At 40.4% G+C, this 288358-nt stretch overlaps 1 protein-coding gene, 1 long non-coding RNA gene and 2 pseudogenes across 8 annotated transcripts; 2 read left to right on the top strand and 2 right to left on the bottom strand.

The window, feature by feature from the left end:
• Positions 1-31413: 31413 nt before the first annotated feature.
• On the bottom strand, positions 31414-47402 carry LOC122726561. Its single transcript, XR_006352799.1, has 4 exons — positions 47272-47402; positions 34457-34546; positions 32064-32249; positions 31414-31750 (listed from the first exon to the last, which is right to left on the bottom strand). It is a non-coding gene; the product is annotated as an uncharacterized LOC122726561 (long non-coding RNA).
• Positions 47403-77341: 29939 nt separating this feature from the next.
• ILRUN (inflammation and lipid regulator with UBA-like and NBR1-like domains) lies at positions 77342-189256 on the top strand. Of its 7 annotated transcripts, none has more exons than XM_043962617.1 (6): positions 77342-77724; positions 126054-126208; positions 136839-137036; positions 166724-167052; positions 177526-177627; positions 178114-180382. In XM_043962617.1, exons 1-6 carry the CDS (start codon positions 77567-77569, stop codon positions 178375-178377), a joined length of 1206 nt encoding a protein of 401 aa, XP_043818552.1. In that variant the 5' UTR covers positions 77342-77566; the 3' UTR covers positions 178378-180382. The 7 variants fall into 7 exon arrangements, 6 of the variants coding, with proteins under 6 accessions (XP_043818552.1, XP_043818547.1, XP_043818550.1 ...); XR_006352739.1 differs by lacking the exon at positions 177526-177627 and having other exon boundaries at positions 77351-77724; positions 178116-178718; positions 179288-180374; XM_043962615.1 differs by lacking the exon at positions 177526-177627 and having other exon boundaries at positions 77352-77724; positions 166724-166827; positions 178116-178194; positions 179288-180371.
• Positions 86320-86728, bottom strand: LOC122753458 (annotated as a pseudogene).
• A 63699-nt stretch (positions 189257-252955) lies between the features above and the next one.
• LOC122725664 lies at positions 252956-253597 on the top strand (annotated as a pseudogene).
• Positions 253598-288358: the final 34761 nt, after the last annotated feature.

Raw genomic sequence — 288358 nt, 5'->3', positions numbered from 1 at the left:
CTTCCTTCTTCTAAGAAATGGTAAACTGCAAGGATGGAAGAGTGTGATATACTCTGTTAGTCATAATCACCAAATGGTCTTCCTTAATTGTTTGTTGTTGTCATTGTTTTTAAGAGAAGGTACAGGGGGCAGATAGGTGACGCAGTGGATAAAGCACCGGCCCTGGATTCAGGACTCCCTGAGTTCAAATCCGGCCTTAGACACTTGACACTTAACTAGCTGTGTGACCTTGGGCAAGTCACTTAACCCCCATTGCCCCGCAAAAAAAAAAAAAAAAAGAGAATGTACAATGGAGGTAGAGGAGGGGGTATTAATGGGAAGTGATTGTTGTATGAAAATAAAACTTTTTAAAACAACTATTGAACTTATTATTCTTACTTCTGAAGACACCAACTACCAAGTTTGGAAACTGTTCACAACCACATGAATGAATGCTCCAAATCCCTAATAATAAGAAAAATTCAAAGGAAAGCTCCTCTAATATTTCACCTCACAACATGCAAATTAACAAAGAGGACAAAAGATGGGAATAATTGATGTTGGAGGAATTGTGGGAAGATAGAGGCACTAGTACATTGCTGGTGGGTCTCTAAGTCAGCACAAACATTTTGGAAAGTAATTTGGAATTATGGAATTCCAAAGGATTTTCCATTCCAATTTGTTTTGTTTTTGTTTTTTGTGAGGTAATGAAGGTTAAATGACTTGTCCAAGGTCACACAGCTAGTAAGTTTCAAGTGTCTGAGGTCACATTTGAACTCAGGTCCTCCTGAATCCAGGGTCAGTGCTTTATCCACTGCACCACCTAGCTGCCCCTTCCATTCCAATTTGAAAAGTGGAAAGTGATGAAAATGTACCTGCCCTTTGACCCAGAGATTCCATGACTAGGTTTATGCCCCAAGGAGACCATTGATAAGAAGAAAGTTCCCATACAGAACAAAAGATTTATAGCAGCATTTTTTAATGGTAATAAAGAATTGGAAAAAAGTAGATAGTCATTGATGGCTAAACAAATTGTGGTACATGAATGTACTGGAATAGCACTACACTGTAAGAAACTTTAAATGTGCTGAATACAGAGTAGTATGGAATGATCTACATGAACTGATGCAGAGCATAGTAAACAGAGCCAAAGAAACAACATACGTAATGACTACAACAATGTAAAAGGAACAAACCAACAACAACAATAAAAGAATGTTGTGAAATTTCAAAAAACAGGTATGGCTCCAAAGAAGAGAGATGAGAAGACACTCTGACACCTTTCCCCTGTCCCCAGTACCCATGTAGAGCTGTGCTAAATTGCATATATTTTAAGACTTCTTAAATGAGTAGTTATGCTGATTTCTCTCTCTTTTTTGAAGAAGTCAGTCATGAGTTGTTCATGGAGTCACATGTACTTCCTTCCCCTTCACATTCTTCAGCTGTAAAATGCTGGAAAAGCATACTTAGAGGAAATTCTGCAAAATCATCCTATCTATAAATCACTGATGACCCACTGAGAGTCAGGGCAAACTGTTCATAGACTGCTTTGAAAAAAAAAATAGACTGTTTTTCAGAAGACGCCAATAAGGCTATTCCTTATTGTTCATCCCACAGGAGGAAATGCAGAACCAAGTCACATGTTATTAAGTCAGCCTTTTAAGTCTGTTAGACCGCTCACGACCAGAGGCTATTTTATTGTCATAAATATGCAAAAGACCCAGAAGGCAATTCTATCACTTAGCTTGTAGTTGGGTGGAAATGGTGAGTAGGAGTCATGCTAAGAACCTATTAATAACTATGCACACAGTTCATCACCACACAAGAAACAGTGACATAATGAATGAAAATCAGCAGAAAAGAAATTAGTCTTCTAAGGTCCTTTGGCAAATATAACCAATAATTTTCACAATCCTGCCTGAGATGCTAATTCTGTGTCTCTGGGCAATCCACTTAACCTCTCTCAGTCTTAGTTTCCTCATTTATAAAATGGGGATGATAATAGTATCTGCTTCACAGAGTTGTAAGGATAAGAGGAAATAACATGTATAAATCACTTTGCAATCTTGGAGCACCATATAAATGTTGGCTATTATTATTTCTGAAAATTCATGAGAATCCCTGGTATTGTTCCCATCAAAATCCTCTTTCCCAGGGCAGCTAGGTGGCGCACTGGATAGAGCACCAGCCCTGGATTCAGGAGGACCTGAGATCAAACCTGGCCTCAGACACTTGACACTTACTAGCTGTGTGACCCTGGGCAAGTCACTTAACCCTCATTGCCCTGCCCCTCCCCAAAATCCTCTTTCACTATTGGCCAATCCTGAATAAAGGCTAAAAGCATAGCATAGAAAGTGTTGGTTTCTTCAGGATTGTACTGGGGAAGCCTCAGAAAACCCTTTGACTGGTTTTACACACAAACACACACACACACACACACACACACACACACACACACACACACACACCCTGTCTTTCTCTTTCTACTGACACAGAAACTTAAAAAGTTTCTTCTTGGCTCTCCCTAGTGCTTACTCCAAAGTCATCAGTTGCTCAGGTCTCTCACTATAATGGAATGGATTGTGCCACTTTTACCTATGCTTTGCTCCCTCTGTGTGGTTCTCTGGGGAGAACACGAAGCCTGTATTCTTAGGAACAGAATCTGTCAGGGATGGGAAAGTGGAAGTGACTCTAGGGTCAGGGCCAGTGAGCTAGGGCTGAACATCTGTTCAACTTGCATGGGTTGGTTCTTCTGGGAATTCCACATACTTCCTTTTTTTCCCCCCATGAGAGGTTTTGCATCTTTTGTCTCTGTGGACTATGAGGAAATCACACTGCTTTCTTTCCTCAAGCAGAACCTGAGGAGAGGGCATGGAGAGACCACAATGATGTGAATTTGCCACACTCCTCTCTACCCTCTCCTTCAATATGATCTCTGTTGCCTGAATTCCTCCACTGTTCACTCTGTGGGTGACACTTGTTCCCTTTTCTCACACTTCCCAAAGGGCTTCTACTGCTCCCAGGGTAGGAAAGGAAGGAAATATATTCTTCTAAAAGCTCATAGGCTTAAAAAAAATTTTTTTTGGTGGGGCAATGAGGGTTAAGTGACTTGCCCAGGGTCACACAGCTAGTAAGTGTCAAGTGGCTGAGGTCAAATTTGAACTCAGGTCCTCCTGAATTCAGGGCCATTGCTTTATCCACTGTGCCACCTAGCTGCCCCTCCATTTTCCAACCCTTCGTGACCCCATTTAGGATTTTGTTGGCAAAGATACTGGAGTGGTATGCCATTTCCTTTTCCAGTTCATTTTACAGATGAGGAAACTGAGGCAAATAGGGTCAAGTGACTTGCCCAGGGTCATAAGCTAACAAATGGAAAAGTCCAAAGTGTATAACCCCAAAGGGCTATAAAATCTTGCATACCCTTTGACCCAGCAATACCACTACTAGGGTCTGTATCCCAAAGAGATAAAGAACAAAAAGGAAAAAGGAACTATATGTACACAATATTTATAGCAGCTGTTTTTGTGATGGTAAAATATTAGAAATTGAGGAGATGCCCATCAATGGCTGAATAAGTTGTAGTATATGAATGTAATGGAATACTATTTTGCTATTAGAAATAATGAAAAATCTGGAAAGACTTATATGATTTGATACAAAGTGAAGTGAGCAGAACCAGGAGAACATCGTACACAGTAATAACCATGTTGTGTTGTTGTTATTATTATTATTATTATTGGCTATGAATAACTTATGTCTTCTCAGCAATACAATGATCTAAGACAATTCCAAAGGACTCATGATGAAAATTGTTATCCACATCCATAGAAAGAATTGATAGAATCTGAATGCTATTTTCATTTTCTTTATCTTTTTCTGAGTTTTTTCCCCTTTTGATCTCATTCTTCTTTCACTACATGACTAATACGGAAATATGTTTTACATGATGCACATATATAACCTTTAAAATTCATACCTTTTAGGGAGGGAAGGAAAAGAAGGAGGAAGAAAATTTGGAATTCAAAAAACATTTTAAAATGAATGTTAAAAATTGTCTTTACATGTAATTGGAAATAATAAAGTAGTATTAAATTATTTATAATAGCTCTTTTAATGGTGGCAAAAAAAACCCCACAGGAAATTGAGGGGGTGCCTAACAATTGGGGAGTGGCTGAAGAAGTTGTCTATGATGGTTTCAGAAAAACCTGGAAAGACTTACATGAACTGATGCTGAGTGAAGTGAGCAGAACCATGAAAATATTGTACACAGTAATAGCAATATTATGAGATCATTAACTATGAGTGACTTGGATATTCCCAGCAATACAATGATCCAAGGTAATTCTGAAGGATTTATGATGAAAAATACTATCCACCTCCTGAAAAGGATGGGGTTTGGATGCAGATCAAAGTATATTATTTTTTAAACTTTTTTTCATGAGGTGTTGGCCTGTGTTTTTTTTAAAATAATAAACATTTTAATTTAAAGTTTTGAGTTCCAAATTCTGTCCCTCCTTACCTCCCTTCCCTTCCTTTTCTCTGACTCAGTAAGCAATCAGATATAGGTTATAAATGCGCAATTATGTAAAACACTACCATATGAGTCATTTTGCATAAGAAAACTTGAGTAAAAGAAAAAAATGAAAGAAAGTGAAAAATAGGATGCTTCAGTCTGTCTTCAATCAATATCAGTTTTTTCTTTGGAGGTGGATTATATGCCTCATCATTAGTTCTTTGGGATAGTCTTGTATCACTGTATTGTTGAGAATAATTAAGTCATTCACAGTTCTACATCAAATAATGTTGCTGTCACTATGCACAACATTCTCCTAGTTCTGCTCACTTCACTATACATCAGTTCATACCAGTTTTTCCAGGCCTTTCTGAAATCATCTTGCTTGTTATTTCTTATAGCACAATAATATTCCATCACTATCATATACCTCAGCTTGTTAAGCCATTTCCCAATTGGTGGGCATGCCTTTGATTTCCAATTCTTAGCCACCACAAAAAGCTGCTAGAAATATTTTTGTACAAATAGGTCTTTTTCTCTTTTTGGGGATGTCTTTGGGATATAAATCTATCCTTTGGATATAATTCCAAATTGTTCTCCAGAATGATTGGATCTGGGGCAGCTAGGCAGCACGGTGGATATAGCGCCAGCCCTGGATTCAGGAGGACCTGGGTTCAAATCCAGCCTCAGACACTTGACACTTACTAGCTGTGTGACCCTGGGCAACTCACTCAACCCTCATTGCCCTGCAAAAAAAAAAAGATTGGATCTGTTCCTGACTCTGATTAGCATCCAGGTTTTCCCACATCCCTTCCAACATCCAATATTTTCCTTTTTTTGTTATATTTGCCACTCTGATAGGTGTGAGGTGATACCTCAGAGTTGTTTTAATTTTCATTTCTCTGATCAATAGTGATCTAGAGCATTTTTTCATATGAAGATCTAAAGCTTTGATTTCTTTATCTGAAAACTTTGGCCTGTGTTTTGTATATGTTTTGCCTGATTGCACATATATAGTCTATATCAAACTGGTAGCCTTCTCAATGAAGGGATCAGGGAGGGAGGGAAAGAATTTGTAACTTAAAATTTTTTTAATTAAAAAAAGAATGCTAAAAATTGTTTCTACATGTAATTAGAAAAAATAAAATATTTTTACATGTAATTGGGGAAAATAAAATTCTAAATAAAAAAATTTAAATAAATAAAAAAATTTAAAACAATAATAATAATTTACAAGTATATCTATCTTCCCAAAGTCCTTAGGGCTTGCTACTGTAGCTTTTCACCAGGGGAAAGTTTACTTCTTTTAAGAGTGGCATCTTTTGATCCACTCTATTCACAGCAAACTATACTATAGGATATTGGTAATAGAGGAGGTAGAGGTATAGATTTTATCAGTGAAGTAATACAGTATAAACTGTTGAAAGCATTTGCCATTCTTTGTGTTTAAATCAACGTAAAGACCTTGAATCCCTGGTGAGATATTCCTTTAATATAGTAACCATAGGTCCAAGTCTCTAGCTCCCTCCAGTGAAAAGGAGCTGTTGACATTCATAGAAATTTTTACCCCTCTGAAGCTATTTTAGATTATCATCCATTCATTCAATGAGCATTTACTAAACACTGCGTTAAAATTAGAGGTCATTTCCATGCTACTTATCTCCTGACAGAAAAGGAAGGGATTTAAGGTGAGTATTGGGACATATAGTTTTGAGTCACAGCCAAGCAGAAATTCATACCTTTTCCTCCCCTTCCCCTCCCCTCCCCTTCCCCTCCCCTTCCCTTCCTTCTCTTTCCTTTTTCTCTCTCCTCCTCCCATTTTTGTTCATTTAAATAAAAATTAAATTAAATTAAACAACTAGGGGGCATTTTAAGTAAAATCAAAGTAAATATTAAAGTTCCAAACCATAAGATAATTAAAGTAAACCTTTTAAATTTAACGGGAAGTGGGAAAAGGTGTGATCTTAGCACCTCCTGGTGGAGGAGTGGCGAATAGCGTAAGAAGATTTTTCATACTAAAAATAAATTTTTTTTTTCAAGATTAGGAAGAATTTTAGATAATCACAATTTTTCTGATCTGTTATTAAAAATAATTACTTCTGGGGTGGCTAGGTGGCGCAGTGGATAAAGCACCGGCCCTGGATTCAGGAGGACCTGAGTTCGAATCCGGCCTCAGACACTTGACACTTACTAGCTGTGTGACCCTGGGCAAGTCACTTAACCCCCATTGCCCTGCAAAAAACCAAAACAAAACAAAAATAATTACTTCTTTTATACCAGGCGTCACAAAGGTTAGTCAGTGCAGTTTAAACTTTAATTTCTTAAAACTGCACTATGACTTTGGGGATCCCTGTATTTCAGTAACTGTTAAGTTTCAGGCATTCTCCAGCTCACACCTGACAGTTTGTAGACTACTCAGTTGACAAACTTTTTAGTTTGTAGATCGACTTTACAGTAGTTATCAGTTAAAGATAGAGTAGGCTTACTCACACGCTTTCTCTATTTGCTTATTATGCTCATCCATATTTGAATTATGTTTGAAATAACTGGGAATTTGGAGGCAAATTCAAAGAAAAAGTATTGCCCTCAACAGAAAAGTTTATATGACTACCCAGTATATAGCAGATTTAGATTTTTAAATACTTTTTTTTTAGACACAGTTAAGTGACAAAGTAACAGGGCATGGAGTCAGGAAGTCCTGAGATCAAGTTTGACCTCAAACACTTCCTAGCTATATGACCCTGGGCAAGTCACCTAACCTGTGTATGCCTCAGTTTCCTCATCTGTAAAATGGGGATAATAATAGAACCTGCATCCCAGGGTTGTTGTGAGATTCATATGAGATAATAATTATAAAGTACGTACCACATAGTGCCACATAAATGCTGGTTGTTACTGCCTTTTTTTTTTTTTTTGCGGGGCAATTGGGGTTAAGTGACTTGCCCAGGGTCACACAGCTAGTATGTGTCTGAGGCCAGATTTGAACTCAGGTCCTCCTGAATCCAGGGCTGGTGCTCTATCCACTGCACCATCTAGCTGCCCTGTTACTGCCTTTTAATGGTCTTTTTTGGGAGGGGTGGAAAGGGAGTCCACATCTGTGACTTCATTGGTAGGAGAAACTCCTGGAAAGGAAACTCTCTCTACCAATGCAGATCAGCAACTTTTTTTTTCCTTTCAGTTTACAATCTTTATTATTTGCCTTGAGCAGGGATCAGCTAAATCACTTGATCATAGTCACCCAGCCAGTCTGTATCAGAGTCAGGAACTGAACCAAGGTCATCCTGATTCTTCTTCTTCTTCTTCTTCTTCTTCTTCTTCTTCTTCTTCTTCTTCTTCTTCTTCTTCTTCTTCTTCTTCTTCTTCTTCTTCTTCTCCTTCTCCTTCTTCTCCTTCTCCTTCTCCTTCTCCTTCTCCTTCTCCTTCTCCTTCTCCTTCTCCTTCTTCTTCTTCTTCTTCTTCTTCTTCTTCTTCTTCTTCTTCTTCTTCTTCTCCTCCTCCTCCTCCTCCTCCTCCTCCTCCTCCTCCTCCTCTTCCTCCTCCTCCTCCTCCTCCTCCTCCTCCTCTTCCTCCTCCTCCTCCTTCTTCTTCTGGTTGTTTTTTTGTTTTGTTTAGTTTTGTGGGGCAATGAAGGTTAAGTGACTTGCCCAAGGTCACACAGCTAGTAAGTGTCAAGTGTCTGAGACTGGATTTGAACTCAGGTCCTCCTGAATCCAGGGCCAGTGCTTTATCCACTGCGCCACCTAGCTGCCCCCCATCCTGATTCTTTTGTCAATTTCCTGGAACCATCTGGTCAGTGCAAAGGATTGTCCCAACATTATTCCTATTCAGTCAAAACAAACTTCTACCCAGTCAGGTAAAAAGATGAAAATTATAGTCTCTGCTCTCCAAAAACCTATAATCTAATTTGGAGGTGGGATGTCATATGCACACACAAAAAAAGTGTGACATAAGGAAGGATGTACCAAGGTAAAAGTCAGCTTCAAAGTCCTACAAGGAAATCTGAGGGGAGGGAGGGAGGGAGAGAGAGAGAGAGAGAGAGAGAGAGAGAGAGAGAGAGAGAGAGAGAGAGAGAGAGAGAGAGAGAGAGAGAGGAGAAGAGAGAAGAGAGAAGAGAGAAGAGAGAAGAGAGAAGAGAGAAGAGAGAATGGACTTTCATTTGGGGACAACAGAGAAGGCTCCCAGAAGGAGGTAGTGCCTAAGCTGGGTTCTGAAGAAAACTATTTCAGTAGGCAGAGATGTGGTGTGTTCCAAGCATTGAGGAAGGTGGGACCAGGATGAGGTCAGGGAATGGTTTAGTAATCCAGTCTGACTGGAATATAGAGTGCTTGGAGTAGGTGGAGTGAAATGAGGCTAGAGAGGTAGATTTAAGTCATTTTGTGGAAGGCCTCAAATTTGAGGCTAAGGAGTTTGTATTTTATCCCATAGGTAGTGAAAGTTCTTAGACAGTAGAATAGCATGGTCAGATCTGTGCATATATTAGGGAACAATTTATAGGTCAGAGGAGTGACTGTAAAGTCAGCCATGTTAGCGGATTTTAAGACAAATAAAGATTGTATTACCCAGCACACATGGGTGTCAGACTTTGCTTGCTTCTTAAATGTTTAATAACACACACGTTTGCATCTCTATGAGCCTCTCTGTTGCAGAACTGAATTTTGTGAGACCTCTCTGACATAATAGCTATTTACAAGGTCCTATAGGGGCATGTGGGCATCAGGTGTGATAAGCTTTTGAGGACAGTCACAGGCTAAATCTGTAGCTAGCATTGATATGGTGTTTAAGGTTTGCAAAGAGGTTTGGATGTGTTCTCATTAAATCATAACAACTCTAAAAGGTGGGTGCTATTCTTACTTCCATTTTACAGATAAGGAAACTAAGGCTGATGGAGATTAAGTGAATCGCCCAGGTTCACTTGGCTAGTAGGTTTCTTGGGGGGGGGGCGGAGAATTTGAACTCAGGTCTTTCTGACTCCAAGTCTTGCACTCTATCAATTAAAATAATCAAGCGCATTTTATCAAGTCTCCTCACTCTGTAAACCAACTGTAGTTCTGGGAAACTCCAAAGCACAGGTTTTAAAAGCAATCAGTTAAAAAACATTTCTTAAACACCTACTTGCGTTCCTGCCACTGTGCTAAGTGCTAGGGATAGAAAGAAAGGCAAAAGAAGAGTCCTTATCCTGGAGGAGCTTACAATGTAATGGGGGACTCAACATGTGAATAAGTATAAACAAGCTCTCTCTCTCTGTATATATATATATATATATACAGATACATATATGTGTATATGTATATATCTTGTTTATATTATATATTTATATTATCAATTATATTATAAATATATATTATATCTATAATATATTTATGATAAACGGGAGATAATCAACAGAGGGAAGGTACTAGAATTAGGTATAATCAGGAAAGCTTTTGATAGAAGTTGGGGTTTTATCTGGGACATGAAGAAGCCCAGGAATCCAGGAGGCAGAGAGGAGGAGGGAGAGTACTCAAGGCATAGGGGAAAGCCAGTGAAAATGAGAGATTATTTTATAAATTGAGAGATGCAATTTTAAAAACAAATGTTGGGGGCAGCTAGGTGGTGCAGTGGATAGAGCACCAGCCCTGAATTCAGAAGGACCTGAGTTCAGATCTGACCTCAGACACTTAACAATTGCTAGCTGTCCCCTGAAAATTGTTTTTACATATAATCGGAGGAAAATAAAATACTAAATTAAAAAAAAAAAGTTGAGAGATGAAATGTCTTATTCCAGGAACAGCAAGGCCAGTGTCGCTAGATTTAAGAGTACATTGGGGATTATTAGAAAAATAAATACAATTTTTATTCTTTTGATCTTATATGGCCTGAAAATAATGGAATATATGATTTCCAAAGATCCAAAAGCATAATAAACTAAAAAGGCAAAGGTTAGACATGCTTAAAGTTCAGGATCTATAGCATAAATCCATGATGGTTTGAAAGGGTGTAAAATATATTATCCCAGAAGTGAATAATCACAAAAGGAGACAAGGGAGAGTAAGGGATAACAGACAGACAACTTGGGATGCTTGCTTTGATATTCAAAAAATGTTCTAGGACCTAAAGGATGGTCTCCAGTCTATACAGTGGATCCTCCTTGGTTATGGGAGGACAAAGGCATGACTGGCACAGGCCAACAAGGAATGGATGGGCTGTGTGCCACATTATTGAATTGTGTACCTGGATAAGACTACTGATTCTATGAAGAACAGGAGTCAAGAGAAAGGGCTTAGTACCTTTGTAGGACTTCTGTACTTTAAATGCAACTGAGTACCTCTTCTCCAGATTAAATGTCTCTATTCTTTGTTGCCCCAGTGTATCTTCAGGCCCAGACACTGAAATGTGAATTTCTATTCTTTGTTTCTTATAGTTATTTCTATGACAACTTGTTTAGCATCAATAAAATAGTCCTTGATACAATGACACACACACACACACACACACACACACACAAAAAGAGTACATTGGGGGGCAGCTAGGTGGTGCAGTGGATAAAGCACCAGCCCTGGATTCAGGAGGACCTGAGTTCAAATCTGGCCTCAGACACTTGACACTTACTAGCTGTGTGACCCTGGGCAAGTCACTTAACCCTCATTGCCCTGTAAAAAAAAAAAAGAGTACATGCAGGGGAGTAAGATGTAAGAAGACTGGAAAAGTGGGAGTGGGTGAGTCAGTTTATGAAGGGCTTTGGATGCCAAATGGAGGATTTTATATTTTATCCTGGATGACAGAGAACCACTGGAGTTTATTAAGTAGTTGTTTGGGGTGTGGGGGAAGGCTGACGTGGTCAGTCCTGTGAAGAAAGATTTGTGGGCGGGAGATGAACCAGCAGGCTATTGCATGGTCCAGGCATAAGGTGATAAGGATGTGTACCAGGGCAGTGACAGAGCTTTTATGAAGGTAAAATTGACAGGCCATTTGGCAACAGATTAGATATGGGGGCGGGGCAAAGAGAATGAGAAGTTAAGGATGACAATAGGTTGTAAACCTGGGTTGGATAAATAGATTTGGGGCAGTTAAGTGGTGCTAGGCCTGGAGTCAGAAAGACCTAAGTTTAAATCTAGCTTCTACACTTACTATGTATTTGATCCTGGGCAAGTCACTTAACCTCAGTTTCTTCAACTGTAAAATGAGGATAATAATAGCACCTATCTCCCAGTGTGTTGTTGTGAAGATCCAATGAGATAATATTTGTAAAAGGGCAGCTAGGTGATGCAGTGGATAAAGCACCAGCCCTGGATTCAGGAGGACCTGAGTTCAAATCTGGCCTCAGACACTTGATACTTACTAGCTGTGTGATCTTGGGCAAGTCACTTAACCCTCATTGTGGGGGGGGCGATATATGGTGGGGGAGAGATGCTTTGAGAGAGTTGAAAGTCTGGGTGACTGGGAGGATGGGGATGCCTTTAACAGAAAAAAGTTAGGAAGAAGAGAAGATTTTGAGGGAAAGATAATGAGTTCAGTTTGGGACATATTGAGTTTAGGATGTCTACATAGCTTGAGAGGTCTGAAAGGCAGCTGGAGATGTGAGACTGGAAGTCAGCCAAAAAGTTAGGGCTGGATAAATAGATTTTTGAATCATCAGGATAGAGATGTAATTGAATCCATGGGAGCTGAGATCACCAAGTGAAATAATATAGAGAGAGAAAAGAAAAGAGCCAAGGACAGAACCCTGTGGGATACCCATAATTAGTGGACATGACCTGGAGCAAAGGAGACTAAGGAGTGATAGGTTACATGGGAGAAGAGACTGGATAGAGCAGTGTCATGAAAATCTAGAGAGAAGAGAGTCTCAAGGACAAGAGTGTGATTGACAGGGTCAGAGGTTGCAGAGAGCTCCAGAAGGATTGAGAAAAGACCATTAGATTTAGCCATTAAAGGATCGTTAGTAGTTTGGGTTGAAGATGAGATTGGAAACCAGACTGTGGAGTTAAGTATTTGTTATGTGCTTACTATATGCTAAATTTTGGGGGATACAAAAAAAGACAGATAGTCCCTGCCCTCAAAGAAGGGAGGAGATAGCATGCAAACAATTATGTATGAGCAAGATATATAGGGAAGGTACTCTCATATGGAAGGGACTATGGAAGGAGGGAGAGCAGATTTTTCTGGCCAGACTCAGAGCAAACCAGGAGGCAGAGGTCGGGAGGAAGAGTGCTCCAGGCATGGGAGGCAAAATGAAAAAGTCACAGTCATGAGATGGAATGTCATATTTGAGAATTAGCAAGTAGGTCAGTGTAGCTGAATCACAGAAATGTGAAAAGGAATAAGGCGTGAGAAGAATAGCAAGGTATTAAAGGGATAGGTTATGAAAGGCATTAAGTGCAGAACAGGAGTTAGTAGGAAGTCAATGGGGTTTATTAATTAAGGGGTAATATGATCAGATCTATATTTTAGGAAAGTCACTTTGGCAGCTGATTAGAGAATGGAATGGAGTGGGAAGAGATTCAAGGCACAGAGACCAGCCAGCAGGTTGTTTAAATAGTCTGGCGGGGGCAACTAGGTGGCGCAGTGGGTAAAGCACTGGCCCTGGAGTTCAAATCCAGACTCAGACATTTGACATTAGTTGTGTGACCCTGGGCAAGTCACTTCACCCTCATTGCCCTGCAATAGATAGATAGATAGATAAGTAAGTAAGTAAATAAATAATCTGGCCATCATCATTTGGGGAATGGCTGAACAAGTTGTGGTAAATTATTATGCTGGGGGGAGCTGCTGGTGGCACAGTGGATAAAACCCTGGGTTCAGGAGGACCTGGGTTCAAATCTGGCCTCAGACACTTGATACTTACTAGCTGTGGGACCCTGGGCAGGTCACTTAACCCCAATTGCCTCATAAAAAAAGAAAGAAATATAAAAATAAATTGTTATGATGAAACGCTATTGTGCTCTAAGAAATGGAGAGCAGGATGGATTCAGAGAAACCTGGGCAGACTTGTATGAACTGATGCAAAGTAAAGTGAGCAGAACCAAAAGAATCTTGTACACTGTAACAGCTAAATTGTAAGGATGATCAACTGTGAAAGACTTAGCTACTCTGATCAAGACAATGATCCAAGACAATTCCAAAGGATCCATGATGAAGAATACTATCCACCTCCAAAGAGAGTGAATCAACAAACTCTGAATGCAGATTGAAACATACTTTTTTTCACTTTATTTTTCTTGGGGTTTTGTGTTGTATGTGTTTTCTTTTACAAAATGGTTAATATGAAAATATATTTTATATAATTTCACATGTATCATTTTGCTTATTGTTTATTGCATATCAATATCATTGCTTGCCTTTTCAAGGGGTGGGGAAGGGGAAGGCAGGAGGGAGAGAATTTATAACTCGAATTAAAAAAAAACTTAAAAGTTAATTGAGAATATTTAATGAAATAAATAAAAATGTTTTTAAAAATAGTCTGAGCATGAGGAAATGAACTAGGGTGGTAGCAGAATGAGTAGAGAGAAGGGATATATATCATATATATATATACATATATGAAAAATGTTGTGAAGGTAGAAATGAGGAGATTTGACAATGGATCAGATATATGTGGTCAATGCAAGTGAGGAATCAAATATAATACTGAGATTGTGAACTCGAGTGACTGAGAGAATGGTGATGCCCTCAACAGTGACAGAAAAATTTGGAAGATAGGAGAGGCTGGAGGAAAAAGTGAATTTGGTTCAAGACATGCTGAATTGGAGATGCCTTTATGACCTCTTGTTTGAAATGTCCAAAATGCCGTGATATGGAATTGAAGTTCAGGAGAGGGATATGTAGATCTGGGAATCACTTGCATAGAGATTATAATTGGATCCCTGGGAGTTGACAAGATCACCAAATAAGAGAGCATAGAGAGAGAGGAGAAAAGGATCCAGCACAAACCCTTGGGAGCTTCTGTGGTTATCAAATACGAACTGGATGAAGACCCAGCACAGGAGATTGAGAAGGAGGTCAGACATGTAGGGAAATTATCAGGAGAAAGGAGAGAGGAGAGAAAACATACGGAGGTGAAGGTATTTGGCAGTCTCAAACCAGCTCAAGTGAAGGAGCAAGGCTGAGAATAGGCCATTGGATTTAGCAATTAAGAGATCCCCGGTAACTTTGAATAGAGTGATTCCAGTTGAATGATGAAGTTAGAAGTCAGATTGCAAAGAGTTGAGAAAAGAGTAAGAGAAGAGGAATGTACCTACTATAGAGAGCTGTCTCAAGGAATTTAGCCAAAAAGGAGAGAAGATAATAACTAGAGGAATGGTGGAGTCAAGTGAGTGTTCTTAAAAGATATGAACAGGGAGGCGGCTAGGTGGCATAGTGGATAAAGCACCGGCCCTGGAGTCAGGAGTACCTGAGTTCAAATCCGGCCTCAGACACTTAACACTTACTAGCTGTGTGACCCTGGGCAAATCACTTAACCCCAATTGCCTCACTAAAAAAAAAAAAAAAAGATATGAACATATTTGTAGGTGGCAGAGAAGGAGCCATTATATAGAGACTGAAGATTAGAGAGAAAATGGGAATGATACTGGGAAGAATCTCATGAAGATGATGGGATAGAATAAGAATAAAGATGGGTATAGAAGGGTTTGCCATGGCAAGAAGAAGCCGTCTCTTTATGTGAGATAGGCAGGAAGGGGAGATAGTAAAGGCAGATATCACAGCCATGAGAGATGAAGAGGAGGTGAGAAGAGAGGCTCTTGGCAAATAACCTCAGTTTTTGATGAAGTATTAGGGAAGGCCCTCACCTGAGAGAGTGGGGAGAGGTGTTTGTCGTGGGGGGCTTGAGGAGAGATGAGAATGTTTGGAAGAGACACTATGGTGAGTAGGATAATGAATTGGATAAAGGGATGTGGAAGGATTGTTAGGCCCTATAGGCTGCCTTGCTGGACCTTTTATCTGTGTTGCTCCCAGAGCTTCAGGGCTGGATGTCTAATGTGCCCATTTCACAGATGTAAATGTGGGAAATAAGGGTATCTCCATTGTAAGAGCTTTCATTTTATTAAGAGACTTGGAAGCTGGATTTTGTTCTACTGAATCAAATGATTTTTAAAAATCAACAAATAATATGTACTATGGGGTCTTATATTCTTGATTGACATCTTTCAGTCAACTGTGTGATGCTAAAGATGTGATTTCCAACTGTGATGGACTTGGCTCTTCTCGTCAATGCAATGATCCAAGATGATGCCTAAAGACTTATGGTGGGGGCAGCTAGATGGCACAGTGGGTAAAGCACCGGCTCTGGATTCAGGAGTAACTCAGTTCAAATCCGGCCTCAGACACTTGACACTTAGAAGCTGTGTGACCCTGGGCAAGTCACTTAACCCCCATTGCCCCGCCCTCCCCCCCAAAAAAAAGACTTATGGTGGAAAATGTTCTCCACATCCAGAAAAAAGGACTGTGGAGTCTGAATGCAGATTGAAGCATACCATTTTCACTTTTGTTGTTGCTTTTTTGTTATTCTTCTTGTTTTTTCTTGTGTTTTTTTTCCTCTTGTTCTGATTAATGTAGAAATATGTTTAACATGATTGTAATATATAACCTATATCAAATTTCTAACTAGTTTTGGGAGTGGGGAAGGAAGGGAGGGTGGGAGAAAAATTTGGAGCTCAAAAAATATCTTTACATGCAATTGAGAAAAATTAAAAGAAAGAAATTAAAAAAAAACAAAGATGTGATTTCTTATGGAATTTCACTTGTGAAAGCTTGCTTTTCCCCTCTTAATACCCTCCTAGAAGTTTCCCTTGATGTTTATATGGATTATTCTCACACACAAAAATTATTTAGATACAAGAGTACCCATAGAGGGCAGTAGTTGTCAATACTCTTTCATTTGGCCTTTTTTCAATATTAATGTTTCCTCACATGCTCTGGCATCTTTTCCCTCCTTCAGAAACCTTGTGAATTGATTTCCCAATACTCTCACCATTGTGTTGTCATCAGCATGGCTCTGCCCTTTGTACACTTGGTCTAATCCATCTGGTTTTCCTGCCTTTGTTCTCCATAGGGTCATTTGTGCCTCCTCTATAAACACATCCGGTATTGTGTCACTAAAGTCCAAGTGTTGAGGCTGTACTTTCCTTAATGGTGAAAAAAGGATTTTATAAAAATCTTTGTGTATCTTTTCCATCCTTCTTAGCACTGTGAGGACCCTCCAATGATAAACATTAGGGTATAAAAGGGGGAAATGTGTTTGCCTGAGGTGTTCACCAATATCATGGAGGAGATCCAACATCGAGTTCAAATTGAATAAGGTGCCCTATGGATGATGAGGTCTTCTAGATGCTCTTGTGTGTAAATAAACATTGTCCTAATTTTATCTAGTCCTGTTACACCAAAGAACGTTCTGGAAAAGTTCTGTAACCACTGAAAGGAGTTTGACCTGACTATTCTCACAGGAAAAAACAAGTGGATGAAGAACCTCTATTAACCAGATTATAATATGCAGTTAAATGGACCACCTATAGGGTTTGTTCATATATGAATGTTGTTGCTGTTGTTCAGATGTTTCAGTCATGCCTGACTCTCCATGACCCCAGTTGGGGTTTTCTTGGCAGATACTGGTTTGCCATTTCCTTCTCTAGCTCATTTTACAGATGAGGAAATGGAGGTAAACAAGGTTAAGAGAATTGCCCGGAGTCACACAGCTAGTAAGTATCTGAGGTGGGGTTTGAACTTAGGAAGATGAATCCTCCTGACTCCAGGTGAAAAGCATGACTAGATCCTACATGTACACACAACACACACACACACGTACCCCCACACACATCTGGAATGAATCAATCAATAAATATTAATTGAACACCTATATGTGCCAGGAATTGTGCTAAGTACTAGATACAGAAAGAGGAAAAGGACAGCCAAGGAATTTAAAATCTAATGGGGAGAGGGCAGCTAGGTGGTGCAGTGGATAAAGTACAAGCCCTGGATTCAGGAGGACCTGAGTTCAAATCTGGCCTCAGACACTTGACACTTACTAGCTGTGTGACCCTGGGCAAGTCACTTAACCCTCATTGCCCTGTCCCCCCCCCCCCCCGCCAAAATCTAACGGGGAGACAACATGCAAATAAATATATTCAAAGCAAGCTACATATGGGATAAATAAGCAATTAACAGAGGGAAGGCATTAGAATTAAGAGGAGTTGGGAAAGGTTCCTGTAAAAGATGGGATTTAAGTTGAGGCTTCCCCCCCCCAGGGCAATGAGGGTTAAGTGACTTGCCCAGCATCACACAGCTAGTAAGGGTCAAGTGTCTGAGACTGGATTTGAACTCAACTCCTGCTGAATCCAGGACTGGTACTTTATCCACTGCACTACCTCGCTGCTCCTAAGTTGAGACTTAAAAGAAATCAGGGAAGTCAGTAGGTGGAGTTCAGGAGAGAAAATGTGTTCCAAACATTAGGGGCAGCCATAGAAAATACCTGGAGTTGAAAGATGGAGTGTCTTGTTGGTGGAACAGGTAGGAAGTTAGTGTCACTGGATTGAAGAGTACATGGCCGGAAAAAAATAGTATAAATGGATGATGAGTTTTGACCAATAATAATAGTTAACATTTATATAGTACCTATCATATGCCACATACTCTTTTAACTCAGCCAGGCTGCCTCCATAGACACTTAATGTTTGTTGAATGAATGAATGAACAAAAGAATGAATGTTCACTGCCCAGTTTAGATGGGAAATGGAATCCTACATCCCAGCTCCATATACAGGCTTACCTTGGAGATATTGCAGGTTTGGTTCCAGACCACTGCAATGAAGTGAATATCGCAATAAAGCAAGTCACACGAATTTTTTGGTTTCCCAGTACATGTAAAAATTATGTTTACACTATACTGTAGTCTATTAAGTATGCAATAGTAGTATGTCTAAAAAAACCCCAATGTATATACCTTAACTAAAAAAGTGGTTGTTTCAGTCATGTCTGAATCTTCATGACCCCATTTGTAGTTTTCTTGGCAAATATACTGGAGTGGTTTGCCATTTCCTTCTTCAGCTCATTTTTACAGATGAGAAACTGAGGGCTAAGTCACTTCCCAGGGTCACACAACAAGGTAGCATCTGAGGTTAGATTTGAACTCATGAAGATGAGTCCTCCTGATTCCAGGCCCAGCACTCTATGCACTATGTTGCCACCTAGCTGGCCAAAATTAAAAAATACTTTAATTCTCAAAAATGCTAACCATCATCTAAGCCTTCAGCAAGTGGTATTCTTCTTGCTGATGAAGGGTCTTGCCTCAATATTGATGGGGGCTGATCCATCAAGGTGGCAGTTGCTGAAGATTGGGGTGTGTGGCAATTTCTCAAAATAAGACAACAATGAAGTTCACCCTCATGGACTTACTCTTAGAGGCCATTGTAGGGTTGTTAATTGGCTGAATTTTGATACTATTGTGTCTCAGGGAATAAGGAGGCTAAGTGGAGGGAGGGAGGTGGGGGATGGCCAGTAGGTAGTGGAGCAATCAGAACACACATAACATTTATCAATTAAGTTTGACATCTTCTATGGGCATGATAACAATTACAATAGTAGCATCAAAAATCACTGATCACAGATCACCATAACCAATGTAGCAATAATGAAAAAGTTTGAAATGTGAAAATTACAAAAATGTGACACAGACATGATGTGTGGGGATAATAGAAAGTATGGTGAACTGAGAATGAGGAGAGGCCTGGGTTTGAATCCTACCTCTAGAGTCAGGAAGACCTGAATTCAAATCCAGCATCAGACACTTACTATCTGTGTGACCCTGAGCAAATCATTTAACCTCTATTTACTTCAGTTTCCTCATCTATAAAATGGGGATAACAAATAGTAGCACCTGTCTTCCAGGGTTGTTGTGAGGATCAAACGAGATAATAATTGTAAAGTATTTAGCACAGTGCCTGACTAGTAAGAGCTATACAAATTTTAGTAATAATATTCACCTCTAAAGTAGGGGTTTTTAACCTTTTTTGAGTCATGTGCCCCTTTGACCATCAGATAAAGCCCAAGGACCCCAGTATAAGGTTTTTAGATGCATAAAATTAAATACAAGAGATTATGAAGGAAGTCAATTATATTGAAATATAAAATTCAAAAATACTGAAATTCAAAGTTATTAAAATACATATAAAAATAAGTCATGGATTTCAGGTTAAGAACATCTATGGGGGGGGGGGAGCTAGGTGGCACAGTGGATAAAGCACTGGCCCTGGATTCAGGAGGACCTGAGTTCAAATCCAGCCTCTGACACTTCCTAGCTGTGTGACCCTGGGCAAGTCACTTAACCCTCATTCCCTTGCCAAAAAAAAAAAAAAAAAGAAGCCTAAGAACATCTATAGGTCTAAGTTACTTGCTGTGTAATAATGGCCAACTCACTTAACTTGTCTACATTATTCATAAAATGGGGATATAATACCAACTGTGAGAATTGCTCCCAGGATTGTTGTGGGGATCAAACACAATAGTATAGATAAAAGTGTTTTGCAAACTCTCAGGTGCCTTATCTTTGCAAGCTGCTACTATTAGCAAAGCTGCCTGTGGCAAGCAGAGAGGGTGGGAAGCCCTTGGGAGTACTTGAGAATTATGCTTTTTTTTTTGTCCTGTAGATGCTAATGACAGGTTTCAACTCAATCTCTGGCTTTCATTGGCCTCAGATTTTACATACATGGTTTTGTCTATTCAGTTACCCATTAAATCTGTGACTAAGTTTTATTCTATAGCCCAAAGTCACCGCACTAGGCTTCCTAGAAAGAAGCCAGGGAAATACTAGTGGATGATAACTGCTCTCTGCACTCCCAGCTGGACCTTCAAGTCATCTGGAAGGGTCCTAACCTGACGCTATTAGTTTGAGTTGAGAATTTTCTGTCCCAAAAATATTTGGCAGGACAGCTAGGTGGTACAATGGACAGAGCACGGGCCCCCAGAGTCAGGAGGACCTGAGTTCCAATTCAACCTCAGCCACTTGACACTAGCTGTGTGATCCTGGGGAAATCATTTAATCCCAGTTGCCTTGAGGGAGGGAGGAAAGAAGGAAAGAAGGAAGGAAGGAAGAAAGAGAGAGAGAGAGAGAGAGAGAGAGAGAGAGAGAGAGAGAGAGAGAGAGAGACAGACCTGTTCAAAAGGCTAAAAATAAGCACCAGTCTTTTGGAGCACCATGGGACCATGGATTGTGCAAACTCACAGTAGCCTCTTCAGGAGGGTGGAGCCATAATTGATCGAGAGAGGGAGGACTCTTTCTGGCTGACATCATCCATCCCTCCCCCCCCCATGCCCCCCCCCCCCAATGGAATCAGCTTGAAGCAATAGATCTCTGAGATTCCAGGACAAAGTGGACAGGACCTCTTCAGCCAGATAAGGAGGGAACTGGTAGGTGCAACCTTCTTAGGCAGAAAGGATGGCGTAGTCTGTCTTCAGACTTAGAAGAAAATGGTTACAGAAACTCTATGGTTCTTTGCCTTACTGCTCATTACCATTTGTTAGTCCCCGGAAGTGATTCAACGCCTCCCTTAGAATAAACAGAGTGCTCACCAATGAGAATAGAAAAGACTTTCCAAGTCCCAGAGACCTGGGAGCTCACCTCTTTTCTTCTGTTTCCATAAAGAAAGGTGGATTCTCACCACTAGCCTGTCAGATGGATCCAGGCGTGAGTCCAGACACTAACCAACCCAGGCAGAAAAACTGGTTTGGAGAATGAGTGGGGGGTTGGGGTGATGAAAACGACTCCTAGTGACATGGGTGTGAGCTGTGTGGGCACTTGGTATCTATCCCATGTGACACTCTAGTAGTGCAAGCAGCCCATGGCAGTTTATGGCTTACAGGAAGACAGAGTCTCACTTTATTAACAAGTAAGTAAATGTAATCTATCATTTGCCCATCAGGTGGCTTTATGCTCAAGCCACTTACCCCAGTGTTCTCATTGAGGTCTCTCTGGTATATGGGGCCATGGAGTCCCCTCTCTTCCCTCCTTCCTTTTCCCCCCACCCCAAGCTGGGTGGGTTTCATGGCTGACAGGTTTAAGGAGGAAAACTCCACGATGTCTGGATTCAAAACTGATAGAGTGTCTGATATGGCACAAGGCCATGAAATTAAAATCTCTGGCTCACTCCTTCCCCACCCTCCACATGGGAAATTCCTGGCTGTCATTTTGACCAACCACCACATTCAGTAGACAAAACACTAAATTTACAGTCGTTTAGTCTATTTAATATACCCTGCTCTGCCTCTTCATGTTTACTCCAGGAAAATGGCTAGGCACTCCTCCATGCTCTTCCAACTTTCATTCTGGAGTGCGGTAGTGTCAGCCCTTAGCCTGTCTTCTTCCACCCTTCACCCCCTCAAGTAGCAGATAGTGAGGAAGTTCTAGGGAAGTTGGTTGGCCGTGGGTTTGGCTCTATGGGTAAGGGAGGAGCTTGAGTTCTCTCCCTCTCCCTCCCTCTCCCTCCCTCCCTCCCTCTCCCTCTCCCCCCCCTCCCTCTCTCTCCCCCTCCCTCCCCCTCCCTCTCCCTCCCCTTCCCTCCCCCTCCCTCTCCCTCCCTCTCCCTCCCTCTCCCTCCCTCTCTCTTCCTCCCTCCCTCCCTCTCTCTCCCTCCCTCTCTCTCCCTCCCTCCCTCCCTCCGTCTCTCTCTCCCCCCCCTCTCCCTCTGACCCCACTCCCTCGGCTAGCCTACCTTGGTCCGGCCTTGGTCCCAGCCTGGCCACAAGTCTGATCTTGTCTCTGTGATCCCCATCATCTGCTTTCTGGGAGTAGCTTTCTCTGATACTGTCCCTTACCTTCTGGTCCAGGGCACCACAGATTGGGGGAATACTTACTGGTTAGCTCATAGGATAATAGATTTAGAGGTGGAGTGGACCATCTAGTCCAATCTCACCATTTTTTCTTTTAAGTGAGGCAATTGGGGTTAAGTGACTTTCCCAGGGTCACACAGCTACTAAGTGTTAAGTGTCTGAGGCTAGATTTGAACTCAGATACTCCTGACTCCAGGGCTGGTGCTCTATCTACTGCGCTACCTAGCTGCCCCCAATCTCACCATTTTATAGATGAGAAAACTGAGGCTGAGAGAGGTAAAATGATTGCCTAAATTCTCACTGGTAATATGTGTTAGAGACAGGATTTGAACCTGGTCTTGACCACCAAAGTCTCAGGTTGCCATAGTCAGGCAATGAACGGCTACTTATCCCTGTGCTGGGTAGGAAGTCCCAGTAGACCTGTAGTGATTTTCTGTTCTCTGTGTGCTGGTAAATATTCAAGTACCACCTATCTGTCTACAGGCCACACTTTCAAGTGTGACTTTGTGCAAGTCTGCCTCACTTAAATCCAATTCACTTGGTGAGTCAAGCCATCATCTGTTATGTCAATGGCCTTCTTTGAAAACAAAGGATGAATGAAGAGCATTAACATTTCTTCCATCATTAAAAAAAAAAATCCAATCAACAAAATCACGCCCTGATTTTACAGCTTGCCAATTTCCAAGATGTAAATGCACACCCGGAAAATTTAACTATCGGCTCTTATGACTTAGTTCCAGTGGGCTCTCGCACTGCCCTCCCCAATAGAGGAATGACGGCATCTCTCCTAGGCAGGGGAAGTGGAGATCCCCTCCTCCAATCTCAAGGCTGTCTATTCCAGAGTGCATATGTATGTATGTGTTCTGTGGCTACGCTGTCTCTGTGAGCTTGTACTTCCTTAAATTCAGGGTATGGGGTGGGGGTAGGGGGCAGATGGACTCCCTACTCCCTGAATGACTATTGATCATCCTGGGCCCTGGGGTAAATAAAAACATGAAGAAAAGAGGCAGAGTCTGGGCATAGGCTACATTCCGATTAGGGAGGACACCTTTACTTCCCGTAAAGTCTAGTCTCAGATGCATACATTATTTGGGCAGGGCTGGTTTCATGGGTTTGACGATGCCTCTGGCATCAGGAGGTGAAAGATAAGATCATGCCAAGAGCATCAGATTCACAGTCAGATGATCCTAGTATCCCGGCTTTGCCACTTTTTGACAGGATCACCTGGTGCAAAATTATTTATCTCTCAGGACCTCAGTTTCTCATTTATAAAATAAAGGTGTTGGATTAAATTATCTCTAAGGTCTCTCTTCTAACTCCAAGTCTGTGATCCTAAAAATTAGTCATATTTAGCTAAACCCATGGGGACCCCAGAAATGTGTTTCTTAGATGCATTTACTGCTGCTACTCATCATCTTGTCTTTATGTTATTTTCATTCATTTAAAATATATTTATTTGGGAGCAACTAGGTGGCTCAGTGGATAAAGCACTGGCTCTGGATTCAGGAGGACCTGAGTTCAAATTCAGCCTTAGACACCTGACACTAGCTGTGTGACCCTGGGCAAGTCACTTAACCCCCATTGCAAGTGAAAACCTCATTCCAAAATCTGTCATTCAATTAGACGTCCTAAATGCTTTCTTCATCCTGAGTATATTTACCATTTTGCATATAAATTTACTGAATCAACCACCCTTTGGACTGCATCTGTGGCATTCCCCATAGGTAATGGCAATGACCACAACCAATTCTTAAATAACTTCTGGATGCAGAACAATTTGCTAAGAACTGTGGAATGGTTCACTTCTAAATTCAAGGGAAAGTCACACGGATCACACGCACAGAGGTAAATTACCTAGTTTTCTGCAGCTTAGCAAAGGGAATAGAGAGTCAGTCTGAATTCATCTCATTTCTGACACATACCAACTGTGTGACCATAAGCAAGTCACCCCTGGTAAGGGGTAACACTATAAGTTGCAAAAAGAGTTGCCTGTGTTCATTGGTAGAGGGATTTTTCTGCCTAGGAACTCCTTATGTCAATGAAATCAGATCCAGTGGAAAAAATGTTTTTATTGATATAGGGAATAGTAGAATATATATGCTAGCCTGTGATTTGGCCGCCCTGGGTCCCTTTTGTACTGATTCTAGATCATGTGACAGTACAGGTGATGTCCAGCTCTGCCCACACTGCAGGTTGGTTTGGAAGGTCCTTCCTTCCAAAGGAAGGTTCTTTTTCATGGAAAGGAACAATGATAATGGTCATGGTTTTGTTCTGCTCCATGGATATTGACTGCCCATCAACCATCTGACACTCGAATGCTATCACTGACAAGGAGAATCAGGTAAAAGATAAAGGAAAACTACTACTTAAAAAGTAATTCAGTGTGTAATACAGTTCTTCCCTACTCCAGTTCATCCTCGGGGTCAGTGGAAGATTAAGCTAATTAAAAAGCATAAAAGCACACATCTACTTATCTCTGCTCAAAAACCTTCAATGACTCCCCAATACTTGCCACATCAAAGTCATTTGCTGAACAAAATCTAGCTTCAACCACTTCTCCAAAACTTCTCACACCGTTCCCTCTTATGCTGTGTAGCCTCTAGAAAACTGTACTCCTCCCCATGCCCAAACTACATTCCTCAATTGCCCAATACATCCCTATCTTTGCACACCCTGTTTCCTACGTCTGGAATGGCCCGCTCCATTTCTTCTTGTTGAAATTCTACTGATCTTTCAAGTTCTGTTTCCAAAGCCTTTGCTTCCATGGCAAAACCTAAAGACCCCCTGCTCCAAATGATGTTTTTAAATGTGCATAATACATAGGATTACAAAGGAATCCAAATACACTGAAATAGTTATAAAATTATTTATTGAAATTAAGTCCACATGGGGGCAGCTAGGTGGCGCGGTGGATAAAGCACAGGCCCTGGATTCAGGAGGACCTGAATTCAAATTCAGCCTCAGACACTTGACATGTACTAGCTGTGTGACTTTGGGCAAGTCACTTAACCCTCATTGCCCCAACAACAACAAAAAAAAAACCAACCCAAAAATGAAATCAAGTTCATAGACTCTAGGTTAAGAATGCCTGCCTTGGCCAGAAATGCTATCTCCCTCCTTAGGAAAAAGTCTCCACTTACTAGCTGTGTGACCGTGGGCAAGTCACTTACCCTCATTGCCCCTGGCAAAAAAAAAAAAAAAAGGAAAAAGTCTCCTCAGGGACACTTTCCAATTCTTTTAGGTCCTGCTCCATTTCTATTTTGTACACAGGATTTTTATTTTTTAAACAACGTTAGATCTTGAAATATGCTTGTTTCCCTAATGACCTAACAAAATGGGAATATCACTACCTCATCTTGACACAAGAGAAAAACTGAGGCACAGGAAAGTTTGGTAAGGACTTGTCTAAGGTCACATATTCAGTTAATGACCAGAAGGCAGGTGTCCTGACACTCAGACCTGGGCCAGGTAACTTCTCAAGTTCCCCTAGAAGTCCCATGGATCTCATTTCCTTGGCTGGTGTCCATAGGAACTTTTGCCAGCTCCTCCCACATTGGGCACCCTTGTCATCTTGCTCTTCTGCCCACAAAATTCCATAGACTTGCATCAGGATCCAGGAAGATCAAGACCTTGGAATTCAGTCTCCCAAAGCAGAATATATGACAGGTATTTAGAGACCAGATCATGTGATGGGTGGGATATGCCTCAGTGGAAATGCTTGAGGCGAGAGATAGCCATGCATCTTCCTCCTGGCAAACCATGATGACTTATTCACTCTCTTGACAGAAGGGGAGAGAGAAGAGAGGTGGCAGTTCCCTTCCTTGGTGGTGGTGGGGAGATAGTGTCTGCTCATAGGTCATAGCAGTCTGTCTCCCCCATTCTCACACCAGGAGTCACTATGCTGAGCAGCAGCCTGGGTGGCCTAATAGGTAACCACACAGGTGAGGGACCCCTGAGGGCAATACTATTATGGGGCATGGGGCTGGTGGCATGACTGGTTTTCCCCCCAAAGTTAGCTATGGCATGCTCTTCTGTTCTCTTCTACCTTCTCTCTATGACTGCTAGAAATTTCCTGGAAATTAGGAGCTTTAATGAGGATCTGGTATTGCCAGCCCACAAGTTCTCACTGACATAATTTCCTGCCACACATCCAAATCAAGACTGGAGCCACCAAGTTGTCTGACAGAATGGAGCCGTCCAGCTCTCTGACTTCTGGATAAAGTCGAGAAGGTTAGCAGATTTGGAAATCAAAATTTGATTCATTAATGTGGCCACATTTATCTCTCGTTTAGATCAGTAAAGGAGTGGACATCTTAAACTGTACAAACTAGCAAGGTTTGAAATGGAAGATAATAGGGGCAGCTAGGTGGCACAGTGAATAGAGCACTGGCCCTGGAGTCAGGAGGACCTGAGTTCAAATCCAGCCTCAGACACTTAACACCTACCAGCTGTGTGACCCTGGGCAAGTCACTTAACCCCAATTGCCTCACCAAAGAAAGAAAGAAAGAAAGAAAGAAAGAAAGAAAGAAAGAAAGAAAGAAAGAAAGAAAGAAAGAAAGAAAGAAAGAAAGAAAGAAAGAAAGAAAGAAAGAAAGAAAGAAAGAAAGAAATGGAAGATAATACAAAACAAAAACAAAAAAACCTACCCAAGAACCTGACTACTGACACCTTCAAAAATAAATATAAGGGGGCTGCTAGGTAGCACAATGTATAAAGCACCAGCCCTGGATTCAGGAGGATCTGAGTACCTGAATTCAAATCTGGCCTCAGACATTTGACAATAGCTATGTGTGAACCTAGGCAAGTCACTTAACCCTTATTGCCCCGCAAATATATATATATACACACATATATATATATACACACATATATATATATATACATATATATACATATATATATATATATATATATATATATATGAGTCTTACTGCAATTCTATGTGAATGTGTAATAGAGCTGGATGTAACAAAGATCCACATGGCCAGTGTATAACAGGAATTTTTTTAGATGAATTAGAAATACACCCACCCTACACTTTAGGGAGATTGGAGATCCATCTTTTTTTGGGGTGGGGAGGACAGGGCAATGAGGGTTAAGTGACTTGCCCAGGGTCACACAGCTAGTAAGTGTCAAGTGCCTGAGACCAGATTTGAACTCAGGTCTTCCTGAATCCAGGGCCTGTGCTTTATCCACTGCTCTACTAGCTGCCCCCTGGAGATCCATCTTTGAGGGGAGTAGGGGACTGAGTGATCACTCCACTTTCCTATTTTCAAAAGAAGTACTGGGCTAGAATTCTATTTCTCTATTATGTATCTGATATTTGCAGTCTAAATACATTAATATTTTGGGGGACTCAGGATAAAAGCCACTTTCCCTGATTGGTATAAAGGAATAAGTTCCATGCAAACCTGGAAGTTAATGGTGAAATTAAGCTTAGCTTTCCTCCCGCCAAATGCTAAGTACACAAAAGAAGAGTCTCAGATATCTCGCAAACATTTATGCATCAAAGAAAGCAGCAAAAACAGTTATCAGGGAAGTCATACAAATTAGTGTGGCAATAGAATACACAGGAGTTAGGGGGGTTCTGTGAAGCAGGTACAAGGTGAAATCTCAGCTCAGCCAGGAAGAGTCCAATCTCACTGGAATAATCCTCTTTAAAAGTAGCTGGCAGGGCAGCTAGATGGCGCAGTGGATAGAGCACTGGCCCTGGAGTCAGGAGGACCTGAGTTCAAATCCCACCTCAGACACTTAACACTTACTGGCTGTGTGACCCTGGGCAAGTCGCTTAACCCCCATTGCCTCACCAAAAAAAAAAAAAGTAGCTGACATTTCAGGTGATGTTAATCAAGGGACATTTTGGGGTGCCAGCTTCTTCCCACAGGTCTATAGCTCTGGGGGTCTTCCCTCTCTTCTTACCCTGTCTCTTTTTTCTTAGTAGTTTCTCAGCTGATCAGGAGTCACTCTCCGTATTTATGTATGTATTTATGTATGTATGTGTAGATATGTGTATATATGTATATACACATATACATATATACATATGTGTGTATGTGTATATGTATATGTGTATGTATATATATATATATACACACACACACACACACACACACACATACATATATGGCTGTCTTTAGGAGATATCCCTACCTGGGAGTGGGGAATATGGGCTGAAACATTTGGCATTCTTTTGCAAAAACTGGCTGGGGTAAGTTTGCAATCTGTAATTCCACAGCATTCACACACCAGCACTTTAAATAGTACAGGGTATTTTCCCTCCATCCTTCATTGAAAAAAGAAAAGAAATGGACATTAACTTTATACGCTATACATAGCGCTAAACAAAGATGACTGCATAGGGTACTCCAGCGATAATATGTCTAAGTTACATGCAGATCATAGTACAGGAAACGGCTGCTTATGCAGGCATAGCTCCAGGATATACATATTCATAGTACCAACAGTAATCATAAACAACAAAGCAAAGCCAGCTAGCTGTATCAATATATAAAAATGGCATGACTATAAACATTGGCATGCAAGCAAATCAACAATAAAACAAAAGCATGGGGCAGCTGGGTGGCGCAGTCAGGAGGACCTGAGTTCAGGTCCGGCCTCAGATACTTGACACTTGCTGGCTGTGTGACCCTGGGCAGGTCACTTAACCCCAATTGCCTCACTAAAAAAAAAAAAAAAGCATGACCGTAATAGACAACAGTCAGATGAAAATGCGAAATTATAAAGATATAATCAAATGTGAAACAATAAAACTCATATAGTTACATTCGAGACATACTTCACACGGGTAGTCTCTAATACTGTCACCTGGATACACACCTATAACTATTTCTTCAGGTCTACCTATAACATCACAAGGGAGTCTAGTGACTGGTCTCTTGTCTCTCACTGGCTGATTTCTCTCTTATGCTTGAGCCAGTAGATGGTAGGGGCTGACCATGGGGGAGCCTTGGATCATTGTAGACTCTTGTCTATACCTGTTGGGTTGACATTAGGGACAGGTTGGCTGTTAGGATGTTTGTGCTGTATGGGGTGTATCTCTAACCTAGGAGTCTCTATAGTAGCAATTCTAGGCAAGAAAAAAATTGCCTCTGGGTTTGGTCCCCCTGTCTTGTGGTAGTAATGTAGTTTCCACTGAAAATAACCACTTTAAGTACCTATATGATAATAATAGCTAGCATTTATATAGGGCTTTAAGGTTTCCAAAGTGCTCACTAATATGATCTTATTTGATCCTTACTGACATGGCAAGTTTTTTACAGTTGAGGAAACTGAGGCACGCAGGGTCACATAGCTTAGAAGTATCTGAGGGGAGATCTGAACTCATATCTTCCTGACTCCAAGACCGATGCGCTATGCACTGTACCACCTAGCTACATATCTGGGTAATATAATACAATCTTTGTTCAACTGGTGGACAGTCTCTGCTCATCATTCAACAAGGAGAGTTACCACCATTTCTCTCTGCATATTTGCCAGAAATTCAAACTAATTTGTCTCCAGGTGACAGGCAGTTGTGGCAAATAGTCATGATAGAGCCCCTCTACTTTCTGAGGGCAATCCTCAGAAACAGAAACAGGCAAGCTCTCCAGTCAATCAATAATTTAGAGGCAGCTAGTTGGTACAACAGGTGCAGTGCCAGCCCTGGAGTCAGGAAGATCTAAGTTCAAATACCACCTCAGACACAGGCTGTGTGACCCTAGGCAAGTCATTTAACCTCTGTCTTCCTCAGCTTCTATTAGATGGGGGTGATAATAATACCTACCTCACAAGGTTGTTATGAGGATTAAATAAAATAATATGTATAGTATAATTTTATATTTTTATTTAATATTTTCCATTAAATGAGATGTTATGCATATAACATCTCATTTAATCACACACACGCATATATATGTATGTATCATATTGCAAACCTTAAAGTACTATGTAAATGGTAGCTATCAGTAGTTATTAGTTTTCTATTGCTCAGCTAAATTGTGAATCCTTTGAATGCCAAGGTTTCTCATTAGGATTCTGCCATCTTGTTGAAGGTCTTGACAATATACTCTATTATTCTATCATTTTTTATTTCTGTTACATAAGCTTTGTTTTGCTAGCTCTTCTTTGCTTATGATTATTGCTGTTCATGGGAACGTGAACATGCTTTTACTGAAGTTATGCATGTCCCCAAAGTCTTAGTGTACTCTTTAGACTACTAAAACTTAAAACCGCACTAAGACTCTTGGGACATGCTTTTCTGAATTGAAACAATGGTTAATTGGTAGCTTCTCTCAACTAAGCTATGTATGGAGTGGGGGGGCACTGACACCTCCTCTTGTATCTGGATCTCCAAAAATAACAGGTAGATGTGACTCTCGCTTCAACATGAACAAGTATGGTATAAAGTCTCTGGCGTCATTCCTGATGGAATTGTATGTGGGTACTAGAAAGAACATGTTGACGCCACTGAGTTTTTTGTTCTGGCCTCAGAATTTCCAACGTATTCACAGTTTGTGGTGGAAATGCTCAAGCTGTGGTTCTCCTTGTGGATGACAAGGCATATTTTTAGACATTTTGTTACCCACCAAAGCCAAGATTTTGTTGAGCAGCTTTTTCCCAAAGAGTCTACCTTGGGCAGAACAGATCCTGGCAGAGAATCCATACACTGAGAAATACTTTCCTTATCCCACTTTAACAATCATGGATGCTTTCTGGTTCTTGGCTGGATATTCTTGTACATACCTGGTGAAACAATCATCACTAAGATGATTATATTTTTATAAAATTATTATATTATTATAGTTTTACTATCTTTTTCCAGAGACAAAAAGTCCTTGTAAATAAGTTCCAGAGGTCACTAATACTTATATTTTCCAAATATGTAGCATGATTTGGCAATGCTTTATTTTTTACACATCAGGCACAAATTTCTCACTTCTTGGTGATATCTGCAGCCATCTTGGGCCACTAAAAGTCTGTTTCTTAAAAGCTATAGGGGCAACTAGATGGTGCAGTGGTTAAAGCGCTGGCCCTGGATTCAGGAGTACCTGAGTTCAAATCCAGCCTCAGACACTTGACACTTACTAGCTGTGTGACCCTGGGCAAGTCACTTAACCCTAATTGCCCCACAAAAAAAAAAAAAAGAAAAGAAAAAGTAAAAAAAAAAAAGGCTATAGAGTAATTTTTTTTAAAACTTATGTATCCAAAGTCACTAAGGAGGGCTTTTATGGCCATGCAAATAGGCTCTGGTCAGCACTAACTGCTTCTTGGTTCCACGTAAGTGATCACAGTCAAAATCCAGAACAGTGATGTATTGGACAGCCTCAACTTCTTCCATTGTCTCAACAGCAGAGTTCCTTCTCAGCACTGGAACTTGGGGATCTGAACATGACTTCCTTGCTTTTTGGCTTGTATCACTTCTCTTGGTATATCAGTCATTTCTTCTTGTTTCCTGTCATCCACAGATACCTGCGGCAAGTAACATTGGTTCAGTGAGACAAGGTTCATATACGTGTTTTGGCATATTGTCTCGTGGAAGTCCCAAGCACTCAGCTATACTTCTACTTGGTTACAATCCAACTCCTTGGGCATCACAAATAACTCTCACACTTCCTTCTGGTATCACTAGAGCTCCACTGTCATGTGGCATTCTAGATAAAGCATCTATATCCATATTAATCTTCCCAGGCTTGGAGTGTAAGCTGAAATCATAGTTGACCACTGCCGTTGCCCAAAACTGGCAAGCAGCACCCAGCTCGGCAGTTAAAATGCCAGTCCATACCTGGAATTTTGTTCTGTAAACATAGTCTGACCTCAGCAATGACACACTTCACAGCCAAGAACTCAAGCCTGTGGACAGTGTACTGAGTTAAACTGTATGTTCAGCCTCTTCTGGTGAATACAAATGGTTTTTGATGGCCACCACACTCTTGGCACAGGACATCTCCCAAACCTTCTTGGCTGGCACCTGTGTGGAGAACAAAAGGTTTGGCTAGGTTGGCATAAACCAACGCTAATTAAGTCTAGGAAAGCTTTTTTTTTTTTACATTTGTTTATCCTTCTGTCTCCAAAAAGCTCTGTAGATTTTAATACAATCTTGCCTTTCATGCCTTTCTGTTTGACTCTCTTTCATCAAATGCTCACAAGCTCCTTCATTGCAAGGAGGTGCCCAAGCCAGCCATACGCTTTCCTTTACTCCTCTTCTGGATCCACTCCTGACTCTCTGCATTTTACCATGCCTGTAGGTAGACCTTTTCTCCCTCCCCACCACCCACCTTTTCAGCACTTAGTGGTTTACAAAGTTATGTTAACTCATTCAATCCTCACAATATCTCTGTGAAATAGGTGTTATTATTATTCTCACTTTATAGATGAGGAAACCAAGGCACAGAAAGGTTGAATTGACTTTCCTGGGTCAAACCCCTGGTAATCATCTTAGGCTGGATTCGAACACAGGTCTTCTGACCACATGTCCTGTACTCTATCCAATAAGAGTGAACTATTACAAATTATTCGGTGGAAGAGGGATTCGATTTACTATGATTGGCCTCAGAGGGTAGAACTAAGACCAATTAGTGAAAGTTACAGGGAGACAGATTTTAGCTTGGAGTTAAGGAAACACTTTCTGACAATTAAGAGTCGTGCAAAAGTGGAATGGGATGCCCTTGGGAGAGAGTGAGTCCCCACTACTTGAAGTCTTAAGCAGAGACTAGATGATCATGTGATAGGAATACTGCAAAGAGGGTGAATGATTTCAGAAGGAAAAGAAACAACCATTTGTTAAGCTCCTACTATGTGTCGGGCATTGTGCTAGGTACTTTACAAATATCTTCAATCTTCACAACAACCCTGCTATTCTTTTCCTCCATTTTACAGTTGAGAAAACTGAGACAGATGGAGGTTAAGGGACTTCTCCAGGGTCATTCAAGGAGTAAATGAACTCAGGTATTCCTGACTTCAAGCCCATTGCTCTCTTGTGCCAGATTCCGAGGCCCCTTTCTAACTTTCAGTGTATTATTCGACTACCTCTTTCATCCCAGTTGGTTCTAGAACTCATCCTGTTCCATCCTCATCACTTCTCGCCTGGATTAGGGCAACAGCCTCCTAATTGGATTCTCAGTTTCCAGTCTTCATCCCTCTCCAATCCTTCGGCACAGCTGCCAAAATAATCTTCCTAAAGCCTATGTCTGAACCCCCTCTTCCCCTGCTCAAGATGCCCAAGTGACTCCCTAGGAGAGTAGCCATAGGAGAAAATAGAAATTCCTCTGTTTTGCCTTTAAAGCCCTTTACAACCTGCCTGCAGTCTGTTTACCTTTCGGGACTTCTTGTGCTCTCCTTCCTCAGCCATTTTGTTCTTTGAACTCAATGTTCCTTCTCTGGTCCTTGGCACAGGCTGTCCCTGTATGTAGGCTTCCCACTTCTGCCTCATATTCCCAAGCTACCTTCCAGATTCAGACCAGGTGATTCCTCTAGGTAGCCTCTTTGGATCCTGCTTCTTATGACTTTTTACTTGATATATATATGTACAAACACATATGTACAAATGGGCCAGAAGTCATGAAGGTGTTTCAATAACTCCTTTATTTTTGTTTTTAATTTACAATACCATAGCATCAAATACAATATATAAAGGAAATAACTATAGATAGTAAATAAAGAAAAAAAATTTTCAAAAAGTTATTAAAACACTGGCCCTGGATTCAGAAGGACCTGAGTTCAAATCCGGCCTCAGACACTTGACACTTACTAGCTGTGACCCTGGGCAAGTCACTTAACCTTCATTGCCCCGCAAAAAAAAAAAAAAAAACAAGTTATTAAAACATCAGACCTCTTTGTGCCTTTTGGCCCACCCTGTCTATATTTTTTAAACTGTCAAAAATTTTCCCAGTATGCCTTTCCTTTTTCCCTTGCAGAGAGCTGCTCCATGTAACTAATAATATTGTTTAAAGAAAAAAAAAAGGCAAGTCACTGCTAGATATTGTCTCTCTATCAAATTATCCTGTACATTCTTACTGTCTGCATATTGTAAATGCCAAGAGAAAGTAAACTCCTGGAGGGTAGGGTCTGTTTGTAACCTTCACACCCAGCCTTGTGCCTCACACATTGTAGACACAATAAATGCTTGTTGATTTGGATAACTGATTTTCATGTAATTGATCCCTTATCTGAATTTACCTGTGACATCTGTCAGACCTCAACTGCTTAGCTGGACACTACGGGATTGGTGTCTTCTGGGCTTAGCTCTAGACCCTTGCCATCCACACCCTGTTGAAAAAATATGTGTAGGGAAAACTAGTTACATAGGACTGAGCAGCGGTGGCTGATTTCATGAACTTTAATTAAGAGCATAGAAAAGAATGGCCAAGGAAAGAATGGTAGTGTGTTTTTTCAACATTTAATATTTTATTCTTTAATATTAAATTTTTATTCTTTCCCTCCAGAAGTCCTGCAATTAAAGTTCTTAATTTTTTTTCAAACAAAAATCCAACTTTCTTTTTCTCCCACTTCCCCCCCTCCCCTATTAAGAAAACAAGAACAGGGGCAGCTAGGTGGCCCAGTGGTTAAAGCATTAAGTGACTTGCCCAGGGTCATACAACTAGTATCGGAGGCTATCCTTAGCTGGAAAAGACTTTCAAAATCATTTAGGGGGCAGCTAGGTGGCACAGTGGATAAAGCACCAGCCCTGGATTCAGGAGGACCTGAATTCAAATCTTGTCTCAGACACTTGACACTTACTAGCTGTGTGACCCTGGGCAAGTCACTTAACCCTCATTGCCCCACAAAAATAAACAAATAAACAAAGAAGTCATTTAGTTCAACTGTTCGATTTTTACAGATGAGGAAACTGAGGCCCAGGGAGATAAAATACTAAGTGGCAAAGGTGGTATTCAAATCTAGGTCCTCTGCTTCTGAATCCAGTATTCTTTCTATTGTACTTTACCATTTTCACCTCCTAAGACCTCTCTGCCTCAAGGGACCTTTGGCAGGAGTGGTTGCCAATTTCTTATCCTTTTTTGCAATCTTAATAGTATTTTATTTTTTTCCAGTTACATGTAAAGATAGATTTCAACATTCATTTTTTATAATTTTTTGAGTTCTAAATTTTTCTCCCTCCCTCTCTTCCCTCCCCCTTTTATAAGATTTTGAATTCCAAATTTTTTTCTCCTTATCTTGATAATCGACAACAGCTGTTTATTTTTCCCATGATGTACCTTGGTTAGCAAATACTGATGACTGTTAGTTTATTTCATGTTTAAAGTCTTAAAGCCCAGGGTTAGAGTTTGAGCTTTATATGGACGCTATTTTTTTGTCTATATTAGCAAAGGTTAAAAAAATGTTTACCTTACTCTTTTTTTAAAAAAAGGGCTAGACTAATGCCATTTGTTTCCACATTTCTGGAAATAATTCTATGTCCACATCCAAAGTGAACCTTCCTGGTAACAAAGAAAAATAGTTCATCAAAAAATGCCTCGGGGCAGCTAGGTGGGCAGTGGATAGAGCACCGGCCCTGGATTCAGGAGGACCTGAGTTCAAACTCGGCCTCAGACACTTAACACTTACTAGCTGTGTGACCCTGGGCAAGTAACTTAACCCCCATTGCCCCCCCCCAAAAAAAGCCTCAAAATGACCCCATCTGATAAGACATTCTGCCCTAGTAATCCTGTTTCTCTGTCAATAAAACAGGCATGTTTCTTTCTTTCTTTTTTTTTAGTGAGGTAATTGGGGTTAAGTGACTTGCCCAGGGTCACACAGCTAGTAAGTGTTAAGTGTCTGAGGCCGGATTTGAACTCAGGTCCTCCTGACTCCAGGGCCGGTGCTCTGAGCCACCTAGCTGCCCTGGCATATTTCATTTTATGTTCAGACGTTGACAAAGAAAAAGAAGGATCTCTCCTTTAAGGCTTCCTTCTCCTTTAGGGCTTCCTATATATAAATATCATCCCCTCAGACCACTGGTCCTGGGTTCTATCCCAGTCCTCACAACCATTGTCCAAGGAGGCAATTCCTGTAGAGAATGAGGGAGTCATTTGTATCAACTGCCAACCAACTGCCACACATAACTCAGGCAAGTAACCCAGCCTAGCTGAAGCAGCAAACACCACCCCCACCCATACAGAGACAGGGGGTAGTATATACCAGATGAGTCACGACACCAGCACCACTTTGTCCACTGAGATGGACTCGGACCCTGACAGACAATGTCTAGGACCCTGAGACAATGAGCTTTAGGAATAGCCGTGTCTCCCCCGGCCTGTGCCACCCCAAAATCCTCACCAGGCCTGCTTCCAACCCAATCCCCAGAACCATCAATGATGGCTTGCTCACCATCAGCAGCCCCAGTGCTGACCAACTGCCGCCAACAGGCCTGCAGATGGATCTCTGGGAGTGATGGCACCCCATCCATCCACCCCCTGGTTCGCTTCTAGCCCACCTCTCATAATCATCATCTGGGGAGGCAACTCCTGTTGAAAAGGAGCCAGTCAAGATTCCCACCAATTAACTGTCAACCAACTGCCAAACACAGGGCAGGCAAGCCGGCCTACCAGAAGCAGCAAGGCACATTGAGGGGGTGACAAGGAAGCAGTGTATGCCAGGAAAGAATGGAGCAGGGAGCTGTGTTGTCTCTGCTGCCATCACAATGTTGAGTCACCATTTTGACCACTATTTCCCCTCAGACCTGGATGGAGACAGCCCAGGACGCTAAAGCCAAGAGCCTTGGCAAACATCAATGCTTCTGGCCCAGTGCTCCCAGTCATTAGACTGTAAGCTTATGAGAGCAGGAGCTGTTCTACATCTTTCTTCATTCCCAGAATTTTTCGGTCTGGCACATTAATTAGTTTAATATTAATTAGTTAATTGGCTGATTTAGCCGTCATCCTTGTGGAGATGTAGCATGGCACTTACTCCTACAGGTGCTCCAGCCACATCTACTGAAGACTCAGAAAAGAAAGTTGTTGCCATCAGTCAAATGATTCACTATTTAAAAAAAAAAAAAAGATGGGGCAGCTAGGTGGCGCAGTGGATAAAGCACGAACCCTGGATTCAGGAGGACCTGAGTTCAAATCTGACCTCAGATACTTGACACTTACTAGCTGTGTGACCCTGGGCAAGTCACTTAACCCTCATTGCCTCACCAAAAAAAAAAAAAAGATATGATTGTATCAATGAAAGTGACATGAAAGAAGATATATTACTATTCACTTTGCTGCTGCTCCCTGAGGACTATGGGATTTTTCTAGATGATTTGCAGCTGAAACTTCCATCAGTGTAGTCTCCCTGATTAGAATGTGAGCTCCTTGAGGGCAGGGACTGTCTTCATTTTCTATTTGTATCTCCAGCTCTTAGCATAGTGCTTTTTGCAAAGTAAACACTTAACAAATGCTTCATTTGTTTCATTGTATTCATTCAATAGGAAGGATTACTGATTTTTCAGTAGTTCAGAATTTGACTTCTTTTTAGCATTCTTTTCATGCACATTAATTTACATTGTTGTAGTCATGCATAATTGTTCTTTTGGTTCTCACTTTGCATCAGTTCATACAAATCTTCCCATTTGTCTCTGGGATTCTTCATAATAGCGATTTCTTACTGCACAATAATATTCCATTATATTTTGTATAACTACAGTTTGTTCAATCTTTCCCTAATCATTGGATATCCATTTTCCAATTCATTACTATCGTAGGGGCAGCTACATGGCACAGTGGATAAAGCACTGGCTCTGGAGTCAAGAGGACCCGAGTTCAAACCTCACCTCAGACACTTACTAGCTGTGTGACTGGGCAGGTTGCTTCACCCCAATTGCCTTAAACATCTAGGGCCATCTCCAGTTGTCCTAATATATGTGTCTTGATACTGAATCCAGATACCTCTGGAGGAGAGAGTGAGGTTGGTGACCTTGCACAGACCTCCCTCACTTAAATCCAATTCACCACAAGTCATGACATCAAGATGTCATGGCCCTCTTCGAGAATGAAGGACAAACAACAATAACATTACTATCTTAAAGATTGTTGCTATGAATATTTTTGTTTCTGTTTTTTACCTCTTTGAGAGATATATCCTGTACTGTGATTGATTGGCCAAAAAGGCATGAACAGTTTAGACTCTTTTCTTTCATATTTCCAAACTGATATCTAGAATGGTTGGACCAATTCACTACCACACAATAGTCTCTCTTTTTTTGTGTGTGAGGCAATTGGGGTTAAATGACTTACCTAGGGTCACATAGCTAGTAAGTATTAAGTGTCTGAGGCCCAATTTGAACTCAGGTCCTCCTGAATTCATGGCGGGTGCTCTATCCACTGCGCCACCTAGCTGCCCCACAATAGTCTGGGAGAAATTTTGGTAGTGTAAAAAAAGATATCAAATTGGGGAGGGGGGGGTGGCACCAGGATGGCAGAGAGAAGCCAGGAAGTTGCCTGAACTTTCCCATGTTTCCCTCAAAAACAACATTAAATCAAGCCTCTAAACAGATTCTGGAACTACAGAACCTACAAAAAGACAGAGACACAATCCTCCTACTTGAGATAATTTAGAAGACTTCAGGAAAGGTCTGTCTCACCTGGGTGAAAGGTGGGGGCAGCTCAGCACAGCTGCAATTCTACACAGCTGAGAGTGGTGCAGCTGAGAGCAGTAAGAAACTTGCAACAGTGATCCCTATGCCCCAGGACCAGACTTCAATTTTATAAGTTTAAAAATAGGCTACAACATGAACAAGAAATGGGGAGGGGGGGGTGTTGTTGGGGGGGCAAGAAAAGGAAGGGCAGTTGATAAGAGGGAGGGCAGATCGAGGGAGGCAGTGGTCAGAAGCAAAACACTGGTCAAGAGGCATAAGGTGAAAGAAGGGAAAAAAGAGTACAAACAAAGGGGAAAAGAGGATGGAGGGAAATAAACAGTTAATAATCTTAACTGAATGTGAATGGGATGAACTCTCCCATAAAACAGAAGCGAATAGCAGAGTGGATTAAAAATAAAAATTCTACAATATGTTGTTTACAAGAAACACATTTGAAGCAGAGAGCTACACACAAAGTAAAGGTAAAAGGTTGGAGCAGAATATATTATGCTTCAGCTGATGTAAAAAAAGCAGGGGTAGCAATACTTATATCAAAGAAAAAGCAAAAATAGATATAATTAAAAGAGATAAGGAAGGAAACTACATCTTGCTAAAAGGTATGATGGATAATGAAGTAATATCAATACTAAACATGTATGCACCAAGTGGTATAGCATCCAAATTCTTAGGGGAGAAATTAAATGTTACAAGAGGAAACAGCAAAACTATACTAGTGGGGGATCTGAACCTTCCCCTCTCAGAATTAGATAAATCTAACCACAAAATAAGAAAGAAGCTAAAGAGGTGAATAGAATATTAGAAAAGTTAGTTATGATAGATCTCTAGAGAAAACTGAATGGGGATAGAAAGAATATACCTTTTTCTCAGCAGTACATGGAACATACTCAAAAACTGACCGTGTATTAAGGCACAAAACCCTCATGGTCAAATGTAGAAAGGCAGAAATAGTAAATACATCCTTCTCAGATCATGATGCAATAAAAATTACATGTAATAAAGAGCCATGGAAAGGAAGACTGACAATTAATTGGAAACTAAACAATCTCATCCTAAAGAATGAGTGGGTCGAACAACAAATCGTAGAAACAATCAGTAACTTCATCCAAGAGAATGACAATAATGAGACAACATATCAAAACCTATGGGATGCAGCCAAAGCAGTGCTTAGGGGAAATTTTATATCTTTAAATGTTTACATGAATAAAAAAAAGAGGAGATCAATGAATTGGGCATGCAACTAAAAAAGCTAGAAAAAGAACAATTTTTTAAATTCCCAGTTAAATACTAAATGGAAATCCTGAAAATCAAAGGAGAAATTAATGAAATTGAAAGCAAGAAAACTATAGAATTAATCAATAAAACTAGGAGCTGGTTTTATGAAAAAAAACACAATAAAATAGATAAACCTTTGGTTTATTTGATTAAAAAAAAAAGAAGAAAGAAGAAAACCAAATTACCAGTATAAAAAATGAAAGGGGTGATTTCACCACCAATGAATTGGAAATTAAAGCAATACTTAGAAGCTATTTTGCCCAACTGTATGCCAATAAATTTGACAATCTAAATGAAATGGATGAATATTTACAAAAATACAAATTGTACAGGCTAACTGAAGAGGAAATAAAATCCTTATATAGGCCCATTTTAGAAAAAGAAATTGAACAAGTCATCAATGAAAGAATCTAAGAAATCTAAGAAAATCTAAGAAAAAATCTCCAGGGCCAGATGAGTTTACAAGTGAATTCTACCAAACATTTAAAGAACAATTATATACTATACAAACTATTTGGAAAAATGGGTGAAGAAGGAGTCCTGCCATATTCATTTTATGACACAAATATGGTGTTGATACCTAAACCAGGCAGAGCCAAAACAGAGAAAGAAAATTACAGACCAATTTCTCTAATGAATATCGATGCAAAAATCTTAAATAAAATATTAGCAAGGAGATTACAGCAAGTGGTCACCAGGATAATACACTATGACCAGGTGTGATTTATACCAGGAATGCAAGGCTGGTTCAACATTAGAAAAACTATTAATATAATCAACCACATCAATAACAAAACTAACCAAAACATATGATTATCTCAATAGGTGCAGAGAAAGCTTTTGACAAAATACAGCACTCATTCCTATTAAAAACACTAGAAAACATAGGAATAGGTAGGGCTTTCCTTAAAATAATAAGCAGTATCTACCTAAAACCATCAGCAAACATATGTAACGGGGATAAGTTAGAGGCATTCCCAATAAGATCGGGGTGAAACAGGGATGTCCATTATCACCTCTATTATTTAATATTGTACTAGAAATGCTGGCTATAGCAATAAGAGAAGAAAAAGGAATTAAAAGAATTAGAATAGGCAAGAAGGAAACAAAACTTTCACTCTTTGCAGATGATATACTCATACTTATATAATTATACTTAGAGAAACCTAAAGAATCAACTAAAAAGCTGTTTGAAACAATGAACAACTTTAGGAAAGTTGGAGAATATGCAATAAACCCACATAAATTATCAGCATTTCTATACATGACCAACAAAGCTCAGCAGCAAGAGATAGAGAAATTCCATTTAAAGTAACGGTAGACAATATAAAGTACTTGGGAGTCTACCTGCCAAAACAAACCCAGGAACTCTATGAACACAATTATCTTTTTTTTTTGGTAGGGCAATGAGGGTTAAGTGACTTGCCCAGGGTCACACAGCTAGTGAGTCTTAAGTGTCTGAGGTCAGATTTGAACTCTGTTCCTCCTGAATCCAGGGCCAGTGCTTTATCCACTGCATCATCTAGCTGCCCCCTCTATGAACACAATTGAAAAACACTTCACACAAATAAAATCAGATCTGTGTAATTGGAAAAATATCAGTTGCTAATGGGTAGGCCGAGCTAATTTAATAAAAATGACAATTCTACCTAAATTAATGTATCTATTCAGTGCCATACCAATCAGACTACCTAAAAATTATTTTATAGAGCTAGAAAAAATAATAATAAAATTCATCTGTAAAAACAAAGTCAAGAATATCAAGGTAACTAATGAAAAAAATACACAGAAGGTGGGCTGGCCATACCAAATTTGAAGCTATACTATAAAGCAGCAGTCATCAAAACTATTTGGTACTGGCTAAGAAATAAATGTGGTAGATCAACAGAATAGGTTAGGCACAGGAGACACAGTGTAAATGACTATACTAATATACTGTTTGATAAACCCAAAGACTCCAGCTTCTGGGATAGGAACTCAGTATTTGATGAAAACTGGAAGATAGTATGGCAAAAACTAGGCATAGACCAACATCTTACACCTTATATAAAAATAAGGTCAAAATGGGCTCAAGATTTAGACATAAAGGGTGATACCATAGATAAATTAGGAGAGGAAGGAATAGTTTACCTCTCAGATCTATGGAGAGGAAAACAATTTATGTCCAAACAAGAGATAGAGAATATTATGAAATGCAAGATGGAAGACTTTGATTACATTAAATTAAAAAGGTTTTGTAGGAACAGAAGCAATGCAGCCAAAATTATAAGGGAGGCAGAAAAGTGGGAAACAATTTTTACAGCCAGCATTTCTGATAAAGGCCTCATTTCTAAAATATATTGGGAACTAAATCAAATTTATAAGAGTGTAAGTCATTTCTCAATTGAGAAATGGTCAAAGGATATGAACAGGCAGTTTTCTTATGAAGAAGTCAAAGCTATCTATTGCCATATGAAAAAATGCTCTAAATCACTATTGATCAGAGAAATGCAAATTAAAACAACTCTGAGGTACCATCTCACACCTATCAGATTGGCTAATATGACAAAAAAGGAAAATAATAAATGTTGGAGAAGCTGTGGAAAAATTGGAACACTAATGCATTGTTGGTGGAGCTGTGAACTGATCCAACCATTCTGGAGAGCAATTTGGAACCATGCCCAAAGGGTTATGGGATTGTTCATACCCGCTGACCCAGTGGTACCACTGCTAGGTCTGTATCCCAAAGAGACCATAGAAAAGGAAAAAGGACCCACATGTACAAAAATATTTATAGCAGCTCTCTTTGTGGTGGCAAAAAACTGGAAATCAAGGGAATGCCCATCAATAGGAGAATGGTTAAACAAGTTGTGGTGTATGAATGTAATGGAATACTATTGTGCTATAAGAAACGATGAGCAGGAGGAGTTCAGAGAAACCTGGAAGGACTTACATGAACTGATGCTGACTGAGAGGAGCAGAACCAGGAGAGCATTGTACACAATACCAGCAACATCATATAAAGAACAATGGTGATAGACTTGGCTCTTCTCAGCAGTGCAATGATCCAAAACAGTTTCAAAGAACTCAAGATAGAAAATGTTCTCAACATCTAGAAAAAAGAACTGTGAATTATGAATGCATATTGAACCAAACTGTTTTTACTTTTGGACTGTTTTTTCCCTTCTTTTTTGAGGTTTTTCCATTGTGCTCTGATTCTTCTTTCATAAGATGACTAATGTAGAAATATGTTTAATGTGATTATACGTATACAACTTATATCAGACTGCTTTTCATCTTGGGGAGGAGGGAGGGAAGGGAGGGTGGGAGAAAAATTTGGAACTAAAAATCCTGTGAAAACAAATGTTGAAAACTATCCTTATATGTAACTGGAAAATAATAAAATACTTTTTAAAAAAGATATCAATAACATTTTATTTTAGTTGTGCTTTTTTGTTAAATGAATAAAAGTCCTGAAAGATGTTATTTTTGTTTAAGAATCATTTAGAGAGGGGCAGCTAGATGGCGCAGTGGATAGAGCACTGGCCCTGGAGTCAGGAGTACCTGAGTTCAAATCCGGCCTCAGACACTTAACACTTACTAGCTGTGTGACCCTGGGCAAGTCACTTAACCCCAATTGCCTCACTAAAAAAAAAAAAAAGAATCATTTAGAGAAATCTACAAAAGTATTATTGCGAGTGAAATGCAACAAAAAGGTAAATTGGGGCATATTCTCTCTGAGCAAGAAAATAGTTTATTAATATGGCACTGAATCTATTGAAAAAGGAGTCAATGTTCCCCAATTGAGAAATGGTCAAAGGATATGAACAGGCAGTTTTCTGATGAAGAAACCAAAGCTATCTATTCCCATATGAAAAAATGCTCTAAATCTCTAATGATTAGAGAGATGCAAATTAAAACAACTCTGAGGTACCACCTGACACCTATCAGATTGGCTAAAATGACAAAAAAGGAAGATAATAAATGTTGGAGAAGCTGTGGGAAAATTGGAACACTAATGCATTGTTGGTGGAGCTGTGAACTGATCCAACCATTCTGGAGAGCAATTTGGAATTATGCCCAAAGGACAATAAAGCTGTGCATACCCTTTGACCCAGAAATTCCACTTTTAAGTCTTTTGCCCAAAGAAATCATGGAAGGGGGAAAGGGACCCACATGTACAAAAATATTTATAGCTGCTCTTTACGTGGTAGCAAGGAATTGGAAGTTGAGGGGGTGCCCATCAATTGGGGAATGGCTGGACAAGTTGTGGTATATGAATACAATGGAATACTATTGTGCTGTAAGAAATGATGAGCAGGAGGAGTTCAGAGAAACCTGGAGGGTCTTACGTGAGCTGATGATGAGTGAGATGAGCAGAACCAGAAGAACATTGTACACAGTATCATCAACATTGAGTGTTGACCTACTGTGATGGACTATATTCTTCTCACCAATGCAATGGTACAGAAGAGTTCCAGGGAACTTGTGATAGAAGAGGATCTCCAAATCCAAGAAAAAAAAAAAAGAACTGTGGAGTATAGATGCTGATTGAACCATACTATTTCTTTTGTTTTGGGTGCTGTTGGTTTTTTTTTCTATTTTGAGGTTTTGCATCACTGCTCTGATTTTTTCTCTTGTAACAGGATTAATGCAGAAAGAGGATTAATGTTATGTGTATATATATGTGTGTATATATATCTATATATCTATATGGATATCTATATATATATATAACCTATATCAGATTACCTGCTGTCTAGGGAAGGGGGGAGGGAGGGGAGGGAGGGAGAAAAATCTGAAATTGTAAAGCTTATATAAACAAAAGTTGAGAACTATCTTTACATGTAATGGAAAAAATAAAATACCTTATATGAAAATTAAAAAAAAAAGGAGTCAATGGCTTGCCTCTTTCTAGACAAAGGCCCCAAAATGAAGATTTAACTCATTTTTATAAGGTTAGAACAAAGAACAGAACAGGGTAGATGACATGGGGTTGAGGACAACATGATTGGCTACATAGCTGAGGTGAGGGCAATAGTATGATTGATTAGAAGTTGAAGAAGAAGGGTTAGTAACAGCTCTTTCCTTTCCTCCTGTCACTAAGAAAAGTTCATTATTTGAGGCAAGGTCAAAAGATATTAGGCCAGGGGGCAGCTAGGTGGTGCAGTGGATAAAGCACCGGCCCTGGATTCAGGAAGACCTGAGTTCAAATCTGGCCTCAGATACTTGACACATACTAGCTGTGTGACCCTGGGCAAGTCACTTAACCCTCATTACCTCCCCTCTCCCCCCAAAAAAAGATATTGGGCCAGATTTTTTTGGAAAGTAAACCAGATAGCACTCCAAAGGATAGCTTGGTGTTGTAAAGACATAGGACCAGACTTCCTGGTATCTACTTGAATCCCTTTAAGACAGTAGAATTCCTTGAGGCAAGAAGAGAACAGTGATTAGCCAGAGAACTGGATTTAACTCATTTCAGGCCTACTGAATTTCTGAATTAAGTTCAAAGACAATTATGACTTAAGCAGTAACAGAACAAAATCAATTAATTTTAACTAGGATCAATAAAAAGTGATACATAATTTAATCTTTTTGGTATTGTAAAGGAGTGACAATGTAATAAAAGAAAAAAACAAACAAACCTGAGTGCAGGAATCCTAAATTTTTGTCCCAGGTGCTTCTTCCTCTCCCTAGGCCTCAGTTTTTTGTATATGTCCAGTGAATTAGGAGCTCTCAAAGGTACATTCCAGGGCAGCTAGGTGACAAAGTGGATTGAGTGCTGGGCCTAGAGACAGGAAGACTCATTTTCTTAAATTCAATTTGTCCTCAGACACTTTCTAGCTTGTGTGACCCTGGACAAGTCACTTAACCCTAACCTTGTTTGCTTCAGTTTCCTCATCTGTCAAATGAACTGTAGAAGGAAATAGCAAACCACTCCAGAATCTTTGCCAAGAAAACCCCAAATGGGGTCATGAAGAGTTAGACATGACTGGAAACAACTGAACAAGAAGAAGGTACATTCCAGAACAAATATTTTTTATGATTCAAACCCACAACAAAAGCTCTTGCCATTTATTAGTTTTGTTTTTGCTTCTGTGGATTTTTTTTTAACTGACTTGGGATGTTGTGTTATCCCATCTGACCTGTTAGGTCAGAGCAGGCAACTATAAATAACCGGAACCCTTGGGGGCTTGGAGTGGTGAAGGTAATCTCATCTCCCTAGGGCAGAATGAAGTGTAGGGAACTTACCACATTACTGCATTGCTCAAGCTGAAATCAGCTGTGGTTGTCTATGTGATCTAATGGGACTTCCCGGATGGAATCTGGGGGAATTCAACTTCTCTCTCTTTTTTTTAATCATAAAAGTATTTTATTATTTTCTAGTTACATGTAGAGATAGTTTTCAACATTTGTTTTTATAAGATTTCTGGTTTCAAATTTTTCTCCCTCCCTTCCCTTTCCCCTCCCCAAGACAGCAAGCAATCTGATATAGGTTATATATGTACAATCACATTAAATATATTTCTGCATTAGTCATGCTGTGAAAGAAGAATCAGAGCAAAAGGGAAAAACCTCAAAAAACAAAAACAAAAGTAGAAATAGTATGGTTCAATCTGCATCTAGATTCCACAGTTCTTTTTTTCTGGATTTGGAGAGCATTTTCCATCATGAGTCCTTTGGAACTATCTTGGACCATTGTATTGCCGAGAAGAGTCAAGTGTATCACAGTTGATCAAGACATAATGTTGTTGATACTGTGTACAATGTTCTCCTAGTCCTGCTCATCTCACTCATCATCAGTTCATGCAAGTCCTTCCAGGTTTCTCTGAAATCCGCCTTAACTTCTCTTTAAAAAAAAAAATCCTTTTTTTTTTGATGAACTTAACAAATATTGAAAAACACAAACACTTCCATATAGTATGTGAAAGCATGAGTCTTCATTACATTCTGCTTTAAAAAAAAAAAAAGCATATATTAAAATGAACGTGGTAGTACCAACACAGCCCTGCTCCTCTGCATCCCCTTCTGAACCTCCTTCTGTTTTCTTCTATGTAGTTTTAAAATGTTTCTTAGACTCCCCTCTTTTTCTTTTTCTTTTGGTATCACCATTACTACTCCCACTCCATTAATCTCTCTTCCCCCCAAAGCTTTCACTTACAACCAATAAGTATGATCAAGCAGAGAAGATCTTCTTGTTAGCTGTGTCGGCAAACGTGTGCCTCATCCTGTACACCACTTTTGCCAAGAGGTGGGGAGCACGAGCTTAATCATCCTCCTCCTAGAGTGTTTAGTCGCTGCACTGATCAGAGTTCAGCTTCTTTCTGCAAACACTGCTGAGGGCTTTCAAGGACATATCTGGATTTTTGTTGTTGTTCAGTCATTTTCAGTCACGTCCGACTCTTCGTGACCTTGTTTTGGAACTTTCTCGGCAAAGTACTTCAGTGATTTGCCATTTCCTTCTCTAGCTCATTTCACAGATGAGGAAACTGAGGCAACCAGGGTTAAATGACTTGCCCAGGGTCACAGAGCTAGTAAGTGTCTGAGGCCAAATTTTAATTCAGGTCTTCCTGACTTTTACCTCTCCCCTTTATGGAAGAATTCAATCTAATGCAAGTAAGAAATCGATTAAAGCTATCCCTTCACAAAACATATGAAGTTTTAAGCATTACAGAGAGCAATTTACAAAGACCCCTGTTGAAACAACATTTCTCAAGTGACATTCAGAAACATGTCCATCAGTTAGTAAGAATGCTAAATGATAGCTGTCTCATGTGCCATTAGCTTTCCTTCTGTCCTACCATTTATTTACTTGTCAACATCTTTTCTGCAGGTCTATGATTGATGTCAGTGGTTTAGTTCTATTAGGTGAGAATAAGTGATGTTCATCTTAACTGCATTGACTTTTTTTTTTTTTAGTGAGGCAATTGGGGTTAAGTGACTTGCCCAGGGTCACACAGCTAGTTAAGTATTAAGTGTCTGAGGCCGGATTTGAACTCAGGTACTCCTGACTCCAGGGCCGGTGCTCTATCCACTGTGCCATCTAGCTGCCCCTTGCATTGACTTTTGACTTGTATCCATGGAATCACAAGGTTTTGTTTTTTCTTTTCTTTTCTTTCTTTCTTTCTGGAGGCAATCTAGGTTAAGTCACTTGCCCAGGATCACACAGCTAGTAAATGACTGAGGCTGGATCTGAACTCAGGTCCTCCTGATTCCAGGATAAGTGCTCTATCCACTGTACCACCCAGCTGCCCCATGGGGAACTTTCCATGTGGACACTTCACTGATCTAGCCATCTAAATCAATAAAAAAGAAGTTATTAAACACCTTGTTTAATAACTTCTTTGCCTTTGTTTGCCTCAGTTTACTCATCTATAAAATGGAGATAATACTAGCACCTACTTCCAAAGGTTGTTATGAGGATCAAATGAGATAGACATACACATATGTACACCTTCTCTTCAACCTATAGTTTTAGAAAGTTGCCTGGGGGCACTGACAGATATAAGGGACTTGTTTAGATTCACAAAGGCAATATTATATAAAAGGGCAGGACTTGAACCCAGGTCCTCTTGACCACAACATACTGCCTCTGATTCTTATCAAGGTAGTTTATATAGATCATATAATATTATCATGGCCTATAACACTATCATGAGCTATACAATATTCTATATTATTTAATACATGATCTGTATTATTTAGCTTCTGGGAAGTCCTAGCTTTGTTTTCATACCCTATCTCTGATAACCAATAAATCATACACCATATAATTTTTGATACATGGTGTATATATATATATATATATATGTACATATACATGTGTAGGTATAGTTATAGAGCTTTACAATTTACAAAATGCTTTCACATATTCTCTTTTTTTTTAGTTTTATGATAACCCTCTGAGACAAGTAGGGAAGATTTTAAAACATATGTCAGAACCCACACGTACAAAAATATTTATAGCAGGTCTCTTTGTGGTAGCAAAGAATTGGAAATCGAGGGGATGCCCATCAACTGGGGAATGGCTAAACAAGTTGTGGTATATGAAAATAATGGAGTTCTATTGTGCTGTAAGAAACAATGAGCAGGAGGAGTTCAGAGAAACCTGGAAGGACTTGCATGAACTGATGATGAGTGAGATGAGCAGAACCAGAAGAACATTGTACACAGTATCATCAACATTGTGTGTCGATCTACTGTAATGGACTATATTCTTCTCACCAATGCAATGGTACAGGAGAGTTCCAGGGGACTCATGATGGAAGGGGATCTCCAAATCCAGAGAAAAAAAAAAGAACTGTGGAGTATAGATGCTGATTGAACCATACTATTTCTTTTGTTTTTGGTGCTGTTGTTTTTCTATTTTGAGGTTTTTCCTCATTGCTCTGATTCTTCTCTTATAACATGACTAATGCAGAAATATGTTTAATGTTATTATATATATATATACATATACATACATATATATACATACACACACACACATATATATATATATAAAACCTATGTCAGATTGCCTGCTGTCTAGGGAAGGGGGGGGGAGAAGGAGGGAGAAAAATCTGAAATTGGAAAGCTTGTATAAACAAATGTTGAGAACTATCTTTACATGTAACTGGAAAAAAATAAAATACTTTTATCAGAAAAAAATGAATACATAACTGTTGGACGTATAAGTTGTTCCAAGTTTTGATCTGTTACAAATAAATGGCTATGAATATTAAAAAAAAAAAAAGAAATGATGAGCAGGCAGATTTCAGAAAAACCTGAAAGACTTAAGTGGACTGATGCTCAGAGAAGTGAACAGAGCCAGGAGAACATTGTACACAGTAAGAGCAATGTTGTGTGATCAACTGTGATAGACTTAACTCTTTTCAGCAGTGCACTGATCCAAGGCAATTCCAAAGGATTCATTATGGAAAATGCTCTCCACATCCAGAAAAAAGAACTGTAGAATCTAGATGCAGATTGAACCATACTGTTTCTACTTTTTTTTTTCTTTTTTGAGATTTTCCCCTTTTGTTCTGATTCTTCTTTCACTATGTGACGAATGCGGAAATATGTTGAATGTGATTGCACATGTATAAGGTTGCTTTCTTATATATCAGATTACTTTCTGTCTTGGGTAGGGGGGAGGGAAGGGAAGGAGGGAGAAAAAACTGAAACTCGAAATCTTATGAAAACAAATGTTGAAAACTAAAACTAAATAAATAAATGAATGATTTTTTAAAAATAAATTTAAAAAAACCTCACATCAGAGAAGGAAAATGGGGCTCCAAGAGGTTAATTGTCTTGTCTGATCAAGACCATAAGGACCGTAAGAAGATAGAGGATTTGAACCCAGGTGGATTGACAAGGAGATTCACTCAAATTGACCCGCCCAGATTCATAGAATCACTTAGGGTCCTTCAAAGTAGTCAGGACCCTTAGCTCAGACTCTAAATAAGCCTCTCTCCATCACTACCTATCTCAACCCCAGAATAAGAGAACTTATTACTGTCTTTCAAAGCCACAAAAGAAATTTCCCAAAGTTTCAGTATATCAAAATAATATTTCAGTATGCCACTGTTTTGTCTATTCTTATGGATCACATTTATTCATATAAGGCTTTAACATTTACAAAGTGCTTTCCTCATAATAACTCTTTAGGATAACCAGCATGTATTATTTTCCCAGTTTTTTGTTTTGTTTTGACTGTACCTTTGTTTACATGGGTATTGAGAATTCCTAATGAGGAAACTCCTTCTACCAAATGCAGGTCAGCACCTGTTTTGCAATTTAGTCCTAGAGTTCCCTGGGGGCACTAAGAGGTTAGATTACTTGCCCATTTTACAGGTGAGCAAAATAGGGCCAGGAGGGGTAACTTGAGTTGTCCAAACTCTTACAGTTATTGTCAGAACCTAGGCTTGACCCCAGCTCTTCTAATTCCTAGTTCTCTCCCCATTTAAATTTGTGTTAGTGATAACAATGATTCAAAGCATGTAAATACTTAAAAAGTTCATTGTGAAGACTCCTAAAAAATTCTCAAAAGTTGATCAAAGTTGTTGGTCATTTGTTGTAGGCAACCATAGGAATGGTACCTGTTTTCTGAAAGCTCATTGAGAGTAGATTTTTTAAAAAATTCTTTTGTACTTGTGTATACCAAACTTAGTATAAGACCTGGCACACAGTAGGCAGTAAAATGTATATTGACTGATCAATTAATAGTCTGGGCTGGTTTCCTTTTCAGGGGGTGGGGAGGGCCATTCTTAGGATTATCCTCCACTTGGTTTTCTTGCCACTTGAGACATAAAAGGCCCAGTCTATATGGAGTTAGTGCCAGGGGGGTTTGTGTGATTCCTATTACCCTACAGCAGTGGTTCTCAAACTTTTTTGTCTCAGGACTTTATGTTCTTAAAAATTATTTAGGATGGAGGAGGCAGAGCCAAGATGGCGGAGGAAAGGCAGTAACTTCACGGAGCTCCCCACACATCCCTCCAAATCCCTCCAAATTATGCCATAAGACAATTCCTGGAGCAGCAGAACACACAAAAGGATGGGGTGAGATCATTTTCCAGTCAAAGATGGATTAGAAGGTAGGCAGGAAAGGTCTATTGTACCAGGGTGAGAGTGGAGGCCAGCCTTGCAGCAATGCCATGCAAATCCATTCTCAAGCCACAGTGCAGATCCAGCCCCAGGCAAGCCCCGCTAGAGACAGCAGTAGCTACTTCTGGAACTCAGCTCATAGACTGGTGAGGGAGGTAGGTGGTTGGCTGGGGGGAGATAGCAGGGGTCTCTGCTGGCACTGAGGCAGAACTCTGTAATGTTGTCCATGCTTGGAACCAGGAAACAGTCTTGAGTGGTGGCCCAGGTGGGGGAGGGGTACAGGAATGCCCAAGCTTGCAACCACAGTGAACCAGATTTCTGTTCCTGGGTTAAAGAGCAATCAGGCCTGAGGTTATTTACAGACCAGAACACAGGCCAGGGACATGCAGAACATGCCTCTCCTTAGATCTTACCACCTTGGACCCACTGAAGCTTAGGACAATGCATCTTGGAAGCACTGCCCCACTTTAAGAAGGACTTAAAAGTCAAGAAATAGGCTAGGAAAATGAACAGACAGAAAAAAAATGTGGACCATAGAAAGTTTATTTGGTGACAAGGAAGATCAAAATACACCCTCAGAAGAAGATAACAAAGTCAAAGCTCCTATATCCAAAGCTTCCAAGGAAAATATGAATTGGTCTCAGGCCGTAGAAGTGCTCAAAAAAGACTTTGAAGATAAAGTAAGAGTGGTAGAGGAAAAAATGGAAAGAGAAATGAGAGTGATGCAGGACAGTCATTTAAAAAAGTCAACACCTTGAAAGGCCAAATGAAAAAGGAGATACAAAAGCTCTATGAAGAAAATAATTGCTTAAGAATTAGGATTGAGCAAATAGAAGCTAATGACTTTGTGAGAAATCAAGACACAATAGAGCAAATCCAAATGAATGAAAAAAATAGAGGGCAATATGAAATATCTCCTTGGACAAACAGGTGACCTGGAAAATAGAGCCAGGAGATATATATATTTTTTAAATTTTTTAATTTTTTTCTGTTACATGTAAAGATAGTTCTCAACTTTTGTTTATACAAGCTTTCCAATTTCAGATTTTTCTCCCTCCCTCCCCTCCCTCCCCCTTCCCCTAGACAGCAGGTAATCTGATATAGGTTTTAGATAGATAGATAGATAGATAGATAGATAGATAGATAGATAGATAGATAGATAGATAGATAGATAGATAGATACACATAATAACATTAATCCTATTTCTGCATTAGTCATGTTATAAGAGAAAAATCAGAGCAATGATGAAAAACCTCAAAATAGAAAAAACAACAGCACCAAAACCAAAAGAAATAGTATGGTTCATTCAGCATCTATACTCCACAGTTTTTTTTTTTCTTGGATTTGGAGATCCTCTTCTATCATGAGTTCCCTGGAACTCTTCTGTACCATTGCATTGGTGAGAAGAATATAGTCCATCACAGTAGATCAACACTCAATGTTGATGATACTGTGTACAATGTTCTTCTGATTCTGCTCATCTCACTCATCATCAGCTCACGTAAGACCCTCCAGGTTTCTCTGAACTCTTCCTGCTCATCATTTCTTACAGCACAATAGTATTCCATTGTATTCATATACCACAACTTGCCCAGCCATTCCCCAATTGATGGGCACCCCCTCAACTTCCAATTCCTTGCTACCACGTAAAGAGCAGCTATAAATATTTTTGTACATGTGGGTCCCTTTCCCCCTTCCATGATTTCTTTGGGCAAAAGACCTAAAAGTGGAATTTCTGGGTCAAAGGGTATGCACAGCTTTATCGCCCTTTGGGCATAATTCCAAATTGCTCTCCAGAATGGTTGGATCAGTTCACAGCTCCACCAACAATGCATTAGTGTTCCAATTTTTCCACAGCTTCTCCAACATTTATTATTTTCTTTTTTTGTCATTTTAGCCAATCTGATAGGTGTCAGGTGGTACCTCAGAGTTGTTTTAATTTGCATCTCTCTAATCAATAGTGATTTAGAGCATTTTTTCATATGGGAATAGATAGCTTTGGCTTCTTCCTCAGAAAACTGCCTGTTCATATCCTTTGACCATTTCTCAATTGGGGAATGACTTGGATTCTTATAAATTTGATTTAGTTCCCTATATATTTTAGAGATGAGGCCTTTATCAGAAGTACTGGCCACAAAAATTGTTTCCCAGCTTTCTGCCTCCCTTCTAATTTTGGATGCATTGCTTCTGTTTGTACAAAAATTTTTTAATTTAATGTAATCAAAATCATCCATTTTGCATTTTATAATATACTCTATCTCTTGTTTGGTCAAAAACTGTTTTCCTTTCCAAAGATCTGATAGGTAGACTATTTCTTTCTCTCTTAATTTACCTATGGTATCACCTCTTATGTCTAAATCGTGTATCCATTTTGACCTTATTTTAGTATAAGGTGTAAGATGTTGGTCTATGCCTAATTTCTGCAATACTATCTTCCAGTTTTCCCAGCAGTTTTTGTCAAATACTGAGTTCCTATCCCAGAAGCTGGAGTCTTTGGGTTTATCAAACACTATATTACTAGTGTCATTTACTACTGCGTTTCCTGTGCCTAGCCTATTCCATTGATCTACCACTCTATTTTTAGCCAGTACCAGATAGTTTTGATGACTGCCGCTTTATAGTAAAGCTCCAGGTTTGGTACTGCTAACCCATCTTCCTTTGAATTTTTTTTTTCATTATTTCCCTGGATATTCTTGATTTTTTGTTTTTCCAGATGAATTTTGTTATTATTTTTTCTAGCTCTATAAAAAATTTTTAGGTAGTCTGATTGGTATGGCACTGAATAAGTAAATTAATTTAGGCAGCATTGTCATTTTTACTATATTAGCTCTTCCTATCCATGAGCAATTGATATCTTTCCAATTATTTAGATCTGATTTGATTTGTGTGAAGAGTGTTTGGTAGTTGTGTTCATAGAGTTCCTGGGTTTGCCTTGGCAAGTAGACTCCCAAGTATTTTATATTATCTACCGTTACTTTAAATGGAATTTCTCTTTCTATCTCTTGCTGCTGGACTTTGTTGGTCATGTATAGAAATTCTGATGATTTATGTGGATTTATTTTATATCCTGCTACTTTGCTAAAGTTGTTAATTGTTTCAAGTAATTTTTGAGTTGATTCTCTAGGATTCTTTAAGTATACCATCAAATCATCTGCAAAGAGTGATAGTTTTGTTTCCTCCTTGCCTATTCTAATTCCTTTAATTCCTTTCTCTTCTCTGATTGCTAAAGCTAACATTTCTAGGACAATATTAAATAATAGGGGTGATAATGGACATCCCTGTTTCACCCCGATCTTATTGGGAAGGCCTCTAATTTATCTCCATTGCATATAATATTTGCTGATGGCTTTAGGTAGATACTGTTTATTATTCTAAGGAAAGCTCCACCTATTCCTAAACTCTCTAGTGTTTTTATTAGGAATGGGTGCTGTATTTTGTCAAAAGCTTTCTCTGCATCTATTGAGATAATCATATGATTTTGGTTGGTTTTCTTATTGATGTGGTTGATTATGTTAATAGTTTTCCTAATGTTGAACCAACCCTGCATTCCTGGTATAAATCCTACCTGGTCATAGTGTATTATCCTGGTGATCACTTGCTGTAATCTCCTTGCTATTATCTTATTTAAGATTTTAGCATCAATATTCATTAGGGAAATTGGTCTATAATTTTCTTTCTCTGTTTTTGCTTTGCCTGGTTTTGGTATCACTACCATATTTGTGTCATAAAACGAATTTGGTAGAACTCCTTCTTCACCTATTGCCAGGAGATAATTTGAAAATTATTGGGCTACCTGAAAACCATGATCAAAAAAGGAGTTTAGATATCATCTTCCAAGAAATTTTTGTCAGGGAAAATTGCACTGATATTCTAGAAGTGGAAAGTAAAATAGGAATTAAAAGAATCCACTGATCTCCTCCTGAATGAGATCCCAAAATGAAAACTTCCAGGAATATTCTAGCCAAATTCCAGAGCTCCAGGTCAAGGAGAAAATATTTCAAGTAGCCAGAAAGAAATAATTCAAGTACTGTGGAGCCACAGTCAGGATAACACAAGATCTAGAAGTTCTACATTAAAGGATTGGAGGGCATAGAATATAATATTCTGGAGGGTAAAGGAACTAGGATTACAATCAAGAATCACATGCCCAGTAAAAATGATTATAATCTTTCAGGGGAAAAAATGGGGCTTCAGTGAAAAAGGGGACTTTCAGGTATTCATGATGAAAAGACCTGAACTGAATAGAAAATTTGACTTTCAAATACAAAACCCTAGAGAAGCATCAAAAGGTAAACAGGAAAAAGAGATAATGAAGGATGTTAAAAGGTTAAACTATTTACATTACTATATGGAAAGATGATACTTCTAACTCATAAGAACTCTCTCAGTATTACGGCAGCTGAATGGAATATATTTAAGACAGAGAGCACAGATGTAAATTGAATATGAAGGGATGATATCTGTAAAGCATTTATTTTTTGTTTATAGGTTGTTGGTGTTTTGGGTTTTATTTTGTGAGCCAGTCAGTTGGATGGCTTGCCCAGGGTAATGCAGCTGGTGGGTGTCTTATGTCTGAGGTCAGATTTGGGCTCAGATCCTCCTGGGTCCAGGGCTGGTGCTTTGTCCACTGTGCTCCATGATGACATCTTTAAAATAAAATTAACGGGTAAGAGGAATGCACTGGGAGTAAGGGAAAGGGAGAGATGGAATGGGGTAAAGTATCTCACAGAAAAGAAACAAGAAAAAGCTTATGGAGTGGAGGGGAAGATGGGGGAGGAGCAGGGGAGTGAGTGAGCCTTACTCTCATCAAAATTGGCTCAAAGATGGAATAACATACACACTTAAGTGGGTAGAGTAATATATGTTGCCCTGCGGGAAGGTGGGAGGGGAAGGGGATAAGGGGGGAGGGGTAAAGGAAGGGAGGGCAGATTGTGGAAAGGGGCAGTAGGAAGCAAAACACCTTTGAGGAGGGATAAGGTGAAAGAAGATAGAAAATAGAGTAAATGTCATGGGGAGGGAATAGGATGGAGGGTAATACAGTTAGCAATAGTAACTGTTTTTTTTGTTTGTTTGTTTGTTTGTTTTTTTAGTGAGGCAATTGGGGTTAAGTGACTTGCCCAGGGTCACACAGCTAGTAAGTGTCAAGTGTCTGAGGCCGGATTTGAACTCAGGTACTCCTGACTTCAGGGCCGGTGCTCTATCCACTGCACCACTAGCTGCCCCCAGCAATAGTAACTGTTAAAAAACAGATTTGAAACAAGTTTGTCTGATAGGCCTCAGTTCTCAAACACATAGAGAACTGAGTCAAATTTGTTAAAAAGAAAACCATTCCCCGATTGATAGATGATCAAAAGACATGAAGTTTTCAGATGAAATAATTAAAGCCACCTATAGCCATATTAAAAAATGCTCTAACTCACTATCAATTGGAGAGATTCAAGTCAAAACAATTCTGGGTACTACCTCATACCTATTAGCAGAGGAAAATGACAAATGTTGTGGGGGATATGAGGAACATGAGACATTAATACAGTCTTGGTTAAGTTGTAAATGGATTCAAACATTCTGTAGAGCAATTTGGAATTATGGCCAAAATACTATAAAACCATGCATATTCTCTGACCTAGCAATACCACTACTATGTTGGTAGCCTAAAAGGGAATTTTTTAAAAGTTGAATTCGAAATTGGGGTGATGCCCATCAATTGGGGAATGGCTGAACACATTGTGGGATGAGATTAAGATGGAACACTATTGAACTGTAAGAAATGATGAGCAGGATGCTATCAGAAGGACTTATGATTTTAAAAATGCAACCCCTGAATGAGGTCATAAAGAGTCAGACATGACTGAAAAATGACTCATTAACAACTTGCCAAAGAGCTATTATTTTTGGCAGCTATCTCTATTGATATTTATTGTATTAGAAATGAAAATATTAGTATTATTATGAAAATATTTTTGATATCTTAGACCCTCTGAAAGGATCTGGGGGGCCACACTTTTGTGAACCAATGCCCTGGAAAGATGCCTATCTGACTCAGCGTTGCTCATCACAGTGGTGGCAACTATGGAAGAGGAAGAGAATAGTATTTTTATCTAAATTTGAGTCCTTTTTAACTTCTTTTGTGTGTGGGACAATGAGGCTTAAGTGACTTGCCCAGGGTCACACAGCTAGTAAGTGTCAAGTGTCTAAGGCCAGATTTGAACTCAGGTCCTCCTGAATCCAGGGCCAGTGCTTTATCCACTGCACCACCTAGCTGCTCCCTCCTTTGTAACTTTAAGAATTGTATCCTTTTTAACCTTATTCTAAGTAATGTTGTTTTTATTGTATTTTATGGTCCATGAGTGCCTCATTGCACTCTAATGCTAAGCCTGAATCACTGGAAGCAAATCCTGAGCTTGGGCTGGGCCCTGAGTACAAGTAAATCAGCAAATCAGCAAAGGAGCATAGGAAGTGTATTAGTAATTCCCTGATGAGAGCTTATTAGAAAACTTGAATCAAGAAGAATGTGTTCATCTGAGCAGGTATGTCATATAACCTTCCCATTTAATTTTCTTCACCTTTAAAATGGAGATATAAACATACATCACTTCCCAAGAACTTTGTGTAGATAAATGGTCCATAGTAAACTGCTTTGGGATTTGGGAAGAAGGGACTGCCTTTGGTCTTTAAGAAATGCTTTAGGATCAATTATGGGTTGTACTATTGAGTGTTGAGTGTGCTTATGATAATCCACTAAGGACTTTAAATAGCTTTAAAATGTAGAATAGCCATATCTATTGCTGTCTAGGACAGATAAAGTAGCTGGAAAAACTAAAAATAAGATTGCGTATATACCACAGAATCATACATAAAATATTGTATCTGGAAGTTTCCCAAGATATCTAGTCCAACCCTTTCTCATTTTACACTTAAGGTAATGGAGTCCCAGACAGAGTCCCAGTGATTTGCCCAAGGTTTCCTGGCATCACTTCAATGCTTTGTTAAATCTGTGATTTCACTGACGTGAGTATATTATCCAACAGCTCAGTCTATGGTCTAACTTAGGGCTTCTTAAACTTTTTCTCCTGGTGACCCCTTTTCATTTGAGAAATTTTTTCGAGACCCCGGGGTATAATATGTATATAAAATAGGTATACATAACCTTTTACTGTTGGCAAATTTGGGATACCTCCACATTCAATTATGGGACACCATATTGTGACTCAGAGTTTAAGAAGCTTTGGTATAAGACATCTCCCAAAAGGAAAAAGACCTATTTGTACAAATATATTTATAACAGCTCTTTTTGTAGTGGTTAAGCATTGGAAATCAAAGGAATACCCATCAATTGGGGAATGGCTAAAAAAGCTGTGGTATATGATGGTGATGGAATATTATTGTACTATAAGCAATGACAAGCAGGATGATTTCAGAAAGGCCTGGAAAGACATGTATGAAATGATGTATAGTAAAGTGAGCAGAACCAAGAGAACCTTGTGCACAGAGACAGCAATACTGTTGGATGAAGAACTGTGAATGACTTGACTATTCTTAATAATACAATGATCCAAGACAGTTCCAAAGGACTATTGATGAAACATACTATCCACCTCCAAAGAAAGAACTGATATTGATGGAACACAGACTGAAACATGCTTTTAACTTTCTTTCTTTTTTCATTTTTTCTTTTATTCAAGTTTTCTTGTAAAAAATGACCAGTAGGGTAATGTTTTACATAATTGTACATGTATAACCCATATCTGATTGCTTACCCCTCAGGAAGAGGGGAGGGGAGGATGGGAAGGAGGGATTAAAATTGGAACTCAAAATTATAAATAAAAATGTTTATTACTTTAAAAAAGAAACTTTGGTATAGCCCTTCCTCTGTGATTCTCATTCATCATCATTCAATTCATTCAATAAGCATTTATAAGAACTATCTATGTGCAAAGCATTCTACTAGGGGTCTGGATACAAAGACAAAAAAAAGAAACAATTCCTATCCTCAAGGTGCTTATCTTCTATTGGGGCAGTACAAAGTGTACCCAGGAAAGTAAATATACAAGATAATTATGAAGTAATTTTGGAGCGGGGTTGAGAGATAGCAGAAAAAATTTACCATACTTGGTGGCACCTGGGCTGAGCCTTGGAGATAGGGATTTCCAAGAGGTGGGGGTGAGGAGAAAGCTTTTCAAGCTTGGGCTGTAACCTGTGAAAATATATGGGGGGGGGGGCACAGCTAGGTGGTGCAGTGGATAGAGCACCGGCCCTAGATTCAGGAGTACCTGAGTTCAAATCCAGCCTCAGACACTTGACACTTGCTAGCTGTGTGACCCTGGGCAAGTCATTTAACCCTCATTGCCCAGCCAAAAAAACCCCAAACATATATATAGAGGGAGGAAAAGGAGATGAGCTTGAATGGAATGTGAGGGAAGTAGAGAATGGGATGGGAAGCAACATGAAATATCCCTGGAAAGTAGGCTGGAGCTAGGATGTGAACGGTTTCTTTTTGTTGTTGTTGTTTTTTGTTTGTTTGTTTTTAAGGCAATGGGGTTAAGTGACTTGCCCAGGGTCACAGCTGTCTGAGGACAGATTTGAACTTAGGTCCTACAGATTCCAGGGCTGGTGCTCTATCCACTTTTCCACCTAATTACCCCCTGTGAAGGGCTTTTAATGACCCCCCCCCCCAAAAAAAAAAGAATTTCCATTTTATCCTAGAGGAAATAACAAGCCACTGAGACTCCCTGAAAAGAATGATGTTGTCAGATGTATGTTTTGGGAATATCGATTTGATGCCTGCGTGGATGATCGATTGGAGAGGGGATAGACTTGAAGGCAATGAATCCAATTAGGAGATTATTGCAATAGTACAGGCAAGAGGTGGAGGACCTGAATTAGGTTGTGTGAAAGGAGAGTGTTTCCCTATTGCAACTAGGGTCAAAGTCCTCTGTCATTCAAAACTCTTCAGAATGGGGCTCCTTCATCTCTTCCTAGACTTTTTGCTCCCCATTCCAGGCACGCTACCATCCAGTCATACTGGCCCACTTGCTAGCAGAGCCTCACACATTCCATTCCATTTCTTTTCTTTGTGACTTTTATACTGGCTCCCTGCCCCCCAAATCTGAGAGGCACTAGCTTGCTCTCTCTCTTTCTCTCTGTCTCTCTGTCTCTCTCTGTCTCTGTCTGTCTCTGTCTCTGTCTCTGTCTCTCTCTCTCTCTGTCTGTCTGTCTCTCTCTCTGTCTGTCTCTCTCTCCCTCTGTCTCTCATCTCTTCATTTTAGAATCCAGAATTTCTCCAGATTCACTTTGTCATGGGAGAAATTGGTAATGGGAGTCCTTCTTGTACACAAATCCAATTAGAATAAAAGAATCCTTTCTTTAGGCATTAGAGAAAGGAAACCAAGAGAGGAGTCAAGGACTTCTCTCAAGAGGAGATGGTTCAAAGACATGATTCTCTGAGAAACCTATATCCTCGAACAGGAGAAAGGCAAAAACTTTTATAGGCGGTAGATGGAGTGACTCAATGAGGTCACCACCTGACAATGGAAAGTTTCCTCTGGGGGTGGGGTGGTGGTCCTGACTTCTGGAGTTATCTCTGTCCCCTGGCACAAAGAGGCAGCAGTCACGTCTAATGGGTTTATCTTCGTTACTTTTCAAGGTTAGTTCGTCCTTCAGTTTAGCTGGCCATTTTAAACTTTAATAGTCCCAAATTCCTTGATATGTCCTAACCCCATAATAACTTTAAACACCATCTTCTGCAGGAGGAAGCTCCTGTCCCCTCAGGTGCTAGTGCCTTCCCCCTCAGGTTAATCAGTACATCTACTTTGTAGATATATTGTATATAACTAACTATATATGTACACACTGTCTCTTTTTAGGATGTAAGCTCCCTGAGAGGAGGGACTCTTTTGTCTTTGTATTCGAATCTCTAGTGGAGCATAGTTCCTGGTAGGTAGTACCTTAGTAAATATTTTTTGATGGATTGATCAACATGAGACATCGGGGAGGTGGAATTGACAAACAAGCAAGGGAAAGGGGGGAGTCAAAGATGATTTAAGGCCGCAGAACAGAATTTCTAAAAGAAAAAAATGGTGCAGTGGATAGAAATGAGAAAGTCAGAAAGAGCATGATGTTTTGCAACAAACACATGAACAAGAGTTATGACTTCATGCCAACTAAGGTCTACAACAAGGAAAAACAATAGGAAATCTATGAATTTTTTTTTTTTGGTGTATACTTCAATTCCAAAAGTTAAATGTGAATAACAGCTTACTTTTACAAATACATTATATCAGAGCCATAACTAGTGTGGATCAACTAGGCCTTGCCTAGGAACATGAAATTTATTACTTTATTTTATATTTTGACTTTTGATAAATGAATTTTGTTGATATTTTTATCTTTGTCACATTTCTTTTTCCAATTAATAAGAAAATTGATTTAAAAAACCTCATCTGATAATGTCTGCCATATTAAAATCCTGTCACGGACCCTAGCTGTCAAAAACCCTGGGTTAGTCACCTGACCTCTCAGCCTCAATTTTCTCATCTGTTAAAATGGGAATAATAATAATAGTGCCTACCTCACCTGGTTGTTCTAAGGATCAAACGAGCTACTATGTTGTCAAGCACCTTGCAAATCTTAAAATGTTATATAAATGTTAGCTATTATTATCAGTATTCTTTTCTAGTAGGTCCCCACCTGTTGGCTGTGAGGGAAGAGAGGTTTTTTTTTTTTTTTTATCTCATGTCTGGGACTTTTCTGGGTTTTTTGATTGCTTAAAATCCAGTTTCCTTTCAATGTTCCTTTCATTTACATTGTTGCCGTTATTGTGCTTCTTGGTTCTGTTTATTTGACTCAGTATCATTTTGTATATATCGTTCAGGGCATGAAATTAAGAGGACATTAAAAGCACCATCATTGTCCACCAGTCCTTTGGTAGCAGAGACAGCTCATGGCATCCCCGGGTTGGTTACTTCCATCAATGCATAAGGGGAGGCTGGTAGAGGAAATATTGTCTCTTTTCTCTTTCTTTCCTATCCTAGGTAGATCCATCATATGTGTAAGGGAGGAGTCACCGGAAGCAGAAGGAGGAATGGAATTCTACAATGAGAGAGGGACCAAAGCCACTGAGTGTGTAGAGCTTCCTTCTTGGCTCTGGTCTCTCTCAGGGCTCAAATTCTTCGTAGTGATATGGATCTGGGGTCCCTCAGAAGTTTTCTGAGGAAACCCAGAAAACTTTCTCCTTGAAAAGATAAACTAAAGGATGGACACACCTAAGAAGCAAGGGGGATAACTGGGACAGAGATAACTCCAGAAGTCAGTACCACCTCCCCTCATTCCGGCTTCCCCCAGCCCACCCCCGCAAAGGGAACTTTCCCTTGTCAGGTGGTCATCCCATCTATTCTCTATAAAAGCTTTTGCCTTTCTTCTGGTCAAGAAGAAAGATGTATTGGAGAAAGATGTCTCTAAGCCTTTTCCTCCCCTCGAGGCCAAGTCTTTGTTTTCCCTCTTGGTCACTTTCTCTAAGCCTCCAAATAAAGGACCATCTTTATTCTAATTGGTTTGTGTAAAGAGTCCTAATTCTTTACCGAGGAATACCTAAGGACCCCCACCACCATTTTCCCCTGTCACAATAGAAACATAGTTCTAGTACCTAAAGAGACCTTGGAAATCATCTAGTCCAATGTACTCATTTATAGTTGTGGAAACTGAGGTCTAGGCAAAATGATGAGATTTGCCTAAATTCACATGGTTTAATAAGAGGTAGGCATATGTGAACCCCCTCCCTCCAAAATCTAACATTGATTATGCCACAAGGGAGGAAGTTTCTCAGAGAGCAAAATGGAAAGGAAGTGTAGAGGATGACACTGGATGGAGGAGGGCCAGGGCTGAGTTTACTATAGTGAGTGGTAGGGGAAACAGGGAGCCACCTCACATTTCCTATCCCCCAACTGACCCTAGATTGATACTGACATTCCATATGGCACCAGTCACCAGATAAGAACATTTGTCTTGAGTCAGTGGGACTGCTTTCTTTTAAGTCAAGTGGATGTGTGTAACTTAGAACTGTCATGGAGGATAAATGGGTTGTGGATGGGGGTAGGGATTCTTAGGTATTCCTCTTTAAAGAATTACACCCTCTTGGGGGCAGCTAGGTGGTGCAGTGGATAAAGCACCGGCCCTAGATTCAGGAGAACCTGAGTTCAAATTTGACTTCAGACACTTGACACTTACTAGCTGTGTGACCTTGGGAAAGTCACTTGACCCTCATTGCCCTGACCCCCCCCCCAAAAAAAGAATTACACCCTCTTGCACACAAATCCAATTAGAATAAAATAGTCTTTTATTTAGGTGCTAGAGAAAGGAGACCAAGAGAGAAGTCAAGAACTTCTCTTGACGGGAGATAGTTTCGGAGACATTCTCTGAGATACCCATCTCCTCAAACAGGAGAAAGGCAAAAGATTTTGTAGATGGTAGATGAGGTGATCACCTTGAGAGTGGAACGTGCCTTACTGGGGATGGGTTAGGAGAAGTTGGGTGAGGAGTGGTTGTTCTGATTTCTGGAGCTGCCTCAGTCCCCTGGCACTGACCAGGCAGCAGGCAAACCTAATGGGCTTGTCTCTCTTGCTTCTCAAGGTGTGTCTGTCCTTTAGCTGGCCAGTTTAAGCTTTAATAGTCCCAAATTCCTTAATATGTCCCAACCCCATAACAGAACCACACTAGTCATACTAAATGTCTAAATGCTGGCCAGGACTCAATTAGACTCAATGTGATTTTTTCAAAAAATTAATTTCTATTGATGCTTTAAAAATATTGTTGTCACTTCCCAATGATTTCTCTCTACCCACAAAGCTGTCCTTTGTAGCTGTTATCTCTTGTAATTTTTTACCTTTACATCTGTCATAGACATCATCTTCTCTTCACTCATACAGCCACCACCCTTGTATAGGCTCTCCTCACCTTTCACACAAACTATTGCTATAGCTTTTTCTTTTCTTTTCTTTTTGAGGGGCAATGAGGGTTAAGTGACTTGCCCAGGGTCACACAGCTGGTAAGTGTCAAGTGTCTGGGGTCCTCCTGAATCCATGGCAGGTGCTTTATCCACTGCACTACCTAGCTGCCCCTCCTAAAATACTGCTGATCCCATCACTCCCCTCTCCCCTCTTCAATTCAAGTCAAGAAAACAAGTTGTTAAGTATCATTATGTAAAGGGCAAGAAGGACAGTAGGAAGAGGCCAGATTATAAAAGGCTTTCAAAGCAAGACAATAGGGAACCACTGGAATTTACTGAATAGAGGATGACATGGTCAAATTTCCTCCCTACCCAATGTAGACTCCATATATTTCAGGTTTCAGTTTTTTTAAGACATAAAATATACCTCTCTCTGTCTCTGTCTCTCTCTCTATAGCCTTTTTCTGGATCTTTGAGTCCAATGTATTATTATTAATATTTTATCTTCTCCAATGACATATAAAAACAATTTTTAACATTCATTGTTTTTATTTTAAGCTTTGAGTTCCCTCCATCCTCTCCAAGATGGTAAGCAATCTGATATAGGTTATACATGTGTAATCATGTAAAACAATTCCACATTAGTCATTTTGTGCAAGAAAACTCAAACAAAAAAAGAAAGTGAAAAATATTTCAGTTTGTATTCAGATGATCAGTTCTTTCTCTGGAGGTGGATAGCATTTTTCATCATGGTTTTTTGGGGATTGTCTTGGATCATTGTATTGCTGAAAAGAGCTAAGTCATTCACAGGTATTCACTGGACATTGCTGTTATTGGGTATTGCTGTTATTAGGTATAGGGGGTAATAGAGAGTGAGGAACAGAGATTGACACTTAGGTTCTGTAGTAGTAGCCTGATAGGCCTGAGTCCAGTTAGGGATGCTCTGGCCCTGACGGGGACACTATGACCATGGATAAATGTGGTTGATCAGCTTGCTGGGGTCAATTAGAGATTACTCTTTCCATGGAGAAGCAAAGTAATTGATTAACCAGGTAGTGGTTGGTCAAACAGATAATAAAGCAGTCACCCAAAAAGCTGGGCTCCTTGAATTTACAACATGAGCTTAGTTGGGAGCCAGTAGTGTTTGCTATGTGATTAGGACCAGGCAGTGACAACAATCTCAGGTTAGAAATGTAGAATTTTTATTATTCATATATCCAAATAACAAACATCATCATTTTCAAACTGCTGGGGGGCAGCTAGGTGGCACAGTGGATACAGCACTAGCCCTGGATTCAGGAGGACCTAAGTTCAAATCTGTCTTCAGACACTTGACACTTAATAGTTGTGTGACCCTGGGCAAGTCACTTAACCCCCATTGCCCTGCGCAAAAACAAAAAACAAAAACAAAAACAAACTGCTGTAACTTTTCAGTTTTAGGTCTCTCCCCCCACCCCCTTCTCGCCTTTATAAAATTGCCATCTTCTCCTTTGTTCAGGGAGTTGAAGTCACACTTCTCCCAGCCATACCTCCATGGCTGTCTTGATTAAGGAACATGCCATAAACCTGTACATCTCTGGGAGTCGAAGTCTAGGCTTCTTCTCCCGGCCATACCTCTGTATGCCAAATAACAAAAACTTTTACTTAAATTTTGATTGGATTGTGTGGGCGAATAATTATTTGAAAGAGGAATGTTTTCAAGAACCCATCTAGGGGCAGCTAGGTGGCGCAGTGGATAAAGCACCAGCTCTGGATTCAGGAGGAACTGCGGCCTCAGACACTTGACACTTACTAGCTGTGTGATCCCGGGCAAGTCACTTATCACTCATTGCCCCACCAAAAAAAAAAAAAAAAAAAGAACCCATCTAGCAGTAACTGTTCTGAGCCTGGTGGACTGTGTGTATGGTGGTGCTCCATGACAATAATAGGGAAATTTGGAAGAGGGGAGGGTTGGGGATGGCAGGAAGATAATGAATTCAGTTTGGGATATGTCAAGTTTAGATGTCTATAGAACATCCAAAGGACCATCTAAAATCCTTTACAAACTGGTCCCTTCCTGTCTTTCTAGTTTTCTCATACTTTAGTTCCCTCACGAACTTCCCCCAGGAACACCAGACTTCTTCACTGTTATGGGGGAAATTGGTGGTGGGTTTGGAGTAGGGGTTTCTTAGGAATTCCTCTTTAAAGAATTACACCCTCTTGCACATGAATCCAATTAGAATAAAATAATATTTTATTTGGGTGCTAGAGAAAGGAAAACCTTGAGACAAGTCCCAAGGGGAGATAGCATGGCACAGAGACATGGTACTCTGAGATAACTATCTCCTCAAGCAAGAGACAGGCAAATACTTTTATAGAGGACTGATGGTGGTCCGATGGGGTGATCGTCTGACTGTGGAAAGTTCCCTTATCAGGGGTGCACCTGAGGAAGGACCATCCTCCACTGGTGGTAGCTGGGGGAAGTTTGGCGAGAAGCAGCTCCGATCTCTTGAGCCATCTCTGTCCCTCTCATGCCACAAAGGCAGCAGCCATGCCCAGTGGGCCTATCTCTCCTGCTTCAAGGTGTGTCTCAAGGAGAAGACCCATGTCAGTTGGCCAGGTCAAACTTCAATAGTCCTACCCCATAACATTCACCAAGAACACTCCATCTCTGAACACCATGCATTTGCACTGGCTTAGCCACATTCCTGGAATGCCTTCCCTCCTCACATCTGATTCCTAGCTTCTCTGGTTTATTTCAAGACTCAACTCAAATATCTTCTTAGTCACTCCTCCTGCCCTCCCCACACTCAACAGTCACTGACGCTGCATGTACATAGAAGAGATCACCTCTCCCACTGACAGGGCAGGTACACAGTTACATAGTTATCTGCATGTTGTCTCCCCCATCAAAATGTAAGGCATTTGAGAGCAGGAACCTTATTATTATTATTATTATTATTGGTGGGGCAATGAGGGGTTAAGTGACTTGCCCAGGGTCACACAGCCATTAAGTGTCAAGTGTCTGAGGCTGGATTTGAACTCAGGTCCTCCTGAATCCAAGGCCAGTGCTTTATCCACTATGCCACTTAGCTGCCCAGGAACCCGATTTTTTACTTCATATCATTACTGCTTTGCACAGTGCCTGGCACAGAATAAATGTTTTATAAATGCTTGTTGACTAAATAGTTAAGCAACAGAAAGCAACTTGTGGACAAAGGTCCATAAAGGTATGGCTCTTCCAGTAGCAGTGTATGGCTTCGAGGGTTGGACCACAATCAGAGCACCACAGAATGGATGCTTTAAAATTGTGGTGCTGGAAAAGACTTTTGAAAGTACCTTGGACATCAAGGACATTAAATAGGTCAACATTTAAATTAATTCAGGTTATTCATTGGGAGGTCAAATACAGAAGCTGAAGCTTAAATACTTTGGCCACATAATGAAAAGATAGGACTTATTGAAAAAGACCCTGACATTGGGAACAATTGAAGCCCAAAGGAAAAGGGGAAGTCAGAGGGTGAGATGAATAGATAGTATAATGAAGCAATGAACATGAACTTGGTCAGGCTTCTAGAGATAATGGAGGATAAAAGGGCCTGGTATGCTATGGTCCATAGGGTCATGAAGAGCTGGACACAACTGAATGACTGAACAAGAAAAAACCAACCATATTGGGCATCTCTGAGGATGTATGCCTCATTCTGCTGGGAGGTATGCTTTTCACTCATCCATTTAGTATAGCCAGTTAGCACCCAGGGCAAGGGTGTTTGTTTTTCTTATCTAGGACATTGGATCAAAGCTCAATTGTTGTGCTAAAGGGGGATATTCACCCTTTGTGTAGGAGAGATGTCTTCAAAACCTTCAAAATCTACAAAAGGCTATATTCTTTAATCTTGTTAAGTCCCTCTCTACTAACTTTGAAACTAAATAAATGTTAGTCTTGAGAAGCTGTGTGGCCAAGTGGATTGTACAATAAACTTGGAGTCAGAGTAGATTTGAATTCTGCCTCAGATATAAATAGATCTGTGACCTGTATGAACCTCAGTTTCCTCATCTTCAAGATGAGTTGAAATCAAGTATATGCCTTACAAACCTAAAGCACTCTATGAGTCAGCTTTTATTATTTTTTATTTTTAGCTACAGTAATAAAAATAAACATCAACTCATACTGTCATTAAGCAGGAAATCAAATATTAGCTCTGAGCCCCCTTTTAAGAAGGTCTCAATTGGCAGATCCAGGACATTTGAAAAGAATTAATCCTGTAATTGTTGTGTGTATAACTTATCTGAGATGAAAAAGCTACAACGACAACCAGGTTTATGACTTTATATTCAGCATGTGTTTGGAAGCCTGAAGAGGGCAGAGGGCCTTGCTTAGAGCTTCTGAGACACTTTGCTATGCAATATGTCCTCTTGTTTCTGCTGTTCCTCAAATCCTAAAGAATCAACCTTTCTGAGAACAGCTCAAGTCTTGGGTTCTGCATGAAATTTTCTTTTTTATGACTAAATCAATCCATAGGGATCTCTCTCTTTTCTAAATTCTTCCTCAGTTCACTGTCTGCTTATGTCTGGGTGAACAGCAGCAATTTAACTTTAAAATCTGGCCATCTCAACAGAAATTTTACAAAGTCCCTCTTCTTATTTCTAGTGCCTTTTCTCTGTTAATTTTTTCCTCTTTATCCTGTATAGTTTGCTTTGTATATATTTGTTTTCATGTTGTTTCCCTGATTTGTTAGATTGTAAGCTCCTTGAGGGCAGGAACTTTTTGCCTCTTTTTGTATCCCCAACACTTAGCACAGTACCTGACACAGAGTAGGCACTTAATAAATGTTTATTCATTGACTTCTGTAGCTACCACCATCTTTTAAAAATTTTATTTTTAAAGTCTTATGCCTTTTTCTTTTTATCTATTATCCTTACTTCCCATTGACTCTTCCTCCCCCTCCCTCCAGCTCCTATTGGTCCTTTCTTGTAATCTTGTAATATAAGTATTGTCAAGCAAAACAGACAATGGCTATATTTGAAAATGTCATTCCTTACCTAGAGTCCACCACCTCTGTTTCCCCAATGGCCTCTGAAGTCATAATTGGATACTTCATTGATCGGAGTTCTAAAGTTGTTTAATGTTGTTTTCTCCGACATTATTGTGATTATCATGCTATACCTTTCTCCATCCCAGAATTCTTTCACTCTAACATGATATTTTTTTTATCTCTCCACTCACCATGTCACTCGGTGTTTGTGGACTTAAGAGGCTTCTATCACATCAAGAAGTGCTGTCCCTATTTATAGTGTGGGTGTTTTTGAATGCCTCATGGGTAAGTTAAACAACTTTAACTTATTTCTTAGAATTAGGAGAGAAGGGAGGAGAGTTGTCATCAGTGATTATTAAATCTCTGTTGATACTTTGTGTGACAATGCAGAGAGTCACTGCCTTGGTACTCTCTCTTCCTTCCTCTTGGATCTTTGGGGCAGGTGACCATTAGCCAATATGTACTCTTAGAGGTGATAGAGGTTAGCACACTTTGAAGAATAAAGGAAGGAAAAATAAGCCAAATTACCTTATTTTATAAGTAAAGTAAATGAGGCCTGGGGAAATGAAGAGACTTGGCCAAGGTCACACATGGTTAAGTAAATGATGGAGTCAGGACTAGGACCAGATCTTCTAATTCCCAGTCTGTCTATAATAACTTTATAAAACCATACCATACAGAATACAACAGCTGTTCAAATCAGCCCAGGTGTCAAATTTGTTGGGGGTGTGATGCATGCAAGACTCAGACCACAAGTTATCTAACCTGTTTTAAATCCTATGCCTGCCTCAGAGGGAACTATGAGGCTTCTCTGGCTACAACGGCTGAAATGTTTGGCTATATTGTTGTCATCTAAATATTACATTCTAGAACATTTCAGAAGCCTGGGAACTTTGTAATTTGCCCTCCATCATTTTTTTTTTTTTTTTTTGCGGGGCAGTGAGGGTTGTGACTTGCCCAGGATCACACAGCTAGTAAGAGTCAGGTGTCTGAGGCTAGATTTGAACTCAGGTCCTCCTGAATCCAGGGTCAGCTCTTTATCCACTGCACCTAGCTGCCCCATCATCTTCTTTTAGAAGTACAATACTTCAGTATGTTTATTGTAATGGGGCCTTTTACTCTGGTCCCTTTGAGTCAAACCTAGAAGAAGTTGTGGGACAGAAGAAGAATCCAAAAACCATAGTTAGTCCTTCAGTCTTCTTGACTTCTCTGGCAGCATTTGATACTGTTAACCATTCCCCACTCCCTTCTTGACACAATCTCTCTCCTGGCTTTGGCTCCTGGGACATTCTGCAATATATCCCCCCAGCCTGACTATTCCTTTTAAGTCTTCATTACTACCCCTACTCCTCCAAGGCCTTTCTGTTTTCCACCCTATTCTCTTTCTATTTTTGCTCTTTCTTGGCAATTTTACTTACGTTTCATGGCATTCATTTGTTACTTTTATGCATTTGATTTCCAAAATCATCTATTTAGCCTGGTGACTGGGCACCAGCGTTAGCCCTTCTCTAATATGTCAGTCTATATCATATTTTCTCTCTCCCTTCTTCTTGGATATCACCACTTGCCTATTAGACAGCAGGAGAGAGACCTGCTCAAAGATCTCCCACCAGTGGCAGAAATCCATTGCAGTGAAGGAGACTGGACAGCAGACTGGATCAGATCAGCTTTGTCTTGTCCCTGATGGTAACCCTGCTTGGAATGCACTAAAACAAATTATCCTACTCGTGGGCGTATTTTTCTGTACCTTTGTTTTTTTTTTGTTGTTGTTGTTGTTGTTGTTGTTGTTTTTTGTGGGGCAGTTGGGGTTAAGTGACTTGCCCAGGGTCACACAGCTACTAAGTGTTAAGTGTCTGAGGCAGGATTTGAACTCAGGTCCTGCTGAATCCAGGGCTGGTGCTTTATCCACTGTGCCACCTAGCTGCCCCTGTACCTTTAGGGTTTTTTTTGGTTTTTTTTTGTTTTTTTTGCGGGGCAGTGGGGGTTAAGTGACTTGCCCAAGGTCACACAGCTAGTAAGTGTCAAGTGTCTGAGGCCAGATTTGAACTCAGGAACTCCTGAATCCAGGGCCGGTGCTTTATCCACTGTGCCACCTAGCCGCCCTCCCTGTACCTTTGTTTTTAAAGATAAAATAGGAAGGACTTCATTGGATAGAGGAGAAGACAGAAGTGTTATTGATGATTATGAGATTTTAATCTTGGATGACTAGGAGCATATTAAGGATATAACAAAATTAGGATGTTTAGCCCAGTTTTTAGTGGGAAGATGACAAACAACGTTTGGACATGCTGAGCTCGAGGTTTTGGTAGATCATTCAAGAAGAGATGTTTGATAGGGAAGTTGAAAACATAGGACTGGGTCAGTTTTAGAAGTGACCCCTTCAGTGTTTTGCTTTATTTGGTTTGGCCCTCTCCTCCTCCCCCAACTCTTTCTGGCTTTTGGGCTCCTTTTAACAAAAGTAGCCTTCTTAGATCAACTCTGTTCCCTTGAGTGAGACACAGGCTAGGTGGCTGGATCTGCCCCTTAACTACCTGAGAAATATAAAAAGGAACACAGGACCTAGGCTCTGACTACTTTAAATAAACAAGCAAGCAAACGAACAAGCAACCAAGCAAGCAAGTAGCCAAACAAAAAAAATCCTAAAACAAAAACCAAAGGACTAGAGCTCAGAGGAAGAACAGAATGGGTAGCTCAGAAACTGGGTGGTTTGATATAGCTGTCATCACTTGGATCCTTTGTATCTGTGTATGATACATATATGTGTATGAACGAACACTCAGGAGTTTGTATATCATCAATAAATCCTGTACTTAGATTTAAGAACTATGGGGCTGAGATCTAGAATGGAGCTGGGCCTTCAGTCTTTCCCATATCCAATATAACCTCCATCTAACTGCCAAAAGAATCTTCTTAACATTCCACTCTAACATCATCTCCTTCCAAAATCTTCAATATACGCTTGTTGATTTGAATGGCTTCATCATTGTCTGCTTGATAAAAGAGAAACAAACCCAGCCAGGCATTTAATGTCCTCCAAAATCAGCCCATTTTTCCCAACCAAAGTGGACTAATTGTTACACGTGTATTTCTTCCTCCAGGCATTTTGTACAGATTCATACATCATCCACATTTTTATTTTTTTTTGCAGGGCAAGGAGGGTTAAGTGACTTGCCCAGGGTCACACAGCTAGTAAGTGCCAAGTGTCTGAATCCAGATTTGAACTGAGGTCCTCCTGATTCCAGGGCCAGTGCTTTACCCACTGCACCACCTAGTTGCCCAAATCATCATCCACGTTTTGCCTTGAAAACTTATTAACATGCCTTCAGTTATTATTGAATACTAAGTAGGCCTGAACCCCTTTCCATTCTCCTATTTTTTAGAGAACCTCTAAGAACATCTTATACGCCTTTTTCAGGAGGGAACTAGGCGGTTTAGTGGATAGAGCAATAGGCCTGCAGTCAGGGTAGACCTGAGTTAAAATCTGGCCTTAGATCTGTACTAGCTGTGTGACCCTGGGCAAGTCTGCTTTAATCCACTGGAGAAGGAAATGGGAAACCACTCTAGTATCTTTGCCAAGAAAACCACATGGAATTGGACAGGACAGAAAAACAACAATAACATCTTTTTTTTTTTTTTTTTTTAGTGAGGCAATTGGGGTTAAGTGACTTGCCCAGGGTCACACAGCTAGTAAGTGTTAAGTGTCTGAGGCTGGATTTGAACTCAGGTACTCCTGAATCCAAGGCCAGTGCTCTATCCACTGCGCCACCTAGCTGCCCCGACAATAACATCTTTATCACATTTGACCTGGAGGCCATGTGGCACAGTAGATACAATTCTGGACTTGGTTTTAGGAAGACCTGGATTTTCTGGCTCACACACAGGAGAGTGCTGGAGCCAGCTCAGACGAGCTCACATGTGCTTATTGCTAAGTTTTCAGTGTGAGCAATTTAGACCTCAGAAAATAGCAAACTACAAATCAGAACTCGATTTATTGTTTTGTTGATACTTTAGACTTAAGTGATAAAGAAAATGTTACAACTGCAGATTAAACTTAAAAGTGTTTTATGGGTAATTTTGGAGAGTCAGTTATTAAAAGTTCACCAGTATGACCCTGCTCCCACATCTCTTAGCTCTGAGATCTTGGGCAAGTAAGTATTCTAACTTCCCTGAGCCTTATTTTCTTTTATAAAATAGGGATGATGGGCAGACAATTACATCGTAGTGTTTTTGTGAGCCGAATAGTTAAAAGATATACATCAAATGCCATATAAATGTTACTATTATGATTATTTCACATCATACATAATTCTCTATTGACTTAAGGGAGGCAATGTGGTATAATGGAAAATATATTGGCCTTGCAGTCAGGATAAACCTGGGTTCAAAACCTGCCTAGGACTATTATTACCTTTGTGACTTTAGACAAATTTTCTCCTCTGTAAAATTGGGATGTTTGTAGTAATTTTTTAGAGTTGCTGTGGGGTTCAAATAAAATAATGCATGCAAAAGTGCAGTATAAACATCAGTGCTCATGTTACTGCAATTTCCTTGAAGTCAGACATTGTTTTCTCTGCTTTTGTACTCCCAGTGTCTAGCACAACATTTGGTACACAGTCCATAAATATTTAAAAAATTGAATAGAATATTTTATGTTTCAATCTTGGAGAAAGGAAAGGAAAAAAAGTTGGGGATAAATGATGACACCTGGATGAGCAGTAACTACTAGGGGGCACATGACAGTAACTGCTTCTTTATTATTTTTTTGTTTTTTTGGCGGGGCAATGAGGGATAAGTGACTTGCCAAGGGTCACACAGCTAGTGTCAAGTGTCTGAGGTCAGATTTGAACTCAGGTCCTCCTGAATCCAGGGCCCGTGCTTTATCCACTGTGCCACCTAGTTGCCCCACTGCTTCTTTATTTTTTAAATTTTTAAAATTTTTAAATTTTTTTAGTGAGGCAATCGGGGTTAAGTGACTTGCCCAGGGTCACACAGGTAGTATGTGTTAAGTGTCTGAGTCCGGATTTGAACTCAGGTACTCCTGACTCCAGGGCCAGTACTTTATCCACTGCGCCACCTAGCTGCCCCCCCACTGCTTCTTTATTAAAAAAAAACAACATTTTTTTTTTAGTAATGGCTTCTTTTTTTTAATTATAAAAGTATTTTTATTATTTTACAGTTACATATAAAGATAGTTTTCAACATTTGTTTTCATAAGATTTCTAGTTTCAAATTTTTCTCCCTCCCCTCCGTCCTTCCCCAAGACAACAAGTAATCTGATATAGGTTATATATGTACAATCACATTAAACATATTTATACATTAGTCTTGCTGTGAAAGAAGAATCAGAGCAAAAAGGAAAAACCTCAAAAAAGAAAAACAGCACTAAAAACAAAAGAAATAGTATGGTTGAATCTGCATCTGTATTCCACAGTTCTTTTTTTTCTGGGTTTGGAGAGCCTTTTCCATCATGAATCCTTTGGAACTATCTTGTATTGCCGAGAAGAATCAAGTCTATCACAGTTGATCAAAACACAATATTGTTGATACTGTGTACCATGTTCTCCTGGTTCTTCTCATCTCATTCATCATCAGTTCATGCAAGTCTTTCCAGGTTTCTCTGAAATCTGCCTGCTCATCGTTTCTTACAGCACAATAGAATTCCATTACATTCATATACCACAACTTGTTCAGCCATTCCCCAGTTGATGGGCAGCCCCTCATTTTCCAATTCCTTGCCACCACAAAAAGAGCTATAAATATTTTTGTACATGTGGGTCCTTTTCCCTTTTTTATGATCTCTGGGAAAAAGACCTAATAGTAACTGCTTCTTCTAAAGGTTGACCCCCCTCTACAACCCTGACCTTTAGTGGAGGGGAGAGAGGCAGAACATCCCTCCTCCTAACCCTTCTGGGGCCTCAGCCACCACAAGACTGTGGGTCTGGGACTTACCTTTGGCGGGCCTGAGACCAGAGCATCAGAAAAAGGTAGCATGGAAAATCCTGGTTCTTCTACTAGACCTCTACAGCCTTTCATTCTCCTTTTCTGCCAATTAATTACTAGATGTTGTATGAGGCTCCTTTTGGTTTTAATATTCATTGATTCATTGAGCTCATAATGGGGGCCAGAGCAAGGAGGTGCACCACAGACCCCAGGTGGCTAAAATGTGTGTTACAGGGTTTGTTACTGTTGAACATGGATAACAAGTTACTGGGGCTTAGCCAGTTTTTGGTGAGGGGTTGACCAAACCTTTGATTGCATCGTGTAGTTTATGAGGATGTTTTTGGTTTGTATATGCATTGTGTTAGCCCTCAGCTTGGGTGTAATTGGAAGAAAGATGCAACCATTTGTGTAATAAGAAATATATGTCTCTATGTAAATATATTATTACCATGATATGTGTATGTAAACAACATATTGATATTGAATTAAAGTGAATGATTATCATTAAGGATGTATATACTCTAGGCTGTTTTACTCTAAGAATCTTAATTATGAAACTTTAAATGTACACTCCTTGGAAGTGCTTAATAATGCTTGTTGACAGAAAACTGGACCTGGAAAAATCAATAGGCTTATGCTTTATTTTCCCGGTTTTCCTGTGTTACCTTGGGTAAATCACTCCCTCCAGAGTGGCCTTGTTTTCCTAATCTATAAAATAAAAGGGTTGGCCTTGATGAACTATTCTCTTGGGTCTACAAAGCTTCTTAAACTGTGGGTTGTGACCCGTCACATAACTGAATGTGGGGGGTTGCGAAAAACTTGGCAACAGTAAAAGGTTATGTATATCAATTTTATATACCTATATAACCGGGGTAGGATCGCTCTGCTCTAGAACACCACAATTTAGTGACTCTAAGAACCACTTCAACTGGAAATCTAAGATCAATGATTCTTCACTTCCACCCCCTCTTCTCCCTTCCCCTCTCTGGCAGATCAGTTTCAAAGAAGGAGGTCACTTATTTCTGTGACCTTCAGCAAGTCACAATCTGCTGGTTTCATCTGTAGAATAACAATGCCAGCTAGCTTTTTAAGCCAAAAGTCCCACACTCCTTTTTTTCTTTTTGATGTCAACCAGCATTTATTAAGTGCCACAACGCCACGGTTTCCATCCCTATAGTATATCATTCCCATTTTATAGCTCAGGAAACTGAGACAAGATGCTCTGGCAAAAGTCTCGGAGGCACTGATTGCCACTGCAAAGGCACACTTTGAACCCAGCTCCCTTAGGCAGGCCGGGGTTATCTCCCGAGCCTTTCTACTAGGGCCGGAGCGCCAGCTACCTCCTCAGCCCGGTCAGACCACGACCTTCTCGGGGTTGGCTTTCCTCTTCATAGCCTGAGCTCCATCAAGGAGCGAGCTCCGCTGGCTCTTCCCCCGCCCCTTCCCTCCAGCTCGTTCCACCGCGCTGAGGTCACGCGGGGGACGTCACGGGGTTGTGACGTCACTGAGGGGCGGGGGGACTCAGGAAAGGAAGGGGCAGGGAGGGGGTGGCCCCCTCCACCCCCCGCCGGGCCGCGGCGCCTGCGCAGTGGGTGCGGCGCGGGAGGAGGAGGGAAAGGAGAAGGTGGAGGCGGAGGTCTGGAGAAGAGGCGGGGGGGAGGCGGAGGAGGAGGAGGAGGCGGCGGCCGCGGCGGCCGCGGCGGCGCTGGGGGGGCGGGGGGTGGGGGCGGGGGCGAACGCGGAGTGTGAGAGCGAGAACGAGAGCGAGCGAGACTTTGCCCCCATGAAGCGGTGAGAGGGCCGGGGCCTACCTACCTACCTCAGCCGGGCGGAGCGGGCTCGGGCTCGGGCTCGGCTCCGGGGGGCGGGGGGGTGGAGCCAGGGGAGCAGCGCCCGGCGGCGGCGGCGGCGGCGAAGAGAGGCACGGTTGTAGCGGCGGCGGCTGTCTGGGCGGCAGGGGTGTCCGGCCCCCGCCATGGAGGGCATGGACGTGGACCTGGACCCGGAGCTGATGCAGAAGTTCAGCTGCCTGGGCACCACCGACAAGGACGTGCTCATCTCCGAGTTCCAGCGGCTGCTCGGCTTCCAGCTCAACCCGGCCGGCTGCGCCTTCTTCCTGGACATGACCAACTGGTGAGCCCGGCAGCGCGCCCGCCCCGGGCGGGACAGGGCAGGCAGGGGCCTCGGAGGGACGGCCGAGTCGGCAGTCCGGCCCGGGCCGGGGCCCAGGGGTATGAGGGGCATAGGTCTGGGGGGAGGGCCTGGGCAGAGCTCGTAAGGGGCCTGGGCAGGCAAGCAGTTGGGCGAAGAAGAGAGGGTCCTGGGCAGAGTTGGGGGCCTAAGCAGGCAGGGATCTGGAAAAGACGTAAAGGGTCCTGGGCAGAGTTAGTTGGGGGCCCGAACTGGCGGGGAATTAGGGGAAGAGCGAAGGTCCTGGGAGGAGCCAGGCAGGGCTCGAGCAGGGGGCAGACATGGGCCTGGGGGAAAGTAGGGGAAGTTGCTGTGGCCAGGAGCAGAAGAGGTAGGGTTAGATAGAAGGGCTTGAGCCATTGGAGGAGAGGGGAGGCAATCAGGGAGGTTTAGGGGAGGTGGGGGCAGCCGGGAAACGGGAGGAGTGTTTTGGGGGACTGAGTGATTTTTTTTTTTTTTGGTGGGACCCTGGGGAATTGGAGGAAAGGCAGTAGTTGGTAAAGGTATCTGCTTAGGATGACACTCGAGGAGGAAGCTGGGATCAGTGGAATAGACTAGGGAGAGTTCAGAGGCAGGGGTTGAAGAAACTTTAGGAAAGGAAAATAATACCTTGGAAGAAAGCGGAATGCTTTGGGAGGAGAGCTTGTGAGGAAATTAGGGATATTTGAAGAAGACTCAGAGAAGGGAAAAGGCAGGGAAGAGGGAAGAAGTCTGAATTAGGGGGTCCTCAATCTGTTCTCTGAGGGCTTCAGGATTCCAGTAGGGGAGGGGCACAATACTCTGGGAACAGTGCTGTTCTTTTTCTGAAATGGGTTTATTTTAAGTGGAAGGTAGAGGAATGGAGAACTCTTTAAGTGCTTAAAAGTAAGCCACTTTTTAGGAAGCTAATTTCTCTTTGGTCAAGATGTAGTAGAGGGGATGCCCTTTACCCTTTGTGTTGGGCACTCAGTCTCCTGACATGTGGCACCTTGTTTTCTTTGGCATCACTCCCACAACCTCCCACCTTCTTATCCTGAGATTACTGAATTCTGCATAAACACTTTTAAATGACCACAGCCAGAAAAGTTACTGTAAACATAAGATCCTGTTCAAATCTCTACCTATCTTTGAGGTCACGTGTTTATTGTACTGACACAAGCCAGTGAGTCCACTGCCAGTGTCTGTGTATCAGTCAGTCAGACTAGGCCCAATATCTGCCTTCCCTGCTTCCTGCATCCTCAGAAATGCCTCCCTGCTCTCTCATGGTAGTTTTTTTAAGGCCAGTAGGAATAGTAAAGAATGGGATCGAATGACTTACTTGACCCTTAAAGTCCCAGTTAAGTCCTAGCGCCTAAAAATGTTTTAAGTAGCAGACCATATTTCTATTCTCTTCCTATGTAGAATATACATCAGCTTTTGAGATGTTACTTTTGTGTCCTTTCTGTATTATCATTTGATAATGCGTGTGTAGTGCATTAAAATTTACAGAGTAGTTTTAAAAAAACAGTCTGGTATGTTAAGTAGTGCAGCTATTAACATCTCTATTTTGTAGATGAGCAAACTGAATCTTAGAGAAACTAAGTCACCTGATTGGTAGGATCACAGCTCTGGCACCTGTTAGAATTGGGATGAAAATCCAGTTTTCCTGACTCTTGTCTATATGGCTATTTCTCCATGGGTGCTGCAGCCTACAGGGATTCTCTTCCTTTCTCCCTCTGAATGCCTATGGCCCTCACTGTCTGTACAGCTGTTTAGCATGTGTCATATACTATCCTTCATTGTTTATCAAGTGTTTAAGTAAACTCCTTGAGGACAGGGACTCTTTTGGGTGTTCTTCAGCCGTTAGCTTAGTGTCTTTTACATAATAAGTTTTCAATGAATAGTCAAATGAAAAAATTGAGAAGAAAATCTATTTATGGAAGAAGCATCTTTTGGACGTTTCTCCCTCTACTTCTCAGCTTGTTTATAGTAGCACAGGATATAATCCAGTGATCTCATTTGGGATGGATCATTACTTTCTTCAACCTTGCAGTGTGTGAGTGCTGCCCTTTAAATCCTGCTATTGTTAAGTTTAGTGGTTTCATGATAGTCTTTATTTTTAGTAATAGGATAGGGTTAGTTTGTACTTTCATTGCATTAGGGAGTTCTCAAGTGAGGAAACACCTTCTACCAGTTTGGGTCACTTTTCTGTAACTTAGAATTTTAGTTTAGAATTATAATTATCAAGATAAATGACTTAACCAGGGTCACAAAGCCAGTATGTAACCAGGCTGTTCCTGACTGTCAGAGCAAGTGTCTACTGCTTAATGTGGTCGTTAGAAAACCTTGTTGTCTAATGTAATGAATTTTATGAGCCTGGAGGGAGATGTGTGTTTATTTAGCATCTGAAATGTTTGTTTTTAGGTATTATGAAAAGTCAAGAATAGATGATAGTGTAAATAAGAATTTAAGTCACTAGAATTATTGGGCTTTAAAAATTTAATTGAATTTTCTCATACTTTTTTTTAATAACAAGCATTTTAAAGAGTATATACTTTTAAAATCTCAGGTCATAGATGATCTTGCAGTAGGGACAATATGTAAATTACATATACTTCTGTGTAACTATGTAACACTAGCTATAACAATTTTAAGGGTTGAAGGGTGAACCGTTAAGCTAAGTTTTCTGATAACTTTAAAAAAGTATGCTCTTTAAAAGTATAAGCATTTGGGATTTACCAGCATCTACTGAAATGGTAATCCAGTTTTTAGTAACAAATTCTGTAGGTACAGATAGAAGCAGTGTTTTCTTGTTTTTGTTAATTCATTCTAAAATAAAGGAATCATTTAGGAAATAAGAGTGATTAGAAAGCTTGTCCTTCCCATTTTATGAGTGAAAAAGAGGACTAAGCTGTATAAACTGATAGTGAGAGTTTAAGTTGTTTCTCTTGACCTGGGTGAAACAGAAACAGTACACTTAAATCAAAATCATTTCTAGGTAAAATTACTAAACATTTAGAATGTTTTGTTAAAATAAGCATTTAAGTTTTAAAATACACAGGCTTGCCCTCATGTTGTTTGATGTTTCATTACAAATACTCATACGGTCAGTAGTAACATGTTTCATTGGATGGTTGCACCTCTCAGTGACTTTGCAAGCAATGTGTTTCAGTTTGTAAGATAAGCATTCAGTTCTCTGATGTAGTTGCACAAGTAATCTAAAAATCCACATAAATGTTTTACCATGCATACTATTTACTTTGTAAAAATAAAACCAGTGTTATTCTGAATTACAGATTACATTAAGATTTTATTCAATAAAAATGGACATTTTGTAGACAATGTATTAAATCGATTCTTTATGACTAGTGATTTAAATTAATGTGATCTGTCAAATCTATCTTAGGTAGTAACTTTAAGATAACTATATAGAAAGTGGTTTGGGTATATATTTGTATAATTTAGAATCTTAGTGCCCCAGGCTATAAGTTTTATAAGGAGCAGTTTTAAATATGCACCGATAGAGAGAATTTCCTCTTGATGAACTTTTGGGTCTGGCACCCCCCAGAATTGTAACCAAATATCCATTTTGTTATTGAGTATTTTTGTGGCATTCATACCATGTGAGGAGTGGGGTTTCTGGAAGAGGGTGAATAAGCATTTATAAAGTTCCTACTCTGTGCTAGGCACTTTATATAATTTGATCCTCACAGCAACCTTGCTAGGTAGGTGCTTTATTATCTCCTTTACTTTTCTTTCTTCCTTTTTTTTAGTGTGAGGCAATTGGGGTTAAGTGACTTGCCTAGGGTCACACAGCTAGTAAGTGTTAAGTGTCTGAGGTCACATTTGAACTCAGGTCCTCCTGACTCCAGGGCTAGTGCTCTATGCACTGTACCACCTAGTTGCCCCATCTCCTTTACTTTTGAGGAAACTGAACTAAACAGAAGTTGAGTGACTTGCCCAGGGTCATACATGGAGTAAATATCTGAATTGCCCAGGGTTATTGAGAGTAAGTATATGAGGCTGGATTTGAACTTGGGTCTTCCTGACTTTAGCCCTAGCATTCTTCACTGTACCCCATAGCTAACTGCCTCTTGTCTCCTGCTGAAGAATAGTATTTCTGAATCTCCCAAATGATGCTGGTTATAAAATAAAATTCGAATAATGAGAAATAAACCATGCAACTTAAAGTACTTTTAGCACTATTCTCAAAGGTGAAATGGCTTTTCTTACTGAGATGAGTTTTTCACAGAATTGGATAGGTGATAGAGGCCTTAGTGGCTAGCTAGTGCATCCCATACTGGGAAGATATTCCCCACTATATGACCTTAGTGGTCATTCAGTCTTTAAAGATCTCCAAGATCACCAGCCACCCATTCCAATTTTGAACTGCAGTGATTTTCATAGGAAGGTTTTCTGACATCAAGCCTGAATTTACCCTCTAGGCAATTTCTACCGCATGCTACTGGTTCTGCCCTTTGGGGCCAAATAGAACAAGTCTAATTCTTTTTCCTGTGCTGAGTTGGAACTTGAAATAACTTGTTACAGCTATCATGTCCTTCCAGAATCTTCTTCATACTACATAAACACCCCTGGTTCCTTATATAACATGGTCTCAAGGCCCTTTACTATTGTCTGGCTTATTAATTTCATTCTTAAACTGTAGTGCCCAGAACTGAATAGAGTACTAGAGATGTAGTCCGGCTTTGGGCAGAAAACGGAACTGTTGGACACCTTATTCCTGGAAACCATGCCTTTCTTAATGCAGCCCAAGATTGCATTAGCTTTTTTGGCTGCCACTTCATACTGCTGACTCATGTTGAGTTTACAATCCTCTAAAACCCCCAGATCTTTTTTAGACAAATTGCTATGTTTTCCTCATTCTTTACTTGGGAAGTTGATTTTTATGAACCTAATTATAAGACTTTACATTTATCCCTCTTAGATTTCATCTTCAATTCAGTACAGTGCTCAGCATGTCAAGATCTTTTTGGATCTTAGTCCTGTCATCCTGTGTGTTAACTATCTTTTTAAGCTTTGTGCGCTTTTGATGAACACACCATCTAAACCAAGTGCAGATCCCTGATGGACCCTACTAGAAATATCCTGCTGTGTTGATATTGAACCATTAACAACTACTCTTGGAGTTTGGTTGGTCATTCAGTTCTGAATTTGTGTCATTAGTTGTACTGTTTAGTTTACATTTCTCTATCTTCACAAGAATGATGACATTTTATTAAATGCTTTCATAGAATCTAGGTATACTGTAGCTACAGGATTCCCCTGATCTACCAGTTGAGTAACCCTATCAAAAAAAGGGAAATAAGGTTAGTCTGGCATGACCTGTTTTTGAAGAAGCCATGCTGACTCTTTGTAATCACCACTTCCCTTAATGGACCTTTACTAGCTATCTCTTTAATGATCTGTCCTACAATTTTCTTAGGAGCCAAAGCCAAGCCCATTAGCCTGTAGTTTGTAGAGTATTCTCTTTCCCTTTTTTTTTTTTTTTAAATTGGGAAATTTGCTCTTCTCCAGTCTTGTGGTACCTCTTCTGCTTTCCACAGTCTTTTAGATAAATATATTACTGACAGTGGCTTAGCAATCCTATCAGCTAATATCTTAGTACCTAAGGATGTAGTTTGTTGGAGCTCAGTGAATTGAATCCATCAAGTTCAACTAAATGCTTTTACTATCCCTTTCACTTATCTCAGATATCAGCTCCCTATTAGTCATTTTAATTGTCATTTCCAGTGCAAAGGTCATTTACCTTGGCACAGAAAATAAAGCAAAATAAGAATCGAACTGCTGTGTTCTCTCTCAGTCCTTGGCCTATTATCATCATTGCTTGAGGTTCCAAGGTGAGATGACCTATTTCTTCTTTCATTCTCGTTTTTCTCCAGTATAGATAGCTCAAAACACACCACTCCTGTTCATTGGCTTTAGCTTCCCTCACCAGCCTCACACATGCTTAACTTTAGCACTTCTGACCTTTTCTTTGGATTTGTGCCATATTCTTATATTCATCTTCTTTATGTTTACTTTTTAAAAAAAAATTATTTATTTAGCATTTTCCCCTAGTTACATGTAAAAAAAAAACCCCAATTTTTTTTCACATTGATACATTCACTTAAAAAAAAAATCTATAGGTGAGGTACCTGTCTGTCCATATCAGCCTCTTTAGATAATATCCATTTTTCTTCATTGGAATTGTTCCCTTTTATGTCTAAAGTATTTTATTCTTGAGCATTTCTCATTTCTCCTAGGCTTTCTCGGTAGAATTTTAATCCATAGGATTCAACCTTTTTTTTCTTTGACTCCTTGAAATTCTGTTCTTTCTCCCTACCCCCAACTTTGAGGGAGGTATATCAGACTACAACTGGATTTTCCTCTCTTTTATCACAAATTCTAGGAGGGGGAGTGGTCATTTCTCTCCAGGGTATCCCATCATTTGCCCTCTAGCAATCATTTCTTTTGTGATAGTGAGAATCCAATTCAGAATTGAATTCCCCTTATTGGCTCCTCTACCTTTTAAAGACTGAAATTATCATTAAGACAAGTAAAAAAAGGTTAGTAAGTTATTTTGATTCTTGCCAGAGAGAGAGAGAGAGAGAGAGAGAGAGAGAGAGAGAGAGAGAGAGAGAGAGAGAGCGCGCGAGAGCGAGCGAGAGAGCGCGCGCTCAGCAGTAAACTTAGTCATTTATTTCTTCTTTCTGTTTAGGTGGTCTGTAGTATATTCTAATAACAAAATTGCTTCTGTTTTTCCTTCTACTGACCTGCACCCAGATGTTTTCCACAGTGCTTGCCCTGCTTTGCTTCCTGGATTTCCTAATGTGATTTATAAAGTGTACCTGTCCAGAGCTATATTCTAGTTATGAGTTTCAGTGATACCATCTCAGTTATAACTGTGAGGTCAAATTTGCTTCTTTGTCTTATGAGCTCTAGTTCTTGTTGCTGAAACCATAGCCATTTGAAGTATGAAGTAGATTTATGAATATATAATAGTAAGATTTATGAATATACAGTAGTAAATATTAGACTTTGAAGAAAGTTCAAGCTCTATTTCATCCTGGTTTTTCCTGAAAGACTATGCCTAGTCTTTCCAGATTATTGTCCTTTTATCCTTCAAAGATGTAATGAAAATGTTTTGTTAGGTTGAAGGTGGAAACATTTTTAAAAAATGACTTGGGCTGAGAGACTAGAGAAGGCTTCATGAAAGGTGGCAACATTTGGTTTGGCTTTAAAGAATGGTTATGTACTTTATATAGGAGAAAAGGCATCGAGGGCATGTTTATGAAATTATCATATGATATGATAATAACTAACACAGTGAATGACAATCAAGATTAAAAAAGATTTTTATAGGAGCACTCAATAGGCCATATCTAATAAGGTAGAATTTAATAAGGGTAAATGTAAAGTTTAAAACTTGACAAATACAGAATGTGGAAGGTGTGTGTGGTTAGGTCACAGTTGCTGTGGAAAAGGTCTGGAAGTGTTAGTGGAATGAAAACTCAAAATGGGTAAAAAGTATGACGTGGCAACCAAAAAATCCAATTCAGTCTTGCATTGCATTTGGAGAGTCAGTCTTAGGGTCTTGATTTTAAGGAAGGTGATACTCTGATTGGAACACATCTGAGATAGTATGTTCAGTTTTTGGTACCACACTCCTTTCTTGCTCCTCCTGTAGTGTTTTGAACACATTAGATGTCTAATGAATAATAAACATTTTTGTGTTAACAAATGGGCAGAAAAAAGGATTAGTCAAAAGAAAGAAGCCCTCTTCTATGTATATTTGTCTGTACTCTTTTGGGTGGGAAAGTCAGCAGGCAGGTAGCAATGGCATGGTAAGAATCACAGAATGTGAGAGTTAGAAAGTACCTCAGTGGTTATCTAGTACAACCTGTACACAAAGGTATCTCCAATAGAATGCACGTGACAAGTAGTCATCCAGTTGCTGCTTTTAGACCTCTAAGGAGGTGGAATTCTAGAATTCACTACTACTTGAGGTGCACCCTTGCATTGTGAACAGCTCTAATCAGGTAGTTTTATCTGATATTAAGCATAAATTGGACCCTTAGCAGCTTGCATCTGTTGGTTATAGTTCTGCCCTTTAGGACCAAACAGACCAAGTCTAACCCTCTTAAATATGATAGCCCTTCAGATACTTGACCATAGTCATCATGTCCTGAATCTCTTTTCTAGGCTAAACACGTCCAGTTCCTTCAACAGATCCTCATGTATCATGAATTCCACGCCCCTTACCATCCTTGTTTCCCTCCCTTGGACAGTCTAGTTTCTCAATTGGTCTTTCTTAAAAATGTGGTGCTCAGAACTGAAACAGAAGACTGCTGCTGGAAAAAAACACCTTTTTGCCATAAACTGCCCTTCCAGCTACGAGTAAATGGATATGAGTATTACTCTATGTAATTGTTCATTTAATACTGAACATACAAGGCATGTTATGCTATAATAGACCCCACAGCTATATAAGCTCCATGAATCAAGAACCATGTCTTAATTATCTTTTTTATCTTCCCCTGTCTTCTAAGTTCATAACCTTAGCTTTTGTCCTTTGACTCCTTACTTCTCCCCCCTATCCCCCACCAGTTTGACTTTATTAGCCAAAGGCAGGTCTGGCCCCCTAAGTGCTCTTGGGTGGGCGGCTTGCTTCTTTTTCACCACCACTGGCTTCTGGCTCTGCAGGATGGCACTGGCCCAGTGCAGAGTGGCCATGCGGAGATCTTTCCAATATTTGTTCTTGTAGATGATGCGGGCCGGGGCATTTTTGTTGATGGTGGTCCTCACATAGGATAGTGGCAGGCTTCCTCTGACCTGCCCGGCGCTTCAGCGATCGATGCCCACCGTCTTCCTGTGGATCAGCCTGTTGTAGCGGAAGGAGTTTCGGGACATGAGGTTGTTGGGCTCGGTGCTGTATGTCTGCTTGTTCTGCTTGAAAGCTGGAGCAGTTCCGGAGGACCATCCATTGCACATGGGCCTATGTGGCAGCGGGGGTGACCTCAGGTGGCAGGTGTAAGGGGCTAAAATTCTAATGAGTGGTCGCCAATAAATTATAAGCTTTAGCAAGAGTTAGACTTTTAAGCATTTATTAAGGAAGATAAGAATTTGGTGAAGAGAGAAAGGCCTACATTCATCTATCTATCAAAGGGAGAGCACATTTTTAGCTCTACTCTCCACCAGGGTCCTCACCCCCTCTTCCTCCCACAAGCAAACTTCCTGACGCCAAAGAAAAGCCACATGTCTTGCCCTCAGGCACTTTCTCCTCATGGTGGAGCTTTCCTATAGTAAGTCTTCAGCAGGTGGCGTCATTCCAATCGCAGCGACTCCCAGAGACAGAAAGGGCCTGACATATCCAGTCAGTTGCTAGATCTTGTCATTTCTACCTCTACAGTATTTCTCCATGTTAGTTAAGGTCTTCATCACCTCTTCTGGACTATTACTGTAGCCTCCTAATTTGTCTCCCCGCCTCTAGTTTTTCCCTTCTCCAATGGATATTCCACACAGCTACCAAATTATCACCCCCTCCTCAATTAGTTATTTGACTTAAAATTTTTTTTCTTTTTACAGTTTGAGTTCCAAATTCTCTCCCTACCCCTAGCCCCTCTCCCACCCATTGAGAAGGCAAGCAATATGATATCAGTTATACACGGGAAGTCACGTAAAACTTTTCATATTAGCTATGTTGCCCCAAAAAAAGGCAAGGAAAAAAAAGTGGAAAAAAATATGTTTGAATCTGCACTCGAGTTCATGAGTTCTCTTTCTGGAGATGGATCCTATTTTTCATCATGGGTTCTTTGAAATTGTCTTGGATCATTGTACTGATCAGAGTACCTAAGTCTTTCACAGTTGATCATCATACAATATTCCTCTTACTGTGTAGAATATTCTCCTGGTTCTGCTCACTTCACTTTTCATTAGTTCTAAATTAATATTCCTATAGCACTACTGTGATTATCACTTCCCTATTTAAGCACTTTTAGTAGATCCTATTGCCTTTAGGACAAAATATAGACACACCATTGGTTTTTAAAAATTCTTTATAGTTCATATCAGCCTACTTTTACAGGCTTATTTCCCTTTCATTCACTCTGTGTTCCAGCCAAACTGGCCTTCTGCTTGGCTGTTCTCCAGACTCAGTATTGTTTGTCCTGCCTTGTTCCTTTACTCAGCCTCTAGACTAGGCCTCTCTCCTTACCTTCCTCTCTTAAAATTCCTAGTTTCCTTCAAGACTTGGCTCCTGTGCCACCACCTGTGTGAAGCCCTCTATGGAAGTTTGTTCATGCTCTTTATCTTAAAATTGTGTACATCCTTAAGCTGCTTATATGTAAATTATTGAGGGCCCGGGGCCATTTTTTACACTTAAGTGACTAGGATAGCCTTTTTTTAAAAAAAAACCTAGTGGGTGCTTAGTAAATTCTTAGTGTAGATTTTTTGGGGGAGTTAGAACTTCATGGAGGATTTATGCTTCATTTTTTTTTTAAAGCAGGATACTTTAAGAAATTTAGCTTCAAGGTACTTTCAGAAATTCAGTCGAATTACTCCACAGTGATTTCACTTTGCACAGAATTATCTTTGTGATAAAATATTAGAACTTGAGAGGCATGTAGCAATAATTTAACCTTTTTTTTTCACAAGTTGAAATCATTGCTGAAAATACAAAGTTTTCTTTCAGTTTATTAAATTCAAATTGCTATCTTTTTATGTAACGTTCATTTCTGAATATTCCCCTCGCTCCTGCCTGCCTAGTGAGATATTCTTGGGAACAAGAAAAAAAGGAGGAAAAAAATAAAGAAATTCATCCAAACTGATCTTCATACCAACTACATATGGCAGTCTATGAAGTGTCCCTGACCTGCAAAGAAGATACATTATCTCACTACTTGGACCAGTCTTGGCCACAGTCACATAGCATTCATCTTTGTGGGTTTCTCTTTCAGTGTCCTTTGAGGTCCTATGTATAGTGCTAGTTTTGCTTATTCACTCTGCTTCAGTTAATCGAAGTCTTCCTAGGCTTCTCACTAGGCTTTTCACTGCATTTTCCATAGTTTGTTTAACTGTTTCCTGATTGATATGCACTTGTTTTATTTCCTGTTCTTCATTACCACAAAAATGCTGTCATGAATATTTTGGAATATGTGGCACTTTTCTGTCTTTGACCTCTTATGGATAACCTAACCTGTTTAGCTGGCAGTGGAATCTCTGAGTCAGAGTGTGAGGAAAATTCCAAATTATTGTTTAGAATGCTTTTCCTTCACTTCTTAAACACCTGCATACAACAAAAATGACATTTTGTGCTCTTGTTTTATGTTATTGATAACATACTGATTAAATATTTTTCATTTTATCCTAAATCGTTAAAAAAAGTTTCTATTTACTTGTTGAATGTAGTCAGAGACATTTTCTTTTCCCGGTGTTTTGATTGGAACTGAAATCAACTTGGTTCTTCCTCCATATTTTCTATCCTCATGGCCTTTTGTTAAACACTTTAACATGGTGTGTTTTTTTTGGGGGGTGGTATGGTTGTGAATTCATTTTGATTGTGTCTAGCAATGGCTTCTTATTGCTAATATAAGATACTAATTCAAACTTACTCAGCAGGAGCTTTAAGACTTTCTGCCATATGGTTCTACCTTATGAAGATTTATTTCCTCCATGCAGCTTTTCCTCCTAAACTTATCTGGCTATAGACACAGTTCAGTGCCTTGCACATAGTAATAAATATTTGATTGAATGGCTTCTCTAGCCTTTACTTTTTGTCTTCTCAGTTAATTAACATTTATGTTTTGATATTTTGTATAATTATAGGTAAGCTATGGAATCGCTCATACAGTATTAGTGCTGGAGGGAGTTTTAAGAATGTAAAAGTCCAATCTGATTTTATAGATGAAGAAATTGGAGCTCAGAGGGGTCATATGACTTAGTCTCATGGTTAGCTTGTTGGCTACATACATGTTCTTCTTCTTATTTTGTTTTGGTGAGGCAATTGGGGTTAAGTGACTTGCCTAGGGCCACATAGCTAGTAAGTGTTAAGTGTCTGAGGCTGGATTTGAACTCAGGTCCTCCTGACTTCAGGGCTGGTGCGCTATCCACTGTGCCACCTAGCTGTCCCCATACATGTTCTTATGAGTTTGTTTTTATGTATTGAATATAAGTAATTGAGTCTTCTTCAGTAGATTGGGATTTTTGAGGGCAGAGAAGGTTATCTTGTTTAAAACTTTCCAATTTGTGTTCCCAATGTGTGTTATATATACAGTAAGTGTTCAATATTTGTCATTTTTCAGGTTCTCAGCCTGTATTATCACAGATGAAAAAAGAAAAAAAAACCTAGTTTGACTTCTCAGTACCTGTATCATGAAGTATTTCAGAGTAACTTAGGTTCTCCATTATATCTATTAACAGGTGATATAATTGTTCTTTTTTAGCTAAAATAATTAAATTCAGTATAATTTCTAAAACTTCTTTAAAATATTAGATTTAAACTCTCCCCCCTCTCAATTTTTAGCCCATCTACGAACAAGCATCCAAATTTAAAATTTCATAGTGTTGATGTATCAAATGACCAAATAAAACACTTTCTAGTTGGAAGGAAGAATTAGAATCATCACTTCTGGGCCAATCAGGGTTGATTACTGGTTGTTTTGGCAGCACATATATGAAAATTGGAATGATATAGAGATTAGTGTGGCCCTGCTCTAGTATGACATGTAAATTAATCACATTTTTGAACTGAAAATAAGATAAAATTGAATTTTAAAAAGTTGATTGTTTTGGGACTTAGCATCATTGTTGGTGAAACCCCCCCCCCCAACTATTATATCCTTGGTTTACTTTACCTTAAATTTCCATTGAGTTCTTATGTAGCCAAACATATCAACTTTGTTTTTGCCCCATAGATTTTTGTAGGAAAGGACAAGATTTTGTTATAAGAGAAGGTCCTATTTGAGGGTGAAGGTTGAAGAGGAAATCATATTGGGAAATGACATTGGTGTAAAAAACAAAATTTCAGCGAAACACTTCTCTCAAATATTTATTTATTTATAGAGTAATAAGCATTTTTATTTTTAGTTTTGGGTTCCGATTTTTTATCCCTTCTTCCCTCCTTCCCCTCCCCGCTGCCTTAGGTGGTAAAAATCAGATATGAGTTATGCATGTACAATTATGTAAAACATAATTAGTCTATTAGTCATTTTGTACAAGAAATATTGAAGAAAACAATGAAAAAGTGAAAAATGGCATGCTTCAGTCTGTGTTCCATCAATATCAGTTCTTTCTTTGGAGGTGGATAGTATATGTCATCAGTAGTCCTTTGGGATTGTCTTGGATCATTGTATTGTTGAATAGTTAAGTCACAGTTCTTCATCAAACAATATTGCTGTCTCTGTGCACAATGTTCTCTTGGTTCTTCTCTCTTCACTATACATCAGTTCATACAAGTCTTTCTAGGCCTTTATGAAATCATCCTGCTTGTCATTTCTTATAGCACAATAATCATCACCATCCTATATCACAGCTTGTTCAGCCATTCCCCAATTGATGAGCATTCCTTTTATTTCCAATTCTTAGCCACCACAAAAAGAGCTGCTAGAAATATTTTTGTACAAATAGGTCTTTTTCTCTTTTTGGGGATGTCTTTGGGAAATAAACCTAGCAGTAGTGTTGCTAGATCAAAGGGTATGCATAGTTCTATAGGTCATAGTTCCGAATTGCTCTTCAGAATGGTTGGATCTTTTCTTAACTCCTCCAACAGCTTTCCCACATCCCCTCCAACATCCAATATTTTCCTTTTTTGTTATATTTGCCACTCTGATAGGTGTGAGTTGATACCTTAGAGACAATGAAACATTTTTTAAAAGAAACGAAAGAAATTGGCTTACATGCCTTTGACATACATTTCTTCCTCCTATATGGTTTTTTTTAAGTAAATTTTATTTTTTTAAATCAGCAAAAATCTGCCTTCTCCCTCCCATCCCAATTGAGAATGGGAAAGAAACAAGCCACCTGTTACAAACATGTTTAGTCAAAACACATTTCTGCATTTACTATGACATACACATTTTACATTTATACATGTGTATATCTGTATGTATATGTATATACATGTATAGTTATGAACATATATAGACAAAGGATGTACAAAAATATAAGTCTTGAGTAATATTACACATATATATGAAAACAAATTTAAACTATTTTTAGCTTTTAGAACTCTATACTCTTTCTCATTCTGCAGGAATCATAAGTGGTTAGAGTTCCACAAGTTTTCACAATTCTTTTTTCTCTACAGCATTGTTGTCATTGTTGGTTTTCCTTAGTTTACTCTGCATCAGTTCATATGGGTTTTCCTAGTTTTCTCTGAAACTGTCCCCTTCATCATTTCTTCCAGGATTCCTTCCAGTATTTCATCACATTTGTATACCTTAACTTCTTCAACCATCCCCCAGTTGATGGACAGCCTCTCAGATTCTCATTCTTTACCTCTTCAGAAATAGCTATAAATATATTTTTGGTACATCTTTATGTTATTTAAAATAATGGGGGACTAGGCTGGGGTTTCTAAAATATTGATACTTATAAATTAATGGTTATTGCACTGGTTTTGGCAATAAGCATTTATTATTAAGATCACATTAATAAAGTATTGACCACATATATCCCTGACTTCCCCACTGGTCACAGGTTTACAGGCCTATACCATTACATACCCAGCTTGAAAAGTAAGCATCCCAGGAAGGGGGCAGGAAAGCACTGATCTAAGATAATTGGCTAGCATCATTCAGTTCCATTGATTGACTTGACTTGGGGGGTGGGCTTCTTTCTCTAGCTAATCTGAAAGGTCAATCTGCAGTCCTTTTGTTAAGCTGAAGGCTCATCTCAGTTTGCTTTCCAGGGAAGGGGAGAGAGCAGCTAACACTAACAAGTCTGGGTTTCTCCTAGAAATTCATTATTAATAATTATTTTCTCACAGTTTGGCTTACTAGTATAGTGAAAAGAATGCCTGACCTGAAGTCAGGAAGACCTGAGTTCAAATTCAGCCTTAGATACACAGAGTCTAGGCAGGTCACTTAACTACTGACTACCTTAGTTTCCTCATTTGTAAAATGGGGATAATAATAGCACCTATCTCCCAGGGTGGTTGTGAGGATCAAATAATATAATTATTGTAAAGCACTTAACACAGTGCCTTTCACATAGTAAGCACTATATAAATGTTGGCTATTATTATATGTGATACTCCTTGGTAGTTGAATTCTTTTTTTCTGGTTCCTTGTATTTTTTTTCTTTGACTAGAAGCTCTGGATTTAGTTTATAATATTCTTGGGAGTTTTCATTTTGGAGTTATTTTTAGGAGTTGGCCACTGGGTTCTTTCACTTTTTACTTTGTCATCTAGTTCTGAAAGGTCAGGGCAATTTTCTTTTATGATTTTTTGAAATATGCCTAGGCCTTTTTTTTTTTTGGTTTTTTTTTGGCCATGGCTTTCAGAGATTAGAGATTAGACTATAGCAAATTTAAATTAATTTAAGATTTACAATACTTCTCCTTATGTCAGGTTAGTTTTTTGCTATGACATAGTTTATATTTCTATTTTTTTGTGTCTTTTGACTTTGTTTTAATGTTTCTTGTTATCTCATGGAATCATTGGCTTCTATTTGATCTTTTTTAATTTTCAGGGAGTTTGTTGCTTGTGCCAAACTGATAATTCCGTTCAGTTCCTTCTAAAGCTCTCATTTCTTTTCCAATTTTTCCTCTAGGAGTTCTAGTTGAATTTGTGCCCAAGCTGTGTTTTTCTTTGAAGCTTTGTTTTTGGTGTCATTCTCGTCCGAGTTTGTGTCTGTCCCTGTCACCATGAGAACTTTTTGTGTTGGGATTCTTTTTTTGTTTGGTTATTCTTCCAGCCTGCTTTTTGACTTTGGACTTTGTCACACTCTGTCCATTTGTGGAAGGAATGTCTAGGCTGCTCCTCCTGCTGCTTTCTTTTGAGGTATTGAATGTTATGTTATTTCAGGATCTTAAGTAACTCAGGCTGATGACTTGAAAGGTTTCAGTGCTCCCACAGTGATCTGATCCAGGGGAGTCAGTCTGATTACACTGATGACCCTCTGAGGTCTGCAGGTTCCTGACTTGGGTTTGGGTGCAAGTAGAAGACTACTGCTGAACTTAGTTATTATCTGCCAGCTGGAAGCTCTGCTGGTTCAAAGGGACAGACCTGTAGGTTTGCTTTTAGTCTGGGATTCCCACCTTGATTATTCTGCAGATTTCAGACTGGACTAGAGGTTGGAACTGTGACACCATTCCGGATCCTGAGATCTGAGCTACTGCTTGCTTCTGAACTTGTTTTTAGCTCTACACAGCCAGCCTCCACTCCGCCTCCTCATCATGGATTACTTCCTCTAAGTGCAGGTCCCTTCCTCAGTTTGCCTAGAATCTGACCTGGAACTGAGTATGAGCAACAGAGCTGCCATTTGGCACCTCTTTCTATACCTGACAACAAGGGTCAGGCCCCTCCACTTCAGAACTAGGGTTCCTCCTTGTCATGTGCATAGCCATTCTCTAGGCCTAGAATGTTCCATGCCCACTAGTTTCTGGCCAGATCCCATCCCATTGTCCACAGACTTCTCTGTCTCCCTATGCCAACACACGGTGGAAAAATGACTCACTGATTTTGTTTTCTTGAATTTCCTGATCAGAATTCAATTTAGTCCATTTTCTATGTCTCTTTGGAGGAATTGTGATTTTTTTGTTTGTTTGCATTGGGGGTTGGGGATGGTTCTCTGTACTTTGTTTTTGTCAGGACAGTGAAAGAACTATCTCTGAATTTCTCTACTTGACCTACATGTTCTTGTCGATACCATTCACTTTTACAATTTTATTTAGAACCTATATGCAAGTGTCTCTTCAGGTCTTACTCTTCAACTGTGACCTTTCTCTTCATTCTTCAAGACCATGTATCTAGTTGTTTGTTGGACACTTAGCTGTTCCTCTAGCTCTTAATTCAACTTGCCCCAAATAGAGCTTATTGCTACCCCTGCTTGTATTCATTCATTCTTTTTTCTTTCCCCCCCTTAATGCTATTGTATTTTTCCAATTACATATAAAGATAATTTTCAACTTTCATCATTTATAAGATTTTGAGTTCCAAAATTTTCTCCCTCCCTTCTCCCCTCCCCAAGACAGCAAGCAATCTGATATAGGTTGTATATGTATAATCATGTTAACACCCCCCTCCCCCACAATGTGGGTTAAATGACTTGCCCAGGGTCACACAGCTAGTAAGTGTCAAGTATCTGAGGCCAGATTTGAACTCAGGTCCTCCTGAATCCAGGGCCGGTGCTTTATCCGCTGCTCCACCTATCTGCCCCCCTTAAACTTATTTTCAACATTAGTCTTGTAAAAGAAGAATCAGAACAAAAGGGAAAAACTATGAGAAAGAAAAAACACAAAAAAGTATGCTTCAGTTTGCATTCAGGTAATTCTCTGGCTGTGGAAAGCATTTTCCATCATGAATCATTTAGAATTGAGGCAGCTAGGTGGCGCAGTGGATAGAGCACTGGCCTTGGATTCAGGAGGACCTGAGTTCAAATCCAGCCTCAGACACTTAACACTTACTAGCTGTGTGACCCTGGGCAAGTCACTTAACCCCAATTGCCCCGCAAAAAAAAAAAAAGAGTCATTTAGAATTGTCTTGGATCATTGTATTGCTGAGAAGAGCTAAGTCTTTCACAGTTGATCTTCACACAGTATTGCTGTTACTGTGTACAATGTTTTCCTGCTTATGCTCACTTCACTCAGCGTCAGTTTATGTAAGTCTTTCCAGGTTTTTATGCAGTCTGCCTGCTCATCATTTCTTACACCACAATAGTAGTGCATTATACACATTCATTCTTACTTAGGGTTGTTTTTTTGTTTTTTTTTTTTGGTGAGGCAGTTGGGGTTAAAGTGACTTGCCCAGGGTCACATGGCTAATAAGTGTTAAGTGTCTGAGGTTAGATTTGAACTCAGGTCCTCCTGAATCCAGGGCCGGTGCTCTATCCACTGTGCCACCTAGCTGCCCCTTACTTAGGTATTTCTGGTAATGACCAGTATTAATTTCCTGGTCACTGGAGTCCAAAAACTTGCATTTGTTTTGACTCTTCCTTGTGTCTCCTTGATCTTTCCACCTTACTCTAAGTCTGTTAGTTCCAAGTCCTATACAGATTCTTTCTGCACAATATCTTGAATTTATTCTTTTCCCTTCTTGCTGCCTAGTTCAGATTCTGCCTACCTTTTAATTGGGCTATTGCTATAACCTGATCTCTAGTTATTTCTCCCTCCTTCCAATTCTGCCAACTATTGCTAGAGTAATTTTACTAAAGCATAGTTCTGTTCAATGTTCCTATCCTGCTTAAATAGCTTTAATGATGTCCACTATCTATTGAATAAAGTTCAAACTACTTAGCTTTAGTCAAGATCCTTCATAATCTGTCTCCAGCCAACTGTACCTTATATTTACAGTCCTCTGTATTGTCTGTATTTGCCAGTTCCCAAATGTATTGTACTTTTCCATTATCACTCTTGCTGTTCCCTAACTGAGAATGTCTTGGGCCCTTAATGTACCTTTGCCTTAATCCATTTTTCTAGGCCATGCTCACATGTCTTTGGCCCATGTATGTTTTTGACTCATATGTGTTTTTGTTTTTGTTTTTGAAGGTTCCTCTCTTCACCCTGTCCAGAGCTAAACATTCTCTGGCACCTATATGCCATGTGTTTGTGTATATAGTTTATTTCTCTTTTAGATTTTAAATGAAAGGATTAGATGAAAAGAAATTTTAAAAATACATCATTAAACATTTTATATTTTGAAAGGATAGACAAGATACAGCATTTATTTTAGTTCTGAGATAGGATTCTCATTCATCCAGCCTATTTTTAATTTTGTTTTAGAGCCTACATGGAGAAGCTAATGCTTTTCATTTTTGGAAGGGGAAAGGGATGTAGAAATGAGTGAATTTGGGGCAGCTAGGTGGTGAAGTGGATAAAGCACCGCCCCTGGATTCAGGAGGACCTGAGTTCAAATCCAGCCTCAGACACTTGACACTTACCTGGGCAAGTCACTTAACCCTCATTGCTCTGCCAAAAAAATCTTCCCGCCCCCCCCGCCCCCCCCCAAAATGAAATGAGTAAAATAAAAAAGGTAATGATTTCTTTCAGTTGTTGGTGATCCATCCCTTGTTTTTTAAATGCATTTTTAGTCTTCTTTTGTTTTTTTATGTTAACTGTATTTCACAGTGTACTGCCTTCTCCTTCCCAGGGAATCATCCTGTTCCACAAAGAATAAAAGAGAAAAAAGAAAATTTAGCATGCATCAGTCATCTTTGACATTTACAGTGTTTCATGCTTATAGTCTCCCATATCTTTGAGGAAGGGAGAGAGTAGCCTTTTTATATCTTTTTTGAGGCTAGTCTTGGTCATCATAATTTTATAGTATTCAGTTTCGTTTGTTGTTTTCTTTCCATTTATCTTGGCTTTATGTATATTATTTCCCTGGTTCTATACTTCATTTTGTGCCAATTCATATGTCTTTTTTTTTTTTTTTTGGTGGGGCAATGGGGGTTAAGTGACTTGCCCAGGGTCACACAGCTAGGAAATGTCAAGCGTCTGAGGTTGGATTTGAACTCAGGTCCTTCTGAATCCAGGGCCGGTGCCCCCATATGTCTTTCTGTATACATAATTTTTTATAGCACAGTGAAAGTCTGTTATATTCATGTACCACAACTGCTTTAACTATTCCTTAATAGATGAGCATCTACTTTTTTCTAGTTCTTTGGTACTTCAGAAAGTGTTGCTATAAATATTTTAAGGCACATTTATCTTTGGCCTCTTTGAGGTAAAAAAAATGTAAATACACATGTGTATGTACATAAGTATATACATATATATATATGTCATTTGTATATATATGTAGCAATGGAATCTCTGGGTCAGAGGTTATGGACACTTGAGTCATTCTGTTTTCATAATTACAGATTGCTTTTGAATAGTTGGATCAATTCACAGCTCTGCCAACTGTGCTAATCTTTTTGTAACCCCTGTAATTGACTTCCCATCTTTTGTCATCTTTGCTATTTGGTTGGGTGTGAGGTAAAACCTGAGAGCTGTTTGAATTTGCATTTCTCGTAGTGATTTGGAACATTCTTGCATGATAAATGATTTGTAATTCTTGTTCCTATCTTTTGGCAACCATCCTCTCAGTCATCTAGGCTTGTGTCATCCTTGACTCCTCACTCACCCCTGCTATCTGAATCTAATCTGTTGCTAAGACCTGTTGATTTTACCTTTATATAGGATCTTTTGCATACTCTCCCATCTCTCCTTTGACACTCCCACCACCCTTGTGCAGGTCCTCATCACCTCATGCCTAGACTCTCATAACCTGCTGGTTGGTCTCCTTGGCAGAAATCTTTCGCCACTCCAGTTCATTTTCCACTCAACTGTCAAGGTGATCTTCCTAAAGTGCAAGTCTGGCCATGTCATCCTCCCTTCATTTTCCATCCCTCCCAATCATTAAATTCTAGTGACTCTAATGATCAAATATAAAATCTTCTATTTGGTATTCAAAGCCCTTTTATAACTTGCCTCCTTCCTCTTCCTTTCCTGTCTTCTTACACCTTCTCAGTACTCTTCTATCCAGTGAAACTGGCCTCCTTGCTGTTATTGTTTGATTGATTGATTTCAGGGCAATAAGGTTTAAGTGACTTGCCCAGGGTCACACAACTAATAACTGTCAAGTGTCTGGGGCTGAATTTGAACTCAGGTCCTCCTGAATCCAGAGCTTGTGCTTTATCTACTTTGCCACCTGGCTGCCCTGTCCTTGCTGTTATTTAAACAAGACACTCCTGACTAGGATATTTTCACTGCTCTGATGCCTGGAATGCGCTCCCTCCTTATCTCTACTTCCTGGCTTCCTTGTCTTTACTGAAGTACCAGCTAAAATTTTACCTTCTGCAAGCAAATTTACCCAATTCCCCTTTAATTCTAGCGCCTTCCCTCTATTGATTATTTCTGACTTGTCTTGTATGTAGCTTGCTTGTACATAATTGTTTGTATGCTGTATTCCCAGCTGACAACACAATTAGGGTTTAATAAATGCTTATTTTCTAGCTGATCACTTCCTGTGTTGAAGTCATATATTTCTATTAGCTGTTAATGTATCTTGGATGTCAAATCCTTATCACAGACATTTAAAACAAAGGTTTTTTCTTTTATTATTTCCTAGATGCATTATTTTTGTTCACGCAAAAGGTTTTCAATTTCATATAATAAAAATGACTATCTTTGGTTAAGAATTCACCCCATACCCATATTTGTAAAAGGTATATGATTTTCTCTCTTTTCATGGTGTGCTCTTTAATATTCAGGTCATGACTTTGTTGTAGAATGTAGTATATTTGTCTAAGCCCAATTTCTGCCAGATTGCTTTTCTAATTTTCTTATCCATTGTTATCAAATATGGAGTTCTTTCCTAGATAATTTATATTTTAGGGTTTATTTAGCACTGAACTCTTGAGTTGCCATTCCTGAATCTTTCTTGTCTAACCTATTCTATTGAGTCTCTTTTTTTAGCCATTAATAATTGATGCTGATGATTACTGCTTTCTAAAATAATTTCAACTCTTGAAGTGCTATTCCATCTTTTTTCCTACTTTTTCCCGTTATTTCCCCTGATTTTGTAGATCTTTTGTTCTTTCCAATGAATTTTTTATTATTTTATCTAGCTCTATAAAGTATCCTTTTGGTAGTTTGATTGCTATAGCATTCTATCTATAAATTGACTTCGGTAATATTGTAATTTTTATTTTATTAGCACCTCTTAGGTATGAGAATTGAATATTCCTGTGCCTATTTAAATTCTTTTTTTTTTTTTTGCAGGGCAATGAGGGTTAAGTGACTTGCCCAGGGTCACACAGCTAGTAAGTGTTAAGTGTCTGAGGCTGGATTTGAACTCAGGTCCTCCTGAATCCAGGGCCAGTGCTTTATCCACTGTGCCACCTAGCTGCCCCATTTTTACATTTTGAAATAAAATTTTATTGTATTTAAAAATGTAAAAACAATTCTTACCTTGAGGATCATTTTGTTGTTGGATTTAGTCCTATTATGACCATAGTTTGCTGACCCTTCATCTAACCCAACATGGAGTAAATCTTGAATCTCCCAAATTGGACTATTTATGGATTGATCAGATGGAGGAAGCATAATTCTTTTTTAGTGTATTTGAGTATTATGCAGTACTCAGATGGATGTGAGAACTCCTCACTGTAGGTATTCTGATTAGGAAAGCAGATGCCTGACCATCTTGTGTGACAACTGTGACTTCTCTGAAGTTTGCTGTAGTAAGTCTACTCAGCATCCTGTAATCTTTCCTTGTTTCCTCTTGATAGTAAAAGGGGCAGCTACATGATGCAATGGATAAAGCACTGACCCTGAAGTCAAGAGGACCTGAGTTCATATCTCACCTCAGGCACTAGCTGTGTGACCCTGGGCAAGTCACTTAACCCCAGTTGCCTTAAACATCCTGGGCCGTCTCTAGTCATGCTGATGCATATTTTGCCACTGGACCCAGATGGCTCTGGAAGAGAGAGTGAGGTCAGTGACCTTGTACAGCCCTTCCTTCAGTGCAGATCATGACATTACCCTGATGTCACAGTCTTCTTTGAGAATGAAGGACAAACAACAGTGATATATAGAGGACATAGTGCTGTACAGAAGCTGTCCATTCCACATATGACCAGACCATTTTTTCCCCTTCAATTTTCTTTGATTTCATCTTTTACACTGTTTTGCCTTAGTGATTCCTTGTTTATAATGTGTTGCATCCTATTTAAATTTACTTTGCGCCTTTCCATTTCCCTTTGGGTGTGCCTTGGTTTAAGTTCTTCAAAGACCGTAGTATTATTGTTTGTGTTCATCCAACAACACAGGAAGAATGTTGGTATTAACAAGTTAGATCTTTATTTTAGGTAGAAGCTTGGGAAAGTTAAAAACAGAACAAAAAATTCTGAACTGAATTGCCTCATAAAGCTGACAGAAGCAGTAGAGGGTAAAATCAGTTTAAAGAAGGTTTGGTGGGAGACCCAATTAAGCAATCACCCCCAGGACATTTAAGGTTGAAGATAGAAGGAAGAGGACAACAAATAGAAAAAAATGGAACAGATGAGCAAATTATTTTTACTGTCACACAGTAGAGCAACCACAGTTGGATTGTAACAGTATAGTTCTAGAAATATTTTCAGAGTTGGTAAATTGACACTGAAGAAAAATAGTTGAATCGGACAAAGTATACAAAAGGAGCTCTGTGCTGTTGGTGACACAAAGTTCTCACAAGGTACCCAAAGGAGGGGAAAAGTACCAAAGGTGTAGAAAAAATATTTTGAATGTTATTGATACCTAAAAAAGACAATTTAGAGGGGGCAGCTAGGTGGTGCAGTGGATAAAGCACCAGCTTCGGATTCAAGAGGACCTGAGTTCAAATCCAGCCTCTGACACTGGGTAAGTCACTTAACCCTCATTGCCCCCCCCCCCCCCAGACAACTTAGAGAATGTCAACTACTGACTCATATCCTTTCTTATCATAAGATCATAGATTTTGGATTGGAGAGAACTATATTGAGTTGTACAGATGAGAAATGAGGTTGAGAGAATTTAAGTGATTTGTCCAGGGTTGCACAGACAGTACTAGACACAGTAAGTGTCTAAGCACAGAATTTGAACTCCAACTTCCTGACTCCAAGTACAGTACTCTTCCAGAGGAGAGGAAATGAGGAAAGAGACAACCGTGCTTTACAAATAGCTCTTGATCCTCACCACAGTAGGTAGGTATCAGCATATCCACATTTAACAGTTGGGGAAACTTAGACCAAAGTCACCAAAGTGACTTGCCCAGAGTATTAACTGTCTCTGATTGGGTTTGAATTCAGGTCATCTAATGTGTCACTTAATTGCCTCCTCTGTTCGCAGTTTTTGAGACATCAGCATATACATTGAGGGGTATCCTTGAGGAAGATATTAGTTAGGAGTAGTCAGACTTTCACAAGTCACATTCCATAGTAAACCATATCTTTACCCTCACATGATTAACCAGAAAATGTGTAGAATACAGAATCTCATTGTGCTCATTTGTTAATTACAAAAAAGCATTTGATTTGGTAGAAAAAATGGTACTTAAATATTTATGTCTCCCATTGACATATCAAAATCATTCAGGATTCTTTGGAAGCTTAAAAGACATGGTCTTCACTTACTGATTATAAAAATAAGATGAGGAATAAAACAGGGAGAGGTATATATGCTTAAGGGATTCATCACTGTGATGGAGATAACAGCCAAGAGTCCAGGTGGAAGAGGAATTTTCTGTCATTGGTCATGTCCTCCAGATGTTCTTGTTTGTGCATGACATAGTGGCATCATCAAGCCCTGGAAGGGAGCTGTTACTTTCTCAAGAGTGTGGCCTGATTAGCTGCACAGAAAAGACCAAGTAGATAAAGAATGTTATTCATGCTGTACATTTTGCCCAATGCAGATTATGATGTGTGTGTGGCTGGACAACCTATAGAAATTAATTGTTCATTAGTAAGTACCTCCTGAGACAGAAGGTATAAAAAGACAAGTTGGGCCCAGAATCGCACAGGAGAAGGAATGGGCTGGATTTCAAATTTCAGTGATCAATTAATGAACCTAAACTTTACCAGAAATAGACCTAAGGAAATTTTATTGAAGGCTTTTGTTTTTCTATTTATCTACATTTTCTTATATTTTCTTCCAACTCCTCAACTATCTCTTGAAGAATAGAAAAGAGTAAAAATCAATTCTTTAAAACATTTCATCTTATCAAAAAACCCCTGATATTATACAGTGTTCCATATACATAGTTTCTCCTATCCTTCCCCTGCTTCAAAGAATCAGGGGAAATAAAACTTCTCTTTAATTCTTTTTTTGTTTGTTTGTTGTTGTTGTTGTTGTTGTTGTTGTTTTTGGTGAGGCAGTTGGAGTTAAGTGACTTGCCCAGGGTCACACAGCTAGTAAATGTCAAGTGTCTGAGGCTGGATTTGAACTCAGGTCCTCCTGACTCCAGGGCCAGTGCTCTATCCACTGTGCCACCTAGCTGCCCCTCTCTTTAATTCTTATGGTGGTGTTTGGCTTTGAGAGAGAGAATACAAGTCTCAGACTAGTTGAAAGTGATTGTCCTTTAGAGAGCAATAGAGAGGGACATTTTAAGTGTGATCAGGTATATAACAGTTGAGGATCTTCAGAGAACAAGGGATAAAAGATGTCATCAGGGTAATAGAAGATTAAAAAAAAGATGCACTGGTCAGCTGGCAAGATACAATAGGTTAACAGATTGTGTGCATCACAGGTGTCTTTGTGATTTCAGGAAAAAGTGAGGAAAGCCTCCGGCCTGTTGGGTAAATTCCCTTTGGAAAATTTAGGAGAGGACATGGACAATAATTGCATAGCATGGACAGGCATGTAATAAGTTGTGATCTTTGTCATTAGAGGGGAACATCCTCATTGATGAGGTGGCAGATTCATTTGAGTATTTGTGTATACTCCGATACTTTGTGACGTGATTGCAAAAATAGGCATGTCAGGATAGCAAAAATTATGTTGGAAAATATTCTAGAATAAGGAATGGGAGAGACCGAAGAATTATAGGCTGCACAATAGCCTCATGTCTTTAGATTATTAAAACATTCTTTGGAGTAGCTAGGTGGTGCAGTGGATAGAGCACTGGCCCTGGAGTTGGGAGAACCCGAGTTCAAATGTGACCTCAGACACTAGTTGTGTGACCCCGGGCAAATCACTTAACCCCAGTTGCCTTAAACATCTGGGGCCATCTTCAGTTATCCTGATAATGTATCTTGCCACTGGACCTAGATGTCTCTGGAAGAGAAAGTGAGGCTACTGACTTTGAATAGCCCTTCCTCACTTAAAAAAAAAAAAATCCAGTTCATTCTGTCATGGTCCTCTTCCAAGAACGAAGGACAAATAATAACTACATTCTTTGAGAACCAACCAACACACATCAAGTGCCATGTACTCTGTTAGATGTTGCAGATGCAAAGACAAAAAAGAAACTGTTCCTGTCTTCAAGGAACTTACATTCTATATAGGGAGACAACATCTGTAAATATAAGTATTTACAAAGTTAAACACAAGTTGATTTGAGAACTAAAGGCATCAGCAGTAGAAAGGATCAGGACAGGTTGTGTGGGAGGTGGCATTTGAGTTGAGTTTGGAAGGAAACTAGGCATTCTTAGAGGTTGGGGTAAGGAGAGAGTTTATTCTAGATAAAGGGCCAGAAATGGAGCCACCATCAGGAAAGCAGATTTTAAAATATTATATGTTTTTAGGAAGATAGATGCTAGAATAGCCCTGTCAAATGAGGCACTTACACATAGCTTCACCTCTCATCATCAGTTACAAGTATCGTTGATCCCATGTCTACAATATCCCTCACATCCATACCCTTCAGCATTTCCAGTGTTAAACCAATCCAGTAAAGGCCCTCAGTGCTGCCTGTCTAGGCCATTTGGAAACAGCTTTCTTATTGTTATAGATTTTCAGCCAGCAGTAGAAACCTTACTGACTTAAATTTCCTTCATTTTTTTTTTAAACCAGTAATGAGGCGCAGTGGATAGAGCACTGGTCCTGGAGTCAGGAGTACCTGAGTTCAAATCCGGCCTCAGACACTTAACACTTACTAGCTGTGTGACCCTGGGCAAGTCACTTAACCCCAATTGCCTCACTTAAAAAAAAAAAGAAAGAAAAAATAAATCAGTAATGAAAAGGAGGCACAGAAAATTTAAGTGATTTGTTAAGGCTTTATGGGCTACTAAGTATGTAATATGGAATTTGAACTGAGATCTGCCTGATTCCAGCCATGTTGCCTTTCCTAAATAGTCTTCCCATTCTAATAATCTTGTGTACTGCTGACAGAATTAACCTTCTTTGTTTTTTTTGTTTTGTTTTGGTTTTTTGGTGAGGCATTTGGGGTTAAGTGACTTGCCCAGGGTCACACAGCTAGTAAGCGTTAAGTGTCTGAGGGCAGATTTGAACTCAGGTCCTCCTGACTCCAGGGCCAGTGCTCTATCCACTGCACCACCTAGCTGCCCCTAGAATTAACTTTCTTTTTTGTTTGTTTGTTTGTTTTTATTCTGAATAGAATTTTATTTTCCAAAATATATGTAAAAACAAAATTTTAACATCAATTTTTAAAAAACTTTGTGTTCCAACTTCTCTTCCCCCCTCCATTACCACCCCCCACCCACAAGAACTCAATCAATTCAAAATAAGTTATATATGAGTAGTCATGGAAAAATTCCCATATTAGCTAGTTGTGAGAGAAAACAATAAAAAAACCCAAAACTTCAGATTAAGGAATTGTCAAAGAGGAAATGAAAAAAAAATTTTTAAATGTGTTTCCATCTGTTTTTCAGATACTATCAGTTCTTTCTCTGTAGATGGGTTGCAGTCTTCATAAGTCCCTCAGGGTTATATTGGATCATTGCCTTGCTGAAAACAACCACTTGCTTCCCAGCAGATCATCCCCCACTATTGCTGTTATTTTGTATATAGTACATTTCACTCTGCTTCAGCTCATGTAGTTCTCTCCAGGTTTTCCCGATAGCATCCTGTTCATCACAACCTCTTATGTAGTACCTTAAGCTTGACAGAGAATCTTCTTCACAAAAGCCCAGCAAAGTAGGTACCATACATTTTGCCATTATAATCAATCATCATAACTATTTCCCTCCATCCCACTCCCTTCCCATGACATTTACTCTATCTTCTTTTTACCTATTCCTCCTCAGAGGTGCCTTACTTCTGACTATCCTCTCCCCTTCTCTGTACTCCCTTTTTTCACCCTTCCCTCCTTCTCCTCTTCCCCATCTATTTTCCTGCAGGGTTAAATAGATTGCTCCTCCCAATTGGGTATGAAAGCTATTCCCTCCAGGAGCCCACTCCAATGAGATCAGGGTCCCTGAGCTAATTTTGTGTTCTAAATTTTTCTTCCTCCCTCCCTCCTCAACCCTCCCTATGAGATCAAGCATAGAATTAACTTTCTTATGAATGGATCTACTATCACATTCACTTAAAAATCTTCAGTGGTTCCTCATTAATTTAAACTTCTTCTGAATCCAAGAACCTCCATAATGTATCTTTCTCCCCCATTCTAGTCATTTCTCATATTATTCCACTTCATTGGACTTTACCCAAAATGGCCTAGTCTCTATCCTTCTTGCCTTTCCCCCTTAACTTTGCTCAAGAGAAAAGAAGTTGAGTTGAAGTATTTGAGAGTACCAAGTTATATCATACATTTAAAAAAAAGAAATCAATTTGCTTTGTGTTTCTCTCCAAATTTATCCAAGTACTTTTAAAATATGTTGTTGTAGTATGAATGCTGTTAAAATTTCCCTCATATGGCTTCACAGTAGGTAATATGCCATCTTTGAATATTTCCTTTTATTTGTATGAATCTTTTTTGTTTTATGGTTTCATTCTTCACATTTATATAATTCATTTGGTCATTCTTCATTTGTTGGGTGTTTATGTTTTTTTCAGGTTTTTGAGATATTTTTGAGGGGAAGGGTTGGTAGCTAAAGGATGAAAAACATTCTTTTTCTCTTGACCACATTATGGACTGAACAATTATACTGTCGGATATAATGTGATATATTGGTACCTGTATATATATATATGGGCAGACCTTGGAGACATTGAGGGTTTGGTTCCAGACCACTTTAGTAAAATGGATATTCCAATAAATGGATTCACATGAATTTTTTGGTTTCCTAGTACATATAAAAGTTATATTTATACTATATTGTATTTAGTATAATAGTATTGTGTCTTTTAAAAATGCACATATATTAATTAAAAATGCTTATTGCTAAAAATTCTGACCATTATCTGAGCTTTTGGCAAGTTATTGTTTATATTTTTGGTTTTGGTTTTGGTTGGGCAATGAGGATTGTGACTTGCCCAAGGTCACACAGCTAGTAAGTGTTAAGTGTCTGAGGCTGGATTTAAACTCAGGTCCTCCTGACTCAAAGGAGATAGGCTGGTGCTCTATCCACTGCGCCACCTAGCTGCCCCACCTTCGGCAAGTTATAATCTTTTTACCTAGTGGAGGGTTTTGTTTTGATGTTGATGGCTGCTGATTGATCAGTGTGGTGGTTGCTGAAGGTTGGTGTGGCTTTGGCAATTTCTTAAAATAAGAAAATGCAGTTTGATGCATGTATTGACTCTTCTTTTCACTCAAACACTTGTAGGGTTATTAATTGGCTCAATTTCAGTATTGTTGTGTCTTAGGGAATAGGGAGGTCTGAGGAGAGAGACAGGGAATGTTTGGTTGGTGAAGCATTCAGAACAAACAACTTTTTTTTCACCAAACACAACATTAAGTTCACTTGTGTGTGGTTTGAAGCACCTCAAAACAATTACAACAGTAGCATCAAAGATCACAGATCACCATAACAGATGTAATAATAATGAAAAAGTTTGAATTAGTGTGAGAATTAGCAAAATGTGACACAGACATGATATGAACACATGCTGTTGAAAAAATGGAGCCAGTAGATTTGTTGGACTCAGGGTTGCCACAGATCTTCAGTTTGTAAAAAAAATTCAATATCTGTGAAGGTCAATAAAACAGAGTATCCCTGTATCTCTTGAGCATTTTAAGAAGTTGGTATTGCATTGTCTATAGTTGGCAGCCTTACTTTCCTCTCTTGAAAGTAGGGATTATGCTTGCAAATTAACCATTGATTTTGAGTGGGAGAAAATCTTTTGTTAACGACACTTTTATTGGCTTAAGATTGTGTGATTGTTCCTTTTTAGGCAATCTATAATCAGAAATCCTTCTAGCTATTTGAATTTTTAAAAACCCACTATACTTTATGGAAACTGGAATTTAGGCGCTCACAGGATTTTTTCTGTTTCAATTCATGGAATTGGTGATCTGGTTGACTATCAGTAGTTCCTAAATTGTATTATTTACTCTGGTAGAACAGGATTGTATTTATTAACCCTACCTTTATTCAAAGTTATGGGAAAAAAGAAGGGCACCATATAGAAATTTCTTTAACTTATGTAGTTTGGTATGTAGAATCTCTTGTCACTGAGTTTATATTCCATTAGGAATATTTGGAATAATCTATTTTTGAGCGACTCCTATTCAAATTAGAGAAAAAATAGCCACACAGAAATGTTTAAAAAAATTTGAGCTTGAAAGACATTTCTCTTTTAAAACAAAATGTGTAATTGTTTTTTTTTTTTACCAAGTTTGTATCAGAATCATTTTGTGAAATTTAAAAAGAACTAATTGGAACAATTATTTTGGTGGATAGAATATACATTATATTTCTTAGACAACAACTAGATAATCTTTGCCCTCACATTACCTTTTAGTATAATTATGGCTGATTGTGACTGATAGTACATTTTGCTTTTCACTTTTATAGTTTATTGGTTAATATTATATATGCTTTAACTTTGACATTATGGTGCCAACTTTGGCAGATATATTTGACCTGAATTTTTTTCCCTTATGGATGTATTGTGTTTTTGCCTTTCTTTATTTCACCAGCACTTAGCCTGGTGCCTGGCACATAATAAACATTAAAAAAAAATTTGTTGATTGTTGTAGCTCTTTGTTCTTTGGTTCTGCTTTTTTTTTTAAATTATAAAAGTATTTTATTATTTTCCAGTTACATGTAGATAGTTTTCAACATTTGTTTTTAAATTTTTTTTTTTTAAGTGAGGCAGTTGGGGTTAAGTGACTTGCCCAGGGTCACACAGCTAGTAAGTGTTAAGTGTCTGAGGCTGAATTTGAACTCAGGTACTCCTGACTCCAGGGCCAGTGCTCTATCCACTGTGCCACCTATCCACCCCAACATTTGTTTTTATAAGATTTCTAGTTTCAAATTTTTCTCCCTCTCCTCCCTTGCCCCTCCCCAAGACAGCAAACAATCTGATATAGGTTATATATGTACAATCACATTAAACATATTTCTACATTAGTCATGCTGTGAAAGAAGAATTAGAGCAAAAGGGAAAAAAAACCTCAAAAAAGAGAAACAAAAAAAGTAGAAATATGATGGTTCAATCTACATCTAGATTCCATAGTTCTTTCTTCTTGGATTAGAGCCCATTTTTCATCATGAGTACTTTGGAATTATCTTGGACCATTGTATTCCTGAGAAGAGTCAAGTCTATCACAGTTGATCAACACACAATGTTGTTGATGCTGTGTGACTGAAAAAGTTGTGGTATATGATTGTGATAGAATACTATTGTGCTATAAGAAATGACTATGGGGATGGTTTCAGAGAAACCTGGGAAAACTTATATAGCTGCAAAGTGAAGTGAGCAGAGCCAGGAGAACATTGTAAACAGTAACAGTAATATTGTAACAATAATCACATATGAAAGACTTAACTAATCTGATCAATAAAATGATCTATAGAAATTCCAAAGGGCTTATGATGAAATATGCTATCCATCTCCAGAGAGATAACTGATGAACTCTGAAGCTGTAATGGAATTTATTAATTTGATCATTGACAATGCTATGCTAAGGTTTAGTAAAAATACAGCAATTCAAACAGTTAAAGAAGAGAATCCAGCTTTCCAAACCAGAGTCCAGAATCCAGTTTCCTCCTGATGACATCTTACCACTTCAAGAAGACAAGAGAACTCAGAGACTTTATATGTTTTGTTAGTTTTTACTATCTCCTTTCTGTTATAATATACACTATCTGTAACATGTACTCTCTGCAGAGGCTCTCCCTTTGCAAGACTAATGTCAAAGCGTCGGTTCATGAGGACAAAAAAATTTCCCCTCTGGACAAAACTTTCCTCTCTTCCTTTTCTATATTGTTGTTCACATATTATTAGTTAGCAATAGTTATTATATTCTTTTTACTGTTCCGTCAAGGAAATATTTTGTTTCTCGAGGAACAAAAGGGGGGAATGTGGTAAAAAGTTTTAACAGTCGGTTAGATAATGGAGAGACGCCAGTTTTTTTTAGGACCACCCTTTTGGGGAGGAGACCAACAGCATGAGCTACGCACACCAGTCCGTCTGTGACGCACGCCAGATTGCCTGCTGAGCACTCGACTTCCGGGGTGCGAGCTTAAAAGGCAAGGAGAGAACGGAAGTGGGGCCTTTTTTCCTGCTCCGCTGATCTCCTGGCTGCGCTGCACAGACAGGCGCAGACTGGAGTTTGACTCGGCCCGGCTCTCGGTTAACAGCACGCGCTTGACTCGGTCTCTCGCCCCAAAGGTGGCCTTCCACTTTTGGTGAGTTTTGTACGGAATATAGACTAAGCCTAGACTTTAGACAATTTGTATTGTATTTCTACTTTCCTATCCTTCTAATCAACATCACCTTGTGACTACCATACAATAAAAGCTCTATCTAGAAAATCAGAAGCTTCTTCCATTTACTAGTCTGGGAGATAAATTAAGGGAAAGGTTAAGTAGGGTAGATTTATGATCTAATATCTAATTTTAATCTCACAAAGCATAGCTTTCCCCCCCCCCTTTTCTTGCTTTCCCCTCCTTTTCCCCTTTTCTTTTTTCTTTCTTTTTTTTTGGGGGGGGGGGCGCGACATGGCTAATATGGAAATATGTTTTGCCTGACTTCACATGTACAATGGATATCTTGCTTGCCTTCTCAATGGACAAAGGAGGGGTTGGAGGGATGGAGAAAATTTGGAACCGACCAATTTAAAAAAGGATATTAAAAAAAAAAAACAGGTTCAAATCCAGTTTCTGATATATTGGCTGTTTGACTCTGGCAAGTCATTTAATGGAGATTTCATTGGAGTATTATGGAATTGTTCTTTTCTATTCCCCAAACATTATGAATTATTGGTCCTTCATCATGTTCTTATTTCATCTACCTTTTAATTCATTCATCAGGCTTGAAATACCAGTCAGTCAACTAGGAGTTAGCTAACATTTTTTTAAGGCCTACTATATTCAAGGACTGTGCTAATCACTGGGAGTACCAAGAAATACAAAAGACCAAAAACAAACAAACAACCCCCCGCCAAAAAAAAAAAAACAACAACCAAAAAATCCCCCAGTTCTTGCCTCTCAAGATGCTCACAGTCTCATGGGGGAGACAGAATGCAAACAATGGGTAAGCAAGACATATATAATAAATTGAAGGTTATGAGTGTAGTCTTAGAAGAATAAGATTAAGAGGACTGGGAAAGGATTCTTGTAGAAGATGGGACCTTAGCTGAAACTTGAAGGAAGCCAGGGAGTCTAGCAGAGGGAAGAGGGAGAGTGCTCCAGGCTTGAGGTACAGCCAGTGAAAATGCTCTTGGCTTGGGAGTTGGCGTGTTACAAGAGTACCATTTTCAGGGAACAGCAAAGAGGCCATGGTCACTGGATTACCTTGCATGTAGTGGGGAGTAAGGTTTGAGAAGACTGAAAAGGTAGGAAGGAGTCAGAATGAAAGACTTTAAAATGGAAACAGAAGATTTTATATTTGATTCTGGAGGTTAATAAGGGAGCCATCAGAGTTGTTTAAATAGCAAGGTGATATGGTCTTAATTGTGTGATCAGATTTTTTTAAAAAGAAAATTATTATTTTTTCCAATTATGTGTAAAAACTTTTAATATTTGTTTAAAAAATTTTGTTTCAAATTCTCTTTCCCTTTTTCTCTGTCATTGAAAGGCAAGCAATTTGATATAGGTTACCATATTTGCAGTAATGCAAAACTTAGTTCCATAATAGTCATGTTGTAAAAGAAAACATGGATCAAAAATCCTCCAAGAAAAATAAAGTAAAAAAATAGAATGCTGATGATTTATGTGGGTTTGTTTTGTATGATATGTGGGTTTGTTTTATAAACTGCAACTTGCTAACATTGTTATTTCAGTTAGCTTTTTAGTTGATTTTTCTAGGATTCTCCAACTATGTCATCATAGCATTTGCATGTTGATTTTTTTCCCTCATAGACTAGTCTAATTCCTTTAATTTCTTTTTCTTGTCTTATTGTTATAGCTAGCATTTCTAGTAGTATTGAGTAATAATGGGCATCCTTGCTTCACCCTTGGATTTTATTCAGAAAGCTTCTAGCTTATCCCTGTTACATATATTATTTGCTCTTGGATTCAGATAGATACTACTTATTTTAAGGAACATTCCATTTATTTCTATACTTTCTATTTTAATAGGAATGAATGTTGTATTTTGTCATGTTTTTTCTGTGTCTATTAAGGTAATCATGTGATTTTTGTGGGGGTTTTTTTTTTTTGTTATTGATATGGTCAATTACTAGTTTTCCTAATATTGAACCATTCCTGTTATAAATCCTATCTGGCCATACTGTAGGATATATTGTTATAAATCTTCTAACGTAGTATTTTATTTAAAAGTTTTGCATCAATATTTATTAGGGAAATTAGTCTCTATATAGTTTTCTTTCTCTGGTCTTCCTGGTTTAGGTATCAGCATCATGTTTGTGTCATAAAAGGTGTTTTGTAGGGCTCCTTTGCCTATTTTCCCAAATAGTTTATATAGTATTAGAATTAATTGTTCTTTAAATGTTTGGTAGAATTCACTTGTGAATCCATTTGGTCCTGGTGATTTTTTTCTTAGAGAACTCATTGATAGCATGTTTCATTTCTTTTTATGAGGTTAGGTTGTTTAAGTGTATTCTATTTCCTCTTCTGTTAACCTGGGCAATATGAATTTTTGTAAATATTCATACATTTCACTTGATTGATAGATTTATTGGCATGTAATTGGGAAAAATAGCTCCTAATGCTTTAATTTCATTTTTGTTGGTGAATTCACCCTTTTTCATTTTTGATACTGATAATTTGATTTTCTTTTTAAAAATCAAATTTACCAATGGTTTGTCTTTTTTATTGATTAAAAAAACCAGTTCCTAGTTTTATTTATTAGTTCAATGGTTCAATTACTTTTTTTGGGGGGAGGGGTTCAATTACTTCCAATTTTATCAGTTTTTCCTTTGATTTTCAGATTTTTAAATTTAGTTTTTAATTGGGGTTTTTAAATTTGTTCTTTTTCTGGTTTTTTGATCTGATCTTTCTCTAGTTTACTAATATAAGGGTTTAGAGATAGAAATTTTCCCCTAAGAACTGCTTTGACTGCGTTTCATAAATTTTGGTATGTTGTTTTATTGTTGTCATTCTTTTTAATGAAATTACTGATTGTTTCTATGATTTGTTATTTGACTCACTCATTCTTTAGGATTAGATTATTTCGTTTCCAATTAATTTTTTAATCTATCTTTTGTGGTCCTTTATTGAATGTAATTTTTATTGCATTCTGATTTGAAAAGGATGCATTTAATATTTCTGCTTTTCTGCATTTGGTTGTGAGGTCTTTATACCCTAAGACACGATCAGTTTTTTCTATAGGTCCCATGTAGAAAGATCAATTTGATAACTGAATGAAGAATGAATTAGAGTGGGGAGAGATCTGAAGTGAGGGAACCAGTAGGTTCTGACTAGGTAGAAACAGTGAGAATTGACCACTGATTTGGTATTGGGCAGAGGTATGGGTTGGGTGGGACTGAGATTTGAGAATGAGAAGTCAAGAATTACACATAGATTGAAATCCTGGGTGACTGAAAGCATTGTGGTACCCTTGACAGTATAAGGGCAGTTGGGAAGAGGCTTATTATTTATTATGGAATTGTTGATATGACTTCTAAAAAAGGATAATTTTTTTGAACATATTCACAGGGCCAATAAGATACCCCTTGTTGAGAGCTGTTGTCAGAACCATAGTGTTGTGACATGGGTAAATCTTTGGTTGTTGTTGTTTTTGACATGGGTAAATCTTAAATGACTAATAGTGTTAAAATGCTAGTCTGATGAGGTGGAGTAGCATTTAAAAATTATTAAAATAAACTTAGTATTCCATAATAAATAATAGGCCCCAGATTAACATTAGGGTAAATCTCTATAAAACAATAAAGCTTAAACCATTTACATTTTGGTTGAATAGAAAAATAATCTAAGTTTATTTAAAAATTTATTTCTGTGGATAGAGCACTGGCCCTGGAGTCAGGAGTATCTGGGTTCAAATCCAGCCTCAGACACTTAACACTTACTAGCTGTGTGACTCTGGGCAAGTCACTTAACCCCAATTGCCTCACTTAAAAAAATTATTTCTAAATTTGAAATTTTTGTTTATCTTTTGTTTTTCTTTTGGCTTTATTTTAAAATAAATTCCACTACCCTCACCTCACCAGTAAGCCATTTCTTGTTACAAAGAATATAAAATAAAGGGGAAAATGTCATCAACTAAGTTTGGAAGTATTACAGTGTCCCATATTCTTAGTTTCCCCCATTTTCTTTTTAAACAAATTATTTTATTTTTTAATTTTTTTTGGTGAGGTAATTGGGATTAAGTGATTTGCCCAGGGTCACACAGATAGTGTCAAGTGTCTGAAGTCTCATTTGAACTCAGGTCCTCTTGAATCCAGGACTGGTGCTCTATCCACTGTGCCACCTAGCTGCCCCTGGCATTTCTTTATAAATATTATATACTGTTCTTGTCATGTAGAATATAAGAGCAAATTTGACTTAATTTGTAATTTTGTATTTGATTTGTATTCTGTTTTTTTTCCTTTCTTCAAAGAATTATCTAGTTCCTGGAGCATGATATAATCACTGAGATTAGCTCATTTCAAGTTTGCCTTTGGGTCAACATACTTCAAAATTTTTAATTATAGTTGTCTGATAACATTTATGTAACTTGCATTTTAAATTGGTTGAAATTTCATGAAAAATAACAAAACAACAGACTTAAAAAATTTAAATAGTACTGTCTTTCTCATATTCTATATCAGTAATTCTTAAATTTGGTATGTATCTTGTATATTTATACTTTTTCCTATTGTACTCACCCCTCAAGTTTCCTTGGAAATTCCATTTGGTAACTTTATAAGAATCAGTGTCAACTTGAACACAGTGGCAGGTGCTTATCATTTCAGGAAGTGACCTCAGTAGCTTAAATCAGAGTCGAGTGGTAGACAGGTAATAGATATAGAATAACATCTAAAGATATATTTTTAATGAAATTGAGTTCTTAAAAGCTAATTATGGTGAAGGGAATGACTAAACAGACATAGTACCTTGTACAACATTCTCTTACATTTATTATTAGCATTTTTACAATTTTTGTCTTGACTTGAGATTAATTATTTTTGATTTGTGTCTGGAATTTGAGTTTGACTGAGAATGAAACCCCGTTATTCTTTCTCCTAGCAACCTCCCCGCCCCAACTTCAGAAATGGTTTTGTTTTTTTCCTTTTTCCTTTTGGGGCAATGAGGATTAAGTGATTTGCGCAGGGTCACACAGCTAGTAAATGTCAAGTGTCTGAGACTGGATTTGAATTGAGGTCCTCCTGACTCTAGGGCCGATGCTTTATCCACTACGCCACCTAGCTGCCCCAATTATTTTCTTTTTTTAAAAATAGTTTTGAGGGTGTAGGAGGAAAGGAGGGGACTCAGGGTATTGGGATTTGGGGTGTTTTTTTCTGGTAGGAAGATGATTTCTTAGTTCCATTTAAATTGAGTTATCAGTCCAGCATTTATTAGGTACCTACTGTGTTCTGGACACAGCTAGTTACTGGCTATACACATATAGATAATTGAAACTATCCCAACTTTGCAGCATCTTGTAATGGGCACAAGTGTGTTGACCTCCCCATTTTCATGCTTTCAAAATAATTTTCCAAGTTTATATCCTTGATTATGTAATTCTACTTATAGCCTTGCAATGTTCCATTCATGTTTTTGTATGGCTTTTTAAAGTGGTATTTTTATCTTAAATTTAAACACCAAAAAAGGTCATTTGTATACAGCAGAACACAAAAAGAGAATTGATTATATCTTAAACTGTGAATGTCTATTTCACACCCCTTGCTTTTGTTTAAAAGTTCTATTAAATAATTTCACATATTACTTTCAAAACTTTCTGGCTTCTCAGTGCTTTCTTTTGGACTTCTGTTCTTTTTTGTGTGCATTAAAAAAGATATTTCAGTGTCCTTTTTTGGGGATATCATTATTACTTACCCTATTTCCCTCCCAACCAAAAAAGGGGGAAATGAATCTATCCTGTGCTCATGTCCAACAATATATTTGTCTTTCTGCACCTTGAATCCATCACCTCTCTTGTCAGGAGGTGTGGGTAACATGCTTTATCATGGCCTCTTGTTAGTTCTTGCCTTGATCAGAGTTCTTCAGTCTTGTCTTTCAAAGTTATTTTTCTTTACAGTGTATAGGCTTAATTTAGAAGAATCTGAGGACAGGGTGGTATTGTCCTTGCATAGAAAACATTTTCTTGGTTCACTTACTATCAGTTCATAATATCCAGGATTCTCTGAAATTTTGTCTTTTGTAATTTCTTATGATGTAATAATATTCTATTGCATTCTTTTTTTTTTTCCCTTTCTTTGGTGGGGCAATGAGGGTTAAGTGACTTGCCCAGGGTCACACAGCTAGTACGTGTTAAATGTCTTAGGTCGGATTTGAACTCAGGTACTCCTGAATCCAGGGCCCCGTGCTTTAACCACTGTGCCACCTAGCTGCCCCCTCTATTGCATTCTTATATAAATTTTCCTTTTTAATTCTCCCTTTAGAATCAGGAAATTTATTTTGTGTCTGGCTATTTGCTCCCCAGTAGTATCCTTTCTCTTAATAATCTCCCCCCACCACTCCCTGTGGAGTTTGTTGTATTTCTACACCAGGTTATCTTTGCATTTCCACCATCCTTTGTTTCAGACAGGAGAAAGGTTTCTGATGTTTCTCCTTTTCCTTTCTTCTGTTTATGTAGTCTTCCCAATTATGAGGAATAACAAGTTCTGTTCCTTCTTTCTCCTTTCTACTCCGCTGTATTTCTCCTTTCACCCTCCCCTTTTTTTTCCCTCTTGAAACTGCCAGCGTAGCACTAATCTACCTCTGTTTTTCTTTATTAATTCTCTTAAATACTCTTTGAAGACTTCTGAGAGAAAACTTGTTTCTTCTATAGTCCCTACTAATTGCACATGTAAATTTGCTTTTCTAGGTTTTGCTTGACTTGTGTTTAGATTTCAAATTTTCTACTCAATTTTTTTAAATACAAAAAAGTGCTAGTACCTTCCTTTATAGCTAGCTAAACCTAGAAAAGTCCTCTTGCACTTGTTACATCCTTTCTTGTGTATAATCTATACATGTGGAATGTTTTCATGCTCTTTACATAGTGTACGAGATTTTATTCCTTTTACCATTTTTCAGGATGCTTCTCTTACGTGATCTTTCTAGTTCTTTAACCCATTTCCTGACTCAGTTGTTTTTATTAATAATCTTATTACTATATGTGTGTATAATTGTTAATGATGTCAAGGTCTTCTTATTGGCCTGATCCCCAAAGGAGTATCACCTTGACTGTATTCTACTTCTCTCCTTTGATCTTAGTAGTCTTGCAAAATTGTATGTTGTTCCAGTCACAGTAAAGATAAAGAATGTGTGGATGCATACAAATTAATCACTGCTACTGAAAAACACTCAAAGCACATGTCCTACTGTTGTTGATGGTGGGTCAGGTTAATGGTTTTATGTGAACAGCCTGTTAACACTTATATTGTGTGTTTCTTCTTATTTGAATATCTCAAATAATTAACCAATATGTATTTATTAGGCTCTTACTATTTACCAAGCATTGTGCTAAATTCTGGGGATACAAAGAAAAAGTGAAAAAAAATCTGTGCCCTCAAAGAGCTTTCCATTCTTTACATATATTTATACAGATAAGAGAAATGTAAATCAAGTAGAAGTCAGCCCTAGAGGAAAGGCACAAGTGGTTCAGGGGATTGGGAAAGGCCTCCTGTATGAGGTGATGCTTAATCTGCGTCTCAGAGGAGACCAGAGATTCTAAGAGACAGAGGTGAGGAGGGGAGAGCATTTTTGGCTGAGGAATATACAAAAACCTGGAGAGATGAGAAATGAAATGTTGTGAGGAAGTCAGCCAATATAATTGGACTGTGGAGCTGGTGGAAGGGAACGATGTGTAAAAATTTTGGAAAGATAGCAAGGGGCCACTTGTGAAAGACTTTATATGCTAAATAGGAATTTGCATATGATCCTAGAGGTAATAGGCAGCCTTTGGAGTTTATTAAGTAGAGCCATGATATGGTCAGCTCTTTACTTTAGGAGAATTGCTTTGGCATTTGTGTGGATGATAGATTGGGTTGGGGGGAAAACTTGAAGCAAGGAATCTAAGAGACTCTTGCAATAGTCCAAGGAAGTGGGTATGAATGTGAGCTAAGAGCTAGGGTGTGTGGTTGTCTTAGAGAAGAGGATGTATGTGAGAGATATTGTAAAGAAAGAAATTATAAGATTTCACAACTATTTGGATAGGTGATCAAGAAAGGAATTGAGGAAGACATTGAGATTGTGAGGCTGGATAACTGGAAGGATGGTGATGACGTAATGGGGAAATGTGGAAAAGGAGTGGGTTTGGGGAGAAAGGTAGGTAACGGATTTTGTTTTGGACATGTTCAGGTTGAGATGCCTGTGGGACATCCAGGTTCAGATGGTCACTAGGCAGTTTGTGATGTGGGACTGGAGCTCAAGAGACTAGGGCTGGACAGAGTCAGGAGTCATCTGTACAGGTGATATTCAAACCCATGGGAGAGGTGATGAGATCACCTAGTGAGAGAATACAGAGGGAAAAGAGGAGAGGGCTGGATGGAGCTCTGTGTTGTGGAAAGCAGCAGCAAAGTCAGACAAGTAGACTGAACCCAAGTCAGACTGAAGAGTTAATGTGGGGAGAGGGTTTCTTTGTCCAATTGTATGATAGTTTAGGAGATTCACAGATTAAATGGAATTTGACAAGAGAGATGAGAATAAGGCTAAGCACAGAAAGGAACCAGCACCACTAGCCCATAGTGATGAGAAGTTGGCTGTAGTTTCCACCAAGGAATGCAGTGGAGATGATAAAGGAGAGTACTTGATTTGGAGTCCGAACACTGGGCTTTAATTCCTGGTTCTGCCATTTTAGTTCTGTGATTTCAAGCAAGTCATTTCACTTCTGCGATGCTCAGGTTCCTCCTCATCTATACAATGAAGGGGTGGGTAAGATAACTTCTGAGGTCCTTTCCAGCTCCAGATCTTGGATCCTGGACCAGGAGATTTGAGAGTTAGAAGAATGAAGTGTTCGACAGGCAGTATTTATGTGGTTGATGTCATCATAAGTTTGAAATCTTTTAAAGCTTTGAGGTCAGTTGTCATAACTGGAGACCTTAGACTTAGTCTTAGGTTAAATGCCCTGTTTCCTTTTAAAATTGATTTGTGAGAGATGGAGATGGGAAATGTTATTAGGATAAAGGAATAAAAGTGGTACATTTGAGCTTAGCTGACTTACACAACATGTCTCAAGTTGTTTTCTCACCCAATTTTCAAAGTCTAATCCTTGTTGTTTAATGTAATTGGCATCTGATTCATTAAAAACCAAGTTTATTACAAGCAGCATGCTGTATTGGGAATTTTGTGCCACTGTTGGTAATTGTGTTTTTGTACTTTCAGTTATGTTTGATCTTTCGTATTAGCTAAAAGTTGGTAATGAGGAGCCAATAATTTCTAATAGGCTATTCTTGAATAGTAACTATGGCCTCATGCTTTTGTGCTTTGAAAGACTCAACTCGGGGGAGGAGGAAGCTCTGAAAATTGATAAAATTAAAGGATCAGTAGAAAGCCAAGAAGAGGGAATGTGATTAATTAACAGTTCTTGAAACTCATTTTGGTTGTAAGGAAGTATGCGAATTCTGATGTGCATGCTAGTAAATTGTCAGTTCCATCCCAGACTGAAGCAGATTAGAAGAGTGGGCAGGGGCTTTTTTTCTGCTCTGGCCATCCCTTTAACTGCTACTTTAGTTCAAGTTCGGTTCAAGTTCCTATTGGATCATCTTTTTTCATGTTACATTAGCATAGGGCTTGGCACTTTAAGTGAAAGTAGCAAAATAAACTGCAACATGGATCATCTGGGTTTTTCTAGCAATGCAGTTGCATTGTTTCATTATCTACCACTTAAAATTGTGCGAATAGATGTGACATGCCTTAGAAAAATTCTTATGCTTGTTCAAAGAATAGAAGCTAGTATTTTTTTCTATTCAGATTTGGGGTCCCAGTAATTGTTATTGCCCAACTTACCTTCCCATGATATCTATGTCTTTGGTCTAGTCTACCCTTTTCTAACACAATCTCTTTGGGAGGTTTCCTTGAATATATATGTATGTAATACAAAGACCTTTTCTCTATACCTATAATACATAGATTTGTGACATTTTATATTGTAAAATATGTGAAATTATTTTGTAAAAAAGATTCACAACAATTTGCATATTGTGTAATTAATTTTCATTCACCCACCAGAAAGACTTAATACCTGGTTGACAAGCAATCTGTTTATAGGATTTACTCTTCAGTATTCCACATTACTTTAGCTTTCAGATATTCATATAACTAAATTCATATAATTGAAATATTTGGAATAAGAGTTGTAAATTTTGTGCCTTTTGAATAGATGGGCTGCCAGGGTACAACATTTTTACATTAGGGAACATATGATCAGTATAGTTTACAGTAAAAATCAAGTTATTAAAGGTGGAAATATACTTTGTGCAACTTGTCAGTGAACAATTATTTCTATCCTAGGGCCTCGGAAGGCAGTGTGATGTATACAGAGAATTGGCCTTAGAGTCAGAAGACCTGGCTTCACTTGAGCCCCTCAAACATCCTGACTGTCTGATCCTGGACAAGTCACTTAACCTCTCAGGGCTCTCTAAGGCTCTTAATTATAGAACTGCATTGGTAAAGGCAATCAGGAAAACTTATCTTAGCTATGAGATCACAGGACCTGACATCTACCCTTCTCTCCAAATACTAGGCTTTGGGAAGCTGCCCATATGGGAGGGAGGTTGATGACTATAGGTGTTTCCCAAAATTCAAGTGATCTCTGTTTTTGTTCTTCTTTTAGAAGAACAGACAGATGTTTGAGTAAAACCAATTCCACATCCCTAAAACAGAACAGAAACTTAAAAAGCAATATTTAACAGAAAATACTGAAATATTCTAGAAGTCCAGACCTTCTTGCTGTCCAGGGTTCTCAGTTCTATATTGTAAGGCCCATAGGGTTAAAGGGAAGTCTTAATCATCTCACCTGACAGTATCTGATGCTGAATTTTTTGTTGGCCGTGCATATGTTCATAGGTTTAGAGCTAGAAGGAACCTTAGAGGCCTTCTAGTCTGTTTTACATATGAGGAAACTGAGGCCAAGAGATGGTAAGTGACTTGCCCATGGTCATACAGTGGTAGAGGTGGTATTTGAACCCCGGTCAAGGAATGAAGGAGTACACACAGCGGCAGGTCTGTTTGTTGGTGCCTATGAATGGAAACCTGAGTGACTCTATTCCTACTGTTGCTTAATAAGGTCTAAAGAGACTGTAATATAAATTATTTGATCACTGAGGAGCTTTTGTACCTTACTAGGGAATTTTAAATTTGGGCTAAAAATTCTCTCCAAACCTTAAACTTAATTTTTCTTTTTTCTTTTTGTGGGGCAATGGGGGTTAAGTGACTTGCCCAGGGTCACACAGCTAGTAAGTGTCTGAGGCCGAGTTTGAATTCAGGTCCTCCTGAATCCAGGGCTGGTGCTTTATCCACTGCATTACCTAGCTGCCCCCAAACCTTAAACTTTGGGGTTTTTTGTTTTGTTTGTTTTTTGGTTTTTTAGTGAGGCAATTGGGGTTAAGTGACTTGCCCAGGGTCACACAGCTAGTAAGTGTCAAGTGTCTGAGGCCAGATTTGAACCCAGATACTCCTGACTCCAGGGCCAGTGCTCTATCCACTGCACCACCTAGCTGCCCCTCAAACCTTAAACTTAAGTAAATTTGCTATGTCATTCTTACTACTTCTTCCTGCCAGGCTTCTGCTTGCTACTTTCATTTTCAGTTTGATCTTTAAAAAGTTGTTTAATCCTTGCTTGGTTCTACAACCTGCCCTGTAAGCTAAAAGAATAAGCAATATCGTTTGCTTTTGCTGTTTGAGAACAAATTGTGGGGGACAAACCTGTTTAGATAGAGTAGCAAGAGTATGTTTTTGAACTTGCATGTGGAGAGTATTTAACTTTCTGCAGTGCTCTTTGTCTCATCCTAATGTCTGGGCCAAGTGGTGAAATATGACACAAGACAGAGAAGGGAATTGGCAGCAGGCCTGGGGGCATAAATAGCTTCTTTACTTTAAAGTATATTTTACAGCCAGGGGAACAGAAAGGAAACAACAGTTCTTCCAGGCTCCCTTGTTGAGGAATTGAAGTAAGAAACAATTATATTGACAGCAGGAAACGTTTCTTCCTTTAAAATAAAACAAACAAAAAACTTGAAAGAAATGGTTGCAAGCGGAAAAATGAGAAAGATTTATTAAGTGTGTATACTATGCATCAAACACTGGATTACAGATATAAAAATTAAACAGACTGTTCTCAGAGAGCATGGTAGAATCTGCTGGGGGGGACGACAATATAACATGTTCATAGATAAGTATATGAAGGATATTTACACAATGCAGTATGATGGAGGTGTGTTGCTTTCACTAACAGCTTGGGGGGGGATCAGGAAAGGCCTCTTGAAATAAATGTCATTTTGACTGAACCTTAAATGTAGGGATTCGAGGACATAGACTAGGGGGAGAGGATTTTATGAAATATGAAACTGCTTCTGCAGAGTTGGATGTTAAGATATTTTGTAATAGGAAACAACAAATAGGCTAGTTTGTCTAGAGTGCAGAGTGTGAGTGAGGAATAATGTGTTATTCGAATGTAGTTGGAGCCAGATTACAAAGGACTTGAGTGCCAAATAGAGGTATGTGTAATTGTATTCTAGAGGCAATAAGGTCCCACAGAAGTTTTTTGAGTAGTGGAATGACTTGGTCAAATGTGCTCTTTAGGATGATTAGAGCAGGGATAGACTTGAGGCAGGAGAATGCTTTTATAATAGTCCATCTGTGGTGATGGGGTCCAGAGCTAAGGCACTTGTGGTATGAGATGAGAGAATGAGATAGATATGAGAAATATGAGATAGAATTGAGATTCATTAGCTGATTAGCTGAGGGGAGGGAGGGGAAGAAGAGTGAAGAAATAAGGATGACTGAAGTCGTTGACCTGACTGACCAGAAGGTGGTGCCTTCAACAAGACACAAGGAAGTTAGGGGACAGGTTGGGTTTAGAAAGGTATGTTTGGTTTTAGATATGTTCAGCATTAGATCCTACTGATGGAGATGGTTAGCAGGCAAATAGAGATCTGGGACTGGAACTGAGGAGAGAAATGAGAAATAAATATGTAGATTTGTGGATCGTTTATGTAGAGGTGATAATTGAATACATGGGAACTGACAAAATCACCAAGAGCATAGAGATAAGAAAGAGGTCCAGGGGTATATCTATTCATAGGAGGTTTGGAGTGGAGGAGTATGGAATGATGACCCTGCAGAAGAGACTAAGAAGTATCAGGCACTTGGAAAGAGAACCACAATCAAGCATTGTCATGAAAATCCAGGAAGAAGAGAGTATGCAGTAGGTTAGGAGGTCACCTGTATTTAATACTTGAGAAGAGAGTTGGGATATGGTGGAAATGAGTGTACCAATCAAGATTTTATTTATTTATTTATTCATATATTTTGGTGAGGTAGTTGGGGTTAAGTGACTTGCCCAGGGTCACACAGCTAGTAAGTGTCGTGTCTGAGGCCGGATTTGAACTCAGGTCCTCCTGAATCCAGGGCCAGCGCTCTATCCACAGTGCCACTTAACTGCCCCAATCAAGTATTTATTAAGTGTCTACCATGTATGCTAGGACCCGCCGATATAAGAAGAAAAAACAACTAGCCTCTGTCCCCAAGGTTCTGACATTTTACTGGAGGAGAGAAGATTGGGGGGGGGCAGTTGGGGGACTAGGAAAGGCCTGATCAACTAACATTAAGTGACCGGGGGCAGCTAAGTGGTGCAGTAGATAAAGCATTGGCCCTGGATTCAGGAGAACCTGAGTTCAAATCTGGTCTCAGACACCTGACACAAGCTGTGTGATCCTGGACAAGTCACTTAACCCTCATTACCCTGAAAAAAACCAAAACAAAACATTAAGTGCCAACAATATGCAGGCACATTAAGTGCCAACAGTGTGCAAGCACAAAGAGTTCCTGCCCTCAAGGAGCTTTTAATGGGGGAAGACAACATATAAAGGAACCTAGAAGGAGGAGAGGATGAAGGTACCTGGCCTAGGAGCCTGTAAAGTAATGACATGGGTGGTTGTGGGAAGAACCAGCAAATCAGAGGGAAGGGCCTCTTGTAAAAAGTGGCACTTGAGCTGAGTATTGTGTTTTTACACAAAACAGTTTTTAAAGAATTTGACTGTGAAAAGGAGATGAAAGGTAGGATAGCTTGAGAAGACAAGTGAAGGCTTTTTAAAGATAAGAGAAATCTGTCTTTGTTTGTAGGCAGCAGGTTAAGGGTACAGTGGATAAAGTGAGGTTGAAAATTAAAGATAGAGGAGAGAGACGGGGCAAGGTCCTAGGAGAAAGAAGGGTGGGGGCAGCTAGATGGCGCAGTGGGTAGAGCACTGGCCCTGGATTCAGGAGTACCTGAGTTCAAATATGACCTCAGATACTTGACACTTACTAGCTGTGTGACCCTGGGCAAGTCACATAACCCCAATTGCCCAGCAAAAAAAAAAAAAAAGAAAGAAGGGTGGGGATGCAATCAAAGTAAAATGAGTCAAAGTAAAAGAGGCAAAAAGAAGGGCTTTTTTCTCTACTCATCCTCTGAGATTATAAATGCAAAGGGAGTGAGAGATTGGGAGGGATGATGTTGAGGTATTTGAAATTGGGAAGGAGAGGAATTGGTGACAGATGGCCTCAATTTTTTCAGTGAACTCTGAGGTGGAATCTTTTGAAGATGTGTTGAAAAGTAAAAGGTAAGGTCTAAATGGCTTGAGGAGAAAAGTTTAGTAAAGACACTATGGGAAATATTGTCAGTAGCTACCCTCACTGTTTCTTTTTTCTTTTCATTTATTTATTTGTTTGTTTGTTTATTCATTCATTTGCCCCTCACTGTTTTTCTATCCTGTTCTATTTCATTGGCTCCAGGATGTCAAAATCTGTGACTATTTTCAGGTGTGCTCATGTGCCAGTTTGTGGGAAATAGGGAGTGACATGCTGCTTTTGATTAAACATTATGTAACTGTCAACCAAAGAGGAAATTGCTATGAAGACTAGTGGCTAAGTTATACTTGTATCTGGTATAGCAAATAGGATTTATTTTGAAATTTAGTCCTGCTCTGCTTTATGTAAATTGTTTAGCATATATGTGATCAGTGATGTAATGCTAGTTAAAACTGGCTAATGCGAGAGACATTCATCTCATAAAGTTTGACTAAGCTGGTCATTGTAAGTAAGATAAAGCCCTGTAATTACAAACATTTGAAGCAGCAAGTGAGCATCCTGGTTATGAAATAGTTTATTGTTAATGGAATGCCTGTTAAGTAATTGTGTAGTGACTCTTGCTGCCATTGGCTGTGTGCTGCATATTCAAACAATTTGGAAGTGCCCGTTGGAGTCCCTGCTAATGGATGGGTTAGGCTGAGGAAGATGTAGTTGATATTGTTGTTTGCTGAAGAGACTTGATTTTGCGAGTTGTAGTAGAATAAGTGAAATTACCAATATTTCTTTGATTAAAAAAAGTAAGGAATATGCCTTAAATCAAAGTATTTGTTTTTCTTTTAGCAGTCTGATTAACTTTTAGCCTTTGGTGTTAATGTAATTACGGATCCTATGTTGTGTGCTTTGTTGTAACATGATGGGGCTTTTGGGGAGTTGTTGAAATTTTAAAGTTATTCTTTTCATCTCAAGTAATAAGTACAGACATCCTCTCATTCTCTTCCCCTCCCTCTCTCCCCCTTTCCCTCCTTCATCCTCTCCCTCTCTCCCTTTCCCCTGACACCACACCTGTGAGTGTGGGTACCTTGTAAAATAGGCTTCTGTTTGTTTCTCTTGGTATTTGGTAATCTTTTGTTTATGGAAGTACTTTTTCTTTGTTACTTGGTGACAGCCACGAGATGTGAAGGTATTCTAGAAATATGTGCATTTGTCATAAGAGATGCCTAAAGGGTGGATTTAATTATCTTAAGGGAGGCTTTACCCCACTGGGACTGAAGTGTGTTGCATTCTCTCTTGATTTGCAGGAACCTGCAAGCAGCTATTGGAGCCTACTATGATTTTGAGAGCCCAAACATCAACGTGCCCTCTATGTCCTTTGTTGAGGATGTTACCATAGGAGAAGGGGAATCGATACCTCCTGACACCCAGTTTACAAAAACGTGGCGGATACAAAACTCCGGTAAATGTGTGGCCAGGGAGCTTCCCTCGCCCACAACTTTTGGTTTCTCCTTAAACTAAAATTTAATAAAAGTAAGAGGTAAATGTTTTAACTTGAGCTATATGATTGTGTAACTTTGTTTTTCTTCTTAAACGTGGTGCAGCATTTTCTTGTATTGCCAGGATGAACAAAGATAAGTACCATAGAGTATCAGTGTCCCTGACTAGGAAAAGAAATTGAGGTCTTTTCTTCTGCTCTCTTTCACCCAACCACTTGTGACTTGGCAGCATATAAACATGTTTGAACTTTCACGCAGGAAATGGAAAAGAAAGAGAAGCCTTGTATGTGCTAGTGACTTCACCTGCTCCTGCTTCCCATTTTAGTTCTGCTCTAATTAGTCTTCACCTTCAGGGTATTACCAGTGTGTGGTAGAAGAGATATTTTTTTGAGCAAAACTGGGTGTTGGGAGTGTCAGTTAACAGCTGTTCCTTTAAAAGTTCTTGTCATTTGGGACCACAAGAGTAATTCTTTAAACTGTTCACTGGGGCCTGAGTACTTGTCTGTGATATTAATGCAAGGGGCAGTCTTACCACCATAGAAGAGGCAGGGTAAAAATTCTAGGAGTTTGCTTATAACCAGTAAAGAAGGAAAGATCTGGTTAGAAAACAAAATTTCATTGTATTGAATGGGCTGCTATGTAGTAACATCCTAACATTAAGGAATTTTTCTTTTATTCCATTTGTTAACAGTGAATCCAAGTAAGCAGTACCATTTAACTATTAGACATCTCTCTTTGCTGATCTTTAAAAAAAAAAATTTGAATTGGGATTCTTCCATTCTAACAGAGCTAAAGAAGGTACTTTGAATGAGTGAAGTCCTAGTAAGTGACCGCTAAGTAAGTAGTCTGTTAATAAGGACTCTCTGACACTGACTAAGGTGAAGCTCCTTAACAGGGCAAGATTTAATTGGAATCTGTGGAAAAGACAATAATGCAGTCCTTGGAAGATGATCTGATGTGAGATGAAACAAAACTCTGAACTCTTAGAACAAACCCCAAAAGATTAATGTAAATGCGACTTCCTTTAGTTTTTGCTTATATTTTCCATTAAGGAAAATGGTAAGAAGATTAGTAGAGTGAACTCACCCATCTTAATCATCATGTATAGTATTTCTCACATATTTTAGCAAATAGTCACACTTGAATTGAAGGATCAGCATAGCTGATCAATAAGAAACTTGAATGAACTCTGCTTTATAAGTGGTACTTCCTTTTTAGAATGATATATCAGTTATAATGCTTGTAGGGGGAGGGGAAAGTCATATTTCTGTAATTTTCTTGAGATTCTTGTCCAATGCCAGCTTTTTTTTCCCCTTTACACATTAAAATCTCTTTGTCAGCTTCCACCAACCCCCGCCCCCCAAACTCCCATCCCCATCCCCTGCCTTTTTTTTTTTTTTTTTGCAAAAATTGGGGGGTGGGAAAGGTGGAAGATACAATTTTCCTTTGAGGAAACTGCTTCTACCAGTGCTGACCTGTAACTGTTTTACAACAAGTTGGGAGTTCCCTGGGGATGTAGGAGGTTGCCCAGGGCCACACGGTCAAAAGGTATCAAATGAAAGCCTTGAACCTAGATGTTGGTTACTCAGAGACCAGCCCTCTACCCACTAAATATGCTACCTTTCTAATTTCTTTTGTGTTTGTTCTGATTTCCATACTTGTTTTGGATCTAGTAATATCAGAGAGGCACTGGATAGAGAGCTAGTCTTCAAATCAGGATGAGTTGGGTTCAAGCTCTGCCTTTGACATGTACTTACTATGACCCCTTTGTTTTTGGTGGGGCAATGAGGGTTAAGTGACTTGCCCAGGGTCACACAACCAGTAAGTGTCAAGTGTCCAGATTTGAACTCACGTCCTCCTGAATCCAGGGCCAGTGCTTTATTCACTCTGCCACCTAGCTGTCCCCATAACGTTCTTAAGATCAGGAGTTGCAGTGAAGACATTTGCTTACATTTATAGAGGACATTTCTTTATGGGGAGACACACTATGCTCATGAAACCACCAGTCTAGTCCCTGCCTCTGATATCACAGTGGTTCTACAATTTGGACCCTTCTCATCATTTCTCCTTTGTAACCTTATAGCACTGATGATTTACTATGTTAACTAATCAAAAACTAGTTCAGTTGTCTTTGATGCTGGTTTGATTGCTATTTACTTTTCCCCAAAATTAGACTTCATTTTTTAAAAATAAAATTTAAAATTATTTATTTTAACCAGTGGTTTTATGCTTAAAATCTTGGAGCTCCTATTAGTTACTTGTAGTTTTAGCACCTAGGACAGTGCCTGACACATAATAGGTACTTTATACATTTTTGTTGATTTTTTTTATTACCGTGAGCTTTTGGGAGTTCATTTTAAGAATATTTAATACTGTGTTGCAGGAAAATGACTAAGTTTATAAAAATCCAGGTAAAGTCACAGTTAGTTGTTAGATTAATTGAGAGAGTAGTGTCAGCAGTGGCTAAAATTTCAAATTGTCAACTGGACAAAAGTGGATGAGGGATCTGAACTCTTGGGTTTTGGCCTGACTTTCAGAAGTTGTTATAGGTGTACCAGATTTTTTAATAAGCATTAAGAATTGGATTTCCTGTATTTGAAGGTTTTTTTCCCCTAAGTGAAGGTTACTTGTGACTAAAATTTTTTTTGGCAGTTGGACAAAAAATTATTTTAAAAGTTTTTTTATCTCTTCAGTTAATTAGTTCAAATGTGATTTTATTTTTCTAGAAATTTGTCCATTTGTAAACTAGCTTTGAGTAACCCAGATTGCTCCTGTTGTGGAAAAACTGACTTAAAAGTAATATACACAGTTTGAAAGGGCTGTGATTTCACATTGAATTTTAAATTGCAACACATTGGGGCCCTTTCTTATGTTATTTGAATATTTTGAGTTGGGGTAATAATGTACCACTTTGGATAGTTGAGCCCTTCTGCTTTTTTGTCATACTTAAAATATTAATAATGTCTTTTATTCCATTTTTAGCACCCAAATTGTCATAAGTCACATGGTATAGCCTGCTTGCATTTTCTTATGTCTTTCAATATTGTTTGGATTATTTCTAATTTTAATTCTTAGGAGATGTTGTTGGTCATTGATTTATAGGCATAGCGTCCCTGAAAGAAGGGCTTTTGCAACCAAGAACAGTTTGGTGATTCTTGAAAATACTGTGTGTTGTCTTGAATTCATTGTAGCCCAGTTTCTTCCTCTATTCAGTTCTGAGCCTAGCTTGTTACTCATTTGCAATACTGTTCAAAGATATACATATTGATGCATTCATTCAGCAGGTACTCCATAATCTGGGCATAATGTCTTTGATATGTTTTGTTTTTACTCCTAGTATTTGAAGGTGTACCAAATTCATAGAGACAACTAGATGGCACAGTGGAGAGAGTATTGAGCCTGGAGTCAGGAAGACCTGATTTTAAATCTGGCCTCAGACAATTTATTAGCTGCATGATCCTGGGCAAATCACTTCACCACTATTTATTTTAGCTTCTTCAGCTGAAAAATGAGGATGATGGTCTTGAAGGGTTGTTGTGAGAATCAAATGTGATAATATTTTTGAAAGCACTTGTGGTTGCCCCATAATGGTGCCATATAAATACTTGCTCCCTTTCCTTTCCCTTCCACTCCCAGTATATGACTGCAGATTTCACTAAGAGCCTTATGGTGTTTGGGGGAATCAGTGCAGCTTGTACTTTGTCATCTACAAAAAGAAGATTTGGAGACTTCCTATCAATAGGAAATTTCACTTTTGTTGTTAATTATGGCTCATTTAGCTAGCTCCTTTGTTTAGACTTTATTATACAGCAGATCTTCCATGACATGGGTGAATACCTGTAGCAAACATATATCTTCCTCTCTTCCTGTTTTTAACATGTCATTTTGATGTTAGTACTCAGCAGATGGTTTGACAAAATAATCTCTAGAGTTGTATCTTTCGTGGAATTTTATATAATGTTCTTGTATGTCTGAGATGTCTAAGAAAAGCTTTCAAAATTGTGTTTTATTCTACCAAGTCAAATGTTTTTTTTTTTTAATCAGTGGGATATTTTATATTCTGCACATTTTTCAGTCATGAATATAAATATGTAGTCTGTAGTGAAAAATCATATATGCAAAAGCCTGACTCCTTCTCTTGGTTTTGTGAAGCTTGCATTCAGTGTACACAGGCCCTTTTCATAAAATTATTATATTGCTAAGAAAGAAATATATAATGCTAAGAAAGCAAGTATGTCAGTTACCCTGACACAGATCTAGTCCCAGGAAGGCCTCACCAGAGAAGCAGACCCCCAGAGCCTCTGAATCAGCGGAAGCACCAGTGTTGTCTGGAACTAAGCTCACAGTCTGGTGAGTGGGCTGAGCCCTGGGCAAGGGGGAGACTACAGGGGTCTATGCTGGTGCTGAGGCAGAACTTGGATTTTACACCCCTGCTGAGAACCAGGAGGTAGGCTTGAGTAGCAGTGGCTCAGGTGGGAGAAGGGCACAGGCTCATCGGAGCTGACAACCACAACACACAAAGTTGGTTGATTAGCAAGTTGGTCTGGGGTCATCTAAGGACCAGGAAACAGGGCAGGCGAGGGAAGAACCTATTTCTCCTTAAATCATACCACCTGGGACTTCTTAAGCTTGGGATACTGCAGCCTGGAAACAGTGCCCCACTTTAAGGAGCTAAAAGTCAAGTAAAAGAAAGGCAAGATGAGCAGACAGAGAAAGGTGAGGACCATAGAAGGTTTCTTCAGTAACAAGGAAGACCAAGGGGCACCCTCAGAGGAAGATGTCAACCTCAGGGCCCCTATATCTAAAGCTCCCAAGAAAAATATGAATTGGTCTCAGGCCATAGAGATGCTCAAAGAGGACTAAAGATAAAGTTAGAGAGGTAGAGGAAAAACTGGGAAGAGAAATGAGGGAGATGCAGGAAAGACATGAGAAAAAAGTCAACAGCTTGAAAAGTCAAATTGGCCAAATGGAAAAGGAGGTACAAAAGCTCTCTGATGAAAATAATTGCCTAAGAATGAGGATTGAACAAATGGAAGCTAGTGACTTTATGAGAAACCAAGACACAATAAAGCAAATCCAAATGAATAAAAAAATAGAGGGCAATGTGAAATATCTTCTGGGAAAAACTGCCGACCTGGACAATAGGTCCAGGAGAGATAATTTGAAAATTATTGGTCTACCTGAAAACCATGATCAAGGAAAGAGCTTAGACACCATCTTCCAAGATATTCTCAGGGAAAATTGCCCTGAAATTCTAGAAGAAGAAGCTAAAATAGAAATTGCAAGAATCCACCAATCACCTCCAGAAAGAGATTCCAAAAGGAAAGCTCCTAAGAATATTATAGCCAAATTCCAGAGCTCTCAGGTCAAGGAGAAAATATTGCAAGCTGCCAAAAAGAAGGAATTCAAGTACTGTGGAGCCCCAGTCAGGATAGCACAAGATCTAGCAGCTTCTCCATTAAAGGACCGGAGGGCATGGAATATGATATTCCAAAGGGCAAAGGAAATGAGATTACAACCAAGAATCACCTACCCAGCAAAACTCAGCATTATCTTTCAGTGGAAAAAATGGGACTTTAATGAAAAAGAAGACTTTCAGATATTTGTGATGAAAAGACCTGAACTGAATGACAAATTTGACTTTCAAATACAAGGCCCTAGAGAACCATAAAAAAATTGGAGCTGGGGGCAGCTAGATGGCACAGTGGATAGAGCACCAGCCCTGGATTCAGGAGTACCTGAGTCCGCCTCAGACACTTAGCATTTACTAGCTGTGTGGCCTTGGGCAAGTCACTTAACCCCAGTTGATTGCCTCACCAAAAAAAAAAAAATTGTAGCTGGGGGACATACCTGGGGTCATACAGGGGGCAACTGTCTTGTGTCTGAGGCTGGGTTTTGGCTGGAATCTCCCTGGGTCCAGGGGTGATGATTTGTCCACTGTGTCACTTAGCTAGGTGTTAACATCTTTAGGGTTAAATTGAGGGGTTGAAGGGAATTTACTGGGGGAGGGGGAAGGGCAGAAGTGAAATCCTACATGAAAGTAACAGGAAAAGGCTTATGGAGTTGGGGAAGAGATGGGAGAGGAGCAGAGTAGTAAATGAATTTTACACTCATCAGATTAGGCTCAAAGATCTTAAACTCATCAGAGCTGCCTCTAGGAAGGACTAATAGACACACCCAACTGGGTGGAGTAATCTATATAATCTGGGCAGTAAATGAGCCTAACACTCATCAAAATTGGCTCAAAGACCTCAATCTCATTAGAATTGGCTCAAGAAGGGAATAATGTACACACTCAATTGGGTGGAGTAATTTCTCTAACCCTGTGGGGAAAATAGGAGGGGAAAGGGATAAAGAGAAGGGCAGGGGCGGCTAGGTGGCACAGTGGATAGAGCACCGGCCCTGGATTCAGGAGTACCTGAGTTCAAATCCGGCCTCAGACACTTAACACTTACTAGCTGTGTGACCCTGGGCAAGTCACTTAACCCCAATTTCCTCACCAAAAAAAAAAAAAAAGAGAGAGAAGGGCAAGGGCAGCTAGGTGACGCAGTGGATAGAGCTCGGGCCTTGGAGTCAGGGAAACCTGGGTTCAAATCTGGTCTCAGACACTTAACACTTACTAGCTGTGTGACCCTGGGCAAGTCACTTAACCCCAATTTCCTCACCAAAAAAAAAAAGAAAGAGAGAAGGGCAAGGGCAGCTAGGTGGCGCAGTGGATAGAGCTCGGGCCTTGGAGTCAGGAAAACCTGGGTTCAAATCTGGCCTCAGACACTTAACACTTACTAGCTGTGTGACCCTGGGCAAGTCACTTAACCCCAATTTCCTCACCAAAAAATAAAAAAAGAGGGGCAAAAGAAGGAAGGGCAGAGTGGGGGAGGGGACAGACAAGCAAATCCCTTTTGAAGAGTGATAGGATGAAAGAAGATGGATAATAGAATAAATATCATGGGGAAGGGAATAGGGTGGAAGGGAAACAACAATAGTAATCATGAAAAAGAGAAAAGGGGGAAAAATTGTACAAAAAATATTTATAGCAACTCTTGGTGGAGGCTAAGAATTGAGAATCAAGGGAATGTCCATCAATTGAGGAATGATGGAAAAGGCTGTGCTATATGATTGTGGTGGAATGGACTTGTGCTACAGGAAATGACAAACAGGATGATCCCTGAAAAACCTTGAAAGACTAATGAACATTGATGTATAGTGAAGTGAGCAGAGCTGGGAGGACATTGTGTGTTGTTCAGTGAGCAATTGTGAATGACTTAACTACTCTCAGCAGTGCAATGATCCAAGACAATCCCAAGGAACTAATGAGGAAGCTTACTATGCACCCCTATAGAAAGAACTGATAAAAAGAACACTTGTGGATTGTACATATATAACCTGATTGCGATCTTGTGGAGTGGGGAGGAAAGGGAGGGAGGGAGAAAAATTTGGAACTCTAAATCTTATGAAAATGAATGTTGAAAACTACTCTTACATGTAAATGGAAAATAAAATAAATGTTTGTTGCTAATTTAAAAAAAAAAGCAAGTATGGGTCAATAATTGCTAATGTTTTCTTGGTTACTTAAATTTCAAAAAAAAGATACTTTTGGTTTTTTATATCATTCCCATTTGGCTATCTCTGTACTGGATCCATTGCAACCTTCCTTGTCATAAAGTAAAACAGTTAAAGAAAAACTCTGTGTGTGGGGGCGGTGGGGTGGGGGGAAGGTATAAAAGAATGAGATGTGATCTTTCCCATTCTTTTGGAATCTCTTTCATCTTTAATGATAATTGATTGAAGAACTTGGCTTCAAAAATTGTTGCCTCCAGCACAAGTTTTTTCCATAAGTATTTGTTAAAATCTAGCTGTTATCCTGTTTTATTTTACATTCTATTATTAATTCACATACATCAGATACTAAGATGGAACTATGCCTTATTTGAACTCTCCCACCATTGTTACCAATGAGAAGGCATCATTGTAAAAATTATAGCAGATTGGTTTAAATTTCCCATCTTCATATGTTATTGGGATACGCCAGCTTAACTGGATTTTATACCAAGATCTCTGTAGACTCAATTTTTTACCTTTGTTGCTTTTTATTATTTTTGAAGTGATACTGCACATAATCTTGTGTCATTTTCCTTGGTGTAATATCTTTTTTTTTTTTTTTCGTGAGGCAATTGGGGTTAAGCGACTTGCCCAGGGTCACACAGCTAGTAAGTGTCAAGTGTCTGGTGTCTGAGGTCTGATTTGAACTCAGGTCCTTCTGACTCCAGGGCCAGTGCTCTATTCACTGCACCACCTAGCTGCCCCCCTTGGTGTAATAGCTTACGAATAAACTCGTACCCTAAAACGGGTGTCACTCTAGTCTACAGAAATTGTTTCTAGCTAGGATAAGTTTATAGGTTCTTTAAGCTTTCTTGTGAACTGGGTGACTACTATTAAGGTTGAATTAAAAATTACGCTTCTTCATATTCTTATGCTTTCCAGTCGTGTGTTCAGGGTCTGACAAATTAATAGCTGCTTTTCCATAAAACTCTGTTACATTAACTATTTTTCTCCTCCTGAATATATACTTTCCAAGCCACAAATTTCCTGTATAATATAGTAGAAATAAAAATAGTACTTGTATGTATTCTTAGTGTGTTTGCTAGGGTTCTGCCACTGATTATTTTGCCTTTTGTTCAGCAGAACTAGCACCTTTTTTGCTTAAGGAGACAGGTCAAAATGCAAAAAAACATCTCTACAGGAGGTTATCTCTTTTAGTTACATCCTCTACTACCACTTATGGTTTGGGGCAGAAGAGGGAGGAACTCTACTTTGAGTTAATACTGTGGCACTTAATTATTTGTCCTCAACCTTTTTTTAGTACTAAGTACCTCAAACTAAGCCAGTCATTGGAAAAAAAAATCACTACAATTTGAGCAATTTCAGACTATAAAACATAGATAGCTGTGTAGATAGATAATTGTGTAAAGAATCATTATCTCCAGATTAGATACTTTGTAATTTCCTTGTTCTAGATTTCCTTTTACCGAGGCAGCTAGGTGGTGTGGTGGATGGAGCACTGGCCCTGGAGTCAGGAGGACCTGAGTTCAAATTCGGCCTCAGACACTTAACACTTACTAGCTGTGTGACCCTGGGCAAGTCACTTAACCCCAATTGCCTCAAAACCCCCCCCCCCCAATCATAGATTTCCCTTTACCCATCTGAATTTATCTATTTCCAGTATAGGTGTTTTAAGTTAATATTCTCATATCGGGTATATCTTGTTTTCTAAACCTTCTAAGCTAGAGCCCCCTTCTTCTAGGCTACTTTGATCACTGAATAAGAAAGTAGATCTGTCTCAGGCCCTCCAATTAAAAGTAGAATTATCTTAGTCTTAATTTTCCTTAGTCTTTCAGTTCCAGGATTTGATTATATATCATCAGCTCTCTGGAGGTTCCCCCAGCTTTCTAGCCTCTTTACTTCCAAATTATCTAGCCTTTGCTGGGTGTTATCATTATACCTTCTTTTCTCTTATAGCTCACTATTTTTTATTATATAGGATATCTAGGTCCAGAACTTTTCATCTGCCAGATCACTTCCAGATCATTTAATTGGAATTAATTGTAACATAAGCCTCATATTCAACATACATAAAATGGCTTCTACAGAAGAAAAAACAGTACTGCATATGAGAGGAATGAGAGGGCTATTGGTAGCAGGGAGGCTTCCTTTCAGTCACATTATGTCTATGAAGTTTTTACCAAATTGATGCTTTGTAAATAAGGTTCTTAAAACACTATTTTTGTGTCTTTAGAGGATCTTTGCCAAAACTTGTTGTTGTTGTTGTTGTTTGTACAACATCTTTGAGGGTTGTTGGCCAGAGCCCCCAGGGTCTCTTAGTGCAGCTTCGCTGTAGGAGCATTTACACTGGTTGTCAGAACACTATTGTTGGACTTTTTGTTGTTTTTTTTTTAATACACTAACGTGTCAACTCCAAGAGTGTTGAATTACCACTTGACTCTCCTGCCACATTTCTTCCTAGAATCTCTCTACTTAGAGGACATAGGAAAGAAATAAAAGCAATTCAAAAATTATTTAAATGGAAAGTATGTGCGTGACTCTGGTCATCTCAGTCCTCCACAAGTCAGAATGGTTAGTCAATTGAAGAATCAAAGGTGAGCAAATGACAGCTTCATTTTAGGTGCAGTTTAAAAAGTTGAAGACCAAATAGTAACTTTTGAATAGTAAGTGAAGTCGTCAAAGCTTTAACAGTGTGCTTGGCTGACATTTGCACCCTTTGTACCTGCAGTTTCTTCGTGTAGTTAATGATAATGATATATCCTGGGCTTGTTGGGCTGTTGATTTCTTTATTCTTGAGCATTCATTTTACTTCTCCTTGCGAGTCCTGTTGAGGATGTGAACTGAGGTAATTTGTCATGCTTTTTCTTTCTGGCTGGTTGTGGAAATGGCATAGGCTAAGGAAATACAATACTGGTGTATGTGAAGGAGACTCTAGAAAGTTTGCACATTTATTTCAGGTTGCAGACATGTTGCAAGCCAAACCAACCATGGCATCACTAATGTCTTAATATTCTTATTTTTGTTTTAACTCAGGAGCAGAGGCCTGGCCACCAGGGGTTTGTCTTAAGTATGTTGGGGGAGACCAATTTGGACATGTGAACATGGTGATGGTGAGATCGTTAGAACCCCAAGAGATTGCAGATGTCAGCGTCCAGATGTGCAGTCCCAGCATGGCAGGGATGTATCAAGGACAATGGCGTATGTGCACTGCCACAGGACTCTACTATGGAGGTGAGTCTGTCATCTTGTAACCCTAGATGAGGAGCACATGCATTGCTCACAGAACCTATTTGTGTAGCATCTCTTAAACAATCCCCAAATATAGAGTTCAAATAAGCTTAGAGTAGGATAAACTCAACCTGACTTTGTATGGGGTAAAGTTATTCCCTTTGACCATGATAATTTGATTTGAAATTAACTTAGTAAGCAAAAGAAGTGTGCTAATATGCTATGCTGTATATTGCTTATTATTAGTATTATGCTTATCATTCAATGTGTTAGGTGCTATACAGAATTCAAAAGTCATAGTCTTTGTCCTCAAGGAGGTTAATAGAGACCAGCCATACCAAACAGACTTATAAGATATGTGTACTTTTATGTAAACATCTACCAAGTGGCATTCATTTTTCTTTTTTCTTTTTTTTTTTTTAGTGAGGCAGTTGGGGTTAAGTGACTTGCCCAGGGTCACACAGCTATTAAGTGTTAAGTGTCTGAGGCTGGATTTGAACTCAGGTACTCCTGACTCCAGGGCCGGTGCTCTATCCACTGCGCCACCTAGCTGCCCCAGCATTCATTTTTCTTTACTTTTCTCTTGCTTTTTAGTGTTTTAGATGGGAGGAGGCTGGTGTATATTATTTATATTATTCTTTTATTTCAATGCTCATTCTTTATATTGTTTTCTCTAGTCTTTGAGAATTGTACTCTTCAGGACTTTGCTTGGGAATAATTATAATCGTTCTGTGTAATATTTGGGTAGGTTTTTATTTTATTTTATTTTTTGGGGGTGTGAGGCAATTGGGGTTAAGTGACTTGCACAGGGTCACACAGCTAGTAAGTGTTAAGTGTCTGAGGCCTGATTTGAACTCAGATACTCCTGAATTCAGGGCCGGTGCTCTATCCACTGCACCACCTAACTGCCCCTGGGTAGGTTTTTATTAAACTAATATTGAGGAGCAGCTAAGTGGCAACAGTTGATAGAGCAATAGCCCTGAAGTCAGGAGGATCTGAGTTCAAATCTGCCAAGTCACTTAGCCTGATTTCCTCAGAAAACACAACAAAAAAGCCTGATACTGGAGGCAGTCTAGACCTTCAATACATAGAGTGTAGGCATCATGGACTCTTGGGAGTGGAAAGAACCTTTGGAGCTCAGCCAACCCATCCTTTCCTCTAGGCCAGGCCCATTTTTCAAAGAGATGAAAATATATCTTGTTGCACCCAAATTGTTTTTTAATTAAATAGAACTGTCTTTTGGGGGGGGGTGTATGACTGTTTTAAATCTTCATAAGACCCCACTGTTTAGAAATTCTTAGAGATCCTTTAAGTTTTAACACCCTCATTTTACAGATGAGCAAATAGAGGCACGTGAAGTAAATAGTTTGCCTAGGATCTTAGAGGCCTGTATTTGATCCCAGGTTCTCTTATCTTTCCTTGAACCACGATGTTTTCTTGCACTTTTCCTTCGTTAAATATTATCTCATTTTTGTGATGGTAGCAATCAGTCATAAAGTAATTTATTTCTCAAATTTTGGACACTTATAGAAGGGTTTCTTAAAGTCTTTTTCACTTTATTTTGGTTGAGTTAGATGTCACATTTTAAAAATCCTTGGTGGTACTGTGGTGAGAGCCCTGTGCCTGGAGTCAGAAAGACCTTAATTCAGATTTAGCCTCAGGTACTTAGTAGTTGTGTTTCCTTAGGCAAGGCACCTGTTTGCCTCAGTTTCCTCAACTGTAAAATGGGATTAAAAACAGCACCTGTCTTGCACAGGGTGGTTATAAGTATCAAATGAGATAACCATTGTAAAGCGTTTAGCACAGTGCCTTGCACACAGTCAGCAATCTATAAATGTTAGCTGTTATTACAGTTGTCACTTAACATTCTTGGGCATTAGGGATGCAGGACCCCCATGAACGTGACAAACTTTGAATAACCTTAGGCCCCACCGAAAGTTTTTGTTTTTAATAATTCTGATCAGATTTATTCAACACACAAAATAAGTAAAATAACACCCTGCAGCCATAAAAAAGTCATGGTTTTCATGAGAGATTAGTATCTCACATACTATGCAGTGTCTTTACAGCTGCTGGTATAGCTGCACCAGCTGCTTCATGGATTTCCTTCTCCTTCACAAAGCACAAGATATACAAAGATCACTTCAGGAGAAAATCATGTTGACTGAGTCAGGATAGTAGAGAGACAAAGAGGAAGCATTCCTAAAGAGAGTGCTTAGCTCGTATTTGGTGCACTGAAACCGTTGACAAAATTTAATTGTTTATGAATATACACATATGGCAGTAAAAGAGAAAATAGATTAATAATATACAGTATTGATGCATTTATGACTTAGAAAATTTCTTTTAGTGTTCTTTAAATGTGTGTTTTGGGGGGCAGCTAGGTGGTGCAGTGGATAAAGCACCGGCCCTGGATTCAGGAGTACCTGAGTTCAAATCCGGCCTCAGACACATGACACTTACTAGCTGTGTGACCCTGGGCAAGTCACTTAACCCCCATTGACCCACCAAAAAAAAGAGTGTGTTTTTTCTGTGATTTCCCCCTCACCCTGTACATTGAAAATCTACAAAAATTCTAATTTTATTATCCATGGCTACCCAGCAAATAACCAAAACCACAAATCTGAAACCCACAAATGTCAGGGACAACTGTATTAGCTGTTAGCTCATCTCACTTGCCAGCTTGGAAATCACTTTATATTTTACTTTGTATATGAAGCAGTGTGGCACAGTGGAGAGGGAGCTCTTCTCAGAACCAGGAAGGCCTGGCCTCAGTTCCTGCTTTTGAAATCCACTAGCTCTGTTGCTCTGGACAAGTCACTTAACCTTGTCAGTGCTCCAGTCCAGCAGGGTCACCTCAAACAGAGACAGATCCCTGGAGGCCACACACTGACTTAGAAAGCCACAAATTAATATTCCCTATGGTTTACTATACTATATATACTTTTGTTGAACATTTCCCAATTACATATTGATCTGGCTCCTCCGTGAGCGCTTCAGGGCCCCAGGAAGCCTTGGCCCTTCTCTGGTCCTGTCTTCCATTGACAGAAGCAGCTCCTCACCAGGTTCTCCCTATGTTAATTAAATCAGAAGTCCAAGCCTTATTCCTGTATCTACTTTGCATATATTTTCCATCTATTCTTATCTGTACATGTTGTTTCACTCAATAGGCTGTATGTTCCTTCAGGGCGAGCAAATTTGATTTTTGTTTGTGTCCCCCACACTGAGCATAGTGACTGGTACACCAGTAGTTTAATAAATGCTTGTTAATTAATTGTTCTCCTTCTCAGGGGTAAAAAAACAGTGTGGTATCTGTTTTTTATAAAATGATGAGGTTAATTGGATAGGTCCCTTCCAGCTCTAAATCTGATTCTATAATTAGGCTGGGTAAGATTGGGATTACAAATGACACCTGATGTGTCAAATAGTGAGACTGATTTGTGTGTGTGTGTGTGAATTGTTGTTGTTTTTTGGTTGTTTTAGTTGTGTCTGGCTTTTTGGAGATTTTCTTGCCAAACATACTAACATGGTTTGCCATTTCCTTCTCCAACTCATTTTTATAGAAGAGGAACTGAGGCAAACTGGGTTAAGTGACTTGCCCAGGGCCACATAACTAATAAGTGTCAGAGGTTGGATTTGAATTCAGGTCTTTCTGACTCTAGGCACAGGGCTCTAACCACCTAGCTTTTGCCACCTAGCTGCCTTTGAGGGCCTAAACTAGAATAGTTGCAATGTGAATAGGAAAAAAAAATCATTTTTACCACTTCCAGCCAACACATTGGCCTTGTTCTACAGTTATATGTAATTATTTATACCCATTATTTCCCACCTCTTCACTGAAGTGAAGTATCTTTCTTCAGCTCTCCTCTGTGACCAAACTTGGTTATTAAAATCATGCAAATATTCAATTTTATTTCCTTATGATTTCCATTTATGTAGTTGTAGTCACTCTTTTCACTCTGCTTATTTATCTCTGCATCCATACATATGAATCTTCCTATGTTTCTCTTCTTCATTCACATTTTATTACACAGTAATACTTCATTGTATTCACATGCCAAAGTTTGTTCAGCTGTTCCCTAATTGAGGGGTACCCATGTTGTTTCTAGCTCTTTGCTACCACAAAGAGTGTTAGTTACTATGAATGTTTTGGTGTGTATTAAACCTTTGTTTTTGTCTTTGAGTTCGTTAGGGTATATGTCTAGTGGTGGGAGCACTGTGTGGACAATTTGATCACTTTTCTCACATAATCAACAGTGCCAGTGTTCTGTAGCCCTTTCAGCATTTTCTGTTATTGGTCATCTTTGCTCATTTTTATAATGTGAGGTGAAACCTGAGTAGTGTTTTTACATTTCTCTTACCATTAGTGATTTGATTGGAACATTTTATATGTATAGTTTGCAGTTCTGTGTTGAAAACTGTTCATGACCTTTGATCACAGCATGACCTGTTGTTGTTGAAATCATGCTGACTCTTTATGCTTCCTTTTCTGAAAGTTCATTGCTATCCCTGAGTCCATTCTGAAATTTTCCAAAGAATTGTAGTCAAGCTCACTGTCCCATAAGTTTTCTGGTTCCATTTTCTTCCCCTTTTTTGAATATTGGGAAAACATTTTTCCTTCTCCAATACTGCTCAGTACTTTTCCATCACTGGTTCAGCAATCACATCTACCTTTTTTTTTTTTTTTTGGGTTCCTTAAATTAGAAATCATCTGGGATTTTGGTGATTTTTAGCTCATCAAAGATAGCTGGTTATTGATGTCTCTTCATTCATCTATTTATTTTTTTGGTGGGACAGTGAGGGTTAAGTGACTTGCCCAGGATCACACAGCTAGTAAGTGTCAGGTGTCTGAGGCTAGATTTGAACTCAGGTCCTCCTGAATCCAGGGCCAGTGCTTTATCCACTGCGCCACCTAGCTGCCTCTCTTCATTTAGCTTTGATATCAAATCCCCGTTAGTCTTTTTTTGTACTCTTCTTTCTTATTATTTTTTAGCAAAGAAAATAAAAGCAAAATAAGATTTGGGCTGCTTTGTTTTTTCTTTGAGTTGCCACCATCCTGTCTGTTCTGAGCAGGGGTCACTTCGCTGTTTCCTTTGCCTTGGGAGCTCCTACTTTTTTTCTGAGGCCCAGAAATGCCAAGTGTAGAGACACAGTTGAGATTCTAGTGAGCCAAGATTGAGAATGTTATGCTAGACTTCCTTTGTCACTGGAGATATTCCCATCCACTGTTAACGCTGTACTAATTCTTCAGTGGTCCTTGTGACACTGAATTGATTGTGGAAGAACATTCTCCACCCTTACCCCTGCCTAAACCTTGATTTTTATCCTCTTTACCCATTCACTTCAATTTCTTTCTCTTCCTGTATATCTTCCCACCCTTTCTTTGGAATTTTCACAGTATAATAAACTAAATTCCTTACCTTCTTGGTCTCTGCATCTCATGTTCCTTTCACCTTCTGCCTCCCACTGAGACCTGACTCCCCCTAGATAACAATGCATCTCTGGTCTTCCTTTCTAGTACTGGGTGCACTTTCTCTCATATTCCCCAATTTAATAGTCCCAGAAGTAGAACTGGAATACTCCTTGTTCCTCATCACCACTACTAGACCCTCTACCACTATCATTGAATATCTCTCTCTTCCTTTGAGTTTGACTATGCAGATATATTTCCCAATCCTCTTCCTGGTAGCTGTTATTTACCAATCTCCAGCACATTCTTGCTGCTTTTCTCAGTGAGGTCAAACTGACTCACCTCCTTTTTTTTGTTGTTTGTTTATTTGAACTCTTGTCCTCATAGTAGGAGACTTCAACTGACATGTTGATATTCACTCAAGTACCCTAACTTCCAAATTTCTCAATCTACCCAGTTCCCAAGACTTACTTTTCCACTTCTTCTCAGCTCCACATAGGGAGTGTCACACCCTTGATCTAGTTATTACCCATAAGTGTTCTACTTCCATGTTCAAGATTTCTAAAATTACCTTATCTGATAAATTTCATATTGTTCTATTTTGCTTTATTCCTTCCGAATTTATTTTTTTGTCATCACTTCAATATGCAATCTGTCCACCAGTCAGTTCTTTACTAGGCCAGATCTCTTTACCTTTTGCTTAACTTGATTCTTTACTAACTTTTACTCTTGAATCTTCTACTACTTCTTTGACCTATTCCTATTTATGCCATGCCAAACTTCAACCCTTGGATTACTGTTATCATTTGGCTCTTCTGCTCTGACACCTGCTTCTAAACAGGGTGGGAAGAAGTCAGGAAATTGCATTAATTGGGTCCATTATGAATTTGTATTATCTAATTAGGCTCTGATGTGCAAGCCTGAATAATGAATTACCTATTGGACATTTCAGACTGTATGTTCTGTAGGCACCTGAAATTGAACCTCTTTCCCTAAAAGCCACCCCTCTTTTTACCTCTATTACTTTTGAGGGTGCTATCATCTTTCTAGTAACCCAGATTCACAACTTTAGTGTCATTCCTCACATATCCAATCAATTGTCAGATGTTATTTCAGCTTTCACAATATCTTTTATGTATATATTTCTTCCTTATCACTTAGCCACTTTGTGCCTTCCTTATATGCCTCTACTATTTTTTGCCATGCCTGGAATGCACTTCCGCTTCTTCTTTCATTTTACTCAAGTACCACATTCTATGTCAGACCTTTCCTGATTCTTTTGGACTGCCATTGAACTCCCCTTCCCCCCCAAATTTTTGTGTATATTATACATACACTTATATATGTAATTGTTATTTCTCCTGTTAGAATGGAAGCCCCTTGAGGTCAGGGATTGTTGCATTTTAATATTTGTATCCCCTAGCCCTTATTAGAGAGCTTTGGCACATAACAAGTACTTAGTAGAGGTTTGGTGATTGATTACGTTCCTTCTTTAGTCCTCTTTTTCTCCAGCATAGCAAAAAACCAATTCCCCCAGAAACCTACAACAAAACAAACCAAAAAACCAAACCTTTCTATTTTCCTGAGCTTTTCTCACAAACTTCAGCTTGATGTATTTTAGCGTTCTTGGGGGGGGGGGACGGGCAATTGGGGTTAAGTGACTTGCCTAGGGTCATACATCTAGTAAGTGTTAAGTTTCTGAGGCCGGATTTGAACTCAGGTCCTCCTGACTCCAGGCCCGGTGCTCTATCCACTGTGCCACCTAGCTGCCCCTATTTTAGCATTCTTAATACATTCAATCAATAGTATGCCGTACTTTTTTATTCATTCTCCATTTCCTTTCTTTGCTTCTGTCTTTATATTTTTAAAAAAATATATAAATTGGTTCATGAGTTCCTGGTCCTATCCATGTTGGTCTGTGATTAATTCTCTTCCTCAATAGTTTCTCCTTGTATCTTCAAAATTTCATTCTTTAGAATTTCCTTAAAGAATTTTAGGCATTGAGATGATGTCTGTTTTCTCTCTGATCCCTTTGAAATGGACTTTTCCAGAGTCTAGGATGAATGTTAGTTTGTACTCAGCTTTCCTCTACTCCCTATCAGACTTTAAGAGGGAGTGGTCCTTTTCTTTTTTCATTTGCTTTGCTTTTCCTTTCTTTTCTTAAAATTTTTTTTCCAATTACATGTAAAGAAATTTGAGTTCTAAATTTTTCTCCCACCCTCTCTTCCCTCCACCCTCCTGAGGCCAGCAAGCAATCTGATATAGGTTATCCATTACAGTCATGTTAAACATTAGTCATGTGATAAGAGATGGATCAGAACAAAGAGAAAAAAAATGCTAGAAAGAATAAGCAAGAAGCATAAAAGCAACAACAAAAGCCAAAATAGTATGCTTCAATCTGCATTCAGATTCCACAGTTCTTTTTCTGGATAGGGAGAGCATTTTCTACCATGAGTCTTTTGGCATTGCCTTGGATTATTGTATTGCTGAGAAGAGTTAAGTCTATCACAGTTGATCATCACACGATGTTGATACTGTGAACAACATTCTCTTGGTTCTGCTCATTTCACTCAGCATCAATTCATTTTTCTGAAATCCATCTTATCATTTCTTACAGCTGTCAAGAATGGCCCAATAGTATTCCATTGCATTTATATACTGCAACTTGTTTAGCCATTCCCCATTTGTTGGGCATCCTCTGGATTTCCAATTCTTTGCTAGAAGTGGTCCTTTTCTCCCTCAAAATCTTGTCATTTCCATTCTAATAGCCTTTCCTTCTTGCTGGTCATATCCATCATAGTGATTATCTGAATTAATTCTTCCAATAAGACTTGCTTTTCTTTTGCCAGAAAGACTGCTTTTGTGCATGCCTGGTTAATTGAAGTCCATCATGATTACGCTAACATTCCTCTATTCCAGGCTTATGATCTATTTCTAGGATTCTTTCTCTGTCCATGTGGTATGTGTTATATTCTGAAGAAAATATCTGTCTCTTTTGATCTTCCATAATGCTTATTCAGGTTCTTATGTCCTCACATGAATGTTATCTTCCTAATACATAGTGCTTTGCCACCCTACTCCCACAGTATCTTCTTGTTTGTGTTTTTTGAATAAAGTATACCTTTCCAGAGGTATAATCCATTCTCAGTGATCAGATTTGCTTCCTTGTGAGAGATTTATCTCTAGTCCGTCTTGCCTGGTAGATATACTTGGTCCATTTGTGTATAGAATTCTGAAACAATGAATTTTATTAATGACCCTTTTGGTGGATTTTATCAATTGTTGGACTCTTGTGCTGCTAATTTTATGTTGTAACTGTATAGCTTGGGGGTTATACTTAGTTTTTCTCCCTCTCGTTTCCTTTTTAATTCCCAGCTCTTATGGTGACATCCGGAATACTCGATTTACCAGCTCTTATTAGGTACATTTTCTCCCCTGTGTTTTAAGCTATCCTCGAGAACTTTAAATACCATTCTCAAGCACTTATCTTTTTTACCAACCATTCACTTCTCAAATCTGTTGTTCTTTTCTGAATTTCCTACCCTTGAGGGCAATAGTCATGAGAATACCACCTCTGCTTTAAAGCCTCCAATCACTTGCCCACAGAGTTCTTAAACTTTATCAGTGCTTTTTTTAGGCTTCTTCAGGCAGTGTCATTTGTGCCCACATGAGTCACCAAATAGGTTCTAGTTAGCTGACTTCAGGGAATAGGCAAGCCTGAGTTTTATAATCACTTTTGCTCTCAACTGCTACTCCCAATTTACATAGCATATACCCAGGCTAATGTAAACATTTTAAAGTTGACATTAAATATTTTATTTTTTAAAAATACACTGGAAATCACAGTGGAAGGGCTGAGTAGGGTTTGGTTGAAACTTTGGGGTGGGAAGGTTGAGAGTAATGGGAATGATGCGTCAGGTCAGGATGTGGTGGAAAATGGAATTTGGATAATGATCTAAAGCATCACATCTAGTAAATACCTGTCTGAATTTGTGTTTCTGACTCTAGGTCCAGAATCCTATCCACTGTGCCACATAGCTACCTTAAGCAGCAAGATAGGTTTCTATTCTGTTCCCTAGTGCCTTTCATGTAGCAGTTTCTGAATTTGAGTTGAACTATAAAGGAAAAGAACATGGGATAGATCTAGAGTGGGAATAGGGATGTGGAAAAGATATGATCGAAAGAGGTCAAGTAAACTGATGTTAAGCTAATCTTAGTCTAAATCTCTGGGCCATTTTGAATAAGAATGTTCTTATAGGCTTATGAAATCCTGAGGAAAAGACTGAAAACCCAAGGGATTGGGGCACAAGTGGTATTTTTCATTTTCATTACCACAGCTTTTGGATTGGGGCTTTCAAAAGTGAGCATCTTTGTTAAGTAAACAGCTGGTTTAAAAGCCGGTGGGATCATAGATCAAGGGCTGGAAGGGACCCTGAGAGACCAAGATATGGTACTTGAGAGTGAGTCTTGTATTTCTGAATAATGACCTAAAATATTCTTGACTAGAGAGAGAGAACATCACTTATGAGGACTGGTTAAAAAAAATACACTAGAGTCAGATTAATTAAGACTACTTTAAGCTGAAAAGAGTTGGAGATGGGAGAATCTACTTATGGGGACACTACTTGAGTCTAACAAGCTAGATATCAGAAGGACTAGCAGCTACAGCACAGGAAGAACAGTAGAAATAAAGAGAGGCCTAGTAAATTCACGGGAGAAAAATAGAGAAAAAGACCCAGCATTAAAACCTATGAACCTATAAACAAATGTGCAAAATACAATTAACAAGTTAGTTGAAATATTCCTTTTGAAAGGAAGCAATTTTGACCTTAGAGGAATCAATGAAACTTGGTTAGGAATGGGACAAATGACAAACAATTATTAAATACCTACCATGTGTTAGGTGCACTGCTGGGCATTGGAGATAATTAAGGTATGAAAGAAACAAACTCAACTCTCAAGGAATACTAGATCCTATCAGAGGATACATAATAAGCAGAAGGTAATTTGGGGATTGGGAAAGGGCTACTAAAAATCAGAGAAATTAGGAGAGGCTTACCTAGCTAACCCATGATGACATCTTTAAAATATGGTTGGAGGGGTAGGAGGAATAGACTGGGGGAGGGGGAAGGGGAGAGGTGGACTGGGGGGAGAGGTAGTTCACATGAAGGAAACAAGAAAAAAGTTTATGGAGGGGAGGGGAAGAGGGGGAAGGAGTGGGGGAGTGAGTGAACTTTAGGATTATCAGAATTGGCTCAAAGAGGGAATAACATACATACTTAAGTGGGTATAGTAATATATTTTTGCCCTGTGGGAAAGTGGGAGGGGGGAGGTTGATAAGGGGGGGAGAAGAAGAGGGGAAGGAGGGAAAGGCAGATTGGGGGAGAGCGCAGTAAAAAGCAAAACACTTTCGAGGAAGGTGAAGATGTTCTGCATAACTGCACAAGTATGACATTGAATTGCTTGATTTCATAGGGAGGGTTGAAGAGGGAGGGAGGAAGAAAAATTTAGAACACAGAATTAGCTCAGAGACCTTCAGAGTGGGCTCAAGGAGGGAATAACATTCACACCCGATTGGGAGGAGTAATCTATCTAACCCTACAGGAAAGTAGGAGGGGAAGAGGATAAGGAGGGAAGGGTGAAAGAAGGGAGGGCAGAGCAGGGAAGGGGACAGTCAGAAGTAAAACACTTTTGAGGAGGAATAGGTTAAAAGAAGACAGAAAATAGAGTAAATATCATGGGAAGGGAATAGGATGGAGGGAAATAGTTATGATGATTGACTATAATGGCAAAATGTATGGTACCTACTTTGCTGGACTATTGTGAAGAAAATTCTTTGTCAAGTTTAAGGTACTATATAAAAGTTATGATGAACAGGATGCTATCAGAAAAGCCTGGAAAGACCTACATGTATTCAAGCAGAGTGAAATGTACTGTATACAAAATAACAGCAATAGTGTATGATGATCTGCTTGGAAGCACGTGGTTATCTTCAGCAAGGCAATGATCCAATATAACCCTGAAGGACTTATGAAAATTGCAATCCATCTATAGAGAAGGAACTCATGGTATCTGAAAACAGATTGAAATGCTTTTTTTTTTTTGACAATTCCTTTATCTGAAGTTTTGTTTTTTATCTGTTTTCTCTCACAACCTAGCTAATGTGGGGATATTTTACATGACTACTCATGTATTACTTGAGTTCTTGGGGGTGGGGGGTGGGAAGGGGGGGAGGAAGAGAAGTTGGAACACAAAGTTTTAAAAAATGTATGTAAAAATTTGTTATTACATATATTTTGGAAAATAAAATTCTAAATAGATTAAAAAAAGAAATTAGGAGAGGCTTTATTGTAGAAGGTGAGGCTTGCAATGAGTTTTGAAGGAAACAAGGAATTCTAAGAGGTGGAGATGAAGTAAGAGTGCTTTTCAGGCATTGGGAATAATCTGTACAAAGGTAAAACAGTAAGAGAGAAAGTATATGTGAGGAACAGTATAAGGCAGCCAGTCTGACTAGACATCTGAGTGTGAAGGGGAAAAATGCATAACAAGTTTGGAAAGATGAAGTGGAAGCAGGCTGCGAAAGGTTTTAAAAGCTTTTGTATTTGATCCTGAAGGCAATAAAGGAGCCATTGGAGTCTTTTGAATAGTGCAGTGACATCATCAGATTTATGCTTTTAAGATGATCTTTTTAAGATGATGGAGGATAGATTAGAGAGGGGAGAAGCTTGAGGAAACAGCACCCAGTAAGAAGCTATCGGTGTAGTCCAAAGGATGGGTTAATTCGGGTGTTGATTTTGCTAGTAGAAAGAAGGGAACGCATGTGAGAGATGTTGTAAGGTAGAAACCAAAAACTGACAACTGATTGGGGGAGTGCAGAATCCAGGATAATAATGCTTAAGTTGTGAACCTGGATGACTGTCAATGGTAGTGTGCTCAACAAAAACAGGGAAGTTTGGAAGATGAATGGATTTGAGGGGTTAGAAAATGTATTTTATTTTGGAAATATGAAGATTGAAATACCTATAGGACATCTTGTTGTAAAAGACCAATATGCATTTGAAGATGCATAACTGGAGCTAAGGGAGAGGTAGTTATTTTTGTTTGTCTCTTGTTCTCAAAGAGGACCATGAATTGGATTTAAATGAAGGAGGGTTGTGCAAAGTTATCAGCCTCACTGTTTCCTCCAGAGTCCTCTGGGTCCAGTGGCAAGATATCAGGATGACTGGAGATGGACCTGGATGTTTGAGGCAAGGGGTTAAGTGACTTACCCAGGGTCACATAGCTAGTAATGTCAAGTGTCTGATGTCTGATTTGAAACCTGGTCCTCTTGACTCCAGAGCTAGTGCTCTATCCACTGGGCCACCTAGCAGTCCCTAGGGGAGAGGCTAGATAGGCCTAGATAATATAGACCTGAATATTATTTACAATTCAGATTGTAAGCTTTTGAGAGCTGATGAGGTAACTAAGTGAGAGAGTATAGCAAAAGAATTAAAGGGGGCCCAGGACAAGAAAGGAAGGGAAAAACTGATGGCAGAATGGCATTAAATAGAAAGATAATAGTCTCAAGAAATCCCAGGAACCAGAGAAGGGGACAGCATGGTGAAAAGCAATTGGGTGAAAATCATCTGAAGGAAGAATAAAAGTGATGTTGTGGTCTGCTATAAGGCACATAGATAGAAAGGAGAAATAGATGAGAAATTTAAGTAACCCATTCACAGCCCTGACATGGAGGCTAATAGTAGCAATGGAATTCTTGGGTTATCTGTTCCTTTGTTAGAATGTTCTCCATCTGAAACAGAGCTGCCCATCAATCAATTCTTCCATGCTTTAATGATTATTTCATCCTTAAAAAGCTAGAAGATCCATATGGAGAACTGCTCTTTTGGACCTGATTTTCAGTCCTGAAGGAATGAGTTACTGGATTAAAAATGATGGAAGCTTTGGGTAGCTGAGACCATTGTATCCTAGATTTTGTCGTAAGAAAGGAACAAGGATTGTTAAATATGCATTCTAGTGTGGTAAAAAGGTTTTTAACAGTCAGTTAGTGAATACGGAAAGACCCCAGTTTTGTAAGGACCACCCTTTCGGGGAGGAGACCGATGGCCGTGCATGGGCTACGCACGCCAGCCTGGCTGCTAAGCACTCCACTTCCTGGGTGCGAGCTTAAAAGGCAAGGAGAGAACGGAAGTGGAGGTCTCTTTTTGGGTCTCCTGGTTCGCTGGCTGCTCGGCACAGACAGACGCTGACTGGAGTTCGACTTGGCCCGGCTCACCGTAGCAGCACATGCTTGATGTGACTCTCTCCCCCCAAAGGTGGCCTTGGGCTTTTGTTGAGTTTTATACGGAATATAGACTAAACTTAGACTTAAGACTGTTTTGTATTTCTACTTTCCTATCCCTCTAATCAACATCACCTTGTAACTACCAAACAATAAAAGCTCTAACCAGAGACCAGAGGCTTCTTCCATTTACTAGTCTGGGAGATAAAGAAGGGAAAAGTTACAAAGGGAGGTTAATGCTCTAGTATCCAATTTTAAATCTCACACTAGATTTTGTAGGTTGGACTTCAAAGATTTAAAGAGGTTAGGTATAATCCCATGACCTGAAATACTTTGGGATGAGGGGGATCATTAACCACTTTAGGTTTTTTAAAAGCTGTATTTAGATGATAGGAGGACAGATAATGGGGATGCATACAGAAGTATAGTATGATCCTGTAATAATTGTGTCAGGCACATTAAAGTACAGAATGAACTGAAGTTGGTGGTAACTGTTAAGAACCAGAGAAAAAGTTACTTTTCCTCCCCTGTTGGTGGGGGGAAGAAGAGGAAAGAAGGAATATAGGTTCACTGCTTTGGGTGGATAAGACAGTGGTAATGGATGTTGGAAAGAAGATTTTTTTTTCATTTTTCTTTTCTTTTTTAAAGTTTTATTAATTTGTTTTGTTTTTATTTTATAAACATTTACAGATTAAGCCCATCCTGTTGTAGCTATCTGGTAACAAAATAAAATAAGGAAAATGAATAATACCATGACCTCATCTGGAAGTGTATACAACATTCTGCACCTTTGGTCCCCCTCTATTTTCTATGTGTTTTAAAGAATTAAATCAGTTTTCCCCACTCTACCATTCCATTGAAGAAAAGAGAAAATTAAAAAGATCCCTTTTTCTAAATATATTTAGTGAAGCAAAACAAATGATTTCATTGGCTGTATGTAAAATACACACACACACACACACACACACACACACACACACACGTTGTGTGTGTGTGATTCTACATCCTAAATCCATCAACTCTGTCGGAAGGTAAATAGCAGGTTTCATAATTGGTTCTCTGGAATCATGGGGATGATGATTCTTTTTTTTAAAAAAAAGTAATATCCCTCCTTCCCTCCCTCCCCTGCTCCCTCCCTGAGGTGACAAGCAATCAGATATAGCTTATACATGTATGATTATGTAAAACATTACCATATTAGTCATTTTGTATGTGAAAATTTGAATAAAAGAAAAAAAGTGAAAGAAAGTGAAAAATATCATGCTTCAGTCTTTGTTCCATCAATATCAGTTCTTTCTTTGGAGGTGGATAGTATGTTTCATCATTAGTCCTTTGGGATTGTCTTGGATCATTGTATTGTTGAGAATAGTCAAGTCTTTCACAGTTCTTCATCAAACAATATTCCTGTTTCTGTGCACAATGTTCTCTTGGTTCTGCTCTCTTTACTGTACATCAGTTCATACAACTCTTTCCAGGCCTTTCTGAAATCAATGGATGATCATTCTTGGTTGTTTTTTGGGGGGTTTTTTTGGTGAGGCAATTGGGGTTAAGTGACTTGCTCAGGGTCACACAGCTAGTAAGTGTCAAGTGTCTGAGGCCAGGTTTGAACTCAAGATGATCATTCCTTTTTTTTTTTTTTTTTTTGGCGGGGCAATGGGGGTTAAGTGGCTTGCCCAGGGTCACACAGCCAGTAAGTGTTAGGTGTCTGAGGCCGGATTTGAACTCAGGTACTCCTGAATCCAGGGCTGGGGCTTTATCCACTGTGCCACTTAGCTGCTCCAGGATGATCATTCTTAAAGCTTTCAAAATTATTTGCCTTTACAGTGTTGTTACTATTGTTTTTGTTTTTTGCGGGGCAATGAGGGTTAAGTGACTTGCCCAGCGTCACACAGTTAGTAAGTGTCAAGTGTCTGAGGCTGGATTTGAACTGACCCTGGGCAAGTCACTTAACCCTCATTGCCCTGCAAAAAGGGGAAAAAAAGAAAAAAGAAAATGAGCAAGCAGCAATAAAAAAATCCAAGATCTAAAGATCTTGAATGAAAGTTACCAGAAGAAGAAAAATAAGATGTGAACTTTAATAATGGTTTAAGAAAAGGAATTTGGATCTTGATACAAGAGACATCAAATGGAAAATAAACACTTTAAAAGTAATGGAAGGAGGCAGCTAGGTGGTGCAGTGGATAGAGCACTGGCCTTGGAGTCAGGAGGATCTGAGTTCAAATCCGGCCTCAGACACTTGACACTTGCCTCACCAAAAAAAAGGTAATGGAGGACATTATAATTTTGATAAAGATAAATCTGGAATTGGTCATCAGAGTTCTGTCAGGGAAAAATGGGATAAGCCAAATTGATAATGAAAGTAAACAATTTTGAGGAAGAAGTAGAAAATTTGAATAATGAAATGAAACCAAGAGGTAATAAAGTTCTCAGGCTGAAAAGACTATTCTTCAGAAGTGACAGAAAATGTAACAAAATAATATTGAAAGGAAACACATCTGATGAAAGGTAGAAACCTTTACAAACAAAGATGGTACAGACAGAACTCTTGAGAGATATTCTGGGAATCTTCACATTTCCTGAAAAAATGGAAATAAAAAGTCCAACCATCATCTTTAAGGAAACTGCTCAAGAATGATAGAATTCAAAGAATGTGCTCAGATTTAACTCATCCAGACACAGTGTTAAACTCCCAAAACTTCCTTGGTAAGTGATGTTCTTATTCTTAGATAGTATGAACTCCTCCATCACAAGAAAACAGTGGAAAATCTATGAATATAATTTACAAAAAGTCAATAGGAATTGTACCTTACAGAATCTTCTAACCAGGAAAGCAGGAGTTACATGGATTTTTTTTTTAATCTGGGCTTATGATTTTATTTATGTAGGTGAGGAAATTCCCTATACCAATGCAGATTGGCAAGTGTTCTTCAGTGTAACCATAACCTTCTAAAATATTTAACCAGGATTCAGAGGTAGGGCTTGAACCCTGATCTGCCTGACCTGAAGGTATGCTTTCCACTGAACCTTGTTGCCTGTCTGAAATGACTTAAAATTTAAAAAAAAAAAAATTTTTTTTTTTAGCACCCCACAGCATTTTCAAGAAAAACATTTCCGTCATTTCTATAGGAAAAAGAAAGTCTGGATGAAATCTTTCTTATGCACTCTGCTTCCTGGCAGATTTGTGCAGATGGCTTCAAAGGTTGGGATGCAAGGTAAGCATTTCATAAAGAGACATCAGGAAAAAAAAGAAAAGGAAAAAAAAGAGGCATCAGGAAGACAGACTTATTGGTATGATTTCTTCATTGGGAAATGTTAAGGCAACAAAGGTCAAGAGCTGCCCAACGAGAATGTCATTTTTGATAGAAAACTAAGGGTCATAAGCCCTTGGGATTTAAGCAGTGGAGAAAGGGATCAGTTAGTTAACGAACAGCATTCAAATACCACTTAAAATAAAATCTAGAAATTAATCTGCAGAGACATGAAAGATTTCTGTAATGTTGGCTATAAAACAATTAGTAAGAATTTAAATGAAGTAAATAATTTGAAAGTAGTTTAATATTCATTTAATGTTAAGCTAATATACATAATAAAATTTCAGGTCCTTCCCTCTCCTGTCAAATCTATAGATATTATATTAATAAAAATGCCAAACATACTTTATATAATTAGAAAACAAAATGTGTGTAGAATAACAAAATGTCAAGAATTTCAAGAGAGATTATGTAAAAGAAAAAGTAAGAAGGGGCATATACAATAATAGAAATGACTGGATAAAAAAATAGAAAAACATCAGTGGAATAATTCAGATGATAATGAGTTATAACCAGATACATATAACAACTTAGTGTTTAATTATTCTAGGATCACAAAACACTACAAAAAGTATCATCACTCAATAGAAATTGATGGGAAAACCAGTTAACAAGTTGGCAAAATTTGGAAACAAGCTGAAATAGCACACCTAACAATTCAGATTCTAAATGGATAATCAAATGTCTGTATAAAAAAAAAGTAGCAAACACTTTTTGTTTTGGTTTTGGTTTTTGGTTTTGGTTTTGGTTTTTGGTTTTGGTTTTTTTTTTTAGTGAGGCAATTGGGATTAAGTGACTTGCCCAGGATCACACAGATAGTAAGTGTTAAGTGTCTGAGGCCGGATTTGAACTCAGGTACTCCTGAATCCAGGCCCGGTGCTCTATCCACTGCGCCATCTAGCTGCCCCCGCCCCCAAACACTTTTAAGACAATGTTTTATCATGTCTTTCACATCTGTGGACAAGGAATAAATTCTTAAGCTATCACTTAGGGAAAATCATAAGAGAAAAGAGATTAACTTATATAAAAAGAAAAAGCTTTTTATATAACAAAAAGCAATGTGTTAAGAATATGAATTTAATAAAAATCCTGGGGAAAATTTTTTGTATCATACATTTCTGATGGAAAGTGAGGGGATGCCCATTAATTGGGGAATGGCCAAATAGACTGTGGTTTATGATTATGATGGAAAACTATTGTGCTATAAGAAATAATGAGCAGGATGCTCTCAGAAAAACCTGGAAAGACTTACCTGAGCTGATGTGAAATGTACAGTATATAAAGTAACAGCAATATTGTAAGATGATGAGCTAAGAATGACTTAGCTATTCTCAGCAATACAGTGATCCAAGATGACTTTCAAGGGACTTATGATGAGAAATGCTTTACATCCCCAGAGAAAGAACTTTTGTGTCTGAACACAGATTGAAACATACATTTTTTTGTTTTGTTTTGTTTTGTTTTTGCAAGGCAGTGGGGGTTAAATGACTTGCCCAGGGTCACACAGCTAGTAAGTGTCAAGTGTCTGAGGCTGGATTTGAACTCATGTACTTCTGAATCTAGGGCCGGTGTTTTATCCACTGTTTTCTTTCACAACATAACTAATATGGAAATGTTTTGCATCACTATACATGTATATTGAATTGCTTGCCTTCTGAAAGGGAAAGGGGAGGGAGGAACAAAGAGAATTTGGAACTCAAAGTTTTAAAAACAGATGTTAAAAGTTATTTTTACATGTAATTGGGGAAAATAAAATACTAAATGAAAAAAAGAAAGGAGAACCAAAATAATATGTTGACTAGAATCATGTAGGTAGACAGGAGTAGTAACAAGTAAAAACTCATTTACATATACATGTACACATATACATACATGTATGTATGCTTATGTATGTATACATAAATATAAGAACATATATATTCATATTACATATATGAATCATTAAAAGATAGGAAAACAATAAATAAATACTACTGTGTTAAAGTCAAACTTATCTTTGGGGGGCACTATTAAAGGCCAGTAAATAATAGAATTCTAATAACTGACATTTATATTATACTTTGAAGTTTATAGCTTGTAAATCTTCCATTTGAACTATAAAACAACCTTTTGAAGTAGATACTACAGGTATTCTATTCATTTTACTGAAGAATAAATGAAGTAGGAGGGTAAAAGACTTCTCAAGGTCACCCAGTGAGTGTCAGAAAAGGGATTCAGACGCAAGTCTTACTAGCTCCAAGTCTAGCCCTTGATTGTATACCACATCATTCATCCTTTTGGTTTTGTTTCATTTTACATACTAATTTTTCTTATCTTTTCACTCTTGTTTCATATATTGGAATACCTGTTCTTGTCAGTAGAGGTCAACACAAAATTCATATTGTAGAGGAAAACAGAAATTAGGATCTGCTTCATGTAGGCCAATGAAGTTGCCTTACATTATTTTGTGTGTGTGTGTGTGTGTGTGTTTGTTTTGGGGGGTCATTTGGGGTTAAGTAACTTGCCCAGGGTCACATAGCTGGTAAGTGTCAAGTGTCTGGGGCCAGATTTGAACTCAGGTCCTCCTGAATCCAGGGATGGTACTCTATCCACTGCGCCACCTAGCTGCCCCGACTTACCTTGTTGATAAAGTTGTAGAATGTATTATTAAAGAGATGTTTAATGAATGAACCTTTAAAAAAGGATGCTAGAATGGCTTTGTTGAGAACAAGTCATGCTAGACTCGCTTCATTTCTTTTTCTTTTCTTTTTTTGAACCAGATTACTAGACTGATAGATTCTGGAATTCAATAGTTTATCTAGATGTAACTGAAGCATTTCTTTTAAAGCATTTTGATAATTTCTCATGCTTTCCTTGTAAACAATATGGAAACATGTGGGCTAACTTATAGTAGTTAGGAGCATTCAGAACTAGTTGAATTGCCATTAATGGGTTTATATCAACTCAGGATGAAGGTAATTCTCTAGTCAAGTGCCCCAGAGATCTGTCCTTAGCCCTATATTATGTAATATTTTTAATAATAGCCAATGTGTTGAGCAACAAAATTAGGATCCAGAGAGGTTTTCCTATGTGTTAGGAGTATAGGCCCACTCTAATAAAATGAACTTTAATAGAGATAAAGTCATTTGGGATTTAAAAAAATTTGAAGTTCATGTAGAAAAGATTGAGGGCTTTTAGTGGGCTGAAGTTTCAATATGAGTTAGCAGAGAGTTATGATGTTATCTCATAAAACCTAATTTAGTCTTTAGAGGCTGCATTGAGAGTCATAGTCAAAAGATGATAGTCCTGCTGTACCATGCCCTGGTTTGAGTCACACTTAGAGTATTATATTTATAACAGCAGCATGAACAGAGAATGGCACCCACAGTAGTGAGGACTGGAGACTATGTTGTGTAAGAGTTTATTGAAGGAACTAGGGATTTTTAACCTAAAAAAGAAAAGACCCAAGTAGAATATTATAGCTGCCTTCAAGTATTTGGAGCATTATAAAATGGAATAGGGATTTGACTTGTTTTGCTTGTCCCTAGAGGTGTGAACTAGAGTAGAAATTTTATCAAGGCACATTTAGGTTCAATACAAGCTAAGTCAGTAAGCATTAATTGCCAAGAATTAGATTTATTCAGGAGTGAAATGGGCTTCCTCCAGGAAGTAATCTGTTCTCTACACCTCACAATTCTGAGCCTGAAAGACCCCTTCTTGAGGATGTTGTCAAATAGCTGTCAAGGTGGTAGCCTAAAGTATAGTGACATATCACTTCTCTATTACCTCTAAATACAGATTTTTTTTTTAAGTGAGGCAATTGGGGTTAAGTGACTTGCCTAGGGTCACACATCTAGTAAGTGTTAAGTGTCTGAGGCCGGATTTGAACTCAGGTACTCCTGAATCCAGGGCCGGTGCTCTATCCACTGTACCACCTAGCCGCCCCTCTAAATACAGATTTAAAGCCCTTTACAACCTTTTCCCACTGTACCTTTCAAGGCTCATTATACGTTATTGTCCATGTGTTCTGTAATCCAACCAAGTCAGACCTCCTCTGTTCTTTACATGTTACATCCCATTTTGTCTCCATGCGTATGCACAGACCATCTCCTCTGGCTGAAATATATTTCCTACTCATCTCTACTACCTTCTAGAAGAGAATTTCCATAACCTCCCCACTCCAGATTATCTTGTGTTTATTTGTTTGTTTATACTTTTTTGCCCTGGTGATAAATTTCTTAAGAAGATGATTTTATTTTTGTCTTTATTCTCAGTGCCTACCATAGTACCTGGCACATGGAGATGGTTAATAAATGCTTATTGATTGATTAAGATAAAAGTTATATTGGATAACCCTTAAAGTCCCTTCCAACTCTGTGTTTTTCTCCCATATTCAGCAAACTTGTATCTGTCATGGTGTTTCAACACATAATAGGTACTGTAAGTTTTTATAGCTAGCCTATCTGAAAAATTATATCTGGCCCGTAAGTCTTGCTGCAGTTGCCATCTGAAAAATTTTCTATAGCTCCAGTTAGCTGGCTCAGCATCTAAAAGCTGCTAGCTGTGTGCCTGTCTGTAGGCATTAGCTTCCTAAGCTAGTCTGTAAGCTCCCCCAGGTTTACCAAGCCCTGTAAGGGCACCCAACCTGTAAGGGCCTGCCTCCTTCCCAACTGCTTCTCCCAGACCAACAAGAAACAAGATTAAAAACCTTTCAATTTAACAACAAAAACAGGGTTTATTGATAAGAATAAACTTAGAGATAAGAATAAAGAAATGAGGACATACGGCCTGACTGTGTTTAATTTTCTCCCTTGTCTCTCACCTGTGGCTGTGGCACCTGCGCTTCTCTACTGGTCGCTCTGTCTGGGTAGCCCTGTCTCCCTGCATCTCCTTCCCTAGGTTGCACCCTCTCCTCTGCTCTACCTTTCTTCCTTCTACCCACCCCTCTTTGTCTCCTACCAACCCTCAGCTCTGTCTCCAGTCCTCCCTCTCAGTCTCTACCCCCCAGGCTATAAAACCCTTGAACCCCAAGCTAATTCACTGGCCCCCTCATAAGGAAGCTCCAAGCCGAGTGCCTGGGGCTTGGAGTTTTGCATACATATCCCCAAGCTGAGCCGAGGAAGCTGGGGGGTGGGCCTGGAGAGAGCTGGTGGGGCTTTCTAATTTTAGCCTCTTACAGTACTTAATAAACATCTGTTGAATAAATGAATCCCCTAGAAGGTTTTCCTGGAGAGAGAAGATCTGGCTCTGGGCCTTCTCTTTAAGGGAGAACAGCTAAATTCCTTTTTCACTTTTTCTTTATTAGATGATATTTGTAATTGGATCACAAAGTTGAGAACTGGAAGAGACCTTGAAGATGATCTAATCTGAGGGTACTTAGCTTTTTTGTGTCATGGACCCCTTTGGCAATCTGAACCCTAGGATTACAAAGAAAACCAATTATACTGAAATAGTTGCCAAAATATATTTTTAAAAAACCAACAAGGGCATGGACTTCTCTTTATCAATCTCTGGTCTAATCCAACCCTTTCATGTTAAGGATCCCAAAGGCTAAAGTACACATAAATAGTAGAGTTGGGAAATTGAACCTTGGTCATCTGTTTAAAAATAATCTTGTGATTTTCACCATATTAGGCTTTCTCCTATGGTTCCATTTCTTCAGAATATTACTACGTGACTATTTATATAGGGAATTCTTAGAAATCAGTCTTAACCCAAAGCAGTGTTCTTGGTAAAAGGTTCAGGCTTGCGGGTATAAGTTGAATGACTTTACAGTATTTTGGCAAATGGTAGTCATCCCATCAAGTCACACCATTGCAGTTTTCCAAGGCTATCATAATAGTCTATAATTCTATTCATAGTATTTTGATGATAAAGCCAATAAACTTTGGCATAAATGATAACCTAAATTGCTTGTTATTCCTTTAGAGAATCAGGACTTGAATTCTGCTAATTGTTTTTTGTAAGGACATAGAAATTTTAAGAGACAATATTCAGTTTGGTTTCTGACCTCATCCTTTAACTAAAAGCCCTCTTTCCAAAGTTACCATTGGTATCTTATTGCTACACCTAATGGCCTCTTCTTAGTCTTCATCATTCTTGGATCTCTACAACTTTTTAAAAATATTTTTTATTTATTTTGTTATATTTCCCGGTCACATGAAAAAACATTTAACATGCATTTAACATTTTTTTGAGTTCCAAATTCTCTCCCTTCATCCTGCCCATTGAGAAGGCAAGCACTATAATATCAATTATACATGTGAAGTCATGCCCCATTGCAAAAGAAAACACACATAAAAGCTAAAAAAAAAAAAATAAGATTTTAAAAGTGTGCTTCAAACCCCCCCCACACACACACACAAATAAAAGTGTGCTTCAATCCAAACTCAGTTCTCTCTCCAGAGGTAGATAGCATTTTTCATCATGGGTCCTTTGGAACTTTCAGAGTTGATCATTGTTACAGTATTTCTCTTACTGTGTATTGTAGTCTTCTGGTTCTGCTCACTTTGCATCAGTTCATATAAGTCTTCCAGGTTTTTCTGAAATGATCCTGCTTATCATTTCTACAACCTTTGATACTGTTGATCATCTTCTTCCCCAAGATACTTTCTTCTCTCTGGGTTTTCATGACACATTCTCCTGGCTTTCTTCCTACCTTTCTGACCAGTCCTTTGTTGGATGTTCATTTAAGTTGGGCTCTTTCACCACGGTGTCTCTGAATGGTGTGCCCTTGACCATCTTCTCTTCTTCCTCTATAGTGCCTCATTTGGTGATATCAGCTTCCATGGATTCAATTAATTGTATCTCTGCTGATGATTTCCAGATCTATATAGCCAACCCTAACTTCTCTTCTAACCTCTAGTTCTCCATCACCAATTACCTATTGTATATCTCAAAGTGGATGTCCTGTTGGGTATCTCAAACTCAGTATGTCCAAACCCCTTCTGCTTCCCAACTTCGCCGCCTTTAAAGAGCAACACCATCCATGCAGGCTGGATTGGTGTTATCCTCAACTCCATTCACAACCACCCCACATATGCAGGCTATTTCCTTTTTTAAAAAAAATCATAAATGTATTTTATTATTTTCCAGTCACATGTAAAAATAGTTGTCAACATTTTTTTTTTCATAAGATTTCTAATTCCAAATTTTTCTCCTTCCCTCCCTCCCCTCTCCCCAAGACAGCAAGCAATCTGATATAGGGCCTATTTTCTTTTTCTTTGCTCTCTTTCTGGTATAGATCTAGCAGTAGTGGTATTTCTGGGTCAAAGAATATGCCCAGTTCAGTAACTTTTGGGGCATAGTTGCTCAGAGTTGCTGTATCTACTCATTACTTATTAATTGGGTTAGAGTTAACATTCTTTTATATTTTAATACTTTTTTTCTTTTTCAAGTTTTATTTATTTTTCCTTCTGTCTTTATGACTTTTGGTTTGTCTGCCTGTGGCTTGGTGTTTCTCCTCTTCCTCTGCCCTCTTAGTCTTTTGGTCTTTCAACCTTTTTTACTATATCCTCCTTCACTGACTCCTCTTCACTCTTTAGCTCCTCCCCTTACTCCTAGGGCTCCATCCTTCAGGCTGAGGCCTCCCACTTTGGTTGTTCATCCATGGGAATTTAGCTAGACTTTAGTCATCTTGAGATAAGGGAGAGGAGAGGACCGGGATTTTAGTTAGTCCCCTTTGTCTCTGACTTAATACTGTTCTTTTCTAGCCCATTGTTCTGAGTAGCAAATCTTGAGCAGTGTCTGAGTATTCTGTTTACCTTGTGCTTTCCTTCTAGGGTCTGTCACTTCTTTTCAGGTTCGTGAGTTTTAGGGTATTTCAAGAAGAGTATTTGAATTTGCTAGTGCTCCCTTCAGTGGGCATGCAATTAGTTGGAGAGGGGTAGAGCTTGTTATGTCCTGGTCTACTGAAGTGGAGCTCTGCTTATTAAAGTTCTCTCTCCAGTGTTAATTCATGGTCTCTTATGTCTGGCACATAATTCATTTAGGAAAAAAAAAGGATTGGAGAAGTTTGCAAAAAGCAGCTATATTTGTCTATTTTCTGGGCACATGATTCTTTCATTAAGATTGATGATAGTGGGGCAGCTAGGTGGTGTAGTGGATAGAGCACCGGCCCTGGAGTCAGGACTACCTGAGTTCAAATCCGGCCTCAGACACTCAACACTTACTAGCTGTGTGACCCTGGGCAAGTCACTTAACCCCAATTGCCTCACTTAAAAAAAAAAAAGATTGATGATAGTTATTATGTAGTATTATATATGTATAATATAGTTATTATGTAGACTTATTCCTTCCTCTTCTTTCTTTCTTTCTTTCTTTTTTTTTTTTTAAGTGAGGCAATTGGGGTTAAGTGACTTGCCCAGGGTCACACAGCTAGTAAGTGTTGAGTGTCTGAGGCCGGATTTGAACTCAGGTACTCCTGACTCCAGGGCCGGTGCTCTATCCACTGCGCCACCTAGCCGCCCCTCCTTCCTCTTCTTTCATAAGCCTTCTCTTATAACAAAGAAGAATAGTTAAAAGCAAAACCAGTGAACATAGTGACTGTGTATGAAATTATGAAACATTGTGCACTCATGGTCATAGTCCCTCCACCTCTCTGAGGGGTGGAGGCCCAAGATTGATCATTATAATTATACTGCATTTGGCTTAATTTTAGTATATTCTTTTTAAAAATAAAGTTTTTTGATGTCACTTTTTAAAAAAGCATTCTTTTTATAATATTTTAGTTATTGTCATGGTTTATTGATCAGGAAAATCATAGAGAGCCACTGGATGATAGAAGATATTGTAGAAAGGAAGGAGAGTTGGAGTTGAAGACCAGGAAACTAACTTTGAGTAACCTTCATTTCTCACATGAATTCATCTTACAGACTATGCTTTATGTTTGGAATTGGCACATCCTACCACATCTTCACCTGTTGAATTCCTTCTTTTCTTTTAAGACCTAACTGAGATGCTGCCTTCGTAGTTATGTGACTCTAGAGGATAGATTTTAGCTTTTCCCATCCCCTTAGCTTAGTAATGAGTTCTGTCTCCTTGCATTTCTCTTTCTTGTCTTTCTAGTTGACCTATACTATGTACTTAATTATAATCTGTCTTGTATTATAGTTATTAGTGTATGTAGCCTCATTCTCCCTCTGCAAACCCCCCCCCCCATTGAAAAGTCCTTGAATTTCCTTTTTCTTTTTGTATCCCCAACCCTTTCTTATTTTCTTTCTTGTGCCATTAATGTTCTGGGAAGGCTTATGGGTCCCCCTTTCAAAACATTTCTTTTTTTAAAAAACATAATTGGAGAAAATGCTAAATTTCAGTTAGAACATGGTGAAAATAAAGATGTAATTTTTTAAAACCAAGTTCCCGGACTCCCCAAATTTGTTTGTGAACCTTGACCTAGAACAAGGCATCATTGGTTGCAATGTGTAGTAAATTAAGTTGAATTGTGTGGAGGCAGTTAGTATATGAGAGTATGAAATTTAGGTTTGCCACTTTTTTTTTTTATTTGGATGCCCCACTCAATAAAGACTGTAGTTTATATGATTACTTAAATTTGACTATGATTTACTCTTGCTCTGCTCCTGATAAGTTCTCAGGTTCCTAAATTAAGCTGTGTAGTATGTGTTATATTGCCATGCTGGAGTCCTATGCTGTTTATGTAAATCTTGAAACTTGACCTGTTCTAGATTGAAGGCAACCTTCCTGTCTTCCCTCACACATAGGCTAGCTTTTTCTTTGTCATAGCATAGTAATAGAGCACCTCATATTCCTTGGCCAATTAGGACTATTTGCCATGTTAACAGTAGATGGCACTATATTCCCATTTACATTAGGATTTGGACTTGCAGCTGTTTGATCTGAGAATTTGAGAGCCATTTATATGTTGTTGCCACCAAGACAAGATATTCTTAAGATAGCTCTGAACAGACTGTCTTTGACTAGGAAATGCATCCCATGCTGAATGATTTCATAAAACCAGGGTTGCTAAGTATATATTTGATTTTTAACTGAAATTGGGTTAGAATTTTTTTAACCTTATTTCTCATTCTTTGCTGTCACTTCTAATCAGTTTTAAATGGATACCTCTTTCTTAGTCCTTCATCAATTACCTAAGATGCTAGTTTTTCTTCTTGTTGTTGTTTTGTAAAATGATAATCCATTGAGAATATAAATACTACTATTCTCTGAGTCTTGCCATTTAATTTAAAGAAACCTGCTACCTTTCCTTTCTTTTTATTTTCCTTTTTACTTTCTTCCTAACTTAGTTTGTCAATTCAGGAAATTAGGGACTAAATTAAGAAATTTAAGGTGTGGTACACCTTAAACTGTCTTCTTCAGTTTAACCAAGTAGTCAGGGGTTTCATTTGTTTGAGGCACAATTTATATTAAACTGTAGATATTAATTTTTAAATTTTAAACTAATTAACAGAAAAAACATATAAAATAAGGAGTAAAACTTTACATAAAATTCTAGCATTTAACACAAAGCTAAATAGATTAATGAATTATCAAAAAAAAATTTCTGTTCTGCCTGAAGTTGTTATGCTTTGGGGGGTTTTTTGTTTTTGTTTTTTTGTTTTACTTTTTTTTCATCTTTTAAAAAACAACAACAGGGGCGGCTAGGTGGTGCAGTGGATAGGGCACCGGCCCTGGAGTCAGGAGTACCTGAGTTCAAATCTGGCCTCAGACACTTAACACTTACTAGCTGTGTGACCCTGGGCAAGTCACTTAACCCCAATTGCCTCACTTAAAAAAACAACAACAACACCATTGTTAGTGCACATACAGTTTGGTGTTACTAGTCTTTCTTTTCATCACTTGGTATATAGGTCTTTGCCTTTTTCCTTTTATGCTTTACATTTATTTTTTTTTATTATTTTTTTTTAAGTAAGGCAATTGGGGTTAAGTGACTTGCCCAGGGTCACACAGCTAGTAAGTGTTAAGTGTCTGAGGCCAGATTTGAACTCAGGTACTCCTGACTCCAGGGCCGGTGCTCTATTCACTGCGCCACCTAGCTGCCCCTATATTTATTTTTTGTGTACCATAATATTCCATTACCTTCCTGTGTCATGATTCATTCATCCATTCTCCAGTGATTGAAAATATAAGTTGTTTATAATTTTCTGTTATTAAAATTAGAAATGATATGTATGTTGTGATAGCTCCTTTTTACCCTTTCATGATTACTTTGGAAATACTTTGCATTGGAATCATTGAGTCAAAAGATGTGATTAAGGGGCAACTAGATGGCGCAGTGGATAGAGCACCGGCCCTGGAATCAGGAGTACCTGAGTTCAAATCCGGCCTCAGACACTTAACACTTAACTAGCTGTGTGACCCTGGGCAAGTCACTTAACCCCAATTGCCTCACTAAAAAAAAAAAAAATTAAAAAAAAAGATGTGATTAATATTGTGACTCTTTTTGCCATATCAGTCTCCAAAATTTACTAAATTACGGTCCCACCAAAGACATCTTAGATCAGCGATGTCAAACTGAAGCAGGCTGCAGGGGACCAGATTAAGATGTAATTTGGAATGTTTTATAAAATAAAAATATAATAGAACATAATGTTAATTTGTGGGGGGTTTTTTGTTTTTTTAAGTGAGGCAATTGGGGTTAAGTGACTTGCCCAGGGTCACACAGCTAGTAAGTGTTAAGTGTCTGAGGCTGGATTTGAACTCAGGTACTCCTGACTCCAGGGCCGGTGCTCTATCTGCTCTGCCACCTAGCTGCCCCTCATTTGTGGTTTTCTAAGTCAGTATGCAGCTAGCAAGGATTTATTTCTTTTTGAGTTTGCTATTGTTTTAGATGATCAGTGATGGTCCCAGAAAATAGATGATGAAGACACTTCCTTTATCTTGATAGAGATGAATAATGATGGGTCCATAATGTTGTATATACTATCAGAGGTGGTAGTTGTAAAATTGGTTTTCAACTTTATTGTTTCTGTTACATGGGTTATATCATCTGATGATATGGTATGTTAGGAAATGACTGGTGTAAAAAAGATAACTTCTCTGTGTTCTTTCCCAATCCCTTCATCATCAAAAAGGCTTAAAACCCACGAATAATATATTCAAGTATTTGTCTCCCCACAACTCTGCTACTATTGGCTGAAAAAGGGTTTTTTCCCTTGTTTTTGACATTCTTAATGAGTGTTAAATTCCATGAATTCTTTATTTATATTTCTTTGCTTATTAGGGAAATTTAGCACCTTTTAATGTGTTTATTAATGATTTGTATTTTCTCAGAATTTGTCTTTTCATATACATTTGAGGTGTTTAAAACCAAAACAAAATCAGTGTTGTTAGGAAATGTTAGAAAAAGATTGAATTATATTTCTATCAAGACTGAGTGATTTATTATAATATTTTCTTTTTTTATGTAAGAGTTATGCCTCTGTCTCTCGGAATGCATTTATAGTGATAAGACATAAAACCAAAACTATCTAGTCATTTTGGTAATCATACCTTTTATATTCTTGCCTAAATGACCATTTTACTACAAAGGGCCTATATAAATGTTGAATTCTGAATTTAATTAAAAAAAATTCTTTGTGTAGAAATCCTACAGCAGCAGTTCTTAAAAAGTTAGCATGACCTCTTTGGTGCCTGTTAGACACAGCCCAGCATCTAGACTACTTTAGCTTTAGGATTCCCCACAATGGCCTGAGAGTGACTTATTGATTTCATGTAAATTGACTTTATTTTTCAGATGTCATCTGGGTGATCCTCAGTGTGGAGGTGGGAGGACTTTTAGGAGTAACGCAGCAGCTATCATCCTTTGAAACCGAGTTCAACACGCAACCGCACCGCAAGGTAGAAGGAAACTTTAACCCATTCGCCTCTCCGCAGAAGAACAGGCAACCAGATGAAAACAACTTAAAAGACCCTGGGGGTTCCGGGCTAGGCACTATCAGCAAAAACACATGGGCTCCTGCTCCTGACCAAATTGAACAAGATCAAAATGGACTGTCACAAAACTCTGTAAATCTCTCCCCCAGCAGTCACTCAAACAACTTATCGGTAGTGACTTACAGTAAGGTAGGTGCCCTAGGAGAAATGGAGAAGGGGTAGGTGACGGGCCTTGGTGTTTGTTGTCATTGCAGACTTGGAAGCCCAGAATGCCGTTCATCTAAGGAGTTTCTTTTAAGACTACTTAACTCTCTTGTTGGCCCTTATGTTTTGATAACACCATCTTAAAAAAAAAAGAAACAAATCCTACTTTAAAAAATCTTCATGTCCTGTAGACTTTGCTACATCCACATTTTCAAATTCAGTCTTTAGTTGTTCTGGTCTTGTTTGGGTGCTGTAAAAGACAGTCAGGTACTTCAATTTCTTGAGTATTATTTAAACAAAGTCAAAATATCACCAGTTGTGCTTCCAGGTTAAATGTAGACACCTTTACAAGTTCCCTAAAAGAGTTTGAAAACAAACTTGGAATTTGTCCAGGGTTTGTGTTTCTGAGGGAAAAGACCAGAGCGTTACTTTGGATCTAATCATTGCCATTGGGTCTCTTCAGTTATCTTATTCCAGACAGATGTACTTTTCTCTGTACTCCTTAACTATATTATTGCCCATCATCCTGTTCACAAAAAGAGTGAGTGAACTCTGTGATCTGAGTGGTATTTTGACTTTGGCTTTTCATGTGGAAAATGCATGTTGAGTTTATTATGAGTTAAAAAATCATTTTATTGTTGTAAGATCCTCTCCTAGGTGTTTGCATACTTGTCCTTTGTCTTTATGATAGTTGATTAAAACCTTTTAATCATAGCTTATTGTCTTCCAAGCTCTGCCAGGGTTAATATGCCCAGTTGTTAATTTTTCTTGGTTTAATAAAGCCTTGATGTTGGGATCTGTATTGTTGCAGGTGGTTCATATGGCTGGGTCCCTATGAGTCTATTTGGTATATTTTGTATCATTTCACTCTGACTGATAATAAATACTGGGATGAACCCATCAGTGATTTGAATTTAGTCAGGTGTTAGATCCAGCATCCCTTTCTGCTGTAATCATGAAAGCAGTTTCTAAACTAACTTTTGCTTTGCTTCAAGTTGGCATTTAGATAGATGATACTAAAATAAGATCGTTTTATTTGAGGGATGAGCTGTTGCATTATAATCCTAGCTTTTAACATTTCTGGCCAAAGGTTTAAACCTAGCATAGAACAGGAGCCATAGAAAGCAAGTTGATAGTTTGACTCATATTTCTCAGTGTAGCCTCATAGGAGAGACCTCCAAGTAATAATGGAAAAAACATACAAATACATGTTGGAATTGTGGTCAGAGCTCTGACATCATTTCAGGATATACTATGGAAGTAAGTTGGCAGAGTTTATCTTTATTTGATGGCAGCAGTTACCTACCTGAGTATTCCCTAATTTCAAAATCCTAGAAATCTAAGGATGGATTTATTCCAGCTGGCCCATAATAAAAATGAGCTGGACACAGAATGAGCACTGCTGTTTCCTATTATTAGAACACTCCATTAAAATTGGAAAGCTCAGAATTCATGATGGGGATTGATAGGAACGTGAGGGTTGGAGGAGGAAGGGATTGAGAAAGTTGATGATGCCCTGTGTTTAATCTTTCTTTCATATGTGAACTATTTGTTCTCACACCGTTGTTTTGCAGGGTGTCATCTGCTTAGGTGAATGTAGGAAGCACTCTTCTTTTACCTGAAGACCTGGCTAACAAAAAAGCTAGGGAGGTAATTCATCATAGTCTTTTCTCTGCAGTTCAGACTACCTCAGAAGTATTATGTTTTATTAGGGATACCATATATTGATGAATTAGGGTGTGTCCAGAGGACAGTGGTAAGCTAGTTGAGAGGAGCCTTTAAACCATGCCCGAGTAGCCTGGAGAAGAGAAACCTGGAAGAACATAGTAATTGAAGGGCAGACGACGTTGGATTGTGGAAGAGACTTAGGCATTTTAGCTGTGGAAGGTAGAGTGAATGTAGGGCCAGTGGGTGAAAATTGCAGGGAGACAGATTTTTTCTTAGAGTGAAGGAGAACTATCTAATAATTAAAATGCTTTCCAAAAGGTGCTGCCGCCTTTTGAAGTATTCCTGGATGGAGTAGTAGACCTAACTATTCTAAGATACGCTGATTGTATGAGAACATGTACTGATTGGTTGAAGTTTGAATTGTTCTCCCTTTTAATTGTGACTTTCACTTGTACTGGTGCTTTTAAATGAGGATTGGGTTTTTTTGTTTGTTTATTCTTAACCTTGTCTTTTAAGATGTTTTCTCTGCTAGCCCTCCTTGAATTTATAGACCTTGTTTAACACTTCTTTGGAAATATTAGGCTATAGTGAGGAGGTTTTGATTTCTCTTGTAGTATACTGCCTCAAGTTTTTAATGAACTATATTGGAATCTTTAGGGCTTGGAGATATTGTAGTTGGGGTTAAAGTTTGAAAGGAACTGTGGCAAAGAGCAAGACTCTGAAGATACTATTCAAGAGGAAATGATATTGACTATGGGGCATCTGGAGAGGTAAAGGCTAGGCTCCCAAACTGAAATTTGGTCCTCAGATTCTCCAGACTTGAACAGCATCCTGGTCAGAAATATTAAATCACTGCATTTGGCCTTATCATAAGGCCCCTGCTGGCATTTCAAGCTAAGGTCCAGTCATCTCCACTTCTTATCTCCTAAATAGAGTAGCGCTCCTGGACATTTAATAAGTAGTGAGCACCTAAGATGTACCCAGCAGTTGCCTAAGCACTGTGGAGAATTACCGCCCTCACCCCCATGTGACATGCTCCTTAACAAGTTTACAGTCCAATTGGAGAGAGAAAACCTAAAAAAACAGAGATAAGTCAATATATATTAAAATACTCACCTGTTAAGTATAATTAAATGGTCATTTATAAAGTTTTATAACGTTTGTTGAATTGAATTGAAAGTGCCAATTTTATGGTACAGACAGTTAGTCTAATAAGAGTTATGGAGATCATTGTGTGATGGGGAGTCATCAGGGAAAGCTTTGTGGGTCTTGAAAAATGAGTAGGATTTGGGTAAATGGAGAGGAAAGATATTTAGGGGTGGGGAGCTAAAGAATGTTATGAACAAAGGTACCAAAGGGAGAATGTGTGTGTGTGTGTGTGTGTGTGTGAGAGAGAGAGAGAGAGAGAGAGAGAGAGAGAGAGAGAGAGAGAGAGAGAGAGAGAGAGAGAGAGAGTGCTTGCATGTGTACATGCATAAAGGAATTAAGAGACTTGTCTCAATGGAACTGAGCATTTGTTGAGGGTTGGGGTAGAGCAATGGGAAATAAGGTTGAATACATAAGGTGGGGTTGGTAGCTGTCTTCTAGTTTCTTTATATAATTTCGAGTTTCTTTTTAGTTAGGGTGATAAAATTCCTTATCCTTCATACTACTGCCAGATTAATCATCTTTTAAACCACAGTTCTGATAATGTCACCTGCTCACTTGAAAAACTTTTTAGTAGTTTTATCATAGTCTGCTGAAAAAAGTTCAAGCTTCTTAGCCTGGAATTCAGCAGAGAATTTTTTGACTTCCTCTTCCCACCTCATGTCCCTCATCTCTCTCTGTTGTGATCTTATCTATTCTTAAGGACTATTCCACATACATGCTGCCTTATTCATGAAAAGCTTCCTGGTTCCATCCAGCTGGCACCTTGTCCTCTGAACCCCCAAAGTATTGTTGACTCTTACAAAATTTATTTTGTATCTTCTTGAACAGTTATTTGTATGCTAGGTTTATACTCCACTAGATTATAATCCTGCCCTCAAAAAGTTTTTAAACTGGGCAGATGTTTGGTGAATTTTGGTTGAATTGAATTATCAGAACAAGCACAGTAACAGTACCCCCCCCACACACACACACACAGTGTATGTGTGTGTATAAGGTTTTAATTATTCTTTTCTGATGGAGGCAAATAGTGGAAGATATTCTGAAAGTCGTTTATAATTGTCTGTAGAATTATGAATTTTTGATCTATTTAAGTATAAGTATGTACTGGGGATACATTATGATTCAAACTAAATAATAAAGTCATGTTGTGGACACCTGTGATTCACCCTTCTTGGACAGAGAGGTGAAAAATTAAGGTTTTGGTTTTGGTTTGGGGTTTTTTTTGGTGAGGCAGTTGGGGTTAAGTAACTTGCCCACGGTCACACAGCTAGTAAGTGTCAAGTGTCTAAGGCCAAATTTGAACTCAGGTCCTCCTGACTCCAGGGCTGGTGCTCTATCCACTGCGCCACCTAGCTGCCCCAAGTATTTTTTTAAAAAGATCTTTCCTAGCATCACAACTTAGGACTTTTGCCAGATCTTCCTAAACTTCATTGAGGAAATAAACCAATTTTATGGATAAGATCAACAAAAGAGTTTAGGTAGTAACTGAATAAGTCAGCAGAGTTGAAGCAGCATCACCTCACAAATAAATTGGAGGTTGGCCTATGGCACCTTTTTCCCTTAAAAATATTCCTTTATGTCATATGAGTGTTGTTTCTTTGAATAACTTTTATGATTCTTTATTTGTCCTTCTAGATTTGAGGTATGGAGGGGCAAACATATTTTTAATTCACATAAAAGGAAACTGAAACAAAGAGAAATTTATTGATTTGCCTAGGGAATTTTAGGTGGAGCCAGGACTAGAATTCAGACTGCCTGATTCTGACCTAGAATTCTTCCCACTGGATCCTACAATGTCATCAGCACAGATTTTTAGGTCAGAGACAGTAAGTAGCATGATATGGTAGGAAGGATTTTGAACTTGGGCTCATGATACTCAGCTCCCACTTATTACCTGTATGATCTTGGACAAGTCATTTAATGTATACGTACCTCATTTCCTCATATGTAAAATGAAGGGTTTGTACTAAAGGATCTCTGAAGTCCATTTTGGATCTAAATCTTTTAATCCCATAAGTGTTATTTCTCCTGGCTAATGTAAGCAAGTAGGGAGGAAACATCCTGGGCATTAGAAATCACTGAATATAGCTGGAAATTTGGTTTGCCTTAAAAAAAACACACACCAAAAAACCCCTTTCTTCTGCATGGCAAGTGTGTCATGATGCTGTTGGTGACTCGTGACAGTAATTAAAGAAGACAAGTACAAATTCCTGCTGCCTTCACTGTTACAGTTTAACTTGCTAAGGTTGGCAGAATAAAATTAAAAGATTGCTTCGTGCATCCTGCTTTTTTAGGGCTGGGCAAGTGTGTCGACATAATGGTACATCTGTCACTGTCAGGAACTAGACACTTTTTCTCCATGTCTAGAGTTGCTCCTCAACAACAATTTAATAATAAAAAGCTCTTTGGGCTTAATGAAATGTGCCCAGTGAAGCTACAGGTGGGAATGACTCTTCTCTCTGCATCCCATACCCCAGGAGTTCCTGAAAGCCTTCCAGAGGTAGCCAGAAAAGTGTATGCTGACCTGTTCTGCTCAGTCATAAATCTGGTTTGTTAGAAATGACTGGTCCATTTGTCAGCTCAATTGTAAGTGGCCTATCCCAGGGATCACTTATTCTTGAAGGTTAGGAGCTGTTTTAATTAACGCTTTATATGCCCTTATCTAAAAAGCTCCTATAACAAAACAGACAAAATAAGTGAATAGACATTCGTTCTCTAGACAAAAGGTTAATCTTGCAGATGTGTTCATTCTGGTGCTCTGAATTATCTTTTTTTTTTTTTTAATGGGACAATGAGGGTTAAGTGACTTGCCTAGGGTCACACAGCTAGTAAGGGTCAAGTGTCTGAGACTGGATTTGAATTCGGGTCCTCCTGAATCCATGGCTGGTGCTTTATCCACTGTGCCACCTTGCTGCCCCCTGAATTATCTTTTAAAGTTAAAATAGCTTCTATTTGGAGATCTTTAGTATTACAAAAAGCAATCTGAATGGTGTGGAAGGATAGAAGAGAAGAATATTAAAATTAGGCCATTTCTCTTGCAATTTTTTAAAGAAATTTAGTTCTTTATGTTTGGAGGTACTTGTCACAATCCCACAAACCAATTGGTTTGGTTCTGAACATAAGATCACTCTGTTTTTTGTTTGTTTGTTTGTTTGTGTTGTTTTGTTTTTGCAGGGCAATAAGGGTTAAGTGACTTGTCCAAGGTGTCACAGCTAGTAAGTGTCAAGTGTTTGAGGGCAGATTTGAACTCAGCTCGTCCTGAATCCAGGGCCAGTGCTTTATCCATTGCGCCATCTAGCTGCCCCCAAGATCACTTTGAATATAAGACTAACCCAGCATCATGATAGCTGCTTTTCAATCAACCAGTAACTGACCTACCCTGAATGAGTAATCATTTATGCTGGACAAGAAGAAACTTTTTAATTCCTTTATTAAACTACTGTGACTGGGGGTAGGGTGTTTTGGTTTTGCTTTTTAAAACTGCTTTTGGCTGCTTGACATTTCCTAGACCAGATGATGGTATGATTATCTGTTACTGCTTCTACCAAATGCCATTTCATAATAATTCCCTTGCCATTCGTTTATCTGTGTAGAAAGGTTCACTTTGTTCCCAGGTGTTCATTCATCCCTTGCTGAGTCGTCTGCTGTGCTTTCCCTGTACCCTTAGCCCACTTGAATTCTCTTGCAGATTTGTCTTCCTAACAGCCTCTGTTTAATGAATTCTGTATCTAGAACTTTAGCAGAAGTCAATCTGCTTTTATTAGGGAAGGAAACAAATATTTATACAGTGCCTACAATGTGCCGGGGACTGTGTGCTAAGCACTATTTTTATCTCATTTGATCCTTCACAACAACCCTTTGAGGTAGGTGCTGTTATTATCACCATTTTATAGTTGAAGAAACTGAGGTAGAGGTTGTGACTTGCCTAGTCACACAGCTAGTAAATCTAAGTCTGGATTTGAACTCACATCTTCCTGACTCCAGGTAAAACATCCTATCCACTATACCACATAACTACTCCAATTAAGTATTACATTTTGGGGGGGGAGGGGTGGTTTTTTGGTTTTGGTTTTGTTTGTTTTTTTGGTTTTGTTTTTTTAGTGAGGCAATTAGGGTTAAGTGACTTGCCCAGGGTCACACAGCTAGTAAATGTTAAGGGTCTGAGGCCGTATTTGAACTCAGGTAGTCCTGACTCCAGGGCCGGTGCTCTATCCACTGCGCCACCTAGCTGCCCCTAAGTATTACATTATTAAGTATTAAATAAGAAATTAACTGTCCTGGCTACTAGTTAGAATGTGTAGTAACTTAAGAATATAAACTAAAGTATCCTTCATTTCAGTCAGTTCTATGGGAGTTTGAGCTAGGGGCAGGAGATTTAGCGAGGAAAAATGCTATCCTTTTGAAATAGCTTTCTGAAGATTTTATGCATGTGAAACAAAGGTGGATCTGGTTGTTCACATCTTGTGGTAATAATAGGTAATGTGGCTTTGGGGAAGAGGTTGGAGGTTTTGGTAGAATGGGATGACTTCTCAGTTCAGAGTTTTTAAAAAAAAAGTACAGCGTTCATCTATAGTGAGGCTAATGGCTATGTATGATGTTAGAGGATGTATGTATTTTAGCAACTACTCTATAGGGTTGTCCTCGACTGTCAAAGGCCTTTTATATAAAAACTTAAAAGAGAGTTGGTGGAAAATGAAGTGGACTTTGCAGCTCTTCCTGTTATATCCAATATATATATGCAGTTTCTGGCAGGGATCAGACAGCATACCACTTCCATTCTGCTGCCAGAAGCAAATAGTGCAACCAGTTGTGGTGTTTAGAATTGTGTTGTTCCCTTGGTGCCTGCCTCTTCAGCAGCTACAGCACATCCAGCTAACAACTTTGAGTTGTGATGGCTATGAACCTCTTATTACTGATTTAACTGAAAACCATTTTATTCACTCTTCCATTCTCCAAAGAAGGAATGTTTCTTCATAAAGCTTCTTCATTACCTAAGTTTAGTGTATTATAGGCAATACTTATGTCTTTGTTTCTTGTGGCAGTAGTGGGCGATATACACTTCTTAAAATAACCCCTCTGTGTTTATGTCCCCTGATTATGTCCAAAATGGTACAATGTTTGGACTTTGGTCATCCATCAATAATGATTACAAATTTCTTTTGAATGTTTTGTGTTGATTTCTAATTCTGAAATATACCTAAAGAACCACTTGGTCACATTTTGTTCTTATGGTTGTAGGTCTCTGGAAGATCATTTCCCTAAAGGAACCAGGTCTTCTGTATTGAAACAGGATGTAGTCCACTCACCTCTTTTCCTCTAGACTGGGGATCCATGAACTTGTTTGTTTTTTTTTTAATATTCAGATAGCTATATGTCAATATATATACTTTGTTTTATTTGCAGTCCTAAATATTTTTATTTTCTGCATTTCAAAACACAATTTTGAGAAGAGATATTGCTAGATCTTTGCCAGACTGCCAAAGGGATCCACAATATTAAAAAAGGTTAAGAACTTCTGCTTTAGAACCTCCTTTCTGGAGAGTTCATTTCTAGCTATGATTTGGTATCTGCTTCTATGTTACTGCTTCTGTCGTTAGCTCTCCATGGACAGCTTGTGATGGTAAGGGCAAGTCCTAAGATTTGCTGGTGGTATTGCAGGCATTTCAGAAAGCAGTCTCCTGGCATTCCTACTGTTCTCAGATTTTAATTTTTTAAATGGAGAGAAAAATAAACCACTAACAAATACTTGCCATGGAGCTTAAAGGAAAGTAGAAAGTCATGTATGTCTGAAATTCTTACTTCCTAAGGGAATCTACAGAACATAGTAACAATGCTCTCTAGCCATGGAGTGCTTTATACTGTGAAAGTCTTTTTGCAAATATTATTTCATTTGATCCTCAGAACATCCTGCAGAAATGTGCAGATGTTGTTCCTGTTTGACAGATGAGAAAAAGACATAGAGAGGTTAGGACTTGCCAGAGGTCATTCATGAATCTTTGACTTGACCCAGGATGACAGCCTGGGTCTCCTGAATTGTAATTATAGTTTTGCCATACAATCATTATGTGTTCTTTGATATCAGACACCAAGGTAAGTTTTTTTTTTTTAAGTAGTCTTACACTTTTAATTATGATGTGGATATATACCCCTTTTTTCCTTGTCAAACATTCCGAAGGGATTTATGGCTAAGAAGTAAGCAACACAGGATGATTTATGGAGCTTGCCATGGGTTAAGGCAGATTAACAGTGTGACCATTCTGTACTCAGGAGGCCTTTGCCAGTTTTGCTTGACTTTGATCATTCTAAAGTAATTCTTTTTTGAATATTGGTTAAATTAGAATATTGGTTAAATTTTCACTATTTTCTCCTGTTTAAATTGGCAAGGTAAAGAATAAATCAATCAAACACTATGGACTTTAAAACATGTGTCTTATTTATAACACATTAGAAAGACTGAAGATTAAAATTATGTCCAAAGACTGATCTTTTTTCCTCATAAGAATGTTTCGTTTATTTCTAGTGGCAGTAAAGCAACTTAGCTCCATTTTGTTTGCTTTTGAGCTTTGAATATTATCCAGGCTGCCCAGAGTCTGAATGTACTTGTTAACCAGCTAAAATGGAGTTTTCGTGTTTTTATGAATGCTGAGCTGTTTTGGGAGAACGAAGGAGAAAACCTTTCCTTTACCATTATATTAATAGTGCCAATCAAATCTTAGTAGAGGTTTAGAAAAAAATAATTTTTAAAAAATGGGCTGGGGGGAATTACACATGGGTAGCAGAGATAGATTCAAGCATATTTATATAATTTACAATTACCTGACAGTTTTATTCCTTGTTTAGTTGACAGTATCTATAGTCTGAACTCATTCTCAGTTATAGCTGTTGTAGGTTACTATTACTATTACTATTACTACTAGGTTACTATTTCAAGCCCACTAAGAAAATGTAAATTCTATCATTGTTCTCCACCAAAAAGAAACTGGTTCCCTTAAATTACCTTCATTTCTTTAAAACCCTTTCCAAAGATTTGGTCATGTTCCAGCAGGAATATCTGTGTTTTTGCTGCCATTTCATCTCCTGGGGCCCAGTTAGATTCACTCCATATATTCACATATCCTACTCTGGTATCAATCTGGTATTAAAAAGTATCACCTGTGTATTTATCACTGTTTTAGGTAAGCACAATGAGGGATGCAGGAAAATAGGAAACAGCCTTTCCTCTCAAATAACGTATGGCTGAAAAACTAAAGCTAAAGCTAATGCACTTGATGAATTCTGATATGATAGCATATGATTAACTGCTAGTTTGTAAGTCAAAGGCCATAGAATTCAGAGGAAGGAGGAATCAGTGAAGGCTAGAGTACATTGTCTTAGAATGTTAGACTGCATGGGAAGCTTAAATATTATCTGATACTCCCTGAGTATCCAACATATTGACTTCACATTGCAGTCTTCCAAAAGTCTTACTAATCAGCTAGCATAGATGTGCTGGTATGACCTGTTTCCCCAACACCATTGTGTAACCAACTGCTAAGAGGTTTGGATCAGTTAGTATTTGTCATTCTTTTTTTTTTTTTAATTTCATATGTACCAAACAACTGATAACTACATTAGGTCTGATCCAGTTCCCTCATTTTATAGATCAGGAAACTGAGGCCTAGAGTAGTCAGAGTAGATTTAATAGAAAGGGGCTTAAAGAAGGATATAGGAAAGCCTCAAATCAGAGGGGACCTACAAGGAGAGGCAAGAATGAGAATGTTGAACAGTGAGAAGGCAACCCCTCATTAGAATAATAATATGCATATAAAGAAGTATGGTGGGAAATAAATATAGATAAGTAGTGTGGGAGGCCAATTAGGAGGGTCATGACCATTAAGTAGAAAAGTGGAGGTTTTATGTGAAAAGAAATGGAAAACCATTGACTATTTTTAAACTGGGGAATGATTTAAAAGCAAGGGTATGATAAGACCTAGAGGTTTTTGTTTTGTTTTATTTTTTCCTTCATTTTTTTTCATATCCAGCAACAGCATGGTAGGTGAAGTAATTGTATTCCGGGTAAAGGAGTAGAATTCAGAGAATGCTCCACAGCTGAATAGAAGTTCAACTAGGATCGTGGGACTTGGGGAGGGTGTAGGGGAGTGTCCATAAGTCTCAGCCTACTTCTTACCAGAAATCCTTATTTGAATGCAGACTTCTTCCTTGCACCAATGTCAGTTTGTTTATATCACCAGGAACTTGGATCTTCACCGGCCAACAGACCTTCAGACTAGATCCTCTCCATTGGGTTTCCACCCCAGCGGGACTCTACAGGTGTTTGGATCCAGTTCTTACTCCCATTCTAGTGTTCTCCCCTGCCCTAAGGGTAGAGAAAAGGCCACCAGGGAGCTCTGCCATTATCCCACCTGGAGTCCAGCACACTTCACTGTTGGAGAACCGTTTTGTTTCTGTTTTTGGTTGTTGTTTTTTGTTTTTGCATTATTCCAAACAGTTTGAAGAGTGCGCTTTCTAAACTTTTTACTTGAAGGGGTGTATCTAACCCAGCTGGAAGCCTCCTCCGTCTTCTTGTAGACCTTTAAACAACTTGTTCTCATTCAAGTTAGTGTTTGAGTTTTATTCTTCAGAGTGCTTTTCTTGCTACTTAAATGGGCAGGGGAGGGCTTCTCCACAAGGTAGGATACGCTCTGCCCCTTTTGGGTTGGGGAGGTCTAAGTTGACTCTGGGAGCTGCCTTTGACCATGGGAATTCTGGAACACATGAGTGAATCCGAGGGGACTGACTGCCCCCAGCAGGGTTGAAGAAGGTAGTTGGCAGCCACTGAAGAACTGCCGTAGGCGGTGAGTATGGGGAATGGGTTAGCAGTGCTTTTTAACCCTTTCCATTCTGTGGCATGCTTGGAGCTTTGTGCCACAGTAATAGGTATCACCAAAAGACACGTAAACTGAGCATGCCCCTACTCCTAACCAAGCCATGCTAACTTCTGCTCATGCTGGTTCTTTGACTCATCCTTGGCCAACACATGTGTGAATCTTCTGTTATCACTTTGGAGTGGTTTTTTTTTTTTGTTAGTGTTACAATGGCCAGAAAACTTCTTCCACTAATGGCGTACCACTAGCATGCCTCAGCACTGGTTTAGAAGAAATGGGGAAAAGAAGCCAGATTTGACTAAATGATCCTTGCCTATATAAAAGTTAACATTGTCCCTAGCATCTATACCAATATTCGGTATATTTTATTTTAGCTGACAAGTGACTGATGGTTTGAGAAAGTGTCACTGATTTAACCAGAGTAGCCTTGGTGTGTATTGAAAGGTAGGGCCATGCCACCTGGCCACACCATATTTGCATTAGTAGGACTGGGCTAGAACCAACTACTAAACACCATATTCTTCTGTGTTTGTATTCAGTGTACATAAGTGATACAAAAGAACAAGCACTAGTCTGGAGAAGCATTGACCGGGAATGGCCCAGGAAATGATCTAGAAGAGAGAGGGGACTCATGGTGTTATCTGATGCTGCCATCAGTGTACACTGGGAGATTTATGTTGTTTTGCAGCCATGCAGCAAAAGCCTCCTGTCTCTTTATTAACCTGTGTGAACTTTTTTATTTATTTAAATCAAATCACAAATAAAAGCAAAATAAAGACAGGTGTGTGAAGTTTCCGTGTTGTGGTGGTTTATCCAACTGCAAGCTCACTCTTTTTAAAGGGGTAACAAAAAAATAAATTGAGGCCTTCAGAAAGGTACTTTAGTAATTTATTACATCAGTAATTTGGGTCTCTTCAGCTTAGAGATATTTTAAAGAGAGCTGGCTCACAAATACAGTGAATTTCAGCCTTGATATTTAAAAATAGCTAAATGCCTGCTATGTATACCACATTGTGCAAAAGCATCAGCAACTAGAGACACCAGAGACTATTCCTGCCACAAAAACATGCAAAGTATACTCTCTGCCACTAAGCTAAGTGACAAAAATTGTACATCTGCATAACATTTTCCAGTTTACAAAGCACTTTGATCCTCTTTTTTTTTCTGATTTTAGATACTCACTACAACTCTGAGTTGGTAGGTGGGATGGGTGATAAAGACAGATTTCTGTTTACATTTTAAGTTTAATAAAGCATTTTTCTCACAAGGATCCTGCAAAGGTAGTACTTTTCAAGCATTGTTATCCCCATTTTACAGATAAAGAAACTGAGGCTTAAAGGACTGTAAGTTGCCTAGAATCATATTATATCTGATAAGTGCCAGTGCCTGGACTTTTGTCCCTGTTTCCTAACTTCACGTCCAGTGCTCCTTTCCCTCTTCACTTGTCAGATTAGGAGACTGAGAAATGAGGTGACTTATGCAAGATCACAAAGCTACTAAATGGGGGAAATGAAACTAGGATCTTGTGAATCTAAATCTAGGGTTTCTTCCTTTCTTTCTTTCTCAGGGCAATGAGGGTCAAGTGACCTGCCCAGGGTCACACAGCTAGTAAGTGTCAAGTGTCTGAGGCCGGATTTGAACCCTGGTCCTCCTGAATCCAGGGCCAGTGCTCCTTTCCCTCTTCACTTGTCAGATTAGGAGACTGAGAAATGAGGTGACTTATGCAAGATCACAAAGCTACTAAATGGGGGAAATGAAACTAGGATCTTGTGAATCTAAATCTAGGGTTTCTTCCTTTCTTTCTTTCTCAGGGCAATGAGGGTCAAGTGACCTGCCCAGGGTCACACAGCTAGTAAGTGTCAAGTGTCTGAGGCCGGATTTGAACCCTGGTCCTCCTGAATCCAGGGCCAGTGCTCTATCCACTGTACCACCTAGCTGCTCCCGAATCTAGGGTTTCTTGTTCTGTACCATGTTGCTGAAAGGACTAGTTCTTTCTGCCCTTGGTACCTTAGCTCAGGAAACATTCTCTTGCTCAGAAGTAGTTTTCGACCCATAATTTTTCTTTGAGGATATTATTTCAGAGCAATGTATTTTAACCAGAGCCACAGAGTACTTGGTGTCAAACCCAAATAAGACAATTGATGACCCTATCATAGTATGTAGACTTTGTATTGTACCACATAGACATTTATTTTGACAATTGTAAGAGCAAATGGTTGTTTGATGATTTTTTTTTTTTTTTTAGTGAGGCAATTGGGGTTAAGTGACTTGCCCAGGGTCACACAGCTAGTAAGTGTTAAGTGTCTGAGGCCGGATTTGAACTCAGGTACTCCTGAATCCAGGGCCGGTGCTCTATCCACTGTGCCACCTAGCTGCCCCTGTTTGATGATTTTTTAAAAATAAGTTTTGCTCTGATGAATGCTGTATATAAGGGTTAGAAAGATTTTTTTTTCAGGAACCTGAATTCAAGGTAGATGGAAAGTGTTTGTCTAAGTTTCTTTTTTTTTTTTAATCTTTTAAATAATAGGTCCTGGTTATCTCTGGGTGTCTTATGATATAAAATCTGGAAGACTCAGGAGCCTGCCTGACTATTCTTATTGGCTGATTGTTTTGAGGGTCGTGTTCTTCCTCCTCACAGCAGAGCTAGTTGTTCATGTGGGGAGAAGAAAAGCATCCCTGACACAGCTGAGAGGTAGGGAACTACTCTATACCCATGAGAGTTCCTCTGTCTCCTAACGTGAGTGAGGCTGTGGTTCCATTTCCAGAAACTATGATATAATAACCATTGGATGTTGAAATCTCCCTTGAGGAAAGTGGGAACGCCACTTGAAGAATGTTGAACACTTGCTGCACTTTTGTTGGGAGCGACAATCCAACCTGAATGAAAGGTTCTGGTAGTTGGGCCCAATAACCCTACCTCAGAAAGCCTATCTCCCTGTTCCCCAGAAATATTCTGTTTCCCATAAAAACACTATAGCAGCTCATCAGTAATCTGCAAACTCACAGATTTAAACTGGGATGTAAGTAAAAAATTCGTGTATTGTATCAAGGATTGCTGTTTGGGTATTGGTTGGATTAAGATAATCCCTGAAATCCTTTCCCACTCTGAAATCCTGTGACCTTTGCTTGAGAGTGTGAATGAAGAGTGTATCCCTTAAGGAGAGAGTCTCCAATTTGTTTTTCTGCCTTTGTCCATCACATAACATTGGTCTCTCTTGCCTTGAATCATAAAGAATCAATTTGAGTCTCGGCTTCCATTTGGAATACACAGTGAAAAGTATTTACTGATAAATGTTTTCCCAGGAGACTAGATGTGAGCTACACTAACTTTCCAAATAGGCATTGTAATTGGCCCTCTGTTCCATGTGTCTGGTAGTTGGGATGAGGACTTAGGTATTGCAAACTGTTATATTCCCTCCATCATCATCAGTGGTGTGACTGACTTGTGGAAGAAACTATGCTACTGAGACCGGGTCAGATCACATGCTTTTGGGCTCATAATCTCAAACTGATTTTGAGCAGCCTACCTAGTTTGGTTCTTAGGTTGTTAATTTCTACACCTACCCTGTTTGGCTGTGAGGTGAAAAAGAGTCATTTCCTAGTGTGTAGATGCTTTCACTGTCTCATAATGGAAGCTGGTCATGTTGGCCACAGTACACTGTTACCCTGTCCTTTGAACTTGAGCTGCTAGAGAACACTAATCATGGTTGTGGGGACTGCTCACTAACTTAAGCTAACTCCTGTTTAAAAAAAAAAAAAAGTTTGCTGTCTCCTCCCATGAGCCAGTCTGCACAAGGTGTGCTTGGAAATTCCTTCATTCCTTGCTGCCTCTAAAAATCCATCACTTTTTCTCTCTACTTGAACAATCATCTCTCAGTATTTAAAATCAAGCACATGTACAGCTGACGTCTTAAACTATTTGAAAATTGTATTCCGTTTCTTCTTTAAAGTGATAGTGCTTGCTTTGGTGATGGGAGAGCAGTGGGAAGAGGGTGGGTAGAAAGAGAGGAAGACAGTGCACCAAAAGGTAACTTTCTGTCTCATTAAATAGGTCTTCAGTACCTCCACCCCTAGAATTATTGCCATTCCCTTGGTTAAAAGGAATTAGGAATAATTTCCCCCTTCCCCCCTCCCCTAAATGTCAAGGAGAAATAATAAATAGAGGCTCAAGGAAAGCATGTATAAAATAGATTAAATACCACATTGCAAGTAATCTAAGGGCCAGAGCATATGTGTGGAAATTTTAAAATGTGTTCCTCCATCTACGTCTGCCAACAGGCTGAGGCTTTAATGTTTCCTTCTCAGTAAAATGACGCACAATGGTGTCTTGAACTCTGTGCTGTGTATTTCCCAGATTTTTAAAACCAAGCAATTCAAATATGTGTAATGTGAGTTGGGGTTAGGATAGTTGTGACTCAGAGGCTGTACTGAAGTTTGAAGGGTAGGCTGGGTGTGAACAAACATTTGATGGCAAGTGAATATGAATATCAAATTTATTTGTATGAAATTTTTCCTCACTGTGTGACAACCCCCCACGCCCCCAGGCAGAGTCACTCAAATCTCTCTGAGCCTTCTTTTCCTCTTCTGTAAAATTTAGACAAAATTAATGCCTCACTCATGGGTCTTATGAGAATCAAATGAGAACCAAAGTCCTTTTCAAGCCTTAAAGCATTATATAAATGTTAGCTATGATAGTGATGCATACTGTCAGTGCTATTTTAAGATAATAACAACATGCTTTCCTCCCATCAAGTCTTTGGTAGTACAATTTTTATTCTCCTTACCTTACAAAGAACCTGAAAAGAAACCAGAGAGATGATGACAGGACTCAGTCATATGTTCTCCCATTAAAAAATCCAGGGCTTTTTCCATTAACCCGAACACTTAATAATTTTGTGAAGTCTGTGGTGCAAGTATTTATTACCTCTCTGACAGATGAGAAAACTATGGTTCAGGGACAGGAAGCAATTTGCCCATAACTCGTAACTGGACTTTAGTCTTTACTTCTGACTCCCAGTACAGTGGCTGTTTTTACTATATCATGCTGCCTTCTGTAATATTATTTCTCTAGACTGAAACTACTGGCTTTTTGATAATGTTTATTATGGCAGACTAGGGTAAGTATTTGAACTGTTGCTGAAAATTGAGTCTGAGCCACTTGTCTTAAGCCTCCTTCTTTCCTTTTCTTTCCTCTTCAGTTGGTAACTGCAGTTCTGCTTGGAATTATCTAAAGAAAAGGTATTTCTTAGGTAGGAGGGAAGGACGGAGCTGTCTGCTGTAGAGCACCGGGGAAGTGGAAGTGATAGCTCCCAGGGATTTGGGTTCAGTGACACCATTCAGTAACTGGGATTTTTTCAGGGTGGGGTGGTTGGTAAGTACAAGAAGTCAACAAGTAAGATTGGGCTTTACATTGAGGACCATTCTTTCTGGTGGTACTAATCTCTAGGTTTGAATACAATCAAGCTATTGGATCTCTGCACCTTTTGTGGCCTGGTTCAGGTTGATTTTTTGCAAACTTGAAAATAAAATCATTAAAACATTGGAACTGGAAAGGTCCCCCAAGATCTCTGGTCCAGAAGTCCTTAATCTTTTTTTGAGACATGAACCCCTTTGGCAGGCTGGTGAAGCCTATGACACCTCAGAACCACGTTTTTAAATGCATAAAATAAAATACCTAGTGTTACAAGGGTAATCAGTTATGTTACAATAAAAGATGTCATTTTTTTCCTATTCAAGTTCATGGACTTCCTGAAATCTATCCACAGATGCGTTGAGAGGAGGGCTACGGACCTCAAGGTTCAGAAGCCAGGCTGTATCGTCTCACTTCATAGAAGTGAAAAGGGAACCCCAGAGAAGGGGATTTGACTTGCCCAGAGATAAGCTGTCCATGGCAGCTTTCAAAGACCGACTCTCCTGAGCCACAGGCTCTTGCCACTATTATCAAAGTCCTTTGGTTCATACAGGACAGTGCTAGCACTCTCAACAAATTGGGGATGTGTACTGGCAAGTGCAATTAATGAGATAAGTCAACACTTTACCTCTATATGTATGCTTTGATCTATATCTATAGTCATTCACCTTTTTACTGGAAGAAAGGCATGCTTCGCTTTCAGTTCTGGTCACTCTTTTGATAAGAGTTCTGAAGTCTTTCAGTATTGCTTCCCTTTACATTATTATGGTCTTTTTGTAAATTATTCTCCTGGTTCTGCTTACTTGGCTTTGTATCAGTTCATATAAATAAGCCTCCTTAAATTTCCCTGAATTCTTCATATCTGTGGTTTCTTATGGTGTAATAATATCCCATTACATTAGTTTATCATGGTTTCTAGTTTTCTACCACGAAAAGTTAATATCTGTTTTAGCGACTTGTTTCTCTTGACACTTTCTATTTGGCTAGCTAACATTCCTTGATGAAGTGGGGTTATCTAAACGTATAAATGTTAACAGTTTAATTACCAAGCAAAGAACTTTCTGGCCAAAGGGATTTGGTTCTCAGACACTTAAAATTGGTCACAATTTAAAAAATGAACTACTAGGAATAGGAGTAGGGTGATAACTGCAATTTGAAGAAAATTGGGGAAAGGAAGAAAATATATTTTGCCATTTGGTCATATTCTTTCAACAGGTGTACTGGACTAAATCTGGTTTTTAGCAGATGGGGGAAATAAGACCGTGAAACATTAGGTTCCTGTATGTGGGACAGAAATTGAAGCATGCTATCTTTGGGATTTGGGGGCAAACTTTCTTGAGGATAGGTGACATACATTTGTAGTATACCATCTCCAGGTTTCTAGATAATGAAAAAAAAGTCATGTTAGCTGGCCATTTGGGGGGAGGTCTTATACAACATCGGAACTGGTGCATGAACCTAGGTCTTCTCACTTCTAAGTCCTTGGTTCCCTCTATTGTCATACTGACTTCTAGTGACCAAGGGACCCTACTGGCAGTTGTCAAGACAGTGGAACAAAGGAACGTGTATTGGATGCAGTTGATTCTGTTAATGGTTGACTTGTCAACACTTTTTGCTGTTGTCAAAAATAAATCACTGATTGTTTCCAACTCTCTTCTAGGGGTTCCACGGCCCTTATCCTTTTGGACAGTCTTAAAACGGGTATCATCACGAAGAGAAATTTACAAAGATGGATTGACTTTGGGGGGGGAGGGCAAGGGGTTCCTTTGGATTCCAGACAACACAATATGGACCTCTGGCTCTGACTCCACATCCTGGATGAAGAGGAATCTAAACAGACTAGTTTCAAGTAAACTCCGTATGCATGTGTGAATGCTGAATTGCGGGAATGCTGATCGAGGCTACAGAGAAGAAATCCTCGTGGTCAAGCTGTGTTTTGGGAAAGGGGGGTGGGGCTGTTGGTTGTTGGTTTTTGTTTTTGTTTTTTTAAGGTGTCACAGGTAATTAGGTAGCTCAGGAGGAGGAAAAGTTTGGAAACGGGAGAGAGAAAACAAAAGCCATCTTTTAAAACAAAACTTATTTTGCCTAGAGAGAGGCTGTTGTTTTGAGAAAATGTTGGTTTCTTCTCCCCCCCCCCCGCCCCCACCTCATTTTAAAAAACAGTGGCAGCATGTGTGATTTTTGGACTGACTGACTCCTTGCTTTGAGCAGGGATGGAATGGAAGCTTGAAGCATGCATGTGGTTTTTTTTTGGGGGGGGCGGGTATCTGTGTGTCATTGCAGTGAGTGTGTATCTGTTTTATGTGAGGTTAGAACAGGCGCTGACCTTGTGTTTTGAATGGCATCCGCCATTTAATTTTTGCTCTCCCCTCCTCCCCCCCCTCCTTTTAATCTTGTTGATTTACTCTTTTGGCGTTTGAATTAGCCAACCTGTGGCTCTTGATTATAAGAAAACCTTTCTGAAGACCAAACTCTTTCCCTGTGTCTTCAGCAGAGGGAGCCTCTGGAACAGACCTCAGATGATGGATGCTTCTATTCATCTGAAGGAATCCCTGACACACATGCACGCACGTGCACGCACTTTGAAATCTGTAACAAGAAACAGGATTGCTTTTCTTCCACATTTCATTTATTATAGAGAAAAATTCTCCACAGGTGAAATGCTATTTAGGGGTTTTCATGCATTGACTTTCAACAACAGGGGATATGCTACATGCCCTTTTGTTCCAACTCCCCAAAAGTGTGTATGTTTCCTGGTGTAATTCACCAACTAGTGTGTAGTGTGTAAGTTTTAAGGTGTCATGTTTCTCTTTTTTCACCAAATTCCCTTCCCTGTGTTTTCACTCAAGTCCTCCTTTGTGATACGTTCACAGCCAGCCTGTGGAGGCTGAGCTGCTGCTGTCTGGAAATATTGAAACTAGAGCCGGAAGTGTAATCAGCCATAGGGGAGAGCCACATTCAGTCACTTCTCAATCTTAGAGGCCACATTAGTCTGGAAACGAGAGGTCCTCTGGGCAGGGTGCTTTGAAGAAGTGGCTGGGAACTAGGGTTAATGGGCCGGAGTGGGGGTGGGGGTGGGGGTGGGAGGGAATTACAGCCAGAGCTGGGGCCCAGCTGCTGGCTGCACATCTGTTTCAGGCTCAAATCTCTGCATTGCCCTAGCTGCCTGAAGGCTCTGAGACATGCAGGATATGGATATCCCAATGGGAAGCTTGAACCAGGCTAGAACAGCTGTCTGCCAAAGATACAAGAATATGCAAAGTCCCCTTCTAGCCCCTATCCTTCCTCTCCTCCACCCCCCCCCCCCAAACCACACTAATAAGTCTTAGCAAATAACCAAGTCAGGAGGGTTGTGTTGTCTCTCAGCGAGTGGATCTGAAATGCAGTTGCAGTATTGTCTGCCCGTTGCCACTGCCAGGGTGGCATTAAGCTTCCCAGACCAGATATGCAGCTGCAGGGGGTCCTGTAGCCTCTGTGTGTGTGTGTGTGTGTGTGTGTGTGTGTGTGTGTGTGTGTCTGTGTGTGTGTGTCTGTGTGCTTGAGTGTATGTATGTATAAGGTTTTGGTATCTCTGTTTGGATGATAATTTTGAGAATGGTCCTCCTCATCCTCCTCTGATACTGGTGTTTTTTGTTTTTTTTTTAAAGCATGATTGTAGGAGAGAGGCTTATGTGAGATTGTGTAGGGGTGTGTGTGACTTCATTATGAGAGGATGGCCTTTTGCCTGCTAGGGGAGCCCTCGGAATGTTAGGAGCCAGCTTGGTCATAAGAGGGCAGTTGTAGACCAGTATGGGTTTGGGGGTATTGTTCATGCTACAGTAACCATTTTCTATGCACATGCTGAGTGCCTCATCCCCTTTGCAAAGGGGGAAATTGTGCTGGGTGACTGGTAGGCCATGAGACTGAGTTCAGCCAGCAGAGTTCCAAGTTCTGAGAACAGATTGTGGAATTCTGGGGAGAGGCATAGAGTTCTGCTTCTGCTACCATCTTTTGCCCTTTCAAACTTTCTCCTGTGGGGTTAGGTTATATCCTGAGACCCAGGAATCTTCTGCTAGTTTCTTTCTCTTTTGCTAGCCCAGAAAATGGAAAAATCAACAAGCCCCTCCCAGGGTGCCCTTCACTACATCATACTCAGGCCTAATTTGTATTTGAAGGAGTTGTTCCATCCACTGTCATAGCAATAGGGGGGGATTGGCCACAGATGCCATGTGGGCCTGACCCCTTCCCTGCAGTTGGGTGATGGTTCTCAACTGCACACACTGAAGTCATCTTGTGCTGTCTGGGTCAAGTTAAGCAGGACATGACACGGTCAGCAACTCTCACGGGGTAGGTAACCAGGGCACCTGTCAGGTGTGAGTTTTTAGCTGCTGGCCTCCCCATTTCTTTCCTTCCTTCTCGTTTGGCGAGCTGGTAGAATGCTCCCATTCCTTCTTTCCTTAATTTGGAAATATCCCACAATACCTATAAATCTGGGTGGGGCGGCCTTTCCCATTGAAGTGTGAGGGAGACATTTTGCTGCCCCGTCTGCAGAATGGGAAGTATTTTCCCCTTTTGTGACGACTCGTGGTCTACCTTATTTAGGCCAGTGGGGAGTAACTGGGGGGCTCAGGGTGAGATCAGTATGTGTGGTGCGTATGCATGTGTTCCTTTGAGGGAAGGAGGGATAAGAGTTGTTCGGGGGCATTTTTGAAGTAAATCTGTGCTTCCTTCTGGGAGGAATGCTCCCAGCTTGGGAAAGACTCTGCCCTGACACAGTAATACGGCCTAAGAGGAAGGGAAGGTGATTGGGAACAGAACGTCCAGGACTTGGGCTGTGCCCTAGCACCTGCAGTGTAGGGGTGCTGGGCCCACCTGGAAATGCACGGTGTTCCCTGCCTGGGCTTTCCTTCCTTCCCTCTGGTCATTGGAGTAGGGTGGCATGAGGGAGCAGCAGCAGCTCCAGGCTGTCCCCTCTGGCTAGGGTGGTGATGCATGTGTTGAGCGAGAGAGAAATGGATGATGTGGTGGGGCCTCACAGTGCCTGGGAGGAGATGGTGAAGAGGCTTTTCGTTACTGTATAAATGAATATTTGTATGATTAAATTAACGCAAAAGATCTACGTCTGTCCAAGCCTGGTGTGTTTCATTGAACTCGCTTATCAAGCACTTCCACTGATCCTTTGGCACCTCAGACATTTCCTTCACTCTGGTTGTGAACCCTGTGATGTTTTGCAGTCCTTAGTTTCTGGGTTCCCAAGGTTCTCCCAGTCAATCAACTACAACCACATGTCTTAGCCCACCATTATTATTGGTGCCTATCCCCTAAGAGGACTAAGAACCTGCTCCAAAGGGTAGCAGTAGGTTTTGTTTTTAATTGCTCAGCACTTACTCATTAAGTCCAGCCCTCTGCTTGGTACTGAAGTAATAGGATGGGGTGGTAGGGGACCCCAGACCCTCTCTGTCCTCTTCCTTAATTGAGAACCCTTGGATAGGAAGTATCTTTCTTCCATTTGAAAGAGTTAAGTTACTGGTACACAGAACGCTTGTCTGACCATACCTGCCCCACTGGATCAAGTCTGTTCATTTTTATTTTTCTACCCTCTACCCTACTCCCCCACTTCATGTAACCACAGGTGATTTGCTACCTCCAGTCTGCCTTAAGATGAGTAGGAGACAGGGAGAAGGGATATGTTTCCCAAGTTGGAATTTTTGTTTCACACAGAAAAAAACACAATAGTAAGATTGGTACATGGATGCTGAAGAGGTTTTTGTAGATGGCCTGATGGGAATCTAATCAGCATTTTAAACGTTGCTTCTCTGGAAATAGGCCCTACTTTGCCCTTGGGGGGAGCATGGATAAGTCAGTTCCTGTCTGCAAGAAATTGGCAGTCTACTTAGAAAGATGGCTTAACTGGGGCAGCTCGGTGGCACAGTGGATAAAGCTCCAGCCCTGGATTAGGGAGGACCTGAGTTCAAATATGGCCTCTGACACTTATTAGCTGTGTGACCCTGGGCAAGTCACTTAACCCTCATTACCATACACACCCCCCCAAAAAAAAAGAAAGATGGCTTAACTACATGAAAAGTTAAACACCACTGCAAGTATCAGTAAAGACAACAATATGTTTGACACAAGGCAGTATGTTATTTTTTCTTTTAAAATTTGTCCTTTGTTTTTATATCACATTGATCTTTGAATATTTCTTTCCTTCCCTCTCCCCTTTCCCTACCATGAGCTATATCTCTTGTAACAGATTAGAAAACAGCATGTGATTGATGCCACATGAACTGAGTTCAGTTCAACAAATAGTGTCTACTACATTTGAAGTAAGATGCTAGACCCTGGGGGTACAAAGACAAAAAACAAAAAAACAAAAACCACACACACACACACAAAACGAGCCTATGCTTTAAATTCAGAAAGATAGTTCATACCTTCCAAGGGGATGTAGTTTGGTACAAAGGCAAATCAAAAAAAAGAGTGCTAAGAGGGGAAAAGGAGAGATAAAGGTTTCCTCTAGGACAGGGCTTCTTAACTTTTTCCACTCACAACCCCTTTTCACCAGAGAAATTTTTATGTGGCCCCAGGTATAAAGGTTTATAAAATAGGTATATATAGCCTTTTATTGTTGCCAAATTTTTCATGACCCCCACGTTTCGTAATGTGACCCCATATGGGGTTGAGACCCAGAGTTTAAGATGCTTTACTCTAGGAGGTAGCACCTGAGCTGAGCCTGATAATCAGCAATAATGGCTGATAACATATATCATCTGGGCTTCACAACAACCCTGAAAGGTAGGCTCTGTTATTCCTATTTTACATGTCAGGAAACTGAGTGAGGGAGAAATATCATGCACAAGATCACCTAGTGACTGTAGGTGGGAATTTCAACCCGAGGTTCTCAGATGCAAGGCCAGTCTAATCACCTCGTGGAATTGGAGTCAGAGGTCTTGGTTCTGCTACTTACTACCTATGTCTACTTGGCCTCATCACTTCCCTTCTGTAGGTCTCAGTTTCTTCTGAAAAATGAAGTGGTGGAGTTGAGTTGTCTTAAGGTCTCTTCCAATTCTAAGTAAGTCCTGTGATCTCCCAAAACCAAGCTAAAGATTCTGAGAGCCAGAGGTGAGACAGGAGTGTATTCTAGGTGTGAGAATAGTCAGTTTGAGGGCATGGAACTAAGAGATGAAATATTGTTGGGGGAATAGCCTATTTCTTTGGAATATAGATTGTATTAAGAGAGCAATGTGCAACTTTTGGGAAGAAAGATGGGAGCCGGGGGCGGCTAGGTGGCGCAGTGGATAAAGCACTGGCCCTGGATTCAGGAGTACCTGAGTTCAAATCCGGCCTCAGACACTTGACACTTACTAGCTGTGTGACCCTGGGCAAGTCACTTAACCCCCATTGCCCCACAAAAAAAAAAAGATGGGAGCCGAACTAGGTCTTTAAATGCCAAGGAGAATTTATATTTTATCTCAGAGGCAGTAGAGTCACCAAATAGCTTTGAGCAGGCTAGTGACATGGGTATACCTGTATTTTAGGAAGATTATTTTGGCAAATATGTGTAGGATGGATTAAGGAGGAAAGATGGGGCCAAGGAATCAAGGAGGACATTTAGTCTAAAGCACAGTCCAGAGATGATGACTTGATCCTCCTTCCATGACTCCACGCTAGCCTGTCCTACTTGTATGACTGACTGTTTGGTCTCCTTGACAGATCATCCAGGAGTGGGGAGAGATGGGAGGTACCTAGCCACAGGAAAGGTCAGGAGGATGACTGGGGCTCCAGTTCATTCTTTCAAACACCAGTTGCTCTGGCTGCCTCCCCCAGCCTTGTGCCTAGAGAACCTTTGTACCTAGTTCTTCATTTTGTCCTTAAGGAAGAGGGTAATGGCCAGGTTGTTTCCCCTTGTTAGAAGCAGGGAAACAAAAGCTGGTATCAGAATCATTAGTAAAGCCCTGGCCTCCCAGCTCTAAGATACCAGGCTTTTTCTTTCAAGAAGATATAATAGCAGGAGCAACTAGGTGGCTCAGTGGATAGAGCACTGGCCCTGGAGTCAGGAGGACCTAAGTTCAAATCCAGCCTCAGACACTTGACACTTATACTATATGTGTGACCTTGGGCAAGTCACTTAACCCCAATTGCCTCACCAAAAAAAATAAATAAAGGGAAAAAATAAAAAGATGATATGATAGCGGGCAATATTTAGCTAGCATTTAAACATTTACTGACCATAATTTGTGCTTACTATGACTGTGAAATAGACAGTATACTTAGCCCCATATTACAGATAGGGAAACAGACTGTGGTTACACCAGCCCATCAACCAGTGAGTATTAAGTGCCTAAGGAATTTCACATTGTAATGAGGGAAACTGCGTGCACATAAACATATAAACCATAAATATAAATCTACATACAAGGTAGTTTGGGAGGATCATGAAAGGCTTCATGTAGGGGACAGTCCTTGAGCTGCTGTCTTCAAGGAAGAGAAGGACTATAAGGAGGAGGTAAATGTGGAATATGTTCCAGCCATATGGAACAGCCAGGGCAAAGCAATAGATACAGGAGAATAGAGTGTTTTGTTTGAGGAACAAAGAAAAAGCCGGTTTGGCTGGTTCACAGAGTATATGGAGGAGGAGGAGGAGGAGGAAGAGGAATGTCCAGTGAGGCTGGAAAGATAGGCTGGGTCCAGATTTTGTGTGTCTGGTTTAAAAGCTGAGCAGAGTAGTTTATGTTTTAGAGGCAGTAAATAGGAAGCCATTCAAGTTTCTTGAGTAGAGGCGGAGTGACGGGGTCAGATGTGCACTAAGGAAAATGTCTTTGGAAGTAGTATAGTAGAATGAACTGGAATGGTGAGAGACAAGGCAGGAGACCAGTTGGGTGGCTTGTTGGAATAATCTTAAGAGATGCTGTAAAGGTAGAAATGGCAAGATTTGGCAACTGATTGGGTCAAGCATACTGCCAAGATCACAAAGCTGGGAGATTGGAAATACGGTGTTGCCTTCAAAAGAAGTGGCAACATTTGGAAGAAGGGAAAGTTTTTTGGGAAAAACAGTGAGTTCAGTTTGGGTGGTGTTGAGTTTTCCATGGTCACACCTCTTCTTAAGTGTCAGAGTAAGGAATTGAACCCAGGTTCCAGAAGTCTACCCACTATGCTGTGCTGCTTCCCAAGGTGCTTACCTGATAATAAAACCAGAAGCAGTCATTTGTGCCAGTTTTCAAGCATTGATTAAAAGCTTATAGGGGGCAGCTAGGTGGCACAGTGGTTAAAGCACTGGCCCTGGATTCAAGAGGACCTGAGTTCAAATTCAGCCTCAGACACTTGACACTAGCTGTGTGACCCTAGACAAGTCACTTAACCCTCATTGCCCAGCAAAAATTTAAAAAAAAAAAGCTTACTAGTATTGGGTACTGTGCTAAGCCCTTGGGATACAAATAAAGGCAAAAACATGATCCCTGCCCTCAAGGAGCTCACGTCCTAATGGGGGACGGGATTTGGAAATGGTACCTCTTATGTGTAATTGACCAGTCGAGGCCTTGGGCCTCGCGGTAGTACCATTCATCATAAACTTTAGAGCTGAAAGGAACCTGAGAGATGGTCATTTTATGGATGAATGAAAAAGCATTGATTACTTACTCTGTGCTAATAGGCTTTGGGGGTACAGATAGAAAAGCAGGGATAGTCCCTTTTCTGGAGGAGGAGGTTTCATCTGTAAATCTGATGGGGGCAGCTAGGTGGCACAGGGGCAGCTAGGTGGCACAGTGGATAAAGCACGGGTCCTGGATTCAGGAGGACCTGAGTTCAAATCCGACCTCAGACACTTAGCACTTACTAGCTATGTGACCCTGGGCAAGTCACTTAACCCCAATTGCCCTGGAAAAAAAAAGAAAAAAAATTAGTAAATCTGATGGATGTGCTCTGTAGGGTGCATCTGCAAAGCAGATCTTAGTGTCTCTAATGTAGGATCCACTGACAAAATCATGTGTTTCTGATGTTGAGCTATTTGACAGTGCCAGGGACTGGTGTCAAGATCTTCTTTCTAAGCCATCAGGGGCTATGATTGCTTCCTAGGCTAATTATCAGCTGTAGGTTGCTGGGCCAGAAACAGAGCTGGAGTCTTGGAGGGAGCTGCCATTTCTCTTGGCCTTACCTCCCCATGAGTGGCAGCTGATAAGTGGTTATTGGTGATGGTGTTGAGAAAGGTAACCCTCACATCAGTGTTTGTGGAGGCCAGACTAGAAATTGGGCCAAGCAGTAGCAGCCACTGCTCTTCTATTGGTTCAGGGTCTTAGGTTGACTCCATTTCGGTTTGAAGGGAGGTAATAGTAGCAGTTTGACCCTGCTGGCATGTTGCTCTCTGTGTCTTCTTCATTATGCTAGGCCAGCTAATCTACCTCATAGGTGGTGGTTGGTCTAAATGATAGGGCCCTTCTCCACAGTAGTTATGGAAAATAAGGTTCTAGAGACGGGGAATAACTCACCCTGTCACATTGGTAATAACTTCCAGAGCCAGAACTCATATCCAACTCTCTTTCAGATCTGATCGGTGATCTTTCCTGTGTGATACTTGGAACCCAATTTATCACAAAATGAATAGCTATGGACTATATGGAGAGTGGAATTTTCTCGCACTGAAAACATGTATATTTCTTCTTCTTCTTCTTTTTTTTTTTTTTGTGGGGCAATGGGGGTTAAGTGACTTGCCCAGGGTCACACAGCTAGTAAGTGTCAAGTGTCCGAGGCCAGATTTGAACTCAGGTACTCCTGAATCCAAGGCCAGTGCTTTATCCACTGCACCACCTAGCTGCCCCGAAAACATGTATATTTCTGAAGAGGAATATTTGTGTCCCTTATTACATTTCCTGCCTGCTCTTGGTTGCCATTCTGCCAGGATGAGTAGGCCCTGAAATCTAGAGGAAATGTTCTCAGAAAATTCATCGGGAGAAACTGGGCCTAATGAGCAATATCATGAGATGAGGGTTGCAGAGAAGCACACTCACTTTCCTGAGGCTGGACAGCAAGGTAGTGCTCAAGGTGGGGCCTAAACCCAAGGTTCTAGGCCTATTGGTCAGAGATGCCAGCCTGCGATGCCCATCACCTAGGGCCCAGTCCCAGGCACAGCTGGGGTGGGATGGGTGGAGAATGGGATCACAGAATGTTAGAGCTGAAGGAACATTAGAGGCCAAGCCCCTAAAAAATTTATATAGATTGTTATGGACAACTTTGTTTTTGTGTCACCTTCATTTCCCACTGTGTCTCTCTCCCAGAGAGCTATCCCTTAAAACAAAGACTTTTTTTTTTAAGTAAACAAAAAAGAAAGACAAGGCCAACCCTCTCTTTTTATGGAGACGGAAACTTAGGGCCAAAGAGAGAAACAGACTTGCCCAGGATCATATAGGTAGTAAGTAGCAGAGCTGGAATTTGAACGCAGGTCCTCTGACTTCAAGAAGAGAAACACTCCCCTTCAGAGTGATATTCTTCTGGATTAAGTAACAGCCAACTGCCCCTACCCCCTACCCCACCCCTATTCCATGGCACAGGTTCTGAACTCATATCCTGCTTCAAGTGCCTGTAGCTGTTTGTTCTGGTAGGTAGCCCCTCCACCCTATCCCACCACCTGACTTCTTTCTCTCAGGACTGTCCCCCTTTGCTACTTACCGTCGTGCACATACCCACACCTCTTTCTGTCACTGAGAAGCTAAATACTTGACAGAATCTGTTTGTCTTTAGGGCTGTAACCTGTCATGAATCCACTGGGCTCAGGGAGAGCAGAGCAGATCAGATGGCGCCTCCTCACCCAGGTCATTCCCACGGGGGCTTTGTGACGCAGGTGACGGCTCTCAGCCAGAGTTCTGCATATGTGTGCCTTGAGGGGTGAGGGGGAGCAAGGGGCAAGGTGCCAGGGCCCAGCCCTCCTGGCAAAACAAATGAGTCCCCCCACTGAGGTTGCACCTGGGCCAACCTTACCTCCCACCCCGTTCTTCAAGGTGCCCACACGACTCTTTCCCAGAGCAGAATTCGGATGCCTCGGCCCCATTTGGCAGCAGGGGAAGCCTCGGCCCAAGAATCGAACACACCCCACACCACATCCTGAAGACCAGGATGGCGAACCTTCACTAAGGCCATGGTGGTAGTTACTATTATGATTATTGTCATTATCATTTGTATTTATTTGTGGTACAGCCAAAAGACTCAGAAACAAAGAACTCTGAAGATCCTTATTTATGTATCAGCTCTGCTACTGACCGACTAGCTTTGTGATCTTGGACAGGTCTCCCAGCCTCCATTTGCTCATATGTAAAACATGAAGCTGGACTGTATGGACTTGAATGCCCAGGTTCTAGGCTAGGCCCCCAAGGATGCAGACAGCATGGATGAAACACTTCTACCCACAAGAAGCCTACATTCTAGTGAGGTAAACCAGGACGCAGAATTCAAGGTAGCCAGGAGAGCTGGGGCACTACTACGGTTGAGGAGATCAGGAAAGGCTCCATTGAAAGCTGCTCTAACATTTGGTTACTATCATCAGCACCACCATATTGTATTTATATAGCGTTTGGGGTCTTATAAAGCACTTCATAGACATTATTCCACTTAATTCCCATAGCAGATATGTTAAGTAGCTAGTATAAATATCCCCATTTTACAGATAGGTAAACTGATGGAGTTTTAAGTGATTCTTCCAAGGTCAAAGGTCAAACAAAGTGGCAGAGCAGGGCCTCAAAACCCCAAGTCATCTAATTTCAAATCCAGCACCCTTGGATGATTGGTATGGTTTGCTCAAGATTAGGGCTATTACTTCATCTAGGAATGGGAGTCATAACTTTTTTTTTTCTTGCCAAGTCAATCTGTTGTTTTGTGTCATTATACCCTGGTCATTTCTGTTTAAATCCCCTTCTTCTCTTAACTTTTTTTTTTTTTTTTGGTGAGGCAATTGGGGTTAAGTGACTTGCCCAGGGTCACACAGGCAATAAGTGTTAAGTGTCTGAGGCCAGATTTGAACTCAGGTCCTCCTGAATCCAGGGCCGGTGGTTTATCTACCGCACCATCTAGCAGCACCCCCTTCTTCTCTTGAACCCTACCTTTGTAACCAAGAAATGTATGTAAGCAAAACTAACTTCTTCAGACAACATATACCACGTTCCACATCCATAGTCTTGCATCTTCCCTTGTCTCCTCTCCTCCCCACTCCCACCTGTCTGCTGAGAGGAAGCCTATGTGGTTGACCATTATATTTAATCAGTTGTGTGTGTGTGTGTGTGTGTGTGTGTGTGTTTGTCATTGTACCTTCTTCTCCAGGGTTCTTTTCTTTGCCCTACATAAAAAAATGCATAAAAAGGCTAGACTGGATGGCATTGAGGTCCCTTTCCTGATTGGAAATCTATGATTCTGTGAACAGATCTAGGGTCTCTTCTGGGGTGAGCATGAAGCAGAGCGACAGCTTGCCCCTTTCTGGATAGGATACCCTTGGGGCTGAGCCAGGTAGACCACTGACCACTGACCATCTGCCTGCCCAGAGAGGAGCTGAAAGCTCAGAGTTATCAGACCCAAGCGGTCATGAGATTCAGGCAAAACCTTACTCCCTTGTAAATAATAATAATTTATGTTTCTGTAGCACTATTCATGTATTTCGTCATTTGATTCTCATAATAGCTGACATTTATGTAGTGTTGACTATGTGCCAGCGTCATTGCTAAGTGCTTTACAATTATTGGTTTGGTTGATCCTCACAACAACCCTGAAAGGTAGTTGCTAGTATTATTATCTCCATTTTAGAGTTGAGGAAACCGAGGCAAATAGGTTAAGTGACTTACCCAGGGTCACAAGACTAATAACTGAGTTCTGAGTTCACATTTGAACTTAGGTCTTTCTGACTCCAGGAAGTTAGTTGGCACATTGGATAGAGCACTGGGGCTGGAGTCAGAAAGACCTGATCTCAAATTTGGCCTTAGACACTTATTAGCTGTGTTACCCTGGACAAGTCGCTTAACAAGTCTTCCTTAATCCAGTGGAGAAGTAAATGGCAAGCTACTCCAGTATCTTTACCAAGAAAACCCTGTGAACGGTATTGGTGTGCTATGGTCCACAGGGTCATGAAGAGTCAGATGCAACTGAACAACAACTTCTTGACTCCAGGCCCTAAATGTTATCTACTGTTATCACGTACTTGCTCCTTAATAATAATAACAACTAGCTTTTATCTGGCTCTTTAAAGTTTGCAAAATGCTTTATAAGTATTATCTCATTTTAGCCTCACAACAACCCTGAAATGTATGAAAGGCATTTCCCCCATTTTACAGATGAGGAAACTGAGGCACAGAGAGATTAAGTGACTTGCCTAGGGTCACATAGCTAGTGTCTGAGCTTGGATTTGATCTCAAGTCTTTCTGACCCCAGGTCCAGTTTTTGGTCCACTGTACCATCTAGTTGCCATGTGGTGAGTAAGTAATTACCACTAATAATAATAAACAGCTAAGATTTATATTTTGCTTTAAGGTTTGCCAAGCACTTTATATCTCATTAGATACTCACAACAACCCTTGGAATTATTGTTTCCCATTTTATTAATGAGGAAACTAAGACTGAGAGGTCAAGTGACTTCCCAGGGTCATACTGATAAATATCTGAGGCAGGATTCTGAGCTCAGGTCTTCCTGACTTCAAGTGCAGCTGGCTACCTGCTATGCCACCTATCAGCTTTCTAGGTTGGACAAGTGTTGTTTTCCCTATTTTATAGATGAAAAAACTGAAGCTCACAGATGTTGTGAATTGGCATAGCTAAAAAAAAAATCTCAGCAGAGCTGTGACACAAAATTGGGTCTGCTGACTGAACTCCAGCATTTGTTCTATCTACCATGTTGAATTATCATTACTCTGAGTGGCTTGTTACTTGAAGTCTGGGCATCTTTGCCTGTCCCTGGTCCCCTCTTGCCCAGCCCCATGGGTCATCTTGATCCCCAGAATCAGAAATTGGAATCCCCAGGTAATCAGAATTGGAATGTTGCTGCTGAATGGGCCCAGAGAGCCCAAAGCTTGGTTGGGTTTTTCAGTGAGGCATTAGAACTTGAAGGTATTGTTTGTCCTTCATATTCAAAGAGGAGCATTCAAAGATGTCATTACATCACCAGTGAATTGGATTGAAGTGAGGCAGGGTTGAGCAGTCATCAGCCTCATTCTCTCTTCCAGAGTCATCAAAGTCCAGTGGCAAGACAAAGGTCAGGATGACTGGCAATGGCCTGGGATGTAGGGCTTGACCTTGGCATCTTTGATGTCTAAGTACTTCACCGCACCTGCTTTAGCTGCCTTCATGGCCTCTGGAACAAATTGTTCTCATCCACCCATTCTGCTAGAGAAAGTCTTCATGTGCTTGGGATAGACATCCCCCTAACTCACTGACAGGTTTGAAGCCTCTCAGCCTGGTTTGGTCCATCTGCCAGGGTGTGACTGCTGTACGTGGCGTAGCTACTTGAAGTCACAGGTGAGAGTTGGGTCCAGTTGGACACCAAAGGTGGATAAGCAGCCCTGAAAAGGACTCAGCAAGTTCTCACACCAGAGGTGCTAATCATCCCTGAACACCCTGAATCCCTCCACCCCGAGTTTAAAGGTACCATGGTGGTAAATGCTAGCAATCAGTGAATAGCATTTATTTTTTGTGGGACAGTGAGAGTTAAGTGACTTGTCCAAGGTCACACAGCTAGTAAGTGTCAAGTGTCTGAGACTGGATTTGAACTCAGGTCCTCCTGAATCCAGGGCCTGTGCTCTATCCACTGCGCCACCTAGCTGCCCCTGTGAATAGCATTTATTAAACACCTATTATGTGCCGATCACATTGGGTGTACCAGATAACAAAAAAGTTCAAAAACAGGGGCAGCTGGGTGGCGCAGTGGATAGAGCACTGGCCCTGGAGTCAGGAGTACCTGAGTTCGAATCCGGCCTCAGACACTTGACACTTACTGGCTGTGTGACCCTGGGCAAGTCACTTAACCCCAATTGCCTCACTAAAAAAATTAAAAAAAAAAAAAAAGTTCAAAAACAGACACAGTCTCTGCTCTCAAAGGGCTCACAAACCAAAGGGGGAAACAACTTGCAAATACCTGTACAAACAAGATTTACACAGGAGTAATTGGAGATAATCAATAGAGGGAAGGCAATAACTTGAAGGAGGATTGGGTTCTAGTGAAATGTTAATGTTTAGTTTCTGATTATCCCTATGTCTGTATTTTGTTTATTCTGTGGATGAATAATACCTAATGTGCCACTGTTCTCTTTGTTTGTTTTGGGTTTTTGTGAGCCCTGACTGCGTATGCAGCTGTGCACATTTCTGACCCTAACTCTTTTGTGTTTCTTTTTTCTTTTTCTCTGTGTGTGTATGTGTGTGTTTCAGTGAGGGTTAAGTGACTTGCCCAGGGACACACAGCTAGTAAGTATCAAGTGTCAGAGGCTGGATGTGAATTTAGGTCCTCCTGAATCCAGGGCCAGTATTCTATCCACTGCGCCACTTAGCTGACCACCACTGTTCTCTTTGATGTGAGTACTGATGTTTGCCCCTGTCTTGGAGCACAGGGAACAATTGGAAGAGGAATTCACTCTAGATCAATCAAAAAGTAATTATTGGGGGCAGCTAGGTGGCGCAGTGGATAGAGCACTGGCCCTGGAGTCAGGAGGACCTGAGTTCAAATCCGGCCTCAGACACTTGACACTTACTAGCTGTGTGCCCCTGGGCAAGTCACTTAACCCCAATTGCCTCACTAAAAAAAAAAAAGTAATTATTATTCACCAGCTATGTGCCAAGCTCTGTGCTGGGCTTTGAAGGTAAAAATACAATGAATGAAACAATAACTTGCATTCTAATGGGGGAGACAAAAATATGTGTGTATGTGTACAACTGAATATAAAGACAACGAGTACAGAGGCATTTGAAAAGGAGGAAAGACTTGATATAAGTGGCCCATGAGCTTCATCTTGAAGAGGGATTCCTTGAGACAGAAATGAGGAGGAAGCCCATTCTAGGCATGAGAAACAGCCACAGCAAGTGCGAGGAACAGAAAGACACCCAGTTAGGCTGGAGAGAATGCAGGAGATGAGGTCGTACAATGAAGCGGGATCTAGGCTGGGGCAAGGCTGTGAAGGACTTTAAAAACGAAAAATAGTGGGGCAGTTAGGTGGTGCAGTGGATAAAGCACCGGCCCTGGATTCAGGAGGACCTGAGTTCAAATCTGGCCTCAGACACTTGACACTTACTAGCTGTGTGACCCTGGGCAAGTCACTTAACCCTCATTGCCCTGCAAAAAAAGAAAAGAAAAGAAATGAAAAAAACTCTGCTAAAATCTCTTTTCAAGCCTCTCATACCTTCTCCACGGTACACAAATCTGCCAAGAACCTTGATTTTACTTAGAAAAGCATGTGAGAAGCTCATATATGATTCTATCCCCTTTTTCTGTCTGTCTGTCTGTCTCTCTCTCTCTCTTTGGTGAGGCAATTGGGGTTAAGTGACTTGCCCAGGGTCACACAGCTAGTAAGTGTTAAGCGTCTGAGGCCAGATTTTAACTCAGGTCCTCCTGAATCCAGGGCCGGTGCTCTATCCACTGTGTCACCTAGCTGCCCCTCCCCTTTCTCTTCATCTCAAAACTCAATGTCCTTGTCCACTCTCCTCCTTTTTCCCAGTCTCTGATAATGAGGTGGCCCTTCTCCTTGCCAAGACTATATAATGCCCTCAATCCCATCCCCTTCCATATTCTTCAGCTCCAACCTCTCCCTAGCTGCTGGTTGCTTCCCACCCCCAAACAATTCTACTCCCTGCCCTATAATTCTTTTGAGTAGCCTCCTACTCCCTAACACTCTGGTTTCCCTTACATGTAGAGTTTTGGAAGTACTCATTGTCAATCTTTTCATTTCTGCCCCCAGACAACCCTAATTTGATGATTGCTTGGGTCCCTGATTTCCAGTCCCATCCATATTGCTGGTTCCAGAAAGCAGGGCAAGGAAGAGAAGCCTTTGAATCCAGTCAGTCAATAAAGAAGACAACATGTATACACATAAGTGCATACAAAATAGATGTCACTCAGCTCTGTTACTGCCTCCTTGACTTTTTGGAAAGTAGCCTCATCCATCCAAGTGTTCACCTGCTCTGTTGTATCATATACTGAAGCTTTGGAGTCTGAGGACTGTGGAGTCATGATTGATTGGACATTAGAGCTGAGAAGAGATCTCATTCCAGCCCAGACCCACTCGTTTTACAAATCAGTCCACCAGAAGTATTTATTAAGCACTTGCTGTGTACCAGCCACAATACTAGAGGAAGAAAACAGTCCCGCTGAGGGAAAGTGCTGAAGGACCCATAGGGACTTTAGTGACCAAAACAAGAACTGGAATCTAACCCGCAGTTCCCATCTCTCACCTTCTTTCCGATACAGTAATCTTTTTTTTCCCCAGTTTGGGGTCTAACCTAATGCTGGCCCTGACCATTTCATCTTAGATCTAGGCAGCAGCCTCCTAGATTTTCTGGGGCAGATCCTCTGTGCCCCCCAACTCGCATCTGCCTGTAGTGAATAGCTTGAGCCAGCAGAGGGCATTGGGTGATCCTATTCTCTATCAAGTGTAGGGGTTGACATCTATAACGAGGAATTCTAACACCCGGAGCAAATTCAGGAGAAGGGAGAGTAGGGGAGAATTTTGGTATCTCTTATGTATGGCTCAGATTGATAGGGGGCAAAAGTCATGGGAGCTGAGGGTGAGGAACTGAGGAAGCCAGGGTTTAATTTTTTTTTTTTTAAGTGAGGCAGTTGGGGTTAAGTGACTTGCCCAGGGTCACACAGCCAGTAAGTGTTAAGTGTCTGAGGCCAGATTTGAACTCAGGTCCTCCTGACTCCAGGGCCAGTGCTCTATCCACTGCGCCACCTAGCTACCCCATAAGCCAGGGTGTTCAAAGGGAACAGGGCTTGGGGTAGAGAGGAAGCTGGTGAACTAGGTACTGAATTTATTAGGAAGGAGGGAGAGAGGGAGATCTGGAGATCCACAGAGGAAAGCCACGAGATCTGGGCGGTCTGAAGTGCACTTTAAAGGAGGAAGGTGGTTGCCAAGTGGTGCTGGCAGAGGGAGTGCCTGAAGTGGGCATGCCAAGTCTTCCTCCTGGCCCTGTGTGCCAGGGGGTGTGAAAAGAAATGAGCAGCTGGCCGTGAAGAGGATGCCAAGAGATGTGGTGTCTTCAGGAGAAATCTAGATTGTGGTTTTGGTGTGATATAGACCTTCAGAGAAGTTGATATTGAGATCAGAGATTTAGAACTGAAAGTTTAGCTAATGAGGATAATGCCAGGTGACATTTTTCTAACACTTGAAGGTTTGCAAAATGCTTGCCCTATTCTTTGATTTGATCCACACAACACTCCTGAGAGATGAGTGTTATTATTATCCCAGGGTTTTTTTTTTTGTTTTACAAATGAGGAAACTGACAAAACCTACGATGGGGGGTGGGGGAAGCGGGGTATATGGGTAGCTAGTAAAGTGTCTGAGACAGCATTTGAACTCAAGTCTTCAGGACTCCAAATCCAATGTTTAGTCCACTACCTGTTTACCTCTATGCCTATAGCATATTTAATCAAGTCCCCCTCATTTTATGGATAAGAAAAGGGAAGTCCAGAATGGAATTAAGTGGGAGAGTCGGGATTAGAACTCAGATCCTCTGACTCTAAATCCAGGGGTCTTTCCAGTGTACCACAACAGAGGAAAGTTCTCAGAAGGATGCAGTGGAATGGGAGTAGCTGGAAAGAACAGGACTGAAGATGTGGGTGTGGGAGGGGGTTGAAGAGGGTGTTTTGGGTGACCTAAATCCCCAGGTCAGAGAGCTCATCTAGCAAAGGCTACTTTGAAGATGTCCCCTCTTGGGATATGATAGATTTTAGCAGAGTTTTTTTTCATTTCTTTTCTTTTCTTTTTTTGCAGGGCAATGAGGGTTAAGTGACTTGCCCAGGGTCACACAGCTAGTAAGTGTCAAGTGTCTGAGGCCAGATTTGAACTCAGGTCCTCCTGAATCCAGGGCCGGTGCTTTATCCACTTGCCCCACCCAGCGGTGGGGCAAGAGTCAGCAGCCAAGCAAGAGAGCCAGCTCGGTCTGATGACTAATGAATGATTCTGGGGAGCGGTAGTCTCCCCATCACAGGATGTGAGCATCTTAGGGACAATCCTGATTGCTTTGTGTTAGTTACAAGTGGAGGGAGAGGGTGAGATTCTGGGCTAGGGTCAGATAATGGACAGAGCTGGGGCAGAAATGTGTTCTGGACCTCATTTTGTATGTGTAGGTGGAGGGTGGGGGGGGAATACAGGTACAGGTCGTAAATTTGTTCCCTTTTGTGTACTCTTATAGCAGGACCTCCAACCTATGCAACTCACATGACTTCACATACTAGGAAAAAAGGAATTCTAACATGAAGTGGCCAAGGAACGCTGTCTGGGCAGTTGACAGAAAATAGAGCTAGAATAGTTGGCTAGGGAAAGGGAGATAAAATCCCTCAACTTCTCTCCAGGAGACAAGAGACAAGAGAGGGTCTGATATGACTGGGGCTGAACTGAGGCATATGTGTGGAAGGATTTTGGGCAAGGGGGAATATATGGACAGGAGAGGGGTCTTTGTGAGGAAGAAGGAACTTGGGATTTGGAGTCCACATAGTCCAACCCCTGCCTAATTTATGAATCTTTTCTATGATGCTACAACAGCCTTGACAGTTACCCACCTCTCCTTGAAGATGCTCGTTCCAGCTTGGGGAGGACCAGCACTTGATTCTTGCTTTTGGTGGATTCATCTCAATACAGGTGCATTTATCCAATCCTAGCGTTTTTGCTGAGTCCCAGTTCAACAATACTAAATGCCTACTGGAATTTCAAACTGGATGTCCTTCAGGCAGCATGTCCAAAACAGAACTCTATACTGTTCTCCCCGAAACCTAGCCTCCTTTTGGACTTCCCTATGTCTGTCAAGGTCGGGGCAGAGCCAAGATGGCGGAGGAGAGGCTGTGACTCCCACGACCTCCAGATAAACCTGTCCACTCACTCCTGTTTCTGTCAAGGGTACCACCATCTCTCCAATCATCCATGTTCATCACTTCACTTCACATGATTCCTCACTCTGGTTACTTACCCGATGTCTAATCATTTGCCAAGTCTTGTTGGCAACTACCTTTATAACATATCTCCATCCCTTGCCTTCTCTCCACCATTACTGCTGCAGCTCTAATTTAGGCTTCATTCTCCAATGCCAGCCACCTAATTGGTCTCTGTGCCTCAGGTGTCTCCCTTCTTCAATCCATTCTCCACATCCTAGGTTATAGGTCTGGCCTCTATGTCATTGCCCTACTCAATAACTCCAGTGGCTCCCTATTACCTATAAGATCAAGTATAAATTCTTGTGTTTGTTGTTAAAGCCAAACCCAGCCCCAGCCGACCTTTCCAGCTTTATTGTACACTGTTCCTTTTCATGTACTCTATTGTCTGGTCAAACTGGCCTTCTTAGATACTATACAAGTCTTTGTACCACCTGGCTCCTGTGCCTGGAACACACTCCCTTCCTCACCCATGCCTACTAGATAGACTCCCTCATTCCCTTCAATGGTGAGCTCATAAAGCCTTTCCTGAACTCCCATTAGCTCCTAGAACCCCCCATTACCTCATATTTACTTTCTATATACTTGTCTGCATACATATTAACTCCCTGCCATGGAATGGAGTACCTTGAGTCAGGTACTGTTTAATTTTTGTCTTTGTATTCACCAGCACCCGATGCTAGTGCCTGGCACACAACAGGCACTTTATTAAAGAAGGAAAGGAAGCTACCCCTGTGTAAGGTACAGCGGTCAGTCCCTGTGTTTTAGTTTAAGTGAAGACTGGCTTAGCAGTGGGTGTTTTTAGCCAGCTTTTATGGGACTGTGATCTTTGGGCTTAGACTCCAGCTTTGGTGCCTCAAAGCTCCCCTCCCTCAAACACCTGGGAACATTTTAGAGAGAGAGTGGGGGCTATCTGGCCTGGTGGCACCAGGGGGTTCTGAGTGATGGCTTGGGGAGCCTGTGGCCAGGAACTGGTTTGGCAGGCTGTGCTTCACCACTTCCAAGCTGGTCTCTTCAGCCGACGTCAGCTGGAAGGGCGAGTGGAGACCATGATGACACATTTTGTCCTCAGTGCCTGAGGCGGACAAGCCGTCCTGCAGGGATGGAGGCTAGAGCCACAGGCCCTGTATAAAAATGGGCTTGGGCCTGGGGAGGGCTCCCAACCAGGAAGTGCTTCTAGACTTGTTACCTATGCTCATTTTATTTATACTAACAACAATGACCTCCATTTTTATTGGGTTTTCCATATTTACAAAGTGCTTTCCTCATAGAGCCTCAGCTAGGAAGGTGGCACAATTATTATGGTCATCCTCATTTTAAAGAGAAGAAAATGGAAGCTCAGAGGTCTGTCCTCTTAGCGTTGGATAATTGGGCAGCTAGGGGGTACCATAGTGCACAGAGTGCCAAACGTGGAGTCAGAAAGACCTAAGTTCAAATCCAGTCTCAGATACTAGCTGTGTGACCCTGGGCAAGTCACTGTAAGGGCTAAAATTCTAGCTATACTATCTAAAATCTAATGAGTGGTCGCCAATAAATTATAAGCTTTAGCAAGAGTTAGATTTTTAAACATTTATTAAGGAGGATAAGAATTTGGTAAAGAGAGAGAGAAAGGCCTAGATTCATTTATCTATTAAAGGGAGAGCTCATTTCTAGCTCCCTTCTCCACCAGAGTCCTCAGGAAAGAGAATGAGTCAGAGTGCCAGCCTCCCCCTTCTTCCTCCCATCAGCCAATGTCACTTCCTGATGCCAAAGAAAAGCCGCATGGTCCTGCCCTCAGAGGCCCTCCCCTCATGTTGGAGCTTTCCTACAGTAAATCTCCAGCAGGTGGTGTCATTCCAAACGTTACATCACTTAACCTTGTTTGCCTCAGTTTCCTTGTCTTTAAAATGAGCTGGAGAAGGAAATGGCAAACCATTCCAATATCTTTGCTAAGAAAGCCCTGTTGCGTCAGACACGCAACAACAATAGGGTCACATAGATTTAGAGTTAAAAGGAACGTTAGGGGGCAGCTAGGTGGCACAGTGGATAGAGCACCAGCCCTGGAGTCAGGAAGACCTGAGTTCAAATCCGGCCTCAGACACTTAACACTTACTAGCTGTGTGACCCTGGGCAAGTCACTTAACCCCAATTGCCTCACTAAAAAAAAAAAAAAAAAAGGAACCTTAGAGGTCATCTAGTTTAACCCCCCCCCATTATTGCAGATGAGGAAATTGAGGCCCAAGTAGGGGAAGTGACTGGCCCAGGGTCACACAGGTACCAAATAGTAGATCTGGAATTTGAACCTTCAACCAATATAGGTTAGACAATCACTAAACATAAGAATCAATCTCTAAAGTCCCTTTCAGCTTTTAAGTCTGTGATCTGGCTTGCCAAGTGGTCATATGGCTGCTAGTCAAAGGGCATCGCAACATTATTATTAGTATCAAAAGCAGAAATCTCTGCCCTGCCCTGTCCCACTTAAGCAGAACTGAAACCAAGCATCAGACTCTACTGCTTAGAGAGAATTCAGGGGAGAGGATGTGAGGACCTGAGTTGGACTTTATAGCTGGTCAGTGGGGGTCCTTCTGGCACTGCCCAATACCTTAGGGATTGCAATGGACTTGAAGAGAATGTTCTAGCTGAAGCCAAAGCCCTGAGCCCTCCTGATAGAGTCTTTCCCCTCCATCCTCAACATCTCTCAGGCTCTTATACCTGAGGTAGGTTCAGTTTGGGGTAGGAGGCAGCTGTGACACATAGTCCAAACTCAGGTGCAGTCATTCTGAGAGAGGCATAGTATGGTTTACTGAGCAGGACACAGTGTTTGGAGCCAGGAAGACCTGGTTTCCAATCCTACTTGAGCTTACTAGATGTATAATACTGGTGGACTGGCAAAATCTCTGGGTTAGAAGGGGACCAACATGGGATGGTGGTATCCTGGGACAAAGCTCTGATCACCCCACATTATGATAACTCTCTTCTATCTTCATCTCTAAGGAGCTCTATTTAGTCACTCAGAAGAAGTGATATCTCTTGGTGGCCAGCACCAAGCTGCCTGCTATATCTCCTTCTCCCTCCCCTTATTTTTGTCTATTCTCTTTGTTCTCAAGCCTGGGGTAGAAGGGAGGACAAAGGGGACTTCTGTTACATCTTCCAACAAATTACCTCTACAGGCTAGAATAAACTGGATAAAAAAAAAATAGAATAAACGGGATAGTATGGTGGGGCTAGTTTCTTGGCCAAAGAGAGAACATGAGTGGGGATTGTTTGAGGCCCAAATGGGAACCCCAAATTGCAAATATGAAGAAATTTTAAGGTATCAGGGGATTAGCAGAAGACCTGTGTTGCTGGGGATACCTCAAGCATCTCCTTTCAGGGGTAGGGACCCTGACCCAGGCCAGCAGTAGTAAGCTCAGCTAAAGCCAGGAACCCGGGCTAGTGTTGTTCATGGTGGGGAGGGAAAGTTGGGGACGGAAATCTAAGAAAGGGCTTCTCTTTCTTTCCATGCCCTTCCCTTTGAGATTACCTCAAGTTTATCGTGTCTAAATCGTCTATATACTTAATTTGTTTGCATGTCGTCTTCCCCAATAGAGGGCAGGGACTGTTTTTAACCTTTCTTTGTACCCAGGGCTTAGTACAAAGCTTGGCACTTGTTGAGTTGACATGTCCTTTCCTCCTCTTCTTCTCCATCCCCACTTCTAGAGGAATAACAATAATGCCAGAGGGAATCTTAGAGATCATTAAGCCCCTCATTGGACTTATCCAAGGTCACACAGCTTGGCCCTAACTTGTCCACAGTCATACTGCTAGTCAGTGCTGGAGCTCACAATGTTCATTCCAGGGCTCTTGGCACCAACACTGTGGGTGGTGGTTGGTGTGTGGTAGGGGGAAGGGGGAAGGGTCAGTATAAGCAAGCAAAGCACTCCAAACAGGGGAAGGGAAACTGCTCGTTTGACACCAGTGGTTGGTTCTTGCTTTCTGGGGGATGGAAAAGGAGTGAGGCCAATCTCAGTCTGGGTGTTTGACCCTGAGTTGTGAGGCACAGGGACAGTTTGGGACTCTCAGGGATCGTTTGCATGCAAGGAAAGGAAATTTGCATTTTTGAGAAGAAGCAACTGTGGGAACAAGGAAGAAGGAGAGGAGGAGTGAAGGGAAATGTGGTATTAGTGAGAAAAATAAGGTGTTTTTGTTGTCATGACTAAGAATATGCTTATCTTTTGGGGAGTCTGGAAACCAACCCAGGCTGAAAGGCAAACAGAGATTGCTTAGTGGAGGGTGAAGGCAGAAGTTATGAGAGAGGAGGGGCCATACTTTCTTCTTCCCAACCTCACATTATCCAGAGCTGATCAGACTGCTGGGTTCTGGGTTCAGACTCTTTCTTGCTTTGGTTAGTCAGAATTCAGAGAATAATTATATAAGCCAGATGGCCAAGGATCCACATGCCCTCTCTCATCCACTCCTAATAAATTGCAGGAATGTCAGAGTTGGAAGGAACCTTAGAGATCATATAGTTCAACTCAGTTTTACAGTGGAGAAATCAGAAGTACAGAAAAGGGAAGTTGGGGCAGCTAGGTGGCACAGTGGATAAAGTACCAGCCCTTGGATTCAGAAGGACCTGAGTTCAAATCCGACCTCAGACACTTGACACTTACTAGCTGTGTGACCCTGGGCAAGTCACTTAACCCTCGTCGCTCCACCTTCCCCCCCCCCAAAAAAAAAAAACACAAAGAAAAGGGAAGCCACTTGCCTGGGGTCACACAGTAGTCAAGGATCCAGATTCAAATCCAAGTCCTCTGACTCCAGTCCAGAGTTCTTCCACACTGTGCTTCAATGTCTCAGTTAATAACAATAAAAACCCATCTACATTTCTGCATTGCTTTCCTTACAAAAACTCTGTGAGGTTGGTAGGCAAGAGTATTTTTATCCCCATTTCACAGAAGAACAATCTGAGGCTCAGAGCTCAGCCATGATTGGATCTCAGGCTCCCCCCCAAGAAGATGATGGATGCTTGACAAAGCAATTTCCCTTCTCTCAGGGAGAACTGCCTACAAGCTTGAAGAGAGGAGCTGAAACAAAAAAGAAGCAGGATGGGAAGAGGTGATTGAAGTCTGAGTAGCAGAAAAAGGATAAATGGGTTCTGCTTGAGATCTCAAAGGCAACAGTGGGAAACTTATGTTTGCATATGGCTTTGACAGGAATCGGCTGTCAGTCAAAGGCAGTTGGGCAAAGCATCGTCTCAGAAAAGACAGGAAGTCTGCTATAAGTAAATATTACAGCCTCATCAGGGAGTCCCCAGAAACTGAGCTGCCAGTATTGCTAATTGGAAGTCTGGGTATGAGAATTGGCTCCAAGAGCTACCAAGGAAAATGATGGAGCGTTGTGGATCTCATAATAAGTCTGGATGACAAGGAGAATTATACACTGACTTGCAGAGTTTTGTTTTTCCTGACAATAAGTAGCAACAGCTATGCATACCCAGAGTCATGAGTTAATCTCCCTCCTAAAGGAGATGGTTAAAATGGCTAGAGAAACACTTCAGGGTCAGAGGTTCTTAATATTGCTAATAGAATGAAGTATAGCCCACCTAGACAGAAGGAAGAAATAGATGAATTCAGGAAAATACTGCAAACCTGACCCGGAGGTGTGACATAGTAACAGGGGATTTCAACTATGCTGAGAGATATTGGAATTCCTTCTCTCTCTCTCTCTCTCTCTCTCTCTCTCTCTCTCTCCTTGCAGGGCAATGAGGGTTAAGTGACTTGCCCAGGATCACATAGCTAGTAAGTGTCAAGTGTCTGAGGCTGGATTTGAACCCAGGTCCTCCTGAATCTAGGGCCAGCTCTTTATCCACTGTACCACCTAGCTGTCCCCTCTCTTTCTGCCAAAAGTACAACCTCTAATGATTTTTTTTGGGGGGGTGAGGCAGTTGGGGTTAAGTGACTTGCCCAGGGTCACACAGATAGTAAGTGTTAAATGTTTGAGGTCGGATTTGAACTCAGGTCCTCCTGACTCCAGGGCCAGTGCTCTATCCACTGCGCCACCTAGCTGCCCCTCTAATGACATTTTTACTTGGCTTAATGACGATTTAAAGTATTCAAAAGGGGAAAAAAGTCATGAAGGGAATTACTATTCTGTACCAACGTGTTGAAGGAGAAATGATAGGAACCTTAGAAAGAAGTGATCTGGGAATTCTTGACAAAGAAGAGAGAAACTAATACACAGCCTGGAATTTGGAAAGGAAGTTTCAAAGGATTCAGAGAAGGTATGGATAACATGCCATGGCCTAAATTCTATAGGAGAAAGCAACCCAGGAAGAATGGGAAAGTCTCAAGAATGAAATTCTGAAACCACAAAGATAAACAGTTCTGATTTGGAAGAAAAAGGTAATCTGTCAACAGAAACACATGTGGATGCACAGGGAACTCATCTACCAACACACACACACACACACACACACACACACACACACTTTCTTTTTAGAAATCTATAGAATATGGAAACAAGGGCACTTAACACTAAAGAATGTCTCAGCCCTAGAATGTTAAGGTTCAGAATGGGCTGAGCTTGACCACAAATGCTAAGGACAGAAAAAAAAAAAAGAATTTGGTGCTTTTTAAGATTGAAGACGAAATAGACTTACTTCTTGGAGTAAATTGGATGCTGATAGTTGATATAGAGAGAACTAAAATTTTGTTGTTGTTGAGTCATTTTTCAGTCGTCTCTGACTCTTTGGTCCCATTTGGGATTTTCTTGGCAAAAATACTGGAATGGTTTGCCATTTCCTTCTCCAGTTCATTTTACATATGAGGAAATTGAGGCAAATGGGGTTTAAGTGACTTACCCAGGGTCACACAGCTAGTAAGTGAGGCTGGATTTGAACTCACGTAGATGAGTCTTCCTGATTCCAAGCCCAGTCTACCCACTGTGCCACCTAGCTGCGCCCCCATTCTTATTTTGACTCTGCCAAGGGAAATGATCTTCAGACTGATGATCGGATAAAAATGATTGATATGGAGTTGAAACATAGGATAAATCCACAAGTCAGCAAGCATTTGGTAAAACACCTACTATATGCCAGTGGGACAGAAAGAAAGGCAAAAAATAATCTCTGTTCTTGAGATGCTAGCAATTTTGAGGCAGCTGGGTGGCACAGTGGATAGAACACCTGCCTGAAGTCAGGAAGACCCGAATTCAAATGTGGCCTCAGACACTTAGTAGCTGTGTGACTCTGGGCAAATCACTGAATCCCAAATGCCTCTTCCCCTCTCCCCCCAAAAGTTAGCAATTTAATGGGGGAGACATCCAAACTACCATGTACAAACAAGATATGGACAGGAAATTAGGAGTGGGTTCAGTAAGAAGGTACTAAGATTAATGAGGACCTGGAAAGACTACTTTCTTCTTCTTCTTTCTTCTTTTTTCTTCCAGGGCAATGGGGGTTAAGTGACTTGCCCAGGGTCACACAGCTAGTATGAGTCAAGTGTCTGAATCCGGATTTGAACTCAGATCCTCCTGCATCCAGAGCCAGTGCTTTATCCACTGTGCCACCTAGCTGCCTTCAGGAAAGACTTCTTGCAGAAAGTAAGACTCCAACTGAGTCTTGAAGGAAGCCAGGGAAACCAGGAGTTGTAACTGAGAAGGAATAGCATTCCAGGCAGTGGGACAAGTCAGTGAAAAGGAGGAGTCAGAAGGTAGAATGTTGGGGAGTAAGAGGACTGGGAAAGTAGGAATGAACCAGATGATGAAGAACTTAAAGTGTGAAACAGAATTTCATACTTTATCCTGGAGTTAATAGGGAGCCACTTGAATTTACTCTGTGTGTGTGTGTGTGTGTGTGTGTGTGTGTGCGCGCGCGCGCTCTTGCGCACATGTGCACACAATAGTCATACTTCTGTTTTAGGAAAATCAACTTGATAGTTGAGAAGAACATGGGCTGGAGTGGGGAGAGACCTGAGTGAGGGAGACCAAGCGGCAGGCTATTGCATTATTAGTCCAGGGATGAGGGGATGAGGGCCTGCACCTGGGTTGTAACAGGTGAGAAAAGGAGGGCCCAAACGACAGATGTTTTGAAGGTAGAAAAGATAGGACTTGGTACCTGTTAGGATATGGGAACCAAGAGTGAGGAGTCAAGGATAACTCTGTGGTTGCAAGTCTAGGGAACTAAGGAGGATGGTGGTTCAGTTCTCCAATAAGAGTAAGTCAAGATATTATAGGGAGGGGGGCAGCTAGGAGGCGTAGTGGATAAAGCACCAGCCCTGGATTCAGGAGGACCTGAGTTCAAATCTGGCCTCAGACACTTGACACTTACTAGCTGTGTTACCCTGGGCAAGTCACTTAACCCTTATTGGCCTACAAAAAACAAAACAACAACAATAAGATATTGTAGGGAGGCCTGGAGTAGTTTTATTCTCTGTGATGCCTTCCCGTTTACTCCCCATTAGAAGGTGAATTTCTTGAGAGCAAAGACTGTTTTTGCCTTTCTTTGTATTCTCAATTCTTAACACGGTATGGGGGCACACGGTAAGCAATAATTTAATAAATGAGTGTTAACTTGAATTGACTAGATTGTGGTTCCTGAATCACTTGTCAATTCTCTTTGGAAAACTGCAGAATTGTAGAGATACTGAAGGACTAGAGAGGGGCAAGCTCCCAGATTAATAATGATGATGATAGGGGCAGCTAGGTGGCGCAGTGGATAGAGAACCGGCCCTGGAGTCAGGAGTACCTGAGTTCAAATCCGACCTCAGACACTTAACACTTACTAGCTGTGTGACCTTGGGCAAGTCACTTAACCCCAATTGCCTCACTAAAAAAAAAAAAAATAATGATAATGATGATATGTTGGAATCTGTAGATTAAGCCTCTGAGTTTGACTCTGATTTCTAGAAAAAAAGTTAGAATTTATTAGAGAGGATATGTCCAAAAGGAGTCCAGAAAGACCATTCTGAATCCTTCTTGCATCTCCTTAATGAGATGTCAGATTCCCTTGATAAGATTAGTCCCTTGGTAAGTTCTGAATTCAGCTCCCCCTCACCACTTCCCCCCAGGTAGTCCCTTGGGGATAATTTATTGGGCAACTCTAGAGTTGGAATATATACTCTTGGACCTAGTATTTAAAAGGAGAGATGTAGATTAGACTTAGGGCTGAAGAAAGAAGAGACCTAAGTTGGGAGGTCAGACAGAAGCCAGTTGGACACACAAGAATTCAATTCCTCGGAGGGAAGCCCCTTCAAAGACTTATGCACGGGGGCAGCTAGATGGCGCAGCGGTAAAGCACCGGCCCTGGAGTCAGGAGTACCTGAGTTCAAATCCGGCCTCAGACACTTAACACTTACTAGCTGTGTGACCCTAGGCAAGTCACTTAACCCCAGTTGCCTCACTAAAAAAAAAGAAAAAAAAGAAAAAAAGAAAAAGAAAGACTTATGCACTCCAGGAAACCACTGGGTTGGAGAAATAACATTGGATAGAGGCAGCAGTAGAGTGACAGAGGAGTTCCTAGACCAAGCCTCTTGGATTCAGCAGAAATTTTAAAACCTAATGGCATAAAGAAATCAGCTAGACAGGAAAAAAAAAACAAAAACCTAATGGCACATGAAAGAAAGGAATTAAACATTTATCAAGAACCTACTATTTGCCAGGCACTGTGCCAGGTGATTTACAAAAATGATTTCATTTGACCCTCTCTATAACTCTCCCAACATGAGCAGCAAGGGACAGAGCCATGATGTAGAGAAGCAAACCTCAACCTTGACCTTCACTGCTATTCAATCAACAAGTCTTTATTTTTATATTTTTATAGACATAGATATTTTGACCAGTTATTAAGCACCGACTGTGTGCCAGACCCCTGTGCTAGATGATCAGGATTCAAATACAAAGAATGAAATAATCTCTACTTATGATGATCTCCCATTCTAATGGGGGAGATAAGTACGTCAAAAATAGAGACAGCATGAATATAAAGTGAATAAATACAAAGTAGTTAAATACAGGGCAGTTTGGGAAGGAGGGCCCTAGCAGTTGAAGGGGATCAGGAAAGATTCCATGCAAAGGATGGTGCCTGAACTACATAAAGCAAGAGAGAGACTCTCTGTATAATTCTATGTATTCCTTTTTTATCGTATTTTATATTCCTTCAATTACATGTGAAGAGAGATACTCTTTGAGGAAGTGAGTTACATAGATTGTGCAGCTCTCAAAGGCAAGTGGGACCTACCAGAAAGCAGGATTGATGGACTCTGTAGGAAACCTGAATTCTTGATCCACATGGAAGAGGGTGAAGGAGGGTTGTGGTGGTGGTCGCCTTCCACCTCCCAATGCTAGAATAAATCCAAAGAGACTGTGTAGCAGAAGCAGCCCAGCCTCATGGTGCTTGACTACCCCCCAGCAGCAGTGGGTTCTTTCTTTGCTGTGGTTTGGACCTCAAACTCAGAAGCTGGTCCTCTAAGTCTGGAAGACTGTTTAGGTCCCTGGGGAAGAAGAGTTCACTGGAGGAGGAAGGAGAATTATCTTGACTGTTTATGAGCTCAGGTGTGTAAGTTCTTTGCATTTTTCTGTTAAGTAAAGTCTGTCCTATATTCATATTTTGCTTGGCCTGAGGGTTTCATAAGAGCTGAGGGTATTTCTTTTGTTGCGGAGAGCTAGGCAGAAGCCAAGTTCTTATATGCCCAGGGGAAACTCTGGATGGGGGAAAAAGGAGCCAAAATCTAGTGTTCTCAGGGAGTAAACTGGGTGGGGACATGATCCAAAAAGAGGTTATATGAGAAGTCCCTAAGATTGAACTCAGTCTTTGTAAACCTCAACCTCAGGTCCTGGGTGATAGGTTGCAGTATTATTAGAGGGATAGCTTCTGGACCATCAGAAAGGGAACCAGTGATTAATGAGAGCCTGCATAGGTTTATCAAGAACAATTCATCTTAGACTTCATTTCATTTTATCTCAGGACTATTGGTTTGATAGATCACAGAATCCTATAAACATTATATAATGGGTTTTTGACAAAGCATTTTAACAGAGCTTCTCATGCTGTCTTGTGAATGAAGTAGAGAGATGAGAGTTAGAAAGATACTGTAGTAAGGGGATTTATAATTGTGTGAAGGACCAGATCACAAAAGTAGGCATTTAATGGGTCAATACTGGTCAATTAATGGGTCAATGGAGAGAGTTCTCTAGTGGAATGACAAAAGGATCACTTCTTGTCCTTATTCCATTCAACATTTTTTATTAATGATTTGGATGAAGGTGTAGAAGATATATATGCTCATTCAATTTGAAGATGACCTAGAACCAAAAAGGAGAGTTAACAAGAATAACAGGGCATGATTCAAGAAGATCTTTATAGGTTAGAACACAAGACCCACATTTATGATAAGATGAAATGTAATAGGGATAATTTGAACTTGGGTTCAAAAATGAAGTGTACAAATGTAAGGCAAGAGGGCAGCTAGGTGGCGCAGTAGATAGAGCACCGGCCCTGGAGTCAGGAGTACCTGAGTTCAAATCTGGCCTCAGACACTTAACACTTACTAGCTGTGTGACCCTGGGCAAGTCACTCAACCCCAATTGCCTCACTAAAAACAAAAACAAAACAAAACAAAACAAAACAAAAAACCAAATGCAAGGCGAGGGGTAATAGTGGGGAAGGAAGGAAACAAGAATTTGTTAAATTCCAGGCCCTTTACTAAGTACTTTATAAATATTATCTCATTTGATCCTCCCAACAACCCTGGAAAGTAGAGGCTATTATTATTTCCATTTTGCAGTTGAAAAAACTGAAGCAAGTACAGGTTAAGTGACTTGCCTAGGATCACACACTAAGTATCTGAGGTGGGATTTGAATTCAGATTCCAGGTCAGGAAGCATTCTTAGCCACTGTGCCACCTAGTTGCTTCTACAAAGTCAAATCTAAACAACAGATGGCCTTTTTCATGTGGAAAAAAACCTGGGGGAGTTTAGTGGACTGTAAACTCATTTGGGCAGCTAGGTGGTATAGTCCTGATAGAGTGCCAGGCCTGAAGTCGGTAAGACTCATCTTCCTGAGTTCAAATCTGGCCTCAGACACTTACTAGCTGTATGTCCCTGGGCAAGTTACTTCACCCTGTTTGCCTTAGTTTCCTCATCTGTAAAATGATCTGCAGAAAGAAATGGCAAACTACTCCGGTATCTTTGCCAAGAAAACTTCACGGATGATGTCCATGGAGTCACGAAGAGTCGACTGAACAAACATTAACTTAGCTATTTGTACTCTAAATGTAAAATCTTTGCCCAGTATTCAGTGGAGTAAGCAACTTGTAGAATGTAATCTTATCAATTTTGACATTCTTGCTATAAACAAAACCAGAAGACAAGAGCCAAATGTGAGGATGACCCACGGGGCCCTCCCAGAGAGGCATGTAAAAGAAAAGGAAGAACTCATTTTATCACTTGGCCAAGGGCAAGAAGCATGTCATGGGACATTTGGACATCTATCTTTGTGGTCCTTGTGATTGACGTGTGCAGAGACTGTTGTGAAAATGACTGCAGCTTATGTACCTGTATCTGGTGCAGAGGATGAAGAGATGGAGACATTCTATAAAGAACTCAACAGTTCAATTTAACCCTACAAGTTAAATAAAAAATATATGATACTCATAATGGATGAGGTGAAAGCTTCAAGAAGAGGTTTGTCAGCAGTATCAGTACTGTAGAGATGTGGAAGAGGTTGAGGAATGAGAAAAGGTTATTGGATTTGGTCATAAGAGTGCATTTAGGGGGTAGCTAGGTAGCGCAGTGGATAAAGCCCCAGCCCTGGATTCAGGAGGACCTGAGTTCAAATCTGGCCTCAGACACTTGACACTTAACTAGCTGTGTGACCCTTGGCAAGTCACTTAACTCTCATTGCCCTGCAAGAAACAAAACAAAAAACAAAAAGAGTGCATTTATTAGTGATCTTTGAGAGAGCAGTTTCACTGGAGCGATCTCTGATTTTTGGTGGGGAAGGCTTCTCTGAAACCTATAAGGGTCAGTCTCGGTAAACTGACTCTACTCTGGATGTTAGGTCTCCTTTTCCTCTTTTTTTCCCTAGAAACCTCCATACCTTGTGCTTGCTTTACCTACTTTATTTACCAGGCCCATCACCTAGGGTCTCCATACCTAATGTATCAGAAATAGAAAACCAACTGGAGGTGCCTAAGCAGAGACCTTGACCTTTTCCTTTAATGCTTTGTTGAACTGCCCTAGCATGGCTAGGATAAGGATCCAGACATAATTGCAGGCTGACTGGGGTGCTTGGCAGATCCTGAGGGAGGGTTGCTTCTCTGAAGGAACATCACTGACTCTCATCTCTCTTCTTGCCTAAAGACCAGACCCCTCTTCCTTGGGCCTCTTGTGATTAAGACCCACTGTAACTATCCCCTCCTGGCAACTGAGATCAGCTGGTGTTCTTCACTCTAAATTCCTCTTCCCTTATTGCCCTTCTCTCGCCCCATGATTCATTTTAAACTGGCCCTCAATTTTGCTGTAACAAAGGCTTATTACTTTACACATCACTGGTCTGTCTCATTCTTTTGTGAAACTTCTAAATCCCTAAAACACTGCATTGAACTAAATCAGTGGGTGGTGAGGAAATGGAGCCAGCAATTGAAGTTGATTTTTTCCAGGAGTTTGGCTGACAAGGGGAGGAGAGAAAACAGCATCATGGCTTAACAGTAGCAGGGCCAAGACAAGGGATCTTTCTTCTTTTCTACTTTCTTTCCTTCCTTCTTTCCTTCCTTCCTTCCTTCCTTCCTTCCTTCCTTCCTTCCTTCCTTCCTTCCTTCCTTCCTTCCTTCCTTCCTTCCTTCCTTCCTCCCACTTTCTCCCTTTCTCTCTCCCTACTACCTGCCTGCCTTCTTTTCTGCCCTCCCTCTCTCTTTTCCACAGGTGAGACCCAGACATGTTGTAGGTCAAGGGGAAGAAGCCAGTAAGTACAATGAGACTGAAGATGCAAGAGAGAGAAGAGTCAGGATCTGAACTCCCTGGGGACTCTGGCTCCGCTGTTAGGTAATTGGCAATTCCCCTTCCTGTTCCCTCCCTGCTTCTTCCATCCCATCTGGCACCACCTTCTTCCCTCCCTTTATTTTATTTATTTATTTAGTTTTATTATGAACTCGTTAAATATCAAATGTAAACATTTCCGTATACTAAGAACAGACAAAAGATGATTGCATAAGAAACCATTTATTTCTTTAGCTCTGCTACATACAGATTGGCATTTTTAAAATATAGAATAAATTGAACACAGTGGTACTAACGCTGCCCTGCTTTTCTGTATCTCTTTCTGAACTTCCTTCTGCTCTCCTCAGTATATTTTAAAACTGCTCCATTGATCCTCTTTTCTATCTTTTCTTCTTTTTTTTTTTTGAAGCAGGGGGGAGGAAGCATCTTCTCTCCCTTTAGACACTTTTAGCCCACTCCAGACCGGAGCCCCAGATCTTGCTTTTTCTGGGTATTGTGTTTAATTATTACAATCCTAGAAGCACAGGATATCAAACCTGGAAGGAATCTAATTGGTTATTAATCAATCAATGAGCAATTATTAAACAACTACTTTGTGATTCTACCAGGCACAGTGCAAGGTACTAGAGAGACAGAGACGACAGACAATACAATGCTCCCTGCCTTCAAGGAACTCACATTCTATCAAAGGAGAAAATAATAATAACAACAACTAGTGTTTATATAAGTACTTTAAGATTTGGAACATACTTTATAACTATCTTATTTTATCTTCCCAGTAACCCTGAGAAGGAGCTATTATTATCCTCATTTTGCAGATGAAGAAACTGAGGCAGAGAGAGGTTAAATGACTTGTCCAGAATCACATGGCTAGTTAAGTATTTGAGGCAGGGTTTGAATTCAGGTATTCTTACTCTGAGTCCAATATTCTATTCACTGCCTCAACTCACTACTTACATAAAATAAATATGAGGTCATTTATTGTATTAAGTCCAAGAGAAAAGACAAGCCTGAAGAAAGGAAATAACTTATTTAAGGGTTCCATAGTGAGAATGACAGAGCCAAGACTAGAATCTAGACCACCCTGCCCAGGGCTCCTCCCTCTGTCTCTGGATGGGCTACCTCTTGTTTTTTCAAAGTTTTTTTTTTTTCTATCATCCATCCATCCAAAAACAAGTTATGTATTAAATGCCTTTAAAAAAAATCCAAAACAAAAGTTGAGAACTATCTTTACATGTAATGGAAAAAATAAAATACCTTATATGTAAAAAATAAAAAAATAGATAGATAGATAGATGATAGATAGATAGATAGATAGATAGATAGATAGATAGATAGATGGATAGATAGATAAATAAATAAATAAATAAATAAATAGATAAATAAATAAATAAAATCCAACGCTGTAACAAATTCTATAGGGGCTACAGATAAGCATGAGACGTCATTCCTATCCTCAAGGAGCTCATAGACTATTTGGAGAGGAAGCAATGAAAGTAATGAAAGATGGAGCTTCATTAAAGACTAAATGAATTGGCATAGACTGTGAGGACAAATGGAATTCAAAGAAAGGAGATAAAAGGTTCCCAAGTTCTTCCAGTGACCAGAGGTGATCAGATGGTGTATATGTGAGAGGGCAGTGTTGGGAGATGGACTAGGGGAAAGGTGACAAGGAAGATCTCTCACAAGGAAAGTTTCCTAGAAGAGAGTCATCTCATTTAATCCTTTCAGTGGCCCTAAGAGAGGCAGTGTGTCAGAGCCAGCCTCAGAGTGAGGAAAAATTGTGTTCAAATTCCAACTCTTACACACGTTTGCTGTGGGAGCCCAGACAAGTTATTGGACCTCTCATTGCCTTAGGTAGCTCTCTAAGACTATAAATTGCAAACCAGGTACTAATCTTCATGGGTAGAAAGAATTCATAGGCTCATAGGTTAAGAGCTTGAAGGGATCTAAACAGTCATTTAATCCGACCTTCTCATTTTACAGATGAGGAAACTGAGGCCAAGAGAGGTTAGTGTATATCTAAGGTAGGATTCACACCTGGGGTTTCCTTACTCCTGCTTTTTATCCACTACATCAGCTGTTTCTCTTAAGGCTTGTAACGATTGGAATGACGCCACCTGCTGGAGACTTACTGTAGAAGAGTTCCGCCCATGAAGCGAAGGTCTTTGAGGGCAAGACCAGGAGTCTTTTCTTTGGCATCAGGAAGTGACGTTGGGTAGTGGGAGGAAGAAGGAAGAGACTAGCGCTCTGTCTGGCTCTCTTTCCTGAGGATGCTGGTGGAAAGCGGGGCTAGAAATGTGTTCTTCCTTTAATAGATAGATGAATGTAGGCCTTTCTCTCTCTTTACCAAATTCTTATTCTCCTTAATAAATGCTTAAAAGCCTAACTCTTGCTAAAGCTTATAATTTATTGGCGACCACTCATTAAATATTTTAGACAGACTAGCTAGAATTTTAGCCCTTAACAGGCTGTTTAAGGATCAAATCAGTTAATGACCTGCCAAGAAAACTAAGGCTTCTGATTTGAACTCAGGAGGATGAGTCTTCCTGATTCTAAGCCCAGTGCTTTATCTGCCCATATTCACATGGCAAGTTAGTAACAGGGCCAGGTTAAGAACCCAACTCTCCAGATACCATATTATATGCCATTCCAAACTTTTGGAATCTCTCTCTCTCTCTCTCTCTCTCACACACACACACACACACACACACACCATGCATGTTCCCTAACAGGGCACCCAAGGAACTGGGGTAGCAGTGGAGGTTGGAGCTACCAATTATAGTAAATATATATGGTGAGAGGAAAGAAGTTATGAAGGGAATTTACTGTTCTATGAAAGGAACCAAGAAGCCATTTCTTAGAATTCTGTGAGTCCAAATCACAGGGGCAATAGATGGAATTATCATTTATAACTGCCACCTCCCTAATGCGGAACCATAAAATTTCACTTTCTGATCATAACCCCTTCACCTACCATTTCTCCCTCCTCTCCATCCTTCCTAGGCACTCTTTCTCACCATCATCTCCAATCCCTCCGTCCCTCCCTGTTCTCCTAGTCCATCAGCCTTGCTTTGGCTTTATTTTCCTTTCCTCTTGATTCCGTAGCTAACCGGTTCAACTCTATATTGCCTTCCCTTCCACCCTTGGAATCCTTTGCCCCCTTGACCTACTGCTGTTCACGCCCTGTTGGTCCTCCACCCTGTGGCACTGCCTTCTCCATTCCTACTCCCCTGCTGCTGAGCGGGGCTGGAGGAAGTTATGCAACAACAATTCAGACTGAGTCCACCACAAAGTATTATCTAATCCCAACGAGGCCATCCCTGCTGTCCCCGAACTTGTCTGAGCCTGGTGGACTCTATCACATTTCCCTTAGGTCCTATTCCAAACCTTCGCCTCAAGTTCCGTATATTCAGCTCGATCCTCTCACTCTCTCAGCATATGATCTCACCTTTTGTTTTGTAGAGAAATTGAGCTCATCCCATCACCAAGTCTTTCTCTTTACTCAAAGGAAGACCTGGAGTCATGCCACCATCCTTCAGCTGCCTTCTCCTTCCAGCTCTGCAGCCCCCTTCTCCCATTGGCAAGTTCTTGCTGGAACCTCCATTTTAAAGGAAAGACCCCCACCAGTCATACTTCATCTTCTCTGAACTTTGCCACTGTGCCCTTATACTTCCCCTCTCTTCCCTTTAAGCCCTCATTTAATGTGTCATTTTCTCCCATTAAAACTGAAAATTGGGGCAGCTAGGTGGTGCAGTGGGTAGAGCACTGGCCTCACTTAGTAGCTGTGTGACCCTGAGTAAGTCACTCAACCCCATTACTTCCAAAAATCCAAAAAAAAACCCCACAAAACTTAAGATAAGCTTCTTGAGATCTTGCTTATATTTGTATCCCCTGCATTTAGCTTGGTGCCTAACATATAGTAATAAATAATTAATTAATGCTAATGTCTTCATGGCTTGTTTTGACTTAGATGCTTCCTGGGGAGATTCCCACAGCAATAATTTCCTCCCTCACCAGTCTTTAATCTCTCCCTTCCTGCTGGCCATAAACATCTCACCTCAAACTGCCATCCTGTATCTCAAGCTCCTAGGAAGAACTGTCTGTCTACTCTCACACCTCGACTTCCTCAAGTCTCACTTCTCAACCCCTTATAATCAGACTTCTGACTCAACTACTCTCTTAAAGGCTAACAGTGATCACTTAACTCCTAAATCAAGCCAGCCACCTTTTCTAAGTCCTGATCCTTCTTGACATCTCTGCAGTTTTTAGCACGATGGCTCCCTTTTCCTGAATCTCTCTTCTCCCAGTTTCCATGATACTCTGCTTTCTCTTGGTTTTTCTCCGTATCATATGACCTCAGGAACTCCCTGTCTTTTGCTGGTTCATCATTTGTCTCCTGCCCCTATGTTTGAGTGTCCCCCAAGGTTATGTTCTGGGCCAGTGGTGTGCTGGTAAATATTTAACAACTGATTCTCCTCCAAAAAAGAAATGTACACAAGGCATACTTTTAAACTTAATCTGTGTTATTAACATTTAATCTAGCACTTTCTTAATTCTAGACAATCAACAAACCTGTCAATGAAGTCCTAATTTGTTAGCATTTGTCAATTTTCTGGTTTTAGATACTCACCCTAAAAATTTAACAATTGGTTCTCATGAGGTGGTACAACTAATTCCAACATACCCTTGTTTAGGCTCACTCTCTCTCTCTCTCTCTCTCTCTCTCTCTCTTTCTCTCTCTCTCTCTCTCTCTCTCTCTCTCTCTCTCTCTCTCTCACACACACACACACACACACACACACACACACACACACATCAGTTCCCATGGATTTCTTTGCACATACCTCCCAAATTTATATTTAGCTTTCTTCTCAACTCCTGTGTTGTAGATGCAATTGTGCACTAGATGTCTCTATATGGATGGTGCAAACCAACTAAATCCAAAACAAAAATTCATCTCCCTCTTTTAGGTTTGGCCATCCTCCAAAATTTACTGTCTCTATCAAGAGCACGATCGTCTTCCTAGTCATCAGAGTTCCTAACTTTAGAGTCATCCTCGATTCTTCCTTCTCCCTCCTTTACTTCCCACATTAAATCAGTTGCCAGGTCTTGCTATTTCTATTTCCATACTGTCTCTCACATCTATCTCCTCTCTCTATTAACACAGATGCTACTGTAATTCAGGCACTTATTACCTCTCACCCATACTATTGTAATAATCTCCTAATTATTCTCCCTGGTCTCTCCTCTTTCCAGTTTATCTTCCACACAGCTGCCAAAGTGATTTTATTGAAGCACGGACCAGAGCATGTCACTGCCCCTACTCAATAAACTCCAATGGCTCCTTGTTACCCCTAGGATCAAATATAAACTTCTGTTTGACATTTAAAACCCTTCAAACCTGGCTCTAACCTAGCTTTCCAACCTTATTATATATTACTCTTCTTCACACACTCATTAGTTCAGCCATACTAACCATCTTACTGTTCTTAGAACACTTCTCCCATCTTTCTGCTTTTGCTTAGAGTACATTCCTTCCTTACCTCAACCACTTGGAGTCTCTGGTTTCCTTCAAGACTCAGCTCAAGAGGAAACTAGGTGGTGCAGTGGTTAAAGCACCAGCCTTGAATTCAGGAGGACCTGAGTTCAAATCCAGCCTCAGACACATGACACTTACTAGCTGTGTGACCCTGGGCAAGTCACTTAACCCTCATTGCCCAGAAAAAAAAAGACTCAGTTAAGACCCTAGCTGCTTGTGCCTTCTTCCCTGCCTGAATTGACTTCATATGTATTTATATTATTTATTTACTTTTCATATATTTTGAATTTTCTTATGTATGTGTATAATATCTTCCCTATTTAAACATAAATACCTTGAGGGAAGAGGCTTTTGTTTTTGTCTGTGAATCTCTAGCACCTAGCATAATGGTATGTAGCACATAGTAGGTGTTTAATACATGCTTGTTCGTTGGTAGACCCCCTAATCTGTCCTTTTGTTTCCAGTCTTTCTTCTATCTAATTCATCCTCCATAAAGTTGATGAATTAATATTTTAAAATAAAATATTTATTTATTTTATTGTTTCCCAATTACATATGAAAAATTTATTAGCATTCATTTTTTTTTGCAGGGCAATGAGGGTCAAGTGACTTGCCCAGGGTCACACAGCTAGCAAGTGTCAAGTGTCCGAGGCTGGATTTGAACTCAGGTCCTCCTGAATCCAAGGCCAGTGCTTTATCCACTGTGTCACCTAGCTGCCCCCAGCATTCTTTTGGGGGGGGGCAGGGCAGTGGGGGTTAAGTGACTTGCCCAGGGTCACACAGCTAGTAAGTGTCAAGTGTCTGAGGCTGGATTTGAACTCAGGTCCTTCTGAATCCAGGGCCAATGCTTTATCCACTGCGCCACCTAGGTGCCCCCAGCATTCATTTTTTTTAAATTTTGAGTTCCAAAATCTCTCCCTCCTTCCTGCCTTGAGAAGGTGAACAATTTGATGTCAATTATACACATGAAATCATACAAAACATATGTTCATATTAATCATATTGCAAAAGAAAACACAGACCAAAAAAGCCCAAGAAAAATAAAGATTTTAAAAGTATGCTATGGTTTGTATTCAGAATTCATCAGTTCTATCTCTGAGGGTATATAATATTTTTCTTCATGAGTCCTTTGGAATTGGTAATGGCTGAACAAATTACATGGTTATGATTGTAATGGAATACTATTGTTCTTTAAGAAATGACAGGCAAGACAGTTTCAGAAAAACCTGGGAAGACTTTTCTGAACTAATGCAAAGTGAAGTGAGCAGAACCAGGAGAACACTGTACACAGTAACAGCAATATTATATGATGATCAACTGTGAAAGACTTGACTATTCTGTTCAAGACAGTGATCCAAGACAATGAATATTTTAAAGATACAGGTCGGACCATACATTCCCTTGCTAAAAATCATCAGTGACTCCCATGGCTTTCATATAGTAAGCACTTAATAAATGATGACTTGATTTTGATAGAGTTATCCAGAGAAGGATGAAGGAGAAACCACAAGAGGATGGGTAGGGCTTCATTTTGGTTGTAGTAGGTACTATGAACTGGTTAGTTGACCAAGCTACAAAAAATTCCTGAACCACATTCAGGGCTCTTGAAGCTGAGATGACCTGGTAAGACTGAAGGAATGAAAGCAAAGTAAGAGAGTGTAGACTAGTCACACAGACACTACAGTACATGAGCAGACCCTAGGGATGAATCAGGTGAGATGTGCATTCTGTATTCACTGATCTTTCCAACTCTACTTGAACTACTTTGAATTCTCCTCTATTGATGTTGTGAGGTTTTTCCTGCCATTCTGGAGAAGAGAGGAAGGAAATGGCACTATTTGAATCTTTGTTAACCCGGTTCAGATGCAAGTCCCCTTTCAGTTTTTTACACTATTTAATATAAATTTACTCTCTGGTTACTGTTTGGAAGTTTGTTGGAAGATTGAATATCCTTAAGGGAAAGCTAGAAAGACACCAAACCCATATGTTCTCATGGACTGAATGTTTCTAGTAGTAGAATGAATAAGATAATCATAACTCTTTAGGAGTCTCTATAAAACCCTTAGGAGAGATGTAGTCAGCTTCTTTCTAGAAGTGTGATCAGAGAGGAATCCTTGCATTGATTTCAGCCTCCATTCCAGTGTGGTACCCCGTTCTCAAAATTATTTATTTATTTATTTATTTCATTAAATATTCCCCAATTATATTTTAACATTTTTACATTCATTTTTTAAAATGTTGAATTCTAAATTCTCTCCCTTTTTTCCACTTTTCCCCCACCTGCTTCAGAAGGCAAGCAATATAATATTGATTATACATATGAAGTCACACAAAATACATTTCCATATTAGCCATATTGCAAAAGAAAACACACACACACAAAACAAGAAAAATAAAGTGAAAAAGTATGCTTCAATCTGCACTTCATGTTCAGCCGTTCTCCCTCTGGAGGTGGATAGCATTTTCATCATGGGTCCTTTGGAATCATCTTGGATTGTTGTCTTGATCAGAGTAAGCTAAGTCTTTCACAGTTGATCATCATATGGTGTTGCTATTACTGTGCACAATGTTTTCCTGGTTCTGCTCACTTCACTTTCTGTCAGTTCATATAAGACTTCCCAGGTTTTCTGAAAGCATCCTGCTCATTATTTCTTTTTTTTTTTTTTTTTTTTTTTTTTTTTTTTTTTTTTTTTTTTTTTTTTTAGTGAGGCAATTGGGGTTAAGTGTCTTGCCCAGGGTCACACAGCTAGTAAGTGTGTAAAGTGTCTGAGGCCGGATTTGAACTCAGGTCCTCCTGAATCCAGGGCCGGTGCTCTATCCACTGCACCACCTAGCTGCCCCGCTCATTATTTCTTATAGCACAATAGTATTCCATCACAATCATATATCACAACTTATTCAGTCATTCTCCAATTGATGGAAATCCCCTCAATTTCTAGTTCTTTGCCTATGTTACCCCACTTGTTAACCAGTAGTGATAAACACCCCAATTCCATGTAACCACACAAATTAACTTTTACAAAAGGGTTTTTACTTTATAGATATCACAAGAACAGAAGTAGAAGTACAAACATTTCTCTCCCTGACACCTGAGGACATAACTCTCCCCGTACACCACCTCAGGGTCTGGGAAAAATGAGTTTTGGCAATGCAGTTTCTTAATAGCCTTGGTCTTAAGACAAAGAACGAAGGCCTATATCTCTCATCTTATAGCATTGAATCTCTTCTTTTACCAAAACTCAGCCAGGCAGGAAGAAGTCAGACTAAAAAGAAAGGCTTGGGCGTTTTGGATACACCCCAGTTCCAGCTTCCACGGCTAATCAGAAAGCTATTTCCCACTCAGGATAGCCAGACCAGAACACAGTTACAGAATGTCTGCATATTCTCCAAATCTCTTCAGGGCGCATATTTTATATGTCATGATGCCTTTCCAGAAAAAGGCTCCCAGACTCTTCAGCTGAGCACGCTGATGCCTGTTCACCAACCCCCATTACCCCACAAAGCAGGAAGATTGCCTAGAAGGACCTAGAATGGAAGATATGGTTGGGGGATCCAGGGACCATTTCTGGCACTCCTAAGTCCAATTACTTCCTTTCTGCCCTCACCGTCTGGCAATAGATCCTTGGCAGTTAGTAGAACTTCCTTTCCCCCTTTCAACTCCCCCCTACACCCCCGCCCCAATCCCATTTGTGGATCTGTCATCACACTGGGTGCCTGCCCTTAAAGCCTGGCCTCTGCCCCAGGCATAGGCCATGTATGGCCTCATCATGCTTCACTGCCTATCCTGGGAGGGGCTTATTTTCCTTCTTGGATCACTGGTAATCATGCCTATTTCATCCGGCCTCCACCTTGGCAGGGACAACCAGAGGTTAGAGACCAGGCAGCTTTGGTGTCCTGCTCCCCTCACCCACCCAAGCCCCCCAGATTCTGCTGTAACCAGTCACTCTAGGGAGGAAAGTTTGGGAGAAGAATAATAGAGAAGACTATGGGAGAAGGGAGAAAGGGGAAGAGGGTGAGGAAAATTGATAGAAAGGGGGATTGATGAATGATTATGAGGCAACAGGGAAAGGAGGCCAACAGATCCAACCCACCTGGGATTTTTATCTTTGCTCTACACTTGACCTTTATTGGTCCATACCCCAAAGCCAACAGGTAGATGTCCCTTCTGAATTTCTCTACCACCGTGAGGATCATAGGATTTAGAAGCAGAAGGGAACTTGTAGTTCAGTCATGTCCAACTCTTTGTGACCTCATGGACTATACTGTCCATTTGGGGGAGGGGGGGGAGGTGTTTCTTGGCAAAGGTACCAGAATGGTTTACCATTTTCTTCTCCAGTAGATTAAGACAGATGAGGTTCAGCGACTTGCCTAGGGTCACAACAACTATGTAGGTGTCTGAGGTCGGATTTAAACTCAGGTTTTACTGACTCCAGACCCAGTGCTCTGGGTGCACTGGACTACCTGGAAGGGACCTTACACAACATTAAATCTAAACCCTTTTATTTTACAGATGGGGAAACCGAGGCCTACAGAGGTTAAATAGCTTTCCTAAGGTCACTCGGATGGCTAAATGGACACAGTAAAGGGCCTAGAATCAGGAAGACTCATCTTCATGAGTTCGAATCTGGCCTAAGACACTTACTAGCTGGGTGACCCTGGGCAAGTCACTTAGCCCTGTTTTCCTCAGTTTCCTCATCTTGTAAAATGAGCTGGAGAAGGAAATGGCAAACCACTCCAGTATCTTTGCCAAGAAAACCCCAAATGGACTCACAGAGAGTCGGACACGACTGAAAAAACAACCAAAGAAACAATAACAACGTCACTCAAGTGTTTGAATTCAAATCTGAACTCAGGTCCTTGTCTAGACCAACATGGTCACCCCCTTCTTAACTTACCTGGAGAGAGAAGGTGGTTTTCTCAATAGGAATTTACTGATTTAATACTAATTGAAGTGAATAATAACAACCTTACAGAATGCAGACTTCCTTAAGCTTTAGAGGAATCTGAATTAGAGAGTATTATTAGAGCTGGAAAGAACACACCTAGTCTTGTCTCCCTCATTAACAGAAGGGGCAGGGATTTGTCCATGGTCAGACAGATAAGTTGGGGAGGACTGACACTTTAGCCCAGTCTTCTGCTCCTTCTGTTCCATTGCTCTGCTTCCTAAAATGCCCCTGAATCAGCCACAGAAGCTAGTGAGTGCAGCTGCCTGGCTCCCATCTATCTAACAGGTGGCCACTTACCGGAGGAGAAACCCGGACTTCTGCTCCTTGCTTTATTTTTCCCATCTGCAAAATGAGGTGATCATGTTAGGTGGTTTCTAAGGTTCTAGTCCTAATTTTTTTGTTTGAGTATGAAACCATGAATCTATTTTGTACATATTGGGTTGTTGTTTTTTTAAAGTATATGATAAGGGGCAGCTAGGTGGCGCAGTGGATAGAGCACTGGCCCTGGATTCAGGAGTACCTGAGTTCAAATCCAGGCTCAGACACTTGACACTTACTAGCTGTGTGACCTTGGGCAAGTCACTTAACCCTCATTGCCCAACCAAAAAAACAAAACAAACAAACATAAATAAATAAATAAAGTATATGATAAATAGTCACAAAATTGTCCCACTTGTGTGTATCTTCCTCTCTCTCCTTCCTCACTTGTTCCTCCTGGCTTCTTTGAAGACTCAGTTCAAATCCTACCTTCAGCAGGAGGCCTTTCCCAGCCCTCCCTTCCTAGTGTCTTCCCTCAGATTGCCTTCCATTTACATTGAAAAATTCTTGTATATATTTAATTATCAGAATGTTATCTCCATGTTAGACTGTGAGCAGCTCCTTGTGGGCAGACGTAATGATTTTGCCTTCCTTGATATCTCCAGCAATTAACACAGTGCTCAGAACATAGTAAGTGCTTAATAAATGCTTAATAAATGACTGACTGAATTTCCTTCTGGTCTTTTCTGTGCTTTAAAAAAAAATGTTTCATTCATTCCCTTTTTTCTCCCCCCCCCTCCCATTTTTTTTTAAACATTGCTATCTCTAGTTCTGAATTTTGTGGTTCTCTGGTCCAATGAGGAAGATCACCTTCATTCTTTCCCCAGGTTGGGGAAAGTACTTCAGATTCCTATTCCTTGTTCGGAGCTGGTGCCCCTCCTCATGGCTCCTTCCCCCAATTCTACAATCACACGTGCACAGGCAAGACTGCTTTCTTTGGTGAATCATGCGTCATGTCCATGTTCCTCAGGAAATTTTTATCAGAACCCCTCTGAAGTTTACAATGACATAAATTCAGTTACATTTAATCGTATCCATATATATGCCTCACCAGTAAGAGGGGAGGCTGTTTCTTCACAATGAGAAAGAAGGCAGGAAAGGAGGAAAAGAAGAAGAAAGGATAAGGAAAGAATAGAAAAAGGAGGAAAGGGGAAAAAAAAAAGAGGAAGACTGAGTGTGCAAAAGGAAAGGAGTTGGTGCTCATTCGTTGGAGAATGACTGAACAAATTGTGATACATGAATGTAATGGGATATTAGTATACCATAGGAAATTATGAAAGAAATTATTTCAGAGAATCACAGGTTGTATGAAGTGACACAGGGTAAAGTGAGCAGAATCAGGAAAACAGCAACATGATAAAGAAAAACAAGTTTGAAAGGCTTCGTTGTTATTCCTCCATCATTTCTATCATGTCTAACTCTTATTTACCCTATCTGGAGTTTTCTTGGCAAAGATACTGGAGTGGTTTGCCATGTCCTTTTCTAGCTCATTTTACAGATGAGGAAACTGAGGCAAACAGGGTGAAATGACTTGCCCAGGGTCACGTGTGACCCTGTAAATGTCTGAGGTCAGATTGGAACTCAGGAAGATGACTCTGACTCTAAGTCCAGCACTCTATCCACTGAGCCACCTAGCCACCCTAGTAAGTGCTCCATTATCTATTACATGAAATAAACACATGTAAAGGGCTTTGCAAGCCTTAAAGTACCATAAAAAATGCTAGCTGTTATTATTATTTTTGCTATTATTCCTTAGTATAGGGAACTCCCAGATGTGGAAAATGTTTACCAGTGCAGGCCAATGACCCCCCAGCAATCTGTAGCCTTAGAGAATTATCAAGGACTTTGATAGCTTAAGCGACTTGCCTAGGGTCATACAGTCATTATGTGTTTGAGGCAGGATTTGAACACAGGTCTTCCTGACTCCAAGTTTAACCTTTTTTTCCAGTATGTCACAATGAGAACATTTAGATACTCTAAACAAAGTGTTATGTAAGAGGTATATAAAAAGTGAAATTCTCTGAAGCTTCAGGTTTAGAAAACCACATTTAAGAGACTGTACTAAATTGTACTGAGCCTGGTTACTAGCAGATTTCATCAGAATTACATAGGAACCTCTAAAAATGATTTGGAACGGGGACAGCTAGGTGGCACAGTGGATAGAACACTGGCCCTGGATTCAGGAGGACCTGAGTTCAAATCCGGCCTCAGACACTTAACACTTACTAGCTGTGTGATCCTGGGCAAGTCACTTAACCCCAATTGCCTCACCAAAAAAAAAAAAAATGATTTGGAACTAGAGAAGCAGAGTCTCCTTTATGGTGGTCCTGAGAATGAAGCCTATTCCAGAATGTAGAAGAGAAGATATTCAGTGAACAGACAACTACATGGGACATTTGGAATTCAAAATGTCCTAATTAAATGGATGTTGGGAGTGGGTTACTAAGATACAAGGAAACTTGATATTAGTTAATGTTGGTGATAATTATAAAAACCCAACACTTCCCCAAAACCAAAGGAAGAAGTCATTACTGACAGGGCATCAGGGAAGACTCCCTGAAGGAGATGGATGGGTAGGAACTCAGCATGTAAAAGGTAGAGGAAAACACCTTAGCAAAGGCCTGGAAAGTGTAATATCCTCACCATCTAATCTAGCCCCATGGCCAAAGGGAGGTCCTTACAATCTCTTTCTTTCCTTTTTTTTTGGGGGGGGGGCAGGGCAATGAGGGTTAAGTGACTTGCCCAGGGTCACACAGCCAATAAGCGTCAAGTGTCTGAGGCAGATTTGAACTCAGGTCCTCCTGAATCCAGGGCCAGGGCTTTATCAATCTCTTTCTTAAACTGAATGATGCAAAGGGTTCAGTCCCAGGACAGTAAGTGTATGGGCAACGGCCCCAATGAGGCAACCTGGGAATCTATTTCCCCATTCTTACCCTGCTTCTAAAGACCTTATGTTGCCTGCCTTGACTCCTTAAAGCTGGGACCTAATTATACCTGATGACCCTTCTTGACTCTGATTGCCTGTCAATGGGCCCAGGAGCCTTGGGAGGGGCAGAGTTTTCTGGAGAAGGGAGTGGTGGGTTGGTAAGAAACACCCTTGGTCCTTCCTGGGGAAAGCCAGGAAGCTTACCAGGGGCTGGTAGCTAGCTGTCTGCTCCACGTGCGGCCTGGATTTGGAAATGGCTTTATGGTGACATCTGGGAGATGTCAGGCAAACAGCAGAACTCGTAAAGGGGAAGGGCAGGGCTGGGCTGGTGTGAGGCCATGGCAGAGAGAGGGACAGGAACCCAGCTGCTGCCTGGGGATGGAGGGCTGGGTTCAGTTTTGTTGTTCTGGGACAAGATAGGGGCAGGGAAAAGGAAAGTTTTGTGAGGGTAGAGGAGAAAAAGTACTGTATTTGGAGTCAGAGGACCTACACTGGAGCCCTGGGTCTGCTATTTACCTGTATGAGGCTGAATAAATGACAACTTCTCTGGGCCTCAGTTTCCAAATCCGAAAATGAGGAGACTGAACTAGATGATTTTTAAGATACCTACCATCTCCAAGTTTATGATCTAGGCACAAAGATGGCCACCATTTCTAACCTTGGGTAAGAAGGTTGGGCTGACCTTCACTTCCCTCTGTGAGCTGCAACTTCTTTATAACATAGAGGAAACGAAACTTAGGGGACAAATGACTTGTCCATGACCATACCAAGCTCTGAGGCATAGGACAGTGTATCTCAATGGTGGATAGGGGAAGTAGGTGGAATGTAGAGACAAGAAGAGGATTTTGCTTTGAGGCTGGAGGTTAGTGGAGAGTTTTAATTGTGTCATTCCCCAGTCCCAGAACCTACCATGAGTCCCTCTTGCCAAATTGGTAGGGTTCAAATACATTGGTCTGGCATTCTAAAACTTTTGGAATCTGGGCCCATCCTTTACTACTTTCCTACATAAATACTACACTTAGGCCTTGTGAATAAGCCAGTGTTAGAATTTAAGCCTTATTGAACAATCTGCTTCCCAGAGTCTTAACCAATCCTTGGAACTGGCCCAGAGGCCCTAGCTTTTACCTTTCACTGATTTCTCAACTTCCCTGAATACTAATTCACTTCAGTCAATCAGTCGATAAGCATTATAAAGATGGGGCAGACCCATTGTGCTAAGCTCCCACGATACAAAGAAAGGTAAAAGATAGTCCCTGCTCTTGAGGAACTCACTATCCAATGGTCTTAGACTTCCCCAACTTCTTTGTTCCTGAGCCTACTTGATTCCTTGGAATCAGAGATCTGCTGTAGCTGATCCCTTGTTACCTTCCCCCTTCCCCCTTTTTTATCACAGCCAAGGCAACTATATACCTGATTCTAGCATCTACTCTCTCCTCTTCTTTGCTGGCCACATACCCCCGACCAAGAGAGCATTTTGCGGGGCTTCCTCATTTGGAAAAAGAGAATTATACAAAGTTAGAATATTACACTGGTTGAGAGGCAATTAGTAAATATGGAAACAGAAACTACTCAGTCCCAGATTGGGTGGCACCTCAGCTTCCTAACTTCATCTTTAATTAAGTTTCCTTAGACCTATCTTGGCTCTCATGAGCTTTTCTTAGTTCTAGAACTCAACGCATGATGCTGTTTCTAAATTTGACAAAGACCAGAATTTGAACCTTAGGTTATACCACTTGTATAACTTTGGACAAATCATTTCTCTTTTCTGAAACTTAGCTTCGTCATCTGTAAAACAAGGGAGTTAATTCTCAAGTCCTTCCTCAGTTACAAATCCCAGTAAATGTCCTGTGATTATAATTTGTGTGCTTCCCCTATATTCCTTTTTTTTTTTTTTTGGTTTCCCCTATATTCCTAATCACTTGCTATTCATTCCTTCCTCACTCCCCAGAAAAGGTAAAGGAAGTACTGCCAACACTTCTCTCTTCTTGGTCAGAAAGACAGATTGGGGCCAGATTTTAAGGTCTTTAAAAGATAAACAGAGGGGCAGCTAGGTGGTGCAGTGGATAGAGCACCGGCCCTGGAGTCAGGAGTACCTGAGTTCGAATCCGGCCTCAGACACTTAACACACACTTACTAGCTGTGTGACCCTGGGCAAGTCACTTAACCCCAATTGCCTCACTAAAAAAAAAAGATAAACAGAGAATTTTATTTTATGCCAGGGACAAATGAGAATGACTGCAGTTTATTGAGTCAAGGATGGCATGTTAGGGTGTACACTTAAGGATAGTCCCTTTGGAAGCAATATAATAGCTGGACTAGAATGGGGAGAGACTTGAGTCAGGGAAACCAATTGTGAGGCCATTGCATTAATGTCCACCCAGCTCTCACCTGCGGTTCCAAGAAGCTGTATTATATGCAGTAGCCGCACCCTTGTAAAACTGTCTCAGCACACAGGCTAAACGAGGTTGAGGGTAACAATAGGCCTCCCACCCCTGATGGGTTGGGGGGTGTCTACCCCAAGCATGTGAAGACTTCTTCTAGCAGAATAGATGGATGAGAACAATTTTTTCCAAAGTCTATGAAGGTGGCTGAAGGAGGTGCTGTGGAGAGCTGAGAGCTTGGTCAGACATCAAAAATGACAAGATTATCCACTGCATCCTTGGCCATTGCCATGACAAAGTCTTGCCACTGGACTTCGATGACTCTGGAAGAAAGAGCAAGGCTGATGACTGTGTGCAACTCTGCCTCACTTAAATCTAATTCATTCGTAAGTCAATGACATCACGTCATTGGTCCTCTTGGAAAACAAAGGCCAAACAACAACTTCTTGGTCTCACTGAGAGCTGGCTCCCTTCTGATGACACAGTTTCCCTCTCCACCCTTTCTAGCATAGGCTGTACTTTCACTCACACCCTCTGATTCCTTGGTCATGGTGGTGGAATTGTAATACTATTTGTTCCCCACTTCCAGGATCTCCCTCCACTGCTATCACTAAGTAACCTCTCCTTTCAGGTTCATTCAATTGATATTTATCACTCAGCTAGATTCTAGTAGCTGTTATTTCCCAGCCTCTAAGACAACCCTCCTTCTTTCCTCAATGAGTTCAGTGTCGGGCTCAGAATCTTTGTCTCTTCTCCAACACCTGTCCTCATACTAGGGAATTAGGGAGCATATCTTTGCTCTCCCCAAACGCCCTAACCTTGCAGTTTTTCAACTTACTAATTTCCAAAGAACTATTCCTCCATCCTAGATCATACCGATGATCTTGCTATGACTCTCAAGTGTTCAGATTCCATGTTTGTGAACTCTGATATTCCTTTATCTGATCATAATCTACTGTTACTCCACCTCTTTGCCCTCAATGTGACCTGCAGTCCTTCAACCATTCAGTTCTGTCCCAGACCATTACCTCTGGACTGGCTACATTCTCTTCCTTTCTCATCTTGGCCCCTTGGTAACCACTTCAATTCTGTGCTATCTTCTTCTGAGTCCCTTGCTCCCTTATCCTATCAAATATTCCCTGTCAGCCCTAGATTGCTCCTACCACCTTCTTCCACCTTTGGTCCCACTCATATGCTGCTGAATGAAACAGAAGAAAATCAGAAAATCATGTTAACTGGGTCCACACTACAAATTTATGTTATAAAATTTCAACTGGCCAATCACTTCTGCAAAGCCATCCTAATTAATTCATTATCCCACATGGTTCTTCCAAACCTTTTCATCCTTCTTTAAATTTCACCCGATTCTCTCTCTTTTCACCCCCTCAGCTGATAATCTTAACTATTTCACTGAAAAAAAAAATTGAGATGGTCTCATCTCATGAGAAATCTGATGAAGAGCTTCCTCTTCTCTGTGACTCCTCACCTCAGATCACTTAGATACCACCCCCCATTATTACTTCCTTCATCCCTGTCTTACATGAAGAGGTAGTCCTCCTGGTCAAGGCAACCTCTCTATGTGCATGTGATCCCATTCCATCCTGTCTCCTCAGCAGATTGTTCCTTCCATTATTCCCCTTCTCTCACTAATCTTCAATCTCTCCTTGTTTCCTGACTGCTTTTGTTATTGTTGCTGTTGTTGTTTTCAGTTTCAGTCATGTCTGACCCTTCGTGACCCCATTTTTTTGTTTTTGTTTTTGTTTATTATTTTTTTGGGGGGGGCAAAGTTACTGGAGTGGTTTGCCTTTTCCTTCTCCAGTGGATCCATTTTGTCAAGCAATCAGAGGCTAAGTGACTTGCTCAGGGTCACACAACTAACTAGTAAGTGTCTGAGGCTGGATTTGAACTCAGGTCTTCCTGACTCCAGGCCCAGTGCTCTAGCCAGCAGCCAGCTGCTTCATGCTTTCTTATTGCCTACAAAAATGCTTATGTCTCCTCCATCTGCAAAAAAATCCCCAAACCCTCACTTCATCCATCCATCCCCACTAGCTTTTATTCTATATATATATCTCTTCCTTATCATGGCTAAACTTCTTGAAAACACTATCTCTAATAGATGCTGCCATCCTTTCCTTTCACTCTTTTCTTAATTCTCTACAATCTGACTTTTTTTTTTGGTGGGGTAATGAGGGTTAAGTGACTTGCCCGGGGTCACAAAGCTAGTAAGTGTCAAGTGTCTGAGGTCGGATTTGAACTCAGGTCCTCCTGAATCCAAGGCTGGTGCTTTATCCACTGTGCCACCTAGCTGCCCCAACAGTCTGATTTCTGACTTCATCATTCAACTGAAACTGCTTACTCCAAAATTACTAATATCTTAATCAGCAAATCTATTGGGGGTTTTTTCTCAGTCTTCATCCTTCTTGACTTCTCTGCAGCTTTTGAGGCTGCCAATCATCCTCTTCCCCTTGGTATTCTTTCTTCTAGGTCTTTATGACTCCCCTCTATCCTGGCTCTCCTCCTACCTCTCTGACAGCTACTTCTCTGTCCATGTCATACCCATTAACTATAGGTATCCCCCACAGCCAAATGGAAAGAGTATGTTCTCTTCCATATGGTAAAAAAGCACAGAATGTCTGAAAAGCCCTATTTCTGGACCCTCTTCTCCCATTCCACTTGATCCCTTTTATACAGGATCACTTAGTGATCTTACCAGCTCCCATGGTTTCAATTATCATCTCTATTCAAATGATTTTCAGATCTACTTATCCATCCCTACCCTCTCTCCTTACCTCCAGTCTCACATCTCCAACTGCTGATTTTAAACTCAACATATCCCAAACTGAACTCATTATCTTTTCCCTAAACCCTTCCCTCTTCCTAATTTCCCAATTCTTTTCTTTCTTTCTTTCTTTCTTTCTTTCTTTCTTTCTTTCTTTTTTTTTGTGGGGCAATGAGGGTTAAGTGACTTGCCCAGGGTCACACAGCTAGTAAGTGTCAAGTGTTTGAGGCTGGCTTTGAACTCAGGTCCTCCTGAAACCAGGGCCAGTGCTTTATCCACTGCGTCACCTAGCTGCCCCCTTTCCCAATTATTGTTTCTCACCTCCTATATCCAATTTTTTATCAAATCCTGTTGATTCTATCTATAGACCATCTTTCATATACACCCCCTCCTCCCCTGTGACACTGTTGTTACTCTAGCGCAGACCCTCATTACTTCTTGCTTAGCCTCTTCTGGGATAGGGCTTTACTTTGCACATGCCCAGATCACTTAACATGGGAGCACTCACTTGGGAGACTCTTGGAAATTATCTCTGCGAAAAGACATTCTGTGTCCCTCTACCTTATGGGTGAGAACAGACTTTTTCCATTGACTGTGTAGCCAGAACACGTTGACTCTTTAGAACTACTAGTCTGAGACAGTTTCTTTTACTTTTTCTTTCTTTTTTTTTTTTTTTGGTAGCATCCAGGGGTTGAAGATCCTGTTCACCCAAAGTGTAGGCACTAATATGGATGTTGGGGAAGGGCTACCTTTCTCTCCCTCTATACTTTAGGCCCTGAGACCCTGAGAAACAGGGTTGGGATTGTCTTTTTAGCTCTAGATGCAGGCAATGAGATCCCCAGACTCAGGAGCTGAAGTCATAGTAACCTTGGAGGTAGAATTATTGGACACATTGTGGCCAGATGTTGCTGCCAGCCAGCCAGCCAGCCAGCCAGCAGGGAAATCTTGAGAAGTCAGCATGCCCAGGACTTGAATCCAAAGGAGACTTTGGACTTAGAACTTGGTTGGACTGTGCTATTTATATAAGAACTGAGCTAATTATACCCAAAGGGTTATTAAACTACCTATACCCTTTGACCCAGCAATACCACTACTAGGTCTATTTCCAAAGACGGTTAGGGGAAAAGGAAAAGAACCTAGATGTTCTAAATTATTTATAGCAGCTCTCTTTGTGGTGGCAAAGAACTGGAAATTGCAAGGAAGTCCATCAACTAGGGAATGGCTGAACAAGTTGTATATGATTGTGATGGAATATTACTATGGTATAAGAAATGATGATCTCAATGATCTTAGAAAAACACAAAGACACAAAAATAACGAAGAAAGAAGCAGCACTAAGAGAACATGTATAAAATTACAGCAATATTCTTTTAAGAACGACTTTGAGTGAATGACAACTGTTGTATATTTAAAGGGAATAGCAATTTGTGCATAGTACATTTGCAGTTTCACATGCTATCATCTTTTTTATTATAGTATGTTATGGAAATGTTTGTTTTATTCCATAAATTAGAAATAAAATAAAATTTTAAAAAAGAACTGAGTGGGGGGGTGGATAGAGCACTGGCCCTGGATTCAGGAGGACCTGAGTTCAAATCCAGCCTCAGACACTTGACACTTACTAGCTGTGTGACCCTGGGCAAGTCACTTGACCGTCATTGCCCCACCCCACCCCCCAAAAAAAGTACTGAGCTAAATTGTGAATATAATCCCACTACTCTCACCAGAGACTGAGGGATAAAAGGGAGGATTATGCCTTCCATGCTCTGGGGAAATGTATGTATATTTGTTCTTGTTATAGCTTGGAAGTAAATATTCTTTTATAAAGTCTAATCTGACTACAAAATGGTTAAATGGAACTGGGGTACAGAAAACCCCAAATATTGGGGAAACACCTTCAGTGGGGGCTTAAACCAATGACAGAGAGAATAGACACCCCCCCTCCCAACCCTCTTAAAGATACTGGAGGACCCATGGAAGGAGTGAAATACAACATACCTGGCCCTCAGGCAATGGAGTCACTGTTACAATTGCAGTAACCTTCTGATTGGTCTTCCTGCCACAAATCTCTCCCCATTCCAGTCCATCCTCCATTAGATCACAAACTCCTTTAGGAAAGGGACTGTCTTTTGCCTCTTTTTGTATCCCTAGTATTTAGCACAGTACCTGGCATATAGTGGGTGCTTAATAAATGTTTATTGATTGACACCTATGGGACTCAGAGTAAGTCCCTTAAGTTCTCTGGGCCTCAGTTTCTTCATTTGTAAAATGAGGAGGTTGGACTAGGTTAAAACATGAAGACCTGAGTTCAAATCCAACCTTAGATACCTATTAGCTGTGTGACCTCGGACAATCACTTGACCTCTGTCTTCAGTTAATCTGTAAAAATGCTAGCTACTAGCTAAATCTAAGGTCATTTCCAGACCTAAAGCCAATAATTGGAAGGGTTGGATGAATGGGGTGGGGAGGAGATGGGGTTGGCCCCATAGGAGAAAAAGTGATCGCCATCAGAGTACAATGCTGTCACAACCTTTATTTTCTGCAGCTGCTGCCAGCTCAGCCCCAGATAGGGGGAGGAAACCCAGGCTACCTGCACTGTCCGGATGCAGTGGCCATATTACAGGGGCGGGGATAGATTAAAGAAGTGGGGGGGGTGTAGGTGGAGAAAGGAGTTCAGTTCCCACAAGACCGGAAGCAGGGCAGGTTTCTAACTTCTGTCTTTCTCTCCACTTTGCGCAGCACTTTGGACCACCTTGCCTTCCCAACCCCAGGAATCCCCATGAAATGAGTTCTGTGGAATGTATTTAAAAGCTAGAGGAGACAGTGAGGCTTTGTGCTGCTCTGCCCCTCTCAAATCCAATTCATGAATAAATCAAGCTTGTGATGTCATTGATCCTCTTGAAGAATGAAGGAGGAACAACAACAAAGCTGCGGTGGGACTGGGGCCATACACTTACTAGACAGAGTGACCCCTGGAGGACCCTTCCAGGAATTCTTTGATCCTTTAATCCTGTTCTCAATCCCTTGGGGGCAGAGAAAGAAGACTGACTCACTCGGAACTGTAACCCATCCAAAGTGACTCAGTCGAAATGGTCAAAGGATATGAACAGGCAGTTTTCTGATGAAGAAACCAAAGCTATCTATTCCCATATGAAAAAATGCTCTAAATCTCTAATGATTAGAGAGATGCAAATTAAAACAACTCTGAGGTACCACCTGACACCTATCAGATTGGCTAAAATTACAAAAAAGGAAAATAATAAATGTTGGAGAAGCTGTGGAAAAATTGGAACACTAATGCATTGTTGGTGGAGCTGTGAACTGATCCAACCATTCTGGAGAGCAATTTGGAATTATGCCCAAAGGGCAATAAAGCTGTGCATACCCTTTGACCCAGCAATACCACTTTTGGGTCTTTTGCCCAAAGAAATCATGGAAAGGGGAAAGGGACCCACATGTACAAAAATATTTATAGCTGTTCTTATGTGGTAGCAAGGAATTGGAAGTTGAGGGGATGCCCATCAATTGGGGAATGGCTGGACAAGTTGTGGTATATGAATACAATGGAATACTATTGTGCTGTAAGAAACAATGAGCAGGAGGAGTTCAGAGAAACCTGGAGGGTCTTGCGTGGGCTGATGGTGAGTGAGATGAGCAGAACCAGAACATTGTACACAGTATCATCAACATTGAGTGTTGATCTACTGTGATGGACTATATTCTTCTCACCAATGCAATGGTACAGAAGAGTTTCAGGGAACTCATGATAGAAGAGGATCTCCAAATCCAGGAAAAAAAAAAGAATCGTGGAGTAGATGCTGAATGAACCATACTATTTCTTTTGTTTTTGGTGCTGATGTTTTTCTATTTTGAGGTTTTTCATCATTGCTCTGATTTTTCTCTTATAACATGACTAATGCAGAAATATGTTTAATGTTATTATGTATATATATATATATATATATATATATATATATATATATATAAAACCTATATCAGATTACCTGCTGTCTAGGGGAGGGGGGAGGGAGGGAGAAAAATCTGAAATTGGAGAGCTTGTATAAACAAAAGTTGAGAACTATCTTTACATGTAATGGGAAAAAAAATTAAATACTTTATTAATTTAAAAAAAACCAAAGTGACATAGTCACAACTGTTTTAGGAAAATCACTTTGATGTCTGAATGGAGGATGGATCAGAGATTCTCATTTGCTGTGTGACTCTGGGCAAGTGACTTTACCTTTCTATGCCTTAGTCTCCTCATCTGTGAAATGAGGTGGCTTGATTCACCACCTCTAAATAAGTAATTCTAGGGTTTTTTTTGAGTTCTAAATTGATATCTTAACTCTCCCGCTAACTGGCCATTGACTTTGGACAAGTCCACTAACTTGCCTCAGTTTCCTTATTTGTAAAACAAGGGGAATAGGACCAGATGATCTCTAAGACCCCTTCCAGCTCTAACAATCTGGAAATTGGTAATAATTATTTTTTTTGCTTGACCTGTAATTTCATCAGTGGCGGGAATTTCTGGGGAGGTACTTCCTCCTACCTATGGAGATTGACACCTGCTTTGCACCTGTTCTTAGAGAGCTGCCTGAGGTGCTGAAATATTAAGTAACTGGTCAAGGGTCATAGAGTCAACCCATGATAAACGCAGGACTTAGACCCAGGTCCTTCTACCTCAAAGGCCTGTTCTCAAACCACTGTACCATGCTGCCTCAATCAATTAAAATGATTTAAGAGCCTAAATCAATTCCATCCTATTTTTAAGTTCCAAAGGATATGAGGATGGTACTTTTACCCACCACCACCCCCTCTCTGCTCTCTCTACTATTCTCTCTTTCTTATTGTCCCCTCTTCTCTAAATAAGTGTCTGGGAGAGGACTGGAATTGAACAGGGACGGTTCTGGAGGTGAAGAGGGAAGGGATGGTGGAACTGAAGGGAGGAGTCATTTGGGTGTTTGTGAGGGAAGGAAGAGAGAAGATGGGAAGTCAGTAATATCCCCTGGCAACATTCCCTTTCTCCTTCTTTTCCAACATTGAACTCTGGTCAAAGCCCTTCATGACCCGGCCCCAAGCTAAGTGTCAGTCTCAATATACATCACTCCCCTTCTCTAACTCTACAATGGCGCCAAACTGGATTCTCCACTCAGAACATGCAATTTCCCATCTCCGCATCTTTGCACTAGTGGTCTCAAATACTTGGAATGCTCTCCCTCCTTGAACCTTATGTTAATAGAATAATATAGGATAATAATTTAATCTCAAGTTCCAAGCCCGTTCCTCATCCTCCCTCCCAACTGTTAGTTCTTCCCCTTCCAAACTATCTTGTAAATGTACAGTTAGTTGTGTTGATGTATAGTCATGTCTGACTCTGTGACCCCATTTGAGGTTTTCTTGGCAAAGATCCTGAAGTGGTTTGCCATTTCCTTCTCCAGCTCATTTTGCAGACGAGGAAACTGAGGCAACAGGGTTAAGTGACTTGCCCAGAGATACACAGCTAGTAAATGTGTGAGACTGGATTGGAATTTGTGAAGATGTGTCTTCCTGATTTCAAGCCCAGTGTGCTATCTCCACTGCACCACTTAGCTGCCCCAGTAAATGCAGTATACTTGGTATTTATTCTGTTTACACTTAGTACATATTGTCTCCCCCAGTAGAATTTAAACTCCTTGAAAGCAGGGACATTTGGTTATTGTTTTTTTGTCTTTGTATTCCCAGTACACAAAGAAGGTGCTTAATAAAGGTTTGCTTGGTAGATTGATTGATCTCCTCATGCCTCACTATGGGCAGAGGCTATGACTCTTATTCTCCTACAGTTTTTGTTCCCCAAGTGGGGAAGGTATGCGACTCTGTGTCTACCTTAGTTGGCCTTTCTCTCTGAGAAAAGAGAGAATTGGGGGGAACACGAGCAAAGAGACTCTACCTTTATTCCCTCCTTCTGTCTGAAGGTGTGATGGAGTTGATAGTTATCTCTCCTATATTTCTGGAGATAGCACCGAGAAATGGCAAGCATCTCTCCCATAAATATAAAGGTGACAGTGGTCTTGGTCATTCCTTAGCCTGGAGAGAGAATTCAGTGGGATCCGAGTCAGGCAGGAGTGTGAAGGGAAATGAGCCGGTTTTAAGGAAACTGTGTGTCTGGCAAAACCTAAGGGAGGCATCACCTTTGAGGTAAGAGAGCTGAATTTCAGGGGACTTGGGTTTGTGTCCTGATTCTGTTTACTACCTATGTGACCCTGGGCTAGTCACTTGACATGTATGAGCCTCAATTTCCTTCTCTTTAAAATGAGGGAGTTGGATGAAATGATTTCTATTGTCTCTTCCACCCTATGGTCCTGTAATCCAATAACCTTCCTTCCAGTCCAGGACACCTGTCTGGACCAGATTCTGAGGAAGGGAGTGGTTCTTCTGCCTGACTCAGGTGGTGGCTTCTGTGGCCAGAGCCCAGGATGAATATAGCCAATGGCTACATGGGACCAGGCAGCCGGAAGCAAAAATAAATCCACTTTTTCCCAGCTATTCTCCACTCCCCTTTCTTTGTCATACTATCCCACCATTGTTATAGAGTGGTAACAAGGCCTTCCCAGCGTTCTTATCACACCTAAGCATCAGGTTGGGGAGATGGAGGGGTGAGAAAAATGCAGTTGGGCAGCTCCTGAACATCTCCAACTCTTCTCCAAGCTTTGCTTTCTCCATAACCCTCCCAGCCCCACGGCAACGTTTTAGCAAAACAAGTTCCCTGGATATTAGAGCTGGACTAGATCTGAGCTCTCTCTGGACCTAGTTCACCTGGTCCAGGACCTTTGCTTTTTGGATAAGGCAGCAAGGTTAAGTAACTCACTGGAGGTCAGAGGTAGGTCTTGAATTGTCCTCTCTTGACTCAAGGGGTCTTTCAACTAGAGCACACTCATGGACGCTGGAGTCCTCTCCCACCAACTCTCCAGCTCCAGTTCCATGATTCAGTACCATGAATTATAGAGACAGCACAGAGAAAGTACCCGCAATGGGTACAATGGGGATAATGGTCTTGGTCCTTCCTTGGGTTGTCATTCTTATCCTCCCCCCCATAGCCCCAGACTCCACTTTCTACTCAGCCTCTGACTCTTAGGTCTCATCTCTAATTCCCATTTCTGACCTTGATTCTAACCCTGCCCCCTGCCTGTAACCCTGACCTTGACCCCAACCTCAGTGATGCTACAACCCTGATCCTGCTCTCAATTGAACCAGTGCTACCTCTGCCTCTGATCTCTGATCTTTAGGAGGGTCAGGACCCAGAGAATCCAATCAGGAAATAAAGGGACTGAGACTGCCTGCTCCCCTTGGGAGATGCCTGGAAGCTAGATGATCCCTAGGAACCCCTCCTGCTTCCTGGTTTACCAGCTGTAGAGGCTTAGATCTTTTTTCCCCCCCAGGAACACCAGGTAACTGTATCTGTGGGGCTAGAGGGTGGGGTGTGTATAGGGGAGGTGACTCACTCTACAAGGCCCAGGGAGGAGCTGCAGGTGCTCAGGGCTGATGCCTCAGGCAGAGACCGGGCTTGGTCTGCTCCCCTCACTTGAATGGTACCTTCAGGCTTCCGAGTCCTCTGGTTCCCCGCCACCCCCCACCCCCCCCCACCCCCGTACCTCCTCCTTCCCTTCTTTCCCGTTCATAGATGGGCTCTAGGGAGGTTCATCTTTGGTGCTCTCTCACCTCCCATTCAGGGTCTCTTGCCACCTCTCCTCCAACTACTCAGGCCCCTTACTCTAGAGCACTCATCCCACCTTCCTGCATATCCTGGACCTTTACCTTCCTAAGGCCTGCTCTAGAAGCACAGAACTATAGGATCTTAGAACTGGAAGAGATCTTAGAACAGATCTACTCTACTCATTTGGCAGAAGAGAAAGCAAAGTGGAGGTGGTAGAGAGAGCACTGAATGCAGAGTTAGAAGTTAGAAGCTCAAGTGTTGGTTCTGCCACTGACCACCTGTATGATGTCATGAAGGGGTATTGAGGGATAACAAATTCCCTTGATGAGTTCAGGAAAACTGGCCCAAATGAATTAAGTACTGGGGGGGGGGAATGGCAGATATGATTTCTGAGGTATCATAAGTGATTTTTTTTTTGGTGGGGGGAGGCAATTGGGGATGAATGACTTGCTCAGGGTCACACAACTTGTAAGTGTTTGAGGCAAGATTTGAATTCAGGTTCTCCTCTTTATGACCCCATTTGGGGTTTTCTTGGCAAAGATACTGGAGTACTTTGCCATTTCCTTGTCCAGATCATTTGACACATGGGGAAACTGAGGCAAACAGGGTAAAGTGATTTGAACTCATGAAGAGAGTCTTTCTGCCTCCAGGTCCAGCACTCTATCTACTGTGCCACCTAGCTACCCTTATTGCTGGGACAGTCTGTCTTTAGACTATGATCAGGCACATGCCTACCATTGCCATGGACTATATCAATATCCTGGCTGCTTAGGCAGGGGAAGGAAGTCTATCCTCTGGAATTCTACTCTCTGATCTGTCTTCGGAAAAGGAAAAAAACAGAAGACACTAAAAGCTTGAGGTTCCAGAATCTCAGCCCACCTGGGCAAACACATAAAGCTCATCATGTACTTCTCTGGTTGCCCATTAACTGTTATTGGGTGGGTGAGGGTGAGGCTGATGCTGGAAGAGAGGGGAAAGAAGATGCATGTTTAGTTGTTCTCAATTTGGGGAGACAGAGACAGAGACAGAGAAACAGAGAGATGGCAAGCTCAATTTTATACATCATTAGGGAGAGGACAACTCTTCGGATCAGACTCTGTCTCCCACTGCTCATACTTATCCTCTGTGGAGAGTTCCCCTTAAAATGTCCCCAAAGGGGGCAGCTAGGTGGCGCAGTGGATAGAGCACCGGCCCTGGAGTCAGGAGTACCTGGGTTCAAATCTGGCCTCAGACACTTAACACTTACTAGCTGTGTGATCCTGGGCAAGTCACTTAACCCCAATTGCCTCACTAAAAAAAAAAAAATGTCCCCAAAGGATTGTGTCCTGTAATTTTTCAAATTGATTGAGGACCTCATCAAGTTGATTAAGGCCTTTCCCATCAAACCACCTTAAACATTATTATTTTTATTCATTTTAATCAAGTTTTCTTGTACAAAAAAGACAAATATGGGAATGTTTTACATAATCATACATGTATAACCCATATCTGATTGCTTTCCTCCTCAGGGAGGGGAAGCAGAGGGATAAAAATTGGAACCCAAAACTATAAATAAAAATGTTTATTACATTTTAAAACAAAGAAAAAGACAAAGAGATCAGGTATTGGCTGGCCAAAGAGTTTTCTAGACTCTCTTAAACTTTCTTTTACAGCTATAAAATTAGTCACTGATTTATCAGAGTCCATGTCTTTTTCTTGATTAGTTATCATTTTTATCATCAATATCATTTTAATATTATTAAAGTGTCAATTAGTAAACATCTGGAAGAAAAATGTGATTATAAAATGCTAACATAGCTTCATCAAGAACAGGTCATATCAAACTAATCCATTTCCTTTGTTGACAAGGTTACTAAAAAGGTAGATGAGGAGAATGTTGTGGATACAATTTATCTGGATTTTATTTTATTTTTTGGAGGCAATCAAGGTTAAGTGACTTGCCCAGGGTCACATAGCTAATGTCAAGCATCAGAGGCCAGATTTGAACTCAGGTTCTCCTGACTTCAGGGCTGGTGCTCAATCCATTGAATTTATCTAGATCTTAGCATAGCATTTGACAAAGTCTCTCATGTTCTTCTTGGAGAAAAGAGAAAAATGTGGGCTAGGTGGCATTACAGTTGCTTAGAGATTCCTCCTGGAACCTCCATTTTTTAGGAAAGGCCCATACCAGCCATCCTTCATTCTTAGGATTTTTCTACCATGTTCTGCTACGTGAGACATTTCCACTCCCAATGTTCATATGGACTATTGGTCCATATGGTAAAGCCTTCAAAGTTTGTAGGTGAGTGATAATAGTATAATACTGAGCTTTATAATTTGGGATATAGAGTGACTCTCACCAAGCGTCACTGGTTCCATTTGACATTGCTTCTGTCATGAATTGATATTCCTAATATTGAGACAGACCAGAAAAAAAGGAGGATGAGGTAAGGTAATTTTTGACCAAATGGGATCACAAAGAGGAGGACCTGAATTCAAATCCTGCCTCAATAAAATAATAGAGAATGGGATAGAAAAGAGAATTCAAATTTGGCACTCCAGAAATGTATACCCGTAAGGAACACAGAGAGAATAAAGAAGAAACAAATAGGATATAATGCACAAATTGGATAATACATTTTAGAAAGACCAAGAGGGAAGAGAAATGAAGACAAAGCAAAAGAAAACTTCTTGGAAAAGTACAGCAAAAAAAGAATGTAACTTAAAACTTAGACATTAGAGGGGCCAGAGGGAAAGAAGATTGTGAACCACATATTTAGCCAGGTAGAGAAAGATGGGAGAAATCTATAAATAAATAAAAGAAAAGGGGGAAAAAGAGAAATTAACAATGTAAATAAAATCAAAGAACTTTTACTATGGAGAATGTTATAAGAGAAAAGAGCCATTGGAAATATAGTGTTATCATAGAAGTATGAGCAAAACTAATAGCAAAGACAAAACACTAAGGAAGAGAATAAAAATTAGCACAAAAGAAATAATGGAAGGAAACACAGGCCTACCCACTACCACCACCTTAAATGGGAATGGATTTACAAAATAAGTCATAATAGTGAAAAGTAATGGGACGAATTCACCCATAAAATAGAGTAGGATAGATAAATAGATTAGAAAGAATCCAACAATGGATCGTTTACAAGAAGCACACTTGAAACATAAAGATTCACAAAAAGTTCAAATGAGGGGCTGGAGCAGAATTTACTTTGTTTTAGGCAATTTTTTTTTTTAAAAAGCAGGGGTAGGGGGCAGCTAGGTGGCGCAATAGATAGAGTACTGGCCCTGGAGTCAGGAGTACCTGAGTTCAAATCCAGCTTCAGACACTTAACACTTACTAGCTGTGTGACCCTGGGCAAGTCACTTAACCCCCAATTGCCTCACTAAAAAAAAAAAAAAGCAGGGGTAGCAATCATGATTTCAAACAAGACAGGAGTATAAAATGATGTAGTTGAAAAAGATAATTAGGAAAACTACATTTTTCCTTAATTTCATAGATAATGAAAAAATATTAATACTTAATACATATGTACCAAATAGGGATAGTAGATTTAGAGATGGAAAGGACCTCAGAAGCTTTTTAGTGTATCCCTTTCAGTCCTAGATAATTTTAACAAAAAAATAAATAGGGAAGATAAATAAGGAAAAAGTTAAGGATTTGATGGAATTTTAGAAAAGCTAGATATGGGAATAGAAATGACTATGCATATTCTTGCCTGTGCTTGGCCCTTTTACAAAAATTGTTCATGTGGTAGGGTAAAAATCTCATGAACAATTACAAAATAGCAGAAATATTCAACATATGTTTTCCTGACTACAATGCAATAAAATTACAATAAAAAGCTTCAGAACTGGTTGTTCAGAGAACAAATTATGAAAAACAATAGGTAATTTTATTAGAGAAAATAACAACAATGAAACATCATACCAAAATTTGGGGGCTGCAGCAAAATAATCCATAGAGGAAAATTTCTCTCTACCAATATTTTCATTAACAAAAGAAAGAACAGATCAATGAATTGAACATTCACTTTTTAAAAAGCAGAAAACTAACAATTAAAAAAACCCTAAACTCAAAATAGAAAATCTGAAAATTAAAGAAAAGACAAAACTGAAAAAATTATTAAAATGATAAAACTAGAAACTGTTTTTAAAATTCTAATAAAACAGATAAACAATTAGCTAATATGATTTTTAAAAGAGAGAAAAAAACAAAATTTCCAAAAGAAAAATGAAAAGTAACAACCAATGAAGGGGAAATAAAGGGAATTATTAGAAACTATTTTGTCAAATTATATGGCAGTTAAAAAGTTAACAAATGAAATGGATGAGTATTTTAAAAAATATATAAAATACCTAGGTTATCAGAGCAAGAAATAGATCATTTAAATAATTCAATCTCAGGAAAAGAAAATGAGCAAGCCAGAAATGAACTCCCAAAGGAAAAAAAAATGCCTAGTACCAGATAAATTTCAATTGAATTCTATCAAACTTTCAAAGATAAAGAACTTAAAATTTACCTAAATTCTTTACAAAAATAGGGATAATTGGCATCTCTATAACTAATTTATTCTATAAGATAAATATGATGCTTAAACAAGGTAGACAGAAGTTGGATAAATAAAACTATAACCCAATCTGTGTAAAATAAATATAATAACATATATAATATAAAATGTAGAATAAAATATTAATTAAATTAGTAAAATAAACTAAAAATATTAGGAATGAAGCTACAGTAACATATTAAGCATTAGTCACTACACCTGGAATTTATGCCAGAAATACATGACTGGTACTAGGAAAAGCATAAACACAAAATAGGACATATTAATACCCCCAAAATACATGATTATATTAACAAGTGCAAAAGAGTTTTGTTTCTTTGTGTTTTTTTTTATGAAATACAATACTCAAGTTAAAAATGCATCCCCAAAAGCATAGGGATAAATGTACCTTCCTTTGATATGATAAACAGAATCTGAATCTAGCTAAAACCCAAAGCAAGTATCATTTATAATGGAGAAACATTAGAGGCCTTTTTAATAAGGCCTTTCTAATAAGATCAAAGGTAAAGATGTCCATTATCACCATCATTTCATGTAGTTCTATGAATATTATCTAGAAATTATAGCAACAAAACAAGAAAAAAAGTGATTCAATAATCAAATGCAAAGAAAAAATGATGAAATGATGGTTTACTAGAACTAGAGGACCCTGGGATTTCAACTAAATTACTAGAAACAATAATTTCGATGAATTAGCAGGATATGAAAGAAATCCAGAAAAGTCATCAGTCTTTCAGTATATTACCAGCAGAACCAGCAGAATAAAATAGAAAAAGAAATGATATTAAAAGTTACTAAAAAATGTATAAATCAGTCAATAAGCATTGACTAAGTACCTTCTATATGCCATCACTGTGCAAGGCACTAGATATGAAATAGAACAAATGAAACAATTTCTATGCTTAAGGAGCTTGTTGTGTTGTTCAGTCATGTATGACTCTTTGATGCCATTTGGTATTTTAGGGGTTTTTTTTGGTAAAGATACTAGAGAGGTTTGCTATTTCTTTTCTAGCTCATTTTACAGATGAGGAAATTGAGGCAAACAGGCTTGTGACTTGCCCAGGGTCACCCAGCTAGTAAGTGTCAGGCTGGATTTGAACTCAGGTCTTCCTGACTCCAGGACAGAAATTCTATCTATCCACTGAATCACCTAGTTGCTTACCAAGATATATACAGTAATTATGTGACTACAACTGCAAAGCACTCTTTACAGGTATAAAGGAAGGCTAATAAATTGAGAGGAATTAATTACTTAAGGTCGGGCCATGCTAATATAATAAAAATGACAATACTGCTTAAATTAACTGATGAATTCAATCCCATAGAGCTGGATACAATTATAACAGAATTCATTTGGAGGAATTAAAGGTCAATAATCTCAAAGGAAACAATGAAAACAAAAGGCAAGAAAAGAGGGTTCCCGAGTAACACCAGATCTCAAAACTATACCACAAAGTACTAATCGAGGAAAAAATGTCCTACTGGTTAAAAAAAAAATTGATAAGTTGATCAATGAAACATATTAACTAATAGATACACACTAGAGTAGTGTTCAATAAAACCAAGGACACAAACTTAGTGGGGTAAGGACTCATTCAACAAAAACTGCTGGGAAAATTAGAAAGCAGTTTAGGAGAAATTTGTCTTAGATCAACATCTTGCACCATATACCACAATAAGCTCTAAATGAATACTTGACCTAAATATAAAAGGTCATGTAATAAGCAAACTAGAGGGAAAAGGAAGGTGATACCTTTCATAAGTATGGAAAGAGGAAGAGTTTCTGACCAAACAAGGGATAAAAGCGATCACAGGAAATGAGTTAGACAAATTTGATTACATACAATTGAAAGGATTCTGGATAAACAAAAGTAATTCAGTTTAGAATTAGATGGGAAATTGTTGACTGGGATGAAATCTTTGCAGTAAATTTCTCTAATAAAGTTTCAATATCCAAGATATATAAGGAATTGTTACAAATATATTAAAACAAGAACAATTCATCAATAAACAGTCAAATCATATGAACAAACAATTCTCAAAAGGAGAAATGCAAAGCTATCAACAATCATATGAAAAGTGTTCCAAATCACTAATAATAAAAAGAAAATGCAAAATAAGACAATTCTGAAGTTCAAACTCATACATACCAAATGGACAAATGTAACAAATAAGGAAAATGGCAATTGTTGCAAAGACTGTGGTGGAGTTAAGAAATGGTCTAGCAGGCAGCTAGGTGGCTCAGTGGATAAAGCACTGATCTTGGATTAAGGAGGACCTGAGTTCAAATCCAGCCTCAGACATTTGACACTTACTAGCAGTGTGACCCTGGACAAGTCACTTTACCCTGCTTGCCTTAGTTTCCTCATCTGTAAAATGAGCTGGAGAAGGAAATAGCAAACCACTTCAGAATCTTTTCCAAGAAAACCCTAAGTGGTGACACAAAGAGTTGTTTGGACACAGCTAAAACAACCGAATGACAAAGTTACTTGAGCATACCTTTTGGTCCAACTATACCGCTACTTAAGTGTCCAGAAAGATTAAAGAAAGGTACCTTATGAACAAAAATATTTATAGCAACATTCTGTTGTAACAAAAAATTGGAGCTTTTCCTGGCTTGTGACCAGTAAGCAACCATGAGCCTCAAAGTCTCTCGTGACACTCTCTACAAAGGGGTGCGAGAGGTCCTGCATGGAAACCAGCACAAACACAGAAAGTTTTTGGAAACTGTGAAGCTGCAGATCAGTCTGAAGAACCATGGTCCCCAAAAGGACAAATGTTTCTCAGGCACTGTCAGGCTCAAGTCCACACCCCGACCTAAATTTTCTGTGTGTATCCTGGGAGACCAGCAGCACTGCGATGAGGCCAAGGCTGTAGAAATCCCCCACATGGATATTGAGGCCCTGAAGAAGTTGAATAAAGAACAAGAAACTGGTCAAGAAGCTGGCTAAAAAGTATGATGCCTTTTTCGCCTCTGAGTCCTTGATCAAGCAAATCCCTCGAGTCCTGGGCCCTGGTCTGAACAAAGCTGGCAAGTTTCCATCTCTGCTCACCCACAAGAGAATATGATGGCAAAGGTTGATGAGGTTAAATCTACTATCAAGTTCCAGATAAAGAAGGTGCTGTGTCTGGTGGTGGCTGTTGGCCATGTGAAGATGACAGATGATGAGTTTGTCTACAATATCAATTTCCTGGTTTCTCTGCTAAAGAAAAACTGGCAGAATGTGAGGGCACTGTATATCAAGAGCACCATGGGCAAGCCTCAGTGGCTTTATTAAATCAGCATGGTGTTAATAAGTGGTGGAAGCTGCTAATGAAACAAAAAAAAATTGTGGAGTAGGGGAACAAATTAGAGTATATGAATATAATGGAATATCACTATACTCTAAAACATGATGAAAGGGACAGATTCAGAGAAGCCTGAGAATAGATGTATGAACTGATGCAGAGTAAAGTGAACAGAACCAGGAAAACAATGAATGTGTCAGAATAACCCAGGAAACCCTAGATCGCCCCAAGGGGGGATTGAAGGTAGTATCAAAAATAAAACTGGAGGGGCAGCTAGGTGGCACAGTGGATAGAGCACCAGCCCTGGAATCAGGAAGACCTGCATTCATATCTGGTCTCAGACACTTGTACTAGCTGTGTGACCCTGGGCAAGTCACTTAACCCCAATTGCCTCACCCAAAAACAAACAAGCAAAAATAATAAAATTGGACATTAAACCAGGAAGATATCCACTTAGTAGATTTTACCTTTCTGTCTTCAGACTATGACATTTAGCTCTCCCTCCCTGGACTTTCCATGAGAGAATGGGGTAGGGACAATTTCTTCACCCCAATTCCAGCTCACCTAGAATTGGTGAACTGTTCGCACCTGAAAGTCAGCACGTGCACAGGCCTACATGAACTTAAGATGGTATTTCAAAGCCCTAGATGCCTCTTTTTTAATTTATGTTTCTTTCTTGAGCATAGGCGACTGAACAACAATAATGAGATGGACCTTTATGGACTTGGAGACAACTTTGTCAGCTCGAGAGGTTGGGAACCCCTGGGTTCCTCAACTGGCAATGGCTTCACAACAAGATATTCACTATTACAACTCTTTTTGGTGGAGAAGATGACCACTGACAGCAGGGTGAGCTGAAGCCCTGGCCTAGCTTAATAGAAAGCATGGATCTTGAGGGTCAGTTTTGTGGTGCAAAGTTGAGGTGAAAAGTGAAATGGTTGTTCAGCAATCCTACAGAATGTTTCATGCTTTGATGTTTTAAGTATCAGTCTTTTGGGAGATAGTTATAAGTTGCTGCATTACATTTAAATTTTTGTCAATGAGCATTTGTGAGTCTTGTATTTGATGGCCTTTTTTTTTTTTTTGGCAGGCCAATGAGGGTTAAGTGACTTGCCCAGAGTCACACAGCTAGTGAGTGTTAAGTATCTGAGGTCAAATTTGAACTCAGTTCCTCCTGAATCCAGTGATGGTGCTTTATCCACTGCGCCACCTAGCTGCCCCCAATGGCCTTTTTAAAAACATTTCTTCTTATAGAGGAAATAAATAGTTGTCCTATACCTGATCTACATTTTATGATGAATACCTTCCTAATCGCCTTTTGGGGAGAAGCTAAACATGAGTCAAACCTAAACTTTAAGTGATTCTCTTGATGCTCTGGGGTGGTAAAGAGCCAGAGTGAGAAAAAAACAAAAACAAAACTTGACCCCTCTGGTTCACATGAATCCAGAGCTAGGGGACATTTTAATTGGAGTCAAAGAAAGTACATGCCCCAATTACCTTGGCCCATAAGGGATTTTTGTGTGTTTGTACACACAGTGTATGTGTGTGTGTATGTATATATACATACACACATACATACACACATGCACATACATATAGTATATAGAATGTATAGGTATATAGTGCATATATATATACTTGTTATAGAGATATATTTTATATACAAAGTTCATGTATGCTTATGTAAATATACAATCAACATTTGTGTATATGTAACCATAAACATATTTATCATGTACATCTATTCATTTAGATACCTTTATATATATAAATGTATATGTAAAAATATGTATATACATCTATAGAGAGAGATGTATAGATATATAGATATACATGCATACTTCAGAAGTCTGATCAATATAATGAGTAATTATGCCTTCCAAGGAAGGCATGAAGCATGCCAGTCAGCCATCTCTTTCTTAACAGAGAGGAAGAGGACTATATGTATGGAATGAGGCATACATTTCAAGACATGATCAGTGTATTGACTATACTTACATATTACAGGTAAGGGTCCTGTTGGGGGTTAAGGTTAGCAAGAGTCACTGGGATGTGATAGAAATGTAAAGAAAAAGAGAGAGACAAAAACATTGATAAAAATAAAACATTAAAATATGTATATTGGGGCAGCTCAGTGGTGCAGTGGATAGAGCACTGGCCCTGGAGTCAGGAGGACCTGAGTTCAAATCCGGCCTCAAACACTTAACACCAGTTGTGTGACCCTGGGCAAGTCACTTAACCCCAATTGCCTCACCAAAAACAAAACAAAACAAAACATAAAATATTTATATTATATATAATGTCTTTGTAAAGGAAAAGAGTAAAGCAAATAAATTTACAGAGAGTGAAGAATTTTTGGGAAACAGAGTCTGGGACTCATGCCATAACACCCCATCAATGCAGATACAACTTCCTGATTACATAGTTCCACCTCCCATGTGCTCTCATCCTGCCACTGAGCAAGCCAGTGCCCAAGGAGGTGAGGATTAAAAAGAAATTTCACTAATTTTATGATCGTCTCTGGCTGTCCCCATCCCTAGGCAGAGGTCCCAGGACCTGAAGCTCCCCTCTCTGTCCTGACTTGACCAGAAGAGCTTGTACAAAATCTCTGCCTGGCAGCTTGGTAAAGAGCCAGTGAAGGACTTTGGGGCAGTGCCAGAGTTATGCCCACACCATTCTGATAAGCTCTGCTCGTCTCTAGAAGCACCCTCTATTCTGTCCCTAAAACCCGCCTTCCTATCTACTTGCTCCCCCTCCCCACTCCTGCCAATGTGGTTTGGGGACAGAGAATTCAACAAAGGTTATAATTCTGGGTGTCAGGCCGTTTAGGCATCAAGGTGACCTAAAGGAAATGTAGATAGAGATACGGTCTCATGTATGGGCAATGGCACAGAGTTAAGGCCAAGAGAACCAGTTTCTAGGATTGGCTCTACCATTGACCTTAGGTCAAAATACCCTTCTCTGAACCTCAGTTTCTTTCCTTAAGAAACAGAAGTATTATCCCCCAAAAGAGAAAAAGACCTATTTGTACAAAAATATTTATAGCAGGTCTTTTTGTGGTGGCTAAGAATTGGAGATCAGAGGAATGCCCTTCAATGGGGAACGGCCAAACAAGCTGTGGTATATGATGGTTATGGGATATTATTGTGCTATAAGAAATAACAAGCAGGATGACTCCAGAAAGACCTGGAAGGGGGCAGCTAGGTGGCGCAGTGGATAAAGCACTGGCCTTGGATTCAGGAGGACCTGAGTTCAAATCCAGTCTCAGACACTTGACACTTAACTAGCTGTGTGACCCTGGGCAAGTCACTTAACCCTCATTGCCCAGCAAAAAAAAGAAAAAAGAAAGAAAGAAAGACCTGGAAAGACATGTATGAACTGATGTAGAGTGAAGTGAGCAGGACCAAGAGAACATTGTGCACAGAGACAGCAATATTGTTTGATGAAGAACTGTGAATGACTTGACTATTCTCAACAATACAATGATCCGAGATAATCCCAAAGGACTATTGATGAAACATACTATCCATCTCTGAAGAAAGAACTAATATTGATGGAACACAGACTGAAGAATGCTATTTTTCACTCTTTCATTTTTTTTCTTCAAGTTTTCTTATACAAAATGACTAATGTGAGGGAAAAATTCATCCTCTTCTCAATAATTCTCAGGAACTCAGCAGCGAAGTGACAAAAGCTCTTTTATTTCCTTCTCTCGAAGAGGCACCCTAGTGTGCAGCTAAATGGGTGCAAAGAAAAGGGGCTCACAGGCCCTGTTTTATACCCTAGACCCTAGCGCAAATGGGCCCTCCCCTTTTTCATCATTGGTCCGATTACTCAAGGGTTACAATCTACACGCAAAAATTAGCTAATCGGAACGCAGTATTCCCTTCCTTCTTATTTTCCTTATATGGATACAACTCAGGAGGACCTTGTTGAGAACAGGGCTCTTTGAACCACGTGACTTTAGCCTGAGGGGGGAGGAGGAGGGGATCTGAGACCTTTGTCCTTCAAGCAGGTTAGGAAGGGTATGATTGACTGTTGTATCCACATTGAGAGGAGGCAACTACCTATTTCCTCACAATAATATGGTAATGCTTTACATAATCATACATGTATAACCCATATCTGATTGCTTACTGCCTCAGGGAGGGGGGAGGGAAGGGAAGGAAAGAGGGATAAAAATTAGAACCCCAAACTATAAATAAAAATGTTTATTATTTTTAAAAGGGGGGCAGCTAGGTGGCACAGTGGATAAAGCACCAGTCCTGGAGTCAGGAGGACCTGCGTTCAAATCTAGCCTCTGACACTTGACACTTACTAGCTGTGTGACCCTGGGTAACCCTCATTGTCCTGCAAAACAAAACAAAACAAAAGAAACAGAATAACTATGCAATAGCAAAAGCATCTACCTAAATTTTCTGTCCCTATGACCCAACAGGCTCCTTGGCATCCCCCACACACTACCACACGATGGTCTAGTTTTCCCTTGACCCTTTCCAGCACCACCAGGGTCCTTCCTCTTGGTCCGAAGAACAAGTAGAAGGTCAGAGCTAAAGTCTTAAGAGTTGGAGGAACAAGGGACAAAACAGAGCTCACATGTGAAGATGCTGGCTAGGGGTGGGATGCCTGATCATGGAGAATGTCTATCTCCATTACTTCCTTAGTGCTGAGGAGAAACTAAATTTTTGTATTCTAGATTATGATTAAGGGACTCTCTAAGAAACTGGGCAGAATGGATGGAACACCGGGCTTGGAATCAGAAAGACTCATCTTCATAAATTCAAATCCAGCAGCCTCAGACTGTATAACCCTGGACAGTCACTTCACCCTGTTTGTCTCAGTTTCCTCATCTGTAAAATGAGCTGGAAAAAGAAATGGCAAACCACTCCAGTATCTTTGTCAAGAAAACCCCAAAAGAGGTCACAAAGAGTCGTTTACAATAAGTAACTGAGTACAACTCCTCACCCTCACCCCACCACAAACACATGACACAAAAGAGGCTAGAATACAGAATCTAGTTCTGCCATGAACTTATTATGTAACCTTGGTCAAACCTGGATTTTAAAATTTGGAACAAGGGAGAAGACAGAGCAGGGATCGAGTGTTAGGGGAGAGAGAAGGCAGGGTCAGAAATCAAAAGGGATAGAGCTCTCTTTGGGTTCAGGTATCCTGGCTAATGAAGCATGAATCATCAGCTGTTGCTGCCCTCTAAATTTCAGCACACTGGACCAAAGCCCCACTTCCCCTGTCCTAGTTAGTGCTCAGAGTTCCTCACTGTATACCTTGGTTCTGTCATCTGTGAATTGAAGGGACTGAACTAATCTATAAAGTCCCTTCCATCTAGAAACCCTATGATTCTAGAGGGAAGGAGGCCCTTTTTTTAAGGACCTGACAGTTTGAACCTTCCTTTCCTGGTCCCCCCCCCCCCACCTTCCCGCCACGTGTTCTCTTCCAACTACAAAGCCTTTCCTCTAGCCAGAATCTGAGCCCTGGAGGGCACGCTGGCAGGTGAAGGCCAAGAACAAAGGTATAATCACTTTTGGCTCGAGGAAAGTTCTCTCCCTTGATAAGGTGGGTAAATTTCAAACTGGGCTAATGAGGCAAGGAGTGTGTGTGTGGGGGGTGTTGGTATTGATAGCCTCCTGACTCAGGGGGCCCTTGTGTGGCCAGACCCCTCCCCATTCCCCAACCCCCCTTCCCCCAGCTTCCTCCCCACTCCTTCCCCCTTGCAGGTCTATTAACAAAACAGGTTCCGATTGTGCTCTTATCGGAGCCTGTGGTTTTGTAAACGCGGCTGTTTGGCATGGGCTAGTGGGGAAAAGGGCAGTGGCCCCCTCTGGGGGTGGGAACAGTGACACCCTCTCTTCTCCTATGGCTTTCCCCGGCAAAAAGAAGCTTCCTGGAATGACAGGATGAGGCTGGATAGTACCCCTGAGCAAACACACTCTACCATCAATCAATCAGCCAGAATTTCTTCAAGTCCATATTATATGCTAGGTGCTGGGGGCATACTTCCAAGGATTGAAACAATCTCATCTCCCCCATCCCCAGGGTGGAGCAGGAAACATGGGGCACACAGAGTTCCAGCAGAACCAGGGGCTGGAGGTGAGGGAGTTGGGGTAATTAGAGAAATTTGGAACGGTGCCAGATCGGGAAGGTTGGCCAGAGGCCCTCTCCCTCCGAGGGCTGAAATTTCGTGGTGGTCCTCCCTGAAGGCAGGGGGAGGGATGAGCAGACACTACTATGTGTGTATGTGTGTGTGTGTGTGTCTTGGTTTATGTTTGTGTCTGAATCTGAGTGTGGTTCTGGAAATGTTGTGACTGTGCAAATGTGTGTGTGCTTTTCTCTTTCAGATCTACCCTCCCTGTATGGGGTGGCTAGATGGTGCTGTGGATAGAGCACTGGCCCTGGAGTCAAGAGGGCCTGAGTTCAAATCCCGCCTCAGACACGTGACACTTACTAGCTGTGTGACCCTGGGAAAATCACTTAACCCCAATTGCTTCGCCCCAAAAAAACAACAACAGATTTACCCTGTATTTTGAGTAGTTGTTGTTCAGTCCTACCTGACTCTTCATGACCCCATTTAGGGTTTTCTTGGCAGAGATATTGGAGTGGTTTGCCATTTCCTTCTCCAGCTCATTTTACAGCTGAGGAAACTGAGGCAAACAGGGTGAAGTGACTTACCCAGGGTCACACAGTAGGAAGTGCCTGAGGCCAGATATGAACTCAGGAAGATGAGTCTTCTTGACTCTAAACCCAGAATTCTATCCACTGTGCCACCAACTGCCCTTTTGATCCTTTATATATCTTGTATATACCTATATCATCTTCATATAGACTGCATATAGTCTTCCCCATTACAACATGGGCTTCCTGAGGACAGGCATAGTGTCAGGAACATGTAGCACTTTAATAAATCCTTGTTGACCAATTGATTGCATGAGTGAGTGAACATTGAGTATATATATATGCCAAAATTCATAATCACAATGGCACAGTGATACTAGAATCAGGAAGACCCAGGTTCAAACAGGGTCTTGGACACTAGCTGTCTGTGTAACCTGGGCAAAACATTGAACCTTTCTGACTCAGTTTCCTCAACTGTAAAATGTGGATAATAATAACACCACCACCATTGCAAGGTTGTTGTGAGCATCAAATGAGATAAAATCTGTTTTTTAAAAAAGTCACTTAGTAACTAGCACATAGTAGGTACTATATATATGTGCTTATTCCCTTTCCCCTTCCCTACTTCCAGTTAATCTGTCCTTCTTGCCCCTCTCTCCCAAGACCTTGCTTACTCCACTCTTAAAGAACAGGCTTGGGGCAGCTAGGTGGTACAGTGGATAGAGCACTGGCCCTGGAGTCAGGAGGACCTGAGTTCAAATCCGGCCTCAGACACTTAACACTTACTAGCTGTGTGACCCTGGGCAAGTCACTTAACCCCAATTGCCTCACCAAAAAAAAAAGAACAAGCTTGCTAGCTGTTGACTTTAATCTCACTGGATGTGGATAGGGAGGAGGGAGGTCACTTTCCAACACATCTTAACTTCAGTGGGGAGATAAGACAACACTTCCCCTACCCATGTTCCTCTCCAAACCCCAATCTCTCTCCTCAGTCTTCTCTGAGGAAACTTCAATCCCTGGAGGGCTGAGACTCAGAAAGCATGATCAGAGGGGTGACTGAGTTTGGCATACCAATTCAGGACAAAATAAAAGCAAATCATCAGGGACAGCTAGGTGGCGCAGTGGATAGAGCACCGGCCCTGGAGTCAGGAGGACCTGAGTTCAAATCCGACCTCAGACATTTGACACTTACTAGCTGTGTGACCCTGAGCAAGTCACTTAACCCCAATTGCCTCACCAAAAAAAAGCAAATCATCAGATTGGGAGCTGGGAGGGAGCTCAGAGGTAATTTAATCCAATTGCCCCTTTTTGTAGATGAAGAAACTGTGTCTGGGGGGATAGATCTTCTGTCCCCAAATCTGGGGGTTCCCACTACACCATGTTATGCCAAAAAACAGATCTCAAGGATTTTAATTTCATCCTAGGGAAACAATTACATAAGACTGCACATATGTACCTATTTTCAAAAGCAGAGATCATGACTTAATCCTTTCAACTCTGGTATTCCTGCCCTAAAGGCCCACACTGTTCTGACAGGTGAGTGTGTTATGTGGTCCATTACATCTAGCTGGCCCCACACATGACTCACATTCCACCCTACATAGCTTCTTGCCATCTGACCTGCCCCTGCTTCTCTTCCTTTCCAGCCCCACCCCCCACCCCAGACCCCATATTCCATCTGTAGAACCATAATCTAATCAACATTACCATTGCTACTAGAGAAGACATGTCAATCAGCTCCCCTGTGACCCCATTCTCCATTCTGGTTGTCCTAAACCTCTTCCTTCCATCTACCCCTAAATCTAGAACAGAGAGGCCTAAACTTATACAAACTTCAGGAAAGGGGGAAGCTAGGTGGTACAATGGATAGAGCACCGGCCCTGAAGTCAGGAGGACCTGAGTTCAAATCCGGCCTCAGACACTTAATACTTACTAGCTGTGTGACCCTAGGCAAGTCACTTAACCCCAATTGCCTCACCAAAAAAACCCACAAAAAACCCCTCTTAAAAAAAAAAAACTGCAGGAAAGGGTGCCAAATGGCAGCTTTGTTGCTTACTACACAGTCCAGGGTCATGAAGGCAGGACAGACTGAGGAGGAAATCTGCATTGCAGGGTAGGGAGTGGTTGAAGGCTGTAGGCTTATGTACTGAGCAAGGAACAAGTCCAGAAGCAAACAGCAGCTGTGTGGTTCTGATCCCATGGGATTAGAACAGGAGTGGATCAGGGTCTTAGTTCCAGTCTACAAGCCCAGTCTGAATCCTGCAACTGAATAACCAGTACAGGAATCTCAGACGGAAAGGGATCCTGCAGTTTTGTCATTCTGAGCCAGCAGAGGTCCCAAGTGGATAACAGTGGCTGAGTCCAACAGCAGTCTACTGGAGCTCCAACAAGGCAAGTCCATAGGACTCTTGGTCAAACCCAAACCCATGTCAAGAGGCTGGCAGAGTTAAGACAAGGGAACAATAATTAGACTTTGCCCTAGATCAGAACACTTTGGTAGTGCTGAAAACTTGCAGGTCCATCGCCTGAGTGGTCCCTGAAATCTTAGAATAACTAAAACAAAAATCAACCAAAAAAAAAAAAAAACCAGCATCAGGATCAGCCCAGACACACCCTCCAGGAATATGCAGAGCCTGAACCCAACATAAAGTCTGAAGTCAGAAGGCTGGCTGAAAGAATAAGCAAACAAACAAACAAACAAGAATCCCATCATAAAGAAGTATTTTGGTGATATGGACCCTCATGATACAAACCTAGAAGAAGAGAATGGCTCCCCCCAAAATCTACAAGCTAAGACTCAAAGGAAAACAGAACTTGGGTACAAATTTAACCAGAATTCTTGGAAGAGATAAAACAAAAGATAAATGGAGAGTTTTAAAATGTTACAAATGAAATGAGAGCCCTAGAGGAAAAAAATTAGAAGAGAAATGAGAACTATAGAAGAAAGAATTGGAAAGGGAATTAACAGCTTGGTACAAGAGGTATAAAACCTTGCTTAAGCAACAAACTCTCTGAAAATTAAAATGGACCAAATAGAAGTTAATGACGCCGTGGATAACAAAAAATGCTAAAATAATTAAAAGAAAGTCCAAAGACTAAGAAATAGAAGCATTTGTGAGGTATCTCATAAAAAAACAACAACAACAACAACAAAAACCCCCCAAAAAACAAACCTGATCTGGAAAACAGATACAGGGAAAATAATTTAAGAATCACTTGGACACAATCACTGGACTACCTGAAATCCATGACCACAAAGGAGCCTAGACATCATATTTCAAAAAAATCATAAAACTGCTCAGATATCTTAGAACCATAGGACAGAGTGGTTATAGAAAGAATCCACCAGTAACCTCTTGAAAGAAATCCCCAAATGAAAACTCCCAGGAACATTATAGCTAAAATCCAGATCCTATAAGTCAAAGAAAAAATACTTTAAGTAGTCAGAAAGAAAAATTCAAGTAGTAAGGAAGCACAGTTAGGATTACATAAAGATTTATTTAGTTCCTACCATAAAGGAAAAGAGAGCTTGGAAAATGCTCCCAGGAAGCTAAGAATATAGGCTTACAGTCAAAAATAACTTACCCAGGAAACTGGATATAATCCAAGGGGTGGGTGGAAGTAGATCTTTAATGAAATAGAGGACTTTCAAGCATTCCTGATGAAAAGACCAGAGCTCTAGAAACTTTGAAGTACAAACACAGGAGTCAAGAGAAACATAAAAAGGTAAACATGAATGATAATAAGGGTCTAAAAATAAAGTGTTATATTCTAATATAAGGAACATGTGCTCCTTTAAACTCTATCATCATCAGAGTTCATAGAGAGAATCCAATTAGACAAAGCCTGAGAGTGCTTCTTTAACATATTGATGATCCTTTAAAAAAAAAAAAAGAATGGATTCAGGAGGACCTAGGTTCAAATCTGGTCTAGCTGTGTGACCCTGGGCACGTCACTTAACCCTCATTGCCCCACCAAAAAAAAAAAATACAAGAAAAAACTCAATAGGGAAAAAAGACAGGGAAGGGAAGAAAGGAGTGGACTAGAGAAAGAGAATAAAAGAAAAAGGGAAAGGGAAAGCATAATCCTAAGGAAAACAAATTTTAAGAACAGTTTTGAAAACCTCCAAAGAAATGTGAGTTATTAACAGGAGGGAAGCCCTTTTGAAAAAGTCAACCTCTTTCTTAGGTACTCCAGAGAAGAAGGGAGGCACCCAAGCTGAGGCTAGAGCAGGTGAGAGCTCCCTTCCTCACCCCACCCCTTCCACTGCCACCCCAAGCTTTGGACTCCTGGAGAGTAAAGAATTGAGTAGATTAGAATCACAGAATCTTAGGGCTCAGATGTCATCTAATACAACCAGGGGAGTGCTGGAGCCAGCTCATACCAGTTGTCAAGAGCAAATTATTAAATTTTCAATGGGAGAATTTATATCTTGGAAATAAGCTACAAATCAGGGCTGTTTTGACACAATATCCCTGTGAGGTAGGGAGTATAAGTCGCAATTATTATTATCATCCTATTTTACAAGTGGGGTTATTGAGGTTCAAAGAAGGAAATGTCTTATCCAGGGTGACACAGCCAATATCAGAGCTTGGGCTTGAATTTGAACTGAGGTTCTCTGGTTTCTGTTTCTAAGGCTATTTTGTTGTAGAGTCGTTTTGGTAGAATCTGATTCTTCATGACCCCATTTTGGGGTTTTCTTGGCAAATATACTGGAGTGGTTTGTCATTTCCTCCTCCAGCTCATTTTACAGAAGAGGAAATTAAGGTAAACAGAGTTAAGTGACTTGCCCAGGGTCACACAGCTAGGAAGTGCCGGAGGCCAGATTGGAGCTCAGGTCCTCCTGTGTCCAAGGCTAAAGTTCTATCCCCTATGCCACCTAATTGCCCTTCTGCTAAACCCATAAGCTAAGGGGGAAAAGATAATAGAAACGAGTCTCAGAAACACAAGACTGATTAGCCACAGAGCATGGGAATCTTATTTTAATAACTATAAAAATAGCATGTATATGCATGTATAAATATGCACATATATAGTGTCCCAAAAGTCTTAGTTTGAAGCTTTAATAACATCGGAAGTATAAATGCCATAGATATACAAAAAACGTTATTTGAAACTTAATTATTTATATCCCTCTTGCATTTACTTTTACATTTTACATTCACTTTTTTTTCAGTTTCAATTTTTGTTGTTCTTGTCATTGCTGTTGTCGTTAATATTCACAAAACCTGTACTAGGGCTCAGAACCCATGAGTCTTGAAAATAATTGACTGAGGAATACATACATTTTGAGGTTTACTTTGGTTTGGTTTGGTTTTTTTAACACATTCATTTTGTCACATGAAATCCACATTCACTTTTGTGAATTTCAAATAATAAAAATGGAATTTTAATTTAATTTTCTGGATGACACTTTCTCAGATCAGTGGATCTGTTTGGCCATCTTGGTCACCTGATCTTTCTCCACTAGACTTTATTATGAGAATTGCAGCCAAAAGGGACCTTAGAGATGACTTAGTCCAAACCCTTCATTTTACAGATAGGGAAACTGAGGACAAAAGAGAAGTAACCTGCCTAAGGTTGCATTACTAGTAAGTAGCAGAACTGGAATCCAAATTCGGGTCTAGCCTTGCTACAGTCTTGGGCACCAGGCCTATCCATGTCCCACGCTCTCTTGGGATAACACTATCCCTTCCAACCCTATCTGCAGACCAACTCCCCATTGCTTTTGCTTCAGAACTGGTACCATATTCTATTTGAAAGGCTGAACTCAACCAGATACCCTTGAGCCCAATAGAAGCCTGTTTCCTTCCCTCTTTCCTTTCTTCCTCCCTCCTTCTCTTCTTCCCTCCCTCCCTCCTTCCTTCCTTCTTCCCTCCCTCCTCCGTCTCTCTCTCCTTCCCTCCTTCCTTCCCTTCTTCCCTCTACACTGTTAGGCAACACTCAGTGGACACGTGACCTAGAAGGAGAACATTTAGCCCACTAGACCTAACTCAAGAAGTCAATGGGACTCATAAGTCTAGGGATAATGGATCCAAGCACCCTGCCTGAGTCTGCTGAAACACAGGAGTCCCTGACCATATCTTTCCACTTCCCCTTACTGAAACCTGCTATTAGCTAGTCAGTTATGAAGCATTTATTAAGAACCTACTATGGGGCAGCTAGGTAGAGCAGTGGATAAAGCACTGGCCCTGAATTCAGGAGTACCTGAGTTCAAATCCAGCCTCAGACACTTTACACTTATTAGCTGTGTGACCCTGGGCAAGTCACTTAACCCCCATTGCCCTGCAAAAAAAAAAAACCTACTATGTCCCAGGCATTGTGCCTGACTCTCAAGTATATACAGGGGATAACAACATGCAAACACTATGTACCAACAAGCTATATACAGGATAAGTTGGGAATCATCAACAGATGGAAGGCACTAGTGCTGAAAAGGCTTCTTATAGATGGTGGGATTTGAGATGGGGTCTGAAGGAAGCCAGGAAAGCCAGGAGGTGGAGAGGGTTCTGATAAACTCATTGATCTTGAAGAAATCCTCCTACGGGAACTGATATTTCAAACAAGAACTAAGCCTGAAGCCAAAGAAATAAAACTCAAATAGTTGAATTTCAGACATCAGCAGGTGGTGAGGATTTTCTTTTTCTTTTCTTTTCTTTCTTTTTTTTTTTTTTGCGGGGCAATGGGGGTTAAGTGACTTGCCCAGGGTCACACAGCTAGTAAGTGTCAAGTGTCTGAGGCCGGATTTGAACTCAGGTACTCCTGAATCCAGGGCCGGTGCTTTATCCACTGTGCTATCTAGCCACCCGGAGGATTTTCTTTTAACCACCTTAGAGTGTAAATCATTGTATCATGAATTTAGAGCTGGAAGGGACCTCAAAGGACGTCTACTCCAACCCTTCCTTTTATAGATGAGGAGACTGAGTCCCCGAACTGGCCACTAGTAACAGAGGCAAGTTTCAAACAGATTCAATTCAATTGAATGAACTTTTTTTTTTAAGGGCTTGTATGTTGATGGGCAGCTAGGGGGCACCATAGTGCATAGAGTGCTGGGCCTGGAGTCAGGAAGACTTACCTTCCTGAATTCAAATCTAACCCCCAAACACTTAGTAGCTGTGTGACCCTGGGCAAGTCATTTCACCCTATTTGCCTCAATTCCCTCACCTGTAAAATGAGCTGAAGAAGAAAATGACAAAACCACTCCAGTATTTTTACCAAGAAAACCCCAAAATGGGGTAACAAAGAGTCACCAATTTTACAGTTGGTAAAACTGTGGCAGACCTGGATTAAATGACTTGCTGAGGTTACACAGCTAATTAAGTATCTGATGCAGGATTTTGAACTCAAGTCTTCCTGACTCCGGGCCCAGCTGTCTATCATCCCTTGTGCCACCTGGATGCTTATTGAGTGCTGACGACGTGTCTATCCCTGTGCTAGGTGGCACAGCAGTAGAAGTCAATGCCCTCAGGGAATTTCTAGGTTAATTGGTCAGGAAAAGGTCATGGTACATCAGCCACATAAGGAGAGAACAGTAAAGAGCTAAACTGCGTCTGGGCTCCTTCCACAGAGGTAGCTGCAGAAAGTGATGTCAATGGGCAAATAGCCAGACATGAGAGAGGGCAAAAGAAACTGGGCAGTGTTCATAGGGTGAATCCCCCTTCCTTCTCACTGGTTTGCCCTCTGCAGGGGAGAACCTATGGCTATGGTCCCAAACTTAGGCAAGTGTAGTGGAAAGAAGATTTAATTCAATGCTTTTCAATTCAACAAACATTTTTCAAGAAACAACCGGGTGAGGCAGAGCCAAGATGGTGGAGAGAAGCCAGCGAGTTGCCTGAGCTCTCCTTCGGTTCCCTCAAAAAGAACATTAAATCAAGTCTCTGGATGGATTCTGAAACTACAGAACCTGCAAAGAGACAGGGAGACACAGTCTTCCAACCAGAGATAATTTAGAAGACTTCAGGAAAGGTTGGTCTCACTCAGGCAAAAGGGAAGCTCAGCACACCACAGCGCAGTGCAGCATGGAGGGGATCGGGGCAAGTCAGCAGGAAGCTGTAGGCCACAGCTGAGCAACTGAGGCCCCTGGATCCTGTCTCAACAAGATGGTGGCGCAGCAGGCCAGTGGTGAAACCCACCAGCACCAGCCAAGAGGGCAGGCTGCCAGCTAGAGGGCCACCCATAGGACAGATGCGACCAGGCCTGGCCATCCCAGTGTTCCGGGAGCAAGCCCAGTGTGGTGAGAAATCCACAAGCCATAGAGGCCTCAATGTAGAAAACCAGTGACACAGCCCCTATACCCCAGCACAAGAAGCTTGAAACAGGAACCCTGGTGCCCCCAGAGCAGACCTCAACTTAAAAATAATAATAATAATAATAAGCTGCAATATGAGTAAGAAACAAAAAAGAGCTCTTACCATTGAGAGCTTCTGTGTCAACAGGGAAGAGGCAAACACAAACTCAGATGAGGACAATACTCTCAAATTGCCTACATGTGAAGCCTCAAGAGGAAAGATGAATTGGTCTCAAGAACAAAAAGCCTTCTTGGAAGAGCTCAAAAAAGATTTTCAAAATCAATTGAGAGAAGTAGAAGAAAAAATGGAGAGAGAAATGAAAGCAACACAAGAAAATTATGAAAAAAGAATCAGCAGCTTGGAAAAGAAAGCACAAAGATTGACTGAAGAAAACAATTCCTTAAAAAATTCATCTGGCCAAATGGAAAAAAAGGTACATAATCTCACTGAAGAAAACAATGCCTTAAAAATTAAAATTGGGGATGGCTAGGTGGCGCAGTGGATAAAGCACCAGCACTGGATTCAGGAGTACCTGAGTTCAAATCTGGCCTCAGACACTTGACACTTACTAGTTGTGTGACCCTGGGCAAGTCACTTAACCCCCATTGCCCTGCAAAAAAAACAAAAACAAAAACAAAAAATTAAAATTGGACAGTTGGAAGATAATGACTCCATGAGATACCAGGAATCAGTCAAACAGAATCAAAAGAATGAAAAAATAGAAGAAAATGTGAAATACCTCATTGGAAAGACAACTGACCTGGAAAACAGATCCAGGAGAGATAATTTGAGAATTATTGGACTGCCTGAAAGCCATGATCAGAAAAAGAGTCTAGATACCATATTCCAGGAAATTATCAAGAACTGCCCTGATATTATAGAATCAGAGGATAAAATCATCATTGAAAGAATCCACCGATCACCTCCTGAAAGAGACCCCAAAAGGAAAACTCCAAGGAATATTGTGGCTAAGAAACAACCGGCACTGTACATAGATGTGACGTGGGCCCTGCTCTCAATGAACTTTACTTCTAATGGGGAATTTGAAGTCTCTTGGACTTGAAGCCAGAAGAAAGGGATTTGAAGCAGGTAAGAGTTGAACTAAATGATCTCTGAGGTCCCTCCCCACTCTGAGATTCTATAAATCTCTTTTCCTCATGCCATTTTGCTCTTTACTAGCTATGTGAATTTGGGTAAGTCATGATTACTCTCTGAGCCTCAGTTTTATCATCTGTGTAATGGAAATTGTTGTTCAGTTGTTTTTTAGTCATGTCCTGATTCTTCATGACCCCATCTGGGGTTTTCTGGGCAAAGATACTGCAGTGGTTTGCCATTTCCTTCTCCAGCTCATTTTACAAAAGAGAAAATTGAGGCAAACTGGGTTGAGTGACTTGCCCAGGATCACGCAGCTAGTAAGTGCCTGAGGCTAGATTTGAACTCAGAAAGATGAGTCTTCCTGACTCCAGGCCTGGAACTCTTATCTATTGCCACCCAGCTCTGAAATAATTTACAAAATAAATGAAAATACAATAGAACATAGATAATGTTAAATTTTGGTTCTCTAATTCAATATGCAGTCTGCAGGGATTCTTATGTACAGGTTAGTGCTCCACCCTGCCCCCCCTTTTCTATTTGAGTTTGATACCACTGGTGTAGCAGATAGGTCATTAGACTCGTAATCAGGCAGATCTGAGTTCAAATCCAGCCTCAGTCACTTATACTCTGACCCTAAGCAAGTCATGTAACTGCTCTGGGCCTCAGTTTCCTCTCCTATAAAATGAGGGGATTAGATTTGATGATTTCTAAAGTGACTTCCAACTTAAAATCTTATGATGCAATGAAATGAGGTGTACATGAAATGGATTTGTAAACTTGAATGTGCCTTAAAGATAGATGTTGGCTATTATTAATATGCTTTTTAGGTGAGGGAACAGAAAGGAGAAGGATTTTTGTTGTCTAGTCATTTTGATCACTACTGACCTTTCTTAGCAAAGATACCGGAGTGGTTTGTCATTTCCTTCTCTAGTGGATTCATTTTGTCAGAGGTTAAGTGACTTGCTCAGGGTCACACAGCTAGAAAGTGTCTGAGGCTGGATTTGAACTCAGGTCTTCCTGACCCCAAGCCCAGTGCTCTATCCATTGAACCACCAGCTGCCTCAAGAGATGAATTAGGAAGTATATACTGAACACCTTTTCTATGTCCAAGACTGTGCCAGGGCCTGTATTAGGAGACAGAAAACAACCATCATTTTAAAATTCTGCTTAGTTCTGGGCACTATAAATGGGAAATTTCAACAAAGTCATGGTGCCTACCTTCAGGGAGCTTACAGTCTGACAGGGATGAGGCACAAAATGTAATATACAACATCATATGATAAGCATATTAGAGAAGGATGAACAGATTGTCCTATGAGGTCTGCAGGATAAGAAATAGTATGTCAGGAATGTGATGAGACAGGATTCTTGCCTTCCGGGGGCTTGGAATCTTGTTGGCTGTATAGGAAGGGCTCCCTGGAGTAAGTTTTTGGGGAAGAAGGAAGAATCCAGCCCTTCAAGGGTTAAGTCTACTAGCTATCTCTGTGGTCTGAGGTAAGCAGGGAGAGTATTTGTTCAGGTAAATAAGGAAGGATTACTTATAATGGGAAATCAGGCTCTGACCCAACACTTCATCTCCCGGCTCTGCTGACTTCCTTCCAATACATACCTGCACACCACCCTCTCCCGAGCTGCCCCAACAGCTCTGTCCCCCCAGCTGGGCACTGCCCCCCTCCCACCCCCCGGGGGCTGGGCATAGCCACAGCCCTGGAAGGTGGCACAGGACAGGGGGCAGGTGGCACCCCAAGGACAGCACTGCCTTTACTCAGAGCACCTGTATCCCCTTCCTTCCTGCTACCCGATCTTGAGCACCACACATAGGGTGGCAGTGCCCACTGGGCTGCACCCCATCACTGCCTTTGCCTCCTGCCTTGTCCCCCCTATTCCCAGTCTGGTCTCCTAATGCCTGGCTGAAACAGTCTAGCACCTACGACTGCCCTCACCTCTTCCTTCCTGCTGCTCCTGACGACTCCCTGGGCACGGGACATCTAACGGGTAAGTCTGGCACAAAATGACACAGATCACCTTGCCCTCAGCTCTTCTCCCAGGCTGCTGACTCTCCTCCTCTGGGGACCCCATGAGAGAGGGGGGGAGGGGAGGGGATTCCTGGAGGCCCCCAGAACATGAATGGATTTTATTCTGAATTTTCAACCTTAACTTCTGGGATTCACTCTGGAGGGTTGGAACCCTGTTTCCTAACCTTCTAGGGGCCATGCCCACCTGTCCATCTTACGCCGTTGCTCCCACTGCCCAATGCCAGGTGCAGAATAGGAAAAATTGCTAGAAGACACAGTCCCCAATAACACGAACGTGGCAAGTGTCTGATGCCATCCAAGCTTGGCATGGTCCTGGTGGAGGAGGGGAATCCCCTCCCTTTCCATCACCCTTTCCTTGCACGCTGCTCTCTCCCAGCTTTTCCCGCTCTGGGCTTGGGCAGGGGTCGGTTCAAGGAAGCGTCTTGGGCCCAGTGACCCCCCCCCCCAATATATGGCTGTTGCATACGGTAAAACACTAACAATACTCCTGCTTCAGGGTGGGGGGTATCCCAATGCCCTATTTCTGTGCCTTCGAAACATCCCTCTGAGGCCAGACCTTGGGAGACAGTTAACCCCACATGGAGGGGTACCAAGGTCAGGGGCCCCACGTATGTTTGTTCTTGTTCTCACTCCTCAGTGGCCACAGCTTAGAGCTGGACAGAGGGAGGAAAAGAACACGGGCCATCCAGGATCTAGCCATGGCAAAGGGACCTAGCTGGGAAAAAGCAGGGGCACGGGGGCAGGGGAATCGGGACTTGGGGTGGGGATGGAGAATTGGCCACATAGATAGGAAGGGCAGCCAGGGAACGGCTTCGGGGTAAACTGCTTTGCCATGTGGGGCTGTGGGCATCGCAGGGAGGTGGAGTCTGACAGCCTGTGGCGACTGTCTGTACATTTTCCTAGGCATTTGCATAGAGAGGGTATGATGAAGGGTTCCCCCCTACCCCACCCCGCCTTCAAAGCTTAACTTAAAAAAAAAAATTCTAAGATTTGCAAGATATATCCCCAGGGGAGTGGAAGGATTGTAGAACGTTTGGGTGGGGGGGAGAAAAAGAAGGAGATGGGGGCAGTACAGAGACAGCCAAGGGGAGTGAAGGCAGGAGAAAGGATGGGATTGTCTGGGAACTGAAGTTGGGGGGCGGGGAGGGTGAGAGGGATGGATGAGAAGGGTGGGCAGAGGGGCGAGAGGGATAGGAGAGAAAGGTAAGGTTGGAGAAAGGGAGGAGAAAAGGAGCTAAAGAAGGCAAGAGAAGGGGGGCAGCTAGGATAGAGCACTGACTCTGGATTCAGGAGGACCTGAGTTCAAATCCAGCCTCAGACACTTAATACTTACTAGCTATGTGACCCTGGGCAAGTCACTTAACCCCAATTGCCTCACCAAAAAAAAAAAAGAAGAAGAAGGCAAGAGAAGGAAGGACGGAGGGGTAGAAGAGGGAAAGCTGAAACGATATCTTATTTCATCTCCATATCCCTGGCACACAGTAGGTGCTTAATAAATGTCTGTTGAATTGACTCTTTGAGGGAAAGGCATAGGGGTGAAGGCCAAGGATGGACTCAGCAGGAATCAGGGTGAAGAGGCTGGAACCAGTTGCTCTATTGAGAAAGGGGGTAGACAAATTAATAGAGACCAGAGGGAATCCTGACTTCAGATGGGGGAGGTGGGGGTGGGGGGGCATCAATGCTTATCTTCAGAGATCCCAGGCTAGAGAATTATGGCAGAACTGGGTTGAAGATTTCTCTTACTCAAGTCAAGCTCAATAAACAAATCCCCTGCTGCTCCCTACCCTAGGCACTGACCTCCCAAACCACTCCCCGCCTCCCCCCTCCCCCAATTCCTGTTTCTTCCCTTCTTCCTTAGTTCCGTGGCCCTGGCTGGGCCTTTGCTCTCATTTCCTGCTATGCCCCCAATAAACCTTTTTCTATCACCTCTCAATAAACCCCAGCTCCCCAGCACCAGCTGCTCTCTGAGTAACAAAGCAAATAGGTTAGCACAGAACTAGCCCCGGTTTGGAAGAGATAAATCCTAGGGACCCTGGCCTGCCACCCTCTCCCTCCTGGCCTAACCTGCCCACCTCGGAAGGACAGGGAGGAGAGAACAGTCCTAGGACGGGCCACAGGGTTGCATCAGGGACTGGAGGGGTGGGACCATAAGGCTGGGCCTGGCCTGACCCTCCTCTACCTTCCCTCCCAATCAGGCCCAAACACAGATTTCCATATAAGGTTCTACCTCCTGAGCACCCGGGAAGGTGAGAGAAGGGAGACCTAGAGAGATCCCTAGGTCTGGGATTCAGATTCAGTGTCAATTACCCTTCCACCGGCCTACAGTTCAGTCAATTAATGAACAAGTATTTCAAATTTTTATTGAGGCCCTTCTCTATATATGACCAACGCTGCGGTAGGCACTCCAGGGAATGGCTTTGGAATAAAGAGTGACCTGGTTTGGGGTCTTGGCTCTGACATTTATTATTTATGTGTCCACTTAACCTCAATAGGACTCAGTTTCCTTATCTGTAAAATTAGGGGGTTGGACTAGATCAGTGGTGTCAAACTTAAACAGAAACAGGAGCCACTAATCCATGCATAAAGATATCTGTGAGCTACAGGTTGACTTTGTTTTAAAACGTGATCTTATCTATGTTTTATTGTATTTTAATTTATTTTCAAAAAATATTTCCCAATTATTTTTTGTGGTTGTTGTTTTTTATGGGCCAATGGGGGTTAAGTGACTTGCCCCGAGTCACACAGCTAGTAAGTGTCAAGTGTCTGAGGCCAGATTGGAACTCAGGTCCTCCTGAATCCAGGGCCAGTGCTCTATCCACTGTGCCACCTAGCTGCCCCCCAATTATGTTTTAATCTGGTTCCTGTAGCACTTGGGAGCATTGGGGGCTGGACAACTCTGGAGTAGGAGATCTCTAAATTCTCTCCTAGGTCGCTAAGTGGGTAGAGCACTGGGCCTGGAGTCAGGAATACTCCTCTTCCTGAGTTCCAATATGATCTCTGACACTTACTAGGCTATGTGACTGTGGGCAATTCACTTAGCCCTGTTTGCCTCAGTTTCCTCATCTGTAAAATGAGCTGGAGAAATAAATGGCAAAACGACTCAAGTATCTTTGCCAAGAAAAACCCCCCAAATGGGGTCATGAAGTAGGGTCATGAATGGGGTCATAGTAGATAAAGTGTTGGGGCCTGGAGTTAGGAAGACCTGAGTTCAAATCTGGTCTCAGACACTTACTAGCTGTGTGACCCTGGGCAAGTCGCTTAACTGTGTTTGCCTCAGTTTCCTCATTTGTAAAATGGGTATAATAATAGCACTTATCTCTTAGGATTGTTGTAGGGATCAAATGAAATAATATTTGTAAAGTGCTTAGCATAATTTGTGTCATATAATAGGAGCTGTAGAAATGCTTATTCCTTTTTTTGTACTTCCATGCTTCTTTGAGCCTACAGTTTTCTCAACTGTAAAACTGATAATAAACCTACCTCACAGGATCCTAGAAAGGACTTTAGAAAATCATACAATCCAACGCCCTCATTTTCAGACCAGAGAGGTTAAGAGCTTTGTCCAAGGTCACACAGCTAACTAGTGGCAGAGCTGAGATTTGGACTCAGGTCCTCTGACTCCACATCCAAGATCCTTATAGGGTTTTTGTGAGGCTCAAACGTGAAAATGTGCATAACGTTTTGTGACATGGCCAATAATAGAATATGCTTTGCTTGACTACACATATTTCTTTTTTTTTTTTTTTTTTAGTGAGGCAATTGGGGTTAAGTGACTTGCCCAGGGTCACACAGCTAGTAAGTGTTAAGTGTCTGAGGCAGGATTTGAACTCAGGTACTCCTGACTCCAGGGCCAGTGCTCTATCCACTGTGCCACCTAGCTGCCCCTGACTACATATATGTCTTAAGAGGGTTTTCTTTTTTCCTTTTTCAATTGTGGGGAGGAGAGAGCTAAGAGGGAGAGAAAATAAATGCTTGTGAATTGAAAAAATTAATTTCTTTTAAAAATGTGTGTAAAGTACTTTGCAAACCTTAAAATTACATATATATATATACATATACATAATCAGAGAGATACCTAGTAAGAAAGATGTCTGAGGTTGTTCAAATACAACCTCCTCCAGGAAGCCTTTCCTCATCTCCCCACCCCGCCTTGTGAATGCCTCCCTCTCCCCTCTAAAATTGTTGTTATTCAGTAGTTTTTCAGTTGTATCCAACATGTCACGACCTCCGTTTGGAGGTTTTTCTTGGCAGAGATACTGGAGTGGTTTGCTATTTCCTTCTCTAGCTCATTTTACAGATGAGGAAACTGAGGCAAACAGGGTAAAGTGACTTGCCCAGGGTTACACAGCTAGTAAGTGTTGGAGGCTTGATTTGTACACAGGAAGATGAGTCTTCCTACCTCCAGGTCCAGCACCTATCGACTCCACCATCTAGCTGCCCATCTCCTCTAAATTATCTCATGTTAATTTTGTAAATATTTTATGTCCACTTTTTTTGTGGGGGGGGAGCAATGTGAGTTAAGTGACTTGCCCAGGGTCACACAGCTAGTAAGTGTCATGTGTCTGAGTCTGGATTTGAACTCAGGTCCTCCTGAATCCAGTGCCAGTGCTTTATCCACTGAGCCACCTGGCTGCCCCCCTTATGTTCTCTTCTAATGTCCATGTTGTCATCCCAGGTAGGATGCAAGCACAGACCTGAAATGAGCCTTTCTCTCAGCTTTGCGTGGGACTGTAATATTATAGGAACCATTTCTATTTCAAAGATATTCACATGTGTCATTGGACTATTTAATTCTTATCATCATCACCATATCTCCAGTGTCTGGGACAATCTCTTATTTTTACAAATGAGGAAACTGAGTCCCATCAAGGTTATGTAGATACACAATAAATGTCAGAGCCAATAAAGTTCCTAATAAATACTGATTGATGGATCCTATAATCATAAGAGTATCAGAATTGAAAAGGACCAGAGAAGAAAACTGAGGACTGAGGAGATACAACTCACTGAATATCCGTGAGTAGTAGGCTTAAAGTCCAGGTCTCCCATCCAAGAATTTTTCTCCCATAATTACTGACCTTTCTATGATGCGTCTTTCATGGCTAACTATAAACTCTGAATAGCCATGAGAATATAAGGTAGCTAGGTGGCAGAGTGGATAGAGTGGGACTGCTTTCCCGGAGTTCCAATCTGGCCTCAGACACTTACTAGCTGGGTGACCCTGGACAAGTCACTTCACCCTTTTTGCCTCAGTTTCCTCATCTGTCAAATGAGTTGGAGAAAGAAAGAGCAAACACCCGAATATCTTTGCCAAGAAAACCCCCCAAATGGGGTCATGAAGAGATGGAACATTTAATAGTTGTGTGACTCTGGGCAAATCACTTAACATATCTGTGTTTATAATCAGAAGGTCTAGGAAGGGTTCAGGGAGAAAGTGAGAGCTGAGCTGGGCCTTGCAGGGTGGGCTCAGGAGCTATTCTTGGAGGGACTGGGAAGGGGAGAAATAGAGATTTGGCTCCCTTGCCCCTCCCTTAGGTCTAGCCTTGGCGACTGCCAACCAGGGGCAGATTTCTTTGCCCTAGCAGTGCCCCATTCTGAGGCTAGACCCCACTTGAGGTGGGGATGTGGTGACATAGTTGCCTTTTATAGTTCAGAGGCATTACACTCTTCCATTTTGTCATTGGATCCCATTGGGATTTTTGTGGGGGGGGGGCAATGAGGGCTAAGTGACTTGCCCAAGGTCACATAGCTAGTAAGTGTCAAGTGTCTAAGGCTGGATTTGAACTCAGGTCCTTTTGAATCCAGGGTCAGTGCTTTATCCCCTGTGTCACCAAGCTGCCCCCCTCCCACTGGGACTTGAGGCAGTCCTCCCCAACCTTTCCTTCTGGGGTGAGTCCCCTAGGGCCTAGCTTCTCAAATTGTGGGTCACAACCCCATGGGGGGGGTCACATAACTGAATGTGGGGGGGGTCAAGAAAAATCTGGCAAGAGTAAAAGGTTATAGGGCAGCTAGGTGGCACAGTGGATAGAGTACTGGCCCTGGATTCAGGAGGACCTGAATTCAAGTCCAGCCTCAGACACTTGGAACTTACTAGCTGTGTGACCTTGGGCAGGTCACTTAACCCTCATTGCCCTGCAAAAAAAAAAAAAGTAAAAGGTTATGTATACCTGTTTTCTATACCTATATACCCATGGTCGTGTAAAAATTTCTCCAGCAAAAAAGGGTCATGAGTGGAAAAAGTTTAAGAAGTCTTCCTGCTATAGGGGACCTTGATCTTCTACTTGGTGTAGACCAAGGCAGTCTCTGTCCAGGACTCCCCTAGGGAGGCCAGGAGCTATCATGGGGATGAGAGGTGGAGAGTGCTCCTGAGTTGTCTGTCACCTGGCTCATCCTGGAGATGGGACAGGTTTGGCTGCCTGGGGGCTGTGGGGGATAGAGAGCTCTGGCAGGCTTTTACTCATTTCTCTTGCCTTATAGACTCCATACCTATGCCCTCACCCATCCTCTCACCTGCTCCCTCAGCCGTCTCCTCCTATGCCCCTTTTCCCTGTCTCCTCACCCCCACCCGCTCCTCCTGTGTCCTCCCTTGTCATCACCCCCCACCTCACTTGTCCCCTCACTCTCACCTCACCTGTCCCCCCATTCCTTCCTCCACACCTCCAGCTTCCTTTCCTATAATCTCAACTTGTCCCCCCACTCCCCAGCCCCCAGCCTAGCAGCCAGTCAGGTGGAGCAGCCCTTCCCAAAGCAAACTTTACACAAGGAGACGTTGCCCTGGGCCCTTCCTGACATTTAAGGCAGTTCATTATCTAAACTAGTTTGCATATGTTTCTACTCAGCCCTTGGGCAGCCCAACCCAGGTGATTCCTCCCCTCCCTGGGATCTGGTTCCGAGCCCAGTTTTTACCCCTACAGCACCCCCAACTCCATTTCTCCAAACAAGCTCTCATGGAGATTGGATGGGAGTCTGGGAAAGGAACTGTCTTGACTCTCCTTTGTCTGTTTTCCTTAGGCCAGAGGGAGAGGGGGAGTTTCCTTCTTCCTCCCGTGACCTCCCCTCTCCTGGGCTCCACGAGCTCAAATTTCCCCCTTCCCAGGGAAACTCTTGCTAAGGAACTACATGTGTCTGTGGTGAAAAAGCTCCTAGATCACTGGAGAATAGAGGATCTAGGTTATTTATCCCATCCCATCCTAGCCCATCCCAATCTATCCCACCCCATCCCACCCCATCCCACCCATCCCATCCCATCCAATCCCATCCCATGCAAACTATCTGTTCTGCTTGGCCCCTGAGGGCGGAAAGTTAAAGAAAAGCAGATTACTAGCCTAAAAACTGCATAACAATTATATCTCGCCTTTTGGGGCTTGTTACAGAAGGAATTCCTTTTCAGATATTGTTGTTGTTCAATCATTTCAGTCTGTCTGAAAACCCCATTTTGGGGTTTTCTTGGCAAAGATACCTGAGTGGTTTGCCATTTCCTTCTCCGGCTCATTTTATAGATGAGAAAACTGAGGCAAACAGGGTAAAGTGATTTACGTACGTATGGTCACACAGCTAGTAACGTTGGAAATTAACTTAGAAGATGAGTATTCCTGTCTTGGTGCTCTATCCACTCCTCTACCTTCCTACCTCTAGCTATTCAGATATGGGTTAGACCAAAACTTCTTTAACTGTAGGTTGCCACTCCATATGGGGTCATGTAACCAAATGTGGGGGGCCCAAAAATTTTGACAACAGTGAAAAGTTATGTATATCTATTTTATATACCTATATCCCCTGGGTTGCATAAAAATTTCTTGGACAGAAGCAGCTAGGTGGCGTAATGCATAAAGCACTGGCCCTGGATTCAGGAGGACCTGAATTCAAATCCAGCCTCAGACACTTGATACTTACTAGCTGTGTGACCTTGGATAAGTCACTTAACCCTCATTGCCCTGCAAAAAAAAAAAATTATTAGGCAAAAAGGGATTGCAAGTGGAAAAGTTTAAGCAGCCCTGGGTTAGACTATATGACTCCCGAGTTCCCTCCAAATCTGAAATTTTATGATTCATGCTATTCCATTCCATTCCATGCCATACCATTCATTATATCCTATGCCATCCTATTTCATCTCATTCCATCCCATACCACTCCCTGCCTTAATATTCCAAAAATTGGTCTCCTCTTTTCTCTTCTAAGTCCACAATGACTATAACCTAGTTCAGGTCTTCCCTACTTCTTCAGTCTTTTCCCTCCAATTCCGTCTTTCACATTCTCCCAGTGGGGTGAACGATCTGGGGGGGGGGGGTCTAGAAGCAGGAGAAAGAATGGGGATTATAGGTAATGGAAATCATGCCAGATTTGAGTCAGAGGATTTGGGTTCAAATCTTGGAGTTGCTGTTTATTACTTGTGGGAAGTATAATTTATAATTTAATGGGGTGGGGCAAAGAGAGAATGAATCATGTACACAATAAGTCTTATTTGAAGATGAGTTCACATGAGGAAATTGAAGAACAAGGTTAAAGGGTCATGGGTAAAGATTGGGCAGGAAAGGATCTCCTGTAGTTGGGGGGATCAGGAAGACTTCATAGAGGAAATCCTTGTGGGAAAGTGATGTCACCTCTATAGGCCTCCACCTGGCCCTGGATCCGTAATCTTGATTCATGAGGTAGCCTGGTACAGTGGAAAGAATTCTGGATTTGGAGGTAGAGGACCTGAGTTTGAAGATTGCCTGTTACTTACTATAGCACTGTGGGACCCCTAGTGAGCGACTCAAACTCCATGGACCATAGTTACTTATCTGTTCAAATAAAGGGGTGGGAGGGGCAGCTAGGTGGCACAGTGGATAGAGCACCGGCCCTGGAGTCAGGAGGACCTGAGTTCAAATCCAGCCTCAGACACTTAACACTTACTAGTTGTGTGACCCTGGGCAAGTCACTTAACCCCAATTGCCTCACACACACACACACACACACACAAAAAAAAAAAGAGGGAAAGAAAAATAAAATAAAGGGGTGGGGGGAGGAAGGGAGTGGCAGTAGCAGCCTTTGTGCACCACACTGAACAAATTCCCTGTACACTTCTACCTCTCCAAGTTTCTTCTTTCCTTCGAAGCCCAGATCCTAGGGGACTTCCTCTATGAAGCCTTCTCCTATCCCCCCAACTGGAAGAGATCCTTTTCCACCCAATCTTTCCCCATGGCCCTCTAACCTAGTTCTTCATTTTCCTCATGTTAATTCCTCTTTAAATAAGACATTTTGTGTACCTGACTCATTCTCTCTCTCCCCCAACTCATTAAATTCTAAACTTCTCAAGGGCAGAGACTGTGTGTCCTTTTTTAGCTCTCTCCCATGGCCAAACAGGGTGCCTCAAATCATTGGTCTTTGATGTATTGAGTTAAATTCAGTCCTACAAAATACTATCCCATCCTCACTTCAAGAAAGTCTCCTACAATTAATTTTCTAATCTTCCTCCTTATCTGTCATGTTAGGGATTTATTATTCCATAGGAAAGAATCCTCCTTCACCAGAAATAGCTCATAACTCCTCTGTACCTTTGCATCTTTGATTTTGAACCCAGCCTCCTGGGGAGGAGCCCCTGTGAATCTAGCCAGTCTGGTCCTTGGATGACAAATCACATATGATGCCAGACCTCTCCTTGAGGCTTGATTTCCTCAGTGTAGCCTTCTCAAAGTCAAGGCCACTGTCACACAAGGTGAGACATTGGAATGGACTTTGGAAGAAGAAAAATAAGTAATCAATAAAATCATCTTAAAATGGGCAGTTAGTGCAGGAAAATAGGAGGGGAGGCAAAAGAAGGAAGGGCAGAGTGGGGGAGGGGACAGGCAGAAGCAAATCCCTTTTGAAGAGTGATAGGATGAAAGAAGATGGATAATAGAATAAATATCATAGGGAAGGGAATAGGGTGGAAGGGAAACAGTTAACAATAGTAATCATGAAAAAGAGAAAAGGGGGAAAATTGTACAAAAAATATTTATAGCAACTCTTGGTGGAGGCTAAGAATTGAGAATCAAGGGAATGTCCATCAATTGAGGAATGATGGAAAAATCTGTGTTATATGATTGTAGTGGAATGGTTTTGTGCTACAGGAAATGACAAACAGGATGATCCCCGAAAAACCTTGAAAGACTAATGAACATGGATGTATAGTGAAGTGAGCAGAGCTGAGAAGACATTGTGAGTAGTGACAGCAGTATTGTTCAATGAGCAATTGTGAATGACTTAACTACTCTCAGCAGTGCGATGATCTAAGACAATCCCAAGGAACTAATGAGGAAGCTTACTATGCACCCCCATAGAAAGAACTGATAAAAAGAGCACTTGTGGATTGTACATATATAGCCTGGCTGCTGTCTTGTGGAGTGGGGAGGAAAGGGAGGGAGGGAGGGAGAAAAATTTGGGACTCTAAATCTTATGAAAATGAATGTTGAAAACTGCCCTTACATGTAACTGGAAAATAAAATAAATGTTTGTTGCTTTAAAAAAATGCAATTGAGAAATATTTAATAAAATAAATAAAATACAGTAGAACATTTTTTTTAAATGGGCAGTTAGGTCACACAGTGCATAGAGTGCTGGGCCTGGACTCAGAAAGACTAATCTTCCTGAGTTTAAGTCCAGCTTCAGATACTTACTAGCTATGTGGCCCTGGGCAAGTCACTTGACTGCCTCAGTTTCCTCATCTGTAAAATGAGCTGGAGAAGTAAATGGCCAACCAATTGGTATCTTTGCCAAGAAAACCCCAAACAAGGTCATAAAGAGTTAGACACAACTGAAAAATGACTTAAACAACAACAAAACGAGTAATCATTTAGTAGCCCTGATTATAGAGTGTTTTACCCACATCATCAGGAGAGCAAGTAGATAGATGACAGCTCATATCTTCTTAGATGTGATAGCATAGGGTAGATAGTGTGCTGGACTTGGAAATAGGAAAATCTGAGTTCAAAACCATGCTCCTCCACTTACTACCCTTGGGAAAAAATCACTTAATTTGGGCCTCAGTTTCCCCATGTGTAGAACAGCTAGGTGGCACAATGGATATAGGGTACTGGGCCTGGAATCACGTAACCACTCCAGTATCTTTGCCAAGAAAACCCCAAAATAAAGTCATAAAGAGTCAAACAGGACTGAAAAATGACTGAATGAATAATTCCCCATGTGTTGGATTAGATCATCTCCAAGCTTCCTTCCAGTTCTATGTTTATGATCTTTTTTTTGTTTGTTTTTTCTTGGGGGGGGGGGTTGGGTTTTTGGTGGCGTTTTTGCGAGGCAATAGGGATTAAGTGACTTGCCCAGGGTCACACAGCTAGTAAGTGTCAAGTGTCTGAGGCCGGATTTGAACTCAGGTACTCCTGAATCCAAGGCCAGTGCTCTATCCACTCCACCACCTAGCTGCCCCCTATGTTTATGATCTTTTGAATCCCCCCTAAAGCTGATGTTCTATTATTCCTTCATGATACAAGACCCTCTTGGAGGTATCTAGAGAAGAACAGCTTCTCAAGCAGAGTTGAGACTCACATATACCTTTCCCCCAGGCCTTGGGTCCATGAAGGTGGAATCTGAGCTGTCTTTCTTTTCTTAGCCAAATTCCTGGAAGAAGTTATCTACACTCATTGCTTCTATTTCAGCTTTCAGTAGATTTGGTAGATTTTCAATTTGCCTTCTCACCTCCTCACTCATCTGCAACTCCTCTCTCCCAAATTACCAAAGATCACTTGAGGGGCAGCTAGATGGCGCAGTGGTTAAAGCACCGGCCCTAGATTCAGGAGTACCTGAGTTCAAATCCGGCCTCAGACACTTGACACTTACTAGCTGTGTGACCCTGGGCAAGTCACTTAACCCCCATTGCCTGCAAAAAAACAAAAACAAAAAACAAAACAAAGATCACTTGATGGCCAAATCTGATGGGCTTAGTCCTCATTCTCCATTGGACACCCTGGACCACCATCATAATGCTGGATACTCTCTCCTCTCTGGAGTTTTGTAGTGCTATTCTTCAATCAACTGTCAGATGTTATTTCAACTCCACAATATCTCTTAGAATATTCTTTCTTCACCACTCAGCCACTTTGTTGTTGTTTGGTTGTTTTCAGTTGTGATATGACTCTTTGTGGTGCCCTAAGCCCTGCTACTTTTCTCCCTGACTTCCCTCAGTCAATGATGTCATCAGTTCCCATGGGTTTAATTATGGTCTCTATGCTAATGACTCCCATTTCTATATCTCTGATCCCAGCTTCTCCTGCGCTGCAATTCTGCTTCTGCTATTGCCTATTGTGCCTTTCAAACTGGGTATCCTAGGCCAGGGCTTCTTAGACCTTTTATGCCTGTGACCCCTTTTCATCCAAGAAGTTTGTACACAACCCCAGGTATATAAAATAGGTCTACATAACCTTTACTGCTGCCAAATTTTTCATGACCACCACATTCAGTTACATGACCACATTCAGTCTATGTGACCCTAGAGACATCTTAAGCACAGCACATCTGAAACAGATCCCAAATCTACACCCTTCCAAACATCCCTATTTCTATGGAAGACACCACCATCCTTCCAGTCCCCGAAGTTCAGAATCTTGGCACTATCCTCAACTCCTCCCTCTCTCACCTCATATATATAATCATATGCCAAATCTTACCATTTGTACCTCCGCATACATCTCTTGCATCTGACATCTTCTCTGTACTTACACAGCTCCCACTTTAGTTCAGACCCTCATCACTTCTCCACTAAATTATTGCAATGGCCTCTCAATAGTTCTTCCTGCCTCCTGTCTCTACTCATTTCAATCCATCCTCCATATGCCTGTCAAAATAATTTTCCATAAGTACAAATCTGTCCATGTTACTCTCCTAGTCAATAATCTTCCATGGGTTCTTATTATCAAATACAAACTTCTCTGCTTAGATTTTAAAACCCTCCACAACCTTGCCCGAACCTGTCTTTCCAGCCTTATCGGATATTATTCCACTTCCCACACTCTTGTTTTTCAGTCATTTTTCAATTGTGTGTGACTATTCATGACCCTACTTAGTGTTTTCTTGGCAAAGATACTGGAGTTATTTGCCATTTCCTTTTCTAGCTCATTTTATAGATGAGGAAACTGAGGCAAACTCGGTGAAGTGACTTGTCCAAGGTCACACAGCTAGTAAGTGTCTGAAACCAGATTGGAACTCAAATCTTCCTGACTCCAGGCTCAGTGCTTTATTTACTGTGCCATCTAACTGTCCATAGACACAATACAACATGAGGTATCATATGATACACATGTGTCACATACACACGTTGCATGACAGATTTGTTATGTATGTTGCATATGTTGTGTGTCATGTAATAATTCACCATATGATATATATTTGTGTGTGTGTATCTTTATTGTCTCCCCCATTTGAATTAGAGCTCTTTGTCTCATTAATTGTATTTTTACCCCGAGGACATATCACACAATACCAGGCACACAGTAGGCTCTTGATAATAACTTGTTAATTGATCGATTGATTGATTGTTCTAAATCTGGGGCAGAGAGACATCTCATACACTACCACTGAAAGAAACAAACTTTTTTTTTTTTTTGCGGAGCAATGAGGGTTAAGTGACTTGCACAGGGTCACACAGCTAGTAAGTGTCGAGTGTCTGAGACTGGATTTGAACTCAGGTCCTCCTGAATCCAGGGCCAGTGCTTTATCCACTGTGCCACCTAGCTACCCTGAAAGAAATAAACTTTAAGTGAAACACAGAGCTTGCCCTCATGGAGTTTACAATCTACTGGGAATATAGGACAAACCCCCTGTGGAAATGCTTCCCTTCTTTCAGTGTCCAGCCTCATCATCACCTCTTCCCTGAAACCTTTCCTGACTCTCCTCCAACTTCTTCTCTCCTCAAGTCTTTCATGCCTCTATTTGACCTTTCCTCTGCCCTTAGGATCCAATAGACTCATAGCATTCTACATCTAGAGCAGGAAGGGACCATGTAGTCTAACCTCATTGTTTTTTAGAGTTAGGGAAACTGGAGTCTGGAAAAATTAAATTATTTGTCCAAGGTCACACAGTCATGTCAGAGAAAGGATTTGAACCCAGATCGTCTGAAACTCAAGCCAGTACTGTCTCCACTGTAGCATACTTAAAATATTCTAACTTTTATATTTGTCATCTGTGCATGTCTTAGCCCTTCTCCCCAGTCTGACTAGATGGCAAGCTCCCTGAGAACAAGGATTTTGTTGCTTCTCATCTTCCTGTCCCCAGCGAACAGAGCAGGTGATTATTAAGTATCTGTTTGCCTTGAACTGAACTGAGGTAAACAACTGAATTGAAATAAATGGCTTTGTAAATAACAATAACAAAATCCAGGAGGAAATATTATAAATAAAGTCCATTATTCAAAATATGAAAATGCATAAAAATCAGCCTACCAAGGCATACTCAAGACCTGTATAAATGCAACTAGATCAATTTCCCCATCTATAAAACATAGTAAACACTTAATAAATGTTTGTTGCTTGACTGACTGACTGTAAAATGAAGGCTAAATGGCCTCTCAGGTTTCTCCCAATTCTATTATTTTTTACTTTTAAATTTTTTTTTAGTGAGGCAATTGGGGTTAAGTGACTTGCCCAGGGTCACACAGCTAGTAAGTGTTAAGTGTCTGAGGCCGAATTTGAACTCAGGTCCTCCTGACTCCAGGGCCAGTACTCTATCCACTGCGCCACCTAGCTGCCCCTTCTCCCAATTCTAAATTTACAAATCTAGAAATTCTGAAGGGGATGCTTTATGGAGCTAGACAAAATAATAGCAAAATTCTTTTGGTGAAACAAAAGTTCAGAATCTCAAGGGAAACAGTGGAGGAAAAGTAGGAATGGAGTGGCAGAACATAATTGAATTGCAAGCCTTTGAACAAATACACATCTTGATAAGCCATAGTCCAGAATTCTGTCTTTGACAGGAGTCCCGAGGGCAGAAAGGCAAGGGTGCCCTCCTTGGGGTTCAACCTCACAGATTAGAGATGGCCTTCAGATCCTCCTGATTGCCTCAGATAGCCCACAGGTTAGGGATGAACATGGATCTATCACCTAAGAATTGATCTAAAGCCTTATTGAACATCTTGGGGGTTCCGGCACTGTGATCTCTCCATCATTGAAGCAGCGACACACAGTTACTCTTAGGGCTCCGTGGAAGGGCCAGTGAACTCTTTTCATAAATGAGCAAGTTTTTAAAGACACAACATTCTGCTCCAGGCATAGATCATATCTTGTGTAGTCCAGTGAAGGCTTAATGCCTCTGGTGGTCTGGAATATACAGGAGAGGCACAATTTCCAAACCCAGGGCATACAAACACTGCATACTATAGCAGGTGATGAGTATTATAAGTTACTTGACCCACTGAATGATGGAGAACTTCCTTTTATTAGTCTGAAAGGGGTCTCTTTCAAGATTTAAGAAGTTCCCCTTAGTTTTTTTGGGGGGGGGTGGGGCAATGAGGGTTAAGTGACTTGCCCAGGGTCACACAGCTAGTAAGTGTCAAGTGTCTGAGGTCAGATTTGAACTCAGGTCCTCCTGAATCCAGGGCCGGTGCTTTATCCACTGCACCATCTAGCTGCCTCCTCCCCTCAGTTCTAATGACAACAACAATGGTTAGCATTTAACCCCATTTTGCAGATGAGGAAATCAAGGCACAGAGTTTAAGTGACTTGCTCAGGGTCACACAGATAGCAAGTGTCTGAGACAGGATTTGAACTTGGGTTTCCCTGAGCCCATGTCCAGTGCTCTAACCACTGTGTAACCTAGCTTTAGCATATAGGGATCAAGTGCCTATATCCTCCATCCCCTTTCATGCCTTTCATAAAGTTTCAGATTTTGATTGAGCAAAGTATGTTTTGAGTACCTCCTATATATCCAGCTCCGTTCCAGGTGCTATGGTAGATTCAAAGAAGTATAAGACATGGTATTTAACCTCAAGAAGCTTACAATCTCTTTAGGGGAACAAAATGTGCAAAGATGAACCACAGATAAATGCAGTTAATGACGGATTGTGTGATATAGACTACCTGGAATTTAACACCACTTAAGGGTATTGATGGTGCGATGGATAGAGAGCCAGGTTTAAAGTCAGAATGTCTCATGTTCTTAAGTTCAAAGCTGGCCTCAGACACTGGCTGTGTGACCCTGGGCAAGTCCCTTATCCTTTTTGGCCTCAGTTTCTTCATCTGTCAAATGAGCTGAAGAAGGAAATGGCAAACCGCTCCAATATCTTTGCCAAGAAAACCCCAAATGGGGTCACAAAGAGTCAGAAAAGACTGGAAGGACTAAACAGCAAGGGTATTGCTTTCATGGAAGCAATTCAGGTGGGCTGGAATAGTCAAGGAAGGCTTCACTGAATCATAGACTCATAGAATATGAGAAATGGAATGCACAGTAGGGAGTCATCTCATCCAATGCCTACTTGAACAAGAATTCCCTCTAAAACATCTTTGCTGATTGGTCATCCGGTCATTTCTTGAAGACCTCCAGTGATGAGGAGCTCACTACCTCCTGAGGCAGCCCATTTATGGAGGACATGGGTCTGTGGAGAGGAAATTTAAGACAAACAGTGTGGAGAGCACATGAGCAAAAACCTGGTGTCCAGATTGCTCTTGGCAACATCAAGGACAGGAAAGATACAATTCGATTTGAGGATATATATTGGGATAAAGTGAGTGATGAGTGATTAGCT

The sequence above is a fragment of the Dromiciops gliroides genome, chromosome 4, assembly GCF_019393635.1.
Source record: "Dromiciops gliroides isolate mDroGli1 chromosome 4, mDroGli1.pri, whole genome shotgun sequence".
Lineage (NCBI taxonomy): Eukaryota > Metazoa > Chordata > Mammalia > Microbiotheria > Microbiotheriidae > Dromiciops > Dromiciops gliroides.
Note: the sequence above shows the minus strand (reverse complement) of the source record. Positions and strands in the feature narration are given on the sequence as shown.

What these genes read in the sequence shown, in the direction of transcription:
- ILRUN (XM_043962617.1), top strand. Translation starts at nt 77,567, where the DNA reads ATGGAGGGCATGGACGTGGACCTGGACCCGGAGCTGATGCAGAAGTTC. An exon ending in CGGTAGTGACTTACAGTAAG is followed by an intron (nt 167,053 to 177,525) that starts GTAGGTGCCCTA and finishes CTCATTTTATAG; the next exon opens with ATCAGGAAACTGAGGCCTAG. An exon ending in GAGGGGACCTACAAGGAGAG is followed by an intron (nt 177,628 to 178,113) that starts GCAAGAATGAGA and finishes GTTTATATCACC; the next exon opens with AGGAACTTGGATCTTCACCG.